Raw genomic sequence first — 288,358 nt, 5'->3', positions numbered from 1 at the left:
GAGCGTACGTGTTAGTGTACGGGTTAGTGTTAGCGTACGGGTTAGGTTTAGGGGACGGGTGAGGGTAAGACTTCGGGTAAGGGTTAGGGTTAGGGATAGGGTTAGGGGACGGGGACGGTTTAGGGTACAGGTTAGGGTACGACAACGGTTTAGGGTGAGCGTACGTGTTAGGGTACGGGTTAGTGTTAGCGTACGGGTTAGGATTAGGGGACAGGTGAGGGTAAGGCTTCGGGTAAGGGTTAGTGTTAGGGTTAGGGTTAGGGTTAGGGTTAGGGGACGGGGACGGTTTAGGGTACAGGTTAGGGTACGACAACGGTTTAGGGTGAGCGTACGTGTTAGGGTACGGTTTAGTGTTAGTGTACGGGTTAGGATTAGGGGACGGGTGAGGGTAAGGCTTCGGGTAAGGGTTAGGGTTAGGGTTAGGGTTAGGTTTAGGGATAGGGGACGGGGACGGGGACGGTTTAGGGTACAGGTTAGGGTACGACAACGGTTTAGGGTGAGCGTACGTGTTAGGGTACGGGTTAGTGTTAGCGTACGGGTTAGGATTAGGGGACGGGTGAGGGTAAGGCTTCGGGTAAGGGTTAGCGTTAGGGTTAGGGTTATGGTTAGGGTTAGGTGACGGGGACGGGGATGATTTAGGGTACAGTTTAGGGTACGACAACGGTTTAGGGTGAGCGTACCTGTTAGGGTACGGGTTAGTGTTAGCGTACGGTTTAGGATTAGGGGACGGGTGAGGGTAAGGATTCGGGTAAGGGTTAGGGTTAGGGTTAGGGTTAGGGTTAAGGGACGGGGACGGGGACCGTTTAGGGTACAGGTTAGGGTATGACAACGGTTTAGGTTGAGCGTACGTGTTAGGGTACGGGTTAGTGTTAGCGTACGGATTAGGCTTAGGGGATGGGTGAGGGTAAGACTTCGGGTAAGGGTTAGGGTTAGGGATAGGGTTAGGGGACGGGGACGGTTTAGGGTACAGGTTAGGGTACGACAACGGTTTAGGGTGAGCGTACGTGTTAGGGTACGGGTTAGTGTTAGCGCACGGGTTAGGATTAGGGGACGGGTGAGGGTAAGGCTTCGGGTAAGGGTTAGGGTTAGGGTTAGGGTTAGGGGACGGGGACGGGGACGGTTTAGGGTACAGGTTAGGGTACGACAACGGTTTAGTGTGAGCGTACGTGTTAGGGTACGGTTTAGTGTTAGTGTACGGGTTAGGATTAGGGGACGGGTGAGGGTAAGGCTTCGGGAAAGGGTTAGGGTTAGGGTTAGGTTTAGGGTTAGGGGACGGGCACGGGGACGGTTTTGGGTACAGGTTAGTGTACGACAACTGTTTAGTGTGAGGGTACGTGTTAGGGTACGGGTTAGTGTTAGCGTACGGGTTAGAATTAGGGGACGGTTGAGGGTAAGGCTTCGGGTAAGTGTTAGGGTTAGGGTTAGGGTTAGGGTTAGGGTTAGGGGACGGGGACGGCTTAGGGTACAGGTTAGGGTACGACAACGGTTTAGAGTGAGCGTAAGTGTTAGGGTACGGATTAGTGTTAGCGTACGGGTTAGGATTAGGGGACGGGTGAGTGTAAGGCTTCGGGTAAGGGTTAGGGTTAGGGTTAGGGTTAGGGTTAGGGGACGGGGACGGTTTAGGGTACAGGTTAGGTTACGACAACGGTTTAGGGTGAGCGTACGTTTTAGGGTACGGGTTAGTGTTAGCGTACGGGTTAGGAATAGGGGACGGGTGAGGGTTAGGCTACAGGTAAGGGTTAGGGTTAGGGTTAGGGTTAGGGTTAGGGGACGGGGACGGTTTAGGGTTCAGGTTAGGGTACGACAACGATTTAGGGTGAGCGTACGTGTTAGGTTACGTGTTAGTGTTAGCGTACGGGTTAGGATTAGGGAACGGGTGAGGGTAAGTCTTCGGGTAAGGGTTAGGGTTAGGGTTATGGTTAGGGTTAGGGTTAGGGGACGGGGGCAGTTTAGGGTACAGGTTAGGGTACGACAACGGTTTATGGTGAGCGTACGTGTTAGGGTATGGGTTAGTGTTAGCGTACGGGTTAGGATTAGGGGACGGGTGAGGGTAAGGCTTCGGGTAAGGGTTAGGGTTAGGGTTAGGGTTAGGGTTAGGGGACGGGGACGGTTTAGGGTACAGGTTAGGGTACGACAACGTTTTAGGGTGCGCGTACGTGTTAGGGTACGTGTTAGTGTTAGCGTACGGGTTAGGATTAGGGGACGGGTGAGGGTATGGCTTCGGGTAAGGGTTAGGGTTAGGGTTAGGGTTAGGGTTAGGGTTAGGGGACGGGAACGCTTTAGGGTACAGATTAGTGTACGACAACGGTTTAGGGTGAGCGTACGTGTTAGGGTACGGGTTAGTGTTAGCGTACGGGTTAGGATTAGGGGACGGGTGAGGGTAAGGCTTCGGGTAAGGGTTAGGGTTAGGGTTAGGGTTAGTGTTAGTGTTAGTGGACGGGGACGGTTTAGGGTACATGTTAGTGTACGACAACGGTTTAGGGTGAGCGTACGTGTTAGGGTACGGGTTAGTGTTAGCGTACGGGTTAGGATTAGGGGACGGGTGAGGGTAAGGCTTCGGGTAAGTGTTAGGGTTAGGGTTAGGGTTAGGGTTAAGGGACGGGGACGGGGACGGTTTAGGGTACAGGTTAGGGTACGACAACGGTTTAGGGTGAGCGTACGTGTTAGTGTACGGGTTAGTGTTAGCGTACGGGTTAGGTTTAGGGGACGGGTGAGGGTAAGACTTCGGGTAAGGGTTAGGGTTAGGGATAGGGTTAGGGGACGGGGACGGTTTAGGGTACAGGTTAGGGTACGACAACGGTTTAGGGTGAGCGTACGTGTTAGGGTACGGGTTAGTGTTAGCGTACGGGTTAGGATTAGGGGACAGGTGAGGGTAAGGCTTCGGGTAAGGGTTAGTGTTAGGGTTAGGGTTAGGGTTAGGGTTAGGGGACGGGGACGGTTTAGGGTACAGGTTAGGGTACGACAACGGTTTAGGGTGAGCGTACGTGTTAGGGTACGGTTTAGTGTTAGTGTACGGGTTAGGATTAGGGGACGGGTGAGGGTAAGGCTTCGGGTAAGGGTTAGGGTTAGGGTTAGGGTTAGGTTTAGGGATAGGGGACGGGGACGGGGACGGTTTAGGGTACAGGTTAGGGTACGACAACGGTTTAGGGTGAGCGTACGTGTTAGGGTACGGGTTAGTGTTAGCGTACGGGTTAGGATTAGGGGACGGGTGAGGGTAAGGCTTCGGGTAAGGGTTAGCGTTAGGGTTAGGGTTATGGTTAGGGTTAGGTGACGGGGACGGGGATGATTTAGGGTACAGTTTAGGGTACGACAACGGTTTAGGGTGAGCGTACCTGTTAGGGTACGGGTTAGTGTTAGCGTACGGTTTAGGATTAGGGGACGGGTGAGGGTAAGGATTCGGGTAAGGGTTAGGGTTAGTGTTAGGGTTAGGGTTAAGGGACGGAGACGGTTTAGGGTACAGGTTAGGGTACGACAACGGTTTAGGGTGAGCGTACGTGTTAGGGTATGTGTTAGTGTTAGCGTACGGGTTAGGATTAGGGGACGGGTGAGGGTAAGGCTTCGGGTAAGGGTTAGGGTTAGGGTTAGGGTTAGGGTTAGGGTTAGGGGACGGGAACGGTTTAGGGTACAGGTTAGGGTACGACAACGGTTTAGGGTGACCTTACGTGTTAGGGTACGGGTTAGTGTTCGCGTACGGGTTAGGATTAGGGGACGTGTGAGGGTAAGGCTTCGGGTAAGGGTTAGGGTTAGGGTTAGGGTTAGGGTTAGGGTTAGGGGACTGGGACGGTTTAGGGTACATGTTAGGGTACGACAACGTTTTAGGGTGAGCGTAGGTGTTAGGGTACGGATAAGTGTTATCTTACGGGTTAGGATTAGGTGACGGGTGAGGGTAAGGCTTCGGGTAAGTGTTAGGGTTAGGGTTAGCATTAGGGTTAGGGTTAAGGGACGGGGACGGGGACGGTTTAGGGTACAGGTTAGGGTACGACAACGGTTTAGGGTGAGCGTACGTGTTAGGGTACGGGTTAGTGTTAGCGTACGGGTTAGGATTAGGGGACGGGTGAGGGTAAGACTTCGGGTAAGGGTTAGGGTTAGGGTTAGGGTTAGGGTTAGGGGACGGGGACGGGGACGGTTTACGGTACATGTTAGGGTACGACAACGGTTTAGGGTGAGCGTACGTGCTAGGGTACGGTTTAGTGTTAGTGTACGGGTTAGGATTAGGGGACGGGTGAGGGTAAGGCTTCGGGTAAGGGTTAGGGTTAGGGTTAGGGTTAGGTTTAGGGTTAGGGGACGGGGACGGGGACGGTTTAGGGTACAGGTTAGGGTACGACAATGGTTTAGGGTGAGCGTACGTGTTAGGGTACGGGTTAGTGTTAGCGTACGGGTTAGGATTAAGGGTCGGGTGAGGGTAAGGCTTCGGGTAAGGTTTAGGGTTAGGGTTAGGGTTAGTGTTAGGGTTAGGGGACGGGGACGGTTTAGGGAACATGTTAGGGTACGACAACGGTTTAGGGTGAGCGTACGTGTTAGGGTACGGGTTAGTGTTAGCGTACGGGTTAGGATTAGGGGACGGGTGAGGGTAAGGCTTCGGGTAAGGGTTAGGGTTAGGGTTAGGGTTAGGGTTAAGGGACGGGGACGGGGACGGTTTAGAGTACAGGTTAGGGTACGACAACGGTTTAGGGTGAGCGTACGTGTTAGGGTACGGGTTAGTGTTAGCGTACGGGTTAGGATTAGGGGACGGGTGAGGGTAAGACTTCGGGTAAGGGTTAGGGTTAGGGATAGGGTTAGGGGACGGGGACGGTTTAGGGTACAGGTTAGGGTACGACAACGGTTTAGGGTGAGCGTACGTGTTACGGTACGGTTTAGTGTTAGTGTACGGGTTAGGATTAGGGGACGGGTGAGGGTAAGGCTTCGGGTAAGGGTTAGGGTTAGGGTTAGTGTTAGGATTAGGGTTAGGGTTAGGGGACGGGGATGGTTTAAGGTACATGTTAGGGTACGACAACGGTTTAGGGTGAGCGTACGTGTTAGGGTACGGGTTAGTGTTAGCGCACGGGTTAGGATTAGGGGACGGGTGAAGGTAAGGCTTCAGGTAAGGGTTAGGGTTAGGTTTAGGGTTAGGGGACGGGGACGGTTTAGGGTACAGGTTACGGTACAAAAACGGTTTAGGGTGAGCGTACGTGTTAGGGTACGGGTTAGTGTTAGCGTACGGGTTAGGATTAGGGGACGGGTGAGTGTAAGGCTTCGGGTAAGGATTAGGGTTAGGGTTAGTGTTAGGGTTAGGGTTAGGGGACGGGGACGGTTTAGCGTACAGGTTAGGGTACGACAACAGTTTAGGGTGAGCGTACGTGTTAGGGTATGGTTTAGTGTTAGCGTACGGGTTAGGATTAGGGGACGGGTGAGGGAAAGGCTTCGGATAATGGTTAGGGTTAGGGTTATGGTTAGGGTTAGGGGACGTGGACGGTTTAGGGTACAGGTTAGGGTACGACAACGGTTTAGGATGAGCGTACTTGTTAGGGTGCGGGTTAGTGTTAGCGTACGGGTTAGGATTAGGGGACGGGTGAGGGTAAGCCTTCGGGTAAGGGTTAGGGTTAGGGTTAGGGTTAGGGTTAGGGGACAGGGATGGTTTAGGGTAAAGGTTAGGGTACGACAACGGATTAGGGTGAGCGTACGTGTTTGAGTACAGGTTAGTGTTAGCGTACGGGTTAGGATTAGGGGACGGGTGAGGGTAAGGCTTCGGGTAAGGGTTAGGGTTAGGGTTAGGGTTAGGGTTAGGGTTAGGGGACGGGGACGGTTTAGGATACAGGTTAGGGTACGACAACGGTTTAGGGTGAGCGTACGTGTTAGGGTACGGGTTAGTGTTAGCGTACGGTGTAGGATTAGGGGACGGGTGAGGGTAAGGCTTCGGGAAAGGATTAGGGTTAGGGTTAGGTTTAGGGTTAGGGGACGGGCACGGGGACGGTTTAGGGTACAGGTTATGGTACGACAACGGTTTAGGGTGAGGGTACGTGTTAGGGTACGGGTTAGTGTTAGCGTACGGGTTAGGATTAGGGGACGGGTGACGGTAAAGCTTCGGGTAAGGGTAAGGGTTAGGGTTAGGGTTAAGGTTAGGGTTAGGGGACGGGGACGGCTTAGGGTACAGGTTAGGGTACGACAATGGTTTAGAGTGAGCGTAAGTGTTAGGGTACGGATTAGTGTTAGCGTACGAGTTAGGATTAGGGGACGGGTGAGTGTAAGGCTTCGGGTAAGGATTAGGGTTAGGGTTAGGCTTAGGGTTAGGGGACGGGGACGGTTTAGGGTACAGGTTACGGTACGACAACGGTTTAGGGTGAGCGTACGTGTTAGGGTACGGGTTAGTGTTAGCGTACGGGTTAGGATTAGGGGACGGGTGAGGGTAAGGCTACAGGTAAGGTTTAGGGTTAGGGTTAGGGGACGGGGACGGTTTAGGGTACAGGTTAGGGTACGACAACGATTTAGGGTGAGCGTACGTGTTCGGTTACGGGTTAGTGTTAGCGTACGGGTTAGGATTAGGGAACGGGTGAGGGTAAGGCTTCGGGTAATGGTTAGGGTTAGGGTTAGGGTTAGGGTTAGGGGACGGGGACAGTTTAGGGTACAGGTTAGGGTACGACAACGGTTTAGGGTGAGCGTACGTGTTAGGGTACGGGTTAGTGTTCGCGTACGGGTTAGGATTAGGGGACGGGTGAGGGTAAGGCTTCGGGTAAGGGTTAGGGTTAGGGTTAGTGTTAGGGTTAGGGTTAGGGGACGGGGACGTTTTAGGGTGCATGTTAGGGTACGACAACGGTTTAGGGTGAGCGTACGTGTTAGGGTACGGGTTATTGTTAGCGTAAGGGTTAGGATTAGGGGACGGGTGGGTAAGGCTTCGGGTAAGGGTTGGGGTTAGGGTTAGGGGACGGGGACGGGGACAGTTTAGGGTACAGGTTAGGGTACGACAACGGTTTAGGGTGAGCGTACGTGTTAGGGTACGGGTTAGTGTTAGCGTACAGGTTAGGATTAGGGGACGGGTGAGGATAAGGCTTCGGGTAAGGGTTAAGGTTAGGGTTAGGGTTAGGGTTAGGGGACGGGGACGGTTTAGGGTACAGGTTAGGGTACGACAACGGTTTAGGGTGAGCGTACGTGTTAGGGTACGGGTTAGTGTTAGCGTACGGGTTAGGATTAGGGGACGGGTGAGGGTAAGGCTTCGGGTAAGGGTTAGGGTTAGGGTTAGGGTTAGGTGACGGGGACGGGGACGATTTAGGGTACAGTTTAGGGTACGACAACGGTTTAGGGTGAGCGTACGTGTTAGGGTACGGGTTAGCGTTAGCGTACGTGTTAGGATTAGGGGACGGGTGAGGGTAAGGATTCGGGTAAGGGTTAGGGTTAGGGTTAGGTTTAGGGTTAAGGGACGGAGACGGTTTACGATAGAGGTTAGGGTACGACAACGGTTTAGTGTGAGTGTACGTGTTAGGGCACGGGTTAGTGTTAGCGTACGGGTTAGGATTAGGGGACAGGTGAGGGTAAGGCTTCGGGTAAGTGTTAGGGTTAGGGTTAGGGTTAGGGTTAGGGTTAGGGGATGGGGACGGTTTAGGGTACAGTTTAGGGTACGACAACGGTTTAGGGTGACCGTACGTGTTAGGGTACGGGTTAGTGTTAGCGTAAGTGTTAGGATTAGGGGACGGGTGAGGGTAAGTCTTCGGGTAAGGGTTAGGGTTAGGGTTAGGGTTAGGGTTAGGGGGCGGGGACGGTTTAGGGTACAGGTTAGGGTACGACAACGGTTTACGGTGAGCTTATGTTTTGGGTACGGGTTAGTGTTAGCGTACGGTTTAGGATTAGGGGACGGGTGAGGGTAAGGCTTCGGGTAAGGGTTAGGGTTAGGGTTAGGGTTAGGGTTAGGGGACTGGGACGGTTTAGGGTACATGTTAGGGTACGACAACGATTTAGGGTGAGCGTAGGTGTGAGGGTACGGATTAGTGTTATCTTACGGGTTAGGATTAGGTGACGGGTGAGGGTAAGGCTTCGGGTAAGTGTTAGGGTTAGGGTTAGCGTTAGGGTTAGGGTTAAGGGACGGGGACGGGGACGGTTTAGGGTACAGGTTAGGGTACGACAACGGTTTAGGGTGAGCGTACGTGTTAGGGTACGGGTTAGTGTTAGCGTACGGGTTAGGATTAGGTGACGGGTGAGGGTAAGACTTTGGGTAAGGGTTAGGGTTAGGGTTATGGTTAGGGTTAGGGGACGGGGACAGGGACGGTTTACGGTACATGTTAGGGTACGACAACGGTTTAGGGTGAGCGTACGTGGTAGGGTACGGTTTAGTGTTAGTGTACGGGTTAGGATTAGGGGACGGGTGAGGGTAAGGCTTCGGGTAAGGGTTAGGGTTAGGGTTAGGGTTAGGTTTAGGGTTAGGGGACGGGGACGGGGACGGTTTAGGGTACAGGTTAGGGTACGACAATGGTTTAGGGTGAGCGTACGTGTTAGGGTACGGGTTAGTGTTAGCGTACGGGTTAGGATTAAGGGTCGGGTGAGGGTAAGGCTTCGGGTAAGGTTTAGGGTTAGGGTTAGGGTTAGTGTTAGGGTTAGGGGACGGGGACGGTTTAGGGTACATGTTAGGGTACGACAACGGTTTAGGGTGAGCGTACGTGTTAGGGTACGGGTTAGTGTTAGCGTACGGGTTAGGATTAGGGGACGGGTGAGGGTAAGGCTTCGGGTAAGGGTTAGGGTTAGGGTTAGGGTTAGGGTTAAGGGACGGGGACGGGGACGGTTTAGAGTACAGGTTAGGGTACGACAACGGTTTAGGGTGAGCGTACGTGTTAGGGTACGGGTTAGTGTTAGCGTACGGGTTAGGATTAGGGGACGGGTGAGGGTAAGACTTCGGGTAAGGGTTAGGGTTAGGGATAGGGTTAGGGGACGGGGACGGTTTAGGGTACAGGTTAGGGTACGACAACGGTTTAGGGTGAGCGTACGTGTTACGGTACGGTTTAGTGTTAGTGTACGGGTTAGGATTAGGGGACGGGTGAGGGTAAGGCTTCGGGTAAGGGTTAGGGTTAGGGTTAGTGTTAGGATTAGGGTTAGGGTTAGGGGACGGGGATGGTTTAAGGTACATGTTAGGGTACGACAACGGTTTAGGGTGAGCGTACGTGTTAGGGTACGGGTTAGTGTTAGCGTACGGGTTAGGATTAGGGGACGGGTGAGGGTAAGGCTTCGGGTAAGGGTTAGGGTCAGGGTTAGGGTTAGTGTTAAGGTTAGGGGATGGGGACGTTTTAGGGTACATGTTAGGGTACGACAACGGTTTAGGGTGAGCGTACGTGTTAGGGTACGGGTTAGTGTTAGCGTACGGGTTAGGATTAGGGGACGGGTGAGGGTAAGGCTTCGGGTAAGGGTTAGGGTTAGGGTTAGGGTTAAGGGACGGGGACGGGGACCGTTTAGGGTACAGGTTAGCGTATGACAACGGTTTAGGTTGAGCGTACGTGTTAGGGTACGGGTTAGTGTTAGCGTACGGGTTAGGCTTAGGGGATGGGTGAGGGTAAGACTTCGGGTAAGGGTTAGGGTTAGGGATAGGGTTAGGGGACGGGGACGGTTTAGGGTACAGGTTAGGGTACGACAACGGTTTAGGGTGAGCGTACGTGTTAGGGTACGGGTTAGTGTTAGCGTACGGGTTAGGATTAGGGGACGGGTGAGGGTAAGGCTTCGGGTAAGGGTTAGGGTTAGGGTTAGGGTTAGGGGACGGGGACGGGGACGGTTTAGGGTACAGGTTAGGGTACGACAACGGTTTAGGGTGAGCGTACGTGTTAGGGTACGGTTTAGTGTTAGTGTACGGGTTAGGATTAGGGGACGGGTGAGGGTAAGGCTTCGGGAAAGGGTTAGGGTTAGGGTTAGGTTTAGGGTTAGGGGACGGGCACGGGGACGGTTTAGGGTACAGGTTAGTGTACGACAACGGTTTAGTGTGAGGGTACGTGTTAGGGTACGGGTTAGTGTTAGCGTACGGGTTAGGATTAGGGGACGGTTGAGGGTAAGGCTTCGGGTAAGGGTTAGGGTTAGGGTTAGGGTTAGGGTTAGGGTTAGGGGACGGGGACGGCTTAGGGTACAGGTTAGGGTACGACAACGGTTTAGAGTGAGCGTAAGTGTTAGGGTACGGATTAGTGTTAGCGTACGGGTTAGGATTAGGGGACGGGTGAGTGTAAGGCTTCGGGTAAGGGTTAGGGTTAGGGTTAGGGTTAGGGTTAGGGGACGGGGACGGTTTAGGGTACAGGTTAGGGTACGACAACGGTTTAGGGTGAGCGTACGTTTTAGGGTACGGGTTAGTGTTAGCGTACGGGTTAGGAATAGGGGACGGGTGAGGGTAAGGCTACAGGTAAGGGTTAGGGTTAGGGTTAGGGTTAGGGTTAGGGGACGGGGACGGTTTAGGGTTCAGGTTAGGGTACGACAACGATTTAGGGTGAGCGTACGTGTTAGGTTACGTGTTAGTGTTAGCGTACGGGTTAGGATTAGGGAACGGGTGAGGGTAAGTCTTCGGGTAAGGGTTAGGGTTAGGGTTATGGTTAGGGTTAGGGTTAGGGGACGGGGGCAGTTTAGGGTACAGATTAGTGTACGACAACGGTTTAGGGTGAGCGTACGTGTTAGGGTACGGGTTAGTGTTAGCGTACGGGTTAGGATTAGGGGACGGGTGAGGGTAAGGCTTCGGGTAAGGGTTAGGGTTAGGGTTAGGGTTAGGGTTAAGGGACGGGGACGGGGACGGTTTAGGGTACAGGTTAGGGTACGACAACGGTTTAGGGTGAGCGTACGTGTTAGTGTACGGGTTAGTGTTAGCGTACGGGTTAGGTTTAGGGGACGGGTGAGGGTAAGACTTCGGGTAAGGGTTAGGGTTAGGGATAGGGTTAGGGGACGGGGACGGTTTAGGGTACAGGTTAGGGTACGACAACGGTTTAGGGTGAGCGTACGTGTTAGGGTACGGGTTAGTGTTAGCGTACGGGTTAGGATTAGGGGACAGGTGAGGGTAAGGCTTCGGGTAAGGGTTAGGGTTAGGGTTAGGGTTAGGGTTAGGGTTAGGGGTCGGGGACGGTTTAGGGTACAGGTTAGGGTACGACAACGGTTTAGGGTGAGCGTACGTGTTAGGGTACGGTTTAGTGTTAGTGTACGGGTTAGGATTAGGGGACGGGTGAGGGTAAGGCTTCGGGTAAGGGTTAGGGTTAGGGTTAGGGTTAGGTTTAGGGATAGGGGACGGGGACGGGGACGGTTTAGGGTACAGGTTAGGGTACGACAACGGTTTAGGGTGAGCGTACGTGTTAGGGTACGGGTTAGTGTTAGCGTACGGGTTAGGATTAGGGGACGGGTGAGGGTAAGGCTTCGGGTAAGGGTTAGCGTTAGGGTTAGGGTTATGGTTAGGGTTAGGTGACGGGGACGGGGATGATTTAGGGTACACTTTAGGGTACGACAACGGTTTAGGGTGAGCGTACCTGTTAGGGTACGGGTTAGTGTTAGCGTACGGTTTAGGATTAGGGGACGGGTGAGGGTAAGGATTCGGGTAAGGGTTAGGGTTAGTGTTAGGGTTAGGGTTAAGGGACGGAGACGGTTTAGGGTACAGGTTAGGGTACGACAACGGTTTAGGGTGAGCGTACGTGTTAGGGTACGTGTTAGTGTTAGCGTACGGGTTAGGATTAGGGGACGGGTGAGGGTAAGGCTTCGGGTAAGGGTTAGGGTTAGGGTTAGGGTTAGGGGACGGGAACGGTTTAGGGTACAGGTTAGGGTACGACAACGGTTTAGGGTGACCTTACGTGTTAGGGTACGGGTTAGTGTTCGCGTACGGGTTAGGATTAGGGGACGGGTGAGGGTAAGGCTTCGGGTAAGGGTTAGGGTTAGGGTTAGGGTTAGGGTTAGGGTTAGGGGACTGGGACGGTTTAGGGTACAGTTTAGGGTACGACAACGGTTTAGGGTGACCGTACGTGTTAGGGTACGGGTTAGTGTTAGCGTAAGTGTTAGGATTAGGGGACGGGTGAGGGTAAGTCTTCGGGTAAGGGTTAGGGATAGGGTTAGGGTTAGGGTTAGGGGGCGGGGACGGTTTAGGGTACAGGTTAGGGTACGACAACGGTTTACGGTGAGCTTATGTTTTGGGTACGGGTTAGTGTTAGCGTACGGTTTAGGATTAGGGGACGGGTGAGGGTAAGGCTTCGGGTAAGGGTTAGGGTTAGGGTTAGGGTTAGGGTTAGGGGACTGGGACGGTTTAGGGTATATGTTAGGGTACGACAACGATTTAGGGTGAGCGTAGGTGTGAGGGTACGGATTAGTGTTATCTTACGGGTTAGGATTAGGTGACGGGTGAGGGTAAGGCTTCGGGTAAGTGTTAGGGTTAGGGTTAGCGTTAGGGTTAGGGTTAAGGGACGGGGACGGGGACGGTTTAGGGTACAGGTTAGGGTACGACAACGGTTTAGGGTGAGCGTACGTGTTAGGGTACGGGTTAGTGTTAGCGTACGGGTTAGGATTAGGTGACGGGTGAGGGTAAGACTTTGGGTAAGGGTTAGGGTTAGGGTTATGGTTAGGGTTAGGGGACGGGGACAGGGACGGTTTACGGTACATGTTAGGGTACGACAACGGTTTAGGGTGAGCGTACGTGGTAGGGTACGGTTTAGTGTTAGTGTACGGGTTAGGATTAGGGGACGGGTGAGGGTAAGGCTTCGGGTAAGGGTTAGTGTTAGGGTTAGGGTTAGGTTTAGGGTTAGGGGACGGGGACGGGGACGGTTTAGGGTACAGGTTAGGGTACGACAATGGTTTAGGGTGAGCGTACGTGTTAGGGTACGGGTTAGTGTTAGCGTACGGGTTAGGATTAAGGGTCGGGTGAGGGTAAGGCTTCGGGTAAGGTTTAGGGTTAGGGTTAGGGTTAGTGTTAGGGTTAGGGGACGGGGACGGTTTAGGGTACATGTTAGGGTACGACAACGGTTTAGGGTGAGCGTACGTGTTAGGGTACGGGTTAGTGTTAGCGTACGGGTTAGGATTAGGGGACGGGTGAGGGTAAGGCTTCGGGTAAGGGTTAGGGTTAGGGTTAGGGTTAGGGTTAAGGGACGGGGACGGGGACGGTTTAGAGTACAGGTTAGGGTACGACAACGGTTTAGGGTGAGCGTACGTGTTAGGGTACGGGTTAGTGTTAGCGTACGGGTTAGGATTAGGGGACGGGTGAGGGTAAGACTTCGGGTAAGGGTTAGGGTTAGGGATAGGGTTAGGGGACGGGGACGGTTTAGGGTACAGGTTAGGGTACGACAACGGTTTAGGGTGAGCGTACGTGTTACGGTACGGTTTAGTGTTAGTGTACGGGTTAGGATTAGGGGACGGGTGAGGGTAAGGCTTCGGGTAAGGGTTAGGGTTAGGGTTAGTGTTAGGATTAGGGTTAGGGTTAGGGGACGGGGATGGTTTAAGGTACATGTTAGGGTACGACAACGGTTTAGGGTGAGCGTACGTGTTAGGGTACGGGTTAGTGTTAGCGTACGGGTTAGGATTAGGGGACGGGTGAGGGTAAGGCTTCGGGTAAGGGTTAGGGTCAGGGTTAGGGTTAGTGTTAAGGTTAGGGGATGGGGACGTTTTAGGGTACATGTTAGGGTACGACAACGGTTTAGGGTGAGCGTACGTGTTAGGGTACGGGTTAGTGTTAGCGTACGGGTTAGGATTAGGGGACGGGTGAGGGTAAGGCTTCGGGTAAGGGTTAGGGTTAGGGTTAGGGTTAAGGGACGGGGACGGGGACCGTTTAGGGTACAGGTTAGCGTATGACAACGGTTTAGGTTGAGCGTACGTGTTAGGGTACGGGTTAGTGTTAGCGTACGGGTTAGGCTTAGGGGATGGGTGAGGGTAAGACTTCGGGTAAGGGTTAGGGTTAGGGATAGGGTTAGGGGACGGGGACGGTTTAGGGTACAGGTTAGGGTACGACAACGGTTTAGGGTGAGCGTACGTGTTAGGGTACGGGTTAGTGTTAGCGTACGGGTTAGGATTAGGGGACGGGTGAGGGTAAGGCTTCGGGTAAGGGTTAGGGTTAGGGTTAGGGTTAGGGGACGGGGACGGGGACGGTTTAGGGTACAGGTTAGGGTACGACAACGGTTTAGGGTGAGCGTACGTGTTAGGGTACGGTTTAGTGTTAGTGTACGGGTTAGGATTAGGGGACGGGTGAGGGTAAGGCTTCGGGAAAGGGTTAGGGTTAGGGTTAGGTTTAGGGTTAGGGGACGGGCACGGGGACGGTTTAGGGTACAGGTTAGTGTACGACAACGGTTTAGTGTGAGGGTACGTGTTAGGGTACGGGTTAGTGTTAGCGTACGGGTTAGGATTAGGGGACGGTTGAGGGTAAGGCTTCGGGTAAGGGTTAGGGTTAGGGTTAGGGTTAGGGTTAGGGTTAGGGGACGGGGACGGCTTAGGGTACAGGTTAGGGTACGACAACGGTTTAGAGTGAGCGTAAGTGTTAGGGTACGGATTAGTGTTAGCGTACGGGTTAGGATTAGGGGACGGGTGAGTGTAAGGCTTCGGGTAAGGGTTAGGGTTAGGGTTAGGGTTAGGGTTAGGGGACGGGGACGGTTTAGGGTACAGGTTAGGGTACGACAACGGTTTAGGGTGAGCGTACGTTTTAGGGTACGGGTTAGTGTTAGCGTACGGGTTAGGAATAGGGGACGGGTGAGGGTAAGGCTACAGGTAAGGGTTAGGGTTAGGGTTAGGGTTAGGGTTAGGGGACGGGGACGGTTTAGGGTTCAGGTTAGGGTACGACAACGATTTAGGGTGAGCGTACGTGTTAGGTTACGTGTTAGTGTTAGCGTACGGGTTAGGATTAGGGAACGGGTGAGGGTAAGTCTTCGGGTAAGGGTTAGGGTTAGGGTTATGGTTAGGGTTAGGGTTAGGGGACGGGGGCAGTTTAGGGTACAGGTTAGGGTACGACAACGGTTTATGGTGAGCGTACGTGTTAGGGTATGGGTTAGTGTTAGCGTACGGGTTAGGATTAGGGGACGGGTGAGGGTAAGGCTTCGGGTAAGGGTTAGGGTTAGGGTTAGGGTTAGGGTTAGGGGACGGGGACGGTTTAGGGTACAGGTTAGGGTACGACAAAGTTTTAGGGTGAGCGTACGTGTTAGGGTACGTGTTAGTGTTAGCGTACGGGTTAGGATTAGGGGACGGGTGAGGGTATGGCTTCGGGTAAGGGTTAGGGTTAGGGTTAGGGTTAGGGTTAGGGGACGGGAACGCTTTAGGGTACAGATTAGTGTACGACAACGGTTTAGGGTGAGCGTACGTGTTAGGGTACGGGTTAGTGTTAGCGTACGGGTTAGGATTAGGGGACGGGTGAGGGTAAGGCTTCGGGTAAGGGTTAGGGTTAGGGTTAGGGTTAGTGTTAGTGTTAGTGGACGGGGACGGTTTAGGGTACATGTTAGTGTACGACAACGGTTTAGGGTGAGCGTACGTGTTAGGGTACGGGTTAGTGTTAGCGTACGGGTTAGGATTAGGGGACGGGTGAGGGTAAGGCTTCGGGTAAGGGTTAGGGTTAGGGTTAGGGTTAGGGTTAAGGGACGGGGACGGGGACGGTTTAGGGTACAGGTTAGGGTACGACAACGGTTTAGGGTGAGCGTACGTGTTAGTGTACGGGTTAGTGTTAGCGTACGGGTTAGGTTTAGGGGACGGGTGAGGGTAAGACTTCGGGTAAGGGTTAGGGTTAGGGATAGGGTTAGGGGACGGGGACGGTTTAGGGTACAGGTTAGGGTACGACAACGGTTTAGGGTGAGCGTACGTGTTAGGGTACGGGTTAGTGTTAGCGTACGGGTTAGGATTAGGGGACAGGTGAGGGTAAGGCTTCGGGTAAGGGTTAGGGTTAGGGTTAGGGTTAGGGTTAGGGTTAGGGGTCGGGGACGGTTTAGGGTACAGGTTAGGGTACGACAACGGTTTAGGGTGAGCGTACGTGTTAGGGTACGGTTTAGTGTTAGTGTACGGGTTAGGATTAGGGGACGGGTGAGGGTAAGGCTTCGGGTAAGGGTTAGGGTTAGGGTTAGGGTTAGGTTTAGGGATAGGGGACGGGGACGGGGACGGTTTAGGGTACAGGTTAGGGTACGACAACGGTTTAGGGTGAGCGTACGTGTTAGGGTACGGGTTAGTGTTAGCGTACGGGTTAGGATTAGGGGACGGGTGAGGGTAAGGCTTCGGGTAAGGGTTAGCGTTAGGGTTAGGGTTATGGTTAGGGTTAGGTGAAGGGGACGGGGATGATTTAGGGTACAGTTTAGGGTACGACAACGGTTTAGGGTGAGCGTACCTGTTAGGGTACGGGTTAGTGTTAGCGTACGGTTTAGGATTAGGGGACGGGTGAGGGTAAGGATTCGGGTAAGGGTTAGGGTTAGTGTTAGGGTTAGGGTTAAGGGACGGAGACGGTTTAGGGTACAGGTTAGGGTACGACAACGGTTTAGGGTGAGCGTACGTGTTAGGGTACGTGTTAGTGTTAGCGTACGGGTTAGGATTAGGGGACGGGTGAGGGTAAGGCTTCGGGTAAGGGTTAGGGTTAGGGTTAGGGTTAGGGGACGGGAACGGTTTAGGGTACAGGTTAGGGTACGACAACGGTTTAGGGTGACCTTACGTGTTAGGGTACGGGTTAGTGTTCGCGTACGGGTTAGGATTAGGGGACGGGTGAGGGTAAGGCTTCGGGTAAGGGTTAGGGTTAGGGTTAGGGTTAGGGTTATGGTTAGGGGACGGGGACGGTTTAGGGTACATGTTAGGGTACGATAACGGTTTAGGGTGAGCATACGTGTTAGGGTACGGGTTAGTGTTAGTGTACGGGTTAGGATTAGGGGACGGGTGGGGTAAGGCTTCGGGTAAGGGTTAGGGTTAGGGTTAGGGTTAGGGTTAGGGGACGGGGACGGGGACGGTTTAGGGTACAGGTTAGGGTACGACAACGGTTTAGGGTGAGGGTACGTGTTAGGGTACGTGTTAGTGTTAGCATACGGGTTAGGATTAGGGGACAGGTGAGTGTAAGGCTTCGGGTAAGGTTTAGGGTTAGGGTTAGGGTTAGGGTTAGGGTTAGTGGACGGGCACGGGGACGGTTTAGGGTACAGGTTAGGGTACGACACCGGTTTAGGGTGACGGTACGTGTTAGGGTACCGGTTAGTGTTAGCGTACGAGTTAGGAATAGGGGACGCGTTAGGGTAAGGCTTCGGGTAAGGGTTAGGGTTAGGGTTAGGGTATGGGGACGGTTTAGGGTACAGGTTAGGGTACGACAACGGTTTAGGGTGAGCGTACGTGTTAGGGTACGTGTTAGTGTTAGCGTACAGGTTAGGATTAGGGGACGGGTGAGGGTAAGGCTTCGGGTAAGGGTTAGGGTTAGGGTTAGGGTTAGGGTTAGGGGACTGGGACGGTTTAGGGTACATGTTAGGGTACGACAACGATTTAGGGTGAGCGTAGGTGTTAGGGTACGGATAAGTGTTATCTTACGGGTTAGGATTAGGTGACGGGTGAGGGTAAGGCTTCGGGTAAGTGTTAGGGTTAGGGTTAGCATTAGGGTTAGGGTTAAGGGACGGGGACGGGGACGGTTTAGGGTACAGGTTAGGGTACGACAACGGTTTAGGGTGAGCGTACGTGTTAGGGTACGGGTTAGTGTTAGCGTACGGGTTAGGATTAGGGGACGGGTGAGGGTAAGACTTCGGGTAAGGGTTAGGGTTAGGGTTAGGGTTAGGGTTAGGGGACGGGGACGGGGACGGTTTACGGTACATGTTAGGGTATGACAACGGTTTAGGGTGAGCGTACGTGGTAGGGTACGGTTTAGTGTTAGTGTACGGGTTAGGATTAGGGGACGGGTGAGGGTAAGGCTTCGGGTAAGGGTTAGGGTTAGGGTTAGGGTTAGGTTTAGGGTTAGGGGACGGGGACGGGGACGGTTTAGGGTACAGGTTAGGGTACGACAATGGTTTAGGGTGAGCGTACGTGTTAGGGTACGGGTTAGTGTTAGCGTACGGGTTAGGATTAAGGGTCGGGTGAGGGTAAGGCTTCGGGTAAGGTTTAGGGTTAGGGTTAGGGTTAGTGTTAGGGTTAGGGGACGGGGACGGTTTAGGGTACATGTTAGGGTACGACAACGGTTTAGGGTGAGCGTACGTGTTAGGGTACGGGTTAGTGTTAGCGTACGGGTTAGGATTAGGGGACGGGTGAGGGTAAGGCTTCGGGTAAGGGTTAGGGTTAGGGTTAGGGTTAGGGTTAAGGGACGGGGACGGGGACGGTTTAGAGTACAGGTTAGGGTACGACAACGGTTTAGGGTGAGCGTACGTGTTAGGGTACGGGTTAGTGTTAGCGTACGGGTTAGGATTAGGGGACGGGTGAGGGTAAGACTTCGGGTAAGGGTTAGGGTTAGGGATAGGGTTAGGGGACGGGGACGGTTTAGGGTACAGGTTAGGGTACGACAACGGTTTAGGGTGAGCGTACGTGTTACGGTACGGTTTAGTGTTAGTGTACGGGTTAGGATTAGGGGACGGGTGAGGGTAAGGCTTCGGGTAAGGGTTAGGGTTAGGGTTAGTGTTAGGATTAGGGTTAGGGTTAGGGGACGGGGATGGTTTAAGGTACATGTTAGGGTACGACAACGGTTTAGGGTGAGCGTACGTGTTAGGGTACGGGTTAGTGTTAGCGTACGGGTTAGGATTAGGGGACGGGTGAGGGTAAGGCTTCGGGTAAGGGTTAGGGTCAGGGTTAGGGTTAGTGTTAGGGTTAGGGGATGGGGACGGTTTAGGGTACATGTTAGGGTGCGACAACGGTTTAGGGTGAGCGTACGTGTTAGGGTACGGGTTAGTGTTAGCGTACGGGTTAGGATTAGGGGACGGGTGAGGGTAAGGCTTCGGGTAACGGTTAGGGTTAGGGTTAGGGTTAGGGTTAAGGGACGGGGACGGTTTAGTGTACAGGTTAGGGTACGACAACGGTTTAGGGCGAGCGTACGTGTTAGGGTACGTGTTAGTGTTAGCGTACGGGTTAGGATTAGGGGACGGGTGAGGGTACGGCTTCGGGTAAGGGTTAGGGTTAGGGTTAGGGTTAGGGTTAGGGTTAGGGGACGGGAACGCTTTAGGGTACAGATTAGTGTACGACAACGGTTTAGGGTGAGCGTACGTGTTAGGGTACGGGTTAGTGTTAGCGTACGGGTTAGGATTAGGGGACGGGTGAGGGTAAGGCTTCGGGTAAGGGTTAGGGTTAGGGTTAGGGTTATTGTTAGTGTTAGTGGACGGGGACGTTTTAGGGTACATGTTAGTGTATGACAACGGTTTAGGGTGAGCGTACGTGTTAGGGTACGGGTTAGTGTTAGCGTACGGGTTAGGATTAGGGGACGGGTGAGTGTAAGGCTTCGGGTAAGGTTTAGGGTTAGGGTTAGGGTTAGGGTTAATGGACGGGGACGGGGACGGTTTAGGGTACAGGTTAGGGTACGACAACGGTTTAGGGTGAGCGTACGTGTTAGTGTACGGGTTAGTGTTAGCGTACGGGTTAGGTTTAGGGGACGGGTGAGGGTAAGACTTCGGGTAAGGGTTAGGGTTAGGGATAGGGTTAGGGGACGGGGACGGTTTAGGGTACAGGTTAGGGTACGACAACGGTTTAGGGTGAGCGTACGTGTTAGGGTACGGGTTAGTGTTAGCGTACGGGTTAGGATTAGGGGACGGGTGAGGGTAAGGCTTCGGGTAAGGGTTAGGGTTAGGGTTAGGGTTAGGGTTAGGGGACGGGGACGGTTTAGGGTACAGGTTAGGGTACGACAACGGTTTAGGGTGAGCGTACGTGTTAGGGTACGGTTTAGTGTTAGTGTACGGGTTAGGATTAGGGGACGTGTGAGGGTAAGGCTTCGGGTAAGGGTTAGGGTTAGGGTTAGGGTTAGGTTTAGGGATAGGGGACGGGGACGGGGACGGTTTAGGGTACAGGTTAGGGTACGACAACGGTTTAGGGTGAGCGTACGTGTTAGGGTACGGGTTAGTGTTAGCGTACGGGTTAGGATTAGGGGACGGGTGAGGGTAAGGCTTCGGGTAAGGGTTAGCGTTAGGGTTAGGGTTATGGTTAGGGTTAGGTGACGGGGACGGGGACGATTTAGGGTACAGTTTAGGGTACGACAACGGTTTAGGGTGAGCGTACCTGTTAGGGTACGGGTTAGTGTTAGCGTACGGGTTACGATTAGGGGACGGGTGAGGGTAAGGATTCGGGTAAGGGTTAGGGTTAGTGTTAGGGTTAGGGTTAAGGGACGGAGACGGTTTAGGGTACAGGTTAGGGTACGACAACTGTTTAGGGTGAGCGTACGTGTTAGGGTACGTGTTAGTGTTAGCGTACGGGTTAGGATTAGGGGACGGGTGAGGGTAAGGCTTCGGGTAAGAGTTAGGGTTAGGGTTACGGTTAGGGGACGGGAACGGTTTAGGGTACAGGTTAGGGTACGACAACGGTTTAGGGTGACCTTACGTGTTAGGGTACGGGTTAGTGTTCGCGTACGGGTTAGGATTAGGGGACGGGTGAGGGTAAGGCTTCGGGTAAGGGTTAGGGTTAGGGTTAGGGTTAGGGTTATGGTTAGGGGACGGGGACGGTTTAGGGTACATGTTAGGGTACGACAACGGTTTAGGGTGAGCATACGTGTTAGGGTACGGGTTAGTGTTAGTGTACGGGTTAGGATTAGGGGACGGGTGAGGGTAAGGCTTCGGGTAAGGGTTAGGGTTAGGGTTAGGGTTAGGATTAGGGTTAGGGGACGGGGACGGTTTAGGGTACAGGTTAGGGTACGACGACGGTTTAGGGTGAGCGTACGTGTTAGGGTACGGGTTAGTGTTAGCGTACGGGTGAGGATTAGGGGACGGGTGAGTGTAAGGCTTCGGGTAAGGGTTACGGTTAGGATTAGGGTTAGGGTTAGGGTTAGTGGACGGGGACGGTTTAGGGTACATGTTAGGGTACGACAATGGTTTATGTTGAGCGTACGTGTTAGGGTATGGGTTAGTGTTAGCGTACGGGTTAGGATTAGGGGACGGGTGAGGGTAAGGCTTCGGGAAAGGGTTATGGTTAGGGTTAGGTTTAGGGTTAGGGGACGGGCATTGGGACGGTTTAGGGTACAGGTTAGGGTACGACAACGGTTTAGGGTGAGGGTACGTGTTAGGGTACGGGTTAGTGTTAGCGTACGGTTTAGGATTAGGGGACGGGTGAGGGTAAGGCTTCGGGTAAGGGTTAGGGTTAGGGTTAGGGTTAGGGTTAGGGGACGGGGACGGCTTAGGGTACAGGTTAGGGTACGACAACGGTTTAGAGTGAGCCTAAGTGTTAGGGTACGGATTAGTGTTAGCGTACGGGTTAGGATTAGGGGACGGGTGAGTGTAAGGCTTCGGGTAAGGGTTAGGGTTAGGGTTAGGGTTAGGGTTAGGGTTAGGGGACGGGGATGGTTTAGGGTACAGGTTAGGGTACGACAACGGTTTAGGGTGAGCGTACGTGTTAGGGTACGGGTTAGTGTTAGCGTACGGATTAGGATTAGGGAACGGGTGAGGGTAACGCTTCGGGTAAGGGTTACGGTTAGGTTTAGGGTTAGGGTTAGGGGACGGGGACAGTTTAGGGTACAGGTTAAGGTACGACAACATTTTAGGGTGAGCGTACGTGTTAGGGTACGGGTTAGTGTTAGCGTACGGGTTAGGATTAGGGGACGGGTGAAGGTAAGGCTTCGGGTAAGGGTTAGGGTTAGGGTTAGGGGACGGGGACGGTTTAGGGTACAGGTTAGGGTACGACAACGGTTTAGGGTGAGCGTACGTGTTAGGGTACGGGTTAGTGTTACCGTACGGGTTAGGATTAGGGGACGGGTGAGGGTATGGCTTCGGGTAAGGGTTAGGGTTAGGGTTAGGCTTAGGGGATGTGGACGGTTTAGGGTACAGGTTAGTGTACGACAACGGTTTAGGGTGAGCGTACGTGTTAGGGTACGTGTTAGTGTTAGCGTACGGGTTAGGATTAGGGTATGGGTGAGGGTAAGGCTTCGGGTAAGGGTTAGGGTTAGGGTTAGGGTTAGGGTTAGGGTTAGGGTTAGGGGACGGGGACGGTTTAGGGTACAGGTTAGGGTACTACAACGATTTAGGGTGAGCGTACGTGATAGGTTACGGGTTAGTGTTAGCGTACGGGTTAGGATTAGGGAACGGGTGAGGGTAAGGCTTCGGGTAAGGGTTACGGTTAGGGTTAGGGTAAGGGTTAGGGGACGGGGACAGTTTAGGGTACAGGTTAGGCTATGACAACGGTTTAGGGTGAGCGTACGTGTTAGGCTACGTGTTAGTGTTAGCGTACGGGTTAGGATTAGGGGACGGGTGAGGGTAAGGCTTCGGGTAAGGATTAGGGTTAGTGTTAGGGTTAGGGGACGGGGACGGTTTAGGGTACAGGTTAGGGTACGACAACGGTTTAGGGTGAGCGTTCGTGTTAGGTTACGGGTTAGTGTTAGCGTACGGGTTAGGATTAGGGGACGGGTGAAGGTAAGGCTTCGAGTAAGGGTTAGGGTTAGGGTTAGGGTTAGGGTTAGGCTTAGGGGACGGGGACGGTTTAGGGTACAGGTTAGTGTACGACAACGGTTTAGGGTGAGCGTACGTGTTAGGATACGGGTTAGTGTTAGCGTATGGGTTAGGATTAGGCTACGTGTGAGGGTAAGGCTTCGGGTAAGGGAAAGGGTTAGGGTTAGGGTTAGGGTTAGGGGACGGGGACGGTTTAGGGTACAGGTTAGGGTACGACAACGGTTTAGGGTGAGCGTACGTGTTAGGCTACGGGTTAGTGTTAGCGTACGGGTTCGGGTTAGGGGACGGGTGAGGTTAAGGCTTCGGGTAAGGGTTAGGGTTTGGGTTAGAGTTAGGTTTAGGGTTAGGGTTAGGGGACGGGGACGGTTTAGGGTACAGGTTAGGGTACGACAACGGTTTAGGGAGAGCGTACGTGTTAGGCTACGGCTTAGTGTTAGCGTACGGGTTAGGATTAGGGGAAGGGTGAGGGTAAGACTTCGGGTAAGGTTTAGGGTTAGGGTTAGGGTTAGGGTTAGGGTTAGGGGCCGGGGACAGTTATGATTTAGGGTGCAGGTTAGGGAACGACCACTGTATAGGGTGAGCGTACGTGTTAGGGTATGGGTTAGTGTTAGCGTACGGGTTAGGATTAGGGGACGGTTGAGGGTAAGGATTCGGGCAAGGGTTAGGGTTAGGGTTAGGGTTAGGGTTAGGGGACGGGGACGGTTTAGGGTACAAGTTAGGGTACGACAATGGTTTAGGGTGAGCGTACGTGTTAGGGTATGGGTTAGAGTTAGCGGACGGGTTAGGATTAGGCGACGGGTGAGGGTAAGGCTTCGGGTAAGGGTTAGGGTTAGGGTTAGGTTTAGGGTTAGGGGACGGGGACGGTTTAGGGTACAGGTTAGTGTACGACAACGGTTTACGGTGAGCGTACGTGTTAGGGTACGGGTTAGTGTTAGCGTATGGGTTAGGATTAGGGGATGGGTGAGGGTAAGGCTTCGGGTAAGGGTTATGGTTAGGGTTAGGGTTAGGGTTAGGGGACGGGGACAGGGACGGTTTAGGGTACAGGTTAGGGTACGACAACGGTTTAGGGTGAGCGTACATGTTAGGGTATGTGTTAGTGTTAGCGTACGGGTTAGGATTAGAGGACGGCTGAGGGTAAGGCTTTGGGTAAGGGTTAGGTTTAGGGTTAGGGTTAGGGGACGGGGACGGGGACGGGGACGGTTTAGGGTACAGGTAAGGTTACGACAATGGTTTAGGGTGAGCGTACGTGTTAGGGTACTGGTTAGTGTTAGCGTACGGGTTAGGATTAGGGGTTGGGTGAGGGTAAGGCTTCGGGTAAAGTTTAGGGTTAGGGTTAGGGTTAGGGTTAGGGTTAGGGGACGGGGACGGCTTAGGGTACAGGTTAGTGTACGACAACGATTTAGGGTGAGCGTACGTGTTAGGGTACGGGTTAGTGTTACCGTACGGGTTAGGATTAGGGGACGGGTGAGGGTATGGCTTCGGGTAAGGGTTAGGGTTAGGGTTAGGCTTAGGGGACGTGGACGGTTTAGGGTACATGTTAGGGTACGACAACGGTTTAGGGTGAGCGTACGTGTTAGGGTACGGGTTAGTGTTAGCGTACGGGTTAGGGTTAGGGTATGGGTGAGGGTAAGGCTTCGGGTAAGGGTTAGGGTTAGGGTTAGGGTTAGGGTTAGGGGACGGGGACGGGGACGGGGACGGTTTAGGGTACAGGTTAGGGTACGACAACGGTTTAGGGTGAGCGTACGTGTTAGGGTATGGGTTAGTGTTAGCGTACGGGATAGGATTAGGGGACGGGTGAGGTTAAGGCTTCGGGTAAGGGTTAGGGTTTGGGTTAGAGTTAGGTTTAGGGTTAGGGTTAGGGGACGGGGACGGTTTAGGGTACAGGTTAGGGTACGACAACGGTTTAGGGTGAGCGTACGTGTTAGGGTACGGGTTAGTGTTAGCGTACGGGTTAGGATTAGGGGACGGGTGTGGGTAAGACTTCGGGGAAGGTTTAGGGTTAGGGTTAGGGTTAGGGTTAGGGGCCGCGGACAGTTATGATTTAGGGTACAGGTTAGGGTACGACCACTGTTTAGGGTGAGCATACGTGTTAGGGTACGGGTTAGTGTTAGCGTACGGGTTAGGATTAGGGGACGTTTGAGGGTAAGGCTTCGGGTAAGGGTTAGGGTTAGGCTTAGGGTTAGGGTTAGGGGACGGGGACGGTTTAGGGTACAGGTTAGGGTACGACAATGGTTTAGGGTGAGCATACGTGTTAGGGTACGTGTTAGTGTTAGCGTACGGGTTAGGATTAGGGGACGGGTGAGGGTAAGGCTTCGGGTAAGTGTTAGGGTTAAGGTTAGGGTTAGGGTTAGGGGATGGGGACGGTTTAGGGTACAGGTTAGGGTACGTCAACGGTTTAGGGTGAGCTTACGTGTTAGGGTACGGGTTAGTGTTAGCGTACGGGTTAGGATTAGGGGACGGGTGAGGGTAAGGCTTCGGGTAAGGGTTAGGGTTAGGGTTAGGGTTACGGTTAGGGTTAGGGGACGGGGACGCTTTAGGGTACAGGTTAGGGTACGACAACGGTTTAGGGTGAGCGTACGTCTTAGGGTACGGGTTAGTGTTAGCGTACGGGTTAGGATTAGGGGACGGGTGAGGGTAAGGCTTCGTGTAAGGGTTAGGGTTCGGGTTAGGGTTAGGGTTAGGGGACGGGGACAGGGACGGTTTAGGGTACAGGTTAGGGTACGACAACGGTTTAGGGTGAGCGTACATGTTAGGGTATGGGTTAGTGTTAGCGTACGGGTTAGGATTAGAGGACGGGTGAGGGTAAGGCTTCGGGTAAGGGTTAGGGTTAGGGTTAGGGTTAGGATTAGGGTTAGGGGACGGGGACGGTTTAGGGTACAGGTTAGGGTACGACGACGGTTTAGGGTGAGCGTACGTGTTAGGGTACGGGTTAGTGTTAGCGTACGGGTGAGGATTAGGGGACGGGTGAGTGTAAGGCTTCGGGTAAGGGTTACGGTTAGGATTAGGGTTAGGGTTAGGGTTAGTGGACGGGGACGGTTTAGGGTACATGTTAGGGTACGACAACGGTTTATGTTGAGCGTACGTGTTAGGGTACGGGTTAGTGTTAGCGTACGGGTTAGGATTAGGGGACGGGTGAGGGTAAGGCTTCGGGAAAGGGTTAGGGTTAGGGTTAGGTTTAGGGTTAGTGGACGGGCATTGGGACGGTTTAGGGTACAGGTTAGGGTACGACAACGGTTTAGGGTGAGGGTACGTGTTAGGGTACGGGTTAGTGTTAGCGTACGGGTTAGGATTAGGGGACGGGTGAGGGTAAGGCTTCGGGTAAGGGTTAGGGTTAGGGTTAGGGTTAGGGGACGGGGACGGCTTAGGGTACAGGTTAGGGTACGACAACGGTTTAGAGTGAGCCTAAGTGTTAGGGTACGGATTAGTGTTAGCGTACAGGTTAGGATTAGGGGACGGGTGAGTGTAAGGCTTCGGGTAAGGGTTAGGGTTAGGGTTAGGGTTAGGGTTAGGGTTAGGGGACGGGGATGGTTTAGGGTACAGGTTAGGGTACGACAACGGTTTAGGGTGAGCATACGTGTTAGGGTACGGGTTAGTGTTAGCGTACGGATTAGGATTAGGGGACGGGTGAGGGTAAGGCTACAGGTAAGGGTTAGGGTTAGGGTTAGGGTTTGGGTTAGGGTTAGGGGACGGGGACGGTTTAGGGTACAGGTTAGGGTACGACAACGATTTAGGGTGAGCGTACGTGTTAGGTTACGGGTTAGTGTTAGCGTACGGGTTAGGATTAGGGAACGGGTGAGGGTAACGCTTCGGGTAAGGGTTACGGTTAGGGTTAGGGTTAGGGTTAGGGGACGGGGACAGTTTAGGGTACAGGTTAAGGTACGACAACGTTTTAGGGTGAGCGTACGTGTTAGGGTACGGGTTAGTGTTAGCGTACGGGTTAGGATTAGGGGACGGGTGAGGGTAAGGCTTCGGGTAAGGGTTAGGGTTAGGGTTAGGGGACGGGGACGGTTTAGGGTACAGGTTAGGGTACGACAACAGTTTAGGGTGAGCGTACGTGTTAGGGTACGGGTTAGTGTTACCGTACGGGTTAGGATTAGGGGACGGGTGAGGGTATGGCTTCGGGTAAGGGTTAGGGTTAGGGTTAGGCTTAGGGGACGTGGACGGTTTAGGGTACAGGTTAGTGTACGACAACGGTTTAGGGTGAGCGTACGTGTTAGGGTATGGGTTAGTGTTAGCGTACGGGTTACGATTAGGGTATGGGTGAGGGTAAGGCTTCGGGTAAGGGTTAGGGTTAGGGTTAGCTTAGGGTTAGGGTTAGGGTTAGGGGACGGGGACGGTTTAGGGTACAGGTTAGGGTACGACAACGGTTTAGGGTGAGCGTACGTGTTAGGGTACGGGTTAGTGTTTGCGTACGGGTTAGGATTAGGGGACGGGTGAGGGTAAGACTTCGGGTAAGGTTTAGGGTTAGGGTTAGGGTTAGGGTTAGGGTTAGGGGCCGCGGACAGTTATGATTTAGGGTACAGGTTGGGGTACGACCACTGTTTAGGGTGAGCATACGTGTTAGGGTACGGGTTAGTGTTAGCGTACGGGTTAGGATTAGGGGACGTTTGAGGGTAAGGCTTCGGGTAAGGGTTAGGGTTAGGGTTAGGGTTAGGGTTAGGGGACGGGGACGGTTTAGGGTACAGGTTAGGGTACGACAATGGTTTAGGGTGAGCATACGTGTTAGGGTACGTGTTAGTGTTAGCGTACGGGTTAGGATTAGGGGACGGGTGAGGGTAAGGCTTCGGGTAAGTGTTAGGGTTAAGGTTAGGGTTAGGGTTAGGGGATGGGGACGGTTTAGGGTACAGGTTAGGGTACGTCAACGGTTAAGGGTGAGCGTACGTGTTAGGGTACGGGTTAGTGTTAGCGTACGGGTTAGGATTAGGGGACGGGTGAGGGTAAGGCTTCGGGTAAGGGTTAGGGTTAGGGTTAGGGTTACGGTTAGGGTTAGGGGACGGGGACGCTTTACGGTACAGGTTAGGGTACGACAACGGTTTAGGGTGAGCGTACGTCTTAGGGTACGGGTTAGTGTTAGCCTACGGGTTAGGATTAGGGGACGGGTGAGGGTAAGGCTTCGTGTAAGGGTTAGGGTTCGGGTTAAGGTTAGGGTTAGGGGACGGGGACAGGGAGGGTTTAGGGTACAGGTTAGGGTACGACAACGGTTTAGGGTGAGCGTACATGTTAGGGTATGGGTTAGTGTTAGCGTACGGGTTAGGATTAGAGGACGGGTGAGGGTAAGGCTTCGGGTAAGGGTTAGGGTTAGGGTTAGGGTTAGGGTTAGGGGACGGGGACGCTTTACGGTACAGGTTAGGTTACGACAACGGTTTAGGGTGAGCATACGTGTTAGGGTACGGGTTTGTGTTAGCGTACGTGTTAGGATTAGGGGACGGGTGAGGGTAAGGCTTCGGGTAAGGGTTAGGGTTAGGGTTAGGGTTAGGGTTAGGGTTAGGGGATGGGGACGGTTTAGGGTACAGTTTAGGGTACGACAACGGTTTAGGGTGAGCGTACGTGTTAGGGTACGGGTTAGTGTTAGCGTACGGGTTAGGATTAGGGGACGGGTGAGGGTAAGGCTTCGGGTAAGGGTTAGGGTTAGGGTTAGGGTTAGGGTTAGGGTTAGGGGACGGGGACGGTTTAGGGTACAGGTTAGGGTACGACAACAGTTTATGGTGAGCGTACGTGTTAGGGTACGTTTTAGTGTTAGCGTACGGGTTAGGATTAAGGGACGGTTGAGGGTAAGGCTTCGGGTAAGTGTTAGGGTTAGGGTTAGGTTTAGGGTTAGGGGACGGGGACGGGGACGGTTTAGGGTACAGGTTAGGGTACGACAACGGTTTAGGGTGAGCATACGTGTTAGGGTACGGGTTAGTGTTAGCGTACGGGTTAGGAATAGGAGACGGGTGAGGGTAAGGCTTCGGGTAAGGGTTAGGGTTAGGGTTAGGGTTAGGGTTAGGTGACGGGGACGGGGACGATTTAGGGTACAGTTTAGGGTACGAGAACGGTTTAGGGTGAGCGTACGTGTTAGGATACGGGTTAGTGTTAGCGTACGGGTTAGTATTAGGGGACGGGTAAGGATTAGGGGACGGGTGAGGGTAAGGCTTCGGGTAAGGGTTAGGGTTAGGGTTAGGGTTGGGGTTAGGGGACGGGGACGGTTTAGGGTACATGTTAGGGTACGACAATTGTTTATGGTGAGCGTACGTGTTAGGGTACGGTTTAGTGTTAGCGTACGGGTTAGGTTTAGGGGACGGGTGAGGGTAAGGCTTCTGGTAAGGGTTAGGTTTACGGTTAGGGTTAGGGTTAGGGTTAGGGGACGGGGACGGTTTAGGGTACAGGTTAGGGTACGACAACGGTTTAGGGTGAGCTTACGTGTTAGGGTACGGGTTAGTGTTCGCGTACGGGTTAGGATTAGGGGACGGGTGAGGGTCAGGCTTCGGGTAAGGGTTAGGGTTAGGGTTAGTGTTAGGGTTAGGGTTAGGGGACGGGGACGTTTTAGGGTACATGTTAGGGTACGACAACGGTTTAGGGTGAGCGTACGTGTTAGGGTACGGGTTATTGTTAGCGTAAGGGTTAGGATTAAGGGACGGGTGGGTAAGGCTTCGGGTAAGGGTTGGGGTTAGGGTTAGGGGACGGGGACGGGGACAGTTTAGGGTACAGGTTAGGGTACGACAACGGTTTAGGGTGAGGGTACGTGTTAGGGTACGGGTTAGTGTTAGCGTACGGGTTAGGATTAGGGGACGGTTGAGGGTAAGGCTTCGGGTAAGGGTTAGGGTTAGGGTTAGGGTTAGGGTTAGGGGACAGGGACGGTTTAGGGTACAGGTTAGGGTACGTCAAAGTTTTAGGGTGAGCGTACGTCTTAGGGTACGGGTTAGTGTTAGTGTACGGGTTAGGATTAGGGGACGGGTGAGGGTAAGGCTTCGGGTAAGGGTTAGGGTTAGGGTTAGGGTTAGGGTTAGGGGACGGGGACGGTTTAGGGTACATGTTAGGGTACGACAACGGTTTAGGGTGAGCGTACGTGTTAGGGTACGGGTTAGTGTTAGCGTACGGGTTAGGATTAGGGGACGGGTGAGGGTAAGGCTTCGGGAAAGGGTTAGGGTTAGGGTTAGGTTTAGGGTTAGGGGACGGGCACGGGGACGGTTTAGGGTACAGGTTATGGTACGACAACGGTTTAGGGTGAGGGTACGTGTTAGGGTACGGGTTAGTGTTAGCGTACGGGTTAGGATTAGGGGACGGGTGAGGGTAAGGCTTCGGGTAAGGGTAAGGGTTAGGGTTAGGGTTAGGGTTAGGGGACGGGGACGGCTTAGGGTACAGGTTAGGGTACGACAACGGTTTAGAGTGAGCGTAAGTGTTAGGGTACGGATTAGTGTTAGCGTACGAGTTAGGATTAGGGGACGGGTGAGTGTAAGGCTTCGGGTAAGGGTTAGGGTTAGGGTTAGGGTTAGGGTTAGGGGACGGGGACGGGGACGGTTTAGGGTACAGGTTAGGGTACGACAACGGTTTAGGGTTAGCGTACGTGTTAGGGTACGGGTTAGGATTAGGGGACGGGTGAGGGTAAGGCTTCCGGTAAGGTTTAGGGTTAGGGTTATGGTTAGGGTTAGGGTTAGGGGACGGGGACGGTTTAGGGTACATGTTAGGGTACGACAACGGTTTAGGGTGAGCGTACGTGTTAGGGTACGGGTTAGTGTTAGCGTACGGGTTAGTAATAGGGGACGGGTGAGGGTAAGGCTTCGGGTAAGGGTTAGGGTTAGGGTTAGGGTTAGGGTTAAGGGACGGGGACGGGGACGGTTTAGGGTACAGGTTAGGGTACGACAACGGTTTAGGGTGAGCGTACGTGTTAGGGTACGGGTTAGTGTTAGCGTACGGGTTAGGATTAGGGGACGGGTGAGGATAAGACTTCGGCTAACGGTAAGGGTTAGCGATAGGGTTAGGGGACGGGGACGGTTTAGGGTACACGTTAGAGTACGACAACGGTTTAGGGTGAGCGTACTTGTTAGGGTACGGGTTAGTGTTAGCGTACGGGTTAGGATTAGGGGACGGGTGAGGGTAAGGCTTCGGGTAAGGGTTAGGGTTAGGGTTAGTGTTAGGTTTAGGGTTAGGGGACGGGGACGGGGACGGTTTAGGGTACATGTTATGGTACGACAACGGTTTAGGGTGAGCGTACGTGTTAGGGTACGGGTTAGTGTTAGCGTACGGGTTAGGAATAGGGGACGGGTGAGGGTAAGCCTTCGGGTAAGGGTTAGGGTTAGGGTTAGGGTTAGGGTTAGGGTTAGGTGACGCGGACGGGGACGATTTAGGGTACAGTTTAGGGTACGACAACGGTTTAGGGTGAGCGTACGTGTTAGGGTATGGGTTAGTGTTAGGGTATGGGTTATTGATAGCGTACGGGTTAGGATTAGGGGACGGGTGAGGGTAAGGATTCGGGTAAGGGTTAGAGTTAGGCTTAGGGTTAGGCTTAAGGGACGGAGACGGTTTAGGATACAGGTTAGGGTACGACAATGGTTTAGTGTGAGCGTACGTGTTAGGGCATGGGTTAGTGTTAGAGTACGGGTTAGGATTAGGGGACTGGTGAGGGTAAGGCTTTGGGTAAGTGTTAGGGTTAGGGTTAGGGTTAGGGTTAGGGTTAGGGGATGGGGACGGTTTAGGGTACAGGTTAGGGTACGACAACGGTTTAGGGTGAGCGTGCTTGTTAGGGTACGGGTTAGTGTTAGCGTACGGGTTAGGATTAGGGGACGGGTGAGGTTAAGGCTTCGGGTAAGGGTTAGGGTTAGGGTTAGGGTTAGGGTTAGGGGACGGGGACGGTTTAGGGTACAGGTTAGGGTACGACAACGGTTTAGGGTGAGCGTACGTTTTGGGTACGGGTTAGTGTTAGCGTACGGTTTAGGATTAGGGGACGGGTGAGCTTAAGGCTTCGGGTAAGGGTTAGGGTTAGGGTTAGGGTTAGGGTTAGGGGATGGGGACGGGGACGGTTTAGGGTACAGTTTAGGGTACGACAACGGTTTAGGGTGAGCGTACGTGTTAGGGTACGGGTTAGTGTTAGTGTACGGGTAAGGATTAGGGGACGGGTGAGGGTAAGGCTTCGGGTAAGGGTTAGGGTTAGGGTTAGGGTTAGGGTTAGGGGACGGGGACGGTTTAGGGTACAGGTTAGGGTACGAAAATGGTTTAGGGTGAGCGTACGTGTTAGGGTACGGTTTAGTGTTAGCGTACGGGTTAGGTTTAGGGGACAGGTGAGGGTAAGGCTTCTGGTAAGGGTTAGGTTTACGGTTAGGGTTAGGGTTAGGGTTAGGGGACGGGGACGGTTTAGGGTACAGGTTAGGGTACGACAACGGTTTAGGGTGAGCTTACATGTTCGGGTACGGGTTAGTGTTCGCGTACGGGTTAGGATTAGGGGACGGGTGAGGGTAAGGTTTCGGGTCAGGGTTAGGGTTAAGGTTAGGGTTAGGGTTAGGGTTAGGGGACAGGGACGGTTTAGGGTACATGTTAGGGTACGACAACGGTTTAGGGTGAGCGTACGTGTTAGGGTACGGGTTATTGTTAGCGTACGGGTTAGGATTAGGGGACGGGTGGGGTAAGGCTTCGGGTAAGGGTTAGGGTTAGGGTTAGGGTTAGGGGACGGGGACGGGGACGGTTTCGGGTACAGGTTAGGGTACGACAACGGTTTAGGGTGAGGGTACGTGTTAGGGTACGGGTGACTGTTAGCATACGGGTGAGGATTAGGGGACGGGTGAGTGTAAGGCTTCGGGTAAGGGTTAGGGTTAGGGTTAGGGTTAGGGTTAGGGTTAGGGGACGGGGACGGTTTAGGGTACAGGTTAGGGTACGACCACTGTTTAGGGTGAGCGTACGTGTTAGGGTACGGGTTAGTGTTAGCGTACGGGTTAGGATTAGGGGACGGGTGAGTGTAAGGCTTCGGGAAAGGGTTAGGGTTAGGGTTAGAGTTAGGGTTAGGGGACGAGCACGGGGACGGTTTAGGGTACAGGTTAGGGTACGACAACGGTTTAGGGTGAGCGTACGTGTTAGGGTACGGGTTAGTGTTAGCGTACGGGTTAGGATTAGGGGACGGGTGAGGGTAAGGCTTCGGGTAAGGGTTAGGCTTAGGCTTAGGGTTAGGGTTAGGGTTAGGGGACGGGGACGGTTTAGGGTACAGGTTAGGGTACGACAACGGTTTAGGATGAGCGTAAGTGTTAGGGTACGGTTTAGTGTTAGCGTACGGGTAAGGATTAGGGGACGGGTGAGGGTAAGGCTTCGGGTAAGGGTTAGTGTTAGGGTTAGAGTTAGGGTTAGGGTTACGGGACAGGGACGGTTTAGGGTACAGGTTAGGGTACGGCAATGGTTTAGGGTGAGCGTACGTGTTAGGGTACGGGTTAGTGTTAGCGTACGGGTTAGGATTACGGGAAGGGTGAGTGTAAGGCTTCGGGTAAGGGTTAGGGTTAGGGTTAGGGTTAGGGTTAGGGTTAGGGGACGGGCACGGGGACGGTTTAGGGTACAGGTTAGTGTACGACAACGGTTTAGGGTGAGCGTACGTGTTAGGGTACGGTTTAGTGTTAGCGTACGTGTTAGGATTAGGGGACGGGTGAGGGTAAGGCTTCGGGTAAGGGTTAGGGTTAGGTTTAGGGTTAGGGGACGGGGACGGTTTAGGGTACAGGTTACGGTACAAAAACGGTTTAGGGTGAGCGTACGTCTTAGGGTACGGGTTAGTGTTAGCGTACGGGTTAGGATTAGGGGACGAGTGAGTGTAAGGCTTCGGGTAAGGATTAGGGTTAGGGTTAGTGTTAGGGTTAGGGTTAGGGGACGGGGACGGTTTAGCGTACAGGTTAGGGTACGACAACAGTTTAGGGTGAGCGTACGTGTTAGGGTATGGTTTAGTGTTAGCGTACGGGTTAGGATTAGGGTACGGGTGAGGGAAAGGCTTCGGATAATGGTTAGGGTTAGGGTTATGGTTAGGGTTAGGGGACGTGGACGGTTTAGGGTACAGGTTAGGGTACGACAACGGTTTAGGATGAGCGTACTTGTTAGGGTACGGGTTAGTGTTAGCGTACGGGTTAGGATTAGGGGACGGGTGAGGGTAAGCCTTCGGGTAAGGGTTAGTGTTAGGGTTAGGGTTAGGGTTAGGGGACAGGGATGGTTTAGGGTAAAGGTTAGGGTACGACAACGGATTAGGGTGAGCGTACGTGTTTGAGTACGGGTTAGTGTTAGCGTACGGGTTAGGATTAGGGGACGGGTGAGGGTAAGGCTTCGGGTAAGGGTTAGGGTTAGGGTTAGGGTTAGGGTTAGGGTTAGGGGACAGGGACGGTTTAGGATACAGGTTAGGGTACGACAACGGTTTAGGGTGAGCGTACGTGTTAGGGTACGGGTTAGTGTTAGCGTACGGTGTAGGATTAGGGGACGGGTGAGGGTAAGGCTTCGGGAAAGGGTTAGGGTTAGGGTTAGGTTTAGGGTTAGGGGACGGGCACGGGGACGGTTTAGGGTACAGGTTATGGTACGACAACGGTTTAGGGTGAGGGTACGTGTTAGGGTACGGGTTAGTGTTAGCGTACGGGTTAGGATTAGGGGACGGGTGACGGTAAGGCTTCGGGTAAGGGTAAGGGTTAGGGTTAGGGTTAAGGTTAGGGTTAGGGGACGGGGACGGCTTAGGGTACATGTTAGGGTACGACAACGGTTTAGAGTGAGCGTAAGTGTTAGGGTACGGATTAGTGTTAGCGTACGAGTTAGGATTAGGGGACGGGTGAGTGTAAGGCTTCGGGTAAGGGTTAGGGTTAGGGTTAGGCTTAGGGTTAGGGGACGGGGACGGTTTAGGGTACAGGTTACGGTACGACAACGGTTTAGGGTGAGCGTACGTGTTAGGGTACGGTTTAGTGTTAGCGTACGGGTTAGGATTAGGGGACGGGTGAGGGTAAGGCTACAGGTAAGGTTTAGGGTTAGGGTTAGGGGACGGGGACGGTTTAGGGTACAGGTTAGGGTACGACAACGATTTAGGGTGAGCGTACGTGTTCGGTTACGGGTTAGTGTTAGCGTACGGGTTAGGATTAGGGAACGGGTGAGGGTAAGGCTTCGGGTAATGGTTAGGGTTAGGGTTAGGGTTAGGGTTAGGGGACGGGGACAGTTTAGGGTACAGGTTAGGGTACGACAACGGTTTAGGGTGAGCGTACGTGTTAGTGTACGGGTTAGTGTTCGCGTACGGGTTAGGATTAGGGGACGGGTGAGGGTAAGGCTTCGGGTAAGGGTTAGGTTTAGGGTTAGTGTTAGGGTTAGGGTTAGGGTACGGGGACGTTTTAGGGTGCATGTTAGGGTACGACAACGGTTTAGGGTGAGCGTACGTGTTAGGGTACGGGTTATTGTTAGCGTAAGGGTTAGGATTAGGGGACGGGTGGGTAAGGCTTCGGGTAAGGGTTGGGGTTAGGGTTAGGGGACGGGGACGGGGACAGTTTAGGGTACAGGTTAGGGTACGACAACGGTTTAGGGTGAGGGTACGTGTTAGGGTACGGGTTAGTGTTAGCGTACGGGTTAGGATTAGGGGACGGTTGAGGGTAAGGCTTCGGGTAAGGGTTAGGGTTAGGGTTAGGGTTAGGGTTAGGGGACAGGGACGGTTTAGGGTACAGGTTAGGGTACGTCAACGTTTTAGGGTGAGCGTACGTCTTAGGGTACGGGTTAGTGTTAGTGTACGGGTTAGGATTAGGGGACGGGTGAGGGTAAGGCTTCGGGTAAGGGTTAGGGTTAGGGTTAGGGTTAGGGTTAGGGTTAGGGGACGGCGACGGTTTAGGGTACAGGTTAGGGTACGACAACAGTTTAGGGTGAGCGTACGTGTTAGGGTACGGGTTAGTGTTAGCGTACGGGTTAGGATTAGGGGACGGGTGAGGGTAAGGCTTCGGGAAAGGGTTAGGGTTAGGGTTAGGTTTAGGGTTAGTGGACGGGCACGGGGACGGTTTAGGGTACAGGTTATGGTAAGACAACGGTTTAGGGTGAGGGTACGTGTTAGGGTACGGGTTAGTGTTAGCGTACGGGTTAGGATTAGGGGACGGGTGAGGGTAAGGCTTCGGGTAAGGGTAAGGGTTAGGGTTAGGGTTAGGGTTAGGGTTAGGGGACGGGGACGGCTTAGGGTACAGGTTAGGGTACGACAACGGTTTAGAGTGAGCGTAAGTGTTAGGGTACGGATTAGTGTTAGCGTACGAGTTAGGATTAGGGGACGGGTGAGTGTAAGGCTTCGGGTAAGGGTTAGGGTTAGGGTTAGGGGACGGGGACGGGGACGGTTTAGGGTACAGGTTAGGGTACGACAACGGTTTAGGGTTAGCGTACGTGTTAGGGTACGGGTTAGTGTTAGCGTACGGGTTAGGATTAGGGGACGGGTGAGGGTAAGGCTTCCGGTAAGGTTTAGGGTTAGGGTTAGGGTTAGGGTTAGGGTTAGGGGACGGGGACGGTTTAGGGTACATGTTAGGGTACGACAACGGTTTAGGGTGAGCGTACGTGTTAGGGTACGGGTTAGTGTTAGCGTACGGGTTAGTAATAGGGGACGGGTGAGGGTAAGGCTTCGGGTAAGGGTTAGGGTTAGGGTTAGGGTTAGGGTTAAGGGACGGGGACGGGGACGGTTTAGGGTACAGGTTAGGGTACGACAACGGTTTAGGGTGAGCGTACGTGTTAGGGTACGGGTTAGTGTTAGCGTACGGGTTAGGATTAGGGGACGGGTGAGGATAAGACTTCGGGTAAGGGTAAGGGTTAGCGATAGGGTTAGGGGACGGGGACGGTTTAGGGTACACGTTAGAGTACGACAACGGTTTAGGGTGAGCGTACTTGTTAGGGTACGGGTTAGTGTTAGCGTACGGGTTAGGATTATGGGACGGGTGAGGGTAAGGCTTCGGGTAAGGGTTAGGGTTAGGGTTAGGTTTAGGGTTAGGGGACGGGGACGGGGACGGTTTAGGGTACATGTTAGGGTACGACAACGGTTTAGGGTGAGCGTACGTGTTAGGGTACGTGTTAGTGTTAGCGTACGGGTTAGGAATAGGGGACGGGTGAGGGTAAGCCTTCGGGTAAGGGTTAGGGTTAGGGTTAGGGTTAGGGTTAGGGTTAGGTGACGGGGACGGGGACGATTTAGGGTACAGTTTAGGGTACGACAACGGTTTCGGGTGAGCGTACGTGTTAGGGTATGGGTTAGTGTTAGGGTATGGGTTATTGTTAGCGTACGGGTTAGGATTAGGGGACGGGTGAGGGTAAGGATTCGGGTAAGGGTTAGAGTTAGGCTTAGGGTTAGGCTTAAGGGACGGAGACGGTTTAGGATACAGGTTAGGGTACGACAATGGTTTAGTGTGAGCGTACGTGTTAGGTCTTGGGTTAGTGTTAGAGTACGGGTTAGGATTAGGGGACTGGTGAGGGTAAGGCTTTGGGTAAGTGTTAGGGTTAGGGTTAGGGTTAGGGTTAGGGTTAGGGGACGGGGACGGTTTAGGGTACATGTTAGGGTACGACAACGGTTTAGGGTGAGCGTACGTGTTAGGGTACGGGTTAGTGTTAGCGTACGGGTTAGTAATAGGGGACGGGTGAGGGTAAGGCTTCGGGTAAGGGTTAGGGTTAGGGTTAGGGTTAGGGTTAAGGGACGGGGACGGGGACGGTTTAGGGTACAGGTTAGGGTACGACAACGGTTTAGGGTGAGCGTACGTGTTAGGGTACGGGTTAGTGTTAGCGTACGGGTTAGGATTAGGGGACGGGTGAGGATAAGACTTCGGGTAAGGGTAAGGGTTAGCGATAGGGTTAGGGGACGGGGACGGTTTAGGGTACACGTTAGAGTACGACAACGGTTTAGGGTGAGCGTACTTGTTAGGGTACGGGTTAGTGTTAGCGTACGGGTTAGGATTAGGGGACGGGTGAGGGTAAGGCTTCGGGTAAGGGTTAGGGTTAGGGTTAGGTTTAGGGTTAGGGGACGGGGACGGGGACGGTTTAGGGTACATGTTAGGGTACGACAACGGTTTAGGGTGAGCGTACGTGTTAGGGTACGTGTTAGTGTTAGCGTACGGGTTAGGAATAGGGGACGGGTGAGGGTAAGCCTTCGGGTAAGGGTTAGGGTTAGGGTTAGGGTTAGGGTTAGGGTTAGGTGACGGGGACGGGGACGATTTAGGGTACAGTTTAGGGTACGACAACGGTTTCGGGTGAGCGTACGTGTTAGGGTATGGGTTAGTGTTAGGGTATGGGTTATTGTTAGCGTACGGGTTAGGATTAGGGGACGGGTGAGGGTAAGGATTCGGGTAAGGGTTAGAGTTAGGCTTAGGGTTAGGCTTAAGGGACGGAGACGGTTTAGGATACAGGTTAGGGTACGACAATGGTTTAGTGTGAGCGTACGTGTTAGGTCTTGGGTTAGTGTTAGAGTACGGGTTAGGATTAGGGGACTGGTGAGGGTAAGGCTTTGGGTAAGTGTTAGGGTTAGGGTTAGGGTTAGGGTTAGGGTTAGGGGATGGGGACGGTTTAGGGTACAGGTTAGGGTACGACAACGGTTTAGGGTGAGCGTACTTGTTAGGGTACGGGTTAGTGTTAGCGTACGGGTTAGGATTAGGGGACGGGTGAGGGTAAGGCTTCGGGTAAGGGTTAGGGTTAGGGTTAGGGTTAGGGGACGGGGACGGTTTAGGGTACAGGTTAGGGTACGACAACGGTTTAGGGTGAGCGTACGTTTTGGGTACGGGTTAGTGTTAGCGTACGGTTTAGGATTAGGGGACGGGTGAGGTTAAGGCTTCGGGTAAGGGTTAGGGTTAGGGTTAGGGTTAGGGATAGGGGATGGGGATGGGGACGGTTTAGGGTACAGTTTAGGGTACGACAACGGTTTAGGGTGAGCGTACGTGTTAGGGTACGGGTTAGTGTTAGCGTACGGGTAAGGATTAGGGGACGGGTGAGGGTAAGGCTTCGGGTAAGGGTTAGGGTTAGGGTTAGGGTTAGGGTTAGGGGACGGGGACGGTTTAGGGTACAGGTTAGGGTACGAAAATGGTTTAGGGTGAGCGTACGTGTTAGGGTACGGTTTAGTGTTAGCGTACGGGTTAGGTTTAGGGGACAGGTGAGGGTAAGGCTTCTGGTAAGGGTTAGGTTTACGGTTAGGGTTAGGGTTAGGGTTAGGGGACGGGGACGGTTTAGGGTACAGGTTAGGGTACGACAACGGTTTAGGGTGAGCTTACATGTTCGGGTACGGGTTAGTGTTCGCGTACGGGTTAGGATTAGGGGACGGGTGAGGGTAAGGCTTCGGGTCAGTGTTAGGGTTAAGGTTAGGGTTAGGGTTAGGGTTAGGGGACGGGGACGGTTTAGGGTACATATTAGGGTACGACAAAGGTTTAGGGTGAGCGTACGTGTTAGGGTACGGGTTATTGTTAGCGTACGGGTTAGGATTAGGGGACGGGTGGGGTAAGGCTTCGGGTAAGGGTTAGGGTTAGGGTTAGGGTTAGGGGACGGGGACGGGGACGGTTTCGGGTACAGGTTAGGGTACGACAACGGTTTAGGGTGTGGGTACGTGTTAGGGTACGGGTGACTGTTAGCATACGGGTGAGGATTAGGGGACGGGTGAGTGTAAGGCTTCGGGTAAGGGTTAGGGTTAGGGTTAGGGTTAGGGTTAGGGGACGAGCACGGGGACGGTTTAGGGTACAGGTTAGGGTACGACACCGGTTTAGGGTGAGGGTACGTGTTAGGGTACGGGTTAGTGTTAGCGTACGAGTTAGGATTAGGGGACGGGTTAGGGTAAGGCTTCGGGTAAGGGTTAGGGTTAGGGTTAGGGTTAGGGTTAGGGGACGGGGACGGTTTAGGGTACAGGTTAGGGTACGACAACGGTTTAGGGTGAGCGTACGTGTTAGGGTACGGGTTAGTGTTAGCGTACGGGTTAGGATTAGGGGACGGGTGAGGGTAAGGCTTCGGGTAAGGGTTAGGCTTAGGCTTAGGGTTAGGGTTAGGGTTAGGGGACGGGGACGGTTTAGGGTACAGGTTAGGGTACGACAACGGTTTAGGATGAGCGTAAGTGTTAGGGTACGGTTTAGTGTTAGCGTACATGTAAGGATTAGGGGACGGGTGAGGGTAAGGCTTCGGGTAAGGGTTAGTGTTAGGGTTAGAGTTAGGGTTAGGGTTACGGGACAGGGACGGTTTAGGGTACAGGTTAGGGTACGGCAACGGTTTAGGGTGAGCGTACGTGTTAGGGTACGGGTTAGTGTTAGCGTACGGGTTAGGATTACGGGAAGGGTGAGGGTAAGGCTTCGGGTAAGGGTTAGGGTTAGGGTTAGGGTTAGGGTTAGGGTTAGGGGACGGGCACGGGGACGGTTTAGGGTACAGGTTAGTGTACGACAACGGTTTTCGGTGAGCGTACGTGTTAGGGTACGGTTTAGTGTTAGCGTACGTGTTAGGATTAGGGGACGGGTGAGGGTAAGGCTTCGGGTAAGGGTTAGGGTTAGGTTTAGGGTTAGGGGACGGGGACGGTTTAGGGTACAGGTTACGGTACAAAAACGGTTTAGGGTGAGCGTACGTGTTAGGGTACGGGTTAGTGTTAGCGTACGGGTTAGGATTAGGGGACGGGTGAGTGTAAGGCTTCGGGTAAGGATTAGGGTTAGGGTTAGTGTTAGGGTTAGGGTTAGGGGACGGGGACGGTTTAGCGTACAGGTTAGGGTACTACAACAGTTTAGGGTGAGCGTACGTGTTAGGGTATGGTTTAGTGTTAGCGTACGGGTTAGGATTAGGGGACGGGTGAGGGAAAGGCTTCGGATAATGGTTAGGGTTAGGGTTATGGTTAGGGTTAGGGGACGTGGACGGTTTAGGGTACAGGTTAGGGTACGACAACGGTTTAGGATGAGCGTACTTGTTAGGGTACGGGTTAGTGTTAGCGTACGGGTTAGGATTAGGGGACGGGTGAGGGTAAGGCTTCGGGTAAGGGTTAGGGTTAGGGTTAGGGTTAGGGTTAGGGGACAGGGATGGTTTAGGGTAAAGGTTAGGGTACGACAACGGATTAGGGTGAGCGTACGTGTTTGAGTACGGGTTAGTGTTAGCGTACGGGTTAGGATTAGGGGACGGGTGAGGGTAAGGCTTCGGGTAAGGGTTAGGGTTAGGGTTAGGGTTAGGGTTAGGGTTAGGGGACGGGGACGGTTTAGGATACAGGTTAGGGTACGACAACGGTTTAGGGTGAGCGTACGTGTTAGGGTACGGGTTAGTGTTAGCGTACGGTGTAGGATTAGGGGACGGGTGAGGGTAAGGCTTCGGGAAAGGGTTAGGGTTAGGGTTAGGTTTAGGGTTAGGGGACGGGCACGGGGACGGTTTAGGGTACAGGTTATGGTACGACAACGGTTTAGGGTGAGGGTACGTGTTAGGGTACGGGTTAGTGTTAGCGTACGGGTTAGGATTAGGGGACGGGTGACGGTAAGGCTTCGGGTAAGGGTAAGGGTTAGGGTTAGGGTTAAGGTTAGGGTTAGGGGACGGGGACGGCTTAGGGTACAGGTTAGGGTACGACAACGGTTTAGAGTGAGCGTAAGTGTTAGGGTACGGATTAGTGTTAGCGTACGAGTTAGGATTAGGGGACGGGTGAGTGTAAGGCTTCGGGTAAGGGTTAGGGTTAGGGTTAGGCTTAGGGTTAGGGGACGGGGGCGGTTTAGGGTACAGGTTACGGTACGACAACGGTTTAGGGTGAGCGTACGTGTTAGGGTACGGGTTAGTGTTAGCGTACGGGTTAGGATTAGGGGACGGGTGAGGGTAAGGCTACAGGTAAGGTTTAGGGTTAGGGTTAGGGGACGGGGACGGTTTAGGGTACAGGTTAGTGTACGACAACGATTTAGGGTGAGCGTACGTGTTCGGTTACGGGTTAGTGTTAGCGTACGGGTTAGGATTAGGGAACGGGTGAGGGTAACGCTTCGGGTAATGGTTAGGGTTAGGGTTAGGGTTAGGGTTAGGGGACGGGGACAGTTTAGGGTACAGGTTAGGGTACGACAACGGTTTAGGGTGAGCGTACGTGTTAGGGTACGGGTTAGTGTTAGCGTACAGGTTAGGATTAGGGGACGAGTGAGGATAAGGCTTCGGGTAAGGGTTAAGGTTAGGGTTAATGTTAGGGTTAGGGGACGGGGACGGTTTAGGGTACAGGTTAGGGTACGACAACGGTTTAGGGTGAGCGTACGTGTTAGGGTACGGGTTAGTGTTAGCGTACGGTTTAGGATTAGGGGACGGGTGAGGGTAAGGCTTCGGGTAAGGGTTAGGGTTAGGGTTAGGGTTAGGGTTAGGGGACTGGGACGGTTTAGGGTACATGTTAGGGTACGACAACGATTTAGGGTGAGCGTAGGTGTTAGGGTACGGATTAGTGTTATCTTACGGGTTAGGATTAGGTGACGGGTGAGGGTAAGGCTTCGGGTAAGTGTTAGGGTTAGGGTTAGCGTTAGGGTTAGGGTTAAGGGACGGGGACGGGGACGGTTTAGGGTACAGGTTAGGGTACGACAACGGTTTAGGGTGAGCGTACGTGTTAGGGTACGGGTTAGTGTTAGCGTACGGGTTAGGATTAGGGGACGGGTGAGTGTAAGGCTTCGGGTAAGGATTAGGGTTAGGGTTAGTGTTAGGGTTAGGGTTAGGGGACGGGGACGGTTTAGCGTACAGGTTAGGGTACTACAACAGTTTAGGGTGAGCGTACGTGTTAGGGTATGGTTTAGTGTTAGCGTACGGGTTAGGATTAGGGGACGGGTGAGGGAAAGGCTTCGGATAATGGTTAGGGTTAGGGTTATGGTTAGGGTTAGGGGACGTGGACGGTTTAGGGTACAGGTTAGGGTACGACAACGGTTTAGGATGAGCGTACTTGTTAGGGTACGGGTTAGTGTTAGCGTACGGGTTAGGATTAGGGGACGGGTGAGGGTAAGGCTTCGGGTAAGGGTTAGGGTTAGGGTTAGGGTTAGGGTTAGGGGACAGGGATGGTTTAGGGTAAAGGTTAGGGTACGACAACGGATTAGGGTGAGCGTACGTGTTTGAGTACGGGTTAGTGTTAGCGTACGGGTTAGGATTAGGGGACGGGTGAGGGTAAGGCTTCGGGTAAGGGTTAGGGTTAGGGTTAGGGTTAGGGTTAGGGTTAGGGGACGGGGACGGTTTAGGATACAGGTTAGGGTACGACAACGGTTTAGGGTGAGCGTACGTGTTAGGGTACGGGTTAGTGTTAGCGTACGGTGTAGGATTAGGGGACGGGTGAGGGTAAGGCTTCGGGAAAGGGTTAGGGTTAGGGTTAGGTTTAGGGTTAGGGGACGGGCACGGGGACGGTTTAGGGTACAGGTTATGGTACGACAACGGTTTAGGGTGAGGGTACGTGTTAGGGTACGGGTTAGTGTTAGCGTACGGGTTAGGATTAGGGGACGGGTGACGGTAAGGCTTCGGGTAAGGGTAAGGGTTAGGGTTAGGGTTAAGGTTAGGGTTAGGGGACGGGGACGGCTTAGGGTACAGGTTAGGGTACGACAACGGTTTAGAGTGAGCGTAAGTGTTAGGGTACGGATTAGTGTTAGCGTACGAGTTAGGATTAGGGGACGGGTGAGTGTAAGGCTTCGGGTAAGGGTTAGGGTTAGGGTTAGGCTTAGGGTTAGGGGACGGGGGCGGTTTAGGGTACAGGTTACGGTACGACAACGGTTTAGGGTGAGCGTACGTGTTAGGGTACGGGTTAGTGTTAGCGTACGGGTTAGGATTAGGGGACGGGTGAGGGTAAGGCTACAGGTAAGGTTTAGGGTTAGGGTTAGGGGACGGGGACGGTTTAGGGTACAGGTTAGTGTACGACAACGATTTAGGGTGAGCGTACGTGTTCGGTTACGGGTTAGTGTTAGCGTACGGGTTAGGATTAGGGAACGGGTGAGGGTAAGGCTTCGGGTAATGGTTAGGGTTAGGGTTAGGGTTAGGGTTAGGGGACGGGGACAGTTTAGGGTACAGGTTAGGGTACGACAACGGTTTAGGGTGAGCGTATGTGTTAGGGTACGGGTTAGTGTTAGCGTACAGGTTAGGATTAGGGGACGGGTGAGGATAAGGCTTCGGGTAAGGGTTAAGGTTAGGGTTAGGGTTAGGGTTAGGGGACGGGGACGGTTTAGGGTACAGGTTAGGGTACGACAACGGTTTAGGGTGAGCGTACGTGTTAGGGTACGGGTTAGTGTTAGCGTACGGTTTAGGATTAGGGGACGGGTGAGGGTAAGGCTTCGGGTAAGGGTTAGGGTTAGGGTTAGGGTTAGGGGACTGGGACGGTTTAGGGTACATGTTAGGGTACGACAACGATTTAGGGTGAGCGTAGGTGTTAGGGTACGGATTAGTGTTATCTTACGGGTTAGGATTAGGTGACGGGTGAGGGTAAGGCTTCGGGTAAGTGTTAGGGTTAGGGTTAGGGTTAAGTTTAGGGTTAAGGGACGGGGACGGGGACGGTGTAGGGTACAGGTTAGGGTACGACAACGGTTTAGGGTGAGCGTACGTGTTAGGGTACGGGTTAGTGTTAGCGTACGGGTTAGGATTAGGGGACGGGTGAGGGTAAGACTTCGGGTAAGGGTTAGGGTTAGGGTTAGGGTTAGGGTTAGGGGACGGGGACGGGGACGGTTTACGGTACATGTTAGGGTACGACAACGGTTTAGGGTGAGCGTACGTGTTAGGGTACGGTTTAGTGTTAGTGTACGGGTTAGGATTAGGGGACGGGTGAGGGTAAGGCTTCGGGTAAGGGTTAGGGTTAGGGTTAGGGTTAGGTTTAGGGTTAGGGGACGGGGACGGGGACGGTTTAGGGTACAGGTTAGGGTACGACAATGGTTTAGGGTGAGCGTACGTGTTAGGGTACGGGTTAGTGTTAGCGTACGGGTTAGGATTAAGGGTCGGGTGAGGGTAAGGCTTCGGGTAAGGTTTAGGGTTAGGGTTAGGGTTAGTGTTAGGGTTAGGGGACGGGGACGGTTTAGGGTACATGTTAGGGTACGACAACGGTTTAGGGTGAGCGTACGTGTTAGGGTACGGGTTAGTGTTAGCGTACGGGTTAGGATTAGGGGACGGGTGAGGGTAAGGCTTCGGGTAAGGGTTAGGGTTAGGGATAGGGTTAGGGGACGGGGACGGTTTAGGGTACAGGTTAGGGTACGACAACGGTTTAGGGTGAGCGTACGTGTTACGGTACGGTTTAGTGTTAGTGTACGGGTTAGGATTAGGGGACGGGTGAGGGTAAGGCGTCGGGTAAGGGTTAGGGTTAGGGTTAGTGTTAGGATTAGGGTTAGGGTTAGGGGACGGGGATGGTTTAAGGTACATGTTAGGGTACGACAACGGTTTAGGGTGAGCGTACGTGTTAGGGTACGGGTTAGTGTTAGCGTACGGGTTAGGATTAGGGGACGGGTGAGGGTAAGGCTTCGGGTAAGGGTTAGGGTCAGGGTTAGGGTTAGTGTTAGGGTTAGGGGATGGGGACGGTTTAGGGTACATGTTAGGGTACGACAACGGTTTAGGGTGAGCGTACGTGTTAGGGTACGGGTTAGTGTTAGCGTACGGGTTAGGATTAGGGGACGGGTGAGTGTAAGGCTTCGGGTAAGGGTTAGGGTTAGGGTTAGGGTTAGGGTTAAGGGACGGGGACGGGGACCGTTTAGGGTACAGGTTAGGGTATGACAACGGTTTAGGTTGAGCGTACGTGTTAGGGTACGGGTTAGTGTTAGCGTACGGGTTAGGCTTAGGGGATGGGTGAGGGTAAGACTTCGGGTAAGGGTTAGGGTTAGGGATAGGGTTAGGGGACGGGGACGGTTTAGGGTACAGGTTAGGGTACGACAACGGTTTAGGGTGAGCGTACGTGTTAGGGTACGGGTTAGTGTTAGCGTACGGGTTAGGATTAGGGGACGGGTGAGGGTAAGGCTTCGGGTAAGGGTTAGGGTTAGGGTTAAGGTTAGGGTTAGGGGACGGGGACGGCTTAGGGTACAGGTTAGGGTACGACAACGGTTTAGAGTGAGCGTAAGTGTTAGGGTACGGATTAGTGTTAGCGTACGGGTTAGGATTAGGGGACGGGTGAGTGTAAGGCTTCGGGTAAGGGTTAGGGTTAGGGTTAGGGTTAGGGTTAGGGGACGGGGACGGTTTAGGGTACAGGTTAGGGTACGACAACGGTTTAGGGTGAGCGTACATTTTAGGGTACGGGTTAGTGTTAGCGTACGGGTTAGGAATAGGGGACGGGTGAGGGTAAGGCTTCGGGTAAGGGTTAGGGTTAGGGTTAGGGTTAGGGTTAGGGGACGGGGACGGTTTAGGGTACAGGTTAGGGTACGACAACGTTTTAGGGTGAGCGTACGTGTTAGGGTACGTGTTAGTGTTAGCGTACGGGTTAGGATTAGGGGACGGGTGAGGGTATGGCTTCGGGTAAGGGTTAGGGTTAGGGTTAGGGTTAGGGTTAGGGTTAGGGGACGGGAACGCTTTAGGGTACAGATTAGTGTACGACAACGGTTTAGGGTGAGCGTACGTGTTAGGGTACGGGTTAGTGTTAGCGTACGGGTTAGGATTAGGGGACGGGTGAGGGTAAGGCTTCGGGTAAGGGTTAGGGTTAGGGTTAGGGTTAGTGTTAGTGTTAGTGGACGGGGACGGTTTAGGGTACATGTTAGTGTACGACAACGGTTTAGGGTGAGCGTACGTGTTAGGGTACGGGTTAGTGTTAGCGTACGGGTTAGGATTAGGGGACGGGTGAGGGTAAGGCTTCGGGTAAGGGTTAGGGTTAGGGTTAGGGTTAGGGTTAAGGGACGGGGACGGGGACGGTTTAGGGTACAGGTTAGTGTACGACAACGGTTTAGGGTGAGCGTACGTGTTAGTGTACGGGTTAGTGTTAGCGTACGGGTTAGGTTTAGGGGACGGGTGAGGGTAAGACTTCGGGTAAGGGTTAGGGTTAGGGATAGGGTTAGGGGACGGGGACGGTTTAGGGTACAGGTTAGGGTACGACAACGGTTTAGGGTGAGCGTACGTGTTAGGGTACGGGTTAGTGTTAGCGTACGGGTTAGGATTAGGGGACAGGTGAGGGTAAGGCTTCGGGTAAGGGTTAGGGTTAGGGTTAGGGTTAGGGTTAGGGTTAGGGGACGGGGACGGTTTAGGGTACAGGTTAGGGTACGACAACGGTTTAGGGTGAGCGTACGTGTTAGGGTACGGTTTAGTGTTAGTGTACGGGTTAGGATTAGGGGACGGGTGAGGGTAAGGCTTCGGGTAAGGGTTAGGGTTAGGGTTAGGGTTAGGTTTAGGGATAGGGGACGGGGACGGGGACGGTTTAGGGTACAGGTTAGGGTACGACAACGGTTTAGGGTGAGCGTACGTGTTAGGGTACGGGTTAGTGTTAGCGTACGGGTTAGGATTAGGGGACGGGTGAGGGTAAGGCTTCGGGTAAGGGTTAGCGTTAGGGTTAGGGTTATGGTTAGGGTTAGGTGACGGGGACGGGGATGATTTAGGGTACAGTTTAGGGTACGACAACGGTTTAGGGTGAGCGTACCTGTTAGGGTACGGGTTAGTGTTAGCGTACGGTTTAGGATTAGGGGACGGGTGAGGGTAAGGATTCGGGTAAGGGTTAGGGTTAGTGTTAGGGTTAGGGTTAACGGACGGAGACGGTTTAGGGTACAGGTTAGGGTACGACAACGGTTTAGGGTGAGCGTACGTGTTAGGGTACGTGTTAGTGTTAGCGTACGGGTTAGGATTAGGGGACGGGTGAGGGTAAGGCTTCGGGTAAGGGTTAGGGTTAGGGTTAGGGTTAGGGGACGGGAACGGTTTAGGGTACAGGTTAGGGTACGACAACGGTTTAGGGTGACCTTACGTGTTAGGGTACGGGTTAGTGTTCGCGTACGGGTTAGGATTAGGGGACGGGTGAGGGTAAGGCTTCGGGTAAGGGTTAGGGTTAGGGTTAGGGTTAGGGTTATGGTTAGGGGACGGGGACGGTTTAGGGTACATGTTAGGGTACGACAACGGTTTAGGGTGAGCATACGTGTTAGGGTACGGGTTAGTGTTAGTGTACGGGTTAGGATAAGGGGACGGGTGGGGTAAGGCTTCGGGTAAGGGTTAGGGTTAGGGTTAGGGTTAGAGTTAGGGGACGGGGACGGGGACGGTTTAGGGTACAGGTTAGGGTACGACAACGGTTTAGGGTGAGGGTACGTGTTAGGGTACGGGTTAGTGTTAGCATACGGGTTAGGATTAGGGGACAGGTGAGTGTAAGGCTTCGGGTAAGGGTTAGGGTTAGGGTTAGGGTTAGGGTTAGGGTTAGTGGACGGGCACGGGGACGGTTTAGGGTACAGGTTAGGGTACGACACCGGTTTAGGGTGACGGTACGTGTTAGGGTACCGGTTAGTGTTAGCGTACGAGTTAGGATTAGGGGACGCGTTAGGGTAAGGCTTCGGGTAAGGGTTAGGGTTAGGGTTAGGGTATGGGGACGGTTTAGGGTACAGGTTAGGTTACGACAACGGTTTAGGGTGAGCGTACGTGTTAGGGTACGTGTTAGTGTTAGCGTACAGGTTAGGATTAGGGGACGGGTGAGGGTAAGGCTTCGGGTAAGGGTTAGGGTTAGGGTTAGGGTTAGGGTTAGGGGACTGGGACGGTTTAGGGTACATGTTAGGGTACGACAACGATTTAGGGTGAGCGTAGGTGTTAGGGTACGGATAAGTGTTATCTTACGGGTTAGGATTAGGTGACGGGTGAGGGTAAGGCTTCGGGTAAGTGTTAGGGTTAGGGTTAGCGTTAGGGTTAGGGTTAAGGGACGGGGACGGGGACGGTTTAGGGTACAGGTTAGGGTACGACAACGGTTTAGGGTGAGCGTACGTGTTAGGGTACGGGTTAGTGTTAGCGTACGGGTTAGGATTAGGGGACGGGTGAGGGTAAGACTTCGGGTAAGGGTTAGGGTTAGGGTTAGGGTTAGGGTTAGGGGACGGGGACGGGGACGGTTTACGGTACATGTTAGGGTACGACAACGGTTTAGGGTGAGCGTACGTGGTAGGGTACGGTTTAGTGTTAGTGTACGGGTTAGGATTAGGGGACGGGTGAGTGTAAGGCTTCGGGTAAGGGTTAGGGTTAGGGTTAGGGTTAGGGGACGGGGACGGTTTAGGGTACAGGTTAGGGTACGACAACGGTTTAGGGTGAGCGTACGTGTTACGGTACGGTTTAGTGTTAGTGTACGGGTTAGGATTAGGGGACGGGTGAGGGTAAGGCTTCGGGTAAGGGTTAGGGTTAGGGTTAGTGTTAGGATTAGGGTTAGGGTTAGGGGACGGGGATGGTTTAAGGTACATGTTAGGGTACGACAACGGTTTAGGGTGAGCGTACGTGTTAGGGTACGGGTTAGTGTTAGCGTACGGGTTAGGATTAGGGGACGGGTGAGGGTAAGGCTTCGGGTAAGGGTTAGGGTCAGGCTTAGGGTTAGTGTTAGGGTTAGGGGATGGGGACGGTTTAGGGTACATGTTAGGGTACGACAACGGTTTAGGGTGAGCGTACGTGTTAGGGTACGGGTTAGTGTTAGCGTACGGGTTAGGATTAGGGGACGGGTGAGGGTAAGGCTTCGGGTAAGGGTTAGGGTTAGGGTTAGGGTTAGGGTTAAGGGACGGGGACGGGGACCGTTTAGGGTACAGGTTAGGGTATGACAACGGTTTAGGTTGAGCGTAAGTGTTAGGGTACGGGTTAGTGTTAGCGTACGGGTTAGGCTTAGGGGATGGGTGAGGGTAAGACTTCGGGTAAGGGTTAGGGTTAGGGATAGGGTTAGGGGACGGGGACGGTTTAGGGTACAGGTTAGGGTACGACAACGGTTTAGGGTGAGCGTACGTGTTAGGGTACGGTTTAGTGTTAGCGTACGGGTTAGGATTAGGGGACGGGTGAGGGTAAGGCTTCGGGTAAGGGTTAGGGTTAGGGTTAGGGTTAGGGTTAGGGTTAGGGGACGGGGACGGTTTAGGGTTCAGGTTAGGGTACGACAACGATTTAGGGTGAGCGTACGTGTTAGGTTGCGTGTTAGTGTTAGCGTACGGGTTAGGATTAGGGAACGGGTGAGGGTAAGTCTTCGGGTAAGGGTTAGGGTTAGGGTTAGGGTTAGGGTTAGGGTTAGGGGACGGGGGCAGTTTAGGGTACAGGTTAGGGTACGACAACGGTTTATGGTGAGCGTACGTGTTAGGGTATGGGTTAGTGTTAGCGTACGGGTTAGGATTAGGGGACGGGTGAGGGTAAGGCTTCGGGTAAGGGTTAGGGTTAGGGTTAGGGTTAGGGTTAGGGGATGGGGACGGTTTAGGGTACAGGTTAGGGTACGACAACGTTTTAGGGTGAGCGTACGTGTTAGGGTACGTGTTAGTGTTAGCGTACGGGTTAGGATTAGGGGACGGTTGAGGGTATGGCTTCGGGTAAGGGTTAGGGTTAGGGTTAGGGTTAGGGTTAGGGTTAGGGGACGAGGACGCTTTAGGGTACAGGTTAGGGTACGACAACGGTTTAGGGTGAGCGTACGTGTTAGGGTACGGTTTAGTGTTACCGTACGGGTTAGGATTAGGGGACGGGTGAGGGTAAGGCTTCGGGTAAGGGTTAGGGTTAGGGTTAGGGTTAGGGTTAGGGGACGGGTCGGTTTAGTGTACAGGTTAGGGTACGACAACGGTTTAGGGTGAGCGTACGTGTTAGGGTACGTGTTAGTGTTAGCGTACGGGTTAGGATTAGGGGACGGGTGAGGGTACGGCTTCGGGTAAGGGTTAGGGTTAGGGTTAGGGTTAGGGTTAGGGTTAGGGGACGGGAACGCTTTAGGGTACAGATTAGTGTACGACAACGGTTTAGGGTGAGCGTACGTGTTAGGGTACGGGTTAGTGTTAGCGTACGGGTTAGGATTAGGGGACGGGTGAGGGTAAGGCTTCGGGTAAGGGTTAGGGTTAGGGTTAGGGTTAGTGTTAGTGTTAGTGGACGGGGACGTTTTAGGGTACATGTTAGTGTATGACAACGGTTTAGGGTGAGCGTACGTGTTAGGGTACGGGTTAGTGTTAGCGTACGGGTTAGGATTAGGGGACGGGTGAGTGTAAGGCTTCGGCTAAGGGTTAGGGTTAGGGTTAGGGTTAGGGTTAATGGACGGGGACGGGGACGGTTTAGGGTACAGGTTAGGGTACGACGACGGTTTAGGGTGAGCGTACGTGTTAGGGTACGGGTTAGTGTTAGCGTACGGGTGAGGATTAGGGGACGGGTGAGGGTAAGGCTTCGGGTAAGGGTTAGGCTTAGGCTTAGGGTTAGGGTTAGGGTTAGGGGACGGGGACGGTTTAGGGTACAGGTTAGGGTACGACAACGGTTTAGGATGAGCGTAAGTGTTAGGGTACGGTTTAGTGTTAGCGTACGGGTAAGGATTAGGGGACGGGTGAGGGTAAGGCTTCGGGTAAGGGTTAGTGTTAGGGTTAGAGTTAGGGTTAGGGTTACGGGACAGGGACGGTTTAGGGTACAGGTTAGGGTACGGCAACGGTTTAGGGTGAGCGTACGTGTTAGGGTACGGGTTAGTGTTAGCGTACGGGTTAGGATTACGGGAAGGGTGAGGGTAAGGCTTCGGGTAAGGGTTAGGGTTAGGGTTAGGGTTAGGGTTAGGGATAGGGGACGGGCACGGGGACGGTTTAGGGTACAGGTTAGTGTACGACAACGGTTTAGGGTGAGCGTACGTGTTAGGGTACGGTTTAGTGTTAGCGTACGTGTTAGGATTAGGGGACGGGTGAGGGTAAGGCTTCGGGTAAGGGTTAGTGTTAGGGTTAGGGTTAGGGGACGTGGACGGTTTAGGGTACAGGTTAGGGTACGACAACGGTTTAGGGTGAGCGTACTTGTTAGGGTACGGGTTAGTGTTAGCGTACGGGTTAGGATTAGGGGACGGGTGAGGGTAAGGCTTCGGGTAAGGGTTAGGGTTAGGGTTAGGGTTAGGGTTAGGGGACAGGGATGGTTTAGGGTAAAGGTTAGGGTACGACAACGGATTAGGGTGAGCGTACGTGTTTGAGTACGGGTTAGTGTTAGCGTACGGGTTAGGATTAGGGGACGGGTGAGGGTAAGGCTTCGGGTAAGGGTTAGGGTTAGGGTTAGGGTTAGGGTTAGGGTTAGGGGACGGGGGCGGTGTAGGATACAGGTTAGGGTACGACAACGGTTTAGGGTGAGCGTACGTGTTAGGGTACGGGTTAGTGTTAGCGTACGGTGTAGGATTAGGGGACGTGTGAGGGTAAGGCTTCGGGAAAGGGTTAGGGTTAGGGTTAGGTTTAGGGTTAGGGGACGGGCACGGGGACGGTTTAGGGTACAGGTTATGGTACGACAACGGTTTAGGGTGAGGGTACGTGTTAGGGTACGGGTTAGTGTTAGCGTACGGGTTAGGATTAGGGGACGGGTCACGGTAAGGCTTCGGGTAAGGGTAAGGGTTAGGGTTAGGGTTAAGGTTAGGGTTAGGGGACGGGGACAGCTTAGGGTACAGGTTAGGGTACGACAACGGTTTAGAGTGAGCGTAAGTGTTAGGGTACGGATTAGTGTTAGCGTACGAGTTAGGATTAGGGGACGGGTGAGTGTAAGGCTTCGGGTAAGGGTTAGGGTTAGGGTTAGGCTTAGGGTTAGGGGACGGGGACGGTTTAGGGTACAGGTTACGGTACGACAACGGTTTAGGGTGAGCGTACGTGTTAGGGTACGGGTTAGTGTTAGCGTACGGGTTAGGATTAGGGGACGGGTGAGGGTAAGGCTACAGGTAAGGTTTAGGGTTAGGGTTAGGGGACGGGGACGGTTTAGGGTACAGGTTAGGGTACGACAACGATTTAGGGTGAGCGTCCGTGTTCGGTTACGGGTTAGTGTTAGCGTACGGGTTAGGATTAGGGAACGGGTGAGGGTAAGGCTTCGGGTAATGGTTAGGGTTAGGGTTAGGGTTAGGGTTAGGGGACGGGGACAGTTTAGGGTACAGGTTAGGGTACGACAACGGTTTAGGGTGAGCGTACGTGTTAGGGTACGGGTTAGTGTTAGCGTACAGGTTAGGATTAGGGGACGGGTGAGGATAAGGCTTCGGGTAAGGGTTAAGGTTAGGGTTAGGGTTAGGGTTAGGGGACGGGGACGGTTTAGGGTACAGGTTAGGGTACGACAACGGTTTAGGGTGAGCGTACGTGTTAGGGTACGGGTTAGTGTTAGCGTACGGGTTAGGATTAGGGGACGGGTGAGGGTAAGGCTTCGGGTAAGGGTTAGGGTTAGGGTTAGGGTTAGGTGACGGGGACGGGGACGATTTAGGGTACAGTTTAGGGTACGACAACAGTTTAGGGTGAGCGTACGTGTTAGGGTACGGGTTAGCGTTAGCGTACGGGTTAGGATTAGGGGACGGGTGAGGGTAAGGATTCGGGTAAGGGTTAGGGTTAGGGTTAGGTTTAGGGTTAAGGGACGGAGACGGTTTACGATACAGGTTAGGGTACGACAACGGTTTAGTGTGAGTGTACGTGTTAGGGCACGGGTTAGTGTTAGCGTACGGGTTAGGATTAGGGGACGGGTGAGGGTAAGGCTTCGGGTAAGTGTTAGGGTTAGGGTTAGGGTTAGGGTTAGGGCTAGGGGATGGGGACGGTTTAGGGTACAGTTTAGGGTACGACAACGCTTTAGGGTGACCGTACGTGTTAGGGTACGGGTTAGTGTTAGCGTAAGTGTTAGGATTAGGGGACGGGTGAGGGTAAGTCTTCGGGTAAGGGTTAGGGTTAGGGTTAGGGTTAGGGTTAAGGGGACGGGGACGGTTTAGGGTACAGGTTAGGGTACGACAACGGTTTACGGTGAGCTTATGTTTTGGGTACGGGTTAGTGTTAGCGTACGGTTTAGGATTAGGGGACGGGTGAGGGTAAGGCTTCGGGTAAGGGTTAGGGTTAGGGTTAGGGTTAGGGTTAGGGGACTGGGACGGTTTAGGGTACATGTTAGGGTACGACAACGATTTAGGGTGAGGGTACGTGTTAGGGTACGGATTAGTGTTATCTTACGGGTTAGGATTAGGTGACGGGTGAGGGTAAGGCTTCGGGTAAGTGTTAGGGTTAGGCTTAGCGTTAGGGTTAGGGTTAAGGGACGGGGACGGGGACAGTTTAGGGTACAGGTTAGGGTACGACAACGGTTTAGGGTGAGCGTACGTGTTAGGGTACGGGTTAGTGTTAGCGTACGGGTTAGGATTAGGGGACGGGTGAGGGTAAGACTTCGGGTAAGGGTTAGGGTTAGGGTTAGGGTTAGGGTTAGGGGACGGGGACGGGGACGGTTTACGGTACATGTTAGGGTACGACAACGGTTTAGGGTGAGCGTACGTGGTAGGGTACGGTTTAGTGTTAGTGTACGGGTTAGGATTAGGGGACGGGTGAGGGTAAGGCTTCGGGTAAGGGTTAGGGTTAGGGTTAGGTTTAGGGTTAGGGGACGGGGACGGGGACGGTTTAGGGTACAGGTTAGGGTACGACAATGGTTTAGGGTGAGGGTACGTGTTAGGGTACGGGTTAGTGTTAGCGTACGGGTTAGGATTAAGGGTCGGGTGAGGGTAAGGCTTCGGGTAAGGTTTAGGGTTAGGGTTAGGGTTAGTGTTAGGGTTAGGGGACGGGGACGGTTTAGGGTACATGTTAGGGTACGACAACGGTTTAGGGTGAGCGTACGTGTTAGGGTACGGGTTAGTGTTAGCGTACGGGTTAGGATTAGGGGACGGGTGAGGGTAAGGCTTCGGGTAAGGGTTAGGGTTAGGGTTAGTGTTAGGATTAGGGTTAGGGTTAGGGGACGGGGATGGTTTAAGGTACATGTTAGGGTACGACAACGGTTTAGGGTGAGCGTACGTGTTAGGGTACGGGTTAGTGTTAGCGTACGGGTTAGGATTAGGGGACGGGTGAGGGTAAGGCTTCGGGTAAGGGTTAGGGTCAGGGTTAGGGTTAGTGTTAGGGTTAGGGGATGGGGACGGTTTAGGGTACATGTTAGGGTACGACAACGGTTTAGGGTGAGCTTACGTGTTAGGGTACGGGTTAGTGTTAGCGTACGGGTTAGGCTTAGGGGATGGGTGAGGGTAAGACTTCGGGTAAGGGTTAGGGTTAGGGATAGGGTTAGGGGACGGGGACGGTTTAGGGTACAGGTTAGGGTACGACAACGGTTTAGGGTGAGCGTACGTGTTAGGGTACGGGTTAGTGTTAGCGTACGGGTTAGGATTAGGGGACGTGTGAGGGTAAGGCTTCGGGTAAGGGTTAGGGTTAGGGTTAGGGTTAGGGGACGGGGACGGGGACGGTTTAGGGTACAGGTTAGGGTACGACAACGGTTTAGGGTGAGCGTACGTGTTAGGGTACGGTTTAGTGTTAGTGTACGGGTTAGGATTAGGGGACGGGTGAGGGTAAGGCTTCGGGAAAGGGTTAGGGTTAGGGTTAGGTTTAGGGTTAGGGGACGGGCACGGGGACGGTTTAGGGTACAGGTTAGTGTACGACAACGGTTTAGTGTGAGGGTACGTGTTAGGGTACGGGTTAGTGTTAGCGTACGGGTTAGGATTAGGGGACGGTTGAGGGTAAGGCTTCGGGTAAGGGTTAGGGTTAGGGTTAGGGTTAGGGTTAGGGTTAGGGTTAGGGGACGGGGACGGCTTAGGGTACAGGTTAGGGTACGACAACGGTTTAGAGTGAGCGTAAGTGTTAGGGTACGGATTAGTGTTAGCGTACGGGTTAGGATTAGGGGACGGGTGAGTGTAAGGCTTCGGGTAAGGGTTAGGGTTAGGGTTAGGGTTAGGGTTAGGGGACGGGGACGGTTTAAGGTACAGGTTAGGGTACGACAACGGTTTAGGGTGAGTGTACGTTTTAGGGTACGGGTTAGTGTTAGCGTACGGGTTAGGAATAGGGGACGGGTGAGGGTAAGGCTACAGGTAAGGGTTAGGGTTAGTGTTAGGGTTAGGGTTAGGGGACGGGGACGGTTTAGGGTTCAGGTTAGGGAACGACAACGATTTAGGGTGAGCGTACGTGTTAGGTTTCGTGTTAGTGTTAGCGTACGGGTTAGGATTAGGGAACGGGTGAGGGTAAGTCTTCGGGTAAGGGTTAGGGTTAGGGTTAGGGTTAGGGTTAGGGTTAGGGGACGGGGGCAGTTTAGGGTACAGGTTAGGGTACGACAACGGTTTATGGTGAGCGTACGTGTTAGGGTATGGGTTAGTGTTAGCGTACGGGTTAGGATTAGGGGACGGGTGAGGGTAAGGCTTCGGGTAAGGGTTAGGGTTAGGGTTAGGGTTAGGGTTAGGGGACGGGGACGGTTTAGTGTACATGTTAGGGTACAACAACGGTTTAGGGTGAGCGTACGTGTTAGGGTACGTGTTAGTGTTAGCGTACGGGTTAGGATTAGGGGACGGGTGAGGGTATGGCTTCGGGTAAGGGTTAGGGTTAGGGTTAGTGTTAGGGTTAGGGTTAGGGGACGGGAACGCTTTAGGGTACAGATTAGTGTACGACAACGGTTTAGGGTGAGCGTACGTGTTAGGGTACGGGTTAGTGTTAGCGTACGGGTTAGGATTAGGGGACGGGTGAGGGTAAGTCTTCGGGTAAGGGTTAGGGTTAGGGTTAGGGTTAGTGTTAGTGTTAGTGGACGGGGACGGTTTAGGGTACATGTTAGTGTACGACAACGGTTTAGGGTGAGCGTACGTGTTAGGGTACGGGTTAGTGTTAGCGTACGTGTTAGGATTAGGGGACGGGTGAGGGTAAGGCTTCGGGTAAGGGTTAGGGTTAGGGTTAGGGTTAGGGTTAAGGGACGGGGACGGGGACGGTTTAGGGTACAGGTTAGGGTACGACAACGGTTTAGGGTGAGCGTACATGTTAGTGTACGGGTTAGTGTTAGCGTACGGGTTAGGATTAGGGGACGGGTGAGGGTAAGACTTCGGGTAAGGGTTAGGGTTAGGGTTAGGGTTAGGGTTAGGGGACGGGGACGGGGACGGTTTACGGTACATGTTAGGGTACGACAACGGTTTAGGGTGAGCGTACGTGTTAGGGTACGGGTTAGTGTTAGTGTACGGGTTAGGATTAGGGGACGGGTGAGGGTAAGGCTTCGGGTAAGGGTTAGGGTTAGGGTTAGGTTTAGGGTTAGGTGACGGGGACGGGGACGGTTTAGGGTACAGGTTAGGGTACGACAATGGTTTAGGGTGAGGGTACGTGTTAGGGTACGGGTTAGTGTTAGCGTACGGGTTAGGATTAAGGGTCGGGTGAGGGTAAGGCTTCGGGTAAGGTTTAGGGTTAGGGTTAGGGTTAGTGTTAGGGTTAGGGGACGGGGACGGTTTAGGGTACATGTTAGGGTACGACAACGGTTTAGGGTGAGCGTACGTGTTAGGGTACGGGTTAGTGTTAGCGTACGGGTTAGGATTAGGGGACGGGTGAGGGTAAGGCTTCGGGTAAGGGTTAGGGTTAGGGTTAGTGTTAGGATTAGGGTTAGGGTTAGGGGACGGGGATGGTTTAAGGTACATGTTAGGGTACGACAACGGTTTAGGGTGAGCGTACGTGTTAGGGTACGGGTTAGTGTTAGCGTACGGGTTAGGATTAGGGGACGGGTGAGGGTAAGGCTTCGGGTAAGGGTTAGGGTCAGGGTTAGGGTTAGTGTTAGGGTTAGGGGATGGGGACGGTTTAGGGTACATGTTAGGGTACGACAACGGTTTAGGGTGAGCTTACGTGTTAGGGTACGGGTTAGTGTTAGCGTACGGGTTAGGCTTAGGGGATGGGTGAGGGTAAGACTTCGGGTAAGGGTTAGGGTTAGGGATAGGGTTAGGGGACGGGGACGGTTTAGGGTACAGGTTAGGGTACGACAACGGTTTAGGGTGAGCGTACGTGTTAGGGTACGGGTTAGTGTTAGCGTACGGGTTAGGATTAGGGGACGTGTGAGGGTAAGGCTTCGGGTAAGGGTTAGGGTTAGGGTTAGGGTTAGGGGACGGGGACGGGGACGGTTTAGGGTACAGGTTAGGGTACGACAACGGTTTAGGGTGAGCGTACGTGTTAGGGTACGGTTTAGTGTTAGTGTACGGGTTAGGATTAGGGGACGGGTGAGGGTAAGGCTTCGGGAAAGGTTTAGGGTTAGGGTTAGGTTTAGGGTTAGGGGACGGGCACGGGGACGGTTTAGGGTACAGGTTAGTGTACGACAACGGTTTAGTGTGAGGGTACGTGTTAGGGTACGGGTTAGTGTTAGCGTACGGGTTAGGATTAGGGGACGGTTGAGGGTAAGGCTTCGGGTAAGGGTTAGGGTTAGGGTTAGGGTTAGGGTTAGGGTTAGGGGACGGGGACGGCTTAGGGTACAGGTTAGGGTACGACAACGGTTTAGAGTGAGCGTAAGTGTTAGGGTACGGATTAGTGTTAGCGTACGGGTTAGGATTAGGGGACGGGTGAGTGTAAGGCTTCGGGTAAGGGTTAGGGTTAGGGTTAGGGTTAGGGTTAGGGGACGGGGACGGTTTAAGGTACAGGTTAGGGTACGACAACGGTTTAGGGTGAGTGTACGTTTTAGGGTACGGGTTAGTGTTAGCGTACGGGTTAGGAATAGGGGACGGGTGAGGGTAAGGCTACAGGTAAGGGTTAGGGTTAGTGTTAGGGTTAGGGTTAGGGGACGGGGACGGTTTAGGGTTCAGGTTAGGGAACGACAACGATTTAGGGTGAGCGTACGTGTTAGGTTTCGTGTTAGTGTTAGCGTACGGGTTAGGATTAGGGAACGGGTGAGGGTAAGTCTTCGGGTAAGGGTTAGGGTTAGGGTTAGGGTTAGGGTTAGGGTTAGGGGACGGGGGCAGTTTAGGGTACAGGTTAGGGTACGACAACGGTTTATGGTGAGCGTACGTGTTAGGGTATGGGTTAGTGTTAGCGTACGGGTTAGGATTAGGGGACGGGTGAGGGTAAGGCTTCGGGTAAGGGTTAGGGTTAGGGTTAGGGTTAGGGTTAGGGGACGGGGACGGTTTAGTGTACATGTTAGGGTACAACAACGGTTTAGGGTGAGCGTACGTGTTAGGGTACGTGTTAGTGTTAGCGTACGGGTTAGGATTAGGGGACGGGTGAGGGTATGGCTTCGGGTAAGGGTTAGGGTTAGGGTTAGTGTTAGGGTTAGGGTTAGGGGACGGGAACGCTTTAGGGTACAGATTAGTGTACGACAACGGTTTAGGGTGAGCGTACGTGTTAGGGTACGGGTTAGTGTTAGCGTACGGGTTAGGATTAGGGGACGGGTGAGGGTAAGTCTTCGGGTAAGGGTTAGGGTTAGGGTTAGGGTTAGTGTTAGTGTTAGTGGACGGGGACGGTTTAGGGTACATGTTAGTGTACGACAACGGTTTAGGGTGAGCGTACGTGTTAGGGTACGGGTTAGTGTTAGCGTACGGGTTAGGATTAGGGGACGGGTGAGGGTAAGGCTTCGGGTAAGGGTTAGGGTTAGGGTTAGGGTTAGGGTTAAGGGACGGGGACGGGGACGGTTTAGGGTACAGGTTAGGGTACGACAACGGTTTAGGGTGAGCGTACATGTTAGTGTACGGGTTAGTGTTAGCGTACGGGTTAGGTTTAGGGGACGGGTGAGGGTAAGACTTCGGGTAAGGGTTAGGGTTAGGGATAGGGTTAGGGGACGGGGACGGTTTAGGGTACAGGTTAGGGTACGACAACGGTTTAGGGTGAGCGTACGTGTTAGGGTACGGGTTAGTGTTAGCGTACGGGTTAGGATTAGGGGACGGGTGAGGGTAAGGCTTCGGGTAAGGGTTAGGGTTAGGGTTAGGGTTAGGGTTAGGGTTAGGGGACGGGGACGGTTTAGGGTACAGGTTAGGGTACGACAACGGTTTAGGGTGAGCGTACGTGTTAGGGTACGGTTTAGTGTTAGTGTACGGGTTAGGATTAGGGGACGGGTGAGGGTAAGGCTTCGGGTAAGGGTTAGGGTTAGGGTTAGGGTTAGGTTTAGGGATAGGGGACGGGGACGGGGACGGTTTAGGGTACAGGTTAGGGTACGACAACGGTTTAGGGTGAGCGTACGTGTTAGGGTACGGGTTAGTGTTGGCGTACGGGTTAGGATTAGGGGACGGGTGAGGGTAAGGCTTCGGGTAAGGGTTAGCGTTAGGGTTAGGGTTATGGTTAGGGTTAGGTGACGGGGACGGGGACAATTTAGGGTACAGTTTAGGGTACGACAACGGTTTAGGGTGAGCGTACCTGTTAGGGTACGGGTTAGTGTTAGCGTACGGTTTAGGATTAGGGGACGGGTGAGGGTAAGGATTCGGGTAAGGGTTAGGGTTAGTGTTAGGGTTAGGGTTAAGGGACGGAGACGGTTTAGGGTACAGGTTAGGGTACGACAACGGTTTAGGGTGAGCGTACGTGTTAGGGTACGTGTTAGTGTTAGCGTACGGGTTAGGATTAGGGGACGGGTGAGGGTAAGGCTTCGGGTAAGGGTTAGGGTTAGGGTTAGGGTTAGGGGACGGGAACGGTTTAGGGTACAGGTTAGGGTATGACAACGGTTTAGGTTGACCTTACGTGTTAGGGTACGGGTTAGTGTTCGCGTACGGGTTAGGATTAGGGGACGGGTGAGGGTAAGGCTTCGGGTAAGGGTTAGGGTTAGGGTTAGGGTTAGGGTTATGGTTAGGGGACGGGGACGGTTTAGGGTACATGTTAGGGTACGACAACGGTTTAGGGTGAGCATACGTGTTAGGGTACGGGTTAGTGTTAGCGTACGGGTTAGGATTAGGGGACGGGTGGGGTAAGGCTTCGGGTAAGGGTTAGGGTTAGGGTTAGGGTTAGGGTTAGGGGACGGGGACGGGGACGGTTTAGGGTACAGGTTAGGGTACGACAACGGTTTAGGGTGAGGGTACGTGTTAGGGTACGGGTTAGTGTTAGCATACGGGTTAGGATTAGGGGACAGGTGAGTGTAAGGCTTCGGGTAAGGGTTAGGGTTAGGGTTAGGGTTAGGGTTAGGGTTAGTGGACGGGCACGGGGACGGTTTAGGGTACAGGTTAGGGTACGACACAGTTTTAGGGTGAGGGTACGTGTTAGGGTACCGGTTAGTGTTAGCGTACGAGTTAGGATTAGGGGACGCGATAGGGTAAGGCTTCGGGTAAGGGTTAGGGTTAGGGTTAGGGTACGGGGACGGTTTAGGGTACAGGTTAGGGTACGACAACGGTTTAGGGTGAGCGTACGTGTTAGGGTACGTGTTAGTGTTAGCGTACAGTTTAGGATTAGGGGACGGGTGAGGGTAAGGCTTCGGGTAAGGGTTAGGGTTAGGGTTAGGGTTAGGGTTAGGGGACTGGGACGGTTTAGGGTACATGTTAGGGTACGACAACGATTTAGGGTGAGCGTAGGTGTTAGGGTACGGATTAGTGTTATCTTACGGGTTAGGATTAGGTGACGGGTGAGGGTAAGGCTTCGGGTAAGTGTTAGGGTTAGGGTTAGGGTTAAGTTTAGGGTTAAGGGACGGGGACGGGGACGGTGTAGGGTACAGGTTAGGGTACGACAACGGTTTAGGGTGAGCGTACGTGTTAGGGTACGGGTTAGTGTTAGCGTACGGGTTAGGATTAGGGGACGGGTGAGGGTAAGACTTCGGGTAAGGGTTAGGGTTAGGGTTAGGGTTAGGGTTAGGGTTAGGGGACGGGGACGGTTTAGGGTACATGTTAGGGTACGACAACGGTTTAGGGTGAGCGTACGTGGTAGGGTACGGTTTAGTGTTAGTGTACGGGTTAGGATTAGGGGACGGGTGAGGGTAAGGCTTCGGGTAAGGGTTAGGGTTAGGGTTAGGGTTAGGTTTAGGGTTAGGGGACGGGGACGGGGACGGTTTAGGATACAGGTTAGGGTACGACAGTGGTTTAGGGTGAGCGTACGTGTTAGGGTACGGGTTAGTGTTAGCGTACGGGTTAGGATTAAGGGTCGGGTGAGGGTAAGGCTTCGGGTAAGGTTTAGCGTTAGGGTTAGGTTTAGTGTTAGGGTTAGGGGACGGGGACGGTTTAGGGTACATGTTAGGGTACGACAACGGTTTAGGGTGAGCGTACGTGTTAGAGTACGGGTTAGTGTTAGCGTACGGGTTAGGATTAGGGGACGGGTGAGGGTAAGGCTTCGGGTAAGGGTTAGGGTTAGGGTTAGGGTTAGGGTTAAGGGACGGGGACGGGGACGGTTTAGAGTACAGGTTAGGGTACGACAACGGTTTAGGGTGAGCGTACGTGTTAGGGTACGGGTTAGTGTTAGCGTACGGGTTAGGATTAGGGGACGGGTGAGGGTAAGACTTCGGGTAAGGGTTAGGGTTAGGGATAGGGTTAGGGGACGGGGACGGTTTAGGGTACAGATTAGGGGACGACAACGGTTTAGGGTGAGCGTACGTGTTACGGTACGGTTTAGTGTTAGTGTACGGGTTAGGATTAGGGGACGGGTGAGGGTAAGGCTTCGGGTAAGGGTTAGGGTTAGGGTTAGTGTTAGGATTAGGGTTAGGGTTAGGGGACGGGTATGGTTTAAGGTACATGTTAGGGTACGACAACGGTTTAGGGTGAGCGTACGTGTTAGGGTACCGGTTAGTGTTAGCGTACGGGTTAGGATTAGGGGACGGGTGAGGGTAAGGCTTCGGGTAAGGGTTAGGGTCAGGGTTAGGGTTAGTGTTAGGGTTAGGGGATGGGGACGGTTTAGGGTACATGTTAGGGTACGACAACGGTTTAGGGTGAGCGTACGTGTTAGGGTACGGGTTAGTGTTAGCGTACGGGTTAGGATTAGGGGACGGGTGAGGGTAAGGCTTCGGGTAAGGGTTAGGGTTAGGGTTAGGGTTAGGGTTAAGGGACGGGGACGGGGACCGTTTAGGGTACAGGTTAGGGTATGACAACGGTTTAGGTTGAGCGTACGTGTTAGGGTACGGGTTAGTGTTAGCGTACGGGTTAGGCTTAGGGGATGGGTGAGGGTAAGACTTCGGGTAAGGGTTAGGGTTAGGGATAGGGTTAGGGGACGGGGACGGTTTAGGGTACAGGTTAGGGTACGACAAAGGTTTAGGGTGAGCGTACGTGTTAGGGTACGGGTTAGTGTTAGCGTACGGGTTAGGATTATGGGACGTGTGAGGGTAAGGCTTCGGGTAAGGGTTAGGGTTAGGGTTAGGGTTAGGGGATGGGGACGGGGACGGTTTAGGGTACAGGTTAGGGTACGACAACGGTTTAGGGTGAGCGTACGTGTTAGGGTACGGTTTAGTGTTAGTGTACGGGTTAGGATTAGGGGACGGGTGAGGGTAAGGCTTCGGGAAAGGGTTAGGGTTAGGGTTAGGTTTAGGGTTAGGGGACGGGCACGGGGACGGTTTAGGGTACAGGTTAGTGTACGACAACGGTTTAGTGTGAGGGTACGTGTTAGGGTACGGGTTAGTGTTAGCGTAAGGGTTAGGATTAGGGGACGGTTGAGGGTAAGGCTTCGGGTAAGGGTTAGGGTTAGGGTTAGGGTTAGGGTTAGGGTTAGGGGACGGGGACGGCTTAGGGTACAGGTTAGTGTACGACAACGGTTTAGAGTGAGCGTAAGTGTTAGGGTACGGATTAGTGTTAGCGTACGGGTTAGGATTAGGGGACGGGTGAGTGTAAGGCTTCGGGTAAGGGTTAGGGTTAGGGTTAGGGTTAGGGTTAGGGTTAGGGGACGGGGACGGTTTAGGGTACAGGTTAGGGTACGACAACGGTTTAGGGTGAGCGTACGTTTTAGGGTACGGGTTAGTGTTAGCGTACGGGTTAGGAATAGGGGACGGGTGAGGGTAAGGCTACAGGTAAGGGTTAGGGTTAGGGTTAGGGTTAGGGTTAGGGGACGGGGACGGTTTAGGGTTCAGGTTAGGGTACGACAACGATTTAGGGTGAGCGTACGTGTTAGGTTACGTGTTAGTGTTAGCGTACGGGTTAGGATTAGGGGACGGGTGAGGGTAAGGCTTCGGGTAAGGGTTAGGGTTAGGGTTAGTGTTAGGATTAGGGTTAGGGTTAGGGGACGGGGATGGTTTAAGGTACATGTTAGGGTACGACAACGGTTTAGGGTGAGCGTACGTGTTAGGGTACGGGTTAGTGTTAGCGTACGGGTTAGGATTAGGGGACGGGTGAGGGTAAGGCTTCGGGTAAGGTTTAGGGTCAGGGTTAGGGTTAGTGTTAGGGTTAGGGGATGGGGACGGTTTAGGGTACATGTTAGGGTACGACAACGGTTTAGGGTGAGCTTACGTGTTAGGGTACGGGTTAGTGTTAGCGTACGGGTTAGGATTAGGGGACGGGTGAGGGTAAGGCTTCGGGTAAGGGTTAGGGTTAGGGTTAGGGTTAGGGTTAAGGGACGGGGACGGGGACCGTTTAGGGTAAAGGTTAGGGTATGACAACGGTTTAGGTTGAGCGTACGTGTTAGGGTACGGGTTAGTGTTAGCGTACGGGTTAGGCTTAGGGGATGGGTGAGGGTAAGACTTCGGGTAAGGGTTAGGGTTAGGGATAGGGTTAGGGGACGGGGACGGTTTAGGGTACAGGTTAGGGTACGACAACGGTTTAGGGTGAGCGTACGTGTTAGGGTACGGGTTAGTGTTAGCGTACGGGTTAGGATTAGGGGACGTGTGAGGGTAAGGCTTCGGGTAAGGGTTAGGGTTAGGGTTAGGGTTAGGGGACGGGGACGGGGATGGTTTAGGGTACAGGTTAGGGTACGACAACGGTTTAGGGTGAGCGTACGTGTTAGGGTACGGTTTAGTGTTAGTGTACGGGTTAGGATTAGGGGACGGGTGAGGGTAAGGCTTCGGGAAAGGGTTAGGGTTAGGGTTAGGTTTAGGGTTAGGGGACGGGCACGGGGACGGTTTAGGGTACAGGTTAGTGTACGACAACGGTTCAGTGTGAGGGTACGTGTTAGGGTACGGGTTAGTGTTAGCGTACGGGTTAGGATTAGGGGACGGTTGAGGGTAAGGCTTCGGGTAAGGGTTAGGGTTAGGGTTAGGGTTAGGGTTAGGGTTAGGGGACGGGGACGGCTTAGGGTACAGGTTAGGGTACGACAACGGTTTAGAGTGAGCGTAAGTGTTAGGGTACGGATTAGTGTTAGCGTACGGGTTAGGATTAGGGGACGGGTGAGTGTAAGGCTTCGGGTAAGGGTTAGGGTTAGGGTTAGGGTTAGGGTTAGGGGACGGGGACGGTTTAAGGTACAGGTTAGGGTACGACAACGGTTTAGGGTGAGTGTACGTTTTAGGGTACGGGTTAGTGTTAGCGTACGGGTTAGGAATAGGGGACGGGTGAGGGTAAGGCTACAGGTAAGGGTTAGGGTTAGGGTTAGGGTTAGGGTTAGGGGACGGGGACGGTTTAGGGTTCAGGTTAGGGAACGACAACGATTTAGGGTGAGCGTACGTGTTAGGTTTCGTGTTAGTGTTAGCGTACGGGTTAGGATTAGGGAACGGGTGAGGGTAAGTCTTCGGGTAAGGGTTAGGGTTAGGGTTAGGGTTAGGGTTAGGGTTAGGGGACGGGGGCAGTTTAGGGTACAGGTTAGGGTACGACAACGGTTTATGGTGAGCGTACGTGTTAGGGTATGGGTTAGTGTTAGCGTACGGGTTAGGATTAGGGGACGGGTGAGGGTAAGGCTTCGGGTAAGGGTTAGGGTTAGGGTTAGGGTTAGGGGACGGGGACGGTTTAGGGTACAGGTTAGGGTACGACAACGGATTAGGGTGAGCGTACGTGTTAGGGTACGTGTTAGTGTTAGCGTACGGGTTAGGATTAGGGGACGGTTGAGGGTATGGCTTCGGGTAAGGGTTAGGGTTAGGGTTAGGGTTAGTGTTAGGGTTAGGGGACGGGGACGCTTTAGGGTACAGGTTAGGGTACGACAAAGGTTTAGGGTGAGCGTACGTGTTAGGGTACGGTTTAGTGTTACCGTACGGGTTAGGATTAGGGGACGGGTGAGGGTAAGGCTTCGGGTAAGGGTTAGGGTTAGGGTTAGGGTTAGGGTTAGGGGACGGGGACGGTTTAGTGTACATGTTAGGGTACAACAACGGTTTAGGGTGAGCGTACGTGTTAGGGTACGTGTTAGTGTTAGCGTACGGGTTAGGATTAGGGGACGGGTGAGGGTATGGCTTCGGGTAAGGGTTAGGGTTAGGGTTAGGGTTAGGGTTAGGGTTAGGGGACGGGAACGCTTTAGGGTACAGATTAGTGTACGACAACGGTTTAGGGTGAGCGTACGTGTTAGGGTACGGGTTAGTGTTAGCGTACGGGTTAGGATTAGGGGACGGGTGAGGGTAAGTCTTCGGGTAAGGGTTAGGGTTAGGGTTAGGGTTAGTGTTAGTGTTAGTGGACGGGGACGGTTTAGGGTACATGTTAGTGTACGACAACGGTTTAGGGTGAGCGTACGTGTTAGGGTACGGGTTAGTGTTAGCGTACGGGTTAGGATTAGGGGACGGGTGAGGGTAAGGCTTCGGGTAAGGGTTAGGGTTAGGGTTAGGGTTAGGGTTAAGGGACGGGGACGGGGACGGTTTAGGGTACAGGTTAGGGTACGACAACGGTTTAGGGTGAGCGTACATGTTAGTGTACGGGTTAGTGTTAGCGTACGGGTTAGGTTTAGGGGACGGGTGAGGGTAAGACTTCGGGTAAGGGTTAGGGTTAGGGATAGGGTTAGGGGACGGGGACGGTTTAGGGTACAGGTTAGGGTACGACAACGGTTTAGGGTGAGCGTACGTGTTAGGGTACGGGTTAGTGTTAGCGTACGGGTTAGGATTAGGGGACGGGTGAGGGTAAGGCTTCGGGTAAGGGTTAGGGTTAGGGTTAGGGTTAGGGTTAGGGTTAGGAGACGGGGACGGTTTAGGGTACAGGTTAGGGTACGACAACGGTTTAGGGTGAGCGTACGTGTTAGGGTACGGTTTAGTGTTAGTGTACGGGTTAGGATTAGGGGACGGGTGAGGGTAAGGCTTCGGGTAAGGGTTAGGGTTAGGGTTAGGGTTAGGTTTAGGGATAGGGGACGGGGACGGGGACGGTTTAGGGTACAGGTTAGGGTACGACAACGGTTTAGGGTGAGCGTACGTGTTAGGGTACGGGTTAGTGTTGGCGTACGGGTTAGGATTAGGGGACGGGTGAGGGTAAGGCTTCGGGTAAGGGTTAGCGTTAGGGTTAGGGTTATGGTTAGGGTTAGGTGACGGGGACGGGGACAATTTAGGGTACAGTTTAGGGTACGACAACGGTTTAGGGTGAGCGTACCTGTTAGGGTATGGGTTAGTGTTAGCGTACGGTTTAGGATTAGGGGACGGGTGAGGGTAAGGATTCGGGTTAGGGTTAGGGTTAGGGTTAGGGTTAGGGTTACGGGACGGGCACAGGGACGGTTTAGGGTACAGGTTAGTGTACGACAGCATTTAGGGTGAGTGTACGTGTCAGGGTACGGGTTAGTGGTAGCGTACGGGTTAGGATTAGGGGACGGGTGAGGGTAAGGCTTTGGGTAAGGGTTAGGGTTTGGGTTAGGGTTAGGGGCCGGGGACGGGGACGGGGACGGTTTAGGGTACAGGTTAGGGTATGACAACGGTTTAGGGTGAGCGTACGTGTTAGGGTACGGGTTAGTGTTAGCGTACGGGTTAGGATTAGGGGACGGGTGAGTGTAAGGCTTCGGGTAAGGGTTAGGGTTAGGGTTAGTGTTAGGGGACGGGGACGGTTTAGGGTACAAGTTAGGGTACGACAACGGTTTAGGGTGAGCGTACGTGTTAGGGTACGGGTTAGTGTTAGCGTACGGGTTAGGATTAGGGGACGGTGAGTGTTAGGCTTCGGGTAAGGGTTAGGGTTAGGGTTAGGGTTAGGGTTAGGGTTAGGGGCGGGGATGGTTTAGGGTACAGGTTACGGTACGACAACGGTTTAGGGTGAGCGTACGTGTTAGGGTACGGGTCAGTGTTAGCGTACGGGTTAGGATTAGGGGACGGGTGAGGGTAAGGCTTCGGGTAAGTGTTAGGGTTAGGGTTAGGGTTAGGTTTAGGGTTAGGAGACGGGGACGATTTAGGGTACATGTTAGGGTACGACAACGATTTAGGGTGAGCGTAGTTTTTAGGGTACGGATTAGTGTTAGCGTACGGGTTAGTATTAGGGGACGGGTGAGGGTATGGCTCCGGGTAAGGGTTAGGGTTAGGGTTAGGGTTAGGTTTAGGGGACGGGGACGGTTTAGGGTACAGGTTAGTGTACGACAACAGTTTAGGTTGAGCGTACGTGTTAGGGTACGGGTTAGTGTTAGCGTACGGGTTAGGATTAGCGGATGGGTGAGGGTAAGGCTTCGGGTAAAGGTTAGGGTTGGGGTTAGGGTTAGAGTTAGGGTTAGGGGACGGGGACGGTTTAGGGTACAGGTTAGGGTACGACAACGGTTTAGGGTGAGCGTACGTGTTAGGTTATGGGTTAGTGTTAGCGTACGGGTTAGGATTAGGGGACGTGTTAGGGTAAGGCTTCGAGTAAGGGTCAGGGTTAGGATTAGGGGACAGGGACGGGGACGGTTTAGAGTACAGGTTAGGATTCGCCAATGGTTTAGGGTGAGCGTACATGTTAGGGTACGGGTTAGTGTTAGCGTACGGGTTAGGATTAGGGGACGGGTTAGTGTAAGGCTTCGGGTAAGGGTTAAGGTTAGGGTTAGGGTTAGGGGACGGGGACGGTTTAGGTTACAGGTTAGGGTACGACAACGGTTTAGGGTGAGCGTACGTTTTAGGGTATGGGTTAGTGTTAGCGTACGGGTTAGGATTAAAGGAAGGGTTAGAGTAAGGCTTCGGGTAAGGATTAGGGTTAGGGTTTGGGTTAGGGGACTGGGACACGGATGGTTTAGGGTACAGTTTAGGGTACAAAAACGGTTTAGGGTGAGCGTACGTGTTAGGGTACGGTTTAGTGTTAGCGTACGGGTTAGGATTAGGGGACGGGTTAGGGTAAGTTTTCGGGTAAGGGTTATCGTTAGGGTTAGGTTTAGTTTTAGGGTTACTGGATGGGGACGGTTTAGGGTACAGCTTAGGGTACGACCACGGTTTAGGGTGAGAGTACATGTTAGGGTACAGGTTAGTGTTAGCATACGTGTTACGATTAGGGGATGGTTTAGGGTAAGGCTTTGGGTAAGAGTTAGGGTTAGGGTTTGTTAGGGTTTGGGGACGGGGACGGTTTAGGGTACAGGTTAGGGTAAGACAACGGTTTAAGATGAGCGTACGTGTTAGGATACGGGTTAGTGTTAGCGTATGATTAGGGGACGGATAAGGGTAAGGGTTCGGGTAAGGGTTAGGTTGAGACATAAAGCTGGACACTTCGGGCTGATGGCATTGGTGAGGTTCGATGAGCAAATGCTGACCCTTTGAAGTCATACTGCATGGTACCCATTCCATGGGTCCGAACTCTCCAGGTTTAAGGGATTCTTCCTTCAGCTAAAACATGCATGGGAAACCCAGAGTACGTTCCACCATGTCATTGGGAAACGTTTTCAAATGCATCTCAGTTTTCGTCCCCTGGTACTCGGGTTCACCATTCCAGACGCTTTACTAACACTCTCCCCACTTGGAGAGTCAGTGCCTTTAACCTCCTGTTTGGCACACTTTGCAATTTCTGTGCAAGATGAACAGGAATTTGGAGATCCAATGAGAGACTAGCTGTAGGTGTCTGCACGGACAAATGGAACGCTTATTTCCCACCAGGAAGAGGAATTAACCAAAGGCTCAGCATGCCCTGCTGGAAACAGATTAGGGCCTGAAGCAATCCTGCGGTTTTGCGGTCAGCTCACAAGTAAGCGAGTTGAAGAAAAGAGCTCAAGGGCACTGTAATCCACAAACCTGCAGAGTTATGAATGATAGCTATCGTCCAAAATATATTCAAGTAAGTCTGTGAAGAGGGCTTTAAAGCGGTGCAGAATTTCAGGAAAACGATTTCAGGGGGTAGACTGGAATTGCACTTAAAGCATAGGAAAAGAGGCAGAATGTCGACAATGATGCACTTGGCCAAAAAGAGCATATTGATTTTTTCCTGAATATATTCAGGAAAAAACGCATACGCACTTTTTGGCCAACCAAGCAAGCGTTTAAAGGAAATCTGCACTACAATGAAGTCTCACTGCCCCCCGGTCAAAAGGGCCATGTGAAAAAAGTGTAAAAGAAGGCATCATTGAAGACTAATACAGAATACCAAGTCCTGGTCGTTGGTAGAATAACCAGCAGGGTATAGGATTTAGGAACTACTGGAGGTATATCCTCGGTGGCTTCACTGACTCTCCTGACATCCGTTACCTTGACTGCTGCAGCCCATGGGGCTCTCAAAGTCAGGCCAATCCCAGGATATGGAGCTCACCCAGGCAGGTACCCCACCCCCACCCCAGCCCACAGGGCCCTCGTGTTCAGGCCCCTCCCAGGATATGGTGTTCCCTGGGCAGGTCACCTGCAGCCCATGGGGCTCTCGTTGTCACGTCCCTCCCAGGATACAGAGCTACCCTTGCATGTTCCGTGGCAAGTCTGTGCAAACAGGAACCGTGCACATAGCGCACATTGCAAAGCACTCCCAGCTCACCTGTCGCTCAGATCTGACACAGAGCACCTCAGAGCAGTACTTGTACTAACAAACAGCAGCTCCAAAAGGTCTGTGATCTTGGGGATCACTCTGTGCGGCCTCCCTCCACCTGGTCTTCCAGAGACTTCCACTGCACCCGGGGCACCAGGCCTCTGTCTCCACCCACCACCCTCCCCTCCTCTCCCTGACTCCTGGGTTCCTCTCATTAGCAGAGGGTTTTCTTGAAGTTGTCTCCCACTCATGGGCCAGATAAAATGATTAGAAAACAAGCCAGAACTACAGCCCCTTGTCTATCCTGACTCTCAAGAGCCCACACCTGTTCCTTGGACCTGGCCGATTCAGCAAGTTCCATTTTCTGCAACTGTGAGACCCTGAGGGTTGATGATTGGCTGACCTGGGCAGCCTGACCGTGCCGGCCAGACCTCCCCAGGTGTGCCTGGGTTGAGATCGATATAAACACCGCTCCAGGCAGCAAGAGCCCCTGCAGCTGTGCCTGACGCCATTTTCTCTGCCCTGTCAACAGTCTCGGGGCTGGACTGGTGGGAGGGAGTGAGAGGCCACGGCTTTGTGGGTGGCCCAGTGTGAGTGGGGCTCTGCTGGACTTTCTGCAGCAGTTGCCAAGATGCCACCTGCTAAGGAAGAGGATGTGTCACCCATACCTGCCGCTGGAATTTCTTCCTGGGGAGAGGTGAGGAAGGAAGAAAGCAGTGGGGGCCAGGACAGGAGGGGTATCTCAGGCAGGGAAATGGAAAGTTTCCAGAAGAGCACCCAGGGCCAGGACCATCCTGGCTGGCCTGCAGGCATCAAGTCGGCCGGCATGCTGTCGCTCGTGTGGCTCCATGGCCCTTCCTCTAGGCTTTCAAGTCCTTGTACATATTCAGGTGTTTTACCTGGGAAGGGTGGGAACATTTCAGCAGCAGCTGGCCTGGGGCTCGGCCCACGTTTACTCACAGATGCCTCGGCATGGTCCCCCAGCTTTGCAATGAGGACGCTTGTTGCGTGGGGCCTGCTGGCTGAATGGGAGATGATTCCCCACCACTGACCTACTTCAGAATTGTTTACAACTGGAGCAAGTGACCTGATAGTGTTTTCCTCTGTGTACCTGGTGGGTTCTGTTTTTCTTTTTCTTTTTTTCGTTTTTGGTTCAAGGTAGATTTTATTCTTCTCCTCTGTATTTACAGATATATGCATGGAAATAATTTATTCATATAAATACATGTATGTGAAGGGAAGAATATTTTTTCTGTTTTACTTTTTTTAATTTTATTTTTTTTAATTTTGAATTTTATTTTATTTTTTATACAGCAGGTTCTTTTTGGTTATCTCTTTTATACATATAAATGTATACATGCCAATCCCAATCTCTCAACACCTCCCACCACCATCCCCCCAACAGCTTTCCCCCCTTGGTGTCCATACGTTCGTTGTCTACATCTGTTGCTCTATTTCTGCCTTGCAAAACGGTTCATCTGTACAATTTTTCTAGGTTCCACATATATGCATTAATATACAAGATTTGTTTTGTTTTTCTCTTTCTGACTTACTTCACTGTGTATGACAGTCTCTAGATTCATCAACGTCTCTACAGGTGACCCAATTTCATTCCTTTTTATGGCTTAGTAATATTCCATTTTATATATGTACCTCATCTTTATGCATTCGTCTGTCTGTGGGCATTTAGGTTGCTTCCATTACCTGGATATTGTAAATAGTGATGCAATGAACATTGCGCTGAATGTTGTTTTTTAATTTATGGTTTTGTCTGGGTATATGACCAGTAGTGGGATTGCTGTATCATATGGTAATTCTATTGTTAGTTTTATAAGAAACTCCATAATGTTCTCCACAGTGACTGTATCAATTTACATTCCCAACAATACTGGAAGAGGGTTCCATATCTCCACACCCTTTCCAGCATTTGTTGTTTGTAGATTTTCTGATGATGCCCATTCTAACCAGTGTGAGGTGAAACACCATGGATGAGTCTATTTCGTTGAGCAAGGAGTAGGTCTTGTCTATTACATTTTTGGCTTATGGAAAGGTATCTGTGCTAATTTCAATCTCTGGTTTTATACAGCACCCCAACTCAACTTTCCCCTTAAGCAAGCATAAGTTTTTTATCTAAATGTGAGACTCTGTTCGGTTTTGTAATCCATTTCATGTGGAGCCAAGTTTACACTCCCTCTATTAGTGATATCTTATGATAACTATCTTTCTCTGTGTGACATATTTCTCTTAGAATCATCGTGCTTAAATCCACTCAATTTGCTGCTACAGGCCTGATGACATTGATCTCATTGCTGAGTGATATTCCGTTGTACATAAGTCGCACAACTTCTTTATCCATTTTTTTCTTTCTGGGATATTTAATGTGCACAGGACTCAAGGTTCTTGTAAACACAGCAGCCCTAAATTTTGTGTTGGCTGTGTCTTGTTGATTTTAATATTCCTAAGCTATAGGGCCATAAGTGGAAGTGACCTAGGCTCTGTAGCTTTGTTTTTTAGATGTTTCAGGATACATCATAAACATCTCCAGAGTGTCTGTTGGCAATTGACATCCCACCCATCAGCATAACAAGGCTCCCTGTTCTCCATGGCCTGTCCTGTGTTTCTTGTTTTTACACTTTTTTCAGATGGCCATTTTGACGAATGGGAAAAGAGACTTCATTGTAGTGCAGATTTCCATTGCTCGAGTGCTTGGTTGACAAAAAAGAGCATATGCGTTTTTTCCTGAATGTATTCAGGAAAAAATGTATATGCACTTTTTGTCCAAGTGCATCACTGTCAAAGATCTGCTGCTTTTCATATGCTTTAAATGCAATTCAAATCTACCTCCTGAAATCTGATTCCTGCAATTCTGCCTCGTTTTCAAGTCCTCTTTGCAGCCTTACTTCAATATATTTTTGACAATAGCTGTCATTTATAACTCTGCAGGTTTGAGAATTACAGTGCCCCTGATTTCCTTTCTTAACTCGCTTCCTTGTGAGCTGGCCACAAAACCGCAGGTTTGCTTCAGGCTGTAATCTGGTTCCGGCACGGCATGCTCAGCGTTTGGTTAATTCCTCTTCCTGGTGGGAAATGAGAGTTAAATGTGCCCGTCCAGACACCTGCCTCATTCGCAGCCCCTTGGTGATGTGTGTCCTCTGGTTCGAGACCACATGTGCTGGGTTCCTCACCTTTCAATGATGTGGCCCCAATGGTGTGAGGAAACTCCTGCCTGGTTCCCATCCCCTTGGTGATGTGGGCCCTCTGGTGAGAGTCTGACACTGGCTGCGTTCCTCACCCTTCTGTGTGGTGGGCCCTCTGCTCTTAGGTAAATCCTGCCTGGCTTGCTCCCATTGCCTTGGAGACGTAGGCCCTCTGGTGGCAGTTGGAGCCTGCTGGGAGCCTCCTCTCCTCAGTGATGAGTGCCCTCTGGCGTCAGGTTCTAACTGCTGTGCTCCCCACGTTTTCTGATGTGAGCCCAGTGATGCCAGGACACTCCTGCCAGGTTCCCATCCCCATTGGGATGTGGGCCTTCTGCTCTGAGGTCCCAACGCCTGGGTTCCTTACAGTTTCATGGTGTTGGCTCTGTGATGTTCGTTCACTCAGGCCTAGATCCCATAGCCCCTGTGTTCTGGGCCGCCTGCTGCGAGGTTCCAACTGCTGGATTCCTCACCTTTTTTATTCTTTGTGCCCTGTGTTGTGAGGCTCCTCCTGCCTTCCTCACTCCCCCCATTGGTGATGTAGGTCCTGTGGTTTGAGGCTACATGTGCCGGTTTCCTCACCTTTTATTGATGTGGCCCCACTGGTGTGAGGACACTCCTGCCTGGTTCCCATCCCCTTGGTGATGTGGGCCCTCTGGTGAGAGTCTGATCCTGGCTGGATACCTCACACTTCTGGGAGGTGGGCTCTCTGCTGTGAGGTCACTCGTGCCTGGATGGCACACGTCGCCTTGGCCAAGTGGGCCCTCTGGTTGCAGTTGGAGCGGGATGGGAGCCTCCTCCCCTCGGTGATGAGGGCCCTCTGGCATCAGGCCCTAACTGCTGGGCTCCCCACATTTTCTGATGTGCGCCCACTGGTGCGATGACACTCCTGCCAGTTTCCCATCCCCATGGGGATGTGGGCCTTCTGCTCTGAGGTCCCAATGGCTGGGTTGCTCACAGTATCATGATGTGGGCCCTCTGCTGTGAGTTCACTGCGGCCTAGATCTCATAGACTGGGTGCCCTGGGCCGCCTGCTGGGAGCTTCCAATTACTGGATTCCTCACCTTTTTATTCTATGGGCCCTGTGTTGTAAGGCTACTCCTGCCTACCTCACTCCGAGTCCCTTGGAGATGTGGGTCCTCTGCTTTGAGGCCACATGTGTTGGGTTCCTCACCTTTCTATGATGTGGCCACATTGGTGTTAGGACACTCCTGCGTGGTTCCGATCCCCTTGGTGATGTGGGCCCTCTGGCGAGAGTCTTATCCTGGTTGGTTTCCTCACCCTTCTGTTAGGTAGGCCCTGTGCTGTGAGGTCACTCCTGCCTGACTGGCACACGTCATCTTGGCGACGTGGGCCCTCAATTGTGTGTTGGTGCCTGCTGGGAGTCTCCTTCCCTCGGTAATGAGGGCTCTCTGGCGTCAGGCCCTAACTCCTGGGCTCTCAAAATTTTCTGATGTGCGCCCTGTGGTGCGAGTACACTCCTGTCAGGTTCCCAAGCCCATGGGAATGTGGGCCTTCTGCTGTGAGGTCCCAACGTCTGGATTTCTCACAGTTTCATGATGAGGGCCCTCTGGTGTGAGTTCACTCACCCTGGATCCCATAGCCTCGCTACTCCAGGCCGCCTGCTGGGAGGTTCCAACTGCGGGATTCCTCACCTTTTTTATTCTATGGGCCCTCTCTTTTGAGGCTCCTCCTGCCTGCCTCATTCCCAGCCCCTTGTTTATGTGTGTCCTCTGATTAGAGGCCACGTGTGCTGGGTCCCTCACCTTTCGATGATGTGGCCCCACTGGTGTGAGGATACTTGTGCCTGGTTCCCATCCCCTTGGTGATATGAGCCCTCTGGTGAGAGTCTGATCCTGGCTGGGTTCCTCACCCTTCTGTGAGGTGGGCCCTCTGCTGTGAGGTAACTCCTGCCTGGCTTCCCATTGCCTTGGTGACATCGGCCCTCTGGTGGCAGTTGGAACCTACTGGGAGCCTCCTCCCCTCGGTGATGAGGGCCCTCTGGCGTGAGGCCATCACTGCTGGGCTCCCCATGTTATCTGATGTGAGCCCAGTGATAACAGGACACTCCTGTAAGTTTCCCATCCCCATGGGGATGTGGGCCTTCTGCTCTGTGGTTCCAACGTCTGGGTTGCTCACAGTTCCATGATATAGGCTCTCTGGTGTTAGTTCACTCAGGCCAGGATCCCATAGTCTCTATGCTCTGGGCCGCCTGCTGCGAGGTTCCAACTGCTGGATACCTCACCTTTTTTATTCTTTGGGCCCTGTGTTGTGAGGCTCCTCCTGCCTGCCTTACTCCCAGCCCCTTGGTGATGTGGGTCCTGTGGTTTCAGGCCACATGTGCTGGTTTACTCACCTTTTAGTGATGTGGACCCACTGGTGTGAGGACACTCCTGCCTGGTTCCCATCCCCTTGGTGATGTGGGCCGTCTGGTGAGAGTCTGATCCTGACTGGTTTCGTCACACTTCTGGGAGGTGGGCCCTCTGCTGTGAGGTCACTCCTGCCTGGCTTGCTCCCATTGCCTTGGTGACGTCGGCCCTCTGGTGGCAGTTGGAGCTTGCTGGGAGCCTCCTCCCCTCGGTGATGAGGGCCCTGTGGCGTCAGTCACTAACTGCTGGGTACCCATATTTTCTGATGTGTGCCCACTGGTGTGATGGCACTCCTGCCAGTTTCCCATACCCATGTGGATGTGGGCCTTCTGCTCTGAGGTCCCAACGGCTGGGTTGCTCACAGTATAATGATGAGGGCCCTCTGGTGTGAGCTCATTCCGGCCTGGATCCCATAGCCTCGCTGCTCCTGGCCGCCTGCTGGGAGGATCCAACTGCGCGATTCCTCACCTTTTTTATTCTATGGGCCCTCTGTTTTGAGGCTCCTCCTGCCTGCCTCACTCCCAGTCCCTTGGTGATGTGTGTCCTCTGGTTTGAGGTCACATGTGCTGTGTTCCTCAACTTTGGATGATGTGGCCCCACTGGTGTGAGGACACTCCTGACTGGTTCCCATCCCCTTGGTGATGTGGGCCCTCTGGTGAGAGTCTGATCCTCGCTGGGTACCTCACCCTTCTGTGAGGTAGACCCTGTGATATGAGGTCTCTCCTGCCTGGCTGGCACACGTCGCCTTGATGACATGGGCCGTCTGTTGGCCTTTGGTGTGTGCTGGGAGCCTCCTCCCCTCATTAATGAGGGCCCTCTATAAAACGCATATGCCCTTCTTGGCCAAGTGCATCACTGTAGACGTTCTGCCTCTTTTCCTATGCTTTAAAAGCAATTACTGTCTACATCATGAAATCGGTTTCCTGCAATTCTGCCCCACTTTCAGGTCTTCTTCGCTGCCTTACTTCAATATATTTTTGGACGATAGCTGTCATTTATAACTGCAGGTTTGTGAATGACAGTGCCCCTGAGTTCCTTTCTTAACTCGCTTCCTTGTAAGCTGGCCACAAAACCACAGGTTTGCTTCAGGCCGTAATCAGGGTCCGGCACGGCACTCTGACCCTTTGGTTAATTCCTCTTCCTGGTGGGAAATTATAGTTAAATGTGCCCGTCCAGACACCTGCCTCACTCCCAACCCCTTGGTGATGTGTGTCCTCTGGTTTGAGGCCACATGTGCTGGGTTCCTCATCTTTTGATGATGTGACCCCACTGGTGTGAGGACACTCCTGCCTGGTTCCCATCCCCTTGGTGATGTGGGCCCTCTGGTGAGAGTCTGATCATGGCTGGGTTCCTCACACTTCTTTGAGGTGGGCCCTCTTCTCTGAGGTCACTCCTGCCTGACTGGCACAACCCGCCTTGGCCACATGGGCCCACTGGTTGCAGATGGAGCGTGCTGGGAGCCTCCTCCCCTCGGTGATGAGGGCCCAGTGACGTCAGGGCCTAACTGCTGGGCTCCCCACATTTTCTGATGTGTGCCCAGTGGTGCGATGACACTCCTGCCAGGTTCCCATCCACATGGGGCTGTGGGCCTTCTATTCTGAGGTCCCAACGGCTGGGTTGCTCACACTTTCATGATGTGGGCCCTCTGCTGTGAGGTCAATCGTGCCTGGCTGGCACACATCGCCTTGGTGACGTGGGCACTCTGGTGGCAGTTGGAGCGTGCTGGGGCCTCCTCCCCTCAGTGATGAGGGCCCTCTGGTGTCAGGCCCTAAGTGCTAGGCTCCACACATTTTCTGATGTGTGCCCAGTGGTGCGAGGACACTCCTGCCAGGTTCCCATCCCCATGGGCATGTGGGACTTCTGTTCTGTGGTCCCAACGGCTGGGTTGCTCACAGTTTCATGATGTGGGCCCTTTGCTGTGAGTTCACTCTGGCCTGTATCCCATAGCGTCGGTGCTCTGGGCCGCCTGCCTGGAGTTTCCAACTCCTGGATTCCTCACCTTTTTTATTCTATGTGCCCTCTGTTGTGAGTCTCCTCCTGCATGCCTCAGTCCCAGCCCCTTCGTGATGTGTGTCCCCTTGTTTGAGGCCACATGTGCTGTGTTCCTCATCTTTCGCTGATGTGGCCCCACTGGTGTGAGGGCACTCCTGCCTGGTTTCCATCCCCTTGGTGATGTGGACCTTCTGGTGAGAGTCTGATCCTGGTTGGGATCCTCACACTTCTGTGAGGTGGGCCCTCTGCTCTGTGGTCACTCCTGCCTGGCTTGCACACACTGCCTTGGCAACGTCGGCCAGCTGGTGGCAGTTGGAGCCTGCTGGGAGCCTCCTCCCCTTGGTGATGAGGGCCCTCTGGCGTCAGGCCCTAACTGCTGGGTTCCCACATTTTCTGATACATGCTAAGTGGTGCGAGGACACTCCTGCGAGGTTCCCATCACCATGGTGATGTGGGCCTTCTGCTCTGAGGTCCCACCGGCTGGGTTGCTCACAGTTTCATGATGTGGGCCCTCTGCTGTGAGTTCACTGTGGCCTGGATCCCATAGACTGGGTGCTCTGGGCCACCTGCTGGGAGGTTCAAACTGCTGGATTCCTCACCTTTTTTATTCTATGGGCCCTGTGTTGTTAGACAACTCCTGCCTGCCTCACTCTGAGCCACTTGGTGATGTGGGTCCTCTGGTTTTAGGTCACATGTGCTGGGCTCCTCACCTGTTGCTGATGTGGCCCCACTGGTGTGAGGACACTCCTGCCTGGTTCCCATCCCCTTGGTGATGTTGGCCCTCTGGTGAGAGTCTGATCCTTGTTGAGTTTCTTCACACTTCTTTGAGGTGGGCCCTCTGCTCTGAGGTCATTCCTGTCTGGCTGGCACACCCCTCCTTGGCGACGTCGGCCCTATGGTGGCAATTGGAGCCTGCTGGGAGCCTCCTCCCCTCAGTGATGAGGGCCCTCTGCCCTCAGGCCTTAACTGCTGGGTTCCCACATTTTCTGATTCGTGCTAAGTGATGCGAGGACACTCCTGCCAGGTTCCCATCCCTATGGGGATGTGGGCCTTCTGTTCTGAAGTCCCAACGGCTCAGTTGCTCACAGTTTCATGATGTGGGCCCTCTGTTGTGAGTTCTCTGTGACCTGGATCCCATAGACTCCATGCTGTGGGCCGCCTGCTGGCAGGTTCCAACTGCTGGATTCCTCACATTTTTTATTCTATGGGCTCTGTGTTGTGAGGCTACTCCTGCCTGCCTCACTCCTAGCCCCTTGGAGATGTGGGTCCTCTGATTTAGGCCACACGTTCTGGGTTCCTCACCTTTCTATGATGTGGCCACCCTGGCGTGAGGACCCTTCTGCCTGGTTCTGATCCCCTTGGTGAGGTGGACAAACTGGTGAGAGTCTTATCCTGGCTGGTTTCCTCACCCTTCTGTGAGGTAGGCCCTCTGCGGTGAGGTCACTCCTGCCTGGTTGGCACACGTTACCTTGGCGACGTGGGCCCTCAGTTGGGAGTTGGTGCCTGCTGGGAGTCTCCGCCCCTGGGTAATGAGGGCCCTCTGGCGTCAGGCCCTAACTCCTGGGCTCCCAAAATTTTCTGATGTGCGCCCTGTGGTGCGAGTACACTCCTGCCAGGTTCCCAACCCCATGGGAATGTGGGCCTTCTGCTCTGAGGTCCCATCGTCTGGGTTGCTCACAGTTTCATGATGAGGGTCCTCTGTTGTGAGTTCAGTCAGGCCTAGATCCCATAGCCTCACTGCTTCTGGCCGCCTGCTGGGAGGTTCCAACTGCGGGATTCCTCACATTTTTTATTCTATGGGCCCTGTGTTGTGAGGCTACTCCTGCCTGCCTCACTCTAAGCACCTTGGAGATGTGGGTCCTCTGGTTTAGGCCACATGTGCTGGGTTCCTCACCTTTCTATAATGTGGCCACACTGGTGTGAGGACACTCCTGCCTTCTTCCGATCCCCTTGGTGATGTGGGCTCTCTGGTGAGAGTCTTATCCTGGCTGGGTTCCTCACCCTTCTTTGAGGTAGGCCCTCTGCTGTGAGGTAACTCCTGCCTGGCTTTCTCCCATTGCCTGGTGACTTTGGCCCTCTGGTGACAGTTGGAGCCTGCCTGGAGCCTCCTCTCCTCGGTGATGAGTGCCCTCTGGCGTCAGGCTCTAACTGCTGGGCTCCCCACGTTTTCTGATGTGAGTCCAGTGATGCCAGGACACTCCTGTAAGGTTCCCATCCCCATGCGGATGTGGGTCTTCTGGTCTGAGGTCCCAACGCCTGGGTTACTCACAGTTTCCTCATGTTGGCTCTCTGGTGTTAGTTAACTCAGGCCTAGATCCCATAGCCTCTGTGCTGTGGACTGCCTGCTGGGAGGTTCCAACTGCTGGATTCCTCACCTTTTTTATTCTTTGGACCCTGTGTTGTGAGGCTCATCCTGCCTGCCTCACTCCCAGCCCCTTTGTGATGTAGGTCCTCTGGTTTGAGGCCACATGTGCCGGTTTCCTCACATTTTATTGATGTGGCCCCACTGGTGTGAGGACACTCCTGCCTGGTTCCCATCCCCTTGGTGATGTGGGCCCTCTGCTGAGAGTCTGATCCTGGCTGGATTCCTCACACTTCTGGGAGGAAGGCCCTCTGCTGTGAGGTCACTCCTGCCTGGCTGGCACACATGGCCTTGGCCACATGGGGCCTCTGGTTGCAGTTGGAGCATGCTGGGAGCCTCCTCCCCTCTGTGATGAGGGCCGTCTGGCGTTAGGCCCTAACTGCTGGTATCCCCACATTTTCTGATGTGTGCCCACTGGTGCGAAGACACTCCTGCCAGGTTCCCATCCCCATGGGGATTTGGGCCTTCTACTCTGAAGTCCCAACGCCTGGGTTGCTCACAGTATCAGGATGTGGGCCCTCTGCTGTGAGTTCACTCCGGCATTGATCCCATAGCCTCGGTGCTCTGGGCCACCTGCTTGGAGCTTCCAACTGCTGGATTCCTCACCTTTTTTATTCTATGGGCCCTGTGTTGTGAGGCAACTCCTGCCTGCCTCACTCTGAGCCTCTTGGTGATGTGGGTCCTCTGCTTTGAGGTCACGTGTTCTGGGTTCCTCACCTTTCGCTGATGTGGCCCCACTGGTGTGAGGACACTCCTGCCTGGTTCCCATCCCCTTGGGGATGTGGGCCCTCTGGTGAGAGTCTGATCCTGGTTGGGTTCCTCACACTTCTTTGAGGTGGGCCCTCTGCTCTGAGGTCACTCCTGCCCAGCTGGCACACCCCGCCTTGGCGACGTCGGCCCTTTTGTGGCAGTTGGAGCCTGCTGTGAGCCTCCTCCCCTTGGTGATGAGGGCCCTCTGGTGTCAGGCCCTAACTGCTGGGTACCCACATTTTCTGATACGTTCTAAGTGGTGCGAGGACACTCTTACCATGTTCCCAACCCCATGAGGATGTGGGCCTTCTGCTCTGAGGTCCCAACGTCTGGGTTGCTCACAGTTTCATGATATGGGTCCTCTGCTGTGAGTTCACTGAGGCCTGGATCGCATAGACTGGGTGCTCTGGGCCGTCTGTTGGGAGGTTCCCACTGCTGGATTCCTCAGCTTTTTTATTCTATGGGCCCTGTGTTGTGAGGCTACTCCTGCCTGCCTCACTCCGAGCCCCTTGGAGATGTGGGTTCTCTGGTTTAGGCCACATTTGCTGGGTTCCTCACCTTTCTATGATATTGCCACACTGGCGTGAGGACACTCCTGCCTGGTTCTGATTCCCTTGGTAATGTGGGCCCTCTGGTGAGAGTCTTATCCTGGCTTTGTTCCTCACCCTTCTGTGAGGTAGGCCCTGTGCTGTGAGCTCACTCCTGCCTGGCTGTCACACGTTACCTTGGTGACCTGGGCCCTCAATTGGGAGTTGGTGCCTTCTTGGAGTCTCCTCCCCTCGGTAATGAGGGCCCTCTGGCGTCAGGCCCTAACTTCTGGGCTCCCAAAATTCTCTGATGTGTGCCCTGTGGTGTGAGTACACTTCTGACAGGTTCCCAACCCCATGGAAATGTGGGCCTTCTGCTCTGAGGTCCTAACGGCTGGGTTGCTCACAGTTTCATGATGAGGGCCCTCTGTTGTGAGTTCAGTCAGGACTGGATCCCATAGCCTCGCTGCTGCTGGCTGCCTGATGGGAGGTTCCAACTGTGGGATTCCTCACCTTTTTTATTCTATGGTCCCGCTGTTTTGAGGCTCCTCCTGCCTGCCTCACTCCCAGCTCCTTTTTGATGTGTGTCCTCTGGTTTGAGGCCACGTGTGCTGGGTCCCTCACATTTCGGTGATGTGGCCCCACTGGTGTGAGGACACTCCTGCCCTGTTCCCATTCCCTTGGTGATGTGGGCCCTCTGGTGAGAGTCTGATCATCTTTGGTTTCCTCACACTTCTGTGAAGTTGGCCCTCTGCTCTGAGGTCACTCCTGCCTGGCTGGCACACCCCGCATTGGTGACATCGGGCCTCTGGTAGCAGTTGGAGCCTTCTGGGAGCTACGTCCCCTCAGTGATGAGGGCTCTCTGGCATCAGGCCCTAACTGCTGTGCTCCCCACCTTTTCTGATGTGTGCCCACTGGTGCGATGACACTCCTGCTTGGTTCCCTTCCCCATGGGGATGTGGGCCTTGTGCTCTGAGGTCACAACGGCTGGGTTGCTTACAGTATCACGATGAGGGCCCTCTGCTGTGAGTTCACTGTGGCCTGGATCTCATACCCTCGGTGCTCTGGGCCGCCTGCTGGGAAGTTCCAACTGCTGGATTCCTCACCTTTTTTATACAGTGGGCCATGTGTTGTGAGGTTAATCCTGCCTGCCTCACTCCGAGACCCATGGTGATGTGGGTCCTCTGGTTTGAGGCTACATGTGCTGGGTGCCTCAACTTTCGATGATGTGGCCCCACGGGTGTGAGGACACTCCTGCCTGGTTCCCATCCCCTTGGTGATGTGGGCCCTCTGGTGAGAGTCTGATCCTGGCTGGGTTCCTTACCCTTCTGTGAGGTGGGCCCTCTGATGTGAGGTCACACGTGGATGGCTGAGTCACGTCACCTTGGCAACGTGGGGCCTCTGTTGGCCCCTGGAGCATGCTGAGAGCCTCCTACCCTCGTAAATGAGGGCCCTGGAAAAAAACGCATATGCACTTTTTGGTCAAGTGCATCATTGTCGAGGTTTTGCCTCTTTTCCTATGCTTTCAGAGCAATTCCCGTCTACCTCCTGAAATCGCATTCCGGCAATTCTGCCCCGTTTTCAAGTCCTCTTTGCAGCCTTACTTGAATATATTTTTGGACGATAGCTGTCATTTATAACTCTGCAGGTTTGTGAATTACAGTGCCCCTGAGCCTCTTACTTCAACTCGCTTTCTTGTGAATTGGCCGCAAAACCGCAGGATTGCTTCAGGCCTTAATCTGGTTCCGGCATGGAACGCTGAGCCTGTGGTTAGTTCCTCTTCCTGGAGGGAAATGAGAGTTAAATGTGCCTGTCCACAAACCCACAGCTAGTCTCTCATTGGTTCTCCCTATTCCTGTTCATCTTTCGCAGAAATTGCAAACTGTACCAAACAGGAGGTTAAAGGCACTGACTCTCCAAGTGGGGAGAGTGTTAGTAAAGTGTCTTGAATGGTGAACCCGAGGACCAGGGGACGAAAACAGAGATGCATTTAAAAACGTTTTCTGATCACACGGTGGACCATACTCGGCATTCCCCATGCATGTTTGAGCTGAAGGACGAATCCCTTAAACCGGGAAAGCTGGGAACCTTGGAATAGGTACCATGCAGTATTACTTCTAATGGTCTGCATTTGCTGACCGAACCTCACCAATCCTATCAGCCCCAAGTGTCCAGCCTTATGTCTAACCCAGCTGTGGGTGTGGATGTGGTAAACCCAGGTCTCATCACAAGCCATGAATGAATTATTTAAGAATTGCTCTCTATTTCACAGTCTTTGTGATAGTTTTTAAAATTTATTTGTATAATGGGATTTAGCTGATTTTCAATGCTGCGTTTATGCCGATGTACACACACTGGATTCCCTTATGGAGACATATAAATACATAGGTTTTAAGACTCGTTCTAGTCACGTATATTCTTGGGGTTGAATATGTGATGTTGAGTCCATTTCTTTGAGCAAGGAGTAGATCATGTATATTACATATATGGCTTATGGAACGGTATCTGTGCTAATTTCATTCTCTGGTTTTATGCGGCACCTCAACTCACCTTTCCCCATAAGCAAACGTAATTTGGTTTTCTAAATGTGAGACCCTGTTGTGTTTTGTAATTCACTTCATGTGTAGCCAAGTTTACATTCCGTGTATTAGTGATATCTTATGATGTTTCTTTTTCTGTGTGACTTATTTCACGTAGAATCATCGTACCTGAATCCACTCATTATGCCGCTACGGGCCTGATGACATAGATTTCATTGCTGAATGATATACCATTGTACGTACGTACCACAACTTTTTTATCCATTTTTCGCTTTCTGAGATATTTAGCTTGTACCATAGACGAGGTTCTTGTAAACAGAGCTGTCCGAAATTTGGAGTGGCTGTGTGTTTTTGATTTTAATTTCCCTAAGCTATAGGACCATAAGTGGAAGTGCCATAGGCTGTGTTGCTTTGTTTTCTACGTGTTTCAGAAAACACCATACACTTCTCCAGAGTGGCTGTTGGCAATTTACATCCCGCCCATCAGCATAACAAGGCTCCCTGTTCTCCAGGGCCTGTGCTGCTTTTCTGGATTTTACACATTTTTCAAATGGCCCTTTTGATCCGGGGTCAGTGAGACTTCATTGTAGTGCAGATTTCTTTAACATGCTTGCTTGGTTGGCCAAAAAGGGCGTATGCGTTTTTTCCTGAATATATTCAGGAAAAAACGCATACGCCCTTTTTGGCCAAGTGCATCATTGTCGACATTCTACCTCTTTTCCTATGCTTTAAAGGCAATTGCAGTCAAACCCCTGAAATGGTTTTCCTGCAATTCTGCCCCACTTACAAGTCCTCTTCGGAGCCTTCCTTCAATATATTTTTGGACGATAGCTGTCATTTATAACTCTGGAGATTTGTGAATTACAGTGACCCTGATCTCCTTTCTTCAACTCGCTTCCTTGTGAGCTGGCCGCAAACCCGCAGGATTGCTTCAGGCCCCAGTCTGCTTCCGGAACAGCATGCGGAGGCTTTGGTTAATTCCTCTTCCTGGTGGGAAATGAGCGTTACATTTGCCCGTGCCGACACCTACAGCTAGTCTCTCATTGGTTCTCCCAATTCCTGTTCATCTTGCGCAGAATTTGCAAACTGTGCCCAATAGGAGGTTAAAGGCACTGACTCTCCAAGTGGGGAGAGTGTTAGTAAAGCGTCTGGAATGGTGAACCCGAGTACCAGGGGACGAAAACTGAGATGCATTTGAAAACGTTTACCAATCACACGGTGGACCATACTCTGGGTTTCCCATGCATGTTTTAGCTGAAGGAAGAATCCCTTAAACCTGGAGAGTTGGGACCTATGGAATGGGTACCATGCAGTATGACTTCAAAGGGCCTGTGTTTGCTCACCGAACCTCACCAATGCTATCAGCCCGAAGTGTCCGGCCTTATATCTCACCCAGCTCTGGGTGTAGATATAGTAAATCCAGGTTGCATCACAAGCCCTGAATGAATTATTTAAGAATTGCTCTCTATTTCACTGGCATTTTGTTTTGTTTCTGAAATTTATTTTGATAATGGGATTTATCGGATTTTCCCTGCTGCGTTTAGGCCGCTGTACACACGCTTGCTTTCCTTATGGAGACATATAAATCCATGTGTTTTAAGATTCTTACTTGTCAGGTATATTCCCAGGCGTTGAATATGGGGTGTTGAGTCCATTTCGTTGAGCAAGGTGTCGGTCTTGTCTATTATATATTTGACTTTTGGAATGGTATCTGTGCTAATTTCAATCTCTGGTTTAATGCAGCACCCCAACTCACCTTTCCCCATAGGCAAGCATAAGTTGGTTTTCTAAATTTGAGACCCTGTTCTGTTTTGTAATTCAGTTCATGTGTAGACAAGTTTACATTCCGTGTATTAGTGATATCTTATGATGTTTCTTTTTCTGTGTGACTTATTTCTCATAGAATCATCGTACCTGAATCCACTCATTATGCTGCTACGGGCCCGATGCCGTAGATTTCATTGCTGAGTGATATTCCATTATACGTGCGTACCACAACATCTTTATCCATTTTTTGCTTTCTCGGATATTTAACTTGTACCGTAGACGAGGTTCTTGTAAACAGAGCCGTCCCAAACTTTGGGGTGGCTGTGTGTTTTTGATTTTAATTTCCCTAAGCTATAGGACCCTAAGTGGAAGTGCCATAGGCTGTGTTGCTTTGTTTCCTACGTGTTTCAGGAAACACCATACACTTCTCCAGAGTGCCTGTTGGCAATTTACATCCCGCCCATCAGCATAACAAGGCTCCCTGTTCTCCAAGACCTGTCCTGCCTTTCTGGATTTTACACTTTTTCCACATGGCCCTTTTGACCGGGGGGCAGTGAGATTTAATTGTAGTGCAGATTTCCTTTACACGCTTGCTTGGTTGGCCAAAAAGCACGTATGCATTTTTTCGTGAATATATTCACGAAAAAATGCATAGGCCTTTTTGCCAAGTGCATCATTGTCGACATTCTGCCTCTTTTCCTATGCTTTAAGTGCAATTCCAGTCTAACCCCTGAAATCGTTTTACTGAAATTCTGCCCTGCTTTCAAGTCCTGTTCGAAGACTTACTTCAATACATTTTTGGACGGTAGCCGTCATTCATAACTCTGCAGGTTTGTGAATTACAGTGCCCCTGAGCTCCTTTCTTCAACTTGCTTTCTTGTGACCTGGCCACAAAACTGCAGGATTGCTTCAGGCCCTAATCTGATTCCGGCAGGGCACGCTGAGCCTTTGGTTAATTCGTCTTCCTGGTGGGAAATGAGCATTCCATTTGCCCATGCAGACGCCTACAGCTACTCTCTCACTGATTCTCCCTATTCCTGTTCATCTTGCGCAGAAATTGCAAACTGTGCCAAACAGGAGGTTAAAGGCACTGACTCTCCAAGTGGGGAGAGTGTTAGTAAAGCGTCTGGAATGGTGAACCCGAGTACCAGGGGACGAAAACTGAGATGCATTTGAAAACGTTTCCCAATCACACGGTGGACCATACTCTGGGTTTCCCATGCATGTTTTAGCTGAAGGAAGAATCCCTTAAACCTGGAGAGTTGGGACCTATGGAATGGGTACCATGCAGTATGACTTCAAAGGGTCTGGTTTGGTCACCGAACCTCACCAATGCTATCAGCCCGAAGTGTCCAGCCTTATGTCTCACCCAGCTCTGGGTGTAGATGTGGTAAATCCAGGTTGCATCACAAGCCCTGAATGAATTATTTAAGAATTGCTCTCTATTACACTGTCATTGTGTTTTGTTTTTGAAATTTATTTTGATAATGGGATTTATCGGATTTTCACTGCTGAGTTTAGGTCGCTGTACACACGCTTGATTTCCTTATGGAGACATATAAATCCATGGGTTTTAAGATTCTTACTTGTCAGGTATATTCCCAGGCGTAGACTATGGGGTGTTGAGTCCATTTCGTTGAGCAAGGAGTAGGTCTTGTCTATTCTATATTTGGCTTATCGAAAGGTATCTGTGCTAATTTCAATCTCTGGTTTTATGCAGCACCCCGACTCACCTTTCCCCATAAGCAAGCATAAGTTGGTTTTCTAAATTTGAGACACTGTTCTGTTTTGTAATTCAGTTCATGTGTAGCCAAGTTTATATTCCGTGTATTACTGATATCTTATGATGTTTCTTTTTCTGTGTGACATATTTCTCGTAGGATCATCGTACCTGAATCCACTGATTATGCCGCTACGGTCCTGATGACGTAGATATCATTGCTGAGTGATATTCCATTGTACGTGCGTACCACAACTTCTTTATCCATTTTTTGCTGTCTCGGATATCTAACTTTTTCCGTAGACGAGGTTCTTGTAAACAGAGCCGTCCCAAACTTTGGGGTGGCTGTGTGTTTTTGATTTTAGTTTCCCTAAGCTATAGGACCATAAGTGGAAGTGCCATAGGCTGTGTTGCTTTGTTTCCTACGTGTTTCAGGAAACACCATACACTTCTCCAGCGTGGCTGTTGGCAATTTACATCCCGCCCATCAGCATAACAAGGCTCCCTGTTCTCCATGACCTGTCCTGCCTTTCTGGATTTTACACGTTTTTCAGAATGCCCTTTTGACCGGGGGGCAGTGAGACTTCATTGTAGTGCAGATTTCCTTTACACGCTTGCTTGGTTAGCCAAAAAGTGCGTATGCGTTTTTTCCTGAATATATTCAGGAAAAAACGCATACGCCCTTTTTGGCCAAGTGCATCATTGTCGACATTCTGCCTCATTTCCTATGCTCTAAGTGCAATTCCAGTCTACCCCCTGAAATCGTTTTCCTGAAATTCTGCCCCGCTTTCAAGTCCTCTTTTAAGACTTACTTCAATACATTTTTGGACGATAGCTGTCATTCATAACTGTGCAGGTTTGTGAATTACAGTGCCCCTGAGCTCCTTTCTTCAACTCGCTTTCTTGTGAGCTGGCCGCAAAACCGCAGGATTGGTTCAGGCCCTAATCTGTTTCTGGCCGGGCATGCTGAGACTTTGGTTAATTCCTCTTCCTGGTGGGAAATGAGCGTTCCATTTGCCCGTGCAGACACCTACAGCTAGTCCCTCATTGGTTCTACCTATTCCTGTTCATCTTGTGCAGAAATTGCAAACTGTGCCAAACAGGAGGTTAAAGGCACTGACTCTCCAAGTGGGGAGAGTGTTAGTAAAGCGTCTGGAATGGTGAAGCCTAGTCCCTGGGCTCGAAAACTGAGATGCATTTGAAAACGTTTCCCAATCACACAGGGGACCGTACTCTGGGCTTCCCATGCATGATTTAACTGAAGGAAGAATCCCTTAAACTTGGAGAGTTGGGACCCATGGAATGGGTACCATGCAGTATGACTTCAAAGGGTCTGAGTTTGCTCACCGAATCTCACCAATGCTATCAGCCCGAAGTGTCCAGCCTTATGTCACACCCAGCTCTGGGTGTAGATGTGGTAAATCCAGGTTGCATCACAAGCCCTGAATGAATTATTTGAGAATTGCTCTCTAAGAATTGCTCTCTATTTCACTGTCATTGTGTTTTGTTTTTGAAATTTATTTTGGTAATGGGATTTATCGGATTTTCACTGCTGCGTTTAGGCCGCTGTACACATGCTTGATTTCCTTATGGAGACATATAAATCCATGGGTTTTAAGATTCTTGCTTGACAGGTATATTCCCAGGCGTTGAATATGGGGTGTTGAGTCCATTTCGTTGAGCAAGGAGTAGGTTTGGTCTTTTATATATTTGGCTTATGGAACGGTATCTGTGCTAATTTCAATCTCTGGTTTTATGCAGCACCCCAGCTCACGTTTCCCCATAAGCAAGCATAAGTTGGTTTTCTAAATTTGAGACCTTGTTTTGTTTTGTAATTCAGTTCATGTGTAGACAAGTTTACATTCCGTGTATTAGTGATATCTTATGATGTTTCTTTTTCTGTGTGACTTATTTCTCGTAGAATCATCATACCTGAATACACTCATTATGCCTCTACGGGCCTGATGACGTAGATTTCATTGCTGAGTGATATTCCATTGTACGTGCGTACCACAATTTCTTTATCCATTTTTTGCTTTCTCGGATAATTAACTTGTACCGTAGACGAGGTTCTTGTAAACAGAGCCGTCCCAAACTTTGGGGTGGCTGTGTGTTTTTGATTTTAATTTCCCTAAGCTATAGGACCATAAGTGGAAGTGCCATAGGCTGTGTTGCTTTGTTTCCTACGTGTTTCAGGAAACACCATACAGTTCTCCAGAGTGGCTGTTGGCAATTTACATCCCGCCCATCAGCATAACAAGGCTCCCTGTTCTCCATGACCTGTCCTGCCTTTCTGGATTTTACACGTTTTTCAGATGGCCCTTTTGACCGGGGGGCAGTGAGACTTCATTGTAGTGCAGATTTCCTTTACACGCTTGCTTCGTTGGCCAAAAAGTGCGTATGCGTTTTTTCATGAATATATTCAGGAAAAAACGCATACGCCCTTTTTGTCCAAGTGCATCATTGTCGACATTCTGCCTCTTTTCCTATGCTTTAAGTGCAATTCTAGTCTACCCCCTGAAATCATTTTCCTGAAATTCTGCCGCGCTTTCAAGTCCTCTTCGAAGACTTACTTCAATACATTCTTGGACAATAGCTGTCATTCATAAATCTGCATGTTTGTGAATTACAGTGCCTCTGAGCTCCTTTCTTCAACTCGCTTTCTTGTGAGCTGGCCGCAATGCCGCAGGATTGCTTCAGGCCCTAATCTGTTTCCGGCCGGGCATGCTGAGCCTTTGGTTAATTACACTTCCTGGTGGGAAATGAGCGTTCCATTTGCCCGTGCAGACACATACAGCTAGTCTCTCATTGGTTCTCCCTATTCCTGTTCATCTTGCGCAGAAATTGCAAAGTGTGCCAAACAGGAGGGTAAAGGCACTGACTCTCCTAGTGGGGAGAGTGTTAGTAAAGCGTCTGGAATGGTGAAGCCGAGTCCCTGGGCTCCAAAACTGAGATGCATTTGAAAACGTTTCCCAATCACACGGGCGACCGTACTCTGGGCTTCCCATGCATGTTTTAACTGAAGGAAGAATCCCTTAAACCTGGAGAGTTGGGACCCATGGAATTGGTACCATGCAGTATGACTTCAAATGGTCTGCATTTGCTCACCGAACCTCACCAATGCTATCAGCCCGAAGTGTCCAGCCTTATGTCACACCCAGCTCTGGGTGTAGATGTGGTAAATCCAGGTTTCATCACAAGCCCTGAATGAATTATTTGAGAATTGCTCTCTAAGAATTGCTCTCTATTTCACTGTCATTGTGTTTTGTTTTTGCAATTTATTTTGATAATGGGATTTATCGCATTTTCACTGCTGCGTTTAGGCCGCTGTACACACGCTTCATTTCCTTATGGAGACATATAAATCCATGGGTTTTAAGCTTCTTACTTGTCAGGTATATTCAAAGGCGTTGAATATGGGGTGTTGAGTCCATTTCTTTGAGCAAGGAGTAGGTCTTTTCTATAATATATTTCTGTTATGGAACGGTATCTGTGCTAATTTTAATCTCTGGTTTCATGCAGCACCCCAACTCTCCTTTCCCCATAAGCAAGCATAAGTTGGTTTTCTTAATTTGAGACCCGGTTCTGTTTTGTAATTCAGTTCATGTGTAGCCAAGTTTGCATTACGTGTATTAGTGATATCTTATGATGTTTCATTTTCTGTATGACTTATTTCTCGTAGAATCATCGTACCTGAATCCACTCATTATGCCGCTACGGGCCTGATGACGTAGATTTCATTGCTGAGTGATATTCCATTGTACGTACGTAGCACAATTTCTTTATCCATTTTATGCTTTCTCGGAAATTTATCTTGTACCGTAGACGAGGTTCTTGTAAACAGAGCCGTCCCTAACTTTGGGGTGGCTGTGTGTTTTTGATTTTAATTTCCCTAAGCTATAGGACCATAAGTGGAATTGCCATAGGCTGTGTTGCTTTGTTTCCTACGTGTTTCAGGAAACACCATACTCTTCTCCAGAGTGGCTGTTGGCAATTTACATACCGCCCATCAGCATAACAAGGCTCCTTGTTCTCCATGACCTGTCCTACCTTTCTGGATTTTACACTTTTTTCAGATGGCCCTTTGGACCGGGGAGCAGTGAAACTTCATTGTAGTGCAGATTTCCTTTACACGCTTGCTTGGTTGGCTAAAAAGTGCGTATGCGTTTTTTCCTGAATATATTCAGGAAAAAACGCATACGCCCTTTTTGGCCAAGTGCATCATTGTCGACATTCTGCCTCTTTTCCTATGCTTTAAGTGCAATTCCAGTCTATTCCCTGAAATCGTTTTCCTGAAATTCTGCCCCGCTTTAAACTCCTCTTCGAAGAGTTACTTCAATACATTTTTGGACGATAGCTGTCATTTATAACTTTGCAGGTTTGTGAATTACAGTGCCCCTGAGCTCCTTTCTTCAAATTGCTTTCTTTTGAGCTGGCCGAAAAGCCGCAGGATTCCTTCAGGCCTTAATCTGGTTCAGGCACGGCATGCTGAGCCTTTGGTTAATTCCTCTTCCTTGTTGGAAATGAGCGTTAAATTTGCCCGTGCAGACACCTACAGCTAGTCTCTCATTGCTTCTCCCTATTCCTGTTCATCTTGCGCAGAAATTGCAAACTGTGCCAAACAGGAGGTTAAAGGCACTGACTCTCCAAGTGGGGAGAGTGTTAGTAAAGGGTCTGGAATGGTGAACCCGAGTAAAAGAGGACAAAAACTGAGATGCATTTGAAAACGTTTCCCGGTCACACGGTGCACCATACTGTGGGTTTCCCATGCATGTTTTAGCTGAAGGAAGAATCCCTTAAACTTGGAGAGTTGGGACCCATGGAATGGGTACCATGCTGTATGACTTCAAAGGGTCTGCATTTGCTCATCGAACCTCACCAATGCTATCAGCCCGAAGTGCCCAACCTTATGTCTCACTCAGCTCTGGGTGTAGATGTGGTAAATCCAGGTTGCATCACAAGCCCTGAATGAATTATTTAAGAATTGCTCTCTATTTCACTGTCCTTGGGTTTTGTTTGTGTAATTCATTTTGATAATGGGATTTATCGGATTTTCTCTGCTGCATTCATGCCGCTGTACACACGCTTCATTCTCTTACGGAGACATATAAATCCATGGGTTTGAAGATTCTTACTAGTCAGGTGTATTCCTAGGCGTTGAATATGGGGTGTTTAGTCCATTTCGTTGAGCAAGGGGTAGGTCTTGACTATTACATATTTGGCTTATGGAAAGGTATCTGTGCTAATTTCTATCTCTGGTTTTATGCAGCACCCCAACTCACCTTTCCCCTTAAGCAAGCATAAGTTGGTTTTCTAAATTTGAGACCCTGTTCTGTTTTGTAATTCAGTTCATGTGTAGCCAAGTTTACATTCCGTGTATTAGTGATATCTTATGATGTTTCATTTTCTGTGTGACTTATTTCACTTAGAATCATCGTACCTGAATCCACTCATTATGCCGCGACGGGCCTGATGACATAGATTTCATTGCTGAGTGATATTCCATTGTACGTACGTACCACAACTTCTTTATCCATTTTTCACATTCTGGGATATTTAACTTGTACCGTAGACGAGGTTCTTGTTAACAGAGCCGTCCGACACTTTGGGGTGGCTGTGTGTTTTTTATTTTAATTTCCCTAAGCTATAGGACCATAAGTGGAAGTGCCGTAGGCTCCGTAGCTTTGTCTTTTCGGTGTTCCGGGAAACACCATACACTTCTCCAGAGTGGCTGTTGGCAATTTACATCCCGCCCAACAGCATAACAAGGCTCCCTGTTCTCCATGGCCTGTGCTGCCTTTCTGCATTTTACACTTTTTTCAGATGGCCCTTTTGACCGGGGGGCAGTGAGACTTCATTGTAGTGCAGATTTCTTTAACATGCTTGCTTGGTTGGCCAAAAAGGGCGTATGCGTTTATTCCTGAATATATTCAGGAAAAAACGCATACGCACTTTTTGGCCAAGAGCATCATTGTCGACGTTCTGCCTCTTTTCCTATGCTTTAAATGCAATTCCCGTGTACCCCCTGAAATCGTTTTCCTGCAATTCTGCCCCAATTACAAGTCGTCTTCGCAGCCTTCCTTCAATATATTTTTGGACGATAGCTGTCATTTATAACTCTGCAGGTTTGTGAGTTACAGTGCCCCTGAGCTCATTTCTTCAACTCGCTATCTTGTGAGCTGGCCGCAAACCCACAGGATTGCCTCAGGCCCTAATCTGGTTCCGGCACGGCATGCTTAGCCTTTGGTTAATTCCACTTACTGGTGGGAAATGAGCGTTAAATTTGCCCGTGCAGACACCTAGAGCTAGTCTCTCATTCGTTCTCCCTATTCCTTTTCATCTTGCGCAGAAATTGCAAACTGTGCCCAACAGGAGGTTAAAGGCACTGACTCTCCAAGTGGGGAGAGTGTTAGTAAAGCGTCTGGAACCGTGAGCCCGAGTACCAGGGGACGAAACCTGAGATGCATTTGAAAACGTTTCCCAATCACACGGTGGACCATACTCTGGGTTTCCCATGCATGTTTTAGCTGAAGGAAGAATCCCTTAAACCTGGAGAGTTGGGACCCATGGAATGGGTACCATGCAGTGTGACTTCAAAGGGTCTGCGTTTGCTCACTGAACCTCACCAATGTTATCAGCCCAAACTGTCCAGCCTTATGTCTCACCCAGCTCTGGGTGTAGATGTGGTAATTCCAGGTTGCATCACAAGCCCTGAATGAATTATTTAAGAATTGCTCTCTATTTCACTGTCATTGTGTTTTGTTTTTGAAATTTATTTTGATAATGGGATTTATCGGATTTTCACTGCTGCGTTTAGGCTGCTGTACACATGCTTGATTTCCTTATGGAGACATATAAATCCATGGGTTTTAAGATTCTTACTTGTCAGGTATATTCCCAGGCGTTGAATATGGGGTGTTGAGCCCATTTCGTTTAGCAAGGAGTAGGTCTTGTCTATTATATATTTGGCTTATGGAAAGGTATCTGTGCTAATTTCAATCTCTGGTTTTATGCAGCACCCCAACTCACCTTTCCCCATAAGCAAGCATAAGTTGGTTTTCTGAATTTGAGACCCTGTTCTGTTTTGTAATTCAGTTCACGTGTAGCCAAGTTTACATTCCGTGTATTAGTGATATCTTATAATGTTTCTGTTTCTGTGTGACTTATCTCTCGTAGAATCATCCTACCTGAATCCACTCATTATGCCTCTACGGGCCTGGTGACGTAGATTTAATTGCTGAGTGATATTCCATTGTACGTACGTACCACAACTTCTTTATCCATTTTTTGCTTTCTCGGATATTTAACTTGTACCGTAGACGAGGTTCTTGTAAACAGAGCCGTCCCAAACTTTGGGGTGGCTGTGTGTTTTTTATTTTAATTTCCCTATGCTATAGGACCATATGTGGAAGTGCCATAGGCTGTGTTGCTTTGTTTCCTCCGTGTTTCAGGAAACACCATACACTTCTCCAGAGTGGCTGTTGGCAAATTACATCCTGACCATCAGCATAACAAGGCTCCCTGTTCTCCATGACTTGTCCTGCATTTCTGGATTTTACACTTTTTTCAGATGGCCCTTTTGACCGGGGGGCAGTGAGACTTCATTGTAGTGCAGATTTCTTTAACATGCTTGCTTGGTTGGCCAAAAAGGGCGTATGCGTTTTTTCCTGAATATATTCAGGAAAAAACGCATACGCCCTTTTTGGCCAAGAGCATCATTGTCGACGTTCTGCCTCTTTTCCTATGCTTTAAATGCAATTGCAGTCTACCCCCTGAAATCGTTTTCCTGCAATTCTGCCCCGCTTTCAAGTCGTCTTCGCAGCCTTCCTTCAATATATTTTTGGACGATAGCTGTCATTTATAACTTTGCAGGTTTGTGAATTACAGTGCCCCTGAGCTCCTTTCTTCAAATTGCTTTCTTTTGAGCTGGCCGAAAAGCCGCAGGATTCCTTCAGGCCTTAATCTGGTTCAGGCACGGCATGCTGAGCCTTTGGTTAATTCCTCTTCCTTGTTGGAAATGAGCGTTAAATTTGCCCGTGCAGACACCTACAGCTAGTCTCTCATTGCTTCTCCCTATTCCTGTTCATCTTGCGCAGAAATTGCAAACTGTGCCAAACAGGAGGTTAAAGGCACTGACTCTCCAAGTGGGGAGAGTGTTAGTAAAGGGTCTGGAATGGTGAACCCGAGTAAAAGGACAAAAATTGAGATGCATTTGAAAACGTTTCCCGGTCACACGGTGCACCATACTGTGGGTTTCCCATGCATGTTTTAGCTGAAGGAAGAATCCCTTAAACTTGGAGAGTTGGGACCCATGGAATGGGTACCATGCTGTATGACTTCAAAGGGTCTGCATTTGCTCATCGAACCTCACCAATGCTATCAGCCCGAAGTGCCCAACCTTATGTCTCACTCAGCTCTGGGTGTAGATGTGGTAAATCCAGGTTGCATCACAAGCCCTGAATGAATTATTTAAGAATTGCTCTCTATTTCACTGTCCTTGGGTTTTGTTTGTGTAATTCATTTTGATAATGGGATTTATCGGATTTTCTCTGCTGCATTCATGCCGCTGTACACACGCTTCATTCTCTTACGGAGACATATAAATCCATGGGTTTGAAGATTCTTACTAGTCAGGTGTATTCCTAGGCGTTGAATATGGGGTGTTTAGTCCATTTCGTTGAGCAAGGGGTAGGTCTTGACTATTACATATTTGGCTTATGGAAAGGTATCTGTGCTAATTTCTATCTCTGGTTTTATGCAGCACCCCAACTCACCTTTCCCCTTAAGCAAGCATAAGTTGGTTTTCTAAATTTGAGACCCTGTTCTGTTTTGTAATTCAGTTCATGTGTAGCCAAGTTTACATTCCGTGTATTAGTGATATCTTATGATGTTTCATTTTCTGTGTGACTTATTTCACTTAGAATCATCGTACCTGAATCCACTCATTATGCCGCGACGGGCCTGATGACATAGATTTCATTGCTGAGTGATATTCCATTGTACGTACGTACCACAACTTCTTTATCCATTTTTCACATTCTGGGATATTTAACTTGTACCGTAGAAGAGGTTCTTGTTAACAGAGCCGTCCGACACTTTGGGGTGGCTGTGTGTTTTTGATTTTAATTTCCCTAAGCTATAGGACCATAAGTGGAAGTGCCGTAGGCTCCGTAGCTTTGTTTTTTCGGTGTTCCGGGAAACACCATACACTTCTCCAGAGTGGCTGTTGGCAATTTACATCCCGCCCATCAGCATAACAAGGCTCCCTGTTCTCCATGGCCTGTGCTGCCTTTCTGCATTTTACACTTTTTTCAGATGGCCCTTTTGACCGGGGGGCAGTGAGACTTCATTGTAGTGCAGATTTCTTTAACATGCTTGCTTGGTTGGCCAAAAAGGGCGTATGCGTTTATTTCTGAATATATTCAGGAAAAAACGCATACGCACTTTTTGGCCAAGAGCATCATTGTCGACGTTCTGCCTCTTTTCCTATGCTTTAAATGCAATTCCCGTGTACCCCCTGAAATCGTTTTCCTGCAATTCTGCCCCAATTACAAGTCGTCTTCGCAGCCTTCCTTCAATATATTTTTGGACGATAGCTGTCATTTATAACTCTGCAGGTTTGTGAGTTACAGTGCCCCTGAGCTCATTTCTTCAATTCGCTATCTTGTGAGCTGGCCGCAAACCCACAGGATTGCCTCAGGCCCTAATCTGGTTCCGGCACGGCATGCTTAGCCTTTGGTTAATTCCACTTACTGGTGGGAAATGAGCGTTAAATTTGCCCGTGCAGACACCTAGAGCTAGTCTCTCATTCGTTCTCCCTATTCCTTTTCATCTTGCGCAGAAATTGCAAACTGTGCCCAACAGGAGGTTAAAGGCACTGACTCTCCAAGTGGGGAGAGTGTTCGTAAAGGGTCTGGAATGGTGAACCCGAGTAAAAGGGGACGAAAACTGAGATGCATTTGAAAACGTTTGCCAGTCACACGGTGCACCATACTGTGGGTTTCCCATGCATGTTTTAGCTGAAGGAAGAATCCCTTAAACTTGGAGAGTTGGGACCCATGGAATGGGTACCATGCTGTATGACTTCAAAGGGTCTGCATTTGCTCATCGAACCTCACCAATGCTATCAGCCCGAAGTGCCCAACCTTATGTCTCACTCAGCTCTGGGTGTAGATGTGGTAAATCCAAGTTGCATCACAAGCCCTGAATGAATTATTTAAGAATTGCTCTCTATTTCACTGTCCTTGGGTTTTGTTTGAGTAATTCATTTTGATAATGGGATTTATCGGATTTTCTCTGCTGCATTCATACCGCTGTACACACGCTTCATTCTCTTACGGAGACATATAAATCCATGGGTTTGAAGATTCTTACTAGTCAGGTGTATTCCTAGGCGTTGAATATGGGGTGTTTAGTCCATTTCGTTGAGCAAGGGGTGGGTCTTGACTATTACATATTTGGCTTATGGAAAGGTATCTGTGCTAATTTCTATCTCTGGTTTTATGCAGCACCCCAACTCACCATTCCCCTTAAGCAAGCATAAGTTGGTATTCTAAATTTGAGACCCTGTTCTGTTTTGTAATTCAGTTCATGTGTACCCAAGTTTACATTCCGTGTATTAGTGATATCTTATGATGTTTCATTTTCTGTGTGACTTATTTCACTTAGAATCATCGTACCTGAATCCACTCATTATGCCGCGACGGGCCTGATGACATAGATTTCATTGCTGTGTGATATTCCATTGTACGTACGTACCACAACTGGTTTATCCATTTTTCACATTCTGGGATATTTAACTTGTACTGTAGACGAGGTTCTTGTAAACAGAGCCGCCCGAGACTTTGGGTGGCTGTGTGTTTTTGATTTTAATTTTCCTAAGCTATAGGACCATAAGGGGAAGTTCAGTAGGCTCCGTTGCTTTGTTTTTTAGATGTTCTAGGAAACACCATACACTTCTCCAGAGTGGCTGTTGGCAATTTACATCCCGCCCATCAGCATAACAAGGCTCCCTGTTCTCCATGGCCTGTGCTGCCTTTCTGGATTTTACACTTTTTTCAGATAGCCCTTTTGACCGGGGGGCAATGAGACTTCATTGTAGTGAAGATTTCTTTAACATGCTTGCTTGGTTGGCCAAAAAGGGCGTATGCGTTTATTTCTGAATATATTCAGGAAAAAACGCATACGCCCTTTTTGGCCAAGAGCATCATTGTCGACGTTCTGCCTCTTTTCCTATGCTTTAAATGCAATTCCCGTCTACCCCCTGAAATCGTTTTCCTGCAATTCTGCCCCACTTACAAGTCGTCTTCGCAGCCTTCCTTCAATATATTTTTGGACGATAGCTGTCATTTATAACTCTGCAGGTTTGTGAGTTACAGTGCCCCTGAGCTCATTTCTTCAACTCGCTATCTTGTGAGCTGGCCGCAAACCCACAGGATTGCCTCAGGCCCTAATCTGGTTCCGGCACGGCATGCTGAGCCTTTGGTTAATTCCTCTTCCTGGTGGGAAATGAGCGTTAAATTTGCCCGTGCAGACACCTAGAGCTAGTCTCTCATTCGTTCTCCCTATTCCTTTCATCTTGCGCAGAAATTGCAAACTGTGCCCAACAGGAGGTTAAAGGCACTGACTCTCCAAGTGGGGAGAGTGTTCGTAAAGGGTCTGGAATGGTGAACCCGAGTAAAAGGGGACGAAAACTGAGATGCATTTGAAAACGTTTGCCAGTCACACGGTGCACCATACTGTGGGTTTCCCATGCATGTTTTAGCTGAAGGAAGAATCCCTTAAACTTGGAGAGTTGGGACCCATGGAATGGGTACCATGCTGTATGACTTCAAAGGGTCTGCATTTGCTCATCGAACCTCACCAATGCTATCAGCCCGAAGTGCCCAACCTTATGTCTCACTCAGCTCTGGGTGTAGATGTGGTAAATCCGGGTTGCATCACAAGCCCTGAATGAATTATTTAAGAATTGCTCTCTATTTCACTGTCCTTGGGTTTTGTTTGTGTAATTCATTTTGATAATGGGATTTATCGGATTTTCTCTGCTGCATTCATGCCGCTGTACACACGCTTCATTCTCTTACGGAGACATATAAATCCATGGGTTTGAAGATTCTTACTAGTCAGGTGTATTCCTAGGCGTTGAATATGGGGTGTTTAGTCCATTTCGTTGAGCAAGGGGTAGGTCTTGACTATTACATATTTGGCTTATGGAAAGGTATCTGTGCTAATTTCTATCTCTGGTTTTATGCAGCACCCCAACTCACCTTTCCCCTTAAGCAAGCATAAGTTGGTTTTCTAAATTTGAGACCCTGTTCTGTTTTGTAATTCAGTTCATGTGTAGCCAAGTTTACATTCCGTGTATTCGTGATATCTTATGATGTTTCATTTTCTGTGTGACTTATTTCACTTAGAATCATCGTACCTGAATCCACTCATTATGCCGCTACGGGCCTGATGACATAGATTTCATTGCTGAGTGATATTCCATTGTACGTACGTACCACAACTTCTTTATCCATTTTTCACATTCTGGGATATTTAACTTGTACCGTAGACGAGGTTCTTGTAAACAGAGCCGTCCGACACTTTGGGGTGGCTGTGTGTTTTTGATTTTAATTTCCCTAAGCTATAGGACCATAAGTGGAAGTGCCGTAGGCTCCGTAGCTTTGTTTTTTCGGTGTTCCGGGAAACACCATACACTTCTCCAGAGTGGCTGTTGGCAATTTACATCCCGCCCATCAGCATAACAAGGCTCCCTGTTCTCCATGGCCTGTGCTGCCTTTCTGGATTTTACACTTTTTTCAGATGGCCCTTTTGACCGGGGGGCAGTGAGACTTCATTGTAGTGCAGATTTCTTTAACATGCTTGCTTGGTTGGCCAAAAAGGGCGTATGCGTTTTTTCCTGAATATATTCAGGAAAAAACGCATACGCCCTTTTTGGCCAAGAGCATCATTGTCGACGTTCTGCCTCTTTTCCTATGCTTTAAATGCAATTCCAGTCTACCCCCTGAAATCGTTTTCCTGCAAATCTGTCCCGCTTACAAGTCATCTTCGCAGCCTTCCTTCAATATATTTTTGGACGATAGCTCTCATTTATAACTCTGCAGGTTTGTGAGTTACAGTGCCCCTGAGCTCCTTTCTTCAACTCGCTATCTTGTGAGCTGGCCGCAAACCCGCAGGATTGCCTCAGGCCCTAATCTGGTTCTGGCACGGCATGCTGAGCGTTTGGTTAATTCCTCTTCCTGGTGGGAAATGAGTGTTAAATTTGCCCGTGCAGACACCTAGAGCTAGTCTCTCATTCGTTCTCCCTATTCCTTTTCATCTTGCGCAGAAATTGCAAACTGTGCCCAACAGGAGGTTAAAGGCACTGACTCTCCAAGTGGGGAGAGTGTTTGTAAAGGGTCTAGAATGGTGAACCCGAGTAAAAGGGGACGAAAACTGAGATGCATTTGAAAACGTTTGCCAGTCACACGGTGCACCATACTGTGGGTTTCCCATGCATGTTTTAGCTGAAGGAAGAATCCCTTAAAATTGGAGAGTTGGGACCCATGGAATGGGTACCATGCTGTATGACTTCAAAGGGTCTGCATTTGCTCATCGAACCTCACCAATGCTATCAGCCCGAAGTGCCCAACCTTATGTCTCACTCAGCTCTGGGTTTAGATGAGGTAAATCCAGGTTGCACCACAAGCCCTGAATGAATTATTTAAGAATTGCTCTCTATTTCACTGTCATTGTGTTTTGTTTTTGTAATTCATTTTGATAATGGGATTTATCGGATTTTCTCTGCTGCCTTCATGCAGCTGTACACATGTTTGATTCTCTTATGGAGACATATAAATCCATGGGTTTGAAAATTCTTTCTAGTCAGGTGTATTCCTAGGCGTTGAATATAGGGTGTTTAGCCCATTTCGTTGAGCAAGGGGTAGGTCTTGACTATTACATATTTGACGTATGGAATGGTATCTGTGCTAATTTCTATCTCTGGTTTTATGCAGCAACCCAACTCACCTTTCCCCTTAAGCAAACATTAGTTGGTTTTCTAAATTTGAGACCCTGTTCTGTTTTGTAATTCAGTTCATGTGTAGCCAAGATTACATTCCGTGTATTAGTGATATCTTATGATGTTTCATTTTCTGTGTGACTTATTTCTCTTAGAATCATCGTACCTGAATCCACTCATTATGCCACGACGGTCCAGATGACATAGATTTCATTCGTGAGTGATATTCAATTGTACGTACGTACCACAGCTTCTTTATCCATTTTTTGCTTTCTGGGATATTTAACTTGTACCGTAGACGAGGTTCTTGTAAACAGAGCTGTCTAAAGCTTTGGGGTGGCTGTGTGTTTTTGATTTTAATTTCCCTAAGCTATAGGACCATAAGTGGAAGTGCCATAGGCTCCGTTGCTTTGTTTTTTAGGTGTTTCAGGAAACACCATACACTTCTCCAGAGTGGCTGTTGGCAATTTACATCCCACCCATCAGCATAACAAGGCTCCCTGTTCTCCATGGCCTGTGCTGCATTTCTGCATTTTACACTTTTTTCAGATGTCCCTTTTGACCGGGGGGCAGTGAGACTTCATTGTAGTGCAGATTTCTTTAACATGCTTGCTTGGTTGGCCAAAAAGCGCGTATGCGTTTTTTCCTGAATATATTCAGGAAAATTCGCATACGCCCTTTTTGGCCAAGTGCATCATTGTCGACGTTCTGCCTCTTTTCCTATGCTTTAAATGCAATTCCAGTCTACCCCCTGAAATCGTTTTCCTGCAATTCTGCCCCACTTTCAAGTCGTCTTCGCAGCCTTCCTTCAATATATTTTTGGATGATAGCAGTCATTTATAACTCTGCAGGTTTGTGAATTACAGTGCCCCTGAGCTCCTTTCTTCAAATCGCTTTCTTGTGAGCTGGCCGCAAACCGGCAGGATTGCTTCAGGACCTAATCTAGTTCCGGCACGGCATGCTGAGCGTTTGGTTAATTCCTCTTCCTGGTGGGAAATGAGCGTTAAATTTGCCCGTGCATACACCTACAACTAGTCTCTCATTGGTTCTCCCTATTCCTGTTCATCTTGCGCAGAAATTGCAAACTGTGCCAAACAGGAGGTTAAAGGCACTGACTCTCCAAGTGGGGAGAGTGTTAGTAAAGGGTCTGGAATTGTGCACCCGAGTAAAAAGGGACGAAAACTGAGATGCATTTGAAAATGTTTCCCGGTCACACGGTGCACCATATTGTGGGTTTCCTATGCATGTTTTAGCTGAAGGAAGAATCGCTTAAACGTGGAGAGTTGGGACCCATGGAAAGGGTACCATAGAGTATGACTTCAAATGGTCTGCATTTGCTCATTGAACCTCACCAATGTTATCAGCCCGATGTCTCCAAACTTATGTCTCACGCAGCTGTGGGTGTAGATGAGGTAAATCCAGGTTGCATCACAAGCCCTGAATGAATTATTTAAGAATTGCTCTCTATTTCACTGTCATTGTGTTTTGTTTTTGAAATTTATTTTGATAATGGGATTTAGCTGATTTTCACTGCTGCGTTTTTGTCACTGTACACACGCTTGATTCTCTTATGGAGACATATAAATCCATAGGTATTAAGACTCTTACTCATCCTGTATATTCCTAGGCACTGAATATGGGGTGTTGAGTCCATTTCGTTGACCAGGAAGTAGGTTTTTTCTATTACATATTTGGCTTATGGAACGGTATCTGTGCTAATTTCAATCTCTGGTTTTATGCAGCACCCCAACTCTCCTTGATCCTTAAGCAAGCATAAGTTGGTTTTCTAAATTTGAGACCCCGTTCTCTTTTGTAATTCAGTTCATTTGTAGCCACGTTTACATTCCATGTATTAGTAATATCGTATGTCTTTGTCTTTTTGAATTATGTGACTTCAAATGATCATACGTAACTCCTCTGGGGTTGTTACAACTGGCCATGTTTCATTGATTTTCAGGCTGAGTAATATTCCACTCTACATAAGTGCCACACCTCTGTCCATTTTTTCCCTCCAGAGACATATAAATTATAACCTAATCGAGGATATATTAAACAGAGAGGCGGTAAACATTGGGGTGCCTGTGTCCTCTCGATTTTTCTTTTTCCCAAGATATACGTCCATGAGTGCAAGTGCCCTGTGCTCTGTAGCTCATTTTTTAGATGCTTTAGTAATCACAATACACTTTTCCAGAGTGACCGTTGGCAATATACATTTCCACTATAAGCCTCACAGGGCTCCCTTTTCTCCTTGCCCTGTCCTGCATTTCTGGTGTTTACACTTTATGAGGAAGGCTCTTCTGACTGATGCGAAGTGATATGTTTTGTAGTATTGATTTCCAGTGCCCACCTGTTTGGTTGGCTAAAAAAGTGTATGCCCTTTTCTTGAATATATACAGAAAAAGATGCATACACCCTTTTTGGCCAACTGCAATGTTGGCAATGTTCAGCCCCTTTTCTTGTGCTTAATGGCGAGTCCTTTCTACCTCATCCAATCCCTTTCCTGCCATTCTCCGTTGCTTACAAGTCCTTTTCTCTGACTTTCCTCAAGACATTTTTCAGTGATAGATATTTTCAACTCTGCAGTTTCGTGAATTTTAGTGTCCCTGAGTTCCATTTTTCAACTTGTGTTTATGGGAACTGGCCACAAAGCAGCGGGATTTCCTCAAGCCCTATTCTGTTTCCATGGGCAACCCTAGCCTTTGGTCAATTCGTCTTCCTGATTGGAAATTAGAGTGACATATGTCTGTCCGAAAACCTAGGACTTGTCTCTCATTGTTCCTCCTCCTTCTGCTTCATCCTTGGACAAATTCCAAACTGTGTGCAACAGGATGTTGACAGTGCTGACATCTCCAAGTGGGGAGACTGTTAGTAAAGATGCCGGAGTGGTGAACCCGAGCACCAGGAGATGAGGAGATGAGATGCCTTTTCCAAACTCTTCCCGATCAGACGATATACCATCCTCTGGGTGTGACAGGCATGTTTTAGCTGTAGGAAGTGTCCCGTTCATGTGAGGAGAACACCAGGGCTTTTTCAAAATCAGTGTCTCTCCGCTACCCAAACTGGGGAATTTTTTAAGCTACGGCTACACATATGTTCATTAAGGGCCTTGGGAAGTAGGCAGAGTCCAAACTTTAGATGATTGAAGTCTTCAGGGTCAGAAGCACTGACCACCGGCTTCCCTTAGGTTCCATTTTAACTGTCATTGATAGATGATGTCAATAAAAATATCTATTCTTTTTCAGATTATTTCCCCTTATAGGTTATTGCAAAATATTGAGTGTAGTTCCCTGTGCTATAGAGTAGTTCCTTGTTGACCATCTATTTTATACATAGCAGTGTGTATGTGTTAATCCCAAACTGTTAATTTATCCCTCCTCCCACCTTTCCACTTTGGTAATAATAAATTATAAGATTTTATACTTCTCAGAAATGGGGGAGCTGAATGAGAGGTATCATTTTCAATGGAAAAGCATTTAAAACAAGATTGAAGCTTTAACCAAGATTATTAGATGTACATCCTTGGAAAGAAATCACTTCGCTTCTCTAATATTGACCTGACAAATAAGACAAACCTTTTCACTGAACTTGCTTATAATAAAGTGATGGAAATATCAAATGGAAGTGTTAGAAACATCTTATTTTACCCGAGCCTTATACACTGTTCTATGTTAATTATAGTTTGGCTCACACATCTGTTCATTGAAGTTACAACGTTCTCAATTTCTGTTACTGATCCTCCAGAGTGGACCCCAACAAGTGTCCCCACGCCCAGTGTCATTGGAGCCAAAAGATCGAGACTGAGTTTGGTTCAGAAGCAAAGGAAACTTTATATTTTGATCAGAGAATGGAGAGGTGAGAGCATGTGCTACCCCGTGGGCTGTGGGCTGGGCTGCTGTGTAGAGATCCTGTCAGATTCAGTGGGAGGGAGGGGGCAGAGCTCTCGAGGGCCCTGTTGGCTGCAGCTCAGGCTCTATATCGCGGAGTCTGCACTGGGCCCCAGGACCTGATGTGTCGACCCAGCCATTCTGTACTAGGAAATCTGGTCTGAAGTGCCGGGTGTGGAACCTCTGTATGCGGGACCCTAGGAGCACATGAAATTAGACAAAGCACAAAGGATAAAAAAGGTTAGACTTTATTTTATTGCCCAGATTCTATTTTTATCTCCCAGGGATTTTTAATGGGCTTTGCCTGGGACAAACCCCTCTTCTGCCTTTTGTCCTCTTCCTCATTCTTGGAGTGCTGAGGGTGCAGACCCTTCTTCTGTAACTGCTGAGTGCTGAGTTAGGAGCCCTTATACCCGTGGGCGAGGGTCAGAACTTCTCTCCAGCAGCCTCTAGGTGACGTTGATTGTCCCCAGGCCTCCAGCCTCCCTGTTCATCTGCCTGAGCACGAGCATTGGAAGTGTTATAGATTCTAATGACCTTTAAGAGTCCGGGAAGGAAATGTGCAGTGACGCTGTGAGGTCCACTTTCACCCCGCCACACATTTGTTCAGACACTTTAGGCTGACCGTTTCTGCCAGCCTAGATGCTCTGACTAGTAGTCTGCACTTTCTTCAATTAGGCCTCTGAATTAACGTAAAAACAGCACCAGGTGTCAGGACCCTGCCTGCTCAACTCCCGGACAGTCCAGGGTCAGTTGTGATGAAGGACCATGATGGCCACTGAGTCAACAGCCTTTTGAAGTAAACAGGAGTCCAGCCGGTCTTACTGGTCACCATCATCACGGTGTCTGTAGGCTTTTCTATGGTGACAGCGTGATATACGGTTCCCCTGCCAAGATTATTACCTCCCCTCTGGGTGCAGTAAGTCCTGCAAGCAGTAGTCTACTCTTTTGTGACACACTCTTGTTGTTTTATGAGAGAAACTCCAGGTCAAGTGATGGTCACATGTGTCGTCATGGTGCCCCGTTGCCCCCGGATATCTCTCTGGATGTTGGAGTAGGAGGGCTTCCTCACTGGAGGTCAGTGTGCCCACGGAGCAAACCCTGCAACTTCAGGGCATGGTTGGGGGTTAGGAACACCACGTGGGGTCCTTTTCCCTTAGGAGGGAGGTGGCCTTTTGGGCTGCTGATTTCCAGGTTTTTAGATACCGCCAGTATGTTGGCCAGATGTTGCAGTGGGCCAAGCCCCTTGGTGACTATAGTTTATCCTACCTGGATGGCATTCTTGCATTGTTCCATTTCAAGTGGTCCCAGGTTTTGCACTAATACTCCAATGGCAATTCACCTTTCACCAGGAATGTAAAGGTCAAAGGGTTTAGCTAAATTAGGGAGTTCCAGGGCAAGGGTCTGAATTGACTGCTCTTTCCATTCTTGAAAGGCCACTTCTGGATTCTATTCAAAAGGATCATCATCTTTTCCTTTCAGTGTTTCATATAGAGGCCCAGCTAGTAGACTGTAGTTAGGGATCCAGAAGCAGCAAACTCTGGCCTCCCCAGGAACCCCTAAGCTGTCTTCTAGTTTTAGAAAGGGGTAAGGCTGTAAATTGTTTCTTCCCTTTCCTGGGATGAGCTTCTCCGACCTTCTGTGAGAATGAAGCCCAGGCAGGTCACCGTAGTCTGTGATATTTGAGCTTTTTCTTGGACAACTTCTATCCTTTATTGGCTTGGTAGTTCAGAGGCCTCCTTAGTAGGGCTGGTGATCAGAATGTCGTCAGCATATTGAAGGAGTGTTTCCTTTTCCAGAGGTAGAACTTTTACGTCTTTAGCTAAGCTTTCCCCAAAGATGGTGTGGGAATTTTTGAACACTTGGGGCAAGACGGCCTGGATGTATTGTTTTAGTTGTATGTTGAGTCCTGCCACTTACAAGCCGAAATTTCTTGTGACTCTGGGACTAATGGCATACAAAAGAAGGCATCATTGAAGACTAATACAGAATACCGTCTCCTGGTGGTTGGTAGAATGACCAGCAGGGTGTAGGAATTAGGAACTACTGGAGGTATATACTCGGTGGCTTCACTGACGATCCTGACATCTTTACCAGGCCCCTGGCAGCCCATGGGGCTCTCGTGGTCAGGCCAATCTCAGGATATGGAGCTCACCTGGGCAGGTACCCCACCTCCACACCAGCCCATGGGGCTCTCATGGTCAGGCCCATCCCAGGATATGGGGTTCCCTGGGCAGGTCCCCTGCAGCCCATGGGGCTCTCGTGGTCAGCTCCCTCCCAGGATACAGAGCTACACTTGCAGGTACTGTGGCAGGGCAGGGCACACAGGAACCGTGCACATTGCCCTCATTGCAGAGCACTCTCAGCTCACCTGTCACTCAGATCTGACACAGAGCACCTCAGAGCAGGACTTGAACTAACAAATAGCAACTCCGACAGGTCTGTGACCCTGGGCATCACTCTGTACGGCCTGCCACCACCTGGTCTTCCAGAGACTTCCACTGCACCCGGGGCACCAGGCCTCTGTCTCCACCCACCACCCACCACCCACCCCTCCTCTCCCTGACTCCTGGGGTCCTCTTATTAGGCCAGGGTTTTCTTGAAGCTGTCTCCCACTCATGGGCCAGATAAAATGATTAGAATACAAGCCAGAGCTGCAGCCCATTGTCTATCCTGACTCTCAAGAGCCCACACCTGTTCCTTGGACCTGGCCGATTCAGCAAGTTCCATTTTCTGCAACTGTGAGACCCTGAGGGGTGATGATTGGCTGACCTGGGCAGCCTGACCATGCCGGCCAGCCCTCCCCAGGTGTGCCTGTTTTGAGATCAATATAAACACCGCTCCAGGCAGCAAGAACCCCTGCAGCTGTGCCTGACGCCATTTTCTCTGCCCTGTCAGCAGTCTCGGGGCTGGGCTGGTGGGAGGGAGTGACAGGTCACGGCGTTGTGGGTGGCCCAGTGTGAGTGGGGCTCTGCTGGACTTTCTGCAGCAGTTGTCAAGATGCCACCTGCTAAAGAAGAGGATGTGTCACCCATACCTGGCGCTGGAATTTCTCCCTGGGCAGACGTGAGGAAGGAAGAAATCAGTGGGGGCCGGGACAGGAGGGGTATCTCAGGCAGGGAAATGGAAAGCTTCCAGAAGAGCACCCAGGGCCAGGACCATCCTGGCTGGCCTGCAGGCACCAAGTTGGCTGGCATGCAATCACTCGTGTGGCTCCATTGCCCTTCCTCTAGGCTTTCAAGTCCTTGAACATATTCAGGTGTTTTATCTGGGAAGGGTGGGAACATTTCAGCAGCAGCTGGCCTGGGGCTCGGACCACGTTTACTCACAGATGCCTCAGCACGGTCCCCCAGCTTTGCAATGAGGACGCTTGTTGCGTGGGGCCTGCTGGCTGTATGGGAGATGATTCCCCACCACTGACCAACTTCAGAATTGTTTACAACTGGAGCAAGTGTCCTGATACGGTTTTCCTCTGTGTAACTTGTGGATTCTGTTTGTTTTTTCTATTTTTCGTTTTTGGTTCAAGGTAGATTTCATTCCTCTTTTTTGCATTTACAAATATAAGCATAGAAATAATTTATTCATATAAATACATGTATGTGGAGGGAAGAATATTTTTTCTGTTTTACTTTTTAATTTTATTTTTTTTAATTTTTAATCTTATTTTTTATACAGCAGGTTCTTATTGGTTATCTATTTTATACATATAAATGTATACATGTCAATCCCAATCTCTCAACTCTTCACACCACCATCCCCCCAACAGCTTTCTGCCCTTGGTGCAGATTTCCTTTACAGGCTTGCTTGGTTGGCCATCAAGGGTGTATGCGTTTTTTCCTGAATATATTCAGGAAAAAATGCATACGCCCTTTTTGGCAAAGTGCATCATTGTCGACATTCTGCCTCATTTCCTATGCTTTAAGTGCAATTCCAGTCTACCCCCTGAAATAGTTTTCCTCAAATGCTGCCCCCCTTTCCAGTCCTCTTCGCAGACTTACTTCAATATATTTTTGGACGATAGCTGTCATTCATAACTCTGCAGGTTTGTGAATTAGAGTGCCCCTGAGCTCCTTTCTTCAACTCGCTTTCTTGTGAGCTGGCCGAAAACCGCAGGAATGCTTCAGGCGCTAATCTGTTTCTGGCAGGGCACGCTGACCCTTTGGTTAATTCCTCTTCCTGGTGGGAAATGGTCGTTACACTTGCCCGTGCAGGCACCTACAGCTAGTCTCTCATTGGTTCTCCCTATTCCTGTTCATCTTGCTCAGAAATTGCAAACTGTGCTGAACAGGATGTTAAAGGCATTGACTCTCCAAGTGGGGAGAGTGTTAGTAAAGGGTCTGGAATGGTGAGCCCGAGTACCAGGGCACAAAAACTGAGATGCATTTGAAAACGTTTCGCAATCACATGGTGGAATATACTCTGCGTTTCTCATGCATGTTTTAGCTGAAGGAAGAATCCCTTAAACCTGGAGAGTTGGGACCCATGGAATGGGTACCATGCAGTATGCCTTCAAACGGTCTGCATTTGCTCACCGAGCCTCACCAATGGTATCAGCGCGAAGGGTCCAGCCTTATGTCTCACCCAGCTCTGGGTGTAGATGTGGTAAATCCAGGTTGCATCACAAGCCCTGAATGAATTATTTAAGAATTGCTCTCTATTTCACTGTCATTGTGTTTTGTTTTTGAAATTTTTTTTGATAAAGGAAGTTATCCGATTTTCACTGCTGCGTTTAGGCCACTGTACACACGCTTGATTCTCTTACGGAGACATATAAATCCATGGGTTTTAAGATTCTTATTGTCAGGTATATTCCGAGGCGTTGAATATGGGGTGTTGAGTTCATTTCGTTGAGCAAGGAGTAGGTCTTGTCTATTATATATTTGGCTTATGGAAAGATATCTGTGCTAATTTCAATCTCTGGTTTTATGCAGCACGCCAACTCACCTTTCCCCATAAGCAAGCGTAAGTTCGTTTTCTAAATTTGAGACTGTGTTCTGTTTTGTAGATCAGTTCATGTGTAGCCAAGTTTACATTCCATGTATTAGTGATAACTTATGATGTTTCTTTTTCTGTGTGACTTATTTCACGTAAAATCATCATACCTGAATCCATTCATTATGCCACTACTGGCCTGATGACATAGATATCATTGCTGAGTGATATTCCATTGTACATACGTACCACATCTTCTTTATCCATATTTCGATTTCTGGGATATTTAACTTGTATCGTAGACGAGGTTCTTGTAAACAGAGCCGTCCCAAACTTTGGGGTGGCTCTGTGTTTTTCATTTTAATGTCCCTAAGCTATAGGACCATAAGTGGAAGTGCCATAGGCTGTGTTGTTTTGTTTCCTACGTGTTTCTGGAAACACCATACAGTTCTCCAGAGTGGCTGTTGGTGGTTCACATCCCGCCCATCAGCATAACAAGGCTACATGTTCCCCATGGCCTGTCCTGCCTTTCTGGATTTTACACTTTTTTCAGATGGCCCTTTTGACCGGGGGGCAGTGAGGCTTCATTGTAGTGCAGATTTCCTTTACACGCTTGCTTGGTTGGCCAAAAAGGGCGTATGCGTTTTTTCCTGAATATATATATGGGGAGAGTGTTATTGACGGGTCTGGAATATTGAACCCTAGTACCAGGGGAAAAAAACTGAGATGCATTTGAAAACGAATCCAAATCACAAGGTGGACCATACTCTGGGTTTCCCATGCATGTTTTAGCTGAAGGAAGAATCCCTTAAACCTGGAGAGTTGGGACCCATGGAATGGGTACCATGCAGTATGACTTCAAATGTTCTGCATTTGCTCACCGAACCTCACCAATGCTATCAGCCCGAAGTGTCCAGCCTTATGTCTCACCCAGCTCTGGTTGAAGATGTGCTAAATCCAGGTTGTATCACAAGCCCTGAATGAATTATTTAAGAATTGCCCTCTATTTCAGTGTCATTGTGTTTTGTTTTTGAAATTTATTTTGATAATGGGATTTATCGGATTTTCACTGATGCGTTTAGGCCGCTGTACACACGCTTGATTCTCTTACGGAGACATATAAATCCATGGGTTTTAAGATCCTTACTAGTCAGGTATATTCCTAGGCGTTGAATATGGGGTGTTGACTCCATTTCGTTGAGCAAGGAGTAGGTCTTTTCTATTACATATTTGGTTTATGGAACAGTTTCTGTGCTAATATCAATCTCTGGTTTTATGCAGCACCCCAACTCACCTTTCCCCATAAGCAACCATCAGTTGGTTTTCTAACTTGGAGACCCTCTTCTGTTTTGTAATTCAGTTCATGTGTAGCCAAGTTTCATTCCATGTATTAGTGATATCTTATGATGTTCCTTTTTCTGTGTGACTTATTTCACGTAGAATCATTGTACCTGAAACCACTCATTATGCCGGTAAGGGCCAGATGACATAGATTTCATTGCTGAGTGATTTTCCATTGTACGTATGTACCACAACTTCTTTATCCATTTTCGCTTTCTGGGATATTTAACTTGTACCGTAGACGAGGTTCTTGTAAACAGAGCCGACCCAAACTTTGGGGTGGCTGTGTGTTTTTGATTTTAATTTCCCTAAGCTATAGGACCATAAGTGGAAGTGCCGTAGGTTGTGTTGCTTTGTTTCCTACGTGTTTCAGGAAACACCATACACTTCTCCAGAGTGGCTGTTGGCAGTTCACATCCCGCCCATCAGCATAACAAGGCTCCCTGTTCTCCATGGCCTGTGCTGCCTTTCTGGATTTTACACTTTTTTCAGATGGCCCTTTTGACCGGGGGGCAGTGAGACTACATTGTAGTGCAGATTTCTTTAACATGCTTGCTTGGTTGGCCAAAAAGGGCGTATGCGTTTTCTCCTCAGGAAAAAACGCATACGCCCTTTTTGGCCAAGTGCATCATTGTCGACGTTCTGCCTCTTTTCCTATGCTTTAAATGCAATTCCAGTCTACCCCCTGAAATCGTTTTCCTGCAATTCTGCCCCGCTTTCAAGTCCTCTTCGCAGCCTTCCTTCAATATATTTTTGGACGATAGCTGTCATTTATAACTCTGCAGGTTTGTGAATTACAGTGCCCCTGAGCTCCTTTCTTAAAATCGCTTTCTTGTGAGCTGGCCGCAAACCCGCAGGATTGCTTCAGGCCCTAATCTGGTTCCGGCACGGCATGCTGAGCCTTTGGTTAATTCCTCTTCCTGGTGGGAAATGAGCGTTAAATTTGCCCGTGCAGACACCTACAGCTAGTCTCTCATTGGTTCTCCCTATTCCTGTTCATCTTGAGCAGAAATTGCAAACTGTGCCAAACAGCAGGTTAAAGGCACTGACTCTCCAAGTGGGGAGAGTGTTAGTAAAGGGTCTGGGATTGTGAACCCGAGTAAAAGGGGACGAAAACTGAGATGCCTTTGAAAACGTTTCCTGGTCACATGGTGCACCATACTGTGGGTTTCCCATGCATGCTTTAGCTGAAGGAAGAATCGCTTAAACCTGGAGAGTTGGGACCCATGGAATGGGTACCATGCAGTATGACTTCAAATGGTGTGCATTGGCTCATCGAACCTCACCAATGCTATCAGCCCGAAGTGTGCAACTTTATGTCTCACTCAGCTCTGGGTTTAGATGAGGTAAATCCAGGTTGCATCACAAGTCCTGAATGAATTATTTAAGAATTGCTCTCTATTTCACTGTCATTGTGTTTTGTTTTTGTAATTGATTTTGATAATGGGATTTATCGGATTTTCTCTGCTGCCTTCATGCAGCTGTACACACGTTTGATTCTCTTATGGAGACATATAAATCCATGGGTTTGAAGATTCTTACTAGTCAGGTGTATTCCTAGGCGTTGAATATAGGGTGTTTAGCCCATTTCGTTGAGCAAGGTGTAGGTCTTGACTATTACATATTTGACGTATGGAATGGTATCTGTGCTAATTTCTATCTCTGGTTTTATGCAGCACCCCAACTCACCTTTCCCCTTAAGCAAACATAAGTTGGTTTTCTAAATTTGAGACCCTGTTCTGTTTTGTAATTCAGTTATTGTGTAGCCAAGATTACATTCGGTGTATTAGAGATATCTTATGATGTTTCATTTTCTGTGTGACTTATTTCTCTTAGAATCATCGTACCTGAATCCACTCATTATGCCACGACGGGCCAGGTGACATAGATTTCATTGGTGAGTGATATTCCTTTGTACATACGTACCACAACTTCTTTATCGATTTTTCGCTTTCTGGGATATTTAACTTGTACCGTAGACGGGGTTTTGTAAACAGAGCCGTCTGAAACATTGAGGTGGCTGTGTGTTTTTGATTTTAATTTCGCTAAGCTATAGGACCATAAGTGGAAGTGCCGTAGGCTCCGTTGCTTTGTTTTTTAGGTGTTTCAGGAAACACCATACACTTCTCCAGAGTGGCTGTTGGCAATTTACATCCCACCCATCAGCATAACAAGGCTCCCTGTTCTCCATGGCCTGTGCTACATTTCTGGATTTTACACTTTTTTCAGATGGCCCTTTTGACCGGGGGGCAGTGAGACTTCATTGTAGTGCAGATTTCTTTAACATGCTTGCTTGGTTGGCCAAAAAGGGCGTATGCGTTTTTTCCTGAATATATTCAGGAAAAAACGCATACGCCCTTTTTGGCCAAGAGCATCATTGTCGACGTTCTGCCTCTTTTCCTATGCTTTAAATGCAATTCCAGTCTACCCTCTGAAATCGTTTTCCTGCAATTCTGCCCCGCTTTCAAGTCCTCTTCGCAGGCTACCTTCAATATATTTTTGGATGATAGCTGTCATTTATAACTCTGCAGGTTAGTGAATTAGAGTGCCCCGGAGCTCCTTTCTTCAAATCGCTTTCTTGTGAGCTGTCCGCAAACTCGCAGGGTTGCTTAAGGCCCTAATCTGGTTCCGGCACGGCATGCTGAGCGTTTGGTTAATTCCTCTTCCTGGTGGGAAATGAGCGTTAAATTTGCCCGTGCAGACACCTACAGCTAGTCTCTCATTGGTTCTCCCTATTCCTGTTCATCTTGCGCAGAAATTGCAAACTGTGCCAAACAGCAGGTTAAAGGCACTGACTCTCCAAGTGGGGAGAGTGTTAGTAAAAGGTCTGGAATTGTGAACCCGAGTTAAAGGGGACGAAAACTGAGATGCATTTGAAAACGTTTCCCGGTCACACGGTGCACCATACTGTGGGTTTCCCATGCATGTTTTAGCTGAAGGAAGAATCCCTTAAACCTGGAGAGTTGGGACCCATGGAATGGGTACCATGCAGTATGACTTCAAATGGTCTGCATTTGCTCATCGAACCTCACCAATGCTATCAGCCCGAAGTGTCCAACTTTATGTCTCACTCAGCTCTGGGTGTAGATGAGGTAAATCCAGGTTGCATCACAAGCCCTGAATGAATTATTTAAGAATTGCTCTCTATTTCACTGTCATTGTGTTTTGTTTTTGTAATTCATTTTGATAATAGGATTTATCGGATTTTCTCTGCTGCCTTCATGCAGCTGTACACACGCTTGATTCTCTTATGGAGACATATAAATCCATGGGTTTGAAGATTCTTACTAGTCAGGTGTATTCCTAGGCATTGAATATGGGGTGTTTAGTCAATTTCGTTGAGCAAGGGATAGGTCTTGAGTATTACATATTTGGCTTATGGAAAAGTATCTGTGCTAATTTCTATCTCTGGTTTTATGCAGCACCCCAACTCACCTTTCCCCATAAGCAAGCATAAGTTGGTTTTCTAAATTTGAGACCCTGTTCTGTTTTGTAATTCAGTTCATGTGTAGCCAAGATTACATTCCGTGTATTAGTGATATCTTATGATGTTTCATTTTCTGTGTGACTTATTTCACTTAGAATCTTCGTACCTGAATTCACTCATTATGCCGCGACGGGCCTGATGACATAGATTTCATTGCTGAGTGATATTCCATTGTATGTAGGTACCACTACTTCTTTATCCATATTTCACATTCTGCGATATTTAACTTGAACCGTAGACGAGTTTCTTGTAAACAGAGCCGTCCGACACTTTGGGGTGGTTGTGTGTTTTTGATTTTAATTTCCCTAAGCTATAGGACCATAAGTGGAAGTGCTGTAGGCTCCGTTGCTTTGTTTTTTAGGTGTTCCAGGAAACACCATACACTTGTCCAGAGTGGCTGTTGGCAATTTACATCCCGCCCATCAGCATAACAAGGCTCCCTGTTCTCCATGGCCTGTGCTGACTTTCTGGATTTTACACTTTTTTCAGATGGCCCTTTTGACCGGGGGGCAATGAGACTTCATTGTAGTGCAGATTTCTTTAACATGCTTGCTTGGTTGGCCAAAAAGGGCGTATGCGTTTTCTCCTGAATATATTCAGGAAAAAACGCATACGCCCTTTTTGGCCAAGAGCATCATTGTTGACGTTCTGCCTCTTTTCCTATGCTTTAAATGCAATTCCCGTCTACCCCCTGAAATCGTTTTCCTGCAATTCTGCCCCACTTACAAGTCGTCTTCGCAGCCTTCCTTCAATATATTTTTGGACGATAGCTGTCATTTATAACTCTGCAGGTTTGTGAGTTACAGTGCCCCTGAGCTCATTTCTTCAACTCGCTATCTTGTGAGCTGGCCGCAAACCCACAGGATTGCTTCAGGCTTTAATCTGGTAACAGCACGGCATGCTGAACCTTTGGTTAATTCCACTTCCTGGTGGGAAATGAGCGTTAAATTTGCCCGTTCAGACACCTACAGCTAGTCTCTCATTGGTTCTCCCTATTCCTTTTCATCTTGCGCAGAAATTGCAAACTGTGCCCAACAGGAGGTTAAAGGCACTGAGTCTCCAATTGGGGAGAGTGTTTGTAAAGGGTCTGGAATGGTGAACCCGAGTAAAAGGGGACGAAACCTGAGATGCATTTTAAAACGTTTGCCAGTCACACGGTGCACCATACTGTGGGTTTCCCATGCATGTTTTAGCTGAAGGAAGAATCCCTTAAACTTGGAGAGTTGGGACCCATGGAATGGGTACCATGCTGTATGACTTCAAAGGCTCTGCATTTGCTCATCGAACCTCACCAATGCTATCAGCCCGAAGTGCCCAACCTTATGTCTCACTCAGCTCTGGGTGTAGATGTGGTAAATCCAGGTTGCATCACAAGCCCTGAATGAATTATTTAAGAATTGCTCTCTATTTCACTGTCCTTGGGTTTTGTTTGTGTAATTCATTTTGATAATGGGATTTATCGGATTTTCTCTGCTGCATTCATGCCGCTGTACACACGCTTCATTCTCTTACGGAGACATATAAATCCATGGGTTTGAAGATTCTTACTAGTCAGGTGTATTGCTAGGCGTTGAATATGGGGTGTTTAGTCCATTTTGTTGAGCAAGGGGTAGGTCTTGACTATTACATATTTGGCTTATGGAAAGGTATCTGTGATAATTTCTATCTCTGGTTTTATGCAGCACCCCAACTCACCTTTCCCCTTAAGCAAGCATAAGTTGGTTTTCTAAATTTGAGACCCTGTTCTGTTTTGTAATTCAGTTCATGTGTAGCCAAGTTACATTCCGTGTATTCGTGATATCTTATGATGTTTCATTTTCTGTGTGACTTAGTTCACTTAGAATCATCGTACCTGAATCCACTCATTATGCCGCGATGGGCCTGATGACATAGATTTCATTGCTGAGTGATATTCCATTGTACGTACGTACCACAACTTCTTTATCCATTTTTCACATTCTGGGATATTTAACTTGTACCATAGACGAGGTTCTTGTAAACAGAGCCGTCCGACACTTTGGGGTGGCTGTGTGTTTTTGATTTTAATTTCCCTAAGCAATAGGACCATAAGTGGAAGTGCCGTAGGCTCCGTAGCTTTGTTTTTTCGGTGTTCCGGGAAACACCATACACTTCTCCAGAGTGGCTGTTGGCAATTTACATCCCGCCCATCAGCATAACAAGGCTCCCTGTTCTCCATGGCCTGTGCTGCCTTTCTGGATTTTACACTTTTATCAGATGGCCGTTTTGACCGTGGAGCAGTGAGACTTCACTGTAGTGCAGATTTCTTTAACATGCTTGCTTGGTTGGCCAAAAGGGCCTATGCGTTTTTTCCTGAATATATTCAGGAAAAAAAGCATACGCCCTTTTTGGCCAAGAGGATCATTGTCGATGTTATGCCTCTTTTCCTATGCTTTAAATGCAATTCCCGTCTACACCCTGAAATTGTTTTCCTGCAATTCTGCCCTGCTTACAAGTCGTCTTCGCAGCCTAACTTCAATATATTTTTCGACGATAGCTGTCATTTATTACTCTGCAGGTTTGTGAGTTACAGTGCCCCTGAGCTCCTTTCTTCAAATCGCTTTCTTGTGAGCTGGCCGCAAACCCGCAGCATTGCTTCAGGCCCTAATCTTGTTCCGGCAAGGCATGCTGAGCCTTTGGTTAATTCCTCTTCCTGGTGGGAAATGAGCGTTAAATTTGCCCGTGCAGACACCTACAGCTAGTCTCTCATTGGTTCTCCCTATTCCTGTTCATCTTGAGCAGAAATTGCAAACTGTGCCAAACAGGAGGTTAAGGGCACTGACTCTCCAAGTGGGGAGAGTGTTAGTAAAGGGTCTGGAATTGTGAACCCGAGTAAAAGGGGACGAAAACTGAGATGCATTTGAAAACGTTTCCCAGTCACACGGTGCACCATACTGTGGGTTTCCCATGCATGCTTTAGCTGAAGGAAGAATCGCTTAAACCTGGAGAGTTGGGACCCATGGAATGTGTACCATGTAGTATGACTTCAAATGGTCTGCATTTGCTCATCGAACGTCACCAATGCTATCAGCCCGAAGTGCCCAAACTTATGTCTCACTCAGCTCTGGGTTTAGATGAGGTAAATCCAGGTTGCATCACAAGACCTGAAAGAATTATTTAAGAATTGCTCTCTATTTCACTGTCATTGTGTTTTGTTTTTGTAATCCATTTTGATAATAGGATTTATCGGATTTTCTCTGCTGCCTTCATGCAGCTGTACACACGCTTGATTCTCTTATGGAGACATATAAATCCATGGGTTTGAAGATTCTTACTAGTCAGGTGTATTCCTAGGCATTGAATATAGGGTGTTTAGCCCATTTCGTTGAGCAAGGGGTAGGTCTTGACTATTACATATTTGACGTATGGAATGGTATCTGTGCTAATTTCTATCTCTGGTTTTATGCAGCACCCCAACTCACCTTTCCCCTTAAGCAAACATAAGTTGGTTTTCTAAATTTGAGACCCTGTTCTGTTTTGTAATTCAGTTCATGTGTAGCCAAGATTATATTCCGTGTATTAGTGATATCTTATGATGTTTCATTTTCTGTGTGACTTATTTCACTTAGAATCATCGTACCTGAATCCACTCATTATGCCACGACGGGCCAGATGACATAGATTTCATTGGTGAGTGATATTCCATTGTACGTACGTACCACAACTTCTTTATCCATTTTTCGCTTTCTGGGATATTTAACTTGTACCGTAGACGAGGTTCTTGTAAACAGAGCCGTCTGAAACTTTGGGGTGACTGTGTGTTTTTGATTTTAATTTCCCTAAGCTATAGGACCATAAGTGGAAGTGCCGTAGGCTCCGTTGCTTTGTTTTTTAGGTGTTTCAGGAAACACCGTACACTTCACCAGAGTGGCTCTTGGCAATTTACATCCCACCCATCAGCATAACAAGGCTCCCTGTTCTCCATGGCCTGTGCTGCATTTCTGGATTTTACACTTTTTTCAGATGGCCCTTTTGACCGGGGGGCAGTGAGACTTCATTGTAGTGCCGATTTCTTTAACATGCTTGCTTGGTTGGCCAAAAAGAGCGTATGCGATTTTTCCTGAATATATTCAGGAAAAAACGTATACGCCCTTTTTGGCCAAAAGCATCATTGTCGACGTTCTGCCTCTTTTCCTATGCTTTAAATGCAATTCCCGTCTACCCCCTGAAATCGTTTTCCGGCAATTCTGTCCCGCTTACAAGTCGTCTTCGCAGCCTTCCTTCAATATATTTTTGGACGATAGCTGTCATTTATAACTCTGCATGTTTGTGAGTTACAGTGCCCCTGAGCACCTTTCTTCAACTCGCTAACTTTTGGGCTGGCCGCAAACCCGCAGGATTGCTTCAGGCCCTAATCTGGTTCCAGCACGGCATGCTGAGCCTTTGGTAAATTCCTCTTCCTGGTGGGAAATGAGCGTTAAATTTGCCTGTGCAGACACCTACAGCTAGTCTCTCTTTTGTTCTCCCTATTCCTGTTCATCTTGCGCAGAAATTGCAAACTGTGCCCAAAGGAGGTTAAAGGCACTGACTCTCCAAGTGGGGAGAGTGTTAGTAAAGGGTCTGGAATGGTGAACCCAAGTAAAAGGGGACGAAAACTGAGACGCATTTGAAAACGTTTGCCTGTCACACGGTGCACCATACTGTGGGTTTCCCATGCATGTTTTAGCTGAAGGAAGAATCCCTTAAACCTGGAGAGTTGGGACCCATGGAATGGGTACCATGCTGTATGACTTCAAAGGGTCTGCATTTGCTCATCGAACCTCAACAATGCTATCAGCCCGAAGTGCCCAACCTTATGTCTCACTCAGCTCTGGGTTTAGATGTGGTAAATCCAGGTTGCATCACAAGCCCTGAATGAATTATTTAAGAATTGCTCTCTATTTCACTCTCATTGTGTTTTGTTTTTGTAATTTATTTTGATAATGGGATTTATCGCATTTTCACTGCTGCATTCATGCCGCTGTACTCACGCTTGATTCTCTTACGGAGACATATAAATCCATGAGTTTGAAGATTCTTACTAGTCAGGTGTATTCGTAGGTGTTGAATATGGCGTGTTGAGTCCATTTCGTTGACCAGGGTGTAGGTTTTTTCTATTACATATTTGGCTTATGGAACGGTATCTGTGCTAATTTCAATCTCTGGTTTTATGCAGCTCCCCAACTCTCCTTTCTCCTTAAGCAAACATAAGTTGGTCTTCTAAATTTGAGACCCCATTCTGTTTTGTAATTCAGGTCATTTGTAGCCACGTTTATATTCCATGTATTAGTAATATCGTATGTCTTTTTCTTTTTGAATTATGTGACTTTGAATGATCATACGTAACTACTCTGGGGTTGTTACAACTGGCCATATTTCACTGATTTTCAGGCTGAGTAATATTCCACTCTACATAAGTGCCACACCTCTATCCATTTTTTCCCTCCAGAGACATATAAATTATATCCTAGTCGAGGATCTTTTAAACAGAGAGGCGGTAAACATTGGGGTGCCTGTGTCCTCTCCATTTTTGTCTTTCCCAAGATATACGTCCATGAGTGCAATTGCCCTGTGCTCTGTAGCTCATTTTTTAGATGCTTTAGTAAACACAATACACTTCTCAAGAGTGACCATTGGCAATATACATTTCCACTATAAGCCTCACAGGGCTCCCTTTTCTCCTTGCCCTGTCCTGCATTTCTGGTGTTTACACTTTATGAGGAAGGCTCTTCTGACTGATGCGAAGTGATATGTTTTGTAGTACTGATTTCCAGTGCCCACCTGTTTGGTTGGCTAAAAAAGTGTATGCCCTTTTCTTGAATATATACAGAAAAAGACGCATACACCCTTTTTGGCCAACTGCAATGTTGGCAATGTTCAGCCCCTTTTCTTGTGCTTAATGGCGAGTCCTTTCTACCTCTTCCAATCCCTTTCCTGCCATTCTCCGTTGCTTACAAGTCCTTTTCTCTGACTTTCCTCAAGACATTTTTCAGTGAGAGATATTTTCAACTCTGCAGTTTCGTGAATTTTAGCGGCCCTGAGTTCCATTTTTCAACTTGTGTTTATGGGAACTGGCCACAAAGCAGCGGGATTTCCTCAAGCCCTATTCTGTTTCCATGGGCAACCCTAGCTTTTAGTCAATTCGTCTTCCTGATTGGAAATTAGAGTGACATGTGCCTGTCCGAACACCTAGGACTTGTCTCTCATTGTTCCTCCTCCTTCTGCTTCATCCTCTGGACAAATTCCAAACTGTGTGCAACAGGATGTTGACAGTGCTGACATCTCCAAGTGGGGAGACTGTTCGTAAAGACGCTGGAGGGGTGAACCCGAGCACCAGGAGATGAGGAGATGAGATGCCTTTTCCAAACTCTTCCCGATCAGACGGTATACCATCTTCTGGGTGTGACAGGCATATTTTAGCTGTAGGAAGTGTCCCATTCATGTGAGGAGAACACCAGGGCTTTTTCAAAATCACTGTCTCTCCACAACCCAAACTGGGGAATTTTTTAAGCTACGGCTACACATATGTTCATTAAGGGCCTTGGGAAGTAGGCAGAGTCCAAACTTTAGATGATTGAAGTCTTCAGGGTCAGAAGCACTCACCACCGGCTTCCCTTAGGTTCCATTTTAACTGTCATTAATAGATGATGTCAATAAAAATATCTATTCTTTTTTCAGATTATTTCCCCTTATAGGTTATTGCAAAATATTGAGTGTAGTTCCCTGTGCTGTACAGTAGTTCCTTGTTGACCATCTATTTTATACATAGCAGTGTGTATGTGTTAATCCCAAACTGTTAATTTATCCCTCCTCCCACCTTTCCACTTTGGTAATAATAAATTATAAGATTTTATACTTCTCAGAAATGGGGGAGCTGAATGAGAGGTATCATTTTCAATGGAAAAGCATTTAAAACAAGATTGAAGCTTTAACCAAGATTATTAGATGTACATCCTTGGAAAGAAATCACTTCGTTTCTCTAGTATTGACCTGACAAATAAGACAAACCTTTTCACTGAACTTGCTTATAATAAAGTGATGGAAATATCAAATGGAAGTGTTAGAAACATCTTATTTTACCCGAGCCTTATACACTGTTCTATGTTAATTACAGTTTGGCTCACACATCTGTTCATTGAAGTTACAATGTTCTCAATTTCTGTTACTGATCCTCCAGAGTGGACCCCAACAAGTGTCCCCCTGCCCAGTGTCATTGGAGCCAACAGATCGAGACTGAGTTTGGTTCAGAAGCAAAGGAAACTTTATATTTTGATCAGAGAATGCAGAGGTGAGAGCATGTGCTACCCCGTGGGCTGTGGGCTGGGCTGCTGTGTAGAGATCCTGTCAGAGTCAGTGGGAGGGAGGGGGCGGAGCTCTCGAGGGCCCGGTTGGCTGCAGCTCAGGCTCTATATCGCGGAGTCTGCACTGTGCTCCAGGAGCTGAAGTGTCGACCCAGCCATTCTGCACTAGGAAATCTGGTCTGAAGTGCCGGCTGTTGAACCTCTGTATGCGGGACCCTAGGAGCACGTGAAATTAGACAAAGCACAAAGGATAAAAAAGGTTAGACTTTATTTTATTGCCCAGATTCTATTTTTATCTCCCAGGGATTTTTAAGGGGCTTTGCCTGGGACAAACCCCTCTTCTGCAGTTTGTCCCCTTCCTCATTCTTAGAGTGCTGAGGGTGCAGACCCTTCATCTGTAACTGCTGAGTGCTGAGTTAGGAGCCCTCATACCCGTGGGAGAGGGTCTGAACTTCTCCCCAGCAGCCTCCAGGTGACGTTGATTGTCCGCAGGCCTCCTGCCTCCCTGCTCGTCCGCCTGAGCACAAGTATTGGTAGTGTTATAGATTCTAATGACCTTTAAGGGTCCAGGAAGGAGATGTGCAGTGACGCTGTGAGGTCCAGTTTCACCCCGCCCCACATTTGTTCGGCCACCTTAGGCTGACCGTTTCTGCCAGCCTAGATGCTCTGACCAGTAGTCTGTGCTTTCTTCAGTTAGGCCCCTGAATTAACGTAAAAACAGCACCAGGTGTCAGCACCCTGACTGCTCAACTCCCAGACAGTCCAGGGTCAGTGGTGATGAAGGACCATGATGGCCACTGAGTCAACAGCCTTTTGAAGTATACAGGAGTCCAGCCGGTCTTATTGGCCACCATCATCACAGTGTCTGTAGGCTTTTCTATGGTGACAGCGTGATATACGGTTCCCCTGCCAAGATTATTACCTCCCCTCTGGGTGCAGTAAGTCCTGCAAGCAGTAGTCTACTCTTTTGGGGCACACCCTTGTTGTTTTATGAGAGAAACTCCAGATCAAGTGATGGTCACACGAGTTGTCATGGTGCCCCTTTGCCCCAGTTATCTCTCTGGAGGTTGGATTTGGAGGACCTCCTCACTCAAGGTCAGTGTGCCCACGGAGCAAACCCTGCAACTTCAGGGCATGGTTGGGGGTTAGGATCACCACGTGGGGTCCTTTTCCCTTAGGAGGGAGGTGGCCTTTTGGGCTGCTGATTTCCAGGTTTTCAGATACTGCCAGTATCTTGGCCAGATGTGGCGGTGGGCCAAGCCCCTTGGTGACCGTAGTTTATCCTACCTGGATGGCATTCTTGCATTGTTCCATTTCAAGTGGTCCCAGGTTTTGCACTAATACTCCAATGGCCATTCAAATTTCACTAGGAATGTAAAGGTCAAAGGGTTTAGCTAAATTAGGGAGTTCCAGGGCAAGGGTCTGAATTGACTGCTCTTTCCATTCTTGAAAGGCCACTTCTGGATTCTATTCAAAAGGATCATCATCTTTTTCTTTCAGTGTTTCATATAGAGGCCCAGCTAGTAGACTGTAGTTAGGGATCCAGAAGCAGCAAACCCTGGCCTCCCCAGGAACCCCTAAGCTGTCTTCTAGTTTTAGAAATGGGTAAGGCTGTAAATTGTTTCTTCCCTTTCCTGGGATGGGCTTCTCCGACCTTCTGTGAGAATGCAGCCCACGCAGGTCACCATAGTCTGTGATATTTGAGCTTTTTCTTGGACAACTTGTATCCTTTATTGGCTTGGTAGTTCAGAGGTCTCCTTAGTAGGGCTGGCGATCAGAATGTCGTCTGCATATTGAAGGAGTGTTTCCTTTTCCAGAGGTAGAACTTTTAGGTCTTTAGCTGAGCTTTCCCCAAAGATGGTGTGGGAATTTTTGAACCCTTGGGGCAAGACGGCCCGGAAGTATTGTTTTAGTTGTATGTTGAGTCCTGCCACTCACAAGCCAAAATTTCTTGTGACTCTGGGACTAATAGAATACAAAAGAAGGCTTCATTGAAGACTAATACAGAATACCATGTCCTGGTGGTTAGTAGAATGACCAGCAGGGTGTAGGGTTTAGGAACTACTGGAGCTATATCCTCGGTGGCTTCACTGACTGTCCTGACATCTTTTACCAGGACTCCAGCAGCCCATGGGGCTCTCGAGGTCAGGCCAATCCCAGGATATGGAGCTCACCTGGGCAGGTACCCCACCCCCACCCCAGCCCACGGGGCTCTCGTGTTCAGGCCCCTCCCAGGATATGGGGTTCCCTGGGCAGGTTCCCCTGCAGCCCATGGGGCTCTGGTGGTCAGGCCCCTCCCAGGATACAGAGCTACCCTTTCAGGTACCGTGGCAGGGCTGGGCACACAGGAGCCATGCACATCGCCCTCATTGCAGAGCACTCCCAGCTCACCTGTCACTCAGATCTGACACAGAGCACCTCAGAGCAGGACTTGAACTAACAAACAGCAGCTCCGACAGGTCTGTGACCCTGGGCATCACTCTGTGTGGCCTCCCTCCACCTGGTCTTCCAGAGACTTCCACTGCACCCGGGGCACCAGGCCTCTGTCTCCAGCCACCACCCACCCCTGCTCTCCCTGACTCCTGGGTACATCTCATTAGGAGAGGGTTTTCTTGAAGTTGTCTCCCACTCATGGGCCAGATAATATAATTAGAAAACAAGCCAGAGCTGCAGCCCCTTGTCTATCCTGACTCTCAGGAGCCCACACCTGTTCCTTGGACCTGGCCGATTCAGCAAGTTCCAGTTTCTGCAACTGTGAGCCCCTGAGGGGTGATTATTGGCTGGCCTGGGAAGCCTGACCGTGCCGGCCATCCCTCCCCAGATGTGCCTGGGTTGAGATCAATATAAACACCGCTCCAGGCAGCAAGAGCCCCTGCAGCTGTGCCTGACGCCATTTTCTGCCCTGTCAGCAGTCTCGGGGCTGGACTGGTGGGAGGGAGTGAGAGGCCACGGCTTTGTGGGTTGCCAGTGTGAGTGGGGCTCTGCTGGACTTTCTGCAGCAGTTGCCAAGATGCCACCTGCTAAAGAAGAGGATGTGCCACCCATACCTGCCGCTGGAATTTCTCCCTGGGCAGAGGTGAGTAAGGAAGAAAGCAGTGGGGGCCGGGACAGGAGGGGTATCTCAGGCAGGGAAATGGAAAGCTTCCAGAAGAGCACCCAGGGCCAGGACCATCCTGTCTGGCCTGCAGGCACCAAGTCGGCTGGCATGCTGTCGCTCATGTGGCTCCATGGCCCTTCCTCTAGGCTTTCAAGTCCTTGTACATATTCAGGTGTTTTACGTAGGATGGGTGGGAACATTTCTGCAGCAGCTGGCCTGGGGCTCGGCCCACATTTACTCACAGATGCCTCAGCACGGTCCCCCAGCTTTGCAATGAGGACGCTTGTTGCGTGGGGCATGCTGGCTGAATGGGAGATGATTCCCCACCACTGACCAACTTCAGAATTGTTTACAACTGGAGCAAGGGCCCTGATACGGTTTTCCTCTGTGTAACTGGTGGGTTCTGTTTTTTTTTCTTTTTTTCGTTTTTGGTTCAAGGTAGATTTTATTCCTCTTTTTTGTATTTACAGATATAAGCATGGAAATAATTTATTCATATAAATACATGTATGTGAAGGGAAGAATATTTTTTCTGTTTTACTTTTTGTAATTTTGAATTTTATTTTATTTTTTTATACAGCAGGTTCTTTTTGGTTACCTATTTTATACATAGAAATGTATACATGCCAATCCCAATCTCTCAACTCCTCCCACCACCACCCCCCTAACAGCTTTCCCCCCTTGGTGTCCATACGTTTGTTGTCTACATCTGTTGCTCTATTTCTGCCTTGCAAAACGGTTCATCTGTACAACTTTTCTAGGTTCCACATATATGCATTTATATACAGGATTTGTTTTTCTCTTTCTGACTTACTTCACTCTGTATGACAGTCTCTAGATCCATCAACGTCTCTACAAATGACCCAATTTCATTCCTTTTTATGGCTTAGTAATATTCCATTTTATATATGTACCTCATCTTTATGCATTCGTCTGTCTGTGGGCATTTAGTTTGCTTCCATTACCTGGATATTGTAAATAGTGATGCAATGAACATTGCGGTGAATGTCTCTTTTCGTTTTATGGTTTTGTCTGGGTATATGCCCAGTAGTGGGATTGCTGTATTATATGGTAATTCTATTCTTAGTTTTATAAGAAACTCCATAATGTTCTCCACAGTGACTGCATCAATTTACATTCCCAACAATAGTGGAAGAGGTTTCCTTATCTCCGCACCCTTTCCAGCATTTGTTGTTTGTAGATTTTCTGATGATGCCCATTCTAACAGGTGTGAGGTGATACACCATGGATTAGTCTATTTCGTTGAGCAAAGAGTAGGTCTTGTCTATTACATATTTGGCTTATGGAACGGTATGTGTGCTCATTTCAATCTCTGGTTTTATACAGCACCCCAACTCAACTTTCCCGTTAAGCAAGCATAAGTTTTTATCTAAATGTGAGACTCTGTTCGGTTTTGTAATTCAGTTTATGTGTAGCCAAGTTTACACTCCCTCTATTTGTGATATCTTATGATAATTATGTTTCTCTGTGTGACATATTTCTCTTAGAATCATCATACTTAAATCCACTCAATTTGCTGCTACAGGCCTGATGACATTGATTTCATTGCAGAGTGATATTCCGTTGTACGTAAGTAGCACAACTCCTTTATCCATTTTTTTCTTTCTGGGATATTTAATTTGTACTGGACTCAAGGTTCTTGTAAACAGAGCAGCCCTGGATATTGTGTTGGCTGTGTCTTGTTGATTTTAATTTTCCTAAGCTATAGGGCCAAAAGTGGAAGTGCCCTAGGCTCTGTAGCTTTGTTTTTTAGATGTTTCAGCATACACCATAAACATCACCAGAGTGTCTGTTGGCAATTTACATCCCGTCCATCAGCATAACAAGGCTCCCTGTTCTCCATGGCCTGTCCTGTGTTTCTGGGTTTTACACTTTTTTCAGATGACTCTTTTGACGAATGGGAAATGAGAGTTCATTGTAGTGCGGATTTCCATTGCTCGAATTCTTGGTTGGCCACAAAGGGCATATGCGTTTTTTCCTGAATATATTCAGGAAAAAATGTATACGCACTTTTTGTCCAAGTGCATCACTGTCAAAGATCTGCCGCTTTTCACATGCTTTAAATGCAATTCCAATCTACCTCCTGAAATATGATTCCTGCAATTCTGCCTCGTTTTCAAGTCCTCTGTGCAGACTTACTTCAATATATTTTTGCCAATAGCTGTCATTTATAACTCTGCAGGTTTGTGAATTACAGTGCCTGTGATTTCCTTTCTTAACTCGTTTCCTTGAAAGCTGGCCACAGAACCGCAGGTTTGCTTCAGGCCGTAATCAGGGTCCCGCACGGCACTCTGAGCCTTTGGTTAATTCCTCTTCCTGGTGGGAAATTAGAGTTAAATGTGCCCCTCCAGACACCTGCCTCACTCCCAGCCCCTTGGTGATGTGTGTCCTCTGGTTTGAGGCCACATGTGCTGGGTTCCTCACCTTTCGCAGATGTGGCCCCACTGGTGTGCGGACACTCCTGCCTGGTTCCCATCCCCTTGGTGATGTGAGCCCTCCAGTGAGAGTCTGATCCTGGTTGGGCTCCTCACACTTCTGTGAGGTGGGCCCTCTTCTCTGAGGTCACTCCTGCCTGGCTGACACACCCCGCCTTGGCGACGTCAGACCTCTGGTGGCAGTTGGAGCCCGCTGGGAGCCTCCTCCCCTCAGTGATGAGGCCCTCTGGCATCAGGCCCTAACTGCTGGTTACCCACATTTTCTGATACGTGCTAAGTGGTGTGAGGGCACTCCTGCCAGGTTCCCATCCCCATGTGCCTTCTGCTCTATGGTCCCAACACCTGTGTTGTTCACAGTTTCAGGATGTTGGCTCTCTGGTGTTAGTTCACTCAGGCCTAGATCCCATAGACTCTGTGCTCTGAGCCGCCTGCTGGGAGGTTCCTACTGCTGGATTCCTTACCATTTTTATTCTTTGGGTCCTGTGTTTTCATGCTCCTCCTTCCTGACTCACTCCCAGCCCCTTTGTGATGTGGGTCCTCTGGTTTGAGGCCACATGTGCCGGTTTCCTCACCTTTATTGATGTGGCCCCACTGGTGTGAGGACACTCCTGCCTGGTTCCCATCCCCTTGGTGATGGGGGCCCTCTGGTGAGAGTCTGATCCTGGCTGGATTCCTCACCCTTCTGGGAGGTGGGCCCTCTGCTGTGAGGTCACTCCTGCCTGGCTGGCACACATCACCTTGGCGATGTGGGTCCTCAGTTGGGAGTTGGTGCCTGCTGGGAGTCTCCTCCCCTAGGTAATGAGGGCCCTCTGGCGTCAGGCCCTAACTCATGGGCTCCCAAAATTTTCTGATATGTGCCCTGTCGTGCAAGTACACTCCTGCCACGTTCCCATCCCCATGGGGATGTGGGCCTTCTGCTCTGAGGTCCCACCAGCTGGGTTGCTCACAGTGTCATGATGTGAGCCCTCTGCTGTGAGTTCACTGTGGCCTGGATCCCATAGACTCCGTACTCTGGGCCACCTGCTGGGGGGTTCCAACTGCTGGATTCCTCACATTTTTTATTCTGTGGGCCCTGTGTTGTTAGGCTACTCCTGCCTGCCTCACTCGGAGCACCTTGGAAATGTGGGTCCTCTGGTTTAGGCCACATGTGCTGGGTTCGTCACCTTTCTATAATATGGCCACACTGGTGTGAGGACACTCCTGCCTTGTTCCGGTCCCCTTGGTGATGTGGGCTCTCTGGTGAGAGTCTTATCCTGGCTGGTTTCCTCACCCTTCTGTGAGGTAGGCCCTCTGCTGTGAGGTCACTCCTGCCTGACTGGCACACGTCACCTTGGCGACGTGGGCCCTCAGTTGGAAGTTGGTGCCTGCTGGGAGTCTCCTCCCCTCGGTAATGAGGGCCCTCTGGCGTCAGGCTCTAACTCCTGGGCTCCCAAAATTTTCTGATGTGCGCCCTGTGGTGTGAGTACACTCCTGCCAGGTTTCCAACCCCATGGGAATATGGGCCTTCTGCTCTGAGGTCCCAACGGTGGGTGGCTCAGTTTCATGATGAGGGCCCTCTGGTGTGAGTTCACTCCGGCCTGGATCCCATAGCCTCGCTGCTCCTGGCCGCCTGCGGGGAGGTTCCAACTGCGGGATTCCTCACCTTTTTTCTTCTATGGGCCCTCTGTTTGGAGACTCCTCCTGCCTGACTCACTCCCAGCCCCTTGGTGATGTGTGTCCTCTGGTTTGAGGCCACGTGTGCTGGGTCCCTCACCTTTCGATGATGTGGCCCCGCTGGTGTGAGGACACTCCTGCCTGGTTTCTATCCCCTTGGTGATGTGGGCCCTCTGGTGAGAGTCTGATCCTGGCTGGGTTCCTCACCCTTCTGTGAGGTGGGCCCTCTGCTGTGAGGTCACTACTGACTGGCTGGCACACCCCGCCTTGGCGACATCGGCCCTCTTGTGGCAGTTGGAGCCTGCTGGGAGCCACCTCCCCTCGGTGATGAGGGCTCTCTAGCGTCAGGCCGTAACTGCTGGGTACCCACTTTTTCTGATTCGTGCTAAGTGGTGCGAGGACACTCTTGCCATGTTCCCAACCCCATGGGGATGTGGGCCTTCTGCTGTGAGGTCCCAATGGCTGGGTTGCTCACAGTTTCATGATATGGGCCCTCTGCTGTGAGTTCACTGCAGCCTGGATCGCATAGACTCGGTGCTCTGGGCCGCCTGCTGGGAGGTTCCCACTGCAGGATTCCTCAGCTTTTTTATTCTATGGGCCCTGTGTTGTGAGGCTACTCCTGCATGCCTCACTCCGAGCCCCTTGGAGATGTGGGTCTTCTGGTTTAGGCCACATGTGCTGGGTTCCTCACCTTTCTATGATGTGGTCACACTGGTGTGAAGACAGTCCTGCCTGGTTCTGATCCTCTTGGTGATGTGGACCCTCTGGTGAGAGTCTAATCCTCTTTGGGTTCCTCACACTTTTTTGAGGTTGGCCCTCTGCTCTGAGGTCACTCCTGCCTGGCTGGCACACCCCGCATTGGCGACGTTGGCCCTCTTGTAGCAGTTGGAGCCTGCTGGGAGCCTCCTCTCCTCGGTGATGAGGGCCCTCTGGCGTCAGGCCCTAACTGCTGGGCTCCCCACATTTTCTGATGTGTGCCCACTGGTGCGATGACACTCCTGCTTGGTTCGCTTCCCCATGGGGATGTGGGCCTTGTGCTCTGAGGTCACAATGGCTAGGTTGCTCACAGTTTCATGATGAGGGCCCTCTGTTGTGAGTTCATCATTGCCTGGATCCCATAGCCTCGGTGCTCTGGGCCGCCTGCTGGGATGTTCCAACTGCTGGATTCCTCACCTTTTTTATACAATGGGCCACGTGTTTTGAGGTTCATCCTGCCTGCCTCGCTCCGAGACCCATGGAGATGTGGGTCCTCTGGTTTGAGGCCACATGTGCTGGGTACCTCAACTTGCGATGATGTGGCCCCACGGGTGTGAAGACACTCCTGCCTGGTTCCCAGCCCCTTGCTGATGTGGGCCCTCTGGTGAGAGTCTGATAATGGCTGGGTCCCTTACCCTTCTGTGAGGTGGGCCCTCTGATGTGAGGTCACTCCTGCCTGGCTGGCTCACGTCACCTTGGCGATGTGGGCCCTCTGTTGGCCACTGAAGCATGCTGGGAGCCCCCTACCCTCTTTAAGGAGGGCCTTGGAAAAAACGCATATGCACTTTTTGAACAAGTGCATCATTGTCGAGGTTCTGCCTCTTCTCCTATGCTTTCAGTGCACTTCCCGTCTACCTCCTGAAATCGTTTTCCTGGAATTCTGCCCCGCTTTCAAGTCCTCTTCGCAGCCTTCCTTCAATATATTTTTGGACGATAGCTGTCATTTATAACTCTGCAGTTTTGTGAATTACAGTGCCCCTGAGCTCCTTTGTTCAACTCGCTATCTTGTGAGCTGCCTAAACACCCGCAGTATTGCTTCAGGCCCTAATCTGGTTCCGGCACGGCATGATGAGCCTCTGGTTAATTCCACTTCCTGGTGAGAAATGAGCATTAAATTTGCCCCTGCAGACACCTACAGCTAGTCTCTCATTGGTTCTCCCTATTCCTGTTCATCTTGCGCAGAAATTGCAAATTGTGCCAAACAGCAGGTTATAGGCACTGACTCTCCAAGTGTGGAGAGTGTTAGTAAAGGGTCTGGAATTGTGAACCCGAGTAAAAGGGGACAAAAACTGAGATGCATTTGAAAACGTTTGACGGTCACACGGTGCACCATACTGTGGGTTTCCCATGCATGCTTTAGCTGAAGGAAGAATCGCTTAAACCTGGAGAGTTGGGACCCATGGAATGTGTACCATGTATTATGACTTCAAGTGGTCTTCATTTTCTCATCGAACCTCACCAATGCTATCAGCCTGAAGTGTCCAACCTTATGTCTCAGTCAGCTTTGGGTTTAGATGAGGTAAATCCAGGTTGCACCACAAGCCCTGAATAAATTATTTAAGAATTGCTCTCTATTTCACTGTCATTGTGTTTTGTTTTTGTAATTCATTTTGATAATAGGATTTATCGGATTTTCTCTGCTGCCTTCATGCAGCTGTACACACGCTTGATTCTCTTATGGAGACATATAAATCCATGGGTTTGAAGATTCTTACTAGTCAGGTGTATTCCTAGACGTTGAATATAGTGTGTTTAGCCCATTTCGTTGAGCAAGGGTTAGGTCTTGACTATTACGTATTTGACTTATGGAATGGTATCTGTACTAATTTCTAACTCTGGTTTTATGCAGCACCCCAACTCACCTTTCCCCTTTCGCAAACATAAGTTGGTTTTCTAAATTTGAGACCCTGTTCTGTTTTGTAATTCTGTTCATGTGTAGCCAAGATTACATTCGGTGTATTAGTGATATCTTATGATGTTTCATTTTCTGTGTGACTTATTTCACTTAGAATCATCGTACCTGAATCCACTCATTATGCCACGACGGGCCAGATGACATAGATTTCATTGGTGAGTGATATTCCATTGTACGTACGTACCACAACTTCTTTATCCATTTTTCGCTTTCTGGGATATTTAACTTGTACCTTAGACGAGGTTCTTGTAAACAGAGCCGTCTGAAGCTTTGGGGTGGCTGTGTGTTTTTGATTTTAATTTCCCTAAACTATAGGACCATAAGTGGAAGTGCCGTAGGCTCCATTGCTTCGTTTTTTAGGTGTTTCAGGAAACACCATACACTTTTCCAGAGTGGCTGTTGGCAATTTACATCCCACCCATCAGCATAACAAGGCTCCGTGTTCTCCATGGCCTGTGCTGCATTTTTGGATTTTACACTTTATTCAGATGGCCCTTTTGACCGGGGGGCAGTGAGACTTCATTGTAGTGCAGATTTCTTTAACATGCTTGCTTGGTTGGCCAAAAAGGGCGTATGCGTTTTTTCCTGAATATATTCAGGAAAAAACGCATACGCCCTTTTTGGCCAAACGCATCATTGTTGACGTTCTGCCTCTTTTCCTATGCTTTAAATGCAATTCCAGTCTACCCCCTGAAATCGTTTTCCTGCAATTCTGCCCCGCTTTCAAGTCCTCTTCGCAGCCTTCCTTCAATATATTTTTGGATGATAGCTGTCATTTATAACTCTGCAGGTTTGTGAATTAGAGTGCCCCTGAGCTCCTTTCTTCAAATCGCTTTCTTGTGAGCTGGCCGCAAACCCGCAGGATTGCTTCAGGCCCTAATCTGGTTCCGGCACGGCATGCTGAGCGTTTGGTTAATTCCTCTTCCTGGTTGGAAATGAGCGTTAAATTTGCCCGTGCAGACACCTACAACTAGTCTCTCATTGGTTCTCCCTATTCCTGTTCATCTTGCGCAGAAATTGCAAATTGTGCCAAACAGCAGGTTATAGGCACTGACTCTCCAAGTGGGGAGAGTGTTAGTAAAGGGTCTGGAATTGTGAACCCGAGTAAAAGGGGACGAAAACTGAGATGCATTTGAAAAGGTTTCCCGGTCACACGGTGCACCATACTGTGGGTTTCCCATGCATGTTTCAGCTGAAGGAAGAATCGCTTAAACCTGGAGATTTGGGACCCATGGAATGGGTACCATGCAGTATGACTTCAAATGGTCTGCCTTTGCTCATCGAACCTCACCAATGCTATCAGCCCGAAGCGTCCAACTGTATGTCTCACTGAGCTCTGGGTGTAGATGAGGTAAATCCAGGTTGCATCACAAGCCCTGAATGAATTATTTAAGAATTGCTCTCTATTTCACTGTCATTGTGTTTTGTTTTTGTAATTCATTTTGATAATAGGATTTATCGGATTTTCTCTGCTGCCTTCATGCAGCTGTACACACGCTTGATTCTCTTATGGAGACATATAAATCCATGGGTTTGAAGATTCTTACTAGTCAGGTGTATTCCTAGGCGTTGAATATAGGGTGTTTAGCCCATTTCGTTGAGAAAGCGGTAGATCTCGACTATTACATATTTGACGTATGGAATGGTATCTGTGCTAATTTCTATCTCTGGTATTATGCAGCACCCCAACTCACCTTTCCCCTTAAGCAAACATAAGTTGGTTTTCTAAATTTGAGACCCTGTTCTGTTTTGTAATTCAGTTCATGTGTAGCCAAGATTACACTCAGTGTATTAGTGATATCTTATGATGTTTCATTTTCTGTGTGACTGATTTCACTTAGAATCATCGTACCTGAATCCACTCATTATGCCACGATGGGCCAGATGACATAGATTTCATTGGTGAGTGATATTCCATTGTACGTACGTACCACAACTTCTTTATCCATTTTTCGCTTTCTGGGATATTTAACTTGTACCGTAGACGAGGTTCTTGTAAACAGAGCCGTCTGAAACTTTGGGGTGGCTGTGTGTTTTTGATTTTAATTTCCCTAAGCTATAGGACCATAAGTGGAAGTGCCGTAGGCTCCGTTGCTTTGTTTTATAGGTGTTTCAGGAAACACCATACACTTCTCCAGAGTGGCTGTTGGCAATTTACATCCCACCCATCAGCATAACATGGCTCCCTCTTCTCCATGGCCTGTGCTGCCTTTCTGCATTTTACACTTTTTTCAGATGGCCCTTTTGACAGGGGGGCAGTGAGACTACATTGTAGTGCAGATTTCTTTAACATGCTTGCTTGGTTGGCCAAAAAGGGCGTATGCGTTTTTTCCTGAATATATTCAGGAAAAAACGCATACGCCCTTTTTGGCCAAGTGCATCATTGTCGACGTTCTGCCTCTTTTCCTATGCTTTAAATGCAATTCCAGTCTACCCCCTGAAATCGTTTTCCTGCAATTCTGCCCCGCTTTCAAGTCCTCTTTGCAGCCTTCCTTCAATATATTTTTGGACGATAGCTGTCATTTATAACTTTGCAGGTTTGTGAATTACAGTGCCCCTGAGCTCCTTTCTTCAAATCGCTTTCTTGTGAGCTGGCCGCAAACCCGCAGGATTGCTTCAGGCCCTAATATGATTCCGGCACGGCATGCTGAGCCTTTGGTTAATTCCTCTTTCTGGTGGGAAATGAGCGTTTAATTTGCCCGTGCAGACACCTACAGCTAGTCTCTCATTGGTTCTCCCTATTCCTGTTCATCTTGCGCAGAAATTGCAAACTGTGCCCAACAGGAGGTTAAAGGCACTGACTCTCCAAGTGGGGAGAGTGTTAGTAAAGGGTCTGGAAATGTGAACCCGAGTAAAAGGGGACGAAAACCGAGATGCCTTTGAAAACGTTTCCTGGTCACACGGTTCACCATACTGTGGGTTTCCCAGGCATGCTTTAGCTGAAGGAAGAATCGCTTCAACCTGGAGAGTTGGGACCCATGGAATGTGTACCATGTATTATGACTTCAAATGGTCTGCATTTGCGCATCGAACCTCACCAATGCTATCAGCCCGAAGCGTCCAACCTTATGTCTCACTCAGCTCTGGGTTTAGGTGAGGTAAATCCAGGTTGCATCACAAGCCCTGAATGAATTATTTAAGAATTGCTCTCTATTTCACTGTCATTGTGTTTTGTTTTTGTAATTCATTTTGATAATGGGATTTATCGGATTTTCTCTGCTGCATTCATGCCGCTGTACACACGCTTCATTCTCTTACGGAGACATATAAATCCATGGGTTTGAAGATTCTTACTAGTCTGGTGTATTCCTAGGCGTTGAATATGGGGTGTTTAGTCCATTTCGTTGAGCAAGGGGTAGGTCTTGACTATTACATATTTGGCTTATGGAAAGGTATCTGTGCTAATTTCTATCTCTGGTTTTATGCAGCACCCCAACTCACCTTTCCCCTTAAGCAAGCATAAGTTGGTTTTCTAAATTTGAGACCCTGTTCTGTTTTGTAATTCAGTTCATGTGTAGCCAAGTTTACATTCCGTGTATTAGTGATATCTTATGATGTTTCATTTTCTGTGTGACTTATTTCACTTAGAATCATCGTACCTGAATCCACTCATTATGCCGCGACGGGCCTGATGACATAGATTTCATTGCTGAGTGATATTCCATTGTACGTACGTACCACAACTTCTTTATCAATTTTTCACATTCTGGGATATTTAACTTGTACCATAGAAGAGGTTCTTGTTAACAGAGCCGTCCGACACTTTGGGGTGGCTGTGTGTTTTTGATTTTAATTTCCCTAAGCTATAGGACCATAAGTGGAAGTGCCGTAGGCTCCGTAGCTTTGTTTTTTCGGTGTTCCAGGAAACACCATACACTTCTCCAGAGTGGCTGTTGGCAATTTACATCCCGCCCAACAGCATAACAAGGCTCCCTGTTCTCCATGGCCTGTGCTGCCTTTCTGCATTTTACACTTTTTTCAGATGGCCCTTTTGACCGGGGGGCAGTGAGACTTCATTGTAGTGCAGATTTCTTTAACATGCTTGCTTGGTTGGCCAAAAAGGGCGTATGCGTTTATTCCTGAATATATTCAGGAAAAAACGCATACGCACTTTTTGGCCAAGAGCATCATTGTCGACGTTCTGCCTCTTTTCCTATGCTTTAAATGCAATTCCCGTGTACCCCCTGAAATCGTTTTCCTGCAATTCTGCCCCAATTACAAGTCGTCTTCGCAGCCTTCCTTCAATATATTTTTGGACGATAGCTGTCATTTATAACTCTGCAGGTTTGTGAGTTACAGTGCCCCTGAGCTCATTTCTTCAACTCGCTATCTTGTGAGCTGGCCGCAAACCCACAGGATTGCCTCAGGCCCTAATCTGGTTCCGGCACGGCATGCTTAGCCTTTGGTTAATTCCACTTACTGGTGGGAAATGAGCGTTAAATTTGCCCGTGCAGACACCTAGAGCTAGTCTCTCATTCGTTCTCCCTATTCCTTTTCATCTTGCGCAGAAATTGCAAACTGTGCCCAACAGGAGGTTAAAGGCACTGACTCTCCAAGTGGGGAGAGTGTTAGTAAAGCGTCTGGAACCGTGAGCCCGAGTACCAGGGGACGAAACCTGAGATGCATTTGAAAACGTTTCCCAATCACACGGTGGACCATACTCTGGGTTTCCCATGCATGTTTTAGCTGAAGGAAGAATCCCTTAAACCTGGAGAGTTGGGACCCATGGAATGGGTACCATGCAGTGTGACTTCAAAGGGTCTGCGTTTGCTCACTGAACCTCACCAATGTTATCAGCCCGAACTGTCCAGCCTTATGTCTCACCCAGCTCTGGGTGTAGATGTGGTAATTCCAGGTTGCATCACAAGCCCTGAATGAATTATTTAAGAATTGCTCTCTATTTCACTGTCATTGTGTTTTGTTTTTGAAATTTATTTTGATAATGGGATTTATCGGATTTTCACCTCTGCGTTTAGGCTGCTGTACACATGCTTGATTTCCTTATGGAGACATATAAATCCATGGGTTTTAAGATTCTTACTTGTCAGGTATATTCCCAGGCGTTGAATATGGGGTGTTGAGCCCATTTCGTTTAGCAAGGAGTAGGTCTTGTCTATTATATATTTGGCTTATGGAAAGGTATCTGTGCTAATTTCAATCTCTGGTTTTATGCAGCACCCCAACTCACCTTTCCCCATAAGCAAGCATAAGTTGGTTTTCTGAATTTGAGACCCTGTTCTGTTTTGTAATTCAGTTCACGTGTAGCCAAGTTTACATTCCGTGTATTAGTGATATCTTATAATGTTTCTGTTTCTGTGTGACTTATCTCTCGTAGAATCATCCTACCTGAATCCACTCATTATGCCTCTACGTGCCTGGTGACGTAGATTTAATTGCTGAGTGATATTGCATTGTACGTACGTACCACAACTTCTTTATCCATTTTTTGCTTTCTCGGATATTTAACTTGTACCGTAGACGAGGTTCTTGTAAACAGAGCCGTCCCAAACTTTGGGGTGGCTGTGTGTTTTTTATTTTAATTTCCCTATGCTATAGGACCATATGTGGAAGTGCCATAGGCTGTGTTGCTTTGTTTCCTCCGTGTTTCAGGAAACACCATACACTTCTCCAGAGTGGCTGTTGGCAAATTACATCCTGACCATCAGCATAACAAGGCTCCCTGTTCTCCATGACTTGTCCTGCATTTCTGGATTTTACACTTTTTTCAGATGGCCCTTTTGACCGGGGGGCAGTGAGACTTCATTGTAGTGCAGATTTCTTTAACATGCTTGCTTGGTTGGCCAAAAAGGGCGTATGCGTTTTTTCCTGAATATATTCAGGAAAAAACGCATACGCCCTTTTTGGCCAAGAGCATCATTGTCGACGTTCTGCCTCTTTTCCTATGCTTTAAATGCAATTGCAGTCTACCCCCTGAAATCGTTTTCCTGCAATTCTGCCCCGCTTTCAAGTCGTCTTCGCAGCCTTCCTTCAATATATTTTTGGACGATAGCTGTCATTTATAACTTTGCAGGTTTGTGAATTACAGTGCCCCTGAGCTCCTTTCTTAAAATCGCTTTCTTGTGAGCTGGCCGCAAACCCGCAGGATTGCTTCAGGCCCTAATCTGGTTCCGGCACGGCATGCTGAGCCTTTGGTTAATTCCTCTTCCTGGTGGGAAATGAGCGTTAAATTTGCCCGTGCAGACACCTACAGCTAGTCTCTCATTGGTTCTCCCTATTCCTGTTCATCTTGAGCAGAAATTGCAAACTGTGCCAAACAGCAGGTTAAAGGCACTGACTCTCCAAGTGGGGAGAGTGTTAGTAAAGGGTCTGGGATTGTGAACCCGAGTAAAAGGGGACGAAAACTGAGATGCCTTTGAAAACGTTTCCTGGTCACATGGTGCACCATACTGTGGGTTTCCCATGCATGCTTTAGCTGAAGGAAGAATCGCTTAAACCTGGAGAGTTGGGACCCATGGAATGGGTACCATGCAGTATGACTTCAAATGGTGTGCATTGGCTCATCGAACCTCACCAATGCTATCAGCCCGAAGTGTGCAACTTTATGTCTCACTCAGCTCTGGGTTTAGATGAGGTAAATCCAGGTTGCATCACAAGTCCTGAATGAATTATTTAAGAATTGCTCTCTATTTCACTGTCATTGTGTTTTGTTTTTGTAATTGATTTTGATAATGGGATTTATCGGATTTTCTCTGCTGCCTTCATGCAGCTGTACACACGTTTGATTCTCTTATGGAGACATATAAATCCATGGGTTTGAAGATTCTTACTAGTCAGGTGTATTCCTAGGCGTTGAATATAGGGTGTTTAGCCCATTTCGTTGAGCAAGGTGTAGGTCTTGACTATTACATATTTGACGTATGGAATGGTATCTGTGCTAATTTCTATCTCTGGTTTTATGCAGCACCCCAACTCACCTTTCCCCTTAAGCAAACATAAGTTGGTTTTCTAAATTTGAGACCCTGTTCTGTTTTGTAATTCAGTTATTGTGTAGCCAAGATTACATTCGGTGTATTAGAGATATCTTATGATGTTTCATTTTCTGTGTGACTTATTTCTCTTAGAATCATCGTACCTGAATCCACTCATTATGCCACGACGGGCCAGGTGACATAGATTTCATTGGTGAGTGATATTCCTTTGTACATACGTACCACAACTTCTTTATCGATTTTTCGCTTTCTGGGATATTTAACTTGTACCGTAGACGGGGTTTTGTAAACAGAGCCGTCTGAAACATTGAGGTGGCTGTGTGTTTTTGATTTTAATTTCGCTAAGCTATAGGACCATAAGTGGAAGTGCCGTAGGCTCCGTTGCTTTGTTTTTTAGGTGTTTCAGGAAACACCATACACTTCTCCAGAGTGGCTGTTGGCAATTTACATCCCACCCATCAGCATAACAAGGCTCCCTGTTCTCCATGGCCTGTGCTACATTTCTGGATTTTACACTTTTTTCAGATGGCCCTTTTGACCGGGGGGCAGTGAGACTTCATTGTAGTGCAGATTTCTTTAACATGCTTGCTTGGTTGGCCAAAAAGGGCGTATGCGTTTTTTCCTGAATATATTCAGGAAAAAACGCATACGCCCTTTTTGGCCAAGAGCATCATTGTCGACGTTCTGCCTCTTTTCCTATGCTTTAAATGCAATTCCAGTCTACCCTCTGAAATCGTTTTCCTGCAATTCTGCCCCGCTTTCAAGTCCTCTTCGCAGGCTACCTTCAATATATTTTTGGATGATAGCTGTCATTTATAACTCTGCAGGTTAGTGAATTAGAGTGCCCCGGAGCTCCTTTCTTCAAATCGCTTTCTTGTGAGCTGTCCGCAAACTCGCAGGGTTGCTTAAGGCCCTAATCTGGTTCCGGCACGGCATGCTGAGCGTTTGGTTAATTCCTCTTCCTGGTGGGAAATGAGCGTTAAATTTGCCCGTGCAGACACCTACAGCTAGTCTCTCATTGGTTCTCCCTATTCCTGTTCATCTTGCGCAGAAATTGCAAACTGTGCCAAACAGCAGGTTAAAGGCACTGACTCTCCAAGTGGGGAGAGTGTTAGTAAAAGGTCTGGAATTGTGAACCCGAGTTAAAGGGGACGAAAACTGAGATGCATTTGAAAACGTTTCCCGGTCACACGGTGCACCATACTGTGGGTTTCCCATGCATGTTTTAGCTGAAGGAAGAATCCCTTAAACCTGGAGAGTTGGGACCCATGGAATGGGTACCATGCAGTATGACTTCAAATGGTCTGCATTTGCTCATCGAACCTCACCAATGCTATCAGCCCGAAGTGTCCAACTTTATGTCTCACTCAGCTCTGGGTGTAGATGAGGTAAATCCAGGTTGCATCACAAGCCCTGAATGAATTATTTAAGAATTGCTCTCTATTTCACTGTCATTGTGTTTTGTTTTTGTAATTCATTTTGATAATAGGATTTATCGGATTTTCTCTGCTGCCTTCATGCAGCTGTACACACGCTTGATTCTCTTATGGAGACATATAAATCCATGGGTTTGAAGATTCTTACTAGTCAGGTGTATTCCTAGGCATTGAATATGGGGTGTTTAGTCAATTTCGTTGAGCAAGGGATAGGTCTTGAGTATTACATATTTGGCTTATGGAAAAGTATCTGTGCTAATTTCTATCTCTGGTTTTATGCAGCACCCCAACTCACCTTTCCCCATAAGCAAGCATAAGTTGGTTTTCTAAATTTGAGACCCTGTTCTGTTTTGTAATTCAGTTCATGTGTAGCCAAGATTACATTCCGTGTATTAGTGATATCTTATGATGTTTCATTTTCTGTGTGACTTATTTCACTTAGAATCTTCGTACCTGAATTCACTCATTATGCCGCGACGGGCCTGATGACATAGATTTCATTGCTGAGTGATATTCCATTGTATGTAGGTACCACTACTTCTTTATCCATATTTCACATTCTGCGATATTTAACTTGAACCGTAGACGAGTTTCTTGTAAACAGAGCCGTCCGACACTTTGGGGTGGTTGTGTGTTTTTGATTTTAATTTCCCTAAGCTATAGGACCATAAGTGGAAGTGCTGTAGGCTCCGTTGCTTTGTTTTTTAGGTGTTCCAGGAAACACCATACACTTGTCCAGAGTGGCTGTTGGCAATTTACATCCCGCCCATCAGCATAACAAGGCTCCCTGTTCTCCATGGCCTGTGCTGACTTTCTGGATTTTACACTTTTTTCAGATGGCCCTTTTGACCGGGGGGCAATGAGACTTCATTGTAGTGCAGATTTCTTTAACATGCTTGCTTGGTTGGCCAAAAAGGGCGTATGCGTTTTCTCCTGAATATATTCAGGAAAAAACGCATACGCCCTTTTTGGCCAAGAGCATCATTGTTGACGTTCTGCCTCTTTTCCTATGCTTTAAATGCAATTCCCGTCTACCCCCTGAAATCGTTTTCCTGCAATTCTGCCCCACTTACAAGTCGTCTTCGCAGCCTTCCTTCAATATATTTTTGGACGATAGCTGTCATTTATAACTCTGCAGGTTTGTGAGTTACAGTGCCCCTGAGCTCATTTCTTCAACTCGCTATCTTGTGAGCTGGCCGCAAACCCACAGGATTGCTTCAGGCTTTAATCTGGTAACAGCACGGCATGCTGAACCTTTGGTTAATTCCACTTCCTGGTGGGAAATGAGCGTTAAATTTGCCCGTTCAGACACCTACAGCTAGTCTCTCATTGGTTCTCCCTATTCCTTTTCATCTTGCGCAGAAATTGCAAACTGTGCCCAACAGGAGGTTAAAGGCACTGAGTCTCCAATTGGGGAGAGTGTTCGTAAAGGGTCTGGAATGGTGAACCCGAGTAAAAGGGGACGAAACCTGAGATGCATTTTAAAACGTTTGCCAGTCACACGGTGCACCATACTGTGGGTTTCCCATGCATGTTTTAGCTGAAGGAAGAATCCCTTAAACTTGGAGAGTTGGGACCCATGGAATGGGTACCATGCTGTATGACTTCAAAGGCTCTGCATTTGCTCATCGAACCTCACCAATGCTATCAGCCCGAAGTGCCCAACCTTATGTCTCACTCAGCTCTGGGTGTAGATGTGGTAAATCCAGGTTGCATCACAAGCCCTGAATGAATTATTTAAGAATTGCTCTCTATTTCACTGTCCTTGGGTTTTGTTTGTGTAATTCATTTTGATAATGGGATTTATCGGATTTTCTCTGCTGCATTCATGCCGCTGTACACACGCTTCATTCTCTTACGGAGACATATAAATCCATGGGTTTGAAGATTCTTACTAGTCAGGTGTATTGCTAGGCGTTGAATATGGGGTGTTTAGTCCATTTTGTTGAGCAAGGGGTAGGTCTTGACTATTACATATTTGGCTTATGGAAAGGTATCTGTGATAATTTCTATCTCTGGTTTTATGCAGCACCCCAACTCACCTTTCCCCTTAAGCAAGCATAAGTTGGTTTTCTAAATTTGAGACCCTGTTCTGTTTTGTAATTCAGTTCATGTGTAGCCAAGTTACATTCTGTGTATTCGTGATATCTTATGATGTTTCATTTTCTGTGTGACTTAGTTCACTTAGAATCATCGTACCTGAATCCACTCATTATGCCGCGATGGGCCTGATGACATAGATTTCATTGCTGAGTGATATTCCATTGTACGTACGTACCACAACTTCTTTATCCATTTTTCACATTCTGGGATATTTAACTTGTACCATAGACGAGGTTCTTGTAAACAGAGCCGTCCGACACTTTGGGGTGGCTGTGTGTTTTTGATTTTAATTTCCCTAAGCAATAGGACCATAAGTGGAAGTGCCGTAGGCTCCGTAGCTTTGTTTTTTCGGTGTTCCGGGAAACACCATACACTTCTCCAGAGTGGCTGTTGGCAATTTACATCCCGCCCATCAGCATAACAAGGCTCCCTGTTCTCCATGGCCTGTGCTGCCTTTCTGGATTTTACACTTTTATCAGATGGCCGTTTTGACCGTGGAGCAGTGAGACTTCACTGTAGTGCAGATTTCTTTAACATGCTTGCTTGGTTGGCCAAAAGGGCCTATGCGTTTTTTCCTGAATATATTCAGGAAAAAAAGCATACGCCCTTTTTGGCCAAGAGGATCATTGTCGATGTTATGCCTCTTTTCCTATGCTTTAAATGCAATTCCCGTCTACACCCTGAAATTGTTTTCCTGCAATTCTGCCCTGCTTACAAGTCGTCTTCGCAGCCTAACTTCAATATATTTTTCGACGATAGCTGTCATTTATTACTCTGCAGGTTTGTGAGTTACAGTGCCCCTGAGCTCCTTTCTTCAAATCGCTTTCTTGTGAGCTGGCCGCAAACCCGCAGCATTGCTTCAGGCCCTAATCTTGTTCCGGCAAGGCATGCTGAGCCTTTGGTTAATTCCTCTTCCTGGTGGGAAATGAGCGTTAAATTTGCCCGTGCAGACACCTACAGCTAGTCTCTCATTGGTTCTCCCTATTCCTGTTCATCTTGAGCAGAAATTGCAAACTGTGCCAAACAGGAGGTTAAGGGCACTGACTCTCCAAGTGGGGAGAGTGTTAGTAAAGGGTCTGGAATTGTGAACCCGAGTAAAAGGGGACGAAAACTGAGATGCATTTGAAAACGTTTCCCAGTCACACGGTGCACCATACTGTGGGTTTCCCATGCATGCTTTAGCTGAAGGAAGAATCGCTTAAACCTGGAGAGTTGGGACCCATGGAATGTGTACCATGTAGTATGACTTCAAATGGTCTGCATTTGCTCATCGAACGTCACCAATGCTATCAGCCCGAAGTGCCCAAACTTATGTCTCACTCAGCTCTGGGTTTAGATGAGGTAAATCCAGGTTGCATCACAAGACCTGAAAGAATTATTTAAGAATTGCTCTCTATTTCACTGTCATTGTGTTTTGTTTTTGTAATCCATTTTGATAATAGGATTTATCGGATTTTCTCTGCTGCCTTCATGCAGCTGTACACACGCTTGATTCTCTTATGGAGACATATAAATCCATGGGTTTGAAGATTCTTACTAGTCAGGTGTATTCCTAGGCATTGAATATAGGGTGTTTAGCCCATTTCGTTGAGCAAGGGGTAGGTCTTGACTATTACATATTTGACGTATGGAATGGTATCTGTGCTAATTTCTATCTCTGGTTTTATGCAGCACCCCAACTCACCTTTCCCCTTAAGCAAACATAAGTTGGTTTTCTAAATTTGAGACCCTGTTCTGTTTTGTAATTCAGTTCATGTGTAGCCAAGATTATATTCCGTGTATTAGTGATATCTTATGATGTTTCATTTTCTGTGTGACTTATTTCACTTAGAATCATCGTACCTGAATCCACTCATTATGCCACGACGGGCCAGATGACATAGATTTCATTGGTGAGTGATATTCCATTGTACGTACGTACCACAACTTCTTTATCCATTTTTCGCTTTCTGGGATATTTAACTTGTACCGTAGACGAGGTTCTTGTAAACAGAGCCGTCTGAAACTTTGGGGTGACTGTGTGTTTTTGATTTTAATTTCCCTAAGCTATAGGACCATAAGTGGAAGTGCCGTAGGCTCCGTTGCTTTGTTTTTTAGGTGTTTCAGGAAACACCGTACACTTCACCAGAGTGGCTCTTGGCAATTTACATCCCACCCATCAGCATAACAAGGCTCCCTGTTCTCCATGGCCTGTGCTGCATTTCTGGATTTTACACTTTTTTCAGATGGCCCTTTTGACCGGGGGGCAGTGAGACTTCATTGTAGTGCCGATTTCTTTAACATGCTTGCTTGGTTGGCCAAAAAGAGCGTATGCGATTTTTCCTGAATATATTCAGGAAAAAACGTATACGCCCTTTTTGGCCAAAAGCATCATTGTCGACGTTCTGCCTCTTTTCCTATGCTTTAAATGCAATTCCCGTCTACCCCCTGAAATCGTTTTCCGGCAATTCTGTCCCGCTTACAAGTCGTCTTCGCAGCCTTCCTTCAATATATTTTTGGACGATAGCTGTCATTTATAACTCTGCATGTTTGTGAGTTACAGTGCCCCTGAGCACCTTTCTTCAACTCGCTAACTTTTGGGCTGGCCGCAAACCCGCAGGATTGCTTCAGGCCCTAATCTGGTTCCAGCACGGCATGCTGAGCCTTTGGTAAATTCCTCTTCCTGGTGGGAAATGAGCGTTAAATTTGCCTGTGCAGACACCTACAGCTAGTCTCTCTTTTGTTCTCCCTATTCCTGTTCATCTTGCGCAGAAATTGCAAACTGTGCCCAAAGGAGGTTAAAGGCACTGACTCTCCAAGTGGGGAGAGTGTTAGTAAAGGGTCTGGAATGGTGAACCCAAGTAAAAGGGGACGAAAACTGAGACGCATTTGAAAACGTTTGCCTGTCACACGGTGCACCATACTGTGGGTTTCCCATGCATGTTTTAGCTGAAGGAAGAATCCCTTAAACCTGGAGAGTTGGGACCCATGGAATGGGTACCATGCTGTATGACTTCAAAGGGTCTGCATTTGCTCATCGAACCTCAACAATGCTATCAGCCCGAAGTGCCCAACCTTATGTCTCACTCAGCTCTGGGTTTAGATGTGGTAAATCCAGGTTGCATCACAAGCCCTGAATGAATTATTTAAGAATTGCTCTCTATTTCACTCTCATTGTGTTTTGTTTTTGTAATTTATTTTGATAATGGGATTTATCGCATTTTCACTGCTGCATTCATGCCGCTGTACTCACGCTTGATTCTCTTACGGAGACATATAAATCCATGAGTTTGAAGATTCTTACTAGTCAGGTGTATTCGTAGGTGTTGAATATGGCGTGTTGAGTCCATTTCGTTGACCAGGGTGTAGGTTTTTTCTATTACATATTTGGCTTATGGAACGGTATCTGTGCTAATTTCAATCTCTGGTTTTATGCAGCTCCCCAACTCTCCTTTCTCCTTAAGCAAACATAAGTTGGTCTTCTAAATTTGAGACCCCATTCTGTTTTGTAATTCAGGTCATTTGTAGCCACGTTTATATTCCATGTATTAGTAATATCGTATGTCTTTTTCTTTTTGAATTATGTGACTTTGAATGATCATACGTAACTACTCTGGGGTTGTTACAACTGGCCATATTTCACTGATTTTCAGGCTGAGTAATATTCCACTCTACATAAGTGCCACACCTCTATCCATTTTTTCCCTCCAGAGACATATAAATTATATCCTAGTCGAGGATCTTTTAAACAGAGAGGCGGTAAACATTGGGGTGCCTGTGTCCTCTCCATTTTTGTCTTTCCCAAGATATACGTCCATGAGTGCAATTGCCCTGTGCTCTGTAGCTCATTTTTTAGATGCTTTAGTAAACACAATACACTTCTCAAGAGTGACCATTGGCAATATACATTTCCACTATAAGCCTCACAGGGCTCCCTTTTCTCCTTGCCCTGTCCTGCATTTCTGGTGTTTACACTTTATGAGGAAGGCTCTTCTGACTGATGCGAAGTGATATGTTTTGTAGTACTGATTTCCAGTGCCCACCTGTTTGGTTGGCTAAAAAAGTGTATGCCCTTTTCTTGAATATATACAGAAAAAGACGCATACACCCTTTTTGGCCAACTGCAATGTTGGCAATGTTCAGCCCCTTTTCTTGTGCTTAATGGCGAGTCCTTTCTACCTCTTCCAATCCCTTTCCTGCCATTCTCCGTTGCTTACAAGTCCTTTTCTCTGACTTTCCTCAAGACATTTTTCAGTGATAGATATTTTCAACTCTGCAGTTTCGTGAATTTTAGCGGCCCTGAGTTCCATTTTTCAACTTGTGTTTATGGGAACTGGCCACAAAGCAGCGGGATTTCCTCAAGCCCTATTCTGTTTCCATGGGCAACCCTAGCTTTTAGTCAATTCGTCTTCCTGATTGGAAATTAGAGTGACATGTGCCTGTCCGAACACCTAGGACTTGTCTCTCATTGTTCCTCCTCCTTCTGCTTCATCCTCTGGACAAATTCCAAACTGTGTGCAACAGGATGTTGACAGTGCTGACATCTCCAAGTGGGGAGACTGTTCGTAAAGACGCTGGAGGGGTGAACCCGAGCACCAGGAGATGAGGAGATGAGATGCCTTTTCCAAACTCTTCCCGATCAGACGGTATACCATCTTCTGGGTGTGACAGGCATATTTTAGCTGTAGGAAGTGTCCCATTCATGTGAGGAGAACACCAGGGCTTTTTCAAAATCACTGTCTCTCCACAACCCAAACTGGGGAATTTTTTAAGCTACGGCTACACATATGTTCATTAAGGGCCTTGGGAAGTAGGCAGAGTCCAAACTTTAGATGATTGAAGTCTTCAGGGTCAGAAGCACTCACCACCGGCTTCCCTTAGGTTCCATTTTAACTGTCATTAATAGATGATGTCAATAAAAATATCTATTCTTTTTTCAGATTATTTCCCCTTATAGGTTATTGCAAAATATTGAGTGTAGTTCCCTGTGCTGTACAGTAGTTCCTTGTTGATGATCGATTTTATACATAGCAGTGTGTATGTGTTAATCCCAAACTGTTAATTTATCCCTCCTCCCACCTTTCCACTTTGGTAATAATAAATTATAAGATTTTATACTTCTCAGAAATGGGGGAGCTGAATGAGAGGTATCATTTTCAATGGAAAAGCATTTAAAACAAGATTGAAGCTTTAACCAAGATTATTAGATGTACATCCTTGGAAAGAAATCACTTCGTTTCTCTAGTATTGACCTGACAAATAAGACAAACCTTTTCACTGAACTTGCTTATAATAAAGTGATGGAAATATCAAATGGAAGTGTTAGAAACATCTTATTTTACCCGAGCCTTATACACTGTTCTATGTTAATTACAGTTTGGCTCACACATCTGTTCATTGAAGTTACAATGTTCTCAATTTCTGTTACTGATCCTCCAGAGTGGACCCCAACAAGTGTCCCCCTGCCCAGTGTCATTGGAGCCAACAGATCGAGACTGAGTTTGGTTCAGAAGCAAAGGAAACTTTATATTTTGATCAGAGAATGCAGAGGTGAGAGCATGTGCTACCCCGTGGGCTGTGGGCTGGGCTGCTGTGTAGAGATCCTGTCAGAGTCAGTGGGAGGGAGGGGGCGGAGCTCTCGAGGGCCCGGTTGGCTGCAGCTCAGGCTCTATATCGCGGAGTCTGCACTGTGCTCCAGGAGCTGAAGTGTCGACCCAGCCATTCTGCACTAGGAAATCTGGTCTGAAGTGCCGGCTGTTGAACCTCTGTATGCGGGACCCTAGGAGCACGTGAAATTAGACAAAGCACAAAGGATAAAAAAGGTTAGACTTTATTTTATTGCCCAGATTCTATTTTTATCTCCCAGGGATTTTTAAGGGGCTTTGCCTGGGACAAACCCCTCTTCTGCATTTTGTCCCCTTCCTCATTCTTAGAGTGCTGAGGGTGCAGACCCTTCATCTGTAACTGCTGAGTGCTGAGTTAGGAGCCCTCATACCCGTGGGAGAGGGTCTGAACTTCTCCCCAGCAGCCTCCAGGTGACGTTGATTGTCCGCAGGCCTCCTGCCTCCCTGCTCGTCCGCCTGAGCACAAGTATTGGTAGTGTTATAGATTCTAATGACCTTTAAGGGTCCAGGAAGGAGATGTGCAGTGACGCTGTGAGGTCCAGTTTCACCCCGCCCCACATTTGTTCGGCCACCTTAGGCTGACCGTTTCTGCCAGCCTAGATGCTCTGACCAGTAGTCTGTGCTTTCTTCAGTTAGGCCCCTGAATTAACGTAAAAACAGCACCAGGTGTCAGCACCCTGACTGCTCAACTCCCAGACAGTCCAGGGTCAGTGGTGATGAAGGACCATGATGGCCACTGAGTCAACAGCCTTTTGAAGTATACAGGAGTCCAGCCGGTCTTATTGGCCACCATCATCACAGTGTCTGTAGGCTTTTCTATGGTGACAGCGTGATATACGGTTCCCCTGCCAAGATTATTACCTCCCCTCTGGGTGCAGTAAGTCCTGCAAGCAGTAGTCTACTCTTTTGGGGCACACCCTTGTTGTTTTATGAGAGAAACTCCAGATCAAGTGATGGTCACACGAGTTGTCATGGTGCCCCTTTGCCCCAGTTATCTCTCTGGAGGTTGGATTTGGAGGACCTCCTCACTCAAGGTCAGTGTGCCCACGGAGCAAACCCTGCAACTTCAGGGCATGGTTGGGGGTTAGGATCACCACGTGGGGTCCTTTTCCCTTAGGAGGGAGGTGGCCTTTTGGGCTGCTGATTTCCAGGTTTTCAGATACTGCCAGTATCTTGGCCAGATGTGGCGGTGGGCCAAGCCCCTTGGTGACCGTAGTTTATCCTACCTGGATGGCATTCTTGCATTGTTCCATTTCAAGTGGTCCCAGGTTTTGCACTAATACTCCAATGGCCATTCAAATTTCACTAGGAATGTAAAGGTCAAAGGGTTTAGCTAAATTAGGGAGTTCCAGGGCAAGGGTCTGAATTGACTGCTCTTTCCATTCTTGAAAGGCCACTTCTGGATTCTATTCAAAAGGATCATCATCTTTTTCTTTCAGTGTTTCATATAGAGGCCCAGCTAGTAGACTGTAGTTAGGGATCCAGAAGCAGCAAACCCTGGCCTCCCCAGGAACCCCTAAGCTGTCTTCTAGTTTTAGAAATGGGTAAGGCTGTAAATTGTTTCTTCCCTTTCCTGGGATGGGCTTCTCCGACCTTCTGTGAGAATGCAGCCCACGCAGGTCACCATAGTCTGTGATATTTGAGCTTTTTCTTGGACAACTTGTATCCTTTATTGGCTTGGTAGTTCAGAGGTCTCCTTAGTAGGGCTGGCGATCAGAATGTCGTCTGCATATTGAAGGAGTGTTTCCTTTTCCAGAGGTAGAACTTTTAGGTCTTTAGCTGAGCTTTCCCCAAAGATGGTGTGGGAATTTTTGAACCCTTGGGGCAAGACGGCCCGGAAGTATTGTTTTAGTTGTATGTTGAGTCCTGCCACTCACAAGCCAAAATTTCTTGTGACTCTGGGACTAATAGAATACAAAAGAAGGCTTCATTGAAGACTAATACAGAATACCATGTCCTGGTGGTTAGTAGAATGACCAGCAGGGTGTAGGGTTTAGGAACTACTGGAGCTATATCCTCGGTGGCTTCACTGACTGTCCTGACATCTTTTACCAGGACTCCAGCAGCCCATGGGGCTCTCGAGGTCAGGCCAATCCCAGGATATGGAGCTCACCTGGGCAGGTACCCCACCCCCACCCCAGCCCACGGGGCTCTCGTGTTCAGGCCCCTCCCAGGATATGGGGTTCCCTGGGCAGGTTCCCCTGCAGCCCATGGGGCTCTGGTGGTCAGGCCCCTCCCAGGATACAGAGCTACCCTTTCAGGTACCGTGGCAGGGCTGGGCACACAGGAGCCATGCACATCGCCCTCATTGCAGAGCACTCCCAGCTCACCTGTCACTCAGATCTGACACAGAGCACCTCAGAGCAGGACTTGAACTAACAAACAGCAGCTCCGACAGGTCTGTGACCCTGGGCATCACTCTGTGTGGCCTCCCTCCACCTGGTCTTCCAGAGACTTCCACTGCACCCGGGGCACCAGGCCTCTGTCTCCAGCCACCACCCACCCCTGCTCTCCCTGACTCCTGGGTACATCTCATTAGGAGAGGGTTTTCTTGAAGTTGTCTCCCACTCATGGGCCAGATAATATAATTAGAAAACAAGCCAGAGCTGCAGCCCCTTGTCTATCCTGACTCTCAGGAGCCCACACCTGTTCCTTGGACCTGGCCGATTCAGCAAGTTCCAGTTTCTGCAACTGTGAGCCCCTGAGGGGTGATTATTGGCTGGCCTGGGAAGCCTGACCGTGCCGGCCATCCCTCCCCAGATGTGCCTGGGTTGAGATCAATATAAACACCGCTCCAGGCAGCAAGAGCCCCTGCAGCTGTGCCTGACGCCATTTTCTGCCCTGTCAGCAGTCTCGGGGCTGGACTGGTGGGAGGGAGTGAGAGGCCACGGCTTTGTGGGTTGCCAGTGTGAGTGGGGCTCTGCTGGACTTTCTGCAGCAGTTGCCAAGATGCCACCTGCTAAAGAAGAGGATGTGCCACCCATACCTGCCACTGGAATTTCTCCCTGGGCAGAGGTGAGTAAGGAAGAAAGCAGTGGGGGCCGGGACAGGAGGGGTATCTCAGGCAGGGAAATGGAAAGCTTCCAGAAGAGCACCCAGGGCCAGGACCATCCTGTCTGGCCTGCAGGCACCAAGTCGGCTGGCATGCTGTCGCTCATGTGGCTCCATGGCCCTTCCTCTAGGCTTTCAAGTCCTTGTACATATTCAGGTGTTTTACGTAGGATGGGTGGGAACATTTCTGCAGCAGCTGGCCTGGGGCTCGGCCCACATTTACTCACAGATGCCTCAGCACGGTCCCCCAGCTTTGCAATGAGGACGCTTGTTGCGTGGGGCATGCTGGCTGAATGGGAGATGATTCCCCACCACTGACCAACTTCAGAATTGTTTACAACTGGAGCAAGGGCCCTGATACGGTTTTCCTCTGTGTAACTGGTGGGTTCTGTTTTTTTTTCTTTTTTTCGTTTTTGGTTCAAGGTAGATTTTATTCCTCTTTTTTGTATTTACAGATATAAGCATGGAAATAATTTATTCATATAAATACATGTATGTGAAGGGAAGAATATTTTTTCTGTTTTACTTTTTGTAATTTTGAATTTTATTTTATTTTTTTATACAGCAGGTTCTTTTTGGTTACCTATTTTATACATAGAAATGTATACATGCCAATCCCAATCTCTCAACTCCTCCCACCACCACCCCCCTAACAGCTTTCCCCCCTTGGTGTCCATACGTTTGTTGTCTACATCTGTTGCTCTATTTCTGCCTTGCAAAACGGTTCATCTGTACAACTTTTCTAGGTTCCACATATATGCATTTATATACAGGATTTGTTTTTCTCTTTCTGACTTACTTCACTCTGTATGACAGTCTCTAGATCCATCAACGTCTCTACAAATGACCCAATTTCATTCCTTTTTATGGCTTAGTAATATTCCATTTTATATATGTACCTCATCTTTATGCATTCGTCTGTCTGTGGGCATTTAGTTTGCTTCCATTACCTGGATATTGTAAATAGTGATGCAATGAACATTGCGGTGAATGTCTCTTTTCGTTTTATGGTTTTGTCTGGGTATATGCCCAGTAGTGGGATTGCTGTATTATATGGTAATTCTATTCTTAGTTTTATAAGAAACTCCATAATGTTCTCCACAGTGACTGCATCAATTTACATTCCCAACAATAGTGGAAGAGGTTTCCTTATCTCCGCACCCTTTCCAGCATTTGTTGTTTGTAGATTTTCTGATGATGCCCATTCTAACAGGTGTGAGGTGATACACCATGGATTAGTCTATTTCGTTGAGCAAAGAGTAGGTCTTGTCTATTACATATTTGGCTTATGGAACGGTATGTGTGCTCATTTCAATCTCTGGTTTTATACAGCACCCCAACTCAACTTTCCCGTTAAGCAAGCATAAGTTTTTATCTAAATGTGAGACTCTGTTCGGTTTTGTAATTCAGTTTATGTGTAGCCAAGTTTACACTCCCTCTATTTGTGATATCTTATGATAATTATGTTTCTCTGTGTGACATATTTCTCTTAGAATCATCATACTTAAATCCACTCAATTTGCTGCTACAGGCCTGATGACATTGATTTCATTGCAGAGTGATATTCCGTTGTACGTAAGTAGCACAACTCCTTTATCCATTTTTTTCTTTCTGGGATATTTAATTTGTACTGGACTCAAGGTTCTTGTAAACAGAGCAGCCCTGGATATTGTGTTGGCTGTGTCTTGTTGATTTTAATTTTCCTAAGCTATAGGGCCAAAAGTGGAAGTGCCCTAGGCTCTGTAGCTTTGTTTTTTAGATGTTTCAGCATACACCATAAACATCACCAGAGTGTCTGTTGGCAATTTACATCCCGTCCATCAGCATAACAAGGCTCCCTGTTCTCCATGGCCTGTCCTGTGTTTCTGGGTTTTACACTTTTTTCAGATGACTCTTTTGACGAATGGGAAATGAGAGTTCATTGCAGTGCGGATTTCCATTGCTCGAATTCTTGGTTGGCCACAAAGGGCATATGCGTTTTTTCCTGAATATATTCAGGAAAAAATGTATACGCACTTTTTGTCCAAGTGCATCACTGTCAAAGATCTGCCGCTTTTCACATGCTTTAAATGCAATTCCAATCTACCTCCTGAAATATGATTCCTGCAATTCTGCCTCGTTTTCAAGTCCTCTGTGCAGACTTACTTCAATATATTTTTGCCAATAGCTGTCATTTATAACTCTGCAGGTTTGTGAATTACAGTGCCTGTGATTTCCTTTCTTAACTCGTTTCCTTGAAAGCTGGCCACAGAACCGCAGGTTTGCTTCAGGCCGTAATCAGGGTCCCGCACGGCACTCTGAGCCTTTGGTTAATTCCTCTTCCTGGTGGGAAATTAGAGTTAAATGTGCCCCTCCAGACACCTGCCTCACTCCCAGCCCCTTGGTGATGTGTGTCCTCTGGTTTGAGGCCACATGTGCTGGGTTCCTCACCTTTCGCAGATGTGGCCCCACTGGTGTGCGGACACTCCTGCCTGGTTCCCATCCCCTTGGTGATGTGAGCCCTCCAGTGAGAGTCTGATCCTGGTTGGGCTCCTCACACTTCTGTGAGGTGGGCCCTCTTCTCTGAGGTCACTCCTGCCTGGCTGACACACCCCGCCTTGGCGACGTCAGACCTCTGGTGGCAGTTGGAGCCCGCTGGGAGCCTCCTCCCCTCAGTGATGAGGCCCTCTGGCATCAGGCCCTAACTGCTGGTTACCCACATTTTCTGATACGTGCTAAGTGGTGTGAGGGCACTCCTGCCAGGTTCCCATCCCCATGTGCCTTCTGCTCTATGGTCCCAACACCTGTGTTGTTCACAGTTTCAGGATGTTGGCTCTCTGGTGTTAGTTCACTCAGGCCTAGATCCCATAGACTCTGTGCTCTGAGCCGCCTGCTGGGAGGTTCCTACTGCTGGATTCCTTACCATTTTTATTCTTTGGGTCCTGTGTTTTCATGCTCCTCCTTCCTGACTCACTCCCAGCCCCTTTGTGATGTGGGTCCTCTGGTTTGAGGCCACATGTGCCGGTTTCCTCACCTTTATTGATGTGGCCCCACTGGTGTGAGGACACTCCTGCCTGGTTCCCATCCCCTTGGTGATGGGGGCCCTCTGGTGAGAGTCTGATCCTGGCTGGATTCCTCACCCTTCTGGGAGGTGGGCCCTCTGCTGTGAGGTCACTCCTGCCTGGCTGGCACACATCACCTTGGCGATGTGGGTCCTCAGTTGGGAGTTGGTGCCTGCTGGGAGTCTCCTCCCCTAGGTAATGAGGGCCCTCTGGCGTCAGGCCCTAACTCATGGGCTCCCAAAATTTTCTGATATGTGCCCTGTCGTGCAAGTACACTCCTGCCACGTTCCCATCCCCATGGGGATGTGGGCCTTCTGCTCTGAGGTCCCACCAGCTGGGTTGCTCACAGTGTCATGATGTGAGCCCTCTGCTGTGAGTTCACTGTGGCCTGGATCCCATAGACTCCGTACTCTGGGCCACCTGCTGGGGGGTTCCAACTGCTGGATTCCTCACATTTTTTATTCTGTGGGCCCTGTGTTGTTAGGCTACTCCTGCCTGCCTCACTCGGAGCACCTTGGAAATGTGGGTCCTCTGGTTTAGGCCACATGTGCTGGGTTCGTCACCTTTCTATAATATGGCCACACTGGTGTGAGGACACTCCTGCCTTGTTCCGGTCCCCTTGGTGATGTGGGCTCTCTGGTGAGAGTCTTATCCTGGCTGGTTTCCTCACCCTTCTGTGAGGTAGGCCCTCTGCTGTGAGGTCACTCCTGCCTGACTGGCACACGTCACCTTGGCGACGTGGGCCCTCAGTTGGAAGTTGGTGCCTGCTGGGAGTCTCCTCCCCTCGGTAATGAGGGCCCTCTGGCGTCAGGCTCTAACTCCTGGGCTCCCAAAATTTTCTGATGTGCGCCCTGTGGTGTGAGTACACTCCTGCCAGGTTTCCAACCCCATGGGAATATGGGCCTTCTGCTCTGAGGTCCCAACGGTGGGTGGCTCAGTTTCATGATGAGGGCCCTCTGGTGTGAGTTCACTCCGGCCTGGATCCCATAGCCTCGCTGCTCCTGGCCGCCTGCGGGGAGGTTCCAACTGCGGGATTCCTCACCTTTTTTCTTCTATGGGCCCTCTGTTTGGAGACTCCTCCTGCCTGACTCACTCCCAGCCCCTTGGTGATGTGTGTCCTCTGGTTTGAGGCCACGTGTGCTGGGTCCCTCACCTTTCGATGATGTGGCCCCGCTGGTGTGAGGACACTCCTGCCTGGTTTCTATCCCCTTGGTGATGTGGGCCCTCTGGTGAGAGTCTGATCCTGGCTGGGTTCCTCACCCTTCTGTGAGGTGGGCCCTCTGCTGTGAGGTCACTACTGACTGGCTGGCACACCCCGCCTTGGCGACATCGGCCCTCTTGTGGCAGTTGGAGCCTGCTGGGAGCCACCTCCCCTCGGTGATGAGGGCTCTCTAGCGTCAGGCCGTAACTGCTGGGTACCCACTTTTTCTGATTCGTGCTAAGTGGTGCGAGGACACTCTTGCCATGTTCCCAACCCCATGGGGATGTGGGCCTTCTGCTGTGAGGTCCCAATGGCTGGGTTGCTCACAGTTTCATGATATGGGCCCTCTGCTGTGAGTTCACTGCAGCCTGGATCGCATAGACTCGGTGCTCTGGGCCGCCTGCTGGGAGGTTCCCACTGCAGGATTCCTCAGCTTTTTTATTCTATGGGCCCTGTGTTGTGAGGCTACTCCTGCATGCCTCACTCCGAGCCCCTTGGAGATGTGGGTCTTCTGGTTTAGGCCACATGTGCTGGGTTCCTCACCTTTCTATGATGTGGTCACACTGGTGTGAAGACAGTCCTGCCTGGTTCTGATCCTCTTGGTGATGTGGACCCTCTGGTGAGAGTCTAATCCTCTTTGGGTTCCTCACACTTTTTTGAGGTTGGCCCTCTGCTCTGAGGTCACTCCTGCCTGGCTGGCACACCCCGCATTGGCGACGTTGGCCCTCTTGTAGCAGTTGGAGCCTGCTGGGAGCCTCCTCTCCTCGGTGATGAGGGCCCTCTGGCGTCAGGCCCTAACTGCTGGGCTCCCCACATTTTCTGATGTGTGCCCACTGGTGCGATGACACTCCTGCTTGGTTCGCTTCCCCATGGGGATGTGGGCCTTGTGCTCTGAGGTCACAATGGCTAGGTTGCTCACAGTTTCATGATGAGGGCCCTCTGTTGTGAGTTCATCATTGCCTGGATCCCATAGCCTCGGTGCTCTGGGCCGCCTGCTGGGATGTTCCAACTGCTGGATTCCTCACCTTTTTTATACAATGGGCCACGTGTTTTGAGGTTCATCCTGCCTGCCTCGCTCCGAGACCCATGGAGATGTGGGTCCTCTGGTTTGAGGCCACATGTGCTGGGTACCTCAACTTGCGATGATGTGGCCCCACGGGTGTGAAGACACTCCTGCCTGGTTCCCAGCCCCTTGCTGATGTGGGCCCTCTGGTGAGAGTCTGATAATGGCTGGGTCCCTTACCCTTCTGTGAGGTGGGCCCTCTGATGTGAGGTCACTCCTGCCTGGCTGGCTCACGTCACCTTGGCGATGTGGGCCCTCTGTTGGCCACTGAAGCATGCTGGGAGCCCCCTACCCTCTTTAAGGAGGGCCTTGGAAAAAACGCATATGCACTTTTTGAACAAGTGCATCATTGTCGAGGTTCTGCCTCTTCTCCTATGCTTTCAGTGCACTTCCCGTCTACCTCCTGAAATCGTTTTCCTGGAATTCTGCCCCGCTTTCAAGTCCTCTTCGCAGCCTTCCTTCAATATATTTTTGGACGATAGCTGTCATTTATAACTCTGCAGTTTTGTGAATTACAGTGCCCCTGAGCTCCTTTGTTCAACTCGCTATCTTGTGAGCTGCCTACACACCCGCAGTATTGCTTCAGGCCCTAATCTGGTTCCGGCACGGCATGATGAGCCTCTGGTTAATTCCACTTCCTGGTGAGAAATGAGCATTAAATTTGCCCCTGCAGACACCTACAGCTAGTCTCTCATTGGTTCTCCCTATTCCTGTTCATCTTGCGCAGAAATTGCAAATTGTGCCAAACAGCAGGTTATAGGCACTGACTCTCCAAGTGTGGAGAGTGTTAGTAAAGGGTCTGGAATTGTGAACCCGAGTAAAAGGGGACAAAAACTGAGATGCATTTGAAAACGTTTGACGGTCACACGGTGCACCATACTGTGGGTTTCCCATGCATGCTTTAGCTGAAGGAAGAATCGCTTAAACCTGGAGAGTTGGGACCCATGGAATGTGTACCATGTATTATGACTTCAAGTGGTCTTCATTTTCTCATCGAACCTCACCAATGCTATCAGCCTGAAGTGTCCAACCTTATGTCTCAGTCAGCTTTGGGTTTAGATGAGGTAAATCCAGGTTGCACCACAAGCCCTGAATAAATTATTTAAGAATTGCTCTCTATTTCACTGTCATTGTGTTTTGTTTTTGTAATTCATTTTGATAATAGGATTTATCGGATTTTCTCTGCTGCCTTCATGCAGCTGTACACACGCTTGATTCTCTTATGGAGACATATAAATCCATGGGTTTGAAGATTCTTACTAGTCAGGTGTATTCCTAGACGTTGAATATAGTGTGTTTAGCCCATTTCGTTGAGCAAGGGTTAGGTCTTGACTATTACGTATTTGACTTATGGAATGGTATCTGTACTAATTTCTAACTCTGGTTTTATGCAGCACCCCAACTCACCTTTCCCCTTTCGCAAACATAAGTTGGTTTTCTAAATTTGAGACCCTGTTCTGTTTTGTAATTCTGTTCATGTGTAGCCAAGATTACATTCGGTGTATTAGTGATATCTTATGATGTTTCATTTTCTGTGTGACTTATTTCACTTAGAATCATCGTACCTGAATCCACTCATTATGCCACGACGGGCCAGATGACATAGATTTCATTGGTGAGTGATATTCCATTGTACGTACGTACCACAACTTCTTTATCCATTTTTCGCTTTCTGGGATATTTAACTTGTACCTTAGACGAGGTTCTTGTAAACAGAGCCGTCTGAAGCTTTGGGGTGGCTGTGTGTTTTTGATTTTAATTTCCCTAAACTATAGGACCATAAGTGGAAGTGCCGTAGGCTCCATTGCTTCGTTTTTTAGGTGTTTCAGGAAACACCATACACTTTTCCAGAGTGGCTGTTGGCAATTTACATCCCACCCATCAGCATAACAAGGCTCCGTGTTCTCCATGGCCAGTGCTGCATTTTTGGATTTTACACTTTATTCAGATGGCCCTTTTGACCGGGGGGCAGTGAGACTTCATTGTAGTGCAGATTTCTTTAACATGCTTGCTTGGTTGGCCAAAAAGGGCGTATGCGTTTTTTCCTGAATATATTCAGGAAAAAACGCATACGCCCTTTTTGGCCAAACGCATCATTGTTGACGTTCTGCCTCTTTTCCTATGCTTTAAATGCAATTCCAGTCTACCCCCTGAAATCGTTTTCCTGCAATTCTGCCCCGCTTTCAAGTCCTCTTCGCAGCCTTCCTTCAATATATTTTTGGATGATAGCTGTCATTTATAACTCTGCAGGTTTGTGAATTAGAGTGCCCCTGAGCTCCTTTCTTCAAATCGCTTTCTTGTGAGCTGGCCGCAAACCCGCAGGATTGCTTCAGGCCCTAATCTGGTTCCGGCACGGCATGCTGAGCGTTTGGTTAATTCCTCTTCCTGGTTGGAAATGAGCGTTAAATTTGCCCGTGCAGACACCTACAACTAGTCTCTCATTGGTTCTCCCTATTCCTGTTCATCTTGCGCAGAAATTGCAAATTGTGCCAAACAGCAGGTTATAGGCACTGACTCTCCAAGTGGGGAGAGTGTTAGTAAAGGGTCTGGAATTGTGAACCCGAGTAAAAGGGGACGAAAACTGAGATGCATTTGAAAAGGTTTCCCGGTCACACGGTGCACCATACTGTGGGTTTCCCATGCATGTTTCAGCTGAAGGAAGAATCGCTTAAACCTGGAGATTTGGGACCCATGGAATGGGTACCATGCAGTATGACTTCAAATGGTCTGCCTTTGCTCATCGAACCTCACCAATGCTATCAGCCCGAAGCGTCCAACTGTATGTCTCACTGAGCTCTGGGTGTAGATGAGGTAAATCCAGGTTGCATCACAAGCCCTGAATGAATTATTTAAGAATTGCTCTCTATTTCACTGTCATTGTGTTTTGTTTTTGTAATTCATTTTGATAATAGGATTTATCGGATTTTCTCTGCTGCCTTCATGCAGCTGTACACACGCTTGATTCTCTTATGGAGACATATAAATCCATGGGTTTGAAGATTCTTACTAGTCAGGTGTATTCCTAGGCGTTGAATATAGGGTGTTTAGCCCATTTCGTTGAGAAAGCGGTAGATCTCGACTATTACATATTTGACGTATGGAATGGTATCTGTGCTAATTTCTATCTCTGGTATTATGCAGCACCCCAACTCACCTTTCCCCTTAAGCAAACATAAGTTGGTTTTCTAAATTTGAGACCCTGTTCTGTTTTGTAATTCAGTTCATGTGTAGCCAAGATTACACTCAGTGTATTAGTGATATCTTATGATGTTTCATTTTCTGTGTGACTGATTTCACTTAGAATCATCGTACCTGAATCCACTCATTATGCCACGATGGGCCAGATGACATAGATTTCATTGGTGAGTGATATTCCATTGTACGTACGTACCACAACTTCTTTATCCATTTTTCGCTTTCTGGGATATTTAACTTGTACCGTAGACGAGGTTCTTGTAAACAGAGCCGTCTGAAACTTTGGGGTGGCTGTGTGTTTTTGATTTTAATTTCCCTAAGCTATAGGACCATAAGTGGAAGTGCCGTAGGCTCCGTTGCTTTGTTTTATAGGTGTTTCAGGAAACACCATACACTTCTCCAGAGTGGCTGTTGGCAATTTACATCCCACCCATCAGCATAACATGGCTCCCTCTTCTCCATGGCCTGTGCTGCCTTTCTGCATTTTACACTTTTTTCAGATGGCCCTTTTGACAGGGGGGCAGTGAGACTACATTGTAGTGCAGATTTCTTTAACATGCTTGCTTGGTTGGCCAAAAAGGGCGTATGCGTTTTTTCCTGAATATATTCAGGAAAAAACGCATACGCCCTTTTTGGCCAAGTGCATCATTGTCGACGTTCTGCCTCTTTTCCTATGCTTTAAATGCAATTCCAGTCTACCCCCTGAAATCGTTTTCCTGCAATTCTGCCCCGCTTTCAAGTCCTCTTTGCAGCCTTCCTTCAATATATTTTTGGACGATAGCTGTCATTTATAACTTTGCAGGTTTGTGAATTACAGTGCCCCTGAGCTCCTTTCTTCAAATCGCTTTCTTGTGAGCTGGCCGCAAACCCGCAGGATTGCTTCAGGCCCTAATATGATTCCGGCACGGCATGCTGAGCCTTTGGTTAATTCCTCTTTCTGGTGGGAAATGAGCGTTTAATTTGCCCGTGCAGACACCTACAGCTAGTCTCTCATTGGTTCTCCCTATTCCTGTTCATCTTGCGCAGAAATTGCAAACTGTGCCCAACAGGAGGTTAAAGGCACTGACTCTCCAAGTGGGGAGAGTGTTAGTAAAGGGTCTGGAAATGTGAACCCGAGTAAAAGGGGACGAAAACCGAGATGCCTTTGAAAACGTTTCCTGGTCACACGGTTCACCATACTGTGGGTTTCCCAGGCATGCTTTAGCTGAAGGAAGAATCGCTTCAACCTGGAGAGTTGGGACCCATGGAATGTGTACCATGTATTATGACTTCAAATGGTCTGCATTTGCGCATCGAACCTCACCAATGCTATCAGCCCGAAGCGTCCAACCTTATGTCTCACTCAGCTCTGGGTTTAGGTGAGGTAAATCCAGGTTGCATCACAAGCCCTGAATGAATTATTTAAGAATTGCTCTCTATTTCACTGTCATTGTGTTTTGTTTTTGTAATTCATTTTGATAATGGGATTTATCGGATTTTCTCTGCTGCATTCATGCCGCTGTACACACGCTTCATTCTCTTACGGAGACATATAAATCCATGGGTTTGAAGATTCTTACTAGTCTGGTGTATTCCTAGGCGTTGAATATGGGGTGTTTAGTCCATTTCGTTGAGCAAGGGGTAGGTCTTGACTATTACATATTTGGCTTATGGAAAGGTATCTGTGCTAATTTCTATCTCTGGTTTTATGCAGCACCCCAACTCACCTTTCCCCTTAAGCAAGCATAAGTTGGTTTTCTAAATTTGAGACCCTGTTCTGTTTTGTAATTCAGTTCATGTGTAGCCAAGTTTACATTCCGTGTATTAGTGATATCTTATGATGTTTCATTTTCTGTGTGACTTATTTCACTTAGAATCATCGTACCTGAATCCACTCATTATGCCGCGACGGGCCTGATGACATAGATTTCATTGCTGAGTGATATTCCATTGTACGTACGTACCACAACTTCTTTATCAATTTTTCACATTCTGGGATATTTAACTTGTACCATAGAAGAGGTTCTTGTTAACAGAGCCGTCCGACACTTTGGGGTGGCTGTGTGTTTTTGATTTTAATTTCCCTAAGCTATAGGACCATAAGTGGAAGTGCCGTAGGCTCCGTAGCTTTGTTTTTTCGGTGTTCCAGGAAACACCATACACTTCTCCAGAGTGGCTGTTGGCAATTTACATCCCGCCCAACAGCATAACAAGGCTCCCTGTTCTCCATGGCCTGTGCTGCCTTTCTGCATTTTACACTTTTTTCAGATGGCCCTTTTGACCGGGGGGCAGTGAGACTTCATTGTAGTGCAGATTTCTTTAACATGCTTGCTTGGTTGGCCAAAAAGGGCGTATGCGTTTATTCCTGAATATATTCAGGAAAAAACGCATACGCACTTTTTGGCCAAGAGCATCATTGTCGACGTTCTGCCTCTTTTCCTATGCTTTAAATGCAATTCCCGTGTACCCCCTGAAATCGTTTTCCTGCAATTCTGCCCCAATTACAAGTCGTCTTCGCAGCCTTCCTTCAATATATTTTTGGACGATAGCTGTCATTTATAACTCTGCAGGTTTGTGAGTTACAGTGCCCCTGAGCTCATTTCTTCAACTCGCTATCTTGTGAGCTGGCCGCAAACCCACAGGATTGCCTCAGGCCCTAATCTGGTTCCGGCACGGCATGCTTAGCCTTTGGTTAATTCCACTTACTGGTGGGAAATGAGCGTTAAATTTGCCCGTGCAGACACCTAGAGCTAGTCTCTCATTCGTTCTCCCTATTCCTTTTCATCTTGCGCAGAAATTGCAAACTGTGCCCAACAGGAGGTTAAAGGCACTGACTCTCCAAGTGGGGAGAGTGTTAGTAAAGCGTCTGGAACCGTGAGCCCGAGTACCAGGGGACGAAACCTGAGATGCATTTGAAAACGTTTCCCAATCACACGGTGGACCATACTCTGGGTTTCCCATGCATGTTTTAGCTGAAGGAAGAATCCCTTAAACCTGGAGAGTTGGGACCCATGGAATGGGTACCATGCAGTGTGACTTCAAAGGGTCTGCGTTTGCTCACTGAACCTCACCAATGTTATCAGCCCGAACTGTCCAGCCTTATGTCTCACCCAGCTCTGGGTGTAGATGTGGTAATTCCAGGTTGCATCACAAGCCCTGAATGAATTATTTAAGAATTGCTCTCTATTTCACTGTCATTGTGTTTTGTTTTTGAAATTTATTTTGATAATGGGATTTATCGGATTTTCACCTCTGCGTTTAGGCTGCTGTACACATGCTTGATTTCCTTATGGAGACATATAAATCCATGGGTTTTAAGATTCTTACTTGTCAGGTATATTCCCAGGCGTTGAATATGGGGTGTTGAGCCCATTTCGTTTAGCAAGGAGTAGGTCTTGTCTATTATATATTTGGCTTATGGAAAGGTATCTGTGCTAATTTCAATCTCTGGTTTTATGCAGCACCCCAACTCACCTTTCCCCATAAGCAAGCATAAGTTGGTTTTCTGAATTTGAGACCCTGTTCTGTTTTGTAATTCAGTTCACGTGTAGCCAAGTTTACATTCCGTGTATTAGTGATATCTTATAATGTTTCTGTTTCTGTGTGACTTATCTCTCGTAGAATCATCCTACCTGAATCCACTCATTATGCCTCTACGTGCCTGGTGACGTAGATTTAATTGCTGAGTGATATTGCATTGTACGTACGTACCACAACTTCTTTATCCATTTTTTGCTTTCTCGGATATTTAACTTGTACCGTAGACGAGGTTCTTGTAAACAGAGCCGTCCCAAACTTTGGGGTGGCTGTGTGTTTTTTATTTTAATTTCCCTATGCTATAGGACCATATGTGGAAGTGCCATAGGCTGTGTTGCTTTGTTTCCTCCGTGTTTCAGGAAACACCATACACTTCTCCAGAGTGGCTGTTGGCAAATTACATCCTGACCATCAGCATAACAAGGCTCCCTGTTCTCCATGACTTGTCCTGCATTTCTGGATTTTACACTTTTTTCAGATGGCCCTTTTGACCGGGGGGCAGTGAGACTTCATTGTAGTGCAGATTTCTTTAACATGCTTGCTTGGTTGGCCAAAAAGGGCGTATGCGTTTTTTCCTGAATATATTCAGGAAAAAACGCATACGCCCTTTTTGGCCAAGAGCATCATTGTCGACGTTCTGCCTCTTTTCCTATGCTTTAAATGCAATTGCAGTCTACCCCCTGAAATCGTTTTCCTGCAATTCTGCCCCGCTTTCAAGTCGTCTTCGCAGCCTTCCTTCAATATATTTTTGGACGATAGCTGTCATTTATAACTTTGCAGGTTTGTGAATTACAGTGCCCCTGAGCTCCTTTCTTCAAATTGCTTTCTTTTGAGCTGGCCGAAAAGCCGCAGGATTCCTTCAGGCCTTAATCTGGTTCAGGCACGGCATGCTGAGCCTTTGGTTAATTCCTCTTCCTTGTTGGAAATGAGCGTTAAATTTGCCCGTGCAGACACCTACAGCTAGTCTCTCATTGCTTCTCCCTATTCCTGTTCATCTTGCGCAGAAATTGCAAACTGTGCCAAACAGGAGGTTAAAGGCACTGACTCTCCAAGTGGGGAGAGTGTTAGTAAAGGGTCTGGAATGGTGAACCCGAGTAAAAGAGGACAAAAATTGAGATGCATTTGAAAACGTTTCCCGGTCACACGGTGCACCATACTGTGGGTTTCCCATGCATGTTTTAGCTGAAGGAAGAATCCCTTAAACTTGGAGAGTTGGGACCCATGGAATGGGTACCATGCTGTATGACTTCAAAGGGTCTGCATTTGCTCATCGAACCTCACCAATGCTATCAGCCCGAAGTGCCCAACCTTATGTCTCACTCAGCTCTGGGTGTAGATGTGGTAAATCCAGGTTGCATCACAAGCCCTGAATGAATTATTTAAGAATTGCTCTCTATTTCACTGTCCTTGGGTTTTGTTTGTGTAATTCATTTTGATAATGGGATTTATCGGATTTTCTCTGCTGCATTCATGCCGCTGTACACACGCTTCATTCTCTTACGGAGACATATAAATCCATGGGTTTGAAGATTCTTACTAGTCTGGTGTATTCCTAGGCGTTGAATATGGGGTGTTTAGTCCATTTCGTTGAGCAAGGGGTAGGTCTTGACTATTACATATTTGGCTTATGGAAAGGTATCTGTGCTAATTTCTATCTCTGGTTTTATGCAGCACCCCAACTCACCTTTCCCCTTAAGCAAGCATAAGTTGGTTTTCTAAATTTGAGACCCTGTTCTGTTTTGTAATTCAGTTCATGTGTAGCCAAGTTTACATTCCGTGTATTAGTGATATCTTATGATGTTTCATTTTCTGTGTGACTTATTTCACTTAGAATCATCGTACCTGAATCCACTCATTATGCCGCGACGGGCCTGATGACATAGATTTCATTGCTGAGTGATATTCCATTGTACGTACGTACCACAACTTCTTTATCAATTTTTCACATTCTGGGATATTTAACTTGTACCGTAGAAGAGGTTCTTGTTAACAGAGCCGTCCGACACTTTGGGGTGGCTGTGTGTTTTTGATTTTAATTTCCCTAAGCTATAGGACCATAAGTGGAAGTGCCGTAGGCTCCGTAGCTTTGTTTTTTCGGTGTTCCGGGAAACACCATACACTTCTCCAGAGTGGCTGTTGGCAATTTACATCCCGCCCATCAGCATAACAAGGCTCCCTGTTCTCCATGGCCTGTGCTGCCTTTCTGCATTTTACACTTTTTTCAGATGGCCCTTTTGACCGGGGGGCAGTGAGACTTCATTGTAGTGCAGATTTCTTTAACATGCTTGCTTGGTTGGCCAAAAAGGGCGTATGCGTTTATTCCTGAATATATTCAGGAAAATCCGCATACGCCCTTTTTGGCCAAGAGCATCATTGTCGACGTTCTGCCTCTTTTCCTATGCTTTAAATGCAATTCCCGTGTACCCCCTGAAATCGTTTTCCTGCAATTCTGCCCCAATTACAAGTCGTCTTCGCAGCCTTCCTTCAATATATTTTTGGACGATAGCTGTCATTTATAACTCTGCAGGTTTGTGAGTTACAGTGCCCCTGAGCTCATTTCTTCAACTCGCTATCTTGTGAGCTGGCCGCAAACCCACAGGATTGCCTCAGGCCCTAATCTGGTTCCGGCACGGCATGCTTAGCCTTTGGTTAATTCCACTTACTGGTGGGAAATGAGCGTTAAATTTGCCCGTGCAGACACCTAGAGCTAGTCTCTCATTCGTTCTCCCTATTCCTTTTCATCTTGCGCAGAAATTGCAAACTGTGCCCAACAGGAGGTTAAAGGCACTGACTCTCCAAGTGGGGAGAGTGTTCGTAAAGGGTCTGGAATGGTGAACCCGAGTAAAAGGGGACGAAAACTGAGATGCATTTGAAAACGTTTGCCAGTCACACGGTGCACCATACTGTGGGTTTCCCATGCATGTTTTAGCTGAAGGAAGAATCCCTTAAACTTGGAGAGTTGGGACCCATGGAATGGGTACCATGCTGTATGACTTCAAAGGGTCTGCATTTGCTCATCGAACCTCACCAATGCTATCAGCCCGAAGTGCCCAACCTTATGTCTCACTCAGCTCTGGGTGTAGATGTGGTAAATCCAAGTTGCATCACAAGCCCTGAATGAATTATTTAAGAATTGCTCTCTATTTCACTGTCCTTGGGTTTTGTTTGAGTAATTCATTTTGATAATGGGATTTATCGGATTTTCTCTGCTGCATTCATACCGCTGTACACACGCTTCATTCTCTTACGGAGACATATAAATCCATGGGTTTGAAGATTCTTACTAGTCAGGTGTATTCCTAGGCGTTGAATATGGGGTGTTTAGTCCATTTCGTTGAGCAAGGGGTGGGTCTTGACTATTACATATTTGGCTTATGGAAAGGTATCTGTGCTAATTTCTATCTCTGGTTTTATGCAGCACCCCAACTCACCATTCCCCTTAAGCAAGCATAAGTTGGTTTTCTAAATTTGAGACCCTGTTCTGTTTTGTAATTCAGTTCATGTGTAGCCAAGTTTACATTCCGTGTATTAGTGATATCTTATGATGTTTCATTTTCTGTGTGACTTATTTCACTTAGAATCATCGTACCTGAATCCACTCATTATGCCGCGACGGGCCTGATGACATAGATTTCATTGCTGTGTGATATTCCATTGTACGTACGTACCACAACTGGTTTATCCATTTTTCACATTCTGGGATATTTAACTTGTACTGTAGACGAGGTTCTTGTAAACAGAGCCGCCCGAGACTTTGGGTGGCTGTGTGTTTTTGATTTTAATTTTCCTAAGCTATAGGACCATAAGGGGAAGTTCAGTAGGCTCCGTTGCTTTGTTTTTTAGATGTTCCAGGAAACACCATACACTTCTCCAGAGTGGCTGTTGGCAATTTACATCCCGCCCATCAGCATAACAAGGCTCCCTGTTCTCCATGGCCTGTGCTGCCTTTCTGGATTTTACACTTTTTTCAGATATCCCTTTTGACCGGGGGGCAATGAGACTTCATTGTAGTGAAGATTTCTTTAACATGCTTGCTTGGTTGGCCAAAAAGGGCGTATGCGTTTATTTCTGAATATATTCAGGAAAAAACGCATACGCCCTTTTTGGCCAAGAGCATCATTGTCGACGTTCTGCCTCTTTTCCTATGCTTTAAATGCAATTCCCGTCTACCCCCTGAAATCGTTTTCCTGCAATTCTGCCCCACTTACAAGTCGTCTTCGCAGCCTTCCTTCAATATATTTTTGGACGATAGCTGTCATTTATAACTCTGCAGGTTTGTGAGTTACAGTGCCCCTGAGCTCATTTCTTCAACTCGCTATCTTGTGAGCTGGCCGCAAACCCACAGGATTGCCTCAGGCCCTAATCTGGTTCTGGCACGGCATGCTGAGCCTTTGGTTAATTCCTCTTCCTGGTGGGAAATGAGCGTTAAATTTGCCCGTGCAGACACCTAGAGCTAGTCTCTCATTCGTTCTCCCTATTCCTTTTCATCTTGCGCAGAAATTGCAAACTGTGCCCAACAGGAGGTTAAAGGCACTGACTCTCCAAGTGGGGAGAGTGTTCGTAAAGGGTCTGGAATGGTGAACCCGAGTAAAAGGGGACGAAAACTGAGATGCATTTGAAAACGTTTGCCAGTCACACGGTGCACCATACTGTGGGTTTCCCATGCATGTTTTAGCTGAAGGAAGAATCCCTTAAACTTGGAGAGTTGGGACCCATGGAATGGGTACCATGCTGTATGACTTCAAAGGGTCTGCATTTGCTCATCGAACCTCACCAATGCTATCAGCCCGAAGTGCCCAACCTTATGTCTCACTCAGCTCTGGGTGTAGATGTGGTAAATCCAGGTTGCATCACAAGCCCTGAATGAATTATTTAAGAATTGCTCTCTATTTCACTGTCCTTGGGTTTTGTTTGTGTAATTCATTTTGATAATGGGATTTATCGGATTTTCTCTGCTGCATTCATGCCGCTGTACACACGCTTCATTCTCTTACGGAGACATATAAATCCATGGGTTTGAAGATTCTTACTAGTCAGGTGTATTCCTAGGCGTTGAATATGGGGTGTTTAGTCCATTTCGTTGAGCAAGGGGTAGGTCTTGACTATTACATATTTGGCTTATGGAAAGGTATCTGTGCTAATTTCTATCTCTGGTTTTATGCAGCACCCCAACTCACCTTTCCCCTTAAGCAAGCATAAGTTGGTTTTCTAAATTTGAGACCCTGTTCTGTTTTGTAATTCAGTTCATGTGTAGCCAAGTTTACATTCCGTGTATTCGTGATATCTTATGATGTTTCATTTTCTGTGTGACTTATTTCACTTAGAATCATCGTACCTGAATCCACTCATTATGCCGCGACGGGCCTGATGACATAGATTTCATTGCTGAGTGATATTCCATTGTACGTACGTACCACAACTTCTTTATCCATTTTTCACATTCTGAGATATTTAACTTGTACCGTAGACGAGGTTCTTGTAAACAGAGCCGTCCGACACTTTGGGGTGGCTGTGTGTTTTTGATTTTAATTTCCCTAAGCTATAGGACCATAAGTGGAAGTGCCGTAGGCTCCGTAGCTTTGTTTTTTCGGTGTTCCGGGAAACACCATACACTTCTCCAGAGTGGCTGTTGGCAATTTACATCCCGCCCATCAGCATAACAAGTCTCCCTGTTCTCCATGGCCTGTGCTGCCTTTCTGGATTTTACACATTTTTCAGATGGCCCTTTTGACCGGGGGGCAGTGAGACTTCATTGTAGTGCAGATTTCTTTAACATGCTTGCTTGGTTGGCCAAAAAGGGCGTATGCGTTTATTCCTGAATATATTCAGGAAAAAACGCATACGCCCTTTTTGGCCAAGAGCATCATTGTCGACGTTCTGCCTCTTTTCCTATGCTTTAAATGCAATTCCCGTGTACCCCCTGAAATCGTTTTCCTGCAATTCTGCCCCAATTACAAGTCGTCTTCGCAGCCTTCCTTCAATATATTTTTGGACGATAGCTGTCATTTATAACTCTGCAGGTTTGTGAGTTACAGTGCCCCTGAGCTCATTTCTTCAACTCGCTATCTTGTGAGCTGGCCGCAAACCCACAGGATTGCCTCAGGCCCTAATCTGGTTCTGGCACGGCATGCTTAGCCTTTGGTTAATTCCACTTACTGTTGGGAAATGAGCGTTAAATTTGCCCGTGCAGACACCTAGAGCTAGTCTCTCATTCGTTCTCCCTATTCCTTTTCATCTTGCGCAGAAATTGCAAACTGTGCCCAACAGGAGGTTAAAGGCACTGACTCTCCAAGTGGGGAGAGTGTTCGTAAAGGGTCTGGAATGGTGAACCCGAGTAAAAGGGGACGAAAACTGAGATGCATTTGAAAACGTTTGCCAGTCACACGGTGCACCATACTGTGGGTTTCCCATGCATGTTTTAGCTGAAGGAAGAATCCCTTAAACTTGGAGAGTTGGGACCCATGGAATGGGTACCATGCTGTATGACTTCAAAGGGTCTGCATTTGCTCATCGAACCTCACCAATGCTATCAGCCCGAAGTGCCCAACCTTATGTCTCACTCAGCTCTGGGTGTAGATGTGGTAAATCCAGGTTGCATCACAAGCCCTGAATGAATTATTTAAGAATTGCTCTCTATTTCACTGTCCTTGGGTTTTGTTTGAGTAATTCATTTTGATAATGGGATTTATCGGATTTTCTCTGCTGCATTCATACCGCTGTACACACGCTTCATTCTCTTACGGAGACATATAAATCCATGGGTTTGAAGATTCTTACTAGTCAGGTGTATTCCTAGGCGTTGAATATGGGGTGTTTAGTCCATTTCGTTGAGCAAGGGGTTGGTCTTGACTATTACATATTTGGCTTATGGAAAGGTATCTGTGCTAATTTCTATCTCTGGTTTTATGCAGCACCCCAACTCACCTTTCCCCTTAAGCAAGCATAAGTTGGTTTTCTAAATTTGAGACCATGTTCTGTTTTGTAATTCAGTTCATGTGTACCCAAGTTTACATTCCGTGTATTAGTGATATCTTATGATGTTTCATTTTCTGTGTGACTTATTTCACTTAGAATCATCGTACCTGAATCCACTCATTATGCCGCGACGGGCCTGATGACATAGATTTCATTGCTGTGTGATATTCCATTGTACGTACGTACCACAACTGGTTTATCCATTTTTCACATTCTGGGATATTTAACTTGTACTGTAGACGAGGTTCTTGTAAACAGAGCCGCCCGAGACTTTGGGTGGCTGTGTGTTTTTGATTTTAATTTTCCTAAGCTATAGGACCATAAGGGGAAGTTCAGTAGGCTCCGTTGCTTTGTTTTTTAGATGTTCCAGGAAACACCATACACTTCTCCAGAGTGGCTGTTGGCAATTTACATCCCGCCCATCAGCATAACAAGGCTCCCTGTTCTCCATGGCCTGTGCTGCCTTTCTGGATTTTACACTTTTTTCAGATAGCCCTTTTGACCGGGGGGCAATGAGACTTCATTGTAGTGCAGATTTCTTTAACATGCTTGCTTGGTTGGCCAAAAAGGGCGTATGCGTTTATTTCTGAATATATTCAGGAAAAAACGCATACGCCCTTTTTGGCCAAGAGCATCATTGTCGACGTTCTGTCTCTTTTCCTATGCTTTAAATGCAATTCCCGTCTACCCACGGAAATCGTTTTCCTGCAATTCTGCCCCACTTACAAGTCGTCTTCGCAGCCTTCCTTCAATATATTTTTGGACGATAGCTGTCATTTATAACTCTGCAGGTTTGTGAGTTACAGTGCCCCTGAGCTCATTTCTTCAACTCGCTATCTTGTGAGCTGGCCGCAAACCCACAGGATTGCCTCAGGCCCTAATCTGGTTCCGGCACGGCATGCTGAGCCTTTGGTTAATTCCTCTTCCTGGTGGGAAATGAGCGTTAAATTTGCCCGTGCAGACACCTAGAGCTAGTCTCTCATTCGTTCTCCCTATTCCTTTTCATCTTGCGCAGAAATTGCAAACTGTGCCCAACAGGAGGTTAAAGGCACTGACTCTCCAAGTGGGGAGAGTGTTCGTAAAGGGTCTGGAATGGTGAACCCGAGTAAAAGGGGACGAAAACTGAGATGCATTTGAAAACGTTTGCCAGTCACACGGTGCACCATACTGTGGGTTTCCCATGCATGTTTTAGCTGAAGGAAGAATCCCTTAAACTTGGAGAGTTGGGACCCATGGAATGGGTACCATGCTGTATGACTTCAAAGGGTCTGCATTTGCTCATCGAACCTCACCAATGCTATCAGCCCGAAGTGCCCAACCTTATGTCTCACTCAGCTCTGGGTGTAGATGTGGTAAATCCAGGTTGCATCACAAGCCCTGAATGAATTATTTAAGAATTGCTCTCTATTTCACTGTCCTTGGGTTTTGTTTGTGTAATTCATTTTGATAATGGGATTTATCGGATTTTCTCTGCTGCATTCATGCCGCTGTACACACGCTTCATTCTCTTACGGAGACATATAAATCCATGGGTTTGAAGATTCTTACTAGTCAGGTGTATTCCTAGGCGTTGAATATGGGGTGTTTAGTCCATTTCGTTGAGCAAGGGGTAGGTCTTGACTATTACATATTTGGCTTATGGAAAGGTATCTGTGCTAATTTCTATCTCTGGTTTTATGCAGCACCCCAACTCACCTTTCCCCTTAAGCAAGCATAAGTTGGTTTTCTAAATTTGAGACCCTGTTCTGTTTTGTAATTCAGTTCATGTGTAGCCAAGTTTACATTCCGTGTATTCGTGATATCTTATGATGTTTCATTTTCTGTGTGACTTATTTCACTTAGAATCATCGTACCTGAATCCACTCATTATGCCGCGACGGGCCTGATGACATAGATTTCATTGCTGAGTGATATTCCATTGTACGTACGTACCACAACTTCTTTATCCATTTTTCACATTCTGGGATATTTAACTTGTACCGTAGACGAGGTTCTTGTAAACAGAGCCGTCCGACACTTTGGGGTGGCTGTGTGTTTTTGATTTTAATTTCCCTAAGCTATAGGACCATAAGTGGAAGTGCCGTAGGCTCCGTAGCTTTGTTTTTTCGGTGTTCCGGGAAACACCATACACTTCTCCAGAGTGGCTGTTGGCAATTTACATCCCGCCCATCAGCATAACAAGGCTCCCTGTTCTCCATGGCGTGTGCTGCCTTTCTGGATTTTACACTTTTTTCAGATGGCCCTTTTGACCGGGGGGCAGTGAGACTTCATTGTAGTGCAGATTTCTTTAACATGCTTGCTTGGTTGGCCAAAAAGGGCGTATGCGTTTTTTCCTGAATATATTCAGGAAAAAACGCATACGCCCTTTTTGGCCAAGAGCATCATTGTCGACGTTCTGCCTCTTTTCCTATGCTTTAAATGCAATTCCAGTCTACCCCCTGAAATCGTTTTCCTGCAAATCTGTCCCGCTTACAAGTCGTCTTCGCAGCCTTCCTTCAATATATTTTTGGACGATAGCTCTCATTTATAACTCTGCAGGTTTGTGAGTTACAGTGCCCCTGAGCTCCTTTCTTCAACTCGCTATCTTGTGAGCTGGCCGCAAACCCGCAGGATTGCCTCAGGCCCTAATCTGGTTCTGGCACGGCATGCTGAGCGTTTGGTTAATTCCTCTTCCTGGTGGGAAATGAGTGTTAAATTTGCCCGTGCAGACACCTAGAGCTAGTCTCTCATTCGTTCTCCCTATTCCTTTTCATCTTGCGCAGAAATTGCAAACTGTGCCCAACAGGAGGTTAAAGGCACTGACTCTCCAAGTGGGGAGAGTGTTTGTAAAGGGTCTAGAATGGTGAACCCGAGTAAAAGGGGACGAAAACTGAGATGCATTTGAAAACGTTTGCCAGTCACACGGTGCACCATACTGTGGGTTTCCCATGCATGTTTTAGCTGAAGGAAGAATCCCTTAAAATTGGAGAGTTGGGACCCATGGAATGGGTACCATGCTGTATGACTTCAAAGGGTCTGCATTTGCTCATCGAACCTCACCAATGCTATCAGCCCGAAGTGCCCAACCTTATGTCTCACTCAGCTCTGGGTTTAGATGAGGTAAATCCAGGTTGCACCACAAGCCCTGAATGAATTATTTAAGAATTGCTCTCTATTTCACTGTCATTGTGTTTTGTTTTTGTAATTCATTTTGATAATGGGATTTATCGGATTTTCTCTGCTGCCTTCATGCAGCTGTACACATGTTTGATTCTCTTATGGAGACATATAAATCCATGGGTTTGAAAATTCTTTCTAGTCAGGTGTATTCCTAGGCGTTGAATATAGGGTGTTTAGCCCATTTCGTTGAGCAAGGGGTAGGTCTTGACTATTACATATTTGACGTATGGAATGGTATCTGTGCTAATTTCTATCTCTGGTTTTATGCAGCAACCCAACTCACCTTTCCCCTTAAGCAAACATTAGTTGGTTTTCTAAATTTGAGACCCTGTTCTGTTTTGTAATTCAGTTCATGTGTAGCCAAGATTACATTCCGTGTATTAGTGATATCTTATGATGTTTCATTTTCTGTGTGACTTATTTCTCTTAGAATCATCGTACCTGAATCCACTCATTATGCCACGACGGTCCAGATGACATAGATTTCATTCGTGAGTGATATTCAATTGTACGTACGTACCACAACTTCTTTATCCATTTTTTGCTTTCTGGGATATTTAACTTGTACCGTAGACGAGGTTCTTGTAAACAGAGCTGTCTAAAGCTTTGGGGTGGCTGTGTGTTTTTGATTTTAATTTCCCTAAGCTATAGGACCATAAGTGGAAGTGCCATAGGCTCCGTTGCTTTGTTTTTTAGGTGTTTCAGGAAACACCATACACTTCTCCAGAGTGGCTGTTGGCAATTTACATCCCACCCATCAGCATAACAAGGCTCCCTGTTCTCCATGGCCTGTGCTGCATTTCTGCATTTTACACTTTTTTCAGATGTCCCTTTTGACCGGGGGGCAGTGAGACTTCATTGTAGTGCAGATTTCTTTAACATGCTTGCTTGGTTGGCCAAAAAGCGCGTATGCGTTTTTTCCTGAATATATTCAGGAAAATTCGCATACGCCCTTTTTGGCCAAGTGCATCATTGTCGACGTTCTGCCTCTTTTCCTATGCTTTAAATGCAATTCCAGTCTACCCCCTGAAATCGTTTTCCTGCAATTCTGCCCCACTTTCAAGTCGTCTTCGCAGCCTTCCTTCAATATATTTTTGGATGATAGCAGTCATTTATAACTCTGCAGATTTGTGAATTACAGTGCCCCTGAGCTCCTTTCTTCAAATCGCTTTCTTGTGAGCTGGCCGCAAACCGGCAGGATTGCTTCAGGACCTAATCTAGTTCCGGCACGGCATGCTGAGCGTTTGGTTAATTCCTCTTCCTGGTGGGAAATGAGCGTTAAATTTGCCCGTGCATACACCTACAACTAGTCTCTCATTGGTTCTCCCTATTCCTGTTCATCTTGCGCAGAAATTGCAAACTGTGCCAAACAGGAGGTTAAAGGCACTGACTCTCCAAGTGGGGAGAGTGTTAGTAAAGGGTCTGGAATTGTGCACCCGAGTAAAAGGGGACGAAAACTGAGATGCATTTGAAAATGTTTCCCGGTCACACGGTGCACCATATTGTGGGTTTCCTATGCATGTTTTAGCTGAAGGAAGAATCGCTTAAACGTGGAGAGTTGGGACCCATGGAAAGGGTACCATAGAGTATGACTTCAAATGGTCTGCATTTGCTCATTGAACCTCACCAATGTTATCAGCCCGATGTCTCCAAACTTATGTCTCACGCCGCTCTGGGTGTAGATGAGGTAAATCCAGGTTGCATCACAAGCCCTGAATGAATTATTTAAGAATTGCTCTCTATTTCACTGTCATTGTGTTTTGTTTTTGAAATTTATTTTGATAATGGGATTTAGCTGATTTTCACTGCTGCGTTTTTGTCACTGTACACACGCTTGATTCTCTTATGGAGACATATAAATCCATAGGTATTAAGACTCTTACTCATCCTGTATATTCCTAGGCACTGAATATGGGGTGTTGAGTCCATTTCGTTGACCAGGAAGTAGGTTTTTTCTATTACATATTTGGCTTATGGAACGGTATCTGTGCTAATTTCAATCTCTGGTTTTATGCAGCACCCCAACTCTCCTTGATCCTTAAGCAAGCATAAGTTGGTTTTCTAAATTTGAGACCCCGTTCTCTTTTGTAATTCAGTTCATTTGTAGCCACGTTTACATTCCATGTATTAGTAATATCGTATGTCTTTGTCTTTTTGAATTATGTGACTTCAAATGATCATACGTAACTCCTCTGGGGTTGTTACAACTGGCCATGTTTCATTGATTTTCAGGCTGAGTAATATTCCACTCTACATAAGTGCCACACCTCTGTCCATTTTTTCCCTCCAGAGACATATAAATTATAACCTAATCGAGGATATATTAAACAGAGAGGCGGTAAACATTGGGGTGCCTGTGTCCTCTCGATTTTTCTTTTTCCCAAGATATACGTCCATGAGTGCAAGTGCCCTGTGCTCTGTAGCTCATTTTTTAGATGCTTTAGTAATCACAATACACTTTTCCAGAGTGACCGTTGGCAATATACATTTCCACTATAAGCCTCACAGGGCTCCCTTTTCTCCTTGCCCTGTCCTGCATTTCTGGTGTTTACACTTTATGAGGAAGGCTCTTCTGACTGATGCGAAGTGATATGTTTTGTAGTATTGATTTCCAGTGCCCACCTGTTTGGTTGGCTAAAAAAGTGTATGCCCTTTTCTTGAATATATACAGAAAAAGATGCATACACCCTTTTTGGCCAACTGCAATGTTGGCAATGTTCAGCCCCTTTTCTTGTGCTTAATGGCGAGTCCTTTCTACCTCATCCAATCCCTTTCCTGCCATTCTCCGTTGCTTACAAGTCCTTTTCTCTGACTTTCCTCAAGACATTTTTCAGTGATAGATATTTTCAACTCTGCAGTTTCGTGAATTTTAGTGTCCCTGAGTTCCATTTTTCAACTTGTGTTTATGGGAACTGGCCACAAAGCAGCGGGATTTCCTCAAGCCCTATTCTGTTTCCATGGGCAACCCTAGCCTTTGGTCAATTCGTCTTCCTGATTGGAAATTAGAGTGACATATGTCTGTCCGAAAACCTAGGACTTGTCTCTCATTGTTCCTCCTCCTTCTGCTTCATCCTTGGACAAATTCCAAACTGTGTGCAACAGGATGTTGACAGTGCTGACATCTCCAAGTGGGGAGACTGTTAGTAAAGATGCCGGAGTGGTGAACCCGAGCACCAGGAGATGAGGAGATGAGATGCCTTTTCCAAACTCTTCCCGATCAGACGATATACCATCCTCTGGGTGTGACAGGCATGTTTTAGCTGTAGGAAGTGTCCCGTTCATGTGAGGAGAACACCAGGGCTTTTTCAAAATCAGTGTCTCTCCGCTACCCAAACTGGGGAATTTTTTAAGCTACGGCTACACATATGTTCATTAAGGGCCTTGGGAAGTAGGCAGAGTCCAAACTTTAGATGATTGAAGTCTTCAGGGTCAGAAGCACTGACCACCGGCTTCCCTTAGGTTCCATTTTAACTGTCATTGATAGATGATGTCAATAAAAATATCTATTCTTTTTCAGATTATTTCCCCTTATAGGTTATTGCAAAATATTGAGTGTAGTTCCCTGTGCTATAGAGTAGTTCCTTGTTGACCATCTATTTTATACATAGCAGTGTGTATGTGTTAATCCCAAACTGTTAATTTATCCCTCCTCCCACCTTTCCACTTTGGTAATAATAAATTATAAGATTTTATACTTCTCAGAAATGGGGGAGCTGAATGAGAGGTATCATTTTCAATGGAAAAGCATTTAAAACAAGATTGAAGCTTTAACCAAGATTATTAGATGTACATCCTTGGAAAGAAATCACTTCGCTTCTCTAATATTGACCTGACAAATAAGACAAACCTTTTCACTGAACTTGCTTATAATAAAGTGATGGAAATATCAAATGGAAGTGTTAGAAACATCTTATTTTACCCGAGCCTTATACACTGTTCTATGTTAATTATAGTTTGGCTCACACATCTGTTCATTGAAGTTACAACGTTCTCAATTTCTGTTACTGATCCTCCAGAGTGGACCCCAACAAGTGTCCCCACGCCCAGTGTCATTGGAGCCAAAAGATCGAGACTGAGTTTGGTTCAGAAGCAAAGGAAACTTTATATTTTGATCAGAGAATGGAGAGGTGAGAGCATGTGCTACCCCGTGGGCTGTGGGCTGGGCTGCTGTGTAGAGATCCTGTCAGATTCAGTGGGAGGGAGGGGGCAGAGCTCTCGAGGGCCCTGTTGGCTGCAGCTCAGGCTCTATATCGCGGAGTCTGCACTGGGCCCCAGGACCTGATGTGTCGACCCAGCCATTCTGTACTAGGAAATCTGGTCTGAAGTGCCGGGTGTGGAACCTCTGTATGCGGGACCCTAGGAGCACATGAAATTAGACAAAGCACAAAGGATAAAAAAGGTTAGACTTTATTTTATTGCCCAGATTCTATTTTTATCTCCCAGGGATTTTTAATGGGCTTTGCCTGGGACAAACCCCTCTTCTGCCTTTTGTCCTCTTCCTCATTCTTGGAGTGCTGAGGGTGCAGACCCTTCTTCTGTAACTGCTGAGTGCTGAGTTAGGAGCCCTTATACCCGTGGGCGAGGGTCAGAACTTCTCCCCAGCAGCCTCTAGGTGACGTTGATTGTCCCCAGGCCTCCAGCCTCCCTGTTCATCTGCCTGAGCACGAGCATTGGAAGTGTTATAGATTCTAATGACCTTTAAGAGTCCGGGAAGGAAATGTGCAGTGACGCTGTGAGGTCCACTTTCACCCCGCCACACATTTGTTCAGACACTTTAGGCTGACCGTTTCTGCCAGCCTAGATGCTCTGACTAGTAGTCTGCACTTTCTTCAATTAGGCCTCTGAATTAACGTAAAAACAGCACCAGGTGTCAGGACCCTGCCTGCTCAACTCCCGGACAGTCCAGGGTCAGTTGTGATGAAGGACCATGATGGCCACTGAGTCAACAGCCTTTTGAAGTAAACAGGAGTCCAGCCGGTCTTACTGGTCACCATCATCACGGTGTCTGTAGGCTTTTCTATGGTGACAGCGTGATATACGGTTCCCCTGCCAAGATTATTACCTCCCCTCTGGGTGCAGTAAGTCCTGCAAGCAGTAGTCTACTCTTTTGTGACACACTCTTGTTGTTTTATGAGAGAAACTCCAGGTCAAGTGATGGTCACATGTGTCGTCATGGTGCCCCGTTGCCCCCGGATATCTCTCTGGATGTTGGAGTAGGAGGGCTTCCTCACTGGAGGTCAGTGTGCCCACGGAGCAAACCCTGCAACTTCAGGGCATGGTTGGGGGTTAGGAACACCACGTGGGGTCCTTTTCCCTTAGGAGGGAGGTGGCCTTTTGGGCTGCTGATTTCCAGGTTTTTAGATACCGCCAGTATGTTGGCCAGATGTTGCAGTGGGCCAAGCCCCTTGGTGACTATAGTTTATCCTACCTGGATGGCATTCTTGCATTGTTCCATTTCAAGTGGTCCCAGGTTTTGCACTAATACTCCAATGGCAATTCACCTTTCACCAGGAATGTAAAGGTCAAAGGGTTTAGCTAAATTAGGGAGTTCCAGGGCAAGGGTCTGAATTGACTGCTCTTTCCATTCTTGAAAGGCCACTTCTGGATTCTATTCAAAAGGATCATCATCTTTTCCTTTCAGTGTTTCATATAGAGGCCCAGCTAGTAGACTGTAGTTAGGGATCCAGAAGCAGCAAACTCTGGCCTCCCCAGGAACCCCTAAGCTGTCTTCTAGTTTTAGAAAGGGGTAAGGCTGTAAATTGTTTCTTCCCTTTCCTGGGATGAGCTTCTCCGACCTTCTGTGAGAATGAAGCCCAGGCAGGTCACCGTAGTCTGTGATATTTGAGCTTTTTCTTGGACAACTTCTATCCTTTATTGGCTTGGTAGTTCAGAGGCCTCCTTAGTAGGGCTGGTGATCAGAATGTCGTCAGCATATTGAAGGAGTGTTTCCTTTTCCAGAGGTAGAACTTTTACGTCTTTAGCTAAGCTTTCCCCAAAGATGGTGTGGGAATTTTTGAACACTTGGGGCAAGACGGCCTGGATGTATTGTTTTAGTTGTATGTTGAGTCCTGCCACTTACAAGCCGAAATTTCTTGTGACTCTGGGACTAATGGCATACAAAAGAAGGCATCATTGAAGACTAATACAGAATACCATCTCCTGGTGGTTGGTAGAATGACCAGCAGGGTGTAGGAATTAGGAACTACTGGAGGTATATACTCGGTGGCTTCACTGACGATCCTGACATCTTTACCAGGCCCCTGGCAGCCCATGGGGCTCTCGTGGTCAGGCCAATCTCAGGATATGGAGCTCACCTGGGCAGGTACCCCACCTCCACACCAGCCCATGGGGCTCTCATGGTCAGGCCCATCCCAGGATATGGGGTTCCCTGGGCAGGTCCCCTGCAGCCCATGGGGCTCTCGTGGTCAGCTCCCTCCCAGGATACAGAGCTACACTTGCAGGTACTGTGGCAGGGCAGGGCACACAGGAACCGTGCACATTGCCCTCATTGCAGAGCACTCTCAGCTCACCTGTCACTCAGATCTGACACAGAGCACCTCAGAGCAGGACTTGAACTAACAAATAGCAACTCCGACAGGTCTGTGACCCTGGGCATCACTCTGTACGGCCTGCCACCACCTGGTCTTCCAGAGACTTCCACTGCACCCGGGGCACCAGGCCTCTGTCTCCACCCACCACCCACCACCCACCCCTCCTCTCCCTGACTCCTGGGGTCCTCTTATTAGGCCAGGGTTTTCTTGAAGCTGTCTCCCACTCATGGGCCAGATAAAATGATTAGAATACAAGCCAGAGCTGCAGCCCATTGTCTATCCTGACTCTCAAGAGCCCACACCTGTTCCTTGGACCTGGCCGATTCAGCAAGTTCCATTTTCTGCAACTGTGAGACCCTGAGGGGTGATGATTGGCTGACCTGGGCAGCCTGACCATGCCGGCCAGCCCTCCCCAGGTGTGCCTGTTTTGAGATCAATATAAACACCGCTCCAGGCAGCAAGAACCCCTGCAGCTGTGCCTGACGCCATTTTCTCTGCCCTGTCAGCAGTCTCGGGGCTGGGCTGGTGGGAGGGAGTGACAGGTCACGGCGTTGTGGGTGGCCCAGTGTGAGTGGGGCTCTGCTGGACTTTCTGCAGCAGTTGTCAAGATGCCACCTGCTAAAGAAGAGGATGTGTCACCCATACCTGGCGCTGGAATTTCTCCCTGGGCAGACGTGAGGAAGGAAGAAATCAGTGGGGGCCGGGACAGGAGGGGTATCTCAGGCAGGGAAATGGAAAGCTTCCAGAAGAGCACCCAGGGCCAGGACCATCCTGGCTGGCCTGCAGGCACCAAGTTGGCTGGCATGCAATCACTCGTGTGGCTCCATTGCCCTTCCTCTAGGCTTTCAAGTCCTTGAACATATTCAGGTGTTTTATCTGGGAAGGGTGGGAACATTTCAGCAGCAGCTGGCCTGGGGCTCGGACCACGTTTACTCACAGATGCCTCAGCACGGTCCCCCAGCTTTGCAATGAGGACGCTTGTTGCGTGGGGCCTGCTGGCTGTATGGGAGATGATTCCCCACCACTGACCAACTTCAGAATTGTTTACAACTGGAGCAAGTGTCCTGATACGGTTTTCCTCTGTGTAACTTGTGGATTCTGTTTGTTTTTTCTATTTTTCGTTTTTGGTTCAAGGTAGATTTCATTCCTCTTTTTTGCATTTACAAATATAAGCATAGAAATAATTTATTCATATAAATACATGTATGTGGAGGGAAGAATATTTTTTCTGTTTTACTTTTTAATTTTATTTTTTTTAATTTTTAATCTTATTTTTTATACAGCAGGTTCTTATTGGTTATCTATTTTATACATATAAATGTATACATGTCAATCCCAATCTCTCAACTCTTCACACCACCATCCCCCCAACAGCTTTCTGCCCTTGGTGCAGATTTCCTTTACAGGCTTGCTTGGTTGGCCATCAAGGGTGTATGCGTTTTTTCCTGAATATATTCAGGAAAAAATGCATACGCCCTTTTTGGCAAAGTGCATCATTGTCGACATTCTGCCTCATTTCCTATGCTTTAAGTGCAATTCCAGTCTACCCCCTGAAATAGTTTTCCTCAAATGCTGCCCCCCTTTCCAGTCCTCTTCGCAGACTTACTTCAATATATTTTTGGACGATAGCTGTCATTCATAACTCTGCAGGTTTGTGAATTAGAGTGCCCCTGAGCTCCTTTCTTCAACTCGCTTTCTTGTGAGCTGGCCGAAAACCGCAGGAATGCTTCAGGCGTTAATCTGTTTCTGGCAGGGCACGCTGACCCTTTGGTTAATTCCTCTTCCTGGTGGGAAATGGTCGTTACACTTGCCCGTGCAGGCACCTACAGCTAGTCTCTCATTGGTTCTCCCTATTCCTGTTCATCTTGCTCAGAAATTGCAAACTGTGCTGAACAGGATGTTAAAGGCATTGACTCTCCAAGTGGGGAGAGTGTTAGTAAAGGGTCTGGAATGGTGAGCCCGAGTACCAGGGCACAAAAACTGAGATGCATTTGAAAACGTTTCGCAATCACATGGTGGAATATACTCTGCGTTTCTCATGCATGTTTTAGCTGAAGGAAGAATCCCTTAAACCTGGAGAGTTGGGACCCATGGAATGGGTACCATGCAGTATGCCTTCAAACGGTCTGCATTTGCTCACCGAGCCTCACCAATGGTATCAGCGCGAAGGGTCCAGCCTTATGTCTCACCCAGCTCTGGGTGTAGATGTGGTAAATCCAGGTTGCATCACAAGCCCTGAATGAATTATTTAAGAATTGCTCTCTATTTCACTGTCATTGTGTTTTGTTTTTGAAATTTTTTTTGATAAAGGAAGTTATCCGATTTTCACTGCTGCGTTTAGGCCACTGTACACACGCTTGATTCTCTTACGGAGACATATAAATCCATGGGTTTTAAGATTCTTATTGTCAGGTATATTCCGAGGCGTTGAATATGGGGTGTTGAGTTCATTTCGTTGAGCAAGGAGTAGGTCTTGTCTATTATATATTTGGCTTATGGAAAGATATCTGTGCTAATTTCAATCTCTGGTTTTATGCAGCACGCCAACTCACCTTTCCCCATAAGCAAGCGTAAGTTCGTTTTCTAAATTTGAGACTGTGTTCTGTTTTGTAGATCAGTTCATGTGTAGCCAAGTTTACATTCCATGTATTAGTGATAACTTATGATGTTTCTTTTTCTGTGTGACTTATTTCACGTAAAATCATCATACCTGAATCCATTCATTATGCCACTACTGGCCTGATGACATAGATATCATTGCTGAGTGATATTCCATTGTACATACGTACCACATCTTCTTTATCCATATTTCGATTTCTGGGATATTTAACTTGTATCGTAGACGAGGTTCTTGTAAACAGAGCCGTCCCAAACTTTGGGGTGGCTCTGTGTTTTTCATTTTAATGTCCCTAAGCTATAGGACCATAAGTGGAAGTGCCATAGGCTGTGTTGCTTTGTTTCCTACGTGTTTCTGGAAACACCATACAGTTCTCCAGAGTGGCTGTTGGTGGTTCACATCCCGCCCATCAGCATAACAAGGCTACATGTTCCCCATGGCCTGTCCTGCCTTTCTGGATTTTACACTTTTTTCAGATGGCCCTTTTGACCGGGGGGCAGTGAGGCTTCATTGTAGTGCAGATTTCCTTTACACGCTTGCTTGGTTGGCCAAAAAGGGCGTATGCGTTTTTTCCTGAATATATATATGGGGAGAGTGTTATTGACGGGTCTGGAATATTGAACCCTAGTACCAGGGGAAAAAAACTGAGATGCATTTGAAAACGAATCCAAATCACAAGGTGGACCATACTCTGGGTTTCCCATGCATGTTTTAGCTGAAGGAAGAATCCCTTAAACCTGGAGAGTTGGGACCCATGGAATGGGTACCATGCAGTATGACTTCAAATGTTCTGCATTTGCTCACCGAACCTCACCAATGCTATCAGCCCGAAGTGTCCAGCCTTATGTCTCACCCAGCTCTGGTTGAAGATGTGCTAAATCCAGGTTGTATCACAAGCCCTGAATGAATTATTTAAGAATTGCCCTCTATTTCAGTGTCATTGTGTTTTGTTTTTGAAATTTATTTTGATAATGGGATTTATCGGATTTTCACTGATGCGTTTAGGCCGCTGTACACACGCTTGATTCTCTTACGGAGACATATAAATCCATGGGTTTTAAGATCCTTACTAGTCAGGTATATTCCTAGGCGTTGAATATGGGGTGTTGACTCCATTTCGTTGAGCAAGGAGTAGGTCTTTTCTATTACATATTTGGTTTATGGAACAGTTTCTGTGCTAATATCAATCTCTGGTTTTATGCAGCACCCCAACTCACCTTTCCCCATAAGCAACCATCAGTTGGTTTTCTAACTTGGAGACCCTCTTCTGTTTTGTAATTCAGTTCATGTGTAGCCAAGTTTCATTCCATGTATTAGTGATATCTTATGATGTTCCTTTTTCTGTGTGACTTATTTCACGTAGAATCATTGTACCTGAAACCACTCATTATGCCGGTAAGGGCCAGATGACATAGATTTCATTGCTGAGTGATTTTCCATTGTACGTATGTACCACAACTTCTTTATCCATTTTCGCTTTCTGGGATATTTAACTTGTACCGTAGACGAGGTTCTTGTAAACAGAGCCGACCCAAACTTTGGGGTGGCTGTGTGTTTTTGATTTTAATTTCCCTAAGCTATAGGACCATAAGTGGAAGTGCCGTAGGTTGTGTTGCTTTGTTTCCTACGTGTTTCAGGAAACACCATACACTTCTCCAGAGTGGCTGTTGGCAGTTCACATCCCGCCCATCAGCATAACAAGGCTCCCTGTTCTCCATGGCCTGTGCTGCCTTTCTGGATTTTACACTTTTTTCAGATGGCCCTTTTGACCGGGGGGCAGTGAGACTACATTGTAGTGCAGATTTCTTTAACATGCTTGCTTGGTTGGCCAAAAAGGGCGTATGCGATTTCTCCTCAGGAAAAAACGCATACGCCCTTTTTGGCCAAGTGCATCATTGTCGACGTTCTGCCTCTTTTCCTATGCTTTAAATGCAATTCCAGTCTACCCCCTGAAATCGTTTTCCTGCAATTCTGCCCCGCTTTCAAGTCCTCTTCGCAGCCTTCCTTCAATATATTTTTGGACGATAGCTGTCATTTATAACTCTGCAGGTTTGTGAATTACAGTGCCCCTGAGCTCCTTTCTTAAAATCGCTTTCTTGTGAGCTGGCCGCAAACCCGCAGGATTGCTTCAGGCCCTAATCTGGTTCCGGCACGGCATGCTGAGCCTTTGGTTAATTCCTCTTCCTGGTGGGAAATGAGCGTTAAATTTGCCCGTGCAGACACCTACAGCTAGTCTCTCATTGGTTCTCCCTATTCCTGTTCATCTTGAGCAGAAATTGCAAACTGTGCCAAACAGCAGGTTAAAGGCACTGACTCTCCAAGTGGGGAGAGTGTTAGTAAAGGGTCTGGGATTGTGAACCCGAGTAAAAGGGGACGAAAACTGAGATGCCTTTGAAAACGTTTCCTGGTCACATGGTGCACCATACTGTGGGTTTCCCATGCATGCTTTAGCTGAAGGAAGAATCGCTTAAACCTGGAGAGTTGGGACCCATGGAATGGGTACCATGCAGTATGACTTCAAATGGTGTGCATTGGCTCATCGAACCTCACCAATGCTATCAGCCCGAAGTGTGCAACTTTATGTCTCACTCAGCTCTGGGTTTAGATGAGGTAAATCCAGGTTGCATCACAAGTCCTGAATGAATTATTTAAGAATTGCTCTCTATTTCACTGTCATTGTGTTTTGTTTTTGTAATTGATTTTGATAATGGGATTTATCGGATTTTCTCTGCTGCCTTCATGCAGCTGTACACACGTTTGATTCTCTTATGGAGACATATAAATCCATGGGTTTGAAGATTCTTACTAGTCAGGTGTATTCCTAGGCGTTGAATATAGGGTGTTTAGCCCATTTCGTTGAGCAAGGTGTAGGTCTTGACTATTACATATTTGACGTATGGAATGGTATCTGTGCTAATTTCTATCTCTGGTTTTATGCAGCACCCCAACTCACCTTTCCCCTTAAGCAAACATAAGTTGGTTTTCTAAATTTGAGACCCTGTTCTGTTTTGTAATTCAGTTATTGTGTAGCCAAGATTACATTCGGTGTATTAGAGATGTCTTATGATGTTTCATTTTCTGTGTGACTTATTTCTCTTAGAATCATCGTACCTGAATCCACTCATTATGCCACGACGGGCCAGGTGACATAGATTTCATTGGTGAGTGATATTCCTTTGTACATACGTACCACAACTTCTTTATCGATTTTTCGCTTTCTGGGATATTTAACTTGTACCGTAGACGGGGTTTTGTAAACAGAGCCGTCTGAAACATTGAGGTGGCTGTGTGTTTTTGATTTTAATTTCGCTAAGCTATAGGACCATAAGTGGAAGTGCCGTAGGCTCCGTTGCTTTGTTTTTTAGGTGTTTCAGGAAACACCATACACTTCTCCAGAGTGGCTGTTGGCAATTTACATCCCACCCATCAGCATAACAAGGCTCCCTGTTCTCCATGGCCTGTGCTACATTTCTGGATTTTACACTTTTTTCAGATGGCCCTTTTGACCGGGGGGCAGTGAGACTTCATTGTAGTGCAGATTTCTTTAACATGCTTGCTTGGTTGGCCAAAAAGGGCGTATGCGTTTTTTCCTGAATATATTCAGGAAAAAACGCATACGCCCTTTTTGGCCAAGAGCATCATTGTCGACGTTCTGCCTCTTTTCCTATGCTTTAAATGCAATTCCAGTCTACCCTCTGAAATCGTTTTCCTGCAATTCTGCCCCGCTTTCAAGTCCTCTTCGCAGGCTACCTTCAATATATTTTTGGATGATAGCTGTCATTTATAACTCTGCAGGTTTGTGAATTAGAGTGCCCCGGAGCTCCTTTCTTCAAATCGCTTTCTTGTGAGCTGTCCGCAAACTCGCAGGGTTGCTTAAGGCCCTAATCTGGTTCCGGCACGGCATGCTGAGCGTTTGGTTAATTCCTCTTCCTGGTGGGAAATGAGCGTTAAATTTGCCCGTGCAGACACCTACAGCTAGTCTCTCATTGGTTCTCCCTATTCCTGTTCATCTTGCGCAGAAATTGCAAACTGTGCCAAACAGCAGGTTAAAGGCACTGACTCTCCAAGTGGGGAGAGTGTTAGTAAAAGGTCTGGAATTGTGAACCCGAGTTAAAGGGGACGAAAACTGAGATGCATTTGAAAACGTTTCCCAGTCACACGGTGCACCATACTGTGGGTTTCCCATGCATGTTTTAGCTGAAGGAAGAATCCCTTAAACCTGGAGAGTTGGGACCCATGGAATGGGTACCATGCAGTATGACTTCAAATGGTCTGCATTTGCTCATCGAACCTCACCAATGCTATCAGCCCGAAGTGTCCAACTTTATGTCTCACTCAGCTCTGGGTGTAGATGAGGTAAATCCAGGTTGCATCACAAGCCCTGAATGAATTATTTAAGAATTGCTCTCTATTTCACTGTCATTGTGTTTTGTTTTTGTAATTCATTTTGATAATAGGATTTATCGGATTTTCTCTGCTGCCTTCATGCAGCTGTACACACGCTTGATTCTCTTATGGAGACATATAAATCCATGGGTTTGAAGATTCTTACTAGTCAGGTGTATTCCTAGGCATTGAATATGGGGTGTTTAGTCAATTTCGTTGAGCAAGGGATAGGTCTTGAGTATTACATATTTGGCTTATGGAAAGGTATCTGTGCTAATTTCTATCTCTGGTTTTATGCAGCACCCCAACTCACCTTTCCCCATAAGCAAGCATAAGTTGGTTTTCTAAATTTGAGACCCTGTTCTGTTTTGTAATTCAGTTCATGTGTAGCCAAGATTACATTCGGTGTATTAGTGATATCTTATGATGTTTCATTTTCTGTGTGACTTATTTCACTTAGAATCATTGTACCTGAATCCACTCATTATGCCATGACGGGCCAGATGACATAGACTTCATTGGTGAGTGATATTTCATTGTACGTACGTACCACAACTTCTTTATCCATTTTTCGCTTTCTGGGATATTTAACTTGTACCGTAGATGAGGTTCTTTTAAACAGAGCCGTCTGAAAATTTGGGGTGGCTGTGTGTTTTTGATTTTAATTTCCCTAAGCTATAGGACCATAAGTGGAAGTGCCGTAGGCTCTGTAGCTTTGTTTTTTCGGTGTTCCGGGAAACACCATACACTTCTCCAGAGTGGCTGTTGGCAATTTACATCCCGCCCATCAGCATAACAAGGCTCCCTGTTCTCCATGGCCTGTGCTGCCTTTCTGGATTTTACACATTTTTCAGATGGCCGTTTTGACCGTGGAGCAGTGAGACTTCATTGTAGTGCAGATTTCTTTAACAGGCTTGCTTGGTTGGCCAAAAAGGGCGTATGCGTTTTTTCCTGAATATATTCAGGAAAAAACGCATACGCCCTTTTTGGCCAATAGCATCATTGTTGATGTTCTGCCTCTTTTCCTATGTTTTAAATGCAATTCCCTTCTACCCCCTGAAATTGTTTTCCTGCAATTCTGCCCTGCTTACAAGTCGTCTTCGCAGCCTTCCTTCAATATATTTTTCGACGATAGCTGTCATTTATTACTCTGCACGTTTGTGAGTTACAGTGCCCCTGAGCTTCTTTCTTTATCTCGCTATCTTGTGCGTTGGCCACAAACCCGCAGAATTATCAGGCCCAAATCTGGTTCAGGCACAGCATGCTGAGCCTTTGGTTAATTCCTCTTCCTGGTGGGAAATGAGCGTTAAATTTGCCCGTGCAGACACCTACAGCTAGTTTCTCATTGGTTCTCCCTATTCCTGTTCATCTTGCGCAGAAATTGCAAACTGTGCCAAACAGGAGGTTAAAGGCAATGACTCTCCAAGTGGGGAGAGTGTTAGTAAAGGGTCTGGAATGGTGAACCCGAGTAAAAGGGGACGAAAACTGAGATGCATTTGAAAACGTTTGCCAGTCACACGGTGCACCATACTGTGGGTTTCCCATGCATGTTTTAGCTGAAGGAAGAATCCCTTAAACCTGGAGAGTTGGGGCCCATGGAATGGGTACTATGCAGTATGACTTCAAAGGGTCTGCATTTGCTCATCGAACCTCACCAATGCTATCAGCGCGAAGTGTCCAACCCTATGTCTCACTCAGCTCTGGGTGTAGATGTGGTAAATCCAGGTTGCATCACAAGCCCTGAATGAATTATTTAAGAATTGCTCTCTATTTCACTGTCCTTGTGTTTTGTTTTTGTAATTCATTTTGATAATGGGTTTTATCGGATTTTCTCTGCTGTATTCATGCTACTGTACAAAGGCTTCTTTCTCTTACGGAGACATATAAATCCATGGGTTTGAAGATTCTTACTAGTCAGGTGTATTCCTAGGCGTTGAATATGGGGTGTTTAGTCCATTTCGTTGAGCAAGGGGTAGGTCTTGACTATTACATATTTGGCTTATGGAAAGGTATCTGTGCTAATTTCTATCTCTGGTTTTATGCAGCACCCCAACTCACCTTTCCCCTTAAGCAAGCATAAGTTGGTTTTCTAAATTTGAGACCCTGTTCTGTTTTGTAATTCAGTTCATATGTAGCCAAGTTTACATTCCGTGTATTAGTGATATCTTATGATGTTTCATTTTCTGTGTGACTTATTTCACTTAGAATCTTCGTACCTGAATTCACTCATTATGCCGCGACGGGCCTGATGACATAGATTTCATTGCTGAGTGATATTCCATTGTATGTAGGTACCACTACTTCTTTATCCATATTTCACATTCTGCGATATTTAACTTGAACCGTAGACGAGTTTCTTGTAAACAGAGCCGTCCGACACTTTGGGGTGGTTGTGTGTTTTTGATTTTAATTTCCCTAAGCTATAGGACCATAAGTGGAAGTGCTGTAGGCTCCGTTGCTTTGTTTTTTAGGTGTTCCAGGAAACACCATACACTTGTCCAGAGTGGCTGTTGGCAATTTACATCCCGCCCATCAGCATAACAAGGCTCCCTGTTCTCCATGGCCTGTGCTGACTTTCTGGATTTTACACTTTTTTCAGATGGCCCTTTTGACCGGGGGGCAATGAGACTTCATTGTAGTGCAGATTTCTTTAACATGCTTGCTTGGTTGGCCAAAAAGGGCGTATGCGTTTTCTCCTGAATATATTCAGGAAAAAACGCATACGCCCTTTTTGGCCAAGAGCATCATTGTTGACGTTCTGCCTCTTTTCCTATGCTTTAAATGCAATTCCCGTCTACCCCCTGAAATCGTTTTCCTGCAATTCTGCCCCACTTACAAGTCGTCTTCGCAGCCTTCCTTCAATATATTTTTGGACGATAGCTGTCATTTATAACTCTGCAGGTTTGTGAGTTACAGTGCCCCTGAGCTCATTTCTTCAACTCGCTATCTTGTGAGCTGGCCGCAAACCCACAGGATTGCTTCAGGCTTTAATCTGGTAACAGCACGGCATGCTGAACCTTTGGTTAATTCCACTTCCTGGTGGGAAATGAGCGTTAAATTTGCCCGTTCAGACACCTACAGCTAGTCTCTCATTGGTTCTCCCTATTCCTTTTCATCTTGCGCAGAAATTGCAAACTGTGCCCAACAGGAGGTTAAAGGCACTGAGTCTCCAATTGGGGAGAGTGTTCGTAAAGGGTCTGGAATGTTGAACCCGAGTAAAAGGGGACGAAACCTGAGATGCATTTTAAAACGTTTGCCAGTCACACGGTGCACCATACTGTGGGTTTCCCATGCATGTTTTAGCTGAAGGAAGAATCCCTTAAACTTGGAGAGTTGGGACCCATGGAATGGGTACCATGCTGTATGACTTCAAAGGCTCTGCATTTGCTCATCGAACCTCACCAATGCTATCAGCCCGAAGTGCCCAACCTTATGTCTCACTCAGCTCTGGGTGTAGATGTGGTAAATCCAGGTTGCATCACAAGCCCTGAATGAATTATTTAAGAATTGCTCTCTATTTCACTGTCCTTGGGTTTTGTTTGTGTAATTCATTTTGATAATGGGATTTATCGGATTTTCTCTGCTGCATTCATGCCGCTGTACACACGCTTCATTCTCTTACGGAGACATATAAATCCATGGGTTTGAAGATTCTTACTAGTCAGGTGTATTGCTAGGCGTTGAATATGGGGTGTTTAGTCCATTTTGTTGAGCAAGGGGTAGGTCTTGACTATTACATATTTGGCTTATGGAAAGGTATCTGTGATAATTTCTATCTCTGGTTTTATGCAGCACCCCAACTCACCTTTCCCCTTAAGCAAGCATAAGTTGGTTTTCTAAATTTGAGACCCTGTTCTGTTTTGTAATTCAGTTCATGTGTAGCCAAGTTACATTCCGTGTATTCGTGATATCTTATGATGTTTCATTTTCTGTGTGACTTAGTTCACTTAGAATCATCGTACCTGAATCCACTCATTATGCCGCGATGGGCCTGATGACATAGATTTCATTGCTGAGTGATATTCCATTGTACGTACGTACCACAACTTCTTTATCCATTTTTCACATTCTGGGATATTTAACTTGTACCATAGACGAGGTTCTTGTAAACAGAGCCGTCCGACACTTTGGGGTGGCTGTGTGTTTTTGATTTTAATTTCCCTAAGCAATAGGACCATAAGTGGAAGTGCCGTAGGCTCCGTAGCTTTGTTTTTTCGGTGTTCCGGGAAACACCATACACTTCTCCAGAGTGGCTGTTGGCAATTTACATCCCGCCCATCAGCATAACAAGGCTCCCTGTTCTCCATGGCCTGTGCTGCCTTTCTGGATTTTACACTTTTATCAGATGGCCGTTTTGACCGTGGAGCAGTGAGACTTCACTGTAGTGCAGATTTCTTTAACATGCTTGCTTGGTTGGCCAAAAGGGCGTATGCGTTTTTTCCTGAATATATTCAGGAAAAAAAGCATACGCCCTTTTTGGCCAAGAGGATCATTGTCGATGTTATGCCTCTTTTCCTATGCTTTAAATGCAATTCCCGTCTACACCCTGAAATTGTTTTCCTGCAATTCTGCCCTGCTTACAAGTCGTCTTCGCAGCCTAACTTCAATATATTTTTCGACGATAGCTGTCATTTATTACTCTGCAGGTTTGTGAGTTACAGTGCCCCTGAGCTCCTTTCTTCAAATCGCTTTCTTGTGAGCTGGCCGCAAACCCGCAGCATTGCTTCAGGCCCTAATCTTGTTCCGGCAAGGCATGCTGAGCCTTTGGTTAATTCCTCTTCCTGGTGGGAAATGAGCGTTAAATTTGCCCGTGCAGACACCTACAGCTAGTCTCTCATTGGTTCTCCCTATTCCTGTTCATCTTGAGCAGAAATTGCAAACTGTGCCAAACAGGAGGTTAAGGGCACTGACTCTCCAAGTGGGGAGAGTGTTAGTAAAGGGTCTGGAATTGTGAACCCGAGTAAAAGGGGACGAAAACTGAGATGCATTTGAAAACGTTTCCCAGTCACACGGTGCACCATACTGTGGGTTTCCCATGCATGCTTTAGCTGAAGGAAGAATCGCTTAAACCTGGAGAGTTGGGACCCATGGAATGTGTACCATGTAGTATGACTTCAAATGGTCTGCATTTGCTCATCGAACGTCACCAATGCTATCAGCCCGAAGTGCCCAAACTTATGTCTCACTCAGCTCTGGGTTTAGATGAGGTAAATCCAGGTTGCATCACAAGACCTGAAAGAATTATTTAAGAATTGCTCTCTATTTCACTGTCATTGTGTTTTGTTTTTGTAATCCATTTTGATAATAGGATTTATCGGATTTTCTCTGCTGCCTTCATGCAGCTGTACACACGCTTGATTCTCTTATGGAGACATATAAATCCATGGGTTTGAAGATTCTTACTAGTCAGGTGTATTCCTAGGCATTGAATATAGGGTGTTTAGCCCATTTCGTTGAGCAAGGGGTAGGTCTTGACTATTACATATTTGACGTATGGAATGGTATCTGTGCTAATTTCTATCTCTGGTTTTATGCAGCACCCCAACTCACCTTTCCCCTTAAGCAAACATAAGTTGGTTTTCTAAATTTGAGACCCTGTTCTGTTTTGTAATTCAGTTCATGTGTAGCCAAGATTATATTCCGTGTATTAGTGATATCTTATGATGTTTCATTTTCTGTGTGACTTATTTCACTTAGAATCATCGTACCTGAATCCACTCATTATGCCACGACGGGCCAGATGACATAGATTTCATTGGTGAGTGATATTCCATTGTACGTACGTACCACAACTTCTTTATCCATTTTTCGCTTTCTGGGATATTTAACTTGTACCGTAGACGAGGTTCTTGTAAACAGAGCCGTCTGAAACTTTGGGGTGACTGTGTCTTTTTGATTTTAATTTCCCTAAGCTATAGGACCATAAGTGGAAGTGCCGTAGGCTCCGTTGCTTTGTTTTTTAGGTGTTTCAGGAAACACCGTACACTTCACCAGAGTGGCTCTTGGCAATTTACATCCCACCCATCAGCATAACAAGGCTCCCTGTTCTCCATGGCCTGTGCTGCATTTCTGGATTTTACACTTTTTTCAGATGGCCCTTTTGACCGGGGGGCAGTGAGACTTCATTGTAGTGCCGATTTCTTTAACATGCTTGCTTGGTTGGCCAAAAAGAGCGTATGCGATTTTTCCTGAATATATTCAGGAAAAAACGTATACGCCCTTTTTGGCCAAAAGCATCATTGTCGACGTTCTGCCTCTTTTCCTATGCTTTAAATGCAATTCCCGTCTACCCCCTGAAATCGTTTTCCGGCAATTCTGTCCCGCTTACAAGTCGTCTTCGCAGCCTTCCTTCAATATACTTTTGGACGATAGCTGTCATTTATAACTCTGCATGTTTGTGATTTACAGTGCCCCTGAGCACCTTTCTTCAACTCGCTAACTTTTGGGCTGGCCGCAAACCCGCAGGATTGCTTCAGGCCCTAATCTGGTTCCAGCACGGCATGCTGAGCCTTTGGTAAATTCCTCTTCCTTGTGGGAAATGAGCGTTAAATTTGCCTGTGCAGACACCTACAGCTAGTCTCTCTTTTGTTCTCCCTATTCCTGTTCATCTTGCGCAGAAATTGCAAACTGTGCCCAAAGGAGGTTAAAGGCACTGACTCTCCAAGTGGGGAGAGTGTTAGTAAAGGGTCTGGAATGGTGAACCCAAGTAAAAGGGGACGAAAACTGAGACGCATTTGAAAACGTTTGCCTGTCACACGGTGCACCATACTGTGGGTTTCCCATGCATGTTTTAGCTGAAGGAAGAATCCCTTAAACCTGGAGAGTTGGGACCCATGGAATGGGTACCATGCAGTATTACTTCAAAGGGTCTGCATTTGCTCATCGAACCTCAACAATGCTATCAGCCCGAAGTGCCCAACCTTATGTCTCACTCAGCTCTGGGTTTAGATGTGGTAAATCCAGGTTGCATCACAAGCCCTGAATGAATTATTTAAGAATTGCTCTCTATTTCACTCTCATTGTGTTTTGTTTTTGTAATTTATTTTGATAATGGGATTTATCGCATTTTCACTGCTGCATTCATGCCGCTGTACTCACGCTTGATTCTCTTACGGAGACATATAAATCCATGAGTTTGAAGATTCTTACTAGTCAGGTGTATTCGTAGGTGTTGAATATGGCGTGTTGAGTCCATTTCGTTGACCAGGGTGTAGGTTTTTTCTATTACATATTTGGCTTATGGAACGGTATCTGTGCTAATTTCAATCTCTGGTTTTGTGCAGCTCCCCAACTCTCCTTTCTCCTTAAGCAAACATAAGTTGGTCTTCTAAATTTGAGACCCCATTCTGTTTTGTAATTCAGGTCATTTGTAGCCACGTTTATATTCCATGTATTAGTAATATCGTATGTCTTTTTCTTTTTGAATTATGTGACTTTGAATGATCATACGTAACTACTCTGGGGTTGTTACAACTGGCCATATTTCACTGATTTTCAGGCTGAGTAATATTCCACTCTACATAAGTGCCACACCTCTATCCATTTTTTCCCTCCAGAGACATATAAATTATATCCTAGTCGAGGATCTTTTAAACAGAGAGGCGGTAAACATTGGGGTGCCTGTGTCCTCTCCATTTTTGTCTTTCCCAAGATATACGTCCATGAGTGCAATTGCCCTGTGCTCTGTAGCTTATTTTTTAGATGCTTTAGTAAACACAATACACTTCTCAAGAGTGACCATTGGCAATATACATTTCCACTATAAGCCTCACAGGGCTCCCTTTTCTCCTTGCCCTGTCCTGCATTTCTGGTGTTTACACTTTATGAGGAAGGCTCTTCTGACTGATGCGAAGTGATATGTTTTGTAGTACTGATTTCCAGTGCCCACCTGTTTGGTTGGCTAAAAAAGTGTATGCCCTTTTCTTGAATATATACAGAAAAAGACGCATACACCCTTTTTGGCCAACTGCAATGTTGGCAATGTTCAGCCCCTTTTCTTGTGCTTAATGGCGAGTCCTTTCTACCTCTTCCAATCCCTTTCCTGCCATTCTCCGTTGCTTACAAGTCCTTTTCTCTGACTTTCCTCAAGACATTTTTCAGTGAGAGATATTTTCAACTCTGCAGTTTCGTGAATTTTAGCGGCCCTGAGTTCCATTTTTCAACTTGTGTTTATGGGAACTGGCCACAAAGCAGCGGGATTTCCTCAAGCCCTATTCTGTTTCCATGGGCAACCCTAGCTTTTAGTCAATTCGTCTTCCTGATTGGAAATTAGAGTGACATGTGCCTGTCCGAACACCTAGGACTTGTCTCTCATTGTTCCTCCTCCTTCTGCTTCATCCTCTGGACAAATTCCAAACTGTATGCAACAGGATGTTGACAGTGCTGACATCTCCAAGTGGGAAGACTGTTCGTAAAGACGCTGGAGGGGTGAACCCGAGCACCAGGAGATGAGGAGATGAGATGCCTTTTCCAAACTCTTCCCGATCAGACGGTATACCATCTTCTGGGTGTGACAGGCATATTTTAGCTGTAGGAAGTGTCCCATTCATGTGAGGAGAACACCAGGGCTTTTTCAAAATCACTGTCTCTCCACAACCCAAACTGGGGAATTTTTTAAGCTACGGCTACACATATGTTCATTAAGGGCCTTGGGAAGTAGGCAGAGTCCAAACTTTAGATGATTGAAGTCTTCAGGGTCAGAAGCACTCACCACCGGCTTCCGTTAGGTTCCATTTTAACTGTCATTAATAGATGATGTCAATAAAAATATCTATTCTTTTTTCAGATTATTTCCCCTTATAGGTTATTGCAAAATATTGAGTGTAGTTCCCTGTGCTGTACAGTAGTTCCTTGTTGATGATCGATTTTATACATAGCAGTGTGTATGTGTTAATCCCAAACTGTTAATTTATCCCTCCTCCCACCTTTCCCCTTTGGTAATAATAAATTATAAGATTTTATACTTCTCAGAAATGGGGGAGCTGAAAGAGAGGTATCATTTTCAATGGAAAAGCATTTAAAACAAGATTGAAGCTTTAACCAAGATTATTAGATGTACATCCTTGGAAAGAAATCACTTCGTTTCTCTAGTATTGACCTGACAAATAAGACAAACCTTTCACTGAACTTGCTTATAATAAAGTGATGGAAATATCAAATGGAAGTGTTAGAAACATCTTATTTTACCCGAGCCTTATACACTGTTCTATGTTAATTACAGTTTGGCTCACACATCTGTTCATTGAAGTTACAATGTTCTCAATTTCTGTTACTGATCCTCCAGAGTGGACCCCAACAAGTGTCCCCCTGCCCAGTGTCATTGGAGCCAACAGATCGAGACTGAGTTTGGTTCAGAAGCAAAGGAAACTTTATATTTTGATCAGAGAATGCAGAGGTGAGAGCATGTGCTACCCCGTGGGCTGTGGGCTGGGCTGCTGTGTAGAGATCCTGTCAGAGTCAGTGGGAGGGAGGGGGCGGAGCTCTCGAGGGCCCGGTTGGCTGCAGCTCAGGCTCTATATCGCGGAGTCTGCACTGTGCTCCAGGAGCTGAAGTGTCGACCCAGCCATTCTGCACTAGGAAATCTGGTCTGAAGTGCCGGCTGTTGAACCTCTGTATGCGGGACCCTAGGAGCACGTGAAATTAGACAAAGCACAAAGGATAAAAAAGGTTAGACTTTATTTTATTGCCCAGATTCTATTTTTATCTCCCAGGGATTTTTAAGGGGCTTTGCCTGGGACAAACCCCTCTTCTGCATTTTGTCCCCTTCCTCATTCTTAGAGTGCTGAGGGTGCAGACCCTTCATCTGTAACTGCTGAGTGCTGAGTTAGGAGCCCTCATACCTGTGGGATAGGGTCTGAACTTCTCCCCAGCAGCCTCCAGGTGACGTTGTTTGTCCGCAGGCCTCCTGCCTCCCTGCTCGTCCGCCTGAGCACAAGTATTGGTAGTGTTATAGATTCTAATGACCTTTAAGGGTCCAGGAAGGAGATGTGCAGTGACGCTGTGAGGTCCAGTTTCACCCCGCCCCACATTTGTTCGGCCACCTTAGGCTGACCGTTTCTGCCAGCCTAGATGCTCTGACCAGTAGTCTGTGCTTTCTTCAGTTAGGCCCCTGAATTAACGTAAAAACAGCACCAGGTGTCAGCACCCTGACTGCTCAACTCCCAGACAGTCCAGGGTCAGTGGTGATGAAGGACCATGATGGCCACTGAGTCAACAGCCTTTTGAAGTATACAGGAGTCCAGCCGGTCTTATTGGCCACCATCATCACAGTGTCTGTAGGCTTTTCTATGGTGACAGCGTGATATACGGTTCCCCTGCCAAGATTATTACCTCCCCTCTGGGTGCAGTAAGTCCTGCAAGCAGTAGTCTACTCTTTTGGGGCACACCCTTGTTGTTTTATGAGAGAAACTCCAGGTCAAGTGATGGTCACACGAGTTGTCATGGTGCCCCTTTGCCCCAGTTATCTCTCTGGAGGTTGGAGTTGGAGGACCTCCTCACTCAAGGTCAGTGTGCCCACGGAGCAAACCCTGCAACTTCAGGGCATGGTTGGGGGTTAGGATCACCACGTGGGGTCCTTTTCCCTTAGGAGGGAGGTGGCCTTTTGGGCTGCTGATTTCCAGGTTTTCAGATACTGCCAGTATCTTGGCCAGATGTGGCGGTGGGCCAAGCCCCTTGGTGACCGTAGTTTATCCTACCTGGATGGCATTCTTGCATTGTTCCATTTCAAGTGGTCCCAGGTTTTGCACTAATACTCCAATGGCCATTCAAATTTCACTAGGAATGTAAAGGTCAAAGGGTTTAGCTAAATTAGGGAGTTCCAGGGCAAGGGTCTGAATTGACTGCTCTTTCCATTCTTGAAAGGCCACTTCTGGATTCTATTCAAAAGGATCATCATCTTTTTCTTTCAGTGTTTCATATAGAGGCCCAGCTAGTAGACTGTAGTTAGGGATCCAGAAGCAGCAAACCCTGGCCTCCCCAGGAACCCCTAAGCTGTCTTCTAGTTTTAGAAATGGGTAAGGCTGTAAATTGTTTCTTCCCTTTCCTGGGATGGGCTTCTCCGACCTTCTGTGAGAATGCAGCCCACGCAGGTCACCATAGTCTGTGATATTTGAGCTTTTTCTTGGACAACTTGTATCCTTTATTGGCTTGGTAGTTCAGAGGTCTCCTTAGTAGGGCTGGCGATCAGAATGTCGTCTGCATATTGAAGGAGTGTTTCCTTTTCCAGAGGTAGAACTTTTAGGTCTTTAGCTGAGCTTTCCCCAAAGATGGTGTGGGAATTTTTGAACCCTTGGGGCAAGACGGCCCGGAAGTATTGTTTTAGTTGTATGTTGAGTCCTGCCACTCACAAGCCAAAATTTCTTGTGACTCTGGGACTAATAGAATACAAAAGAAGGCTTCATTGAAGACTAATACAGAATACCATGTCCTGGTGGTTAGTAGAATGACCAGCAGGGTGTAGGGTTTAGGAACTACTGGAGCTATATCCTCGGTGGCTTCACTGACTGTCCTGACATCTTTTACCAGGACTCCAGCAGCCCATGGGGCTCTCGAGGTCAGGCCAATCCCAGGATATGGAGCTCACCTGGGCAGGTACCCCACCCCCACCCCAGCCCACGGGGCTCTCGTGTTCAGGCCCCTCCCAGGATATGGGGTTCCCTGGGCAGGTTCCCCTGCAGCCCATGGGGCTCTGGTGGTCAGGCCCCTCCCAGGATACAGAGCTACCCTTTCAGGTACCGTGGCAGGGCTGGGCACACAGGAGCCATGCACATCGCCCTCATTGCAGAGCACTCCCAGCTCACCTGTCACTCAGATCTGACACAGAGCACCTCAGAGCAGGACTTGAACTAACAAACAGCAGCTCCGACAGGTCTGTGACCCTGGGCATCACTCTGTGTGGCCTCCCTCCACCTGGTCTTCCAGAGACTTCCACTGCACCCGGGGCACCAGGCCTCTGTCTCCAGCCACCACCCACCCCTGCTCTCCCTGACTCCTGGGTACATCTCATTAGGAGAGGGTTTTCTTGAAGTTGTCTCCCACTCATGGGCCAGATAATATAATTAGAAAACAAGCCAGAGCTGCAGCCCCTTGTCTATCCTGACTCTCAGGAGCCCACACCTGTTCCTTGGACCTGGCCGATTCAGCAAGTTCCAGTTTCTGCAACTGTGAGCCCCTGAGGGGTGATTATTGGCTGGCCTGGGAAGCCTGACCGTGCCGGCCATCCCTCCCCAGATGTGCCTGGGTTGAGATCAATATAAACACCGCTCCAGGCAGCAAGAGCCCCTGCAGCTGTGCCTGACGCCATTTTCTGCCCTGTCAGCAGTCTCGGGGCTGGACTGGTGGGAGGGAGTGAGAGGCCACGGCTTTGTGGGTTGCCAGTGTGAGTGGGGCTCTGCTGGACTTTCTGCAGCAGTTGCCAAGATGCCACCTGCTAAAGAAGAGGATGTGCCACCCATACCTGCCGCTGGAATTTCTCCCTGGGCAGAGGTGAGTAAGGAAGAAAGCAGTGGGGGCCGGGACAGGAGGGGTATCTCAGGCAGGGAAATGGAAAGCTTCCAGAAGAGCACCCAGGGCCAGGACCATCCTGTCTGGCCTGCAGGCACCAAGTCGGCTGGCATGCTGTCGCTCATGTGGCTCCATGGCCCTTCCTCTAGGCTTTCAAGTCCTTGTACATATTCAGGTGTTTTACGTAGGATGGGTGGGAACATTTCTGCAGCAGCTGGCCTGGGGCTCGGCCCACATTTACTCACAGATGCCTCGGCACGGTCCCCCAGCTTTGCAATGAGGACGCTTGTTGCGTGGGGCATGCTGGCTGAATGGGAGATGATTCCCCACCACTGACCAACTTCAGAATTGTTTACAACTGGAGCAAGGGCCCTGATACGGTTTTCCTCTGTGTAACTGGTGGGTTCTGTTTTTTTTTCTTTTTTTCGTTTTTGGTTCAAGGTAGATTTTATTCCTCTTTTTTGTATTTACAGATATAAGCATGGAAATAATTTATTCATATAAATACATGTATGTGAAGGGAAGAATATTTTTTCTGTTTTACTTTTTGTAATTTTGAATTTTATTTTATTTTTTTATACAGCAGGTTCTTTTTGGTTACCTCTTTTATACATAGAAATGTATACATGCCAATCCCAATCTCTCAACTCCTCCCACCACCACCCCCCTAACAGCTTTCCCCCCTTGGTGTCCATACGTTTGTTGTCTACATCTGTTGCTCTATTTCTGCCTTGCAAAACGGTTCATCTGTACAACTTTTCTAGGTTCCACATATATGCATTTATATACAGGATTTGTTTTTCTCTTTCTGACTTACTTCACTCTGTATGACAGTCTCTAGATCCATCAACGTCTCTACAAATGACCCAATTTCATTCCTTTTTATGGCTTAGTAATATTCCATTTTATATATGTACCTCATCTTTATGCATTCGTCTGTCTGTGGGCATTTAGTTTGCTTCCATTACCTGGATATTGTAAATAGTGATGCAATGAACATTGCGGTGAATGTCTCTTTTCGTTTTATGGTTTTGTCTGGGTATATGCCCAGTAGTGGGATTGCTGTATTATATGGTAATTCTATTCTTAGTTTTATAAGAAACTCCATAATGTTCTCCACAGTGACTGCATCAATTTACATTCCCAACAATAGTGGAAGAGGTTTCCTTATCTCCGCACCCTTTCCAGCATTTGTTGTTTGTAGATTTTCTGATGATGCCCATTCTAACAGGTGTGAGGTGATACACCATGGATTAGTCTATTTCGTTGAGCAAAGAGTAGGTCTTGTCTATTACATATTTGGCTTATGGAACGGTATGTGTGCTCATTTCAATCTCTGGTTTTATACAGCACCCCAACTCAACTTTCCCGTTAAGCAAGCATAAGTTTTTATCTAAATGTGAGACTCTGTTCGGTTTTGTAATTCAGTTTATGTGTAGCCAAGTTTACACTCCCTCTATTTGTGATATCTTATGATAATTATGTTTCTCTGTGTGACATATTTCTCTTAGAATCATCATACTTAAATCCACTCAATTTGCTGCTACAGGCCTGATGACATTGATTTCATTGCAGAGTGATATTCCGTTGTACGTAAGTAGCACAACTCCTTTATCCATTTTTTTCTTTCTGGGATATTTAATTTGTACTGGACTCAAGGTTCTTGTAAACAGAGCAGACCTGGATATTGTGTTGGCTGTGTCTTGTTGATTTTAATTTTCCTAAGCTATAGGGCCAAAAGTGGAAGTGCCCTAGGCTCTGTAGCTTTGTTTTTTAGATGTTTCAGCATACACCATAAACATCACCAGAGTGTCTGTTGGCAATTTACATCCCGTCCATCAGCATAACAAGGCTCCCTGTTCTCCATGGCCTGTCCTGTGTTTCTGGGTTTTACACTTTTTTCAGATGACTCTTTTGACGAATGGGAAATGAGAGTTCATTGTAGTGCGGATTTCCATTGCTCGAATTCTTGGTTGGCCACAAAGGGCATATGCGTTTTTTCCTGAATATATTCAGGAAAAAATGTATACGCACTTTTTGTCCAAGTGCATCACTGTCAAAGATCTGCCGCTTTTCACATGCTTTAAATGCAATTCCAATCTACCTCCTGAAATATGATTCCTGCAATTCTGCCTCGTTTTCAAGTCCTCTGTGCAGACTTACTTCAATATATTTTTGCCAATAGCTGTCATTTATAACTCTGCAGGTTTGTGAATTACAGTGCCTGTGATTTCCTTTCTTAACTCGTTTCCTTGAAAGCTGGCCACAGAACCGCAGGTTTGCTTCAGGCCGTAATCAGGGTCCCGCACGGCACTCTGAGCCTTTGGTTAATTCCTCTTCCTGGTGGGAAATTAGAGTTAAATGTGCCCCTCCAGACACCTGCCTCACTCCCAGCCCCTTGGTGATGTGTGTCCTCTGGTTTGAGGCCACATGTGCTGGGTTCCTCACCTTTCGCAGATGTGGCCCCACTGGTGTGCGGACACTCCTGCCTGGTTCCCATCCCCTTGGTGATGTGAGCCCTCCAGTGAGAGTCTGATCCTGGTTGGGCTCCTCACACTTCTGTGAGGTGGGCCCTCTTCTCTGAGGTCACTCCTGCCTGGCTGACACACCCCGCCTTGGCGACGTCGGACCTCTGGTGGCAGTTGGAGCCCGCTGGGAGCCTCCTCCCCTCAGTGATGAGGCCCTCTGGCATCAGGCCCTAACTGCTGGTTACCCACATTTTCTGATACGTGCTAAGTGGTGTGAGGGCACTCCTGCCAGGTTCCCATCCCCATGTGCCTTCTGCTCTATGGTCCCAACACCTGTGTTGTTCACAGTTTCAGGATGTTGGCTCTCTGGTGTTAGTTCACTCAGGCCTAGATCCCATAGACTCTGTGCTCTGAGCCGCCTGCTGGGAGGTTCCTACTGCTGGATTCCTTACCATTTTTATTCTTTGGGTCCTGTGTTTTCATGCTCCTCCTTCCTGACTCACTCCCAGCCCCTTTGTGATGTGGGTCCTCTGGTTTGAGGCCACATGTGCCGGTTTCCTCACCTTTATTGATGTGGCCCCACTGGTGTGAGGACACTCCTGCCTGGTTCCCATCCCCTTGGTGATGGGGGCCCTCTGGTGAGAGTCTGATCCTGGCTGGATTCCTCACCCTTCTGGGAGGTGGGCCCTCTGCTGTGAGGTCACTCCTGCCTGGCTGGCACACATCACCTTGGCGATGTGGGTCCTCAGTTGGGAGTTGGTGCCTGCTGGGAGTCTCCTCCCCTAGGTAATGAGGGCCCTCTGGCGTCAGGCCCTAACTCATGGGCTCCCAAAATTTTCTGATATGTGCCCTGTCGTGCAAGTACACTCCTGCCACGTTCCCATCCCCATGGGGATGTGGGCCTTCTGCTCTGAGGTCCCACCAGCTGGGTTGCTCACAGTGTCATGATGTGAGCCCTCTGCTGTGAGTTCACTGTGGCCTGGATCCCATAGACTCCGTACTCTGGGCCACCTGCTGGGGGGTTCCAACTGCTGGATTCCTCACATTTTTTATTCTGTGGGCCCTGTGTTGTTAGGCTACTCCTGCCTGCCTCACTCGGAGCACCTTGGAAATGTGGGTCCTCTGGTTTAGGCCACATGTGCTGGGTTCGTCACCTTTCTATAATATGGCCACACTGGTGTGAGGACACTCCTGCCTTGTTCCGGTCCCCTTGGTGATGTGGGCTCTCTGGTGAGAGTCTTATCCTGGCTGGTTTCCTCACCCTTCTGTGAGGTAGGCCCTCTGCTGTGAGGTCACTCCTGCCTGACTGGCACACGTCACCTTGGCGACGTGGGCCCTCAGTTGGAAGTTGGTGCCTGCTGGGAGTCTCCTCCCCTCGGTAATGAGGGCCCTCTGGCGTCAGGCTCTAACTCCTGGGCTCCCAAAATTTTCTGATGTGCGCCCTGTGGTGTGAGTACACTCCTGCCAGGTTTCCAACCCCATGGGAATATGGGCCTTCTGCTCTGAGGTCCCAACGGTGGGTGGCTCAGTTTCATGATGAGGGCCCTCTGGTGTGAGTTCACTCCGGCCTGGATCCCATAGCCTCGCTGCTCCTGGCCGCCTGCGGGGAGGTTCCAACTGCGGGATTCCTCACCTTTTTTCTTCTATGGGCCCTCTGTTTGGAGACTCCTCCTGCCTGACTCACTCCCAGCCCCTTGGTGATGTGTGTCCTCTGGTTTGAGGCCACGTGTGCTGGGTCCCTCACCTTTCGATGATGTGGCCCCGCTGGTGTGAGGACACTCCTGCCTGGTTTCTATCCCCTTGGTGATGTGGGCCCTCTGGTGAGAGTCTGATCCTGGCTGGGTTCCTCACCCTTCTGTGAGGTGGGCCCTCTGCTGTGAGGTCACTACTGACTGGCTGGCACACCCCGCCTTGGCGACATCGGCCCTCTTGTGGCAGTTGGAGCCTGCTGGGAGCCACCTCCCCTCGGTGATGAGGGCTCTCTAGCGTCAGGCCGTAACTGCTGGGTACCCACTTTTTCTGATTCGTGCTAAGTGGTGCGAGGACACTCTTGCCATGTTCCCAACCCCATGGGGATGTGGGCCTTCTGCTGTGAGGTCCCAATGGCTGGGTTGCTCACAGTTTCATGATATGGGCCCTCTGCTGTGAGTTCACTGCAGCCTGGATCGCATAGACTCGGTGCTCTGGGCCGCCTGCTGGGAGGTTCCCACTGCAGGATTCCTCAGCTTTTTTATTCTATGGGCCCTGTGTTGTGAGGCTACTCCTGCATGCCTCACTCCGAGCCCCTTGGAGATGTGGGTCTTCTGGTTTAGGCCACATGTGCTGGGTTCCTCACCTTTCTATGATGTGGTCACACTGGTGTGAAGACAGTCCTGCCTGGTTCTGATCCTCTTGGTGATGTGGACCCTCTGGTGAGAGTCTAATCCTCTTTGGGTTCCTCACACTTTTTTGAGGTTGGCCCTCTGCTCTGAGGTCACTCCTGCCTGGCTGGCACACCCCGCATTGGCGACGTTGGCCCTCTTGTAGCAGTTGGAGCCTGCTGGGAGCCTCCTCTCCTCGGTGATGAGGGCCCTCTGGCGTCAGGCCCTAACTGCTGGGCTCCCCACATTTTCTGATGTGTGCCCACTGGTGCGATGACACTCCTGCTTGGTTCGCTTCCCCATGGGGATGTGGGCCTTGTGCTCTGAGGTCACAATGGCTAGGTTGCTCACAGTTTCATGATGAGGGCCCTCTGTTGTGAGTTCATCATTGCCTGGATCCCATAGCCTCGGTGCTCTGGGCCGCCTGCTGGGATGTTCCAACTGCTGGATTCCTCACCTTTTTTATACAATGGGCCACGTGTTTTGAGGTTCATCCTGCCTGCCTCGCTCCGAGACCCATGGAGATGTGGGTCCTCTGGTTTGAGGCCACATGTGCTGGGTACCTCAACTTGCGATGATGTGGCCCCACGGGTGTGAAGACACTCCTGCCTGGTTCCCAGCCCCTTGCTGATGTGGGCCCTCTGGTGAGAGTCTGATAATGGCTGGGTCCCTTACCCTTCTGTGAGGTGGGCCCTCTGATGTGAGGTCACTCCTGCCTGGCTGGCTCACGTCACCTTGGCGATGTGGGCCCTCTGTTGGCCACTGAAGCATGCTGGGAGCCCCCTACCCTCTTTAAGGAGGGCCTTGGAAAAAACGCATATGCACTTTTTGAACAAGTGCATCATTGTCGAGGTTCTGCCTCTTCTCCTATGCTTTCAGTGCACTTCCCGTCTACCTCCTGAAGTCGTTTTCCTGGAATTCTGCCCCGCTTTCAAGTCCTCTTCGCAGCCTTCCTTCAATATATTTTTGGACGATAGCTGTAATTTATAACTCTGCAGTTTTGTGAATTACAGTGCCCCTGAGCTCCTTTGTTCAACTCGCTATCTTGTGAGCTGCCTACACACCCGCAGTATTGCTTCAGGCCCTAATCTGGTTCCGGCACGGCATGATGAGCCTCTGGTTAATTCCACTTCCTGGTGAGAAATGAGCATTAAATTTGCCCCTGCAGACACCTACAGCTAGTCTCTCATTGGTTCTCCCTATTCCTGTTCATCTTGCGCAGAAATTGCAAATTGTGCCAAACAGCAGGTTATAGGCACTGACTCTCCAAGTGTGGAGAGTGTTAGTAAAGGGTCTGGAATTGTGAACCCGAGTAAAAGGGGACAAAAACTGAGATGCATTTGAAAACGTTTGACGGTCACACGGTGCACCATACTGTGGGTTTCCCATGCATGCTTTAGCTGAAGGAAGAATCGCTTAAACCTGGAGAGTTGGGACCCATGGAATGTGTACCATGTATTATGACTTCAAGTGGTCTTCATTTTCTCATCGAACCTCACCAATGCTATCAGCCTGAAGTGTCCAACCTTATGTCTCAGTCAGCTTTGGGTTTAGATGAGGTAAATCCAGGTTGCACCACAAGCCCTGAATAAATTATTTAAGAATTGCTCTCTATTTCACTGTCATTGTGTTTTGTTTTTGTAATTCATTTTGATAATAGGATTTATCGGATTTTCTCTGCTGCCTTCATGCAGCTGTACACACGCTTGATTCTTTATGGAGACATATAAATCCATGGGTTTGAAGATTCTTACTAGTCAGGTGTATTCCTAGACGTTGAATATAGTGTGTTTAGCCCATTTCGTTGAGCAAGGGTTAGGTCTTGACTATTACGTATTTGACTTATGGAATGGTATCTGTACTAATTTCTAACTCTGGTTTTATGCAGCACCCCAACTCACCTTTCCCCTTTCGCAAACATAAGTTGGTTTTCTAAATTTGAGACCCTGTTCTGTTTTGTAATTCAGTTCATGTGTAGCCAAGATTACATTCGGTGTATTAGTGATATCTTATGATGTTTCATTTTCTGTGTGACTTATTTCACTTAGAATCATCGTACCTGAATCCACTCATTATGCCACGACGGGCCAGATGACATAGATTTCATTGGTGAGTGATATTCCATTGTACGTACGTACCACAACTTCTTTATCCATTTTTCGCTTTCTGGGATATTTAACTTGTACCTTAGACGAGGTTCTTGTAAACAGAGCCGTCTGAACCTTTGGGGTGGCTGTGTGTTTTTGATTTTAATTTCCCTAAACTATAGGACCATAAGTGGAAGTGCCGTAGGCTCCGTTGCTTTGTTTTTTAGGTGTTTCAGGAAACACCATACACTTTTCCAGAGTGGCTGTTGGCAATTTACATCCCACCCATCAGCATAACAAGGCTCCGTGTTCTCCATGGCCTGTGCTGCATTTTTGGATTTTACACTTTATTCAGATGGCCCTTTTGACCGGGGGGCAGTGAGACTTCATTGTAGTGCAGATTTCTTTAACATGCTTGCTTGGTTGGCCAAAAAGGGCGTATGCGTTTTTTCCTGAATATATTCAGGAAAAAACGCATACGCCCTTTTTGGCCAAACGCATCATTGTTGACGTTCTGCCTCTTTTCCTGTGCTTTAAATGCAATTCCAGTCTACCCCCTGAAATCGTTTTCCTGCAATTCTGCCCCGCTTTCAAGTCCTCTTCGCAGCCTTCCTTCAATATATTTTTGGATGATAGCTGTCATTTATAACTCTGCAGGTTTGTGAATTAGAGTGCCCCTGAGCTCCTTTCTTCAAATCGCTTTCTTGTGAGCTGGCCGCAAACCCGCAGGATTGCTTCAGGCCCTAATCTGGTTCCGGCACGGCATGCTGAGCGTTTGGTTAATTCCTCTTCCTGGTTGGAAATGAGCGTTAAATTTGCCCGTGCAGACACCTACAATTAGTCTCTCATTGGTTCTCCCTATTCCTGTTCATCTTGCGCAGAAATTGCAAATTGTGCCAAACAGCAGGTTATAGGCACTGACTCTCCAAGTGGGGAGAGTGTTAGTAAAGGGTCTGGAATTGTGAACCCGAGTAAAAGGGGACGAAAACTGAGATGCATTTGAAAAGGTTTCCCGGTCACACGGTGCACCATACTGTGGGTTTCCCATGCATGTTTCAGCTGAAGGAAGAATCGCTTAAACCTGGAGATTTGGGACCCATGGAATGGGTACCATGCAGTATGACTTCAAGTGGTCTGCCTTTGCTCATCGAACCTCACCAATGCTATCAGCCCGAAGCGTCCAACTGTATGTCTCACTGAGCTCTGGGTGTAGATGAGGTAAATCCAGGTTGCATCACAAGCCCTGAATGAATTATTTAAGAATTGCTCTCTATTTCACTGTCATTGTGTTTTGTTTTTGTAATTCATTTTGATAATGGGATTTATCGGATTTTCTCTGCTGCCTTCATGCAGCTGTACACACGCTTGATTCTCTTATGGAGACATATAAATCCATGGGTTTGAAGATTCTTACTAGTCAGGTGTATTCCTAGGCGTTGAATATAGGGTGTTTAGCCCATTTCGTTGAGAAAGCGGTAGATCTCGACTATTACATATTTGACGTATGGAATGGTATCTGTGCTAATTTCTATCTCTGGTATTATGCAGCACCCCAACTCACCTTTGCCCTTAAGCAAACATAAGTTGGTTTTCTAAATTTGAGACCCTGTTCTGTTTTGTAATTCAGTTCATGTGTAGCCAAGATTACACTCAGTGTATTAGTGATATCTTATGATGTTTCATTTTCTGTGTGACTGATTTCACTTAGAATCATCGTACCTGAATCCACTCATTATGCCACGATGGGCCAGATGACATAGATTTCATTGGTGAGTGATATTCCATTGTACGTACGTACCACAACTTCTTTATCCATTTTTCGCTTTCTGGGATATTTAACTTGTACCGTAGACGAGGTTCTTGTAAACAGAGCCGTCTGAAACTTTGGGGTGGCTGTGTGTTTTTGATTTTAATTTCCCTAAGCTATAGGACCATAAGTGGAAGTGCCGTAGGCTCCGTTGCTTTGTTTTATAGGTGTTTCAGGAAACACCATACACTTCTCCAGAGTGGCTGTTGGCAATTTACATCCCACCCATCAGCATAACATGGCTCCCTCTTCTCCATGGCCTGTGCTGCATTTCTGTATTTTACACTTTTTTCAGATGGCCCTTTTGACAGGGGGGCAGTGAGACTACATTGTAGTGCAGATTTCTTTAACATGCTTGCTTGGTTGGCCAAAAAGGGCGTATGCGTTTTTTCCTGAATATATTCAGGAAAAAACGCATACGCCCTTTTTGGCCAAGTGCATCATTGTCGACGTTCTGCCTCTTTTCCTATGCTTTAAATGCAATTCCAGTCTACCCCCTGAAATCGTATTCCTGCAATTCTGCCCCGCTTTCAAGTCCTCTTTGCAGCCTTCCTTCAATATATTTTTGGACGATAGCTGTCATTTATAACTCTGCAGGTTTGTGAATTACAGTGCCCCTGAGCTCCTTTCTTCAAATCGCTTTCTTGTGAGCTGGCCGCAAACCCGCAGGATTGCTTCAGGCCCTAATATGATTCCGGCACGGCATGCTGAGCCTTTGGTTAATTCCTCTTTCTGGTGGGAAATGAGCGTTTAATTTGCCCGTGCAGACACCTACAGCTAGTCTCTCATTGGTTCTCCCTATTCCTGTTCATCTTGCGCAGAAATTGCAAACTGTGCCAAACAGGAGGTTAAAGGCACTGACTCTCCAAGTGGGGAGAGTGTTAGTAAAGGGTCTGGAAATGTGAACCCGAGTAAAAGGGGACGAAAACCGAGATGCCTTTGAAAACGTTTCCTGGTCACACGGTTCACCATACTGTGGGTTTCCCAGGCATGCTTTAGCTGAAGGAAGAATCGCTTCAACCTGGAGAGTTGGGACCCATGGAATGTGTACCATGTATTATGACTTCAAATGGTCTGCATTTGCGCATCGAACCTCACCAATGCTATCAGCCCGAAGCGTCCAACCTTATGTCTCACTCAGCTCTGGGTTTAGGTGAGGTAAATCCAGGTTGCATCACAAGCCCTGAATGAATTATTTAAGAATTGCTCTCTATTTCACTGTCATTGTGTTTTGTTTTTGTAATTCATTTTGATAATGGGATTTATCGGATTTTCTCTGCTGCCTTCATGCAGCTGTCCACATGCTTGATTCTCTTATGGAGACATATAAATCCATGGGTTTGAAGATTCTTACTAGTCAGGTGTATTCCTAGACGTTGAATATAGGTTGTTTAGCCCATTTCGTTGAGTAAGTGGTAGATCTTGACTATTACGTATTTGACTTATGGAATGGTATCTGTGCTAATTTATAACTCTGGTTTTATGCAGCACCCCAACTCACCTTTCCCCTTACGCAAACATAAGTTGGTTTTCTGAATTTCAGACCCTGTTCTGTTTTGTAATTCAGTTCATGTGTAACCAAGATTACATTCGTTGTATTAGTGATATCTTATGATGTTTCATTTTCTGTGTGAGTTATTTCACTTAGAATCATCGTACCTGAATCCACTCATTATGCCACGATGGGCCAGATGACATAGATTTCATTGGTGAGTGATATTCCATTGTACGTATGTACCACAACTTCTTTATCCATTTTTCGCTTTCTGGGATATTTAACTTGTACCTTACACGAGGTTCTTGTAAACAGAGCCGTCTGAAACTTTGGGGTGGCTGTGTGTTTTTGATTTTAATTTCCCTAAGCTATAGGACCATAAGTGGAAGTGCCGTAGGCTCCATTGCTTTGTTTTTTAGCTGTTTCAGGAAACACCATACACTTTTCCAGAGTGGCTGTTGGCAATTTACATCCCACCCATCAGCATAACAAGGCTCCGTGTTCTCCATGGCCTGTGCTGCATTTTTGGATTTTACACTTTATTCAGATGGCCCTTTTGACCGGGGGGCTGTGAGACTTCATTGTAGTGCAGATTTCTTTAACATGCTTGCTTGGTTGGTCAAAAAGGGCGTATGCGTTTTTTCCTGAATATATTCAGGAAAAAACGCATACGCCCTTTTTGGCCAAACGCATCATTGTTGACGTTCTGCCTCTTTTACTATGCTTTAAATGCAATTCCAGTCTACCCCCTGAAATTGTTTTCCTGCAATTCTGCCCCGCTTTCAAGTCCTCTTCGCAGCCTTCCTTCAATATATTTTTGGACGATAGCTGTCATTTATAACTCTGCACGTTTGTGGATTACAGTGACCCTGAGCTCCTTTCTTCAAATCGCTTTCTTGTGAGCTGGCCGCAAACCCACAGGATTGCTTCAGGCCGTAATCTGGTTCTGGCACGGCATGCTGAGCCTTTGGTTAATTCCTCTTCCTGGTGGGAAATGAGCGTTAAATTTGCCCCTGCAGACACCTACAGCTAGTCTCTCATTGGTTCTCCCTATTCCTGTTCATCTTGCGCAGAAATTGCAAACTGTGCCAAACAGGAGGTTAAAGGCACTGACTCTCCAAGTGGGGAGAGTGTTAGTAAAGGGTCTGGAATTGTGAACCCGAGAAAATGGGGACAAAAACTGAGATGCATTTGAAAACGTTTCCCAGTCACACGGTGCACCATACTGTGGGTTTCCCATGCATGCTTTAGCTGAAGGAAGAATCGCTTCAACCTGGAGAGTTGGGACCCATGGAATGTGTACCATGTATTATGACTTCAAATGGTCTGCATTTGCTCATCGAACCTCACCAATGCTATCAGCCCGAAGTGTCCAACCTTATGTCTCACTCAGCTCTGGGTTTAGATGAGGTAAATCCAGGTAGCACCACAAGCCCTGAATGAATTATTTAAGAATTGCTCTCTATTTCACTGTCATTGTGTTTGGTTTTTGTAATTCATTTTGAAAATAGGATTTATCGGATTTTCTCTGCTGCCTTCATGCAGCTGTACACACGCTTGATTCTCTTATGGAGACATATAAATCCATGGGTTTGAAGATTCTTACTAGTCAGGTGTATTCCTAGGCGTTGAATATATTGCGTTTAGCCCATTTCGTTGAGCAGGGGTTAGGTCTTGACTATTACGTATTTGACTTATGGAATGGTATCTGTGCTAATTTCTAACTCTGGTTTTATGCAGCACCCCAACTCACCTTTCCCCTTTCACAAACATAAGTTGGTTTTCTAAATTTGAGACCCTGTTCTGTTTTGTAATTCAGTTCATGTGTAGCCAAGTTTACATTCGGTGTATTAGTGATATCTTATGATGTTTCATTTTCGGTGTGACTTATTTCACTTAGAATCATCGTACCTGAATCCACTCATTATGCCACGACGGGCCAGATGACATAGATTTCATTGGTGACTGATATTCCATTGTATGTACGTACCACAGCTTCTTTATTCATTTTTCGCTTTCTGGGATATTTAACTTGTACCGTACATGAGGTTCTTTTAAACATAGCCGTCTGAAACTTTGGGGTGGCTGTGTGTTTTTGATTTTAATTTCCCTAAGCTATAGGACCATAAGTGGAAGTGCCATAGGCTCCATTGCTTTGTTTTTTAGGTGTTTCAGGAAACACCATACACTTCTCCAGAGTGGCTGTTGGCAATTTACATCCCACCCATCAGCATAACAAGGCTCCGTGTTCTCCATGGCCTGTGCTGCATTTGTGGATTTTACACTTTATTCAGATGGCCCTTTTGACCGGGGGGCTGTGAGACTTCATTGTAGTGCAGATTTCTTTAACATGCTTGCTTGGTTGGCCAAAAAGGGCGTATGCGTTTTTTCCTGAATATATTCAGGAAAAAACGCATACGCCCTTTTTGGCCAAACGCATCATTGTTGACGTTCTGCCTCTTTTACTATGCTTTAAATGCAATTCCAGTCTACCCCCTGAAATCGTTTTCCTGCAATTCTGCCCCGCTTTCAAGTCCTCTTCGCAGCCTTCCTTCAATATATTTTTGGACGATAGCTGTCATTTATAACTCTGCACGTTTGTGAATTACAGTGCCCCTGAGCTCCTTTCTTCAAATCGCTTTCTTGTGAGCTGGCCGCAAACCCACAGGATTGCTTCAGGCCCTAATCTTGTTCCGGCACGGCATGCTGAGCCTTTGGTTAATTCCTCTTCCTGGTGGGAAATGAGCGTTAAATTTGCCCCTGCAGACACCTACAGCTAGTCTCTCATTGGTTCTCCTTATTCCTGTTCATCTTGTGCAGAAATTGCAAACTGTGCCAAACAGCAGGTTAAAGGCCCTGACTCTCCAAGTGGGGAGAGTGTTAGTAAAGGGTCTGGAATTGTGAACCCGAGTAAAAGGGGACAAAAACTGAGATGCATTTGAAAACGTTTCCCGGTCACACGGTGCACCATACTGTGGGTTTCCCATGCATGTTGTAGCTGAAGGAAGAATCGCTTAAACCTGGAGATTTGGGACCCATGGAATGGGAACCATGCAGTATGACTTCAAATGGTCTGCATTTGCTCATCGAACCTCAACAATGCTATCAGCCCGAAGTGTCCAACCTTATGTCTCACTCAGCTCTGGGTGTAGATGAGGTAAATCCAAGTTGCATCACAAGCCCTGAATGAATTATTTAAGAATTGCTCTCTATTTCACTGTCATTGTGTTTTGTTTTTGTAATTCATTTTGATAATGGGATTTATCGGATTTTCTCTGCTGCCTTCATGCAGCTGTACACACGCTTGATTCTCTTATGGAGAGATATAAATCCATGGGTTTGAAGATTCTTACTAGTCAGGTGTATTCCTAGGCGTTGAATATAGGGTGTTTAGCCCATTTCGTTGAGCAAGGGTTAGGTCTTGACTATTACGTATTTGACTTATGGAATGGTATCTGTGCTAATTTCTAACTCTGGTTTTATGCAGCACCCCAACTCACCTTTCCCCTTAAGCAAACATAAGTTGTTTTTCTAAATTTGAGACCCTGTTCTGTTTTGTAATTCAGTTCATGTGTAGCCAAGATTACATTCCGTGTGTTAGTGATATCTTATGATGTTTCATTTTCTGTGTGACTTATTTCACTTAGAATCATCGTACCTGAATCCACTCATTATGCCACGACGGGCCAGATGACATAGACTTCATTGGTGACTGATATTCCATTGTACGTACGTACCACAACTTCTTTATCCATTTTTCGCTTTCTGGGATATTTAACTTGTACCGTAGACGAGGTTCTTGTAAACAGAGCCGTCTGAAATTTTGGGGTGGCTGTGTGTTGTGGATTATAATTTCCCTAAGCTATAGGACCATAAGTGGAAGTGCCGTAGGCTCCGTTGCTTTGTTTTTTAGGTGTTTCAGGAAACACCATACACTTCTCCAGAGTGGCTGTTGGCAATTTACATCCCACCCATCAGCATAACATGGCTCCCTGTTCTCCATGGCCTGTGCTGCATTTCTGGATTTTACACTTTTTTCAGATGGCCCTTTTGACAGGGGGGCAGTGAGACTTCATTGTAGTGCAGATTTCTTTAACATGATTGCTTGGTTGGCCAAAAAGGGCGTATGCGTTTTTTCCTGAATATATTCAGGAAAAAACGCATACGCCCTTTTTGGCCAAGTGCATCATTGTCGACGTTCTGCCTCTTTTCCTATGCTTTAAATGCAATTCCAGTCTACCCCCTGAAATCGTTTTCCTGCAATTCTGCCCCGCTCTCAAGTCCTCTTCGCAGCCTTCCTTCAATATATTTTTGGACGATAGCTGTCATTTATAACTCTGCAGGTTTGTGAATTACAGTGCCCCTGAGCTCCTTTCTTCAAATCGCTTTCTTGTGAGCTGGCCGCAAACCCGCAGGATTGCTTCAGGCCCTAATATTGTTCCGGCACGGCATGCTGAGCCTTTGGTTAATTCCTCTTTCTGGTGGGAAATGAGCGTTTAATTTGCCCGTGCAGACACCTACAGCTAGTCTCTCATTGGTTCTCCCTATTCCTGTTCATCTTGCACAGAAATTGCAAACTGTGCCCAACAGGAGGTTAAAGGCACTGACTCTCCAAGTGGGGAGAGTGTTAGTAAAGGGTCTGGAAATGTGAACCCGAGTAAAAGGGGACGATAACCGAGATGCCTTTGAAAACGTTTCCTGGTCACACGGTTCACCATACTGTGGGTTTCCCATGCATGCTTTAGCTGAAGGAAGAATCGCTTCAACCTGGAGAGTTGGGACCCATGGAATGTGTACCATGTATTATGACTTCAAATGGTCTGCATTTGCGCATCGAACCTCACCAATGCTATCAGCCCGAAGCGTCCAACCTTATGTCTCACTCAGCTCTGGGTTTAGGTGAGGTAAATCCAGGTTGCATCACAAGACCTGAATGAATTATTTAAGAATTGCTCTCTATTTCACTGTCATTGTGTTTTGTTTTTGTAATTCATTTTGATAATGGGATTTATCGGATTTTCTCTGCTGCCTTCATGCAGCTGTACACACGCTTGATTCTCTTATGGAGACATATAAATCCATGGGTTTGAAGATTCTTACTAGTCAGGTGTATTCCTAGTCGTTGAATATAGGTTGTTTAGCCCATTTCGTTGAGTAAGTGGTAGATCTTGACTATTACGTATTTGACTTATGGAATGGTATCTGTACTAATTTATAACTCTGGTTTTATGCAGCACCCCAACTCACCTTTCCCCTTACGCAAACATAAGTTGGTTTTCTAAATTTGAGACCATGTTCTGTTTTGTAATTCAGTTCATGTGTAGCCAAGATTACATTCGTTGTATTAGTGATATCTTATGATGTTTCATTTTCTGTGTGAGTTATTTCACTTAGAATCATCGTACCTGAATCCACTCATTATGCCACGATGGGCCAGATGACATAGATTTCATTGGTGAGTGATATTCCATTGTACGTATGTACCACAACTTTTTTATCCATTTTTCGCTTTCTGGGATATTTAACTTGTACCTTACACGAGGTTCTTGTAAACAGAGCCGTCTGAAACTTTGGGGTGGCTGTGTGTTGTGGATTTTAAATTCCCTAAGCTATAGGACCATAAGTGGAAGTGCCGTAGGCTCCGTTGCTTTGTTTTTTAGGTGTTTCAGGAAACACCATACACTTCTCCAGAGTGGCTGTTGGCAATTTACATCCCACCCATCAGCATAACAAGGCTCCCTGTTCTCCATGGCCTGTGCTGCATTTCTGTATTTTACACTTTTTTCAGATGGCCCTTTTGACCGGGGGGCAGTGAGACTTCATTGTAATGCAGATTTCTTTAACATGCTTGCTTGGTTGGCCAAAAAGGGCGTATGCGTTTTTTCCTGAATATATTCAGGAAAAAACGCATACGCCCTTTTTGTCCAAGTGCATCATTGTCGACGTTCTGCCTCTTTTCCTGTGCTTTAAATGCAATTCCAGTCTACCCCCTGAAATCGTTTTCCTCCAATTCTGCCCCGCTTTCAAGTCCTCTTCGCAGCCTTCCTTCAATATATTTTTGGACGATATCTGTCATTTATAACTCTGCAGGTTTGTGAATTACAGTGCCCCTGAGCTCCTTTCTCCAAATCGCTTTCTTGTGAGCTGGCCGCAAACACGCAGGATTGCTTCAGGCCGTAAACTGGTTCCGGCACGGCATGCTGAGCCTTTGGTTAATTCCTCTTCCTGGTGGGAAATGAGCGTTAAATTTGCCCCTGCAGACACCTACAGCTAGTCTCTCATTGGTTCTCCCTATTCCTGTTCATCTTCGGCAGAAATTGCAAACTGTGCCAAACAGGAGGTTAAAGGCACTGACTCTCCAAGTGGGGAGAGTGTTAGTAAAGGGTCTGGAATTGTGAACCCGAGTAAAAGGGGACAAAAACTGAGATGCATTTGAAAAAGTTTGACGGCCACACGGTGCACCATACTGTGGGTTTCCCATGCATGCTTTAGCTGAAGGAAGAATCGCTTCAACCTGGAGAGTTGGGACCCATGGAATGTGTACCATGTATTATGACTTCAAATGGTCTGCATTTTCTCATCGAACCTCACCAATGCTATCAGCCCGAAGTGTCCAACCTTATGTCTCACTCAGCTCTGGGTTTAGATGAGGTAAATCCAGGTTGCACCACAAGCCCTGAATGAATCATTTAAGAATTGCTCTCTATTTCACTGTCATTGTGTTTATTTTTGAAATTCATTTTGATAATGGGATTTATCGGATTTTCTCTGCTGCCTTCATGCAGCTGTACACACGCTTGATTCTCTTATGGAGACATATAAATCCATGGGTTTGAAGATTCTTACTAGTCAGGTGTATTCCTAGGCGTTGAATATAGTGTGTTTAGCCCATTTCGTTGAGCAAGGGTTAGGTCTTGACTATTACGTATTTGACTTATGGAATGGTATCTGTGCTAATTTCTAACTCTGGTTTTATGCAGCACCCCAACTGACCTTTCCCCTTTCGCAAACATAAGTTGGTTTTCTCAATTTGAGACCCTGTTCTGTTTTGTAATTCAGTTCATGTGTAGCCAAGATTACATTCGGTGTATTAGTGATATCTTATGATGTTTCATTTTCGGTGTGACTTATTTCACTTAGAATCATCGTACCTGAATCCACTCATTATGCCACGATGGGCCAGATGACATAGATTTCATTGGTGAGTGATATTCCATTGTACGTACATACCACAACTTCTTTATTCATTTTTCGCTTTCTGGGATATTTAACTTGTACCGTACATGAGGTTCTTGTAAACATAGCCGTCTGAAACTTTGGTGTGGCTGGGTGTTTTTGATTTTAATTTCCCTAAGCTATAGGACCATAAGTGGAAGTGCCGTAGGCTCCATTGCTTTGTTTTTTAAGTGTTTCAGGAAACACCATACACTTCTCCAGAGTGGCTGTTGGCAATTTACATCCCACCCATCAGCATAACAAGGCTCCGTGTTCTCCATGGCCTGTGGTGCATTTTTGGATTTTACACTTTATTCAGATGGCCCTTTTGACCGGGGGGCTGTGAGATTTCATTGTAGTGCAGATTTCTTTAACATGCTTTTTTGGTTGGCCAAAAAGGGCGTATGCGTTTTTTCCTGAATATATTCAGGAAAAAACGCATACGCCCTTTTTGGCCAAACGCATCATTGTTGACGTTCTGCCTATTTTCCTATGCTTTAAATGCAATTCCTGTCTACCCCCTGAAATCGTTTTCCTGCAATTCTGCCCCGCTTTCAAGTCCTCTTCGCAGCCTTCCTTCAATATATTTTTGGACGATAGCTGTCATTTATAACTCTGCAGGTTTGTGAATTACAGTGCCCCTGAGCTCCTTTCTTCAAATCGCTTTCTTGTGAGCTGGCCGCAAACCCGCAGGATTGCTTCAGGCCCTAATATGATTCCGGCACGGCATGCTGAGCCTTTGGTTAATTCCTCTTTCTGGTGGGAAATGAGCGTTTAATTTGCCCGTGCAGACACCTACAGCTAGTCTCTCATTGGTTCTCCCTATTCCTGTTCATCTTGCGCAGAAATTGCAAACTGTGCCAAACAGGAGGTTAAAGGCACTGACTCTCCAAGTGGGGAGAGTGTTAGTAAAGGGTCTGGAAATGTGAACCCGAGTAAAAGGGGACGAAAACCGAGATGCCTTTGAAAACGTTTCCTGGTCACACGGTTCACCATACTGTGGGTTTCCCAGGCATGCTTTAGCTGAAGGAAGAATCGCTTCAACCTGGAGAGTTGGGACCCATGGAATGTGTACCATGTATTATGACTTCAAATGGTCTGCATTTGCGCATCGAACCTCACCAATGCTATCAGCCCGAAGCGTCCAACCTTATGTCTCACTCAGCTCTGGGTTTAGGTGAGGTAAATCCAGGTTGCATCACAAGCCCTGAATGAATTATTTAAGAATTGCTCTCTATTTCACTGTCATTGTGTTTTGTTTTTGTAATTCATTTTGATAATGGGATTTATCGGATTTTCTCTGCTGCCTTCATGCAGCTGTACACATGCTTGATTCTCTTATGGAGACATATAAATCCATGGGTTTGAAGATTCTTACTAGTCAGGTGTATTCCTAGACGTTGAATATAGGTTGTTTAGCCCATTTCGTTGAGTAAGTGGTAGATCTTGACTATTACGTATTTGACTTATGGAATGGTATCTGTGCTAATTTATAACTCTGGTTTTATGCAGCACCCCAACTCACCTTTCCCGTTTCGCAAACATAAGTTGGTTTTCTAAATTTGAGACCCTGTTCTGTTTTGTAATTCAGTTCATGTGTAGCCAAGATTACATTCGGTGTATTAGTGATATCTTATGATGTTTCATTTTCTGTGTGACTTATTTCACTTAGAATCATCGTACCTGAATCCACTCATTATGCCACGACGGGCCAGATGACATAGATTTCATTGGTGAGTGATATTCCATTGTACGTACGTACCACAACTTCTTTATCCATTTTTCGCTTTCTGGGATATTTAACTTGTACCTTAGACGAGGTTCTTGTAAACAGAGCCGTCTGAACCTTTGGGGTGGCTGTGTGTTTTTGATTTTAATTTACCTAAGCTATAGGACCATAAGTGGAAGTGCCGTAGGCTCCATTGCTTTGTTTTTTAGCTGTTTCAGGAAACACCATACACTTTTCCAGAGTGGCTGTTGGCAATTTACATCCCACCCATCAGCATAACAAGGCTCCGTGTTCTCCATGGCCTGTGCTGCATTTTTGGATTTTACACTTTATTCAGATGGCCCTTTTGACCGGGGGGCTGTGAGACTTCATTGTAGTGCAGATTTCTTTAACATGCTTGCTTGGTTGGTCAAAAAGGGCGTATGCGTTTTTTCCTGAATATATTCAGGAAAAAACGCATACGCCCTTTTTGGCCAAACGCATCATTGTTGACGTTCTGCCTCTTTTACTATGCTTTAAATGCAATTCCAGTCTACCCCCTGAAATTGTTTTCCTGCAATTCTGCCCCGCTTTCAAGTCCTCTTCGCAGCCTTCCTTCAATATATTTTTGGACGATAGCTGTCATTTATAACTCTGCACGTTTGTGGATTACAGTGACCCTGAGCTCCTTTCTTCAAATCGCTTTCTTGTGAGCTGGCCGCAAACCCACAGGATTGCTTCAGGCCGTAATCTGGTTCCGGCACGGCATGCTGAGCCTTTGGTTAATTCCTCTTCCTGGTGGGAAATGAGCGTTAAATTTGCCCCTGCAGACACCTACAGCTAGTCTCTCATTGGTTCTCCCTATTCCTGTTCATCTTGCGCAGAAATTGCAAACTGTGCCAAACAGGAGGTTAAAGGCACTGACTCTCCAAGTGGGGAGAGTGTTAGTAAAGGGTCTGGAATTGTGAACCCGAGAAAATGGGGACAAAAACTGAGATGCATTTGAAAACGTTTCCCAGTCACACGGTGCACCATACTGTGGGTTTCCCATGCATGCTTTAGCTGAAGGAAGAATCGCTTCAACCTGGAGAGTTGGGACCCATGGAATGTGTACCATGTATTATGACTTCAAATGGTCTGCATTTGCTCATCGAACCTCACCAATGCTATCAGCCCGAAGTGTCCAACCTTATGTCTCACTCAGCTCTGGGTTTAGATGAGGTAAATCCAGGTAGCACCACAAGCCCTGAATGAATTATTTAAGAATTGCTCTCTATTTCACTGTCATTGTGTTTGGTTTTTGTAATTCATTTTGAAAATAGGATTTATCGGATTTTCTCTGCTGCCTTCATGCAGCTGTACACACGCTTGATTCTCTTATGGAGACATATAAATCCATGGGTTTGAAGATTCTTACTAGTCAGGTGTATTCCTAGGCGTTGAATATATTGCGTTTAGCCCATTTCGTTGAGCAGGGGTTAGGTCTTGACTATTACGTATTTGACTTATGGAATGGTATCTGTGCTAATTTCTAACTCTGGTTTTATGCAGCACCCCAACTCACCTTTCCCCTTTCACAAACATAAGTTGGTTTTCTAAATTTGAGACCCTGTTCTGTTTTGTAATTCAGTTCATGTGTAGCCAAGTTTACATTCGGTGTATTAGTGATATCTTATGATGTTTCATTTTCGGTGTGACTTATTTCACTTAGAATCATCGTACCTGAATCCACTCATTATGCCACGACGGGCCAGATGACATAGATTTCATTGGTGACTGATATTCCATTGTATGTACGTACCACAGCTTCTTTATTCATTTTTCGCTTTCTGGGATATTTAACTTGTACCGTACATGAGGTTCTTTTAAACATAGCCGTCTGAAACTTTGGGGTGGCTGTGTGTTTTTGATTTTAATTTCCCTAAGCTATAGGACCATAAGTGGAAGTGCCATAGGCTCCATTGCTTTGTTTTTTAGGTGTTTCAGGAAACACCGTACACTTCTCCAGAGTGGCTGTTGGCAATTTACATCCCACCCATCAGCATAACAAGGCTCCGTGTTCTCCATGGCCTGTGCTGCATTTGTGGATTTTACACTTTATTCAGATGGCCCTTTTGACCGGGGGGCTGTGAGACTTCATTGTAGTGCAGATTTCTTTAACATGCTTGCTTGGTTGGCCAAAAAGGGCGTATGCGTTTTTTCCTGAATATATTCAGGAAAAAACGCATACGCCCTTTTTGGCCAAACGCATCATTGTTGACGTTCTGCCTCTTTTACTATGCTTTAAATGCAATTCCAGTCTACCCCCTGAAATCGTTTTCCTGCAATTCTGCCCCGCTTTCAAGTCCTCTTCGCAGCCTTCCTTCAATATATTTTTGGACGATAGCTGTCATTTATAACTCTGCACGTTTGTGAATTACAGTGCCCCTGAGCTCCTTTCTTCAAATCGCTTTCTTGTGAGCTGGCCGCAAACCCACAGGATTGCTTCAGGCCCTAATCTTGTTCCGGCACGGCATGCTGAGCCTTTGGTTAATTCCTCTTCCTGGTGGGAAATGAGCGTTAAATTTGCCCCTGCAGACACCTACAGCTAGTCTCTCATTGGTTCTCCTTATTCCTGTTCATCTTGTGCAGAAATTGCAAACTGTGCCAAACAGCAGGTTAAAGGCCCTGACTCTCCAAGTGGGGAGAGTGTTAGTAAAGGGTCTGGAATTGTGAACCCGAGTAAAAGGGGACAAAAACTGAGATGCATTTGAAAACGTTTCCCGGTCACACGGTGCACCATACTGTGGGTTTCCCATGCATGTTGTAGCTGAAGGAAGAATCGCTTAAACCTGGAGATTTGGGACCCATGGAATGGGAACCATGCAGTATGACTTCAAATGGTCTGCATTTGCTCATCGAACCTCAACAATGCTATCAGCCCGAAGTGTCCAACCTTATGTCTCACTCAGCTCTGGGTGTAGATGAGGTAAATCCAAGTTGCATCACAAGCCCTGAATGAATTATTTAAGAATTGCTCTCTATTTCACTGTCATTGTGTTTTGTTTTTGTAATTCATTTTGATAATGGGATTTATCGGATTTTCTCTGCTGCCTTCATGCAGCTGTACACACGCTTGATTCTCTTATGGAGACATATAAATCCATGGGTTTGAAGATTCTTACTAGTCAGGTGTATTCCTAGGCGTTGAATATAGGGTGTTTAGCCCATTTCGTTGAGCAAGGGTTAGGTCTTGACTATTACGTATTTGACTTATGGAATGGTATCTGTGCTAATTTCTAACTCTGGTTTTATGCAGCACCCCAACTCACCTTTCCCCTTAAGCAAACATAAGTTGTTTTTCTAAATTTGAGACCCTGTTCTGTTTTGTAATTCAGTTCATGTGTAGCCAAGATTACATTCCGTGTGTTAGTGATATCTTATGATGTTTCATTTTCTGTGTGACTTATTTCACTTAGAATCATCATACCTGAATCCACTCATTATGCCACGACGGGCCAGATGACATAGACTTCATTGGTGACTGATATTCCATTGTACGTACGTACCACAACTTCTTTATCCATTTTTCGCTTTCTGGGATATTTAACTTGTACCGTAGACGAGGTTCTTGTAAACAGAGCCGTCTGAAATTTTGGGGTGGCTGTGTGTTGTGGATTATAATTTCCCTAAGCTATAGGACCATAAGTGGAAGTGCCGTAGGCTCCGTTGCTTTGTTTTTTAGGTGTTTCAGGAAACACCATACACTTCTCCAGAGTGGCTGTTGGCAATTTACATCCCACCCATCAGCATAACATGGCTCCCTGTTCTCCATGGCCTGTGCTGCATTTCTGGATTTTACACTTTTTTCAGATGGCCCTTTTGACAGGGGGGCAGTGAGACTTCATTGTAGTGCAGATTTCTTTAACATGATTGCTTGGTTGGCCAAAAAGGGCGTATGCGTTTTTTCCTGAATATATTCAGGAAAAAACGCATACGCCCTTTTTGGCCAAGTGCATCATTGTCGACGTTCTGCCTCTTTTCCTATGCTTTAAATGCAATTCCAGTCTACCCCCTGAAATCGTTTTCCTGCAATTCTGCCCCGCTCTCAAGTCCTCTTCGCAGCCTTCCTTCAATATATTTTTGGACGATAGCTGTCATTTATAACTCTGCAGGTTTGTGAATTACAGTGCCCCTGAGCTCCTTTCTTCAAATCGCTTTCTTGTGAGCTGGCCGCAAACCCGCAGGATTGCTTCAGGCCCTAATATTGTTCCGGCACGGCATGCTGAGCCTTTGGTTAATTCCTCTTTCTGGTGGGAAATGAGCGTTTAATTTGCCCGTGCAGACACCTACAGCTAGTCTCTCATTGGTTCTCCCTATTCCTGTTCATCTTGCACAGAAATTGCAAACTGTGCCAAACAGGAGGTTAAAGGCACTGACTCTCCAAGTGGGGAGAGTGTTAGTAAAGGGTCTGGAAATGTGAACCCGAGTAAAAGGGGACGATAACCGAGATGCCTTTGAAAACGTTTCCTGGTCACACGGTTCACCATACTGTGGGTTTCCCATGCATGCTTTAGCTGAAGGAAGAATCGCTTCAACCTGGAGAGTTGGGACCCATGGAATGTGTACCATGTATTATGACTTCAAATGGTCTGCATTTGCGCATCGAACCTCACCAATGCTATCAGCCCGAAGCGTCCAACCTTATGTCTCACTCAGCTCTGGGTTTAGGTGAGGTAAATCCAGGTTGCATCACAAGACCTGAATGAATTATTTAAGAATTGCTCTCTATTTCACTGTCATTGTGTTTTGTTTTTGTAATTCATTTTGATAATGGGATTTATCGGATTTTCTCTGCTGCCTTCATGCAGCTGTACACACGCTTGATTCTCTTATGGAGACATATAAATCCATGGGTTTGAAGATTCTTACTAGTCAGGTGTATTCCTAGTCGTTGAATATAGGTTGTTTAGCCCATTTCGTTGAGTAAGTGGTAGATCTTGACTATTACGTATTTGACTTATGGAATGGTATCTGTACTAATTTATAACTATGGTTTTATGCAGCACCCCAACTCACCTTTCCCCTTACGCAAACATAAGTTGGTTTTCTAAATTTGAGACCATGTTCTGTTTTGTAATTCAGTTCATGTGTAGCCAAGATTACATTCGTTGTATTAGTGATATCTTATGATGTTTCATTTTCTGTGTGAGTTATTTCACTTAGAATCATCGTACCTGAATCCACTCATTATGCCACGATGGGCCAGATGACATAGATTTCATTGGTGAGTGATATTCCATTGTACGTATGTACCACAACTTTTTTATCCATTTTTCGCTTTCTGGGATATTTAACTTGTACCTTACACGAGGTTCTTGTAAACAGAGCCGTCTGAAACTTTGGGGTGGCTGTGTGTTGTGGATTTTAAATTCCCTAAGCTATAGGACCATAAGTGGAAGTGCCGTAGGCTCCGTTGCTTTGTTTTTTAGGTGTTTCAGGAAACACCATACACTTCTCCAGAGTGGCTGTTGGCAATTTACATCCCACCCATCAGCATAACAAGGCTCCCTGTTCTCCATGGCCTGTGCTGCATTTCTGTATTTTACACTTTTTTCAGATGGCCCTTTTGACCGGGGGGCAGTGAGACTTCATTGTAATGCAGATTTCTTTAACATGCTTGCTTGGTTGGCCAAAAAGGGCGTATGCGTTTTTTCCTGAATATATTCAGGAAAAAACGCATACGCCCTTTTTGTCCAAGTGCATCATTGTCGACGTTCTGCCTCTTTTCCTGTGCTTTAAATGCAATTCCAGTCTACCCCCTGAAATCGTTTTCCTCCAATTCTGCCCCGCTTTCAAGTCCTCTTCGCAGCCTTCCTTCAATATATTTTTGGACGATATCTGTCATTTATAACTCTGCAGGTTTGTGAATTACAGTGCCCCTGAGCTCCTTTCTCCAAATCGCTTTCTTGTGAGCTGGCCGCAAACACGCAGGATTGCTTCAGGCCGTAAACTGGTTCCGGCACGGCATGCTGAGCCTTTGGTTAATTCCTCTTCCTGGTGGGAAATGAGCGTTAAATTTGCCCCTGCAGACACCTACAGCTAGTCTCTCATTGGTTCTCCCTATTCCTGTTCATCTTCGGCAGAAATTGCAAACTGTGCCAAACAGGAGGTTAAAGGCACTGACTCTCCAAGTGGGGAGAGTGTTAGTAAAGGGTCTGGAATTGTGAACCCGAGTAAAAGGGGACAAAAACTGAGATGCATTTGAAAAAGTTTGACGGCCACACGGTGCACCATACTGTGGGTTTCCCATGCATGCTTTAGCTGAAGGAAGAATCGCTTCAACCTGGAGAGTTGGGACCCATGGAATGTGTACCATGTATTATGACTTCAAATGGTCTGCATTTTCTCATCGAACCTCACCAATGCTATCAGCCCGAAGTGTGCAACCTTATGTCTCACTCAGCTCTGGGTTTAGATGAGGTAAATCCAGGTTGCACCACAAGCCCTGAATGAATCATTTAAGAATTGCTCTCTATTTCACTGTCATTGTGTTTATTTTTGTAATTCATTTTGATAATAGGATTTATCGGATTTTCTCTGCTGCCTTCATGCAGCTGTACACACGCTTGATTCTCTTATGGAGACATATAAATCCATGGGTTTGAAGATTCTTACTAGTCAGGTGTATTCCTAGGCGTTGAATATAGTGTGTTTAGCCCATTTCGTTGAGCAAGGGTTAGGTCTTGACTATTACGTATTTGACTTATGGAATGGTATCTGTGCTAATTTCTAACTCTGGTTTTATGCAGCACCCCAACTGACCTTTCCCCTTTCGCAAACATAAGTTTTTTTTCTCAATTTGAGACCTTGTTCTGTTTTGTAATTCAGTTCATGTGTAGCCAAGATTACATTCGGTGTATTAGTGATATCTTATGATGTTTCATTTTCGGTGTGACTTATTTCACTTAGAATCATCGTACCTGAATCCACTCATTATGCCACGATGGGCCAGATGACATAGATTTCATTGGTGAGTGATATTCCATTGTACGTACATACCACAACTTCTTTATTCATTTTTCGCTTTCTGGGATATTTAACTTGTACCGTACATGAGGTTCTTGTAAACATAGCCGTCTGAAACTTTGGTGTGGCTGGGTGTTTTTGATTTTAATTTCCCTAAGCTATAGGACCATAAGTGGAAGTGCCGTAGGCTCCATTGCTTTGTTTTTTAAGTGTTTCAGGAAACACCATACACTTCTCCAGAGTGGCTGTTGGCAATTTACATCCCACCCATCAGCATAACAAGGCTCCGTGTTCTCCATGGCCTGTGGTGCATTTTTGGATTTTACACTTTATTCAGATGGCCCTTTTGACCGGGGGGCTGTGAGATTTCATTGTAGTGCAGATTTCTTTAACATGCTTTTTTGGTTGGCCAAAAAGGGCGTATGCGTTTTTTCCTGAATATATTCAGGAAAAAACGCATACGCCCTTTTTGGCCAAACGCATCATTGTTGACGTTCTGCCTATTTTCCTATGCTTTAAATGCAATTCCTGTCTACCCCCTGAAATCGTTTTCCTGCAATTCTGCCCCGCTTTCAAGTCCTCTTCGCAGCCTTCCTTCAATATATTTTTGGACGATAGCTGTCATTTATAACTCTGCAGGTTTGTGAATTACAGTGCCCCTGAGCTCCTTTCTTCAAATCGCTTTCTTGTGAGCTGGCCGCAAACCCGCAGGATTGCTTCAGGCCCTAATATGATTCCGGCACGGCATGCTGAGCCTTTGGTTAATTCCTCTTTCTGGTGGGAAATGAGCGTTTAATTTGCCCGTGCAGACACCTACAGCTAGTCTCTCATTGGTTCTCCCTATTCCTGTTCATCTTGCGCAGAAATTGCAAACTGTGCCAAACAGGAGGTTAAAGGCACTGACTCTCCAAGTGGGGAGAGTGTTAGTAAAGGGTCTGGAAATGTGAACCCGAGTAAAAGGGGACGAAAACCGAGATGCCTTTGAAAACGTTTCCTGGTCACACGGTTCACCATACTGTGGGTTTCCCAGGCATGCTTTAGCTGAAGGAAGAATCGCTTCAACCTGGAGAGTTGGGACCCATGGAATGTGTACCATGTATTATGACTTCAAATGGTCTGCATTTGCGCATCGAACCTCACCAATGCTATCAGCCCGAAGCGTCCAACCTTATGTCTCACTCAGCTCTGGGTTTAGGTGAGGTAAATCCAGGTTGCATCACAAGCCCTGAATGAATTGTTTAAGAATTGCTCTCTATTTCACTGTCATTGTGTTTTGTTTTTGTAATTCATTTTGATAATGGGATTTATCGGATTTTCTCTGCTGCCTTCATGCAGCTGTACACATGCTTGATTCTCTTATGGAGACATATAAATCCATGGGTTTGAAGATTCTTACTAGTCAGGTGTATTCCTAGACGTTGAATATAGGTTGTTTAGCCCATTTCGTTGAGTAAGTGGTAGATCTTGACTATTACGTATTTGACTTATGGAATGGTATCTGTGCTAATTTCTAACTCTGGTTTTATGCAGCACCCCAACTCACCTTTCCCCTTACGCAAACATAAGTTGGTTTTCTGAATTTCAGACCCTGTTCTGTTTTGTAATTCAGTTCATGTGTAACCAAGATTACATTCGTTGTATTAGTGATATCTTATGATGTTTCATTTTCTGTGTGAGTTATTTCACTTAGAATCATCGTACCTGAATCCACTCATTATGCCATGATGGGCCAGATGACATAGATTTCATTGGTGAGTGATATTCCATTGTACGTATGTACCACAACTTCTTTATCCATTTTTCGCTTTCTGGGATATTTAACTTGTACCTTACACGAGGTTCTTGTAAACAGAGCCGTCTGAAACTTTGGGGTGGCTGTGTGTTTTTGATTTTAATTTCCCTAAGCTATAGGACCATAAGTGGAAGTGCCGTAGGCTCCATTGCTTTGTTTTTTAGCTGTTTCAGGAAACACCATACACTTTTCCAGAGTGGCTGTTGGCAATTTACATCCCACCCATCAGCATAACAAGGCTCCGTGTTCTCCATGGCCTGTGCTGCATTTTTGGATTTTACACTTTATTCAGATTGCCCTTTTGACCGGGGGGCTGTGAGACTTCATTGTAGTGCAGATTTCTTTAACATGCTTGCTTGGTTGGTCAAAAAGGGCGTATGCGTTTTTTCCTGAATATATTCAGGAAAAAACGCATACGCCCTTTTTGGCCAAACGCATCATTGTTGACGTTCTGCCTCTTTTACTATGCTTTAAATGCAATTCCAGTCTACCCCCTGAAATTGTTTTCCTGCAATTCTGCCCCGCTTTCAAGTCCTCTTCGCAGCCTTCCTTCAATATATTTTTGGACGATAGCTGTCATTTATAACTCTGCACGTTTGTGGATTACAGTGCCCCTGAGCTCCTTTCTTCAAATCGCTTTCTTGTGAGCTGGCCGCAAACCCACAGGATTGCTTCAGGCCCTAATCTTGTTCCGGCACGGCATGCTGAGCCTTTGGTTAATTCCTCTTCCTGGTGGGAAATGAGCGTTAAATTTGCCCCTGCAGACACCTACAGCTAGTCTCTCATTGGTTCTCCTTATTCCTGTTCATCTTGTGCAGAAATTGCAAACTGTGCCAAACAGCAGGTTAAAGGCCCTGACTCTCCAAGTGGGGAGAGTGTTAGTAAAGGGTCTGGAATTGTGAACCCGAGTAAAAGGGGACAAAAACTGAGATGCATTTGAAAACGTTTCCCGGTCACACGGTGCACCATACTGTGGGTTTCCCATGCATGTTGTAGCTGAAGGAAGAATCGCTTAAACCTGGAGATTTGGGACCCATGGAATGGGAACCATGCAGTATGACTTCAAATGGTCTGCATTTGCTCATCGAACCTCAACAATGCTATCAGCCCGAAGTGTCCAACCTTATGTCTCACTCAGCTCTGGGTGTAGATGAGGTAAATCCAAGTTGCATCACAAGCCCTGAATGAATTATTTAAGAATTGCTCTCTATTTCACTGTCATTGTGTTTTGTTTTTGTAATTCATTTTGATAATGGGATTTATCGGATTTTCTCTGCTGCCTTCATGCAGCTGTACACACGCTTGATTCTCTTATGGAGAGATATAAATCCATGGGTTTGAAGATTCTTACTAGTCAGGTGTATTCCTAGGCGTTGAATATAGGGTGTTTAGCCCATTTCGTTGAGCAAGGGTTAGGTCTTGACTATTACGTATTTGACTTATGGAATGGTATCTGTGCTAATTTCTAACTCTGGTTTTATGCAGCACCCCAACTCACCTTTCCCCTTAAGCAAACATAAGTTGTTTTTCTAAATTTGAGACCCTGTTCTGTTTTGTAATTCAGTTCATGTGTAGCCAAGATTACATTCCGTGTGTTAGTGATATCTTATGATGTTTCATTTTCTGTGTGACTTATTTCACTTAGAATCATCGTACCTGAATCCACTCATTATGCCACGACGGGCCAGATGACATAGACTTCATTGGTGACTGATATTCCATTGTACGTACGTACCACAACTTCTTTATCCATTTTTCGCTTTCTGGGATATTTAACTTGTACCGTAGACGAGGTTCTTGTAAACAGAGCCGTCTGAAATTTTGGGGTGGCTGTGTGTTGTGGATTATAATTTCCCTAAGCTATAGGACCATAAGTGGAAGTGCCGTAGGCTCCGTTGCTTTGTTTTTTAGGTGTTTCAGGAAACACCATACACTTCACCAGAGTGGCTGTTGGCAATTTACATCCCACCCATCAGCATAACATGGCTCCCTGTTCTCCATGGCCTGTGCTGCATTTCTGGATTTTACACTTTTTTCAGATGGCCCTTTTGACAGGGGGGCAGTGAGACTTCATTGTAGTGCAGATTTCTTTAACATGATTGCTTGGTTGGCCAAAAAGGGCGTATGCGTTTTTTCCTGAATATATTCAGGAAAAAACGCATACGCCCTTTTTGGCCAAGTGCATCATTGTCGACGTTCTGCCTCTTTTCCTATGCTTTAAATGCAATTCCAGTCTACCCCCTGAAATCGTTTTCCTGCAATTCTGCCCCGCTCTCAAGTCCTCTTCGCAGCCTTCCTTCAATATATTTTTGGACGATAGCTGTCATTTATAACTCTGCAGGTTTGTGAATTACAGTGCCCCTGAGCTCCTTTCTTCAAATCGCTTTCTTGTGAGCTGGCCGCAAACCCGCAGGATTGCTTCAGGCCCTAATATTGTTCCGGCACGGCATGCTGAGCCTTTGGTTAATTCCTCTTTCTGGTGGGAAATGAGCGTTTAATTTGCCCGTGCAGACACCTACAGCTAGTCTCTCATTGGTTCTCCCTATTCCTGTTCATCTTGCACAGAAATTGCAAACTGTGCCAAACAGGAGGTTAAAGGCACTGACTCTCCAAGTGGGGAGAGTGTTAGTAAAGGGTCTGGAAATGTGAACCCGAGTAAAAGGGGACGATAACCGAGATGCCTTTGAAAACGTTTCCTGGTCACACGGTTCACCATACTGTGGGTTTCCCATGCATGCTTTAGCTGAAGGAAGAATCGCTTCAACCTGGAGAGTTGGGACCCATGGAATGTGTACCATGTATTATGACTTCAAATGGTCTGCATTTGCGCATCGAACCTCACCAATGCTATCAGCCCGAAGCGTCCAACCTTATGTCTCACTCAGCTCTGGGTTTAGGTGAGGTAAATCCAGGTTGCATCACAAGACCTGAATGAATTATTTAAGAATTGCTCTCTATTTCACTGTCATTGTGTTTTGTTTTTGTAATTCATTTTGATAATGGGATTTATCGGATTTTCTCTGCTGCCTTCATGCAGCTGTACACACGCTTGATTCTCTTATGGAGACATATAAATCCATGGGTTTGAAGATTCTTACTAGTCAGGTGTATTCCTAGTCGTTGAATATAGGTTGTTTAGCCCATTTCGTTGAGTAAGTGGTAGATCTTGACTATTACGTATTTGACTTATGGAATGGTATCTGTACTAATTTATAACTATGGTTTTATGCAGCACCCCAACTCACCTTTCCCCTTACGCAAACATAAGTTGGTTTTCTAAATTTGAGACCATGTTCTGTTTTGTAATTCAGTTCATGTGTAGCCAAGATTACATTCGTTGTATTAGTGATATCTTATGATGTTTCATTTTCTGTGTGAGTTATTTCACTTAGAATCATCGTACCTGAATCCACTCATTATGCCACGATGGGCCAGATGACATAGATTTCATTGGTGACTGATATTCCATTGTACGTATGTACCACAACTTTTTTATCCATTTTTCGCTTTCTGGGATATTTAACTTGTACCTTACACGAGGTTCTTGTAAACAGAGCCGTCTGAAACTTTGGGGTGGCTGTGTGTTGTGGATTTTAAATTCCCTAAGCTATAGGACCATAAGTGGAAGTGCCGTAGGCTCCGTTGCTTTGTTTTTTAGGTGTTTCAGGAAACACCATACACTTCTCCAGAGTGGCTGTTGGCAATTTACGTCCCACCCATCAGCATAACAAGGCTCCGTGTTCTCCATGGCCTGTGGTGCATTTTTGGATTTTACACTTTATTCAGATGGCCCTTTTAACCGGGGGGCTGTGAGATTTCATTGTAGTGCAGATTTCTTTAACATGCTTTTTTGGTTGGCCAAAAAGGGCGTATGCGTTTTTTCCTGAATATATTCAGGAAAAAACGCATACGCCCTTTTTGGCCAAACGCATCATTGTTGACGTTCTGCCTATTTTCCTATGCTTTAAATGCAATTCCTGTCTACCCCCTGAAATCGTTTTCCTGCAATTCTGCCCCGCTTTCAAGTCCTCTTCGCAGCCTTCCTTCAATATATTTTTGGACGATAGCTGTCATTTATAATTCTGCACTTTTGTGAATTACAGTGCCCCTGAGCTCCTTTCTTCAAATCGCTTTCTTGTGAGCTGGCCGCAAACCCACTGAATTGCTTCAGGCCCTAATCTGGTTCCGGCACGGCATGCTGAGCCTTTGGTTAATTCCTCTTCCTGGTGGGAAATGAGCGTTAAATTTGCCCCTGCAGACACCTACAGCTAGTCTCTCATTGGTTCTCCCTATTCCTGTTCGTCTTGCGCAGAAATTGCAAACTGTGCCAAACAGGAGGTTAAAGGCACTGACTCTCCAAGTGGGGAGAGTGTTAGTAAAGGGTCTGGAATTGTGAACCCGAGAAAATGGGGACAAAAACTGAGATGCATTTGAAAACGTTTCCCGGTCACACGGTGCACCATACTGTGGGTTTCCCATGCATGCTTTAGCTGAAGGAAGAATCACTTCAACCTGGAGAGTTGGGACCCATGAAATGTGTACCATGTATTATGACTTCAAGTGGTCTGCATTTGCTCATCGAACCTCACCAATGCTATCAGCCCGAAGTGTCCAACCTTATGTCTCACACAGCTCTGGGTGTAGATGATGTAAATCCAGGTTGCATCACAAGCCCTGAATGAATTATTTAAGAATTGCTCGCTATTTTACTGTCATTGTGTTTTGTTTTTGTAATTCATTTTGATAATAGGATTTATCGGATTTTCTCTGCTGCCTTCATGCAGCTGTACCCACGCTTGATTCTCTTATGGAGACATATAAATCCATGGGTTTGAAGATTCTTACTAGTCAGGTGTATTCCTAGGCGTTGAATATAGTGTGTTTAGCACATTTTGTTGAGCAAGGGTTAGGTCTTGACTATTATATATTTGACGTATGGAATGGTAACTGTGCTAATTTCTATCTCTGGTTTCATGCAGCACCCCAACTCACCTTTCCCCTTAAGCAAACATAAGTTGGTTTTCTAAATTTGAGACCCTGTTCTGTTTTGTAATTCAGTTCATGTGTAGCCAAGATTACATTCGGTGTATTAGTGATATCTTATGATGTTTCATTTTCTGTGTGACTTATTTCACTTAGAATCATCGTACCTGAATCCACTCATTATGCCACGACGGGCCAGATGACATAGATTTCATTGGTGAGTGATATTCCATTGTACGTACGTACCACAACTTCTTTATTCATTTTTCGCTTTCTGGGATATTTAACTTGTACCGTAGACGAGGTTCTTGTAAACAGAGCCATCTGAAACTTTCGGGTGGCTGTGTGTTTTTGATTTTAATTTCCCTAAGCTATAGGACCGTAAGTGGAAGTGCCGTAGGCTCCGTTGCTTTGTTTTTTAGGTGTTTCAGGAAACACCATACACTTCTCCAGAGTGGCTGTTGGCAATTTACATCCCACCCATCAGCATTACAAGGCTCCCTGTTCTCCATGGCCTGTGCTGCATTTCTGGATTTTACACTTTTTTCAGATGGCCCTTTTGACCGGGGGGCAGTGAGACTTCATTGTAGTGCAGATTTCTTTAACATGCTTGCTTGGTTGGCCAAAAAGTGCGTATGCGTTTTTTCCTGAATATATTCAGGAAAAAACGCATACGCCCTTTTTGGCCAAACGCATCATTGTTGACGTTCTGCCTATTTTCCTATGCTTTAAATGCAATTCCTGTCTACCCCCTGAAATCGTTTTCCTGCAATTCTGCCCCGCTTTCAAGTCCTCTTCGCAGCCTTCCTTCAATATATTTTTGGACGATAGCTGTCATTTATAACACTGCACTTTTGTGAATTACAGTGCCCCTGAGCTCCTTTCTTCAAATCGCTTTCTTGTGAGCTGGCCGCAAACCCGCAGGATTGCTTCAGGCCCTAATATGATTCCGGCACGGCATGCTGAGCCTTTGGTTAATTCCTCTTTCTGGTGGGAAATGAGCGTTTAATTTGCCCGTGCAGACACCTACAGCTAGTCTCTCATTGGTTCTCCCTATTCCTGTTCATCTTGCGCAGAAATTGCAAACTGTGCCAAACAGGAGGTTAAAGGCACTGACTCTCCAAGTGGGGAGAGTGTTAGTAAAGGGTCTGGAAATGTGAACCCGAGTAAAAGGGGACGAAAACCGAGATGCCTTTGAAAACGTTTCCTGGTCACACGGTTCACCATACTGTGGGTTTCCCAGGCATGCTTTAGCTGAAGGAAGAATCGCTTCAACCTGGAGAGTTGGGATCCATGGAATGTGTACCATGTATTATGACTTCAAATGGTCTGCATTTGCGCATCGAACCTCACCAATGCTATCAGCCCGAAGCGTCCAACCTTATGTCTCACTCAGCTCTGGGTTTAGGTGAGGTAAATCCAGGTTGCATCACAAGCCCTGAATGAATTATTTAAGAATTGTTCTCTATTTCACTGTCATTGTGTTTTGTTTTTGTAATTCATTTTGATAATGGGATTTATCGGATTTTCTCTGCTGCATTCATGCCGCTGTACACACGCTTCATTCTCTTACGGAGACATATAAATCCATGGGTTTGAAGATTCTTACTAGTCTGATGTATTCCTAGGCGTTGAATATGGGGTGTTTAGTCCATTTCGTTGAGCAAGGGGTAGGTCTTGACTATTACATATTTGGCTTATGGAAAGGGATCTGTGCTAATTTCTATCTCTGGTTTTATGCAGCACCCCAACTCACCTTTCCCCTTAAGCAAGCATAAGTTGGTTTTCTAAATTTGAGACCCTGTTCTGTTTTGTAATTCAGTTCATGTGTAGCCAAGTTTACATTCCGTGTATTAATGATATCTTATGATGTTTCATTTTCTGTGTGACTTATTTCACTTAGAATCATCGTACCTGTATCCACTCATTATGCCGTGACGGGCCTGATGACATAGATTTCATTGCTGAGTGATATTCCATTGTACGTACGTACCACAACTTCTTTATCAATTTTTCACATTCTGGGATATTTAACTTGTACCATAGAAGAGGTTCTTGTTAACAGAGCCGTCCGACACTTTGGGGTGGCTGTGTGTTTTTGATTTTAATTTCCCTAAGCTATAGGACCATAAGTGGAAGTGCCGTAGGCTCCGTAGCTTTGTTTTTTCGGTGTTCCAGGAAACACCATACACTTCTCCAGAGTGGCTGTTGGCAATTTACATCCCGCCCAACAGCATAACAAGGCTCCCTGTTCTCCATGGCCTGTGCTGCCTTTCTGCATTTTACACTTTTTTCAGATGGCCCTTTTGACCGGGGGGCAGTGAGACTTCATTGTAGTGCAGATTTCTTTAACATGCTTGCTTGGTTGGCCAAAAAGGGCGTATGCGTTTATTCCTGAATATATTCAGGAAAAAACGCATACGCACTTTTTGGCCAAGAGCATCATTGTCGACGTTCTGCCTCTTTTCCTATGCTTTAAATGCAATTCCCGTGTACCCCCTGAAATCGTTTTCCTGCAATTCTGCCCCAATTACAAGTCGTCTTCGCAGCCTTCCTTCAATATATTTTTGGACGATAGCTGTCATTTATAACTCTGCAGGTTTGTGAGTTACAGTGCCCCTGAGCTCATTTCTTCAACTCGCTATCTTGTGAGCTGGCCGCAAACCCACAGGATTGCCTCAGGCCCTAATCTGGTTCTGGCACGGCATGCTTAGCCTTTGGTTAATTCCACTTACTGGTGGGAAATGAGCGTTAAATTTGCCCGTGCAGACACCTAGAGCTAGTCTCTCATTCGTTCTCCCTATTCCTTTTCATCTTGCGCAGAAATTGCAAACTGTGCCCAACAGGAGGTTAAAGGCACTGACTCTCCAAGTGGGGAGAGTGTTAGTAAAGCGTCTGGAACCGTGAGCCCGAGTACCAGGGGACGAAACCTGAGATGCATTTGAAAACGTTTCCCAATCACACGGTGGACCATACTCTGGGTTTCCCATGCATGTTTTAGCTGAAGGAAGAATCCCTTAAACCTGGAGAGTTGGGACCCATGGAATGGGTACCATGCAGTGTGACTTCAAAGGGTCTGCGTTTGCTCACTGAACCTCACCAATGTTATCAGCCCGAACTGTCCAGCCTTATGTCTCACCCAGCTCTGGGTGTAGATGTGGTAATTCCAGGTTGCATCACAAGCCCTGAATGAATTATTTAAGAATTGCTCTCTATTTCACTGTCATTGTGTTTTGTTTTTGAAATTTATTTTGATAATGGGATTTATCGGATTTTCACTGCTGCGTTTAGGCTGCTGTACACATGCTTGATTTCCTTATGGAGACATATAAATCCATGGGTTTTAAGATTCTTACTTGTCAGGTATATTCCCAGGCGTTGAATATGGGGTGTTGAGCCCATTTCGTTTAGCAAGGAGTAGGTCTTGTCTATTATATATTTGGCTTATGGAAAGGTATCTGTGCTAATTTCAATCTCTGGTTTTATGCAGCACCCCAACTCACCTTTCCCCATAAGCAAGCATAAGTTGGTTTTCTGAATTTGAGACCCTGTTCTGTTTTGTAATTCAGTTCACGTGTAGCCAAGTTTACATTCCGTGTATTAGTGATATCTTATAATGTTTCTGTTTCTGTGTGACTTATCTCTCGTAGAATCATCCTACCTGAATCCACTCATTATGCCTCTACGGGCCTGGTGACGTAGATTTAATTGCTGAGTGATATTCCATTGTACGTACGTACCACAACTTCTTTATCCATTTTTTGCTTTCTCGGATATTTAACTTGTACCGTAGACGAGGTTCTTGTAAACAGAGCCGTCCCAAACTTTGGGGTGGCTGTGTGTTTTTTATTTTAATTTCCCTATGCTATAGGACCATATGTGGAAGTGCCATAGGCTGTGTTGCTTTGTTTCCTCCGTGTTTCAGGAAACACCATACACTTCTCCAGAGTGGCTGTTGGCAAATTACATCCTGACCATCAGCATAACAAGGCTCCCTGTTCTCCATGACTTGTCCTGCATTTCTGGATTTTACACTTTTTTCAGATGGCCCTTTTGACCGGGGGGCAGTGAGACTTCATTGTAGTGCAGATTTCTTTAACATGCTTGCTTGGTTGGCCAAAAAGGGCGTATGCGTTTTTTCCTGAATATATTCAGGAAAAAACGCATACGCCCTTTTTGGCCAAGAGCATCATTGTCGACGTTCTGCCTCTTTTCCTATGCTTTAAATGCAATTGCAGTCTACCCCCTGAAATCGTTTTCCTGCAATTCTGCCCCGCTTTCAAGTCCTCTTCGCAGCCTTCCTTCAATATATTTTTGGACGATAGCTGTCATTTATAACTTTGCAGGTTTGTGAATTACAGTGCCCCTGAGCTCCTTTCTTCAAATTGCTTTCTTTTGAGCTGGCCGAAAAGCCGCAGGATTCCTTCAGGCCTTAATCTGGTTCAGGCACGGCATGCTGAGCCTTTGGTTAATTCCTCTTCCTTGTTGGAAATGAGCGTTAAATTTGCCCGTGCAGACACCTACAGCTAGTCTCTCATTGCTTCTCCCTATTCCTGTTCATCTTGCGCAGAAATTGCAAACTGTGCCAAACAGGAGGTTAAAGGCACTGACTCTCCAAGTGGGGAGAGTGTTAGTAAAGGGTCTGGAATGGTGAACCCGAGTAAAAGAGGACAAAAATTGAGATGCATTTGAAAACGTTTCCCGGTCACACGGTGCACCATACTGTGGGTTTCCCATGCATGTTTTAGCTGAAGGAAGAATCCCTTAAACTTGGAGAGTTGGGACCCATGGAATGGGTACCATGCTGTATGACTTCAAAGGGTCTGCATTTGCTCATCGAACCTCACCAATGCTATCAGCCCGAAGTGCCCAACCTTATGTCTCACTCAGCTCTGGGTGTAGATGTGGTAAATCCAGGTTGCATCACAAGCCCTGAATGAATTATTTAAGAATTGCTCTCTATTTCACTGTCCTTGGGTTTTGTTTGTGTAATTCATTTTGATAATGGGATTTATCGGATTTTCTCTGCTGCATTCATGCCGCTGTACACACGCTTCATTCTCTTACGGAGACATATAAATCCATGGGTTTGAAGATTCTTACTAGTCAGGTGTATTCCTAGGCGTTGAATATGGGGTGTTTAGTCCATTTCGTTGAGCAAGGGGTAGGTCTTGACTATTACATATTTGGCTTATGGAAAGGTATCTGTGCTAATTTCTATCTCTGGTTTTATGCAGCACCCCAACTCACCTTTCCCCTTAAGCAAGCATAAGTTGGTTTTCTAAATTTGAGACCCTGTTCTGTTTTGTAATTCAGTTCATGTGTAGCCATGTTTACATTCCGTGTATTAGTGATATCTTATGATGTTTCATTTTCTGTGTGACTTATTTCACTTAGAATCATCGTACCTGAATCCACTCATTATGCCGCGACGGGCCTGATGACATAGATTTCATTGCTGAGTGATATTCCATTGTACGTACGTACCACAACTTCTTTATCAATTTTTCACATTCTGGGATATTTAACTTGTACCGTAGAAGAGGTTCTTGTTAACAGAGCCGTCCGACACTTTGGGGTGGCTGTGTGTTTTTGATTTTAATTTCCCTAAGCTATAGGACCATAAGTGGAAGTGCCGTAGGCTCCGTAGCTTTGTTTTTTCGGTGTTCCGGGAAACACCATACACTTCTCCAGAGTGGCTGTTGGCAATTTACATCCCGCCCATCAGCATAACAAGGCTCCCTGTTCTCCATGGCCTGTGCTGCCTTTCTGCATTTTACACTTTTTTCAGATGGCCCTTTTGACCGGGGGGCAGTGAGACTTCATTGTAGTGCAGATTTCTTTAACATGCTTGCTTGGTTGGCCAAAAAGGGCGTATGCGTTTATTCCTGAATATATTCAGGAAAAAACGCATACGCCCTTTTTGGCCAAGAGCATCATTGTCGACGTTCTGCCTCTTTTCCTATGCTTTAAATGCAATTCCCGTGTACCCCCTGAAATCGTTTTCCTGCAATTCTGCCCCAATTACAAGTCGTCTTCGCAGCCTTCCTTCAATATATTTTTGGACGATAGCTGTCATTTATAACTCTGCAGGTTTGTGAGTTACAGTGCCCCTGAGCTCATTTCTTCAACTCGCTATCTTGTGAGCTGGCCGCAAACCCACAGGATTGCCTCAGGCCCTAATCTGGTTCCGGCACGGCATGCTTAGCCTTTGGTTAATTCCACTTCCTGGTGGGAAATGAGCGTTAAATTTGCCCGTGCAGACACCTAGAGCTAGTCTCTCATTCGTTCTCCCTATTCCTTTTCATCTTGCACAGAAATTGCAAACTGTGCCCAACAGGAGGTTAAAGGCACTGACTCTCCAAGTGGGGAGAGTGTTCGTAAAGGGTCTGGAATGGTGAACCCGAGTAAAAGGGGACGAAAACTGAGATGCATTTGAAAACGTTTGCCAGTCACACGGTGCACCATACTGTGGGTTTCCCATGCATGTTTTAGCTGAAGGAAGAATCCCTTAAACTTGGAGAGTTGGGACCCATGGAATGGGTACCATGCTGTATGACTTCAAAGGGTCTGCATTTGCTCATCGAACCTCACCAATGCTATCAGCCCGAAGTGCCCAACCTTATGTCTCACTCAGCTCTGGGTGTAGATGTGGTAAATCCAAGTTGCATCACAAGCCCTGAATGAATTATTTAAGAATTGCTCTCTATTTCACTGTCCTTGGGTTTTGTTTGAGTAATTCATTTTGATAATGGGATTTATCGGATTTTCTCTGCTGCATTCATACCGCTGTACACACGCTTCATTCTCTTACGGAGACATATAAATCCATGGGTTTGAAGATTCTTACTAGTCAGGTGTATTCCTAGGCGTTGAATATGGGGTGTTTAGTCCATTTCGTTGAGCAAGGGGTGGGTCTTGACTATTACATATTTGGCTTATGGAAAGGTATCTGTGCTAATTTCTATCTCTGGTTTTATGCAGCACCCCAACTCACCATTCCCCTTAAGCAAGCATAAGTTGGTTTTCTAAATTTGAGACCCTGTTCTGTTTTGTAATTCAGTTCATGTGTAGCCAAGTTTACATTCCGTGTATTAGTGATATCTTATGATGTTTCATTTTCTGTGTGACTTATTTCACTTAGAATCATCGTACCTGAATCCACTCATTATGCCGCGACGGGCCTGATGACATAGATTTCATTGCTGTGTGATATTCCATTGTACGTACGTACCACAACTGGTTTATCCATTTTTCACATTCTGGGATATTTAACTTGTACTGTAGACGAGGTTCTTGTAAACAGAGCCGCCCGAGACTTTGGGTGGCTGTGTGTTTTTGATTTTAATTTTCCTAAGCTATAGGACCATAAGGGGAAGTTCAGTAGGCTCCGTTGCTTTGTTTTTTAGATGTTCCAGGAAACACCATACACTTCTCCAGAGTGGCTGTTGGCAATTTACATCCCGCCCATCAGCATAACAAGGCTCCCTGTTCTCCATGGCCTGTGCTGCCTTTCTGGATTTTACACTTTTTTCAGATATCCCTTTTGACCGGGGGGCAATGAGACTTCATTGTAGTGAAGATTTCTTTAACATGCTTGCTTGGTTGGCCAAAAAGGGCGTATGCGTTTATTTCTGAATATATTCAGGAAAAAACGCATACGCCCTTTTTGGCCAAGAGCATCATTGTCGACGTTCTGCCTCTTTTCCTATGCTTTAAATGCAATTCCCGTCTACCCCCTGAAATCGTTTTCCTGCAATTCTGCCCCACTTACAAGTCGTCTTCGCAGCCTTCCTTCAATATATTTTTGGACGATAGCTGTCATTTATAACTCTGCAGGTTTGTGAGTTACAGTGCCCCTGAGCTCATTTCTTCAACTCGCTATCTTGTGAGCTGGCCGCAAACCCACAGGATTTCCTCAGGCCCTAATTTGGTTCCGGCACGGCATGCTGAGCCTTTGGTTAATTCCTCTTCCTGGTGGGAAATGAGCGTTAAATTTGCCCGTGCAGACACCTAGAGCTAGTCTCTCATTCGTTCTCCCTATTCCTTTTCATCTTGCGCAGAAATTGCAAACTGTGCCCAACAGGAGGTTAAAGGCACTGACTCTCCAAGTGGGGAGAGTGTTCGTAAAGGGTCTGGAATGGTGAACCCGAGTAAAAGGGGACGAAAACTGAGATGCATTTGAAAACGTTTGCCAGTCACACGGTGCACCATACTGTGGGTTTCCCATGCATGTTTTAGCTGAAGGAAGAATCCCTTAAACTTGGAGAGTTGGGACCCATGGAATGGGTACCATGCTGTATGACTTCAAAGGGTCTGCATTTGCTCATCGAACCTCACCAATGCTATCAGCCCGAAGTGCCCAACCTTATGTCTCACTCAGCTCTGGGTGTAGATGTGGTAAATCCGGGTTGCATCACAAGCCCTGAATGAATTATTTAAGAATTGCTCTCTATTTCACTGCCCTTGGGTTTTGTTTGTGTAATTCATTTTGATAATGGGATTTATCGGATTTTCTCTGCTGCATTCATGCCGCTGTACACACGCTTCATTCTCTTACGGAGACATATAAATCCATGGGTTTGAAGATTCTTACTAGTCAGGTGTATTCCTAGGCGTTGAATATGGGGTGTTTAGTCCATTTCGTTGAGCAAGGGGTAGGTCTTGACTATTACATATTTGGCTTATGGAAAGGTATCTGTGCTAATTTCTATCTCTGGTTTTATGCAGCACCCCAACTCACCTTTCCCCTTAAGCAAGCATAAGTTGGTTTTCTAAATTTGAGACCCTGTTCTGTTTTGTAATTCAGTTCATGTGTAGCCAAGTTTACATTCCGTGTATTCGTGATATCTTATGATGTTTCATTTTCTGTGTGACTTATTTCACTTAGAATCATCGTACCTGAATCCACTCATTATGCCGCGACGGGCCTGATGACATAGATTTCATTGCTGAGTGATATTCCATTGTACGTACGTACCACAACTTCTTTATCCATTTTTCACATTCTGGGATATTTAACTTGTACCGTAGACGAGGTTCTTGTAAACAGAGCCGTCCGACACTTTGGGGTGGCTGTGTGTTTTTGATTTTAATTTCCCTAAGCTATAGGACCATAAGTGGAAGTGCCGTAGGCTCCGTAGCTTTGTTTTTTCGGTGTTCCGGGAAACACCATACACTTCTCCAGAGTGGCTGTTGGCAATTTACATCCCGCCCATCAGCATAACAAGTCTCCCTGTTCTCCATGGCCTGTGCTGCCTTTCTGGATTTTACACATTTTTCAGATGGCCCTTTTGACCGGGGGGCAGTGAGACTTCATTGTAGTGCAGATTTCTTTAACATGCTTGCTTGGTTGGCCAAAAAGGGCGTATGCGTTTATTCCTGAATATATTCAGGAAAAAACGCATACGCCCTTTTTGGCCAAGAGCATCATTGTCGACGTTCTGCCTCTTTTCCTATGCTTTAAATGCAATTCCCGTGTACCCCCTGAAATCGTTTTCCTGCAATTCTGCCCCAATTACAAGTCGTCTTCGCAGCCTTCCTTCAATATATTTTTGGACGATAGCTGTCATTTATAACTCTGCAGGTTTGTGAGTTACAGTGCCCCTGAGCTCATTTCTTCAACTCGCTATCTTGTGAGCTGGCCGCAAACCCACAGGATTGCCTCAGGCCCTAATCTGGTTCCGGCACGGCATGCTTAGCCTTTGGTTAATTCCACTTCCTGGTGGGAAATGAGCGTTAAATTTGCCCGTGCAGACACCTAGAGCTAGTCTCTCATTCGTTCTCCCTATTCCTTTTCATCTTGCGCAGAAATTGCAAACTGTGCCCAACAGGAGGTTAAAGGCACTGACTCTCCAAGTGGGGAGAGTGTTCGTAAAGGGTCTGGAATGGTGAACCCGAGTAAAAGGGGACGAAAACTGAGATGCATTTGAAAACGTTTGCCAGTCACACGGTGCACCATACTGTGGGTTTCCCATGCATGTTTTAGCTGAAGGAAGAATCCCTTAAACTTGGAGGGTTGGGACCCATGGAATGGGTACCATGCTGTATGACTTCAAAGGGTCTGCATTTGCTCATCGAACCTCACCAATGCTATCAGCCCGAAGTGCCCAACCTTATGTCTCACTCAGCTCTGGGTGTAGATGTGGTAAATCCAGGTTGCATCACAAGCCCTGAATGAATTATTTAAGAATTGCTCTCTATTTCACTGTCCTTGGGTTTTGTTTGTGTAATTCATTTTGATAATGGGATTTATCGGATTTTCTCTGCTGCATTCATACCGCTGTACACACGCTTCATTCTCTTACGGAGACATATAAATCCATGGGTTTGAAGATTCTTACTAGTCAGGTGTATTCCTAGGCGTTGAATATGGGGTGTTTAGTCCATTTCGTTGAGCAAGGGGTTGGTCTTGACTATTACATATTTGGCTTATGGAAATGTATCTGTGCTAATTTCTATCTCTGGTTTTATGCAGCACCCCAACTCACCATTCCCCTTAAGCAAGCATAAGTTGGTTTTCTAAATTTGAGACCATGTTCTGTTTTGTAATTCAGTTCATGTGTACCCAAGTTTACATTCCGTGTATTAGTGATATCTTATGATGTTTCATTTTCTGTGTGACTTATTTCACTTAGAATCATCGTACCTGAATCCACTCATTATGCCGCGACGGGCCTGATGACATAGATTTCATTGCTGTGTGATATTCCATTGTACGTACGTACCACAACTGGTTTATCCATTTTTCACATTCTGGGATATTTAACTTGTACTGTAGACGAGGTTCTTGTAAACAGAGCCGCCCGAGACTTTGGGTGGCTGTGTGTTTTTGATTTTAATTTTCCTAAGCTATAGGACCATAAGGGGAAGTTCAGTAGGCTCCGTTGCTTTGTTTTTTAGATGTTCCAGGAAACACCATACACTTCTCCAGAGTGGCTGTTGGCAATTTACATCCCGCCCATCAGCATAACAAGGCTCCCTGTTCTCCATGGCCTGTGCTGCCTTTCTGGATTTTACACTTTTTTCAGATAGCCCTTTTGACCGGGGGGCAATGAGACTTCATTGTAGTGAAGATTTCTTTAACATGCTTGCTTGGTTGGCCAAAAAGGGCGTATGCGTTTATTTCTGAATATATTCAGGAAAAAACGCATACGCCCTTTTTGGCCAAGAGCATCATTGTCGACGTTCTGTCTCTTTTCCTATGCTTTAAATGCAATTCCCGTCTACCCACGGAAATCGTTTTCCTGCAATTCTGCCCCACTTACAAGTCGTCTTCGCAGCCTTCCTTCAATATATTTTTGGTCGATAGCTGTCATTTATAACTCTGCAGGTTTGTGAGTTACAGTGCCCCTGAGCTCATTTCTTCAACTCGCTATCTTGTGAGCTGGCCGCAAACCCACAGGATTGCCTCAGGCCCTAATCTGGTTCCGGCACGGCATGCTTAGCCTTTGGTTAATTCCACTTACTGGTGGGAAATGAGCGTTAAATTTGCCCGTGCAGACACCTAGAGCTAGTCTCTCATTCGTTCTCCCTATTCCTTTTCATCTTGCGCAGAAATTGCAAACTGTGCCCAACAGGAGGTTAAAGGCACTGACTCTCCAAGTGGGGAGAGTGTTCGTAAAGGGTCTGGAATGGTGAACCCGAGTAAAAGGGGACGAAAACTGAGATGCATTTGAAAACGTTTGCCAGTCACACGGTGCACCATACTGTGGGTTTCCCATGCATGTTTTAGCTGAAGGAAGAATCCCTTAAACTTGGAGGGTTGGGACCCATGGAATGGGTACCATGCTGTATGACTTCAAAGGGTCTGCATTTGCTCATCGAACCTCACCAATGCTATCAGCCCGAAGTGCCCAACCTTATGTCTCACTCAGCTCTGGGTGTAGATGTGGTAAATCCAGGTTGCATCACAAGCCCTGAATGAATTATTTAAGAATTGCTCTCTATTTCACTGTCCTTGGGTTTTGTTTGTGTAATTCATTTTGATAATGGGATTTATCGGATTTTCTCTGCTGCATTCATACCGCTGTACACACGCTTCATTCTCTTACGGAGACATATAAATCCATGGGTTTGAAGATTCTTACTAGTCAGGTGTATTCCTAGGCGTTGAATATGGGGTGTTTAGTCCATTTCGTTGAGCAAGGGGTTGGTCTTGACTATTACATATTTGGCTTATGGAAAGGTATCTGTGCTAATTTCTATCTCTGGTTTTATGCAGCACCCCAACTCACCATTCCCCTTAAGCAAGCATAAGTTGGTTTTCTAAATTTGAGACCATGTTCTGTTTTGTAATTCAGTTCATGTGTACCCAAGTTTACATTCCGTGTATTAGTGATATCTTATGATGTTTCATTTTCTGTGTGACTTATTTCACTTAGAATCATCGTACCTGAATCCACTCATTATGCCGCGACGGGCCTGATGACATAGATTTCATTGCTGTGTGATATTCCATTGTACGTACGTACCACAACTGGTTTATCCATTTTTCACATTCTGGGATATTTAACTTGTACTGTAGACGAGGTTCTTGTAAACAGAGCCGCCCGAGACTTTGGGTGGCTGTGTGTTTTTGATTTTAATTTTCCTAAGCTATAGGACCATAAGGGGAAGTTCAGTAGGCTCCGTTGCTTTGTTTTTTAGATGTTCCAGGAAACACCATACACTTCTCCAGAGTGGCTGTTGGCAATTTACATCCCGCCCATCAGCATAACAAGGCTCCCTGTTCTCCATGGCCTGTGCTGCCTTTCTGGATTTTACACTTTTTTCAGATAGCCCTTTTGACCGGGGGGCAATGAGACTTCATTGTAGTGAAGATTTCTTTAACATGCTTGCTTGGTTGGCCAAAAAGGGCGTATGCGTTTATTTCTGAATATATTCAGGAAAAAACGCATACGCCCTTTTTGGCCAAGAGCATCATTGTCGACGTTCTGTCTCTTTTCCTATGCTTTAAATGCAATTCCCGTCTACCCACGGAAATCGTTTTCCTGCAATTCTGCCCCACTTACAAGTCGTCTTCGCAGCCTTCCTTCAATATATTTTTGGACGATAGCTGTCATTTATAACTCTGCAGGTTTGTGAGTTACAGTGCCCCTGAGCTCATTTCTTCAACTAGCTATCTTGTGAGCTGGCCGCAAACCCACAGGATTGCCTCAGGCCCTAATCTGGTTCCGGCACGGCATGCTGAGCCTTTGGTTAATTCCTCTTCCTGGTGGGAAATGAGCGTTAAATTTGCCCGTGCAGACACCTAGAGCTAGTCTCTCATTCGTTCTCCCTATTCCTTTTCATCTTGCGCAGAAATTGCAAACTGTGCCCAACAGGAGGTTAAAGGCACTGACTCTCCAAGTGGGGAGAGTGTTCGTAAAGGGTCTGGAATGGTGAACCCGAGTAAAAGGGGACGAAAACTGAGATGCATTTGAAAACGTTTGCCAGTCACACGGTGCACCATACTGTGGGTTTCCCATGCATGTTTTAGCTGAAGGAAGAATCCCTTAAACTTGGAGAGTTGGGACCCATGGAATGGGTACCATGCTGTATGACTTCAAAGGGTCTGCATTTGCTCATCGAACCTCACCAATGCTATCAGCCCGAAGTGCCCAACCTTATGTCTCACTCAGCTCTGGGTGTAGATGTGGTAAATCCAGGTTGCATCACAAGCCCTGAATGAATTATTTAAGAATTGCTCTCTATTTCACTGTCCTTGGGTTTTGTTTGTGTAATTCATTTTGATAATGGGATTTATCGGATTTTCTCTGCTGCATTCATGCCGCTGTACACACGCTTCATTCTCTTACGGAGACATATAAATCCATGGGTTTGAAGATACTTACTAGGCAGGTGTATTCCTAGGCGTTGAATATGGGGTGTTTAGTCCATTTCGTTGAGCAAGGGGTAGGTCTTGACTATTACATATTTGGCTTATGGAAAGGTATCTGTGCTAATTTCTATCTCTGGTTTTATGCAGCACCCCAACTCACCTTTCCCCTTAAGCAAGCATAAGTTGGTTTTCTAAATTTGAGACCCTGTTCTGTTTTGTAATTCAGTTCATGTGTAGCCAAGTTTACATTCCGTGTATTCGTGATATCTTATGATGTTTCATTTTCTGTGTGACTTATTTCACTTAGAATCATCGTACCTGAATCCACTCATTATGCCGCGACGGGCCTGATGACATAGATTTCATTGCTGAGTGATATTCCATTGTACGTACGTACCACAACTTCTTTATCCATTTTTCACATTCTGGGATATTTAACTTGTACCGTAGACGAGGTTCTTGTAAACAGAGCCGTCCGACACTTTGGGGTGGCTGTGTGTTTTTGATTTTAATTTCCCTAAGCTATAGGACCATAAGTGGAAGTGCCGTAGGCTCCGTAGCTTTGTTTTTTCGGTGTTCCGGGAAACACCATACACTTCTCCAGAGTGGCTGTTGGCAATTTACATCCCGCCCATCAGCATAACAAGGCTCCCTGTTCTCCATGGCGTGTGCTGCCTTTCTGGATTTTACACTTTTTTCAGATGGCCCTTTTGACCGGGGGGCAGTGAGACTTCATTGTAGTGCAGATTTCTTTAACATGCTTGCTTGGTTGGCCAAAAAGGGCGTATGCGTTTTTTCCTGAATATATTCAGGAAAAAACGCATACGCCCTTTTTGGCCAAGAGCATCATTGTCGACGTTCTGCCTCTTTTCCTATGCTTTAAATGCAATTCCAGTCTACCCCCTGAAATCGTTTTCCTGCAAATCTGTCCCGCTTACAAGTCGTCTTCGCAGCCTTCCTTCAATATATTTTTGGACGATAGCTCTCATTTATAACTCTGCAGGTTTGTGAGTTACAGTGCCCCTGAGCTCCTTTCTTCAACTCGCTATCTTGTGAGCTGGCCGCAAACCCACAGGATTGCCTCAGGCCCTAATCTGGTTCTGGCACGGCATGCTGAGCCTTTGGTTAATTCCTCTTCCTGGTGGGAAATGAGTGTTAAATTTGCCCGTGCAGACACCTAGAGCTAGTCTCTCATTCGTTCTCCCTATTCCTTTTCATCTTGCGCAGAAATTGCAAACTGTGCCCAACAGGAGGTTAAAGGCACTGACTCTCCAAGTGGGGAGAGTGTTTGTAAAGGGTCTAGAATGGTGAACCCGAGTAAAAGGGGACGAAAACTGAGATGCATTTGAAAACGTTTGCCAGTCACACGGTGCACCATACTGTGGGTTTCCCATGCATGTTTTAGCTGAAGGAAGAATCCCTTAAAATTGGAGAGTTGGGACCCATGGAATGGGTACCATGCTGTATGACTTCAAAGGGTCTGCATTTGCTCATCGAACCTCACCAATGCTATCAGCCCGAAGTGCCCAACCTTATGTCTCACTCAGCTCTGGGTTTAGATGAGGTAAATCCAGGTTGCACCACAAGCCCTGAATGAATTATTTAAGAATTGCTCTCTATTTCACTGTCATTGTGTTTTGTTTTTGTAATTCATTTTGATAATGGGATTTATCGGATTTTCTCTGCTGCCTTCATGCAGCTGTACACATGTTTGATTCTCTTATGGAGACATATAAATCCATGGGTTTGAAAATTCTTTCTAGTCAGGTGTATTCCTAGGCGTTGAATATAGGGTGTTTAGCCCATTTCGTTGAGCAAGGGGTAGGTCTTGACTATTACATATTTGACGTATGGAATGGTATCTGTGCTAATTTCTATCTCTGGTTTTATGCAGCAACCCAACTCACCTTTCCCCTTAAGCAAACATTAGTTGGTTTTCTAAATTTGAGACCCTGTTCTGTTTTGTAATTCAGTTCATGTGTAGCCAAGATTACATTCCGTGTATTAGTGATATCTTATGATGTTTCATTTTCTGTGTGACTTATTTCTCTTAGAATCATCGTACCTGAATCCACTCATTATGCCACGACGGTCCAGATGACATAGATTTCATTCGTGAGTGATATTCAATTGTACGTACGTACCACAACTTCTTTATCCATTTTTTGCTTTCTGGGATATTTAACTTGTACCGTAGACGAGGTTCTTGTAAACAGAGCTGTCTAAAGCTTTGGGGTGGCTGTGTGTTTTTGATTTTAATTTCCCTAAGCTATAGGACCATAAGTGGAAGTGCCATAGGCTCCGTTGCTTTGTTTTTTAGGTGTTTCAGGAAACACCATACACTTCTCCAGAGTGGCTGTTGGCAATTTACATCCCACCCATCAGCATAACAAGGCTCCCTGTTCTCCATGGCCTGTGCTGCATTTCTGCATTTTACACTTTTTTCAGATGTCCCTTTTGACCGGGGGGCAGTGAGACTTCATTGTAGTGCAGATTTCTTTAACATGCTTGCTTGGTTGGCCAAAAAGCACGTATGCGTTTTTTCCTGAATATATTCAGGAAAATTCGCATACGCCCTTTTTGGCCAAGTGCATCATTGTCGACGTTCTGCCTCTTTTCCTATGCTTTAAATGCAATTCCAGTCTACCCCCTGAAATCGTTTTCCTGCAATTCTGCCCCACTTTCAAGTCGTCTTCGCAGCCTTCCTTCAATATATTTTTGGATGATAGCAGTCATTTATAACTCTGCAGGTTTGTGAATTACAGTGCCCCTGAGCTCCTTTCTTCAAATCGCTTTCTTGTGAGCTGGCCGCAAACCGGCAGGATTGCTTCAGGACCTAATCTAGTTCCGGCACGGCATGCTGAGCGTTTGGTTAATTCCTCTTCCTGGTGGGTAATGAGCGTTAAATTTGCCCGTGCATACACCTACAACTAGTCTCTCATTGGTTCTCCCTATTCCTGTTCATCTTGCGCAGAAATTGCAAACTGTGCCAAACAGGAGGTTAAAGGCACTGACTCTCCAAGTGGGGAGAGTGTTAGTAAAGGGTCTGGAATTGTGCACCCGAGTAAAAGGGGACGAAAACTGAGATGCATTTGAAAATGTTTCCCGGTCACACAGTGCACCATATTGTGGGTTTCCTATGCATGTTTTAGCTGAAGGAAGAATCGCTTAAACGTGGAGAGTTGGGACCCATGGAAAGGGTACCATAGAGTATGACTTCAAATGGTCTGCATTTGCTCATTGAACCTCACCAATGTTATCAGCCCGATGTCTCCAAACTTATGTCTCACGCAGCTCTGGGTGTAGATGAGGTAAATCCAGGTTGCATCACAAGCCCTGAATGAATTATTTAAGAATTGCTCTCTATTTCACTGTCATTGTGTTTTGTTTTTGAAATTTATTTTGATAATGGGATTTAGCTGATTTTCACTGCTGCGTTTTTGTCACTGTACACACGCTTGATTCTCTTATGGAGACATATAAATCCATAGGTATTAAGACTCTTACTCATCCTGTATATTCCTAGGCACTGAATATGGGGTGTTGAGTCCATTTCGTTGACCAGGAAGTAGGTTTTTTCTATTACATATTTGGCTTATGGAACGGTATCTGTGCTAATTTCAATCTCTGGTTTTATGCAGCACCCCAACTCTCCTTGATCCTTAAGCAAGCATAAGTTGGTTTTCTAAATTTGAGACCCCGTTCTCTTTTGTAATTCAGTTCATTTGTAGCCACGTTTACATTCCATGTATTAGTAATATCGTATGTCTTTGTCTTTTTGAATTATGTGACTTCAAATGATCATACGTAACTCCTCTGGGGTTGTTACAACTGGCCATGTTTCATTGATTTTCAGGCTGAGTAATATTCCACTCTACATAAGTGCCACACCTCTGTCCATTTTTTCCCTCCAGAGACATATAAATTATAACCTAATCGAGGATATATTAAACAGAGAGGCGGTAAACATTGGGGTGCCTGTGTCCTCTCGATTTTTCTTTTTCCCAAGATATACGTCCATGAGTGCAAGTGCCCTGTGCTCTGTAGCTCATTTTTTAGATGCTTTAGTAATCACAATACACTTTTCCAGAGTGACCGTTGGCAATATACATTTCCACTATAAGCCTCACAGGGCTCCCTTTTCTCCTTGCCCTGTCCTGCATTTCTGGTGTTTACACTTTATGAGGAAGGCTCTTCTGACTGATGCGAAGTGATATGTTTTGTAGTATTGATTTCCAGTGCCCACCTGTTTGGTTGGCTAAAAAAGTGTATGCCCTTTTCTTGAATATATACAGAAAAAGATGCATACACCCTTTTTGGCCAACTGCAATGTTGGCAATGTTCAGCCCCTTTTCTTGTGCTTAATGGCGAGTCCTTTCTACCTCATCCAATCCCTTTCCTGCCATTCTCCGTTGCTTACAAGTCCTTTTCTCTGACTTTCCTCAAGACATTTTTCAGTGATAGATATTTTCAACTCTGCAGTTTCGTGAATTTTAGTGTCCCTGAGTTCCATTTTTCAACTTGTGTTTATGGGAACTGGCCACAAAGCAGCGGGATTTCCTCAAGCCCTATTCTGTTTCCATGGGCAACCCTAGCCTTTGGTCAATTCGTCTTCCTGATTGGAAATTAGAGTGACATATGTCTGTCCGAAAACCTAGGACTTGTCTCTCATTGTTCCTCCTCCTTCTGCTTCATCCTTGGACAAATTCCAAACTGTGTGCAACAGGATGTTGACAGTGCTGACATCTCCAAGTGGGGAGACTGTTAGTAAAGACGCCGGAGTGGTGAACCCGAGCACCAGGAGATGAGGAGATGAGATGCCTTTTCCAAACTCTTCCCGATCAGACGATATACCATCCTCTGGGTGTGACAGGCATGTTTTAGCTGTAGGAAGTGTCCCGTTCATGTGAGGAGAACACCAGGGCTTTTTCAAAATCAGTGTCTCTCCGCTACCCAAACTGGGGAATTTTTTAAGCTACGGCTACACATATGTTCATTAAGGGCCTTGGGAAGTAGGCAGAGTCCAAACTTTAGATGATTGAAGTCTTCAGGGTCAGAAGCACTGACCACCGGCTTCCCTTAGGTTCCATTTTAACTGTCATTGATAGATGATGTCAATAAAAATATCTATTCTTTTTCAGATTATTTCCCCTTATAGGTTATTGCAAAATATTGAGTGTAGTTCCCTGTGCTATAGAGTAGTTCCTTGTTGACCATCTATTTTATACATAGCAGTGTGTATGTGTTAATCCCAAACTGTTAATTTATCCCTCCTCCCACCTTTCCACTTTGGTAATAATAAATTATAAGATTTTATACTTCTCAGAAATGGGGGAGCTGAATGAGAGGTATCATTTTCAATGGAAAAGCATTTAAAACAAGATTGAAGCTTTAACCAAGATTATTAGATGTACATCCTTGGAAAGAAATCACTTCGCTTCTCTAATATTGACCTGACAAATAAGACAAACCTTTTCACTGAACTTGCTTATAATAAAGTGATGGAAATATCAAATGGAAGTGTTAGAAACATCTTATTTTACCCGAGCCTTATACACTGTTCTATGTTAATTATAGTTTGGCTCACACATCTGTTCATTGAAGTTACAACGTTCTCAATTTCTGTTACTGATCCTCCAGAGTGGACCCCAACAAGTGTCCCCACGCCCAGTGTCATTGGAGCCAAAAGATCGAGACTGAGTTTGGTTCAGAAGCAAAGGAAACTTTATATTTTGATCAGAGAATGGAGAGGTGAGAGCATGTGCTACCCCGTGGGCTGTGGGCTGGGCTGCTGTGTAGAGATCCTGTCAGATTCAGTGGGAGGGAGGGGGCAGAGCTCTCGAGGGCCCTGTTGGCTGCAGCTCAGGCTCTATATCGCGGAGTCTGCACTGGGCCCCAGGACCTGATGTGTCGACCCAGCCATTCTGTACTAGGAAATCTGGTCTGAAGTGCCGGGTGTGGAACCTCTGTATGCGGGACCCTAGGAGCACATGAAATTAGACAAAGCACAAAGGATAAAAAAGGTTAGACTTTATTTTATTGCCCAGATTCTATTTTTATCTCCCAGGGATTTTTAATGGGCTTTGCCTGGGACAAACCCCTCTTCTGCCTTTTGTCCTCTTCCTCATTCTTGGAGTGCTGAGGGTGCAGACCCTTCTTCTGTAACTGCTGAGTGCTGAGTTAGGAGCCCTTATACCCGTGGGCGAGGGTCAGAACTTCTCCCCAGCAGCCTCTAGGTGACGTTGATTGTCCCCAGGCCTCCAGCCTCCCTGTTCATCTGCCTGAGCACGAGCATTGGAAGTGTTATAGATTCTAATGACCTTTAAGAGTCCGGGAAGGAAATGTGCAGTGACGCTGTGAGGTCCACTTTCACCCCGCCACACATTTGTTCAGACACTTTAGGCTGACCGTTTCTGCCAGCCTAGATGCTCTGACTAGTAGTCTGCACTTTCTTCAATTAGGCCTCTGAATTAACGTAAAAACAGCACCAGGTGTCAGGACCCTGCCTGCTCAACTCCCGGACAGTCCAGGGTCAGTTGTGATGAAGGACCATGATGGCCACTGAGTCAACAGCCTTTTGAAGTAAACAGGAGTCCAGCCGGTCTTACTGGTCACCATCATCACGGTGTCTGTAGGCTTTTCTATGGTGACAGCGTGATATACGGTTCCCCTGCCAAGATTATTACCTCCCCTCTGGGTGCAGTAAGTCCTGCAAGCAGTAGTCTACTCTTTTGTGACACACTCTTGTTGTTTTATGAGAGAAACTCCAGGTCAAGTGATGGTCACATGTGTCGTCATGGTGCCCCGTTGCCCCCGGATATCTCTCTGGATGTTGGAGTAGGAGGGCTTCCTCACTGGAGGTCAGTGTGCCCACGGAGCAAACCCTGCAACTTCAGGGCATGGTTGGGGGTTAGGAACACCACGTGGGGTCCTTTTCCCTTAGGAGGGAGGTGGCCTTTTGGGCTGCTGATTTCCAGGTTTTTAGATACCGCCAGTATGTTGGCCAGATGTTGCAGTGGGCCAAGCCCCTTGGTGACTATAGTTTATCCTACCTGGATGGCATTCTTGCATTGTTCCATTTCAAGTGGTCCCAGGTTTTGCACTAATACTCCAATGGCAATTCACCTTTCACCAGGAATGTAAAGGTCAAAGGGTTTAGCTAAATTAGGGAGTTCCAGGGCAAGGGTCTGAATTGACTGCTCTTTCCATTCTTGAAAGGCCACTTCTGGATTCTATTCAAAAGGATCATCATCTTTTCCTTTCAGTGTTTCATATAGAGGCCCAGCTAGTAGACTGTAGTTAGGGATCCAGAAGCAGCAAACTCTGGCCTCCCCAGGAACCCCTAAGCTGTCTTCTAGTTTTAGAAAGGGGTAAGGCTGTAAATTGTTTCTTCCCTTTCCTGGGATGAGCTTCTCCGACCTTCTGTGAGAATGAAGCCCAGGCAGGTCACCGTAGTCTGTGATATTTGAGCTTTTTCTTGGACAACTTCTATCCTTTATTGGCTTGGTAGTTCAGAGGCCTCCTTAGTAGGGCTGGTGATCAGAATGTCGTCAGCATATTGAAGGAGTGTTTCCTTTTCCAGAGGTAGAACTTTTACGTCTTTAGCTAAGCTTTCCCCAAAGATGGTGTGGGAATTTTTGAACACTTGGGGCAAGACGGCCTGGATGTATTGTTTTAGTTGTATGTTGAGTCCTGCCACTTACAAGCCGAAATTTCTTGTGACTCTGGGACTAATGGCATACAAAAGAAGGCATCATTGAAGACTAATACAGAATACCGTCTCCTGGTGGTTGGTAGAATGACCAGCAGGGTGTAGGAATTAGGAACTACTGGAGGTATATACTCGGTGGCTTCACTGACGATCCTGACATCTTTACCAGGCCCCTGGCAGCCCATGGGGCTCTCGTGGTCAGGCCAATCTCAGGATATGGAGCTCACCTGGGCAGGTACCCCACCTCCACACCAGCCCATGGGGCTCTCATGGTCAGGCCCATCCCAGGATATGGGGTTCCCTGGGCAGGTCCCCTGCAGCCCATGGGGCTCTCGTGGTCAGCTCCCTCCCAGGATACAGAGCTACACTTGCAGGTACTGTGGCAGGGCAGGGCACACAGGAACCGTGCACATTGCCCTCATTGCAGAGCACTCTCAGCTCACCTGTCACTCAGATCTGACACAGAGCACCTCAGAGCAGGACTTGAACTAACAAATAGCAACTCCGACAGGTCTGTGACCCTGGGCATCACTCTGTACGGCCTGCCACCACCTGGTCTTCCAGAGACTTCCACTGCACCCGGGGCACCAGGCCTCTGTCTCCACCCACCACCCACCACCCACCCCTCCTCTCCCTGACTCCTGGGGTCCTCTTATTAGGCCAGGGTTTTCTTGAAGCTGTCTCCCACTCATGGGCCAGATAAAATGATTAGAATACAAGCCAGAGCTGCAGCCCATTGTCTATCCTGACTCTCAAGAGCCCACACCTGTTCCTTGGACCTGGCCGATTCAGCAAGTTCCATTTTCTGCAACTGTGAGACCCTGAGGGGTGATGATTGGCTGACCTGGGCAGCCTGACCATGCCGGCCAGCCCTCCCCAGGTGTGCCTGTTTTGAGATCAATATAAACACCGCTCCAGGCAGCAAGAACCCCTGCAGCTGTGCCTGACGCCATTTTCTCTGCCCTGTCAGCAGTCTCGGGGCTGGGCTGGTGGGAGGGAGTGACAGGTCACGGCGTTGTGGGTGGCCCAGTGTGAGTGGGGCTCTGCTGGACTTTCTGCAGCAGTTGTCAAGATGCCACCTGCTAAAGAAGAGGATGTGTCACCCATACCTGGCGCTGGAATTTCTCCCTGGGCAGACGTGAGGAAGGAAGAAATCAGTGGGGGCCGGGACAGGAGGGGTATCTCAGGCAGGGAAATGGAAAGCTTCCAGAAGAGCACCCAGGGCCAGGACCATCCTGGCTGGCCTGCAGGCACCAAGTTGGCTGGCATGCAATCACTCGTGTGGCTCCATTGCCCTTCCTCTAGGCTTTCAAGTCCTTGAACATATTCAGGTGTTTTATCTGGGAAGGGTGGGAACATTTCAGCAGCAGCTGGCCTGGGGCTCGGACCACGTTTACTCACAGATGCCTCAGCACGGTCCCCCAGCTTTGCAATGAGGACGCTTGTTGCGTGGGGCCTGCTGGCTGTATGGGAGATGATTCCCCACCACTGACCAACTTCAGAATTGTTTACAACTGGAGCAAGTGTCCTGATACGGTTTTCCTCTGTGTAACTTGTGGATTCTGTTTGTTTTTTCTATTTTTCGTTTTTGGTTCAAGGTAGATTTCATTCCTCTTTTTTGCATTTACAAATATAAGCATAGAAATAATTTATTCATATAAATACATGTATGTGGAGGGAAGAATATTTTTTCTGTTTTACTTTTTAATTTTATTTTTTTTAATTTTTAATCTTATTTTTTATACAGCAGGTTCTTATTGGTTATCTATTTTATACATATAAATGTATACATGTCAATCCCAATCTCTCAACTCTTCACACCACCATCCCCCCAACAGCTTTCTGCCCTTGGTGCAGATTTCCTTTACAGGCTTGCTTGGTTGGCCATCAAGGGTGTATGCGTTTTTTCCTGAATATATTCAGGAAAAAATGCATACGCCCTTTTTGGCAAAGTGCATCATTGTCGACATTCTGCCTCATTTCCTATGCTTTAAGTGCAATTCCAGTCTACCCCCTGAAATAGTTTTCCTCAAATGCTGCCCCCCTTTCCAGTCCTCTTCGCAGACTTACTTCAATATATTTTTGGACGATAGCTGTCATTCATAACTCTGCAGGTTTGTGAATTAGAGTGCCCCTGAGCTCCTTTCTTCAACTCGCTTTCTTGTGAGCTGGCCGAAAACCGCAGGAATGCTTCAGGCGCTAATCTGTTTCTGGCAGGGCACGCTGACCCTTTGGTTAATTCCTCTTCCTGGTGGGAAATGGTCGTTACACTTGCCCGTGCAGGCACCTACAGCTAGTCTCTCATTGGTTCTCCCTATTCCTGTTCATCTTGCTCAGAAATTGCAAACTGTGCTGAACAGGATGTTAAAGGCATTGACTCTCCAAGTGGGGAGAGTGTTAGTAAAGGGTCTGGAATGGTGAGCCCGAGTACCAGGGCACAAAAACTGAGATGCATTTGAAAACGTTTCGCAATCACATGGTGGAATATACTCTGCGTTTCTCATGCATGTTTTAGCTGAAGGAAGAATCCCTTAAACCTGGAGAGTTGGGACCCATGGAATGGGTACCATGCAGTATGCCTTCAAACGGTCTGCATTTGCTCACCGAGCCTCACCAATGGTATCAGCGCGAAGGGTCCAGCCTTATGTCTCACCCAGCTCTGGGTGTAGATGTGGTAAATCCAGGTTGCATCACAAGCCCTGAATGAATTATTTAAGAATTGCTCTCTATTTCACTGTCATTGTGTTTTGTTTTTGAAATTTTTTTTGATAAAGGAAGTTATCCGATTTTCACTGCTGCGTTTAGGCCACTGTACACACGCTTGATTCTCTTACGGAGACATATAAATCCATGGGTTTTAAGATTCTTATTGTCAGGTATATTCCGAGGCGTTGAATATGGGGTGTTGAGTTCATTTCGTTGAGCAAGGAGTAGGTCTTGTCTATTATATATTTGGCTTATGGAAAGATATCTGTGCTAATTTCAATCTCTGGTTTTATGCAGCACGCCAACTCACCTTTCCCCATAAGCAAGCGTAAGTTCGTTTTCTAAATTTGAGACTGTGTTCTGTTTTGTAGATCAGTTCATGTGTAGCCAAGTTTACATTCCATGTATTAGTGATAACTTATGATGTTTCTTTTTCTGTGTGACTTATTTCACGTAAAATCATCATACCTGAATCCATTCATTATGCCACTACTGGCCTGATGACATAGATATCATTGCTGAGTGATATTCCATTGTACATACGTACCACATCTTCTTTATCCATATTTCGATTTCTGGGATATTTAACTTGTATCGTAGACGAGGTTCTTGTAAACAGAGCCGTCCCAAACTTTGGGGTGGCTCTGTGTTTTTCAATTTAATGTCCCTAAGCTATAGGACCATAAGTGGAAGTGCCATAGGCTGTGTTGCTTTGTTTCCTACGTGTTTCTGGAAACACCATACAGTTCTCCAGAGTGGCTGTTGGTGGTTCACATCCCGCCCATCAGCATAACAAGGCTACATGTTCCCCATGGCCTGTCCTGCCTTTCTGGATTTTACACTTTTTTCAGATGGCCCTTTTGACCGGGGGGCAGTGAGGCTTCATTGTAGTGCAGATTTCCTTTACACGCTTGCTTGGTTGGCCAAAAAGGGCGTATGCGTTTTTTCCTGAATATATATATGGGGAGAGTGTTATTGACGGGTCTGGAATATTGAACCCTAGTACCAGGGGAAAAAAACTGAGATGCATTTGAAAACGAATCCAAATCACAAGGTGGACCATACTCTGGGTTTCCCATGCATGTTTTAGCTGAAGGAAGAATCCCTTAAACCTGGAGAGTTGGGACCCATGGAATGGGTACCATGCAGTATGACTTCAAATGTTCTGCATTTGCTCACCGAACCTCACCAATGCTATCAGCCCGAAGTGTCCAGCCTTATGTCTCACCCAGCTCTGGTTGAAGATGTGCTAAATCCAGGTTGTATCACAAGCCCTGAATGAATTATTTAAGAATTGCCCTCTATTTCAGTGTCATTGTGTTTTGTTTTTGAAATTTATTTTGATAATGGGATTTATCGGATTTTCACTGATGCGTTTAGGCCGCTGTACACACGCTTGATTCTCTTACGGAGACATATAAATCCATGGGTTTTAAGATCCTTACTAGTCAGGTATATTCCTAGGCGTTGAATATGGGGTGTTGACTCCATTTCGTTGAGCAAGAAGTAGGTCTTTTCTATTACATATTTGGTTTATGGAACAGTTTCTGTGCTAATATCAATCTCTGGTTTTATGCAGCACCCCAACTCACCTTTCCCCATAAGCAACCATCAGTTGGTTTTCTAACTTGGAGACCCTCTTCTGTTTTGTAATTCAGTTCATGTGTAGCCAAGTTTCATTCCATGTATTAGTGATATCTTATGATGTTCCTTTTTCTGTGTGACTTATTTCACGTAGAATCATTGTACCTGAAACCACTCATTATGCCGGTAAGGGCCAGATGACATAGATTTCATTGCTGAGTGATTTTCCATTGTACGTATGTACCACAACTTCTTTATCCATTTTCGCTTTCTGGGATATTTAACTTGTACCGTAGACGAGGTTCTTGTAAACAGAGCCGACCCAAACTTTGGGGTGGCTGTGTGTTTTTGATTTTAATTTCCCTAAGCTATAGGACCATAAGTGGAAGTGCCGTAGGTTGTGTTGCTTTGTTTCCTACGTGTTTCAGGAAACACCATACACTTCTCCAGAGTGGCTGTTGGCAGTTCACATCCCGCCCATCAGCATAACAAGGCTCCCTGTTCTCCATGGCCTGTGCTGCCTTTCTGGATTTTACACTTTTTTCAGATGGCCCTTTTGACCGGGGGGCAGTGAGACTACATTGTAGTGCAGATTTCTTTAACATGCTTGCTTGGTTGGCCAAAAAGGGCGTATGCGTTTTCTCCTCAGGAAAAAACGCATACGCCCTTTTTGGCCAAGTGCATCATTGTCGACGTTCTGCCTCTTTTCCTATGCTTTAAATGCAATTCCAGTCTACCCCCTGAAATCGTTTTCCTGCAATTCTGCCCCGCTTTCAAGTCCTCTTCGCAGCCTTCCTTCAATATATTTTTGGACGATAGCTGTCATTTATAACTCTGCAGGTTTGTGAATTACAGTGCCCCTGAGCTCCTTTCTTAAAATCGCTTTCTTGTGAGCTGGCCGCAAACCCGCAGGATTGCTTCAGGCCCTAATCTGGTTCCGGCACGGCATGCTGAGCCTTTGGTTAATTCCTCTTCCTGGTGGGAAATGAGCGTTAAATTTGCCCGTGCAGACACCTACAGCTAGTCTCTCATTGGTTCTCCCTATTCCTGTTCATCTTGAGCAGAAATTGCAAACTGTGCCAAACAGCAGGTTAAAGGCACTGACTCTCCAAGTGGGGAGAGTGTTAGTAAAGGGTCTGGGATTGTGAACCCGAGTAAAAGGGGACGAAAACTGAGATGCCTTTGAAAACGTTTCCTGGTCACATGGTGCACCATACTGTGGGTTTCCCATGCATGCTTTAGCTGAAGGAAGAATCGCTTAAACCTGGAGAGTTGGGACACATGGAATGGGTACCATGCAGTATGACTTCAAATGGTGTGCATTGGCTCATCGAACCTCACCAATGCTATAAGCCCGAAGTGTGCAACTTTATGTCTCACTCAGCTCTGGGTTTAGATGAGGTAAATCCAGGTTGCATCACAAGTCCTGAATGAATTATTTAAGAATTGCTCTCTATTTCACTGTCATTGTGTTTTGTTTTTGTAATTGATTTTGATAATGGGATTTATCGGATTTTCTCTGCTGCCTTCATGCAGCTGTACACACGTTTGATTCTCTTATGGAGACATATAAATCCATGGGTTTGAAGATTCTTACTAGTCAGGTGTATTCCTAGGCGTTGAATATAGGGTGTTTAGCCCATTTCGTTGAGCAAGGTGTAGGTCTTGACTATTACATATTTGACGTATGGAATGGTATCTGTGCTAATTTCTATCTCTGGTTTTATGCAGCACCCCAACTCACCTTTCCCCTTAAGCAAACATAAGTTGGTTTTCTAAATTTGAGACCCTGTTCTGTTTTGTAATTCAGTTATTGTGTAGCCAAGATTACATTCGGTGTATTAGAGATATCTTATGATGTTTCATTTTCTGTGTGACTTACTTCTCTTAGAATCATCGTACCTGAATCCACTCATTATGCCACGACGGGCCAGGTGACATAGATTTCATTGGTGAGTGATATTCCTTTGTACATACGTACCACAACTTCTTTATCGATTTTTCGCTTTCTGGGATATTTAACTTGTACCGTAGACGGGGTTTTGTAAACAGAGCCGTCTGAAACATTGAGGTGGCTGTGTGTTTTTGATTTTAATTTCGCTAAGCTATAGGACCATAAGTGGAAGTGCCGTAGGCTCTGTTGCTTTGTTTTTTAGGTGTTTCAGGAAACACCATACACTTCTCCAGAGTGGCTGTTGGCAATTTACATCCCACCCATCAGCATAACAAGGCTCCCTGTTCTCCATGGCCTGTGCTACATTTCTGGATTTTACACTTTTTTCAGATGGCCCTTTTGACCGGGGGGCAGTGAGACTTCATTGTAGTGCAGATTTCTTTAACATGCTTGCTTGGTTGGCCAAAAAGGGCGTATGCGTTTTTTCCTGAATATATTCAGGAAAAAACGCATACGCCCTTTTTGGCCAAGAGCATCATTGTCGACGTTCTGCCTCTTTTCCTATGCTTTAAATGCAATTCCAGTCTACCCTCTGAAATCGTTTTCCTGCAATTCTGCCCCGCTTTCAAGTCCTCTTCGCAGGCTACCTTCAATATATTTTTGGATGATAGCTGTCATTTATAACTCTGCAGGTTTGTGAATTAGAGTGCCCCGCAGCTCCTTTCTTCAAATCGCTTTCTTGTGAGCTGTCCGCAAACTCGCAGGGTTGCTTAAGGCCCTAATCTGGTTCCGGCACGGCATGCTGAGCGTTTGGTTAATTCCTCTTCCTGGTGGGAAATGAGCGTTAAATTTGCCCGTGCAGACACCTACAGCTAGTCTCTCATTGGTTCTCCCTATTCCTGTTCATCTTGCGCAGAAATTGCAAACTGTGCCAAACAGCAGGTTAAAGGCACTGACTCTCCAAGTGGGGAGAGTGTTAGTAAAAGGTCTGGAATTGTGAACCCGAGTTAAAGGGGACGAAAACTGAGATGCATTTGAAAACGTTTCCCGGTCACACGGTGCACCATACTGTGGGTTTCCCATGCATGTTTTAGCTGAAGGAAGAATCCCTTAAACCTGGAGAGTTGGGACCCATGGAATGGGTACCATGCAGTATGACTTCAAATGGTCTGCATTTGCTCATCGAACCTCACCAATGCTATCAGCCCGAAGTGTCCAACTTTATGTCTCACTCAGCTCTGGGTGTAGATGAGGTAAATCCAGGTTGCATCACAAGCCCTGAATGAATTATTTAAGAATTGCTCTCTATTTCACTGTCATTGTGTTTTGTTTTTGTAATTCATTTTGATAATAGGATTTATCGGATTTTCTCTGCTGCCTTCATGCAGCTGTACACACGCTTGATTCTCTTATGGAGACATATAAATCCATGGGTTTGAAGATTCTTACTAGTCAGGTGTATTCCTAGGCATTGAATATGGGGTGTTTAGTCAGTTTCGTTGAGCAAGGGATAGGTCTTGAGTATTACATATTTGGCTTATGGAAAGGTATCTGTGCTAATTTCTATCTCTGGTTTTATGCAGCACCCCAACTCACCTTTCCCCATAAGCAAGCATAAGTTGGTTTTCTAAATTTGAGACCCTGTTCTGTTTTGTAATTCAGTTCATGTGTAGCCAAGATTACATTCGGTGTATTAGTGATATCTTATGATGTTTCATTTTCTGTGTGACTTATTTCACTTAGAATCATTGTACCTGAATCCACTCATTATGCCATGACGGGCCAGATGACATAGACTTCATTGGTGAGTGATATTTCATTGTACTTACGTACCACAACTTCTTTATCCATTTTTCGCTTTCTGGGATATTTAACTTGTACCGTAGATGAGGTTCTTTTAAACAGAGCCGTCTGAAAATTTGGGGTGGCTGTGTGTTTTTGATTTTAATTTCCCTAAGCTATAGGACCATAAGTGGAAGTGCCGTAGGCTCTGTAGCTTTGTTTTTTCGGTGTTCCGGGAAACACCATACACTTCTCCAGAGTGGCTGTTGGCAATTTACATCCCGCCCATCAGCATAACAAGGCTCCCTGTTCTCCATGGCCTGTGCTGCCTTTCTGGATTTTACACATTTTTCAGATGGCCGTTTTGACCATGGAGCAGTGAGACTTCATTGTAGTGCAGATTTCTTTAACATGCTTGCTTGGTTGGCCAAAAAGGGCGTATGCGTTTTTTCCTGAATATATTCAGGAAAAAACGCATACGCCCTTTTTGGCCAATAGCATCATTGATGATGTTCTGCCTCTTTTCCTATGTTTTAAATGCAATTCCCTTCTACCCCCTGAAATTGTTTTCCTGCAATTCTGCCCTGCTTACAAGTCGTCTTCGCAGCCTTCCTTCAATATATTTTTCGACGATAGCTGTCATTTATTACTCTGCACGTTTGTGAGTTACAGTGCCCCTGAGCTTCTTTCTTTATCTCGCTATCTTGTGCGTTGGCCACAAACCCGCAGAATTATCAGGCCCAAATCTGGTTCAGGCACAGCATGCTGAGCCTTTGGTTAATTCCTCTTCCTGGTGGGAAATGAGCGTTAAATTTGCCCGTGCAGACACCTACAGCTAGTCTCTCATTGGTTCTCCCTATTCCTGTTCATCTTGCGCAGAAATTGCAAACTGTGCCAAACAGGAGGTTAAAGGCAATGACTCTCCAAGTGGGGAGAGTGTTAGTAAAGGGTCTGGAATGGTGAACCCGAGTAAAAGGGGACGAAAACTGAGATGCATTTGAAAACGTTTGCCAGTCACACGGTGCACCATACTGTGGGTTTCCCATGCATGTTTTAGCTGAAGGAAGAATCCCTTAAACCTGGAGAGTTGGGGCCCATGGAATGGGTACTATGCAGTATGACTTCAAAGGGTCTGCATTTGCTCATCGAACCTCACCAATGCTATCAGCGCGAAGTGTCCAACCCTATGTCTCACTCAGCTCTGGGTGTAGATGTGGTAAATCCAGGTTGCATCACAAGCCCTGAATGAATTATTTAAGAATTGCTCTCTATTTCACTGTCCTTGTGTTTTGTTTTTGTAATTCATTTTGATAATGGGATTTATCGGATTTTCTCTGCTGTATTCATGCTACTGTACAAAGGCTTCTTTCTCTTACGGAGACATATAAATCCATGGGTTTGAAGATTCTTACTAGTCAGGTGTATTCCTAGGCGTTGAATATGGGGTGTTTAGTCCATTTCGTTGAGCAAGGGGTAGGTCTTGACTATTACATATTTGGCTTATGGAAAGGTATCTGTGCTAATTTCTATCTCTGGTTTTATGCAGCACCCCAACTCACCTTTCCCCTTAAGCAAGCATAAGTTGGTTTTCTAAATTTGAGACCCTGTTCTGTTTTGTAATTCAGTTCATATGTAGCCAAGTTTACATTCCGTGTATTAGTGATATCTTATGATGTTTCATTTTCTGTGTGACTTATTTCACTTAGAATCATCGTACCTGAATCCACTCATTATGCCACGACGGGCCAGATGACATAGATTTCATTGGTGAGTGATATTCCATTGTACGTACGTACCACAACTTCTTTATCCATTTTTCGCTTTCTGGGATATTTAACTTGTACCATAGACGAGGTTCTTGTAAACAGAGCCGTCTGAAACTTTGGGGTGACTGTGTGTTTTTGATTTTAATTTCCCTAAGCTATAGGACCATAAGTGGAAGTGCCGTAGGCTCCGTTGCTTTGTTTTTTAGGTGTTTCAGGAAACACCGTACACTTCACCAGAGTGGCTCTTGGCAATTTACATCCCACCCATCAGCATAACAAGGCTCCCTGTTCTCCATGGCCTGTGCTGCATTTCTGGATTTTACACTTTTTTCAGATGGCCCTTTTGACCGGGGGGCAGTGAGACTTCATTGTAGTGCCGATTTCTTTAACATGCTTGCTTGGTTGGCCAAAAAGAGCGTATGCGATTTTTCCTGAATATATTCAGGAAAAAACGTATACGCCCTTTTTGGCCAAAAGCATCATTGTCGACGTTCTGCCTCTTTTCCTATGCTTTAAATGCAATTCCCGTCTACCCCCTGAAATCGTTTTCCGGCAATTCTGTCCCGCTTACAAGTCGTCTTCGCAGCCTTCCTTCAATATATTTTTGGACGATAGCTGTCATTTATAACTCTGCATGTTTGTGAGTTACAGTGCCCCTGAGCACCTTTCTTCAACTCGCTAACTTTTGGGCTGGCCGCAAACCCGCAGGATTGCTTCAGGCCCTAATCTGGTTCCAGCACGGCATGCTGAGCCTTTGGTAAATTCCTCTTCCTGGTGGGAAATGAGCGTTAAATTTGCCTGTGCAGACACCTACAGCTAGTCTCTCTTTTGTTCTCCCTATTCCTGTTCATCTTGCGCAGAAATTGCAAACTGTGCCCAAAGGAGGTTAAAGGCACTGACTCTCCAAGTGGGGAGAGTGTTAGTAAAGGGTCTGGAATGGTGAACCCAAGTAAAAGGGGACGAAAACTGAGACGCATTTGAAAACGTTTGCCTGTCACACGGTGCACCATACTGTGGGTTTCCCATGCATGTTTTAGCTGAAGGAAGAATCCCTTAAACCTGGAGAGTTGGGACCCATGGAATGGGTACCATGCAGTATTACTTCAAAGGGTCTGCATTTGCTCATCGAACCTCAACAATGCTATCAGCCCGAAGTGCCCAACCTTATGTCTCACTCAGCTCTGGGTTTAGATGTGGTAAATCCAGGTTGCATCACAAGCCCTGAATGAATTATTTAAGAATTGCTCTCTATTTCACTCTCATTGTGTTTTGTTTTTGTAATTTATTTTGATAATGGGATTTATCGCATTTTCACTGCTGCATTCATGCCGCTGTACTCACGCTTGATTCTCTTACGGAGACATATAAATCCATGAGTTTGAAGATTCTTACTAGTCAGGTGTATTCGTAGGTGTTGAATATGGCGTGTTGAGTCCATTTCGTTGACCAGGGTGTAGGTTTTTTCTATTACATATTTGGCTTATGGAACGGTATCTGTGCTAATTTCAATCTCTGGTTTTATGCAGCTCCCCAACTCTCCTTTCTCCTTAAGCAAACATAAGTTGGTCTTCTAAATTTGAGACCCCATTCTGTTTTGTAATTCAGGTCATTTGTAGCCACGTTTATATTCCATGTATTAGTAATATCGTATGTCTTTTTCTTTTTGAATTATGTGACTTTGAATGATCATACGTAACTACTCTGGGGTTGTTACAACTGGCCATATTTCACTGATTTTCAGGCTGAGTAATATTCCACTCTACATAAGTGCCACACCTCTATCCATTTTTTCCCTCCAGAGACATATAAATTATATCCTAGTCGAGGATCTTTTAAACAGAGAGGCGGTAAACATTGGGGTGCCTGTGTCCTCTCCATTTTTGTCTTTCCCAAGATATACGTCCATGAGTGCAATTGCCCTGTGCTCTGTAGCTCATTTTTTAGATGCTTTAGTAAACACAATACACTTCTCAAGAGTGACCATTGGCAATATACATTTCCACTATAAGCCTCACAGGGCTCCCTTTTCTCCTTGCCCTGTCCTGCATTTCTGGTGTTTACACTTTATGAGGAAGGCTCTTCTGACTGATGCGAAGTGGTATGTTTTGTAGTACTGATTTCCAGTGCCCACCTGTTTGGTTGGCTAAAAAAGTGTATGCCCTTTTCTTGAATATATACAGAAAAAGACGCATACACCCTTTTTGGCCAACTGCAATGTTGGCAATGTTCAGCCCCTTTTCTTGTGCTTAATGGCGAGTCCTTTCTACCTCTTCCAATCCCTTTCCTGCCATTCTCCGTTGCTTACAAGTCCTTTTCTCTGACTTTCCTCAAGACATTTTTCAGTGAGAGATATTTTCAACTCTGCAGTTTCGTGAATTTTAGCGGCCCTGAGTTCCATTTTTCAACTTGTGTTTATGGGAACTGGCCACAAAGCAGCGGGATTTCCTCAAGCCCTATTCTGTTTCCATGGGCAACCCTAGCTTTTCGTCAATTCGTCTTCCTGATTGGAAATTAGAGTGACATGTGCCTGTCCGAACACCTAGGACTTGTCTCTCATTGTTCCTCCTCCTTCTGCTTCATTCTCTGGACAAATTCCAAACTGTATGCAACAGGATGTTGACAGTGCTGACATCTCCAAGTGGGAAGACTGTTCGTAAAGACGCTGGAGGGGTGAACCCGAGCACCAGGAGATGAGGAGATGAGATGCCTTTTCCAAACTCTTCCCGATCAGACGGTATACCATCTTCTGGGTGTGACAGGCATATTTTAGCTGTAGGAAGTGTCCCATTCATGTGAGGAGAACACCAGGGCTTTTTCAAAATCACTGTCTCTCCACAACCCAAACTGGGGAATTTTTTAAGCTACGGCTACACATATGTTCATTAAGGGCCTTGGGAAGTAGGCAGAGTCCAAACTTTAGATGATTGAAGTCTTCAGGGTCAGAAGCACTCACCACCGGCTTCCGTTAGGTTCCATTGTAACTGTCATTAATAGATGATGTCAATAAAAATATCTATTCTTTTTTCAGATTATTTCCCCTTATAGGTTTTTGCAAAATATTGAGTGTAGTTCCCTGTGCTGTACAGTAGTTCCTTGTTGATGATCGATTTTATACATAGCAGTGTGTATGTGTTAATCCCAAACTGTTAATTTATCCCTCCTCCCACCTTTCCCCTTTGGTAATAATAAATTATAAGATTTTATACTTCTCAGAAATGGGGGAGCTGAAAGAGAGGTATCATTTTCAATGGAAAAGCATTTAAAACAAGATTGAAGCTTTAACCAAGATTATTAGATGTACATCCTTGGAAAGAAATCACTTCGTTTCTCTAGTATTGACCTGACAAATAAGACAAACCTTTCACTGAACTTGCTTATAATAAAGTGATGGAAATATCAAATGGAAGTGTTAGAAACATCTTATTTTACCCGAGCCTTATACACTGTTCTATGTTAATTACAGTTTGGCTCACACATCTGTTCATTGAAGTTACAATGTTCTCAATTTCTGTTACTGATCCTCCAGAGTGGACCCCAACAAGTGTCCCCCTGCCCAGTGTCATTGGAGCCAACAGATCGAGACTGAGTTTGATTCAGAAGCAAAGGAAACTTTATATTTTGATCAGAGAATGCAGAGGTGAGAGCATGTGCTACCCCGTGGGCTGTGGGCTGGGCTGCTGTGTAGAGATCCTGTCAGAGTCAGTGGGAGGGAGGGGGCGGAGCTCTCAAGGGCCCGGTTGGCTGCAGCTCAGGCTCTATATCGCGGAGTCTGCACTGTGCTCCAGGAGCTGAAGTGTCGACCCAGCCATTCTGCACTAGGAAATCTGGTCTGAAGTGCCGGCTGTTGAACCTCTGTATGCGGGACCCTAGGAGCACGTGAAATTAGACAAAGCACAAAGGATAAAAAAGGTTAGACTTTATTTTATTGCCCAGATTCTATTTTTATCTCCCAGGGATTTTTAAGGGGCTTTGCCTGGGACAAACCCCTCTTCTGCATTTTGTCCCCTTCCTCATTCTTAGAGTGCTGAGGGTGCAGACCCTTCATCTGTAACTGCTGAGTGCTGAGTTAGGAGCCCTCATACCTGTGGGATAGGGTCTGAACTTCTCCCCAGCAGCCTCCAGGTGACGTTGTTTGTCCGCAGGCCTCCTGCCTCCCTGCTCGTCCGCCTGAGCACAAGTATTGGTAGTGTTATAGATTCTAATGACCTTTAAGGGTCCAGGAAGGAGATGTGCAGTGACGCTGTGAGGTCCAGTTTCACCCCGCCCCACATTTGTTCGGCCACCTTAGGCTGACCGTTTCTGCCAGCCTAGATGCTCTGACCAGTAGTCTGTGCTTTCTTCAGTTAGGCCCCTGAATTAACGTAAAAACAGCACCAGGTGTCAGCACCCTGACTGCTCAACTCCCAGACAGTCCAGGGTCAGTGGTGATGAAGGACCATGATGGCCACTGAGTCAACAGCCTTTTGAAGTATACAGGAGTCCAGCCGGTCTTATTGGCCACCATCATCACAGTGTCTGTAGGCTTTTCTATGGTGACAGCGTGATATACGGTTCCCCTGCCAAGATTATTACCTCCCCTCTGGGTGCAGTAAGTCCTGCAAGCAGTAGTCTACTCTTTTGGGGCACACCCTTGTTGTTTTATGAGAGAAACTCCAGGTCAAGTGATGGTCACACGAGTTGTCATGGTGCCCCTTTGCCCCAGTTATCTCTCTGGAGGTTGGAGTTGGAGGACCTCCTCACTCAAGGTCAGTGTGCCCACGGAGCAAACCCTGCAACTTCAGGGCATGGTTGGGGGTTAGGATCACCACGTGGGGTCCTTTTCCCTTAGGAGGGAGGTGGCCTTTTGGGCTGCTGATTTCCAGGTTTTCAGATACTGCCAGTATCTTGGCCAGATGTGGCGGTGGGCCAAGCCCCTTGGTGACCGTAGTTTATCCTACCTGGATGGCATTCTTGCATTGTTCCATTTCAAGTGGTCCCAGGTTTTGCACTAATACTCCAATGGCCATTCAAATTTCACTAGGAATGTAAAGGTCAAAGGGTTTAGCTAAATTAGGGAGTTCCAGGGCAAGGGTCTGAATTGACTGCTCTTTCCATTCTTGAAAGGCCACTTCTGGATTCTATTCAAAAGGATCATCATCTTTTTCTTTCAGTGTTTCATATAGAGGCCCAGCTAGTAGACTGTAGTTAGGGATCCAGAAGCAGCAAACCCTGGCCTCCCCAGGAACCCCTAAGCTGTCTTCTAGTTTTAGAAATGGGTAAGGCTGTAAATTGTTTCTTCCCTTTCCTGGGATGGGCTTCTCCGACCTTCTGTGAGAATGCAGCCCACGCAGGTCACCATAGTCTGTGATATTTGAGCTTTTTCTTGGACAACTTGTATCCTTTATTGGCTTGGTAGTTCAGAGGTCTCCTTAGTAGGGCTGGCGATCAGAATGTCGTCTGCATATTGAAGGAGTGTTTCCTTTTCCAGAGGTAGAACTTTTAGGTCTTTAGCTGAGCTTTCCCCAAAGATGGTGTGGGAATTTTTGAACCCTTGGGGCAAGACGGCCCGGAAGTATTGTTTTAGTTGTATGTTGAGTCCTGCCACTCACAAGCCAAAATTTCTTGTGACTCTGGGACTAATAGAATACAAAAGAAGGCTTCATTGAAGACTAATACAGAATACCATGTCCTGGTGGTTAGTAGAATGACCAGCAGGGTGTAGGGTTTAGGAACTACTGGAGCTATATCCTCGGTGGCTTCACTGACTGTCCTGACATCTTTTACCAGGACTCCAGCAGCCCATGGGGCTCTCGAGGTCAGGCCAATCCCAGGATATGGAGCTCACCTGGGCAGGTACCCCACCCCCACCCCAGCCCACGGGGCTCTCGTGTTCAGGCCCCTCCCAGGATATGGGGTTCCCTGGGCAGGTTCCCCTGCAGCCCATGGGGCTCTGGTGGTCAGGCCCCTCCCAGGATACAGAGCTACCCTTTCAGGTACCGTGGCAGGGCTGGGCACACAGGAGCCATGCACATCGCCCTCATTGCAGAGCACTCCCAGCTCACCTGTCACTCAGATCTGACACAGAGCACCTCAGAGCAGGACTTGAACTAACAAACAGCAGCTCCGACAGGTCTGTGACCCTGGGCATCACTCTGTGTGGCCTCCCTCCACCTGGTCTTCCAGAGACTTCCACTGCACCCGGGGCACCAGGCCTCTGTCTCCAGCCACCACCCACCCCTGCTCTCCCTGACTCCTGGGTACATCTCATTAGGAGAGGGTTTTCTTGAAGTTGTCTCCCACTCATGGGCCAGATAATATAATTAGAAAACAAGCCAGAGCTGCAGCCCCTTGTCTATCCTGACTCTCAGGAGCCCACACCTGTTCCTTGGACCTGGCCGATTCAGCAAGTTCCAGTTTCTGCAACTGTGAGCCCCTGAGGGGTGATTATTGGCTGGCCTGGGAAGCCTGACCGTGCCGGCCATCCCTCCCCAGATGTGCCTGGGTTGAGATCAATATAAACACCGCTCCAGGCAGCAAGAGCCCCTGCAGCTGTGCCTGACGCCATTTTCTGCCCTGTCAGCAGTCTCGGGGCTGGACTGGTGGGAGGGAGTGAGAGGCCACGGCTTTGTGGGTTGCCAGTGTGAGTGGGGCTCTGCTGGACTTTCTGCAGCAGTTGCCAAGATGCCACCTGCTAAAGAAGAGGATGTGCCACCCATACCTGCCGCTGGAATTTCTCCCTGGGCAGAGGTGAGTAAGGAAGAAAGCAGTGGGGGCCGGGACAGGAGGGGTATCTCAGGCAGGGAAATGGAAAGCTTCCAGAAGAGCACCCAGGGCCAGGACCATCCTGTCTGGCCTGCAGGCACCAAGTCGGCTGGCATGCTGTTGCTCATGTGGCTCCATGGCCCTTCCTCTAGGCTTTCAAGTCCTTGTACATATTCAGGTGTTTTACGTAGGATGGGTGGGAACATTTCTGCAGCAGCTGGCCTGGGGCTCGGCCCACATTTACTCACAGATGCCTCGGCACGGTCCCCCAGCTTTGCAATGAGGACGCTTGTTGCGTGGGGCATGCTGGCTGAATGGGAGATGATTCCCCACCACTGACCAACTTCAGAATTGTTTACAACTGGAGCAAGGGCCCTGATACGGTTTTCCTCTGTGTAACTGGTGGGTTCTGTTTTTTTTTCTTTTTTTCGTTTTTGGTTCAAGGTAGATTTTATTCCTCTTTTTTGTATTTACAGATATAAGCATGGAAATAATTTATTCATATAAATACATGTATGTGAAGGGAAGAATATTTTTTCTGTTTTACTTTTTGTAATTTTGAATTTTATTTTATTTTTTTATACAGCAGGTTCTTTTTGGTTACCTCTTTTATACATAGAAATGTATACATGCCAATCCCAATCTCTCAACTCCTCCCACCACCACCCCCCTAACAGCTTTCCCCCCTTGGTGTCCATACGTTTGTTGTCTACATCTGTTGCTCTATTTCTGCCTTGCAAAACGGTTCATCTGTACAACTTTTCTAGGTTCCACATATATGCATTTATATACAGGATTTGTTTTTCTCTTTCTGACTTACTTCACTCTGTATGACAGTCTCTAGATCCATCAACGTCTCTACAAATGACCCAATTTCATTCCTTTTTATGGCTTAGTAATATTCCATTTTATATATGTACCTCATCTTTATGCATTCGTCTGTCTGTGGGCATTTAGTTTGCTTCCATTACCTGGATATTGTAAATAGTGATGCAATGAACATTGCGGTGAATGTCTCTTTTCGTTTTATGGTTTTGTCTGGGTATATGCCCAGTAGTGGGATTGCTGTATTATATGGTAATTCTATTATTAGTTTTATAAGAAACTCCATAATGTTCTCCACAGTGACTGCATCAATTTACATTCCCAACAATAGTGGAAGAGGTTTCCTTATCTCCGCACCCTTTCCAGCATTTGTTGTTTGTAGATTTTCTGATGATGCCCATTCTAACAGGTATGAGGTGATACACCATGGATTAGTCTATTTCGTTGAGCAAAGAGTAGGTCTTGTCTATTACATATTTGGCTTATGGAACGGTATGTGTGCTCATTTCAATCTCTGGTTTTATACAGCACCCCAACTCAACTTTCCCGTTAAGCAAGCATAAGTTTTTATCTAAATGTGAGACTCTGTTCGGTTTTGTAATTCAGTTTATGTGTAGCCAAGTTTACACTCCCTCTATTTGTGATATCTTATGATAATTATGCTTCTCTGTGTGACATATTTCTCTTAGAATCATCATACTTAAATCCACTCAATTTGCTGCTACAGGCCTGATGACATTGATTTCATTGCAGAGTGATATTCCGTTGTACGTAAGTAGCACAACTCCTTTATCCATTTTTTTCTTTCTGGGATATTTAATTTGTACTGGACTCAAGGTTCTTGTAAACAGAGCAGCCCTGGATATTGTGTTGGCTGTGTCTTGTTGATTTTAATTTTCCTAAGCTATAGGGCCAAAAGTGGAAGTGCCCTAGGCTCTGTAGCTTTGTTTTTTAGATGTTTCAGCATACACCATAAACATCACCAGAGTGTCTGTTGGCAATTTACATCCCGTCCATCAGCATAACAAGGCTCCCTGTTCTCCATGGCCTGTCCTGTGTTTCTGGGTTTTACACTTTTTTCAGATGACTCTTTTGACGAATGGGAAATGAGAGTTCATTGTAGTGCGGATTTCCATTGCTCGAATTCTTGGTTGGCCACAAAGGGCATATGCGTTTTTTCCTGAATATATTCAGGAAAAAATGTATACGCACTTTTTGTCCAAGTGCATCACTGTCAAAGATCTGCCGCTTTTCACATGCTTTAAATGCAATTCCAATCTACCTCCTGAAATATGATTCCTGCAATTCTGCCTCGTTTTCAAGTCCTCTGTGCAGACTTACTTCAATATATTTTTGCCAATAGCTGTCATTTATAACTCTGCAGGTTTGTGAATTACAGTGCCTGTGATTTCCTTTCTTAACTCGTTTCCTTGAAAGCTGGCCACAGAACCGCAGGTTTGCTTCAGGCCGTAATCAGGGTCCCGCACGGCACTCTGAGCCTTTGGTTAATTCCTCTTCCTGGTGGGAAATTAGAGTTAAATGTGCCCCTCCAGACACCTGCCTCACTCCCAGCCCCTTGGTGATGTGTGTCCTCTGGTTTGAGGCCACATGTGCTGGGTTCCTCACCTTTCGCAGATGTGGCCCCACTGGTGTGCGGACACTCCTGCCTGGTTCCCATCCCCTTGGTGATGTGAGCCCTCCAGTGAGAGTCTGATCCTGGTTGGGCTCCTCACACTTCTGTGAGGTGGGCCCTCTTCTCTGAGGTCACTCCTGCCTGGCTGACACACCCCGCCTTGGCGACGTCGGACCTCTGGTGGCAGTTGGAGCCCGCTGGGAGCCTCCTCCCCTCAGTGATGAGGCCCTCTGGCATCAGGCCCTAACTGCTGGTTACCCACATTTTCTGATACGTGCTAAGTGGTGTGAGGGCACTCCTGCCAGGTTCCCATCCCCATGTGCCTTCTGCTCTATGGTCCCAACACCTGTGTTGTTCACAGTTTCAGGATGTTGGCTCTCTGGTGTTAGTTCACTCAGGCCTAGATCCCATAGACTCTGTGCTCTGAGCCGCCTGCTGGGAGGTTCCTACTGCTGGATTCCTTACCATTTTTATTCTTTGGGTCCTGTGTTTTCATGCTCCTCCTTCCTGACTCACTCCCAGCCCCTTTGTGATGTGGGTCCTCTGGTTTGAGGCCACATGTGCCGGTTTCCTCACCTTTATTGATGTGGCCCCACTGGTGTGAGGACACTCCTGCCTGGTTCCCATCCCCTTGGTGATGGGGGCCCTCTGGTGAGAGTCTGATCCTGGCTGGATTCCTCACCCTTCTGGGAGGTGGGCCCTCTGCTGTGAGGTCACTCCTGCCTGGCTGGCACACATCACCTTGGCGATGTGGGTCCTCAGTTGGGAGTTGGTGCCTGCTGGGAGTCTCCTCCCCTAGGTAATGAGGGCCCTCTGGCGTCAGGCCCTAACTCATGGGCTCCCAAAATTTTCTGATATGTGCCCTGTCGTGCAAGTACACTCCTGCCACGTTCCCATCCCCATGGGGATGTGGGCCTTCTGCTCTGAGGTCCCACCAGCTGGGTTGCTCACAGTGTCATGATGTGAGCCCTCTGCTGTGAGTTCACTGTGGCCTGGATCCCATAGACTCCGTACTCTGGGCCACCTGCTGGGGGGTTCCAACTGCTGGATTCCTCACATTTTTTATTCTGTGGGCCCTGTGTTGTTAGGCTACTCCTGCCTGCCTCACTCGGAGCACCTTGGAAATGTGGGTCCTCTGGTTTAGGCCACATGTGCTGGGTTCGTCACCTTTCTATAATATGGCCACACTGGTGTGAGGACACTCCTGCCTTGTTCCGGTCCCCTTGGTGATGTGGGCTCTCTGGTGAGAGTCTTATCCTGGCTGGTTTCCTCACCCTTCTGTGAGGTAGGCCCTCTGCTGTGAGGTCACTCCTGCCTGACTGGCACACGTCACCTTGGCGACGTGGGCCCTCAGTTGGAAGTTGGTGCCTGCTGGGAGTCTCCTCCCCTCGGTAATGAGGGCCCTCTGGCGTCAGGCTCTAACTCCTGGGCTCCCAAAATTTTCTGATGTGCGCCCTGTGGTGTGAGTACACTCCTGCCAGGTTTCCAACCCCATGGGAATATGGGCCTTCTGCTCTGAGGTCCCAACGGTGGGTGGCTCAGTTTCATGATGAGGGCCCTCTGGTGTGAGTTCACTCCGGCCTGGATCCCATAGCCTCGCTGCTCCTGGCCGCCTGCGGGGAGGTTCCAACTGCGGGATTCCTCACCTTTTTTCTTCTATGGGCCCTCTGTTTGGAGACTCCTCCTGCCTGACTCACTCCCAGCCCCTTGGTGATGTGTGTCCTCTGGTTTGAGGCCACGTGTGCTGGGTCCCTCACCTTTCGATGATGTGGCCCCGCTGGTGTGAGGACACTCCTGCCTGGTTTCTATCCCCTTGGTGATGTGGGCCCTCTGGTGAGAGTCTGATCCTGGCTGGGTTCCTCACCCTTCTGTGAGGTGGGCCCTCTGCTGTGAGGTCACTACTGACTGGCTGGCACACCCCGCCTTGGCGACATCGGCCCTCTTGTGGCAGTTGGAGCCTGCTGGGAGCCACCTCCCCTCGGTGATGAGGGCTCTCTAGCGTCAGGCCGTAACTGCTGGGTACCCACTTTTTCTGATTCGTGCTAAGTGGTGCGAGGACACTCTTGCCATGTTCCCAACCCCATGGGGATGTGGGCCTTCTGCTGTGAGGTCCCAATGGCTGGGTTGCTCACAGTTTCATGATATGGGCCCTCTGCTGTGAGTTCACTGCAGCCTGGATCGCATAGACTCGGTGCTCTGGGCCGCCTGCTGGGAGGTTCCCACTGCAGGATTCCTCAGCTTTTTTATTCTATGGGCCCTGTGTTGTGAGGCTACTCCTGCATGCCTCACTCCGAGCCCCTTGGAGATGTGGGTCTTCTGGTTTAGGCCACATGTGCTGGGTTCCTCACCTTTCTATGATGTGGTCACACTGGTGTGAAGACAGTCCTGCCTGGTTCTGATCCTCTTGGTGATGTGGACCCTCTGGTGAGAGTCTAATCCTCTTTGGGTTCCTCACACTTTTTTGAGGTTGGCCCTCTGCTCTGAGGTCACTCCTGCCTGGCTGGCACACCCCGCATTGGCGACGTTGGCCCTCTTGTAGCAGTTGGAGCCTGCTGGGAGCCTCCTCTCCTCGGTGATGAGGGCCCTCTGGCGTCAGGCCCTAACTGCTGGGCTCCCCACATTTTCTGATGTGTGCCCACTGGTGCGATGACACTCCTGCTTGGTTCGCTTCCCCATGGGGATGTGGGCCTTGTGCTCTGAGGTCACAATGGCTAGGTTGCTCACAGTTTCATGATGAGGGCCCTCTGTTGTGAGTTCATCATTGCCTGGATCCCATAGCCTCGGTGCTCTGGGCCGCCTGCTGGGATGTTCCAACTGCTGGATTCCTCACCTTTTTTATACAATGGGCCACGTGTTTTGAGGTTCATCCTGCCTGCCTCGCTCCGAGACCCATGGAGATGTGGGTCCTCTGGTTTGAGGCCACATGTGCTGGGTACCTCAACTTGCGATGATGTGGCCCCACGGGTGTGAAGACACTCCTGCCTGGTTCCCAGCCCCTTGCTGATGTGGGCCCTCTGGTGAGAGTCTGATAATGGCTGGGTCCCTTACCCTTCTGTGAGGTGGGCCCTCTGATGTGAGGTCACTCCTGCCTGGCTGGCTCACGTCACCTTGGCGATGTGGGCCCTCTGTTGGCCACTGAAGCATGCTGGGAGCCCCCTACCCTCTTTAAGGAGGGCCTTGGAAAAAACGCATATGCACTTTTTGAACAAGTGCATCATTGTCGAGGTTCTGCCTCTTCTCCTATGCTTTCAGTGCACTTCCCGTCTACCTCCTGAAGTCGTTTTCCTGGAATTCTGCCCCGCTTTCAAGTCCTCTTCGCAGCCTTCCTTCAATATATTTTTGGACGATAGCTGTCATTTATAACTCTGCAGTTTTGTGAATTACAGTGCCCCTGAGCTCCTTTGTTCAACTCGCTATCTTGTGAGCTGCCTACACACCCGCAGTATTGCTTCAGGCCCTAATCTGGTTCCGGCACGGCATGATGAGCCTCTGGTTAATTCCACTTCCTGGTGAGAAATGAGCATTAAATTTGCCCCTGCAGACACCTACAGCTAGTCTCTCATTGGTTCTCCCTATTCCTGTTCATCTTGCGCAGAAATTGCAAATTGTGCCAAACAGCAGGTTATAGGCACTGACTCTCCAAGTGTGGAGAGTGTTAGTAAAGGGTCTGGAATTGTGAACCCGAGTAAAAGGGGACAAAAACTGAGATGCATTTGAAAACGTTTGACGGTCACACGGTGCACCATACTGTGGGTTTCCCATGCATGCTTTAGCTGAAGGAAGAATCGCTTAAACCTGGAGAGTTGGGACCCATGGAATGTGTACCATGTATTATGACTTCAAGTGGTCTTCATTTTCTCATCGAACCTCACCAATGCTATCAGCCTGAAGTGTCCAACCTTATGTCTCAGTCAGCTTTGGGTTTAGATGAGGTAAATCCAGGTTGCACCACAAGCCCTGAATAAATTATTTAAGAATTGCTCTCTATTTCACTGTCATTGTGTTTTGTTTTTGTAATTCATTTTGATAATAGGATTTATCGGATTTTCTCTGCTGCCTTCATGCAGCTGTACACACGCTTGATTCTCTTATGGAGACATATAAATCCATGGGTTTGAAGATTCTTACTAGTCAGGTGTATTCCTAGACGTTGAATATAGTGTGTTTAGCCCATTTCGTTGAGCAAGGGTTAGGTCTTGACTATTACGTATTTGACTTATGGAATGGTATCTGTACTAATTTCTAACTCTGGTTTTATGCAGCACCCCAACTCACCTTTCCCCTTTCGCAAACATAAGTTGGTTTTCTAAATTTGAGACCCTGTTCTGTTTTGTAATTCAGTTCATGTGTAGCCAAGATTACATTCGGTGTATTAGTGATATCTTATGATGTTTCATTTTCTGTGTGACTTATTTCACTTAGAATCATCGTACCTGAATCCACTCATTATGCCACGACGGGCCAGATGACATAGATTTCATTGGTGAGTGATATTCCATTGTACGTACGTACCACAACTTCTTTATCCATTTTTCGCTTTCTGGGATATTTAACTTGTACCTTAGACGAGGTTCTTGTAAACAGAGCCGTCTGAACCTTTGGGGTGGCTGTGTGTTTTTGATTTTAATTTACCTAAGCTATAGGACCATAAGTGGAAGTGCCGTAGGCTCCATTGCTTTGTTTTTTAGCTGTTTCAGGAAACACCATACACTTTTCCAGAGTGGCTGTTGGCAATTTACATCCCACCCATCAGCATAACAAGGCTCCGTGTTCTCCATGGCCTGTGCTGCATTTTTGGATTTTACACTTTATTCAGATGGCCCTTTTGACCGGGGGGCTGTGAGACTTCATTGTAGTGCAGATTTCTTTAACATGCTTGCTTGGTTGGTCAAAAAGGGCGTATGCGTTTTTTCCTGAATATATTCAGGAAAAAACGCATACGCCCTTTTTGGCCAAACGCATCATTGTTGACGTTCTGCCTCTTTTACTATGCTTTAAAAGCAATTCCAGTCTACCCCCTGAAATTGTTTTCCTGCAATTCTGCCCCGCTTTCAAGTCCTCTTTGCAGCCTTCCTTCAATATATTTTTGGACGATAGCTGTCATTTATAACTCTGCACGTTTGTGGATTACAGTGACCCTGAGCTCCTTTCTTCAAATCGCTTTCTTGTGAGCTGGCCGCAAACCCACAGGATTGCTTCAGGCCGTAATCTGGTTCCGGCACGGCATGCTGAGCCTTTGGTTAATTCCTCTTCCTGGTGGGAAATGAGCGTTAAATTTGCCCCTGCAGACACCTACAGCTAGTCTCTCATTGGTTCTCCCTATTCCTGTTCATCTTGCGCAGAAATTGCAAACTGTGCCAAACAGGAGGTTAAAGGCACTGACTCTCCAAGTGGGGAGAGTGTTAGTAAAGGGTCTGGAATTGTGAACCCGAGAAAATGGGGACAAAAACTGAGATGCATTTGAAAACGTTTCCCAGTCACACGGTGCACCATACTGTGGGTTTCCCATGCATGCTTTAGCTGAAGGAAGAATCGCTTCAACCTGGAGAGTTGGGACCCATGGAATGTGTACCATGTATTATGACTTCAAATGGTCTGCATTTGCTCATCGAACCTCACCAATGCTATCAGCCCGAAGTGTCCAACCTTATGTCTCACTCAGCTCTGGGTTTAGATGAGGTAAATCCAGGTAGCACCACAAGCCCTGAATGAATTATTTAAGAATTGCTCTCTATTTCACTGTCATTGTGTTTGGTTTTTGTAATTCATTTTGAAAATAGGATTTATCGGATTTTCTCTGCTGCCTTCATGCAGCTGTACACACGCTTGATTCTCTTATGGAGACATATAAATCCATGGGTTTGAAGATTCTTACTAGTCAGGTGTATTCCTAGGCGTTGAATATATTGCGTTTAGCCCATTTCGTTGAGCAGGGGTTAGGTCTTGACTATTACGTATTTGACTTATGGAATGGTATCTGTGCTAATTTCTAACTCTGGTTTTATGCAGCACCCCAACTCACCTTTCCCCTTTCACAAACATAAGTTGGTTTTCTAAATTTGAGACCCTGTTCTGTTTTGTAATTCAGTTCATGTGTAGCCAAGTTTACATTCGGTGTATTAGTGATATCTTATGATGTTTCATTTTCGGTGTGACTTATTTCACTTAGAATCATCGTACCTGAATCCACTCATTATGCCACGACGGGCCAGATGACATAGATTTCATTGGTGACTGATATTCTATTGTATGTACGTACCACAGCTTCTTTATTCATTTTTCGCTTTCTGGGATATTTAACTTGTACCGTACATGAGGTTCTTTTAAACATAGCCGTCTGAAACTTTGGGGTGGCTGTGTGTTTTTGATTTTAATTTCCCTAAGCTATAGGACCATAAGTGGAAGTGCCATAGGCTCCATTGCTTTGTTTTTTAGGTGTTTCAGGAAACACCATACACTTCTCCAGAGTGGCTGTTGGCAATTTACATCCCACCCATCAGCATAACAAGGCTCCGTGTTCTCCATGGCCTGTGCTGCATTTGTGGATTTTACACTTTATTCAGATGGCCCTTTTGACCGGGGGGCTGTGAGACTTCATTGTAGTGCAGATTTCTTTAACATGCTTGCTTGGTTGGCCAAAAAGGGCGTATGCGTTTTTTCCTGAATATATTCAGGAAAAAACGCATACGCCCTTTTTGGCCAAACGCATCATTGTTGACGTTCTGCCTCTTTTACTATGCTTTAAATGCAATTCCAGTCTACCCCCTGAAATCGTTTTCCTGCAATTCTGCCCCGCTTTCAAGTCCTCTTCGCAGCCTTCCTTCAATATATTTTTGGACGATAGCTGTCATTTATAACTCTGCACGTTTGTGAATTACAGTGCCCCTGAGCTCCTTTCTTCAAATCGCTTTCTTGTGAGCTGGCCGCAAACCCACAGGATTGCTTCAGGCCCTAATCTTGTTCCGGCACGGCATGCTGAGCCTTTGGTTAATTCCTCTTCCTGGTGGGAAATGAGCGTTAAATTTGCCCCTGCAGACACCTACAGCTAGTCTCTCATTGGTTCTCCTTATTCCTGTTCATCTTGCGCAGAAATTGCAAACTGTGCCAAACAGCAGGTTAAAGGCCCTGACTCTCCAAGTGGGGAGAGTGTTAGTAAAGGGTCTGGAATTGTGAACCCGAGTAAAAGGGGACAAAAACTGAGATGCATTTGAAAACGTTTCCCGGTCACACGGTGCACCATACTGTGGGTTTCCCATGCATGTTGTAGCTGAAGGAAGAATCGCTTAAACCTGGAGATTTGGGACCCATGGAATGGGAACCATGCAGTATGACTTCAAATGGTCTGCATTTGCTCATCGAACCTCAACAATGCTATCAGCCCGAAGTGTCCAACCTTATGTCTCACTCAGCTCTGGGTGTAGATGAGGTAAATCCAAGTTGCATCACAAGCCCTGAATGAATTATTTAAGAATTGCTCTCTATTTCACTGTCATTGTGTTTTGTTTTTGTAATTCATTTTGATAATGGGATTTATCGGATTTTCTCTGCTGCCTTCATGCAGCTGTACACACGCTTGATTCTCTTATGGAGAGATATAAATCCATGGGTTTGAAGATTCTTACTAGTCAGGTGTATTCCTAGGCGTTGAATATAGGGTGTTTAGCCCATTTCGTTGAGCAAGGGTTAGGTCTTGACTATTACGTATTTGACTTATGGAATGGTATCTGTGCTAATTTCTAACTCTGGTTTTATGCAGCACCCCAACTCACCTTTCCCCTTAAGCAAACATAAGTTGTTTTTCTAAATTTGAGACCCTGTTCTGTTTTGTAATTCAGTTCATGTGTAGCCAAGATTACATTCCGTGTGTTAGTGATATCTTATGATGTTTCATTTTCTGTGTGACTTATTTCACTTAGAATCATCGTACCTGAATCCACTCATTATGCCACGACGGGCCAGATGACATAGACTTCATTGGTGACTGATATTCCATTGTACGTACGTACCACAACTTCTTTATCCATTTTTCGCTTTCTGGGATATTTAACTTGTACCGTAGACGAGGTTCTTGTAAACAGAGCCGTCTGAAATTTTGGGGTGGCTGTGTGTTTTTGATTTTAATTTACCTAAGCTATAGGACCATAAGTGGAAGTGCCGTAGGCTCCGTTGCTTTGTTTTTTAGGTGTTTCAGGAAACACCATACACTTCTCCAGAGTGGCTGTTGGCAATTTACATCCCACCCATCAGCATAACATGGCTCCCTGTTCTCCATGGCCTGTGCTGCATTTCTGGATTTTACACTTTTTTCAGATGGCCCTTTTGACAGGGGGGCAGTGAGACTTCATTGTAGTGCAGATTTCTTTAACATGATTGCTTGGTTGGCCAAAAAGGGCGTATGCGTTTTTTCCTGAATATATTCAGGAAAAAACGCATACGCCCTTTTTGGCCAAGTGCATCATTGTCGACGTTCTGCCTCTTTTCCTATGCTTTAAATGCAATTCCAGTCTACCCCCTGAAATCGTTTTCCTGCAATTCTGCCCCGCTCTCAAGTCCTCTTCGCAGCCTTCCTTCAATATATTTTTGGACGATAGCTGTCATTTATAACTCTGCAGGTTTGTGAATTACAGTGCCCCTGAGCTCCTTTCTTCAAATCGCTTTCTTGTGAGCTGGCCGCAAACCCGCAGGATTGCTTCAGGCCCTAATATTGTTCCGGCACGGCATGCTGAGCCTTTGGTTAATTCCTCTTTCTGGTGGGAAATGAGCGTTTAATTTGCCCGTGCAGACACCTACAGCTAGTCTCTCATTGGTTCTCCCTATTCCTGTTCATCTTGCACAGAAATTGCAAAATGTGCCAAACAGGAGGTTAAAGGCACTGACTCTCCAAGTGGGGAGAGTGTTAGTAAAGGGTCTGGAAATGTGAACCCGAGTAAAAGGGGACGATAACCGAGATGCCTTTGAAAACGTTTCCTGGTCACACGGTTCACCATACTGTGGGTTTCCCATGCATGCTTTAGCTGAAGGAAGAATCGCTTCAACCTGGAGAGTTGGGACCCATGGAATGTGTACCATGTATTATGACTTCAAATGGTCTGCATTTGCGCATCGAACCTCACCAATGCTATCAGCCCGAAGCGTCCAACCTTATGTCTCACTCAGCTCTGGGTTTAGGTGAGGTAAATCCAGGTTGCATCACAAGACCTGAATGAATTATTTAAGAATTGCTCTCTATTTCACTGTCATTGTGTTTTGTTTTTGTAATTCATTTTGATAATGGGATTTATCTGATTTTCTCTGCTGCCTTCATGCAGCTGTACACACGCTTGATTCTCTTATGGAGACATATAAATCCATGGGTTTGAAGATTCTTACTAGTCAGGTGTATTCCTAGTCGTTGAATATAGGTTGTTTAGCCCATTTCGTTGAGTAAGTGGTAGATCTTGACTATTACGTATTTGACTTATGGAATGGTATCTGTACTAATTTATAACTCTGGTTTTATGCAGCACCCCAACTCACCTTTCCCCTTACGCAAACATAAGTTGGTTTTCTAAATTTGAGACCATGTTCTGTTTTGTAATTCAGTTCATGTGTAGCCAAGATTACATTCGTTGTATTAGTGATATCTTATGATGTTTCATTTTCTGTGTGAGTTATTTCACTTAGAATCATCGTACCTGAATCCACTCATTATGCCACGATGGGCCAGATGACATAGATTTCATTGGTGAGTGATATTCCATTGTACGTATGTACCACAACTTTTTTATCCATTTTTCGCTTTCTGGGATATTTAACTTGTACCTTACACGAGGTTCTTGTAAACAGAGCCGTCTGAAACTTTGGGGTGGCTGTGTGTTGTGGATTTTAAATTCCCTAAGCTATAGGACCATAAGTGGAAGTGCCGTAGGCTCCGTTGCTTTGTTTTTTAGGTGTTTCAGGAAACACCATACACTTCTCCAGAGTGGCTGTTGGCAATTTACATCCCACCCATCAGCATAACAAGGCTCCCTGTTCTCCATGGCCTGTGCTGCATTTCTGTATTTTACACTTTTTTCAGATGGCCCTTTTGACCGGGGGGCAGTGAGACTTCATTGTAATGCAGATTTCTTTAACATGCTTGCTTGGTTGGCCAAAAAGGGCGTATGCGTTTTTTCCTGAATATATTCAGGAAAAAACGCATACGCCCTTTTTGTCCAAGTGCATCATTGTCGACGTTCTGCCTCTTTTCCTGTGCTTTAAATGCAATTCCAGTCTACCCCCTGAAATCGTTTTCCTCCAATTCTGCCCCGCTTTCAAGTCCTCTTCGCAGCCTTCCTTCAATATATTTTTGGACGATATCTGTCATTTATAACTCTGCAGGTTTGTGAATTACAGTGCCCCTGAGCTCCTTTCTCCAAATCGCTTTCTTGTGAGCTGGCCGCAAACACGCAGGATTGCTTCAGGCCCTAATCTGGTTCCGGCACGGCATGCTGAGCCTTTGGTTAATTCCTCTTCCTGGTGGGAAATGAGCGTTAAATTTGCCCCTGCAGACACCTACAGCTAGTCTCTCATTGGTTCTCCCTATTCCTGTTCATCTTCGGCAGAAATTGCAAACTGTGCCAAACAGGAGGTTAAAGGCACTGACTCTCCAAGTGGGGAGAGTGTTAGTAAAGGGTCTGGAATTGTGAACCCGAGTAAAAGGGGACAAAAACTGAGATGCATTTGAAAAAGTTTGACGGCCACACGGTGCACCATACTGTGGGTTTCCCATGCATGCTTTAGCTGAAGGAAGAATCGCTTCAACCTGGAGAGTTGGGACCCATGGAATGTGTACCATGTATTATGACTTCAAATGGTCTGCATTTTCTCATCGAACCTCACCAATGCTATCAGCCCGAAGTGTCCAACCTTATGTCTCACTCAGCTCTGGGTTTAGATGAGGTAAATCCAGGTTGCACCACAAGCCCTGAATGAATCATTTAAGAATTGCTCTCTATTTCACTGTCATTGTGTTTATTTTTGAAATTCATTTTGATAATGGGATTTATCGGATTTTCTCTGCTGCCTTCATGCAGCTGTACACACGCTTGATTCTCTTATGGAGACATATAAATCCATGGGTTTGAAGATTCTTACTAGTCAGGTGTATTCCTAGGCGTTGAATATAGTGTGTTTAGCCCATTTCGTTGAGCAAGGGTTAGGTCTTGACTATTACGTATTTGACTTATGGAATGGTATCTGTGCTAATTTCTAACTCTGGTTTTATGCAGCACCCCAACTGACCTTTCCCCTTTCGCAAACATAAGTTGGTTTTCTCAATTTGAGACCCTGTTCTGTTTTGTAATTCAGTTCATGTGTAGCCAAGATTACATTCGGTGTATTAGTGATATCTTATGATGTTTCATTTTCGGTGTGACTTATTTCACTTAGAATCATCGTACCTGAATCCACTCATTATGCCACGATGGGCCAGATGACATAGATTTCATTGGTGAGTGATATTCCATTGTACGTACATACCACAACTTCTTTATTCATTTTTCGCTTTCTGGGATATTTAACTTGTACCGTACATGAGGTTCTTGTAAACATAGCCGTCTGAAACTTTGGTGTGGCTGGGTGTTTTTGATTTTAATTTCCCTAAGCTATAGGACCATAAGTGGAAGTGCCGTAGGCTCCATTGCTTTGTTTTTTAAGTGTTTCAGGAAACACCATACACTTCTCCAGAGTGGCTGTTGGCAATTTACATCCCACCCATCAGCATAACAAGGCTCCGTGTTCTCCATGGCCTGTGGTGCATTTTTGGATTTTACACTTTATTCAGATGGCCCTTTTGACCGGGGGGCTGTGAGATTTCATTGTAGTGCAGATTTCTTTAACATGCTTTTTTGGTTGGCCAAAAAGGGCGTATGCGTTTTTTCCTGAATATATTCAGGAAAAAACGCATACGCCCTTTTTGGCCAAACGCATCATTGTTGACGTTCTGCCTATTTTCCTATGCTTTAAATGCAATTCCTGTCTACCCCCTGAAATCGTTTTCCTGCAATTCTGCCCCGCTTTCAAGTCCTCTTCGCAGCCTTCCTTCAATATATTTTTGGACGATAGCTGTCATTTATAACTCTACACTTTTGTGAATTACAGTGCCCCTGAGCTCCTTTCTTCAAATCGCTTTCTTGTGAGCTGGCCGCAAACCCACTGGATTGCTTCAGGCCCTAATCTGGTTCCGGCACGGCATGCTGAGCCTTTGGTTAATTCCTCTTCCTGGTGGGAAATGAGCGTTAAATTTGCCCCTGCAGACACCTACAGCTAGTCTCTCATTGGTTCTCCCTATTCCTGTTCGTCTTGCGCAGAAATTGCAAACTGTGCCAAACAGGAGGTTAAAGGCACTGACTCTCCAAGTGGGGAGAGTGTTAGTAAAGGGTCTGGAATTGTGAACCCGAGAAAATGGGGACAAAAACTGAGATGCATTTGAAAACGTTTCCCGGTCACACGGTGCACCATACTGTGGGTTTCCCATGCATGCTTTAGCTGAAGGAAGAATCACTTCAACCTGGAGAGTTGGGACCCATGAAATGTGTACCATGTATTATGACTTCAAGTGGTCTGCATTTGCTCATCGAACCTCACCAATGCTATCAGCCCGAAGTGTCCAACCTTATGTCTCACACAGCTCTGGGTGTAGATGATGTAAATCCAGGTTGCATCACAAGCCCTGAATGAATTATTTAAGAATTGCTCGCTATTTTACTGTCATTGTGTTTTGTTTTTGTAATTCATTTTGATAATAGGATTTATCGGATTTTCTCTGCTGCCTTCATGCAGCTGTACCCACGCTTGATTCTCTTATGGAGACATATAAATCCATGGGTTTGAAGATTCTTACTAGTCAGGTGTATTCCTAGGCGTTGAATATAGTGTGTTTAGCACATTTTGTTGAGCAAGGGTTAGGTCTTGACTATTATATATTTGACGTATGGAATGGTAACTGTGCTAATTTCTATCTCTGGTTTCATGCAGCACCCCAACTCACCTTTCCCCTTAAGCAAACATAAGTTGGTTTTCTAAATTTGAGACCCTGTTCTGTTTTGTAATTCAGTTCATGTGTAGCCAAGATTACATTCGGTGTATTAGTGATATCTTATGATGTTTCATTTTCTGTGTGACTTATTTCACTTAGAATCATCGTACCTGAATCCACTCATTATGCCACGACGGGCCAGATGACATAGATTTCATTGGTGAGTGATATTCCATTGTACGTACGTACCACAACTTCTTTATTCATTTTTCGCTTTCTGGGATATTTAACTTGTACCGTAGACGAGGTTCTTGTAAACAGAGCCGTCTGAAACTTTCGGGTGGCTGTGTGTTTTTGATTTTAATTTCCCTAAGCTATAGGACCGTAAGTGGAAGTGCCGTAGGCTCCGTTGCTTTGTTTTTTAGGTGTTTCAGGAAACACCATACACTTCTCCAGAGTGGCTGTTGGCAATTTACATCCCACCCATCAGCATTACAAGGCTCCCTGTTCTCCATGGCCTGTGCTGCATTTTTGGATTTTACACTTTTTTCAGATGGCCCTTTTGACCGGGGGGCAGTGAGACTTCATTGTAGTGCAGATTTCTTTAACATGCTTGCTTGGTTGGCCAAAAAGGGCGTATGCGTTTTTTCCTGAATATATTCAGGAAAAAACGCATACGCCCTTTTTGGCCAAACGCATCATTGTTGACGTTCTGCCTATTTTCCTATGCTTTAAATGCAATTCCTGTCTACACCCTGAAATCGTTTTCCTGCAATTCTGCCCCGCTTTCAAGTCCTCTTCGCAGCCTTCCTTCAATATATTTTTGGACGATAGCTGTCATTTATAACTCTGCACTTTTGTGAATTACAGTGCCCCTGAGCTCCTTTCTTCAAATCGCTTTCTTGTGAGCTGGCCGCAAACCCACTGGATTGCTTCAGGCCCTAATCTGGTTCCGGCACGGCATGCTGAGCCTTTGGTTAATTCCTCTTCCTGGTGGGAAATGAGCGTTAAATTTGCCCCTGCAGACACCTACAGCTAGTCTCTCATTGGTTCTCCCTATTCCTGTTCATCTTGCGCAGAAATTGCAAACTGTGCCAAACAGGAGGTTAAAGGCACTGACTCTCCAAGTGGGGAGAGTGTTAGTAAAGGGTCTGGAATTGTGAACCCGAGAAAATGGGGACAAAAACTGAGATGCATTTGAAAACGTTTCCCGGTCACACGGTGCACCATACTGTGGGTTTCCCATGCATGCTTTAGCTGAAGGAAGAATCGCTTCAACCTGGAGAGTTGGGACCCATGGAATGTGTACCATGTATTATGACTTCAAGTGGTCTGCATTTGCTCATCGAACCTCACCAATGCTATCAGCCCGAAGTGTCCAACCTTATGTCTCACACAGCTCTGGGTGTAGATGATGTAAATCCAGGTTGCATCACAAGCCCTGAATGAATTATTTAAGAATTGCTCGCTATTTCACTGTCATTGTGTTTTGTTTTTGAAATTCATTTTGATAATGGGATTTATCGGATTTTCTCTGCTGCCTTCATGCAGCTGTACACACGCTTGATTCTCTTATGGAGACATATAAATCCATGGGTTTGAAAATTCTTTCTAGTCAGGTGTATTCCTAGGCGTTGAATATAGGGTGTTTAGCCCATTTCGTTGAGCAAGGGGTAGGTCTTGACTATTACATATTTGACGTATGGAATGGTATCTGTGCTAATTTCTATCTCTGGTTTTATGCAGCACCCCAACTCACCTTTCCCCTTAAGCAAACATAAATTGGTTTTCTAAATTTGAGACCCTGTTCTGTTTTGTAATTCAGTTCATGTGTAGCCAAGATTACATTCGTTGTATTAGTGATATCTTATGATGTTTCATTTTCTGTGTGACTTATTTCACTTAGAATCATCGTATCTGAATCCACTCATTATGCCCCGATGGGCCAGATGACATAGATTTCATTGGTGAGTGATATTCCATTGTACGTACGTACCACAACTTCTTTATCCATTTTTCGCTTTCTGGGATATTTAACTTGTACCCTAGACGAGGTTCTTGTAAACAGAGCCGTCTGAAACTTTGGGGTGGCTGTGTGTTTTTGATTTTAATTTACCTAAGCTATAGGACCATAAGTGGAAGTGCCGTAGGCTCCATTGCTTTGTTTTTTAGGTGTTTCAGGAAACACCATACACTTTTCCAGAGTGGCTGTTGGCAATTTACATCCCACCCATCAGCATAACAAGGCTCCGTGTTCTCCATGGCCTGTGCTGCATTTTTGGATTTTACACTTTATTCAGATGGCCCTTTTGACCGGGGGGCTGTGAGACTTCATTGTAGTGCAGATTTCTTTAATATGCTTGCTTGGTTGGCCAAAAAGTGCGTATGCGTTTTTTCCTGAATATATTCAGGAAAAAACGCATACGCCCTTTTTGGCCAAATGCATCATTGTTGACGTTCTGCCTCTTTTCCTATGCTTTAAATGCAATTCCAGTCTACCCCCTGAAGTCGTTTTCCTGCAATTCTGCCCTGCATTCAAGTCCTCTTCGCAGCCTTCCTTCAATATATTTTTGGACGATAGCTGTCATTTATAACTCTGCAGGTTTGTGAATTAGAGTGCCCCTGAGCTCCTTTCTTCAAATCGCTTTCTTGTGAGGTGGCCGCAAACCCACAGTATTGCTTCAGGCCCTAATCTGGTTCCGGCACGGCATGCTGAGCCTTTGGTTAATTCCTCTTCCTGGTGGGAAATGAGCGTTAAATTTGCCCCTGCAGACACCTACAGCTAGTCTCTCATTGGTTCTCCCTATTCCTGTTCATCTTGCGCAGAAATTGCAAACTGTGCCAAACAGGAGGTTAAAGGCACTGACTCTCCAAGTGCGGAGAGTGTTAGTAAAGGGTCTGGAATT

This window comes from Delphinapterus leucas, chromosome 6 (assembly GCF_059928025.1).
Source record: "Delphinapterus leucas isolate spDelLeu-1000000601 "Yukka" chromosome 6, BTC_Dleu_Yukka2, whole genome shotgun sequence".
Lineage (NCBI taxonomy): Eukaryota > Metazoa > Chordata > Mammalia > Artiodactyla > Monodontidae > Delphinapterus > Delphinapterus leucas.
The sequence above is the reverse complement of the archived record's forward strand: the minus strand, read 5'-3'. Positions refer to the sequence as shown.